Source organism: Saccopteryx leptura, chromosome 2 (assembly GCF_036850995.1).
Source record: "Saccopteryx leptura isolate mSacLep1 chromosome 2, mSacLep1_pri_phased_curated, whole genome shotgun sequence".
NCBI classification, from domain to species: domain Eukaryota; kingdom Metazoa; phylum Chordata; class Mammalia; order Chiroptera; family Emballonuridae; genus Saccopteryx; species Saccopteryx leptura.
In genome coordinates, this window is record NC_089504.1 from 262,406,912 (window position 1) to 262,625,964 (window position 219,053).

At 41.9% G+C, this 219,053-nt stretch overlaps 2 protein-coding genes across 5 annotated transcripts; one reads left to right on the forward strand and one right to left on the reverse strand.

Moving 5' to 3' along the window:
• The first annotated feature begins 15,979 nt into the window (after positions 1-15,979).
• RALGPS2 (Ral GEF with PH domain and SH3 binding motif 2) lies at positions 15,980-155,450 on the forward strand. Of its 4 annotated transcripts, XM_066361620.1 has the most exons (21): positions 16,183-16,348; positions 51,923-52,071; positions 60,982-61,086; positions 62,187-62,237; positions 75,448-75,531; positions 78,502-78,591; positions 83,074-83,166; positions 86,299-86,425; positions 123,662-123,799; positions 125,529-125,619; positions 129,059-129,126; positions 130,602-130,734; positions 131,458-131,609; positions 132,216-132,356; positions 135,045-135,099; positions 137,416-137,493; positions 139,117-139,222; positions 139,337-139,429; positions 142,988-143,093; positions 145,077-145,168; positions 147,387-155,450. In XM_066361620.1, exons 2-21 carry the CDS (start codon positions 52,015-52,017, stop codon positions 147,414-147,416), a joined length of 1,890 nt encoding a protein of 629 aa, XP_066217717.1. In that variant the 5' UTR covers positions 16,183-16,348; positions 51,923-52,014; the 3' UTR covers positions 147,417-155,450. The 4 variants fall into 4 exon arrangements, with proteins under 4 accessions (XP_066217719.1, XP_066217717.1, XP_066217720.1 ...); XM_066361622.1 differs by lacking the exon at positions 137,416-137,493 and having other exon boundaries at positions 15,980-16,348; XM_066361623.1 differs by lacking the exon at positions 132,216-132,356 and having other exon boundaries at positions 16,194-16,348.
• On the reverse strand, positions 96,231-119,736 carry ANGPTL1 (angiopoietin like 1). The gene is made up of 5 exons (XM_066361619.1): positions 119,359-119,736; positions 113,729-114,576; positions 100,872-101,065; positions 99,193-99,463; positions 96,231-97,441 (listed from the first exon to the last, which is right to left on the reverse strand). The coding sequence occupies exons 2-5, from the start codon at positions 114,549-114,551 to the stop codon at positions 97,254-97,256; spliced, it is 1,476 nt and encodes a 491-aa protein (XP_066217716.1). The 5' UTR covers positions 114,552-114,576; positions 119,359-119,736; the 3' UTR covers positions 96,231-97,253.
• Positions 155,451-219,053: the final 63,603 nt, after the last annotated feature.

The window sequence follows — 219,053 nt, forward strand, 5'->3', positions numbered from 1 at the left end:
AGCTGGAAACGGGGAGAGACAGTCAGACAGACTCCCGCATGCGCCCCACCGGGATCCACCCGGCACACCCACCAGGGGCGACACTCTGCCCCTCTGGGGCGTCGCTGTGTTGCAACCAGAGCCACTCTAGCGCCTGGGGCAGAGGCCAAGGAGCCATCCCCAGCGCCCGGGCCATCTTTGCTCCAATGGAGCCTTGGCTGCGGGAGGGGAAGAGAGAGACAGAGGAAGGAGGGGGTGGGGGGTGGAGAAGCAAATGAGCACTTCTCCTATGTGCCCTGGCCGGGAATCGAACCCGGGTCCCCCGCACGCCAGGCCGATGCTCTACCGCTGAGCCAACCGGCCAGGGCCCACTTTTAATGTTTTGAGAAAACTCTATACTGCTTCCCAAAGTGGCTGCACCAACTTGCATTCTTACCAAACAGTACATGAGGGTTCCCTTTTCTCCACATCTTCACCAACACTAATTGTTTGCTGATTCATTGATGACAGCCATTCTAACAGGTGTGAGGTGATTCTCTCATTAGGGTTTTAATTTGCATTTCTCTGATGATGATTGATGTTGAGCCTCTTTTCATATGTCTATTGGCCAGCTGTCTGTCTTCTTTGGAGAAGTGTCTACTTAAGTTCTTTCCCCATTTTTAAATTGGACTATTTGTATTTTGGAGTTTTTTAAATTTATTTATTCATTTTAGAGAAGAGAGACAGAGAGAGAGAGAGAGACAGAGAGAAGCGGGGAGGAGCAGGAAGCATCAACTCCCACATGTGCCTTGACCAGGCAAGCCCAGGGATTTGAACTGGCAACCTCAGCATTCCAGGTCGATGCTTTATCCACTGTGCCACCACAGGCCAGGCTTGTATTTTGGGTTTTGAGTTGTATAAATTCTTTATAAATTTTGTATATTAACTCCTTATCAGATGTATCATTGGCAAACACTTTCTCCTATTCAGTGGGTTGTCTTTTAATTTTGTTGATGCTTCCCTTTGCAGTGTATGTATTTTAAAGATCGTCTGAGTTGTGTTTATGGCATTTGCAACTGAAGGAGTCCTCATAAGTACAGAAATCTTTCTAATTTATTCATAGATGCAACCATGAAAGAATATATTACAATGAAGTACATTAAAACATGATCCAGCCTGACCAGGTGCTGGCGCAGTGGATAAAGTGTCGGACTGGGATATGGAGGACCCAGGTTCAAGACCTCGATGTTGCCAGCTTGAGCGCAGGCTCATCTGGTTTGAGCAAGGCTCACCAGCTTGAGCCGAAAGCCACTGGCTCGAGCAAGGGGTCACTCGGTCTGCTGTAGCCCCCCAGTCAAGGCACATATGAGACAGCAATCAATGAACAACTAAGGAGCCGCAAAAAGAATTGATGTTTCTCATCTCTCTCCCTTCCTGTCTGTCTGTCTCTATCTGTCCCTCTCTCTTACTCTGTCTCTGTCAAAAAAAACAAACAAAACATGATCCAGGTGTCACTTGAACCCAGGCAGTATAACAAAGCAACGGACAGCCTAGGCTCTGGAGTCACACTGTGTGCTTGCCTGCAGACTAAACATCATCTGGGGCCAAGAAGGGCTGCCCCTCTACAGGGGACATGTGCTCTTCAGTGTCAAGAGAGGGGCTCAGTCACCATGGACCATGGCTTTTATCATCACATGGACACTCTTGTCTTTCTTAGAAGTGCATTATGAGAAATATCAACCATCTTGTTTCTCTGTGTCAGCACTAGAAAGAGAAAGGTAGAATGGGAAACCCAGGAAAGACAGGAGTGAGCCTCTTTCTCTGCGAATGGGAAGAACATTCTTTCAGGTTAGGCGTTAGGGGAGAGAATACAGTCTGAGCCACCACTGTGAGGCCACCGTTTCATTCATTTTCATCACCTCCTGGGGCATTTGCCACCCTGGCTGGGTGACTACCCATCTCAGAATCTCTTCTCCAGTGCTACTTGAAGCGGTTCACTTGTCTGTTATGCTGCCTGAAAGGTAGAGATACGTTTGGGTAAAGAAGTGTTCGTTATGATGACACAAACTGCTCTGGGAAGCTTAGCTTGACAGCACAGGCTTCGATGTCAGACTGCCCGATCTAAAGCCCTCTCCATCACTGACTGTCACCTAATGACCTCGGGAAGGTTACTTAACCTCTCTGTGCCTCAGTTTCCACACTGTGCAATACAAATAAAAATAGCTGCTCCCTCCCAGGATCACTGAGGGCCCGAAGTGTTGATGCTTGCTTAGAACAGCGTCAGGCCCACCGAAAGCATTATGGAAGGCTTGGCTCTGATTAGGCTTCGATGTTCATACGTCGTTTAAATCAAATGTTCTTCTCCCTAATCTAGCTGAGAACCGCTTTGCTGCAGGAGTGGAGGTGTGATGGGAGGACAGGGTGGGGAGTTGGGGACCAGAGGAGCTGCAGATCAGGGTCGTGGGTGGGCACGAAGAGGATAAAGAAAGCTAAGGACGAGGCCGTGAGGTAAGCCTGCATGGCGAGCTGCAGTTGGAGTCTCTGGGCCCCCAAGGACAAGGGATATGAGAAGATGGAAGAGAGAGAAAGGAAAGGAAGTGAGAAGGTGCCAACGGAAGTAACACACATTTCAAAGCCTTGTCTAGGGTTGCCTGGCATCCAGAAAAGGGAAGACATTCTTTATGCTCTTTCTCACTCTTGGACTAGTATCACAATTTAATGACATTGTGAATGAAATAGAGAGCTGTGGACAAATCTGAGGTCCCAACCATCATTTATAATGGTGCAGCGGAAAATATTTTCTGAGTTCCAAACAGCAAGCTTCTGGGATCCTTTGGAATAGGATCCATTCGGAAGTCGGGGGCTGCCTGCTTCCTAGGCAGGGCGGTGGGGGGAGGATTTGGCTGGGCAAGTCAGAGAGAGCCAGTGCCCACACCAGGAGAGCATGGGGCTGATGGTGGTTGAGTGGTCTGACTCGTAACCCAGTTGGCACTAGAGCCAACGTCTCCAAGTCGCTACACTTCTAGCTGCTGCTGAATGACCACCTGCCAATTGGCAACACAGTTGTTTCCAGAAATTCTATTAATCACATAAAAATTCGGATTAGTCTTTAGTGCACAAAGAAGCCCACATGCCTAATTAACATGAGGGAGATCTTGTTTTTGGAAAGGCCTCCTAGCGTACAATATTAGGTGTTGAGACTCGTTCTCCTTGGCCTTGGCAGGATGAGAAATTAAATCAGGCGATCTGGAGGCTGAGGAGACCCCACCGTGGACAAGAGCTGAATCATAATGAGAACGTATTAAATCATCTAGCGAAACAGCAGGACCCATCATCTAGACAGCCTCTGATTCTTCTCTCTCAACCCCCTCCGCACCTCCAATACTCCTGCTAGATAGATTCATTTGGGGAATAAATTATAGATCAGGAGAGTGATCAGATGAGTTGACATTCTCCACTCTGAGAATATTTGTTTTAACTACACTTTTGCATCTGGACAATTACTTTTCTAGATTCTTTTTTTGACATTTTTCCCCTATCATAACTTCCTTTTACAACTTCCTATTATAATTTCCTTTTTCATTTGAACAAAAAATTTTACCATGTCACAATTTATAAGTGCATAGCTTATAAATGTGACATTTATTTTACGTTGGCCAAATTAAAAAGAATTATTGATTGATTTTAGAGAGATAGAGAGAGGAAGGGAGAAAGACAGAAGGGGTGGGTGGGTGAGGGTAGATAGCTTTCACTTGTTTTTCCACTTAGTTGTGCGTCTGTTCATTGCCCTGACCAGGGATTGCACAGGTGGCCTGGGTGCACCAGGATGATGCTCCCTCTGCAGAGCCACTCGGCCAGAGCCTATAACAGATTGTATATGGTTAACCAAATAGGCATCTCACTACCTGGTGTCTCCAATTCCTAAGCTTTTCAGAGTTCTGCTGTGTAAGTCATCTGGCTTCTTTTTTGCCTTTTCCCTGTACAGGTAGTTAATTTCATTTATCTCTACTTAGTTAAATCTACTTATCCTTTTTTTTCTTTTCGCCTTCCAATTTTTGTTGTTGTTGTTATTGTCTCCTCTCCCATTCTTTTTGTCCTTTATTGCAGTTTCAGGAGAATTTTGGGAGGTAGCAGAATCAAACTTGTATACTCAATTAACCAAGTTTTAAAGGTGGTCAAAAAATTTGTTTTTAATCTATCCAAAGCCCAACCTCTCTTGTGGTTATATTTCAAATTTAATAATATTGATAGGACAGAAAAGTACTGAAAATAAGTAAGTCTTTTCAAGTGTTTATGGATAAATCAGCCCCAAAGTTCATTAGTTTTAAAGTGGTTTTATTTTCGTTTCAGTTGTGTCAGCTGGTAATATTTATAGTATAGTACACATCAGTAAATTTAAATAGCCCCCCCCCCATTAATTTGAGAGAGAGAGAGAGAGAGGGAATGAGAGAAAGAGAGAGAGAGAGAGAGAGAGAGAGAGAGATTGGAAAGAGAAAGAGAAGCATTGACTCATTGTTCCATTTAGTTGTGTACTCATTGGTTGCTTCTCATATGTGCCCTGACTGGAATCAAACCCGTGACCCCTGCTTGTTGACAGCACACTCTGTCCACTGAACCACCTGGACAGGGCTCATATCAGTAAATTTAAGACAGTCTTTTGAAAAGTGACTAAGATAGACTGTTTTTATTTTAAAAGTCATGTTTTTTAACTGAGGTCTCGATTTGAAAATCAATCTGTAACTCATCTTGTCGTTACCACTTAAACTTTCTCAAGTCGAATACTCTTACATAATAACTACTATGCTATAGCTATTGTGGCTTTTCAAAATAAATATAATTGCTGGTACTCAACATGCGTTTCCAATCTGTGTATATGAGATTAAGTCATAATTTTAAAAGTAGCTCTTCTGAGTGATCTCAATTAAATACAGTAAACAAACAAACAAAACCCAAAACTACCTAAAATGTATTGGTTGATCTAAGGGAAGTATTTTAAAGTGCTTATGTTACTAATTTCAAGAAGGAATAAGAATATTTCTTTCTGGAATGTGACACCACAGATAGAATTGCATCTCTCCCGGGAAAGGGACTCAGTGGTTGTGCAGTAAGCTTTTTCCCTGTCTGTAATATGATAACCACCCTTATTACTGCAGTACCATGGCAGAAAATTCTCTCCTGAAATATATTTTGTAATACACTGGATAAAAGGAGGAATTGGATCTAATGCCATTTTTTTCCCATTTAACTTTTCCCACTATTCTAAAAGTATTTAGATATTTGAAAGCACTTTTACCCTTGGATACTTGAGTAAGCTTCTATAGCCAAACCAGATTTAGAAAAGAATATATTAAATTATAGTTAACATATAGTATTATATTAGTTTCAAGGGTACAACATAGTAGAAAATACTATTTTTAAGTTGGTATTAGGTATCACATGTCAAGTTGTTCATTGTTAGCATAAAGTACATTATATTCAGAAAGTATTTTCTAAGCTTCATTGATATGCATGACGTGCTGCTAATTGACAAGAATATATAATAATAAGAAGTTTTATAGGGAGGCCATATAGCATGGAGACTATTGGTCAGACTCACTGATTTTGATTCCTAGCTTTGCTGTTGACTAGCAGCATGACTCTGGGAAAGTCATTGAACTTCTTTAAGCTTCATTTTGAAGATGTGGTAAAAATATCTAGCTTTCAAGGTTGTTGTGAGAAAAAAAATGAGGTTACACAGGCTTGATGTTTAATGTGTTGTCCATTATAAATGCTCAATGAACATGAACAGAGAGTGAGAGAGATGGGGCACGGGTGAGAGAGATTGAGATTGTATTGTGCTTTCCAGGAATTTACAATCTATCGGGTGATGCAAAAAACACGCATTGGTAACACTTGTAAGTCATAATATCAGGGGTCGGAAACCTATGGCTTGTGAGCCAGATGTGGCTCTTTTGATGGGTGCATCTGGCTCACAGACAAATCTTTAATTAAAAAAAAATGTTAAAAATATAAAACGTTCTCGTGTATTACAACCCATTCATTTCCTACCACTCATGTTCATGGCTGTGGGTGGCTGGAGCCAATCACAGCTGTCCTCCAGGACAACACCAAATTCTTATTGGATAATGCCTAACGTACACAGGTCATTGTGAGGTCAGGAAGTAAACTTTCCTCCTTTTAATCAAGTAGTCAGCTGGCTAAATTGCAGAAACTCTTTTGACAAAGAAGATGGCTAAAAGAAAAAAAGATGAGGAGTATCGTACCTTTCAGCAGGAATGGACAGAGGAATTCGCCTTTGTGGAGAGAGCAGGTTCTGCAGTGTGTCTAATATGCAATGATAAAATTGCATTAATGAAACGTTCAAATATAAAGCGGCACTTCGACACACGCCATACTACATTTGCATTGAAATATCCAGTGGGGGACAGCAGGAAGAAAGCATGTCAAGAGTTACTGTGCAGAGTGCAAGCTAGTCAGCAGCAACTCCGTGTTTGGACCCAACAAGGTGACTGGAATTCGGCTAGCTTTGCTGGTGCTTTAGCAATTGTGAGAAATGGAAAGCCATTCACAGATGGGGAGTGTGCCAAAACATTCATGCTTGATGTTGCCGATGAACTTTTTGACGACTTTTCAAATAAAGACAAGATAATCAAACGAATAAAAGACATGTCTCTGTTGGCAAGAACTGTTCACGATCATACCATCATGATGGCAAATCAAATTGAGACAACACAAGTGAAGGACATAAATGCAACACCATTCTTTTCTCTCGCTTTGGATGAGTCAACAGACGTAAGCCATTTATCCCAGTTCAGCGTGATTGCAAGTTATGCTGTCGGTGACACACTACGTGAGGAAAGTTTTGCTGTTTTGCCTATGAAAGGGACAACAAGAGTGGAGGATTTATTCAAGTCTTTCACTGAGTTTCCTAAGAAAAAAATCTACCGATGGATAAACTTATTTTGGTGTGTACTGATGGTGCTCCGTGCATGGTGGGGAAAAACAGAGGATTCGTAGTGCTTCTTCGTGAACATGAAAAGAGACCCATCCTAAGTTTTCACTGCATCCTACATCAGGAGGCACTTTGTGCTTAGATGTTGTGGCAAGCAGCTTGGTGAGGTGATGTCGCTGGTCATTCGGGTGGTCAACTTTATTGTTGCCTGAGCTTTAAATGACCACCAGTTTAAAACACTGCTGGATGAAGTTGGGAATAATTATCCTGGTCTGCTACTGCACAGCAATGTGTGTTGATTGTCAAGAGGGAAGTTTCTCAGCCGTTTCGCGACTTGTCTGAGTGAAATCGGGACTCTTCTTGAAATGAAAAACGTCAAGCATCTTGAGTTAGTTAACACTGAGTGGCTCCTGAAGTTCTACTATCACGTGGACATGACTGAACATCTGAACCAGCTCAATGTGAAAATACAAGGCATTGGAAATACAGTCTATCCCTTCAACAAGCAGTGTTTGCATTTGAAAACAAGCTGGAACTCTTCATTGCAACATTGAAACAGGTCGTTTATTACACTTTGAAAAACTGGGAGAGTTTAAAGATGCATGCACAGCAAGTGACCCTGCTCAACATCTTGATTTCCAGCAGCTAGTGGGCTTCACATCTAATCTCCTGCAGTCATTCAAAGCGCACTTTGGAGAATTTCATGAGTGCACTCGTCTTTTTAAGTTCATCACCCATCCACATGAGTGTGCAGGGGACAGCACCGACCTGAGTTACATCCCCTGTGTCTCCGTCAGAGATTTTGAGCTACAAGCTGCTAACCTGAAGGCCTCAGACATGTTGGTGAATAAGTTCAAATCACTGAATGAAGATTTGGAAAGACTTGCACGACAGCAAGCATAGTTGGTAAGCAAACATAAGTGGGGAGAAATGAAAAAACTTCAACCCATGGACCAGCTGATTGTCAAAACTTGGAACGTGCTTCCCATCACATACCACATACTGCAGCGTTTGAGTATGGCTGTACTGACAATGTTTGGCTCTACGTATGCATGTGAGCAATCTCTCTCACATCTAAAGAACATTAAGACCAACCTACAATCACGTTGAACAGATGGAAGTCTCAACGCCTGCATGAAGCTTAACCTCACCACGTATCAACCAGACTACAAAGCCATCAGCAAAATCATGCAGCCCCAGAAGTCGCATTAATGGTAAGAAGTACTTTATTCATCATTGGTTAGCAACAGCATAACGTTATTAAAAGGAATTCAGAGACTTGTACTTTAAAAGTGTTGGTCTTACATAAAATGCACACATTTACTTGTATTTACTGTTAAACATATTGTATGGCTCTCATGGAATTACATTTAAAAATATGTGGCATTCATGGCTCTCTCAGCCAAAAAGGTTCCTGACCTCTGCATTATATAATAAATTGTCAAAGAGAGAGAGTGATAGCAACAATAACCTCAGCAGGGATTTGGAGAAGGGAGATGTTAGTGTGAAATATATGTACTGATCAATCATCATATACTAGTGGAAGGAGCAGAGGTGGTTCTTAAATCAGGCCCTAAAAAAATTTTGGAACAGACAGACGAAAGGGACAGAAAACGGTGTGCCGAAGTGGACTGATAGGAGTAGGTACAAACTGGGGGCTTATGAGGGGAAATAATTTATTGTTTATTGAATAAATACATCAAAGAATGGCCTGGCTAGTGTGTGGAACAGTGATGAGGTGTATCAGGAGGGCAGACTGAAGTTATGGAGGTCCCTGGATGCAAGTGTGTGGAGAGTAGCTAAGTCTAAGAGATCAGTTAGGAGTACCTTTCTGTGTACATAGTTTGGGCTAATAATTACCCTCCCAAATTGCAAAACTATGATAAGGATCAAGATTAAATGAATAAATGATGAAAGAGAGAAAATAAAAGAGTTAGCAGTGATTCTAAAGCCTGGGAGAGAGAAGAAATGATCGGAATAGCAGCGTTAGAGGGCATGCCGGTTAAGGAATTAGAAGTGTTCAGGTTAAAAAGAAAGCAATACCTTTTTTGTTGTTGTCACTGCTTTCATGAATGATATACATGCTTCTAATAAAGACAACAATAACAACAGCAACAACAAACAATGGAAACATATAAAAATACATAGAAAAATACAAGTTCCCTTCTCTACCCCCAATTCCATTCTCTTGGGATAACTGCTGTGATAATTTGCACAGCTTTCTGGACCGGTTACTATATATACATACCAACTTTAAAAAAAAAGGAAATGCAACACTAGTGTCCACATTTCTCCTCAACTTGTTTTTATTTTCCTTATGGTTCATATAGAGCTATTTTTTTTTCATTGTGAGGAAATACTATAATTGTATTTACCCACTCACATATTGATAGGTATTAAGTTGTCCAACTTTTGCTATTCCAAGCAATACTTAATAAGCAGTGCTCTATAGCTCTTGAAAGGTTGTCACAGTGTTTTTGAAGAACATGTGTCTGGTGTGAAAGTGATGGGTCAAAGGGTGTGAATGTTTAAATCTTTGCTTGCTTTTGGCAAACTGTCCACCAAAGAGACACGCTCATTCACATTTCCACCATCAGTATATGAGTCTGTTGCCCACATCTTGGCTGATGTTGAATATTATAAATTCTTTTAATTGGATGATCTATGAGGCAAACCATATCTTGTTTTAAAGTGTCTTTCTTTGATAATCAGTAAGGATGGACATTTTTTCATAGGTTTATTCACCATTTTAATTTTTTCCCCCTGTGGTTATTTCCATTTTGAATTTGTAAAGGTTTACCAGATGATAGAATGTCCTCATATAGATGTCGTGGAGGCAATCAGACATGTGGTACAGAGGTCTAGGTGAGAATTACAGGGGAGCAGTCATGGTTGAAAATGTAAGGCCATAGAAGTTCCCCATAGAATCATAAGAAGTAGAGAATACTAGGCCCTTAGGAAGGGGAAAGGGGACAGGAGGATGTGATAGAAACTCAGCAGTTGTGGGGATAGAAGTAGAATTAAGATTGTGCTCTGTCATGCTAACTGGTCAAGGGACTTTGGGTCAGTCTTGAATCTCTGAGCCTCAGTTTCCTCATTCATGAAATGAAAGGTTGGAGAAGGTAACTCTTAAATTATAAAATCCATTGTCTCTATAATTTTAACCCAAGATATGAGACAATTTCATGGGAGTAGTCAACAATTTTAGAAAGCATGTAGAATTTGGCAGTAGGGTGGTCATTTAAAATAATTATGATGTTATCGTCTATGGAATGCTTACTTCTGCTGCTGCTACTCTTTTGGAATTCTAACATTGAAAAAAAAGCTTTTTTGGAAATCATTTCAAATTTATAGAAAAGTTACTAAATACCCTTTACCCACAGTCCCCTATTAACATTTTACTTACTTGTTTTATTACTTTTGTTCTTTCCTCCCCACTCCTGTCTATATATAGACACACACACACACAAACATACACATACACACACATACATACACACACAAACACATTATTTTCTCAACCATACATACATTCTAGTAGTCCTTTACTCCTAAATACTGCTTTATTTAGGGACATAACCACAGTACAGTTACCAATTTTAGTTATTTTAACATTGCTACTTTTATCTGATCAATCTACCATCTGTTTTCCAATTAACCCAATAATGTGCTTTATAGAATTTTTCCTCCTTCAGTAAAGGATCTCATCTAATACCACATATTGCCTTTGGTTGTCATAGATTCTTAGCTAGAACATTTCAGTGTTTGTCTTTTTTGGCATTGACATCTTTGAAGAATATAGTCCTCCCCTCATTAAAAAACCAACAGCAAAATATCCCTAATTTGAATTTTTTTTAATTTTTTAAAACATTTTTATTAATTTTAGTGGGGTGACATCAATAAATCAGGGTACATATATTCAAAGAAAACATGTCCAGGTTATCTTGTCATTCAGTTATGTTGCATACCCATCACCCAAAGTTAGATTGTCTTCTGTCACCTTCTATCTAGTTTTCTTTGTGCCCCTCCCCCTCCCCGTTCTTCTCTCCCTCCTTCCCTCCCCCCCCCATAACCACCACACTCTTGTCCATGTCCCTAATTTGAATTTATCTGATATTTAGTCATTAGATTCTTCATTAGGTTTTACCATTTCCTCACTAGATGTTGTATACTCTGGGAATCACATCTTGAAGCCATGTCTATCTGTCCCTCCTTCATGATGTCAATTTTTATCCAATTTCTCCAGTGTATAAATATAGTTTTTCCTTCCTTGCAACCAATTGGGAGTAAGTTTATGGGACAATATCTAAGATGGTGCAAATATCTTGTTCCTCATCAAAACTTTTTCCTACATTGAGCATCCATTGATGGTGCTTATCTTACACATTCTCCGGTACAATGGTTGCAAAACAATAATTGTTCAATTCTAGCACAACCTCCATATTTACCTGTTAGCATTCAACATGCTACCATTAGCAGGAGTACTTCCTTCTTCTCTATTTGTTTTACCTATTTATTACTGATTTAGGTTTCTGAATTCTTGTTTTGTAAAATTTTAAAATTTATTGATTGATTTTAGAGAGAAGGGGAATGGAGGGGAGGGACATCGATTTGTTATTCCACTTATATATGCATTCATTGTTTGATTCTTGTATATGCCCTGACCAGGGTTTGAACCTGCAACCTGGGCTTTATTGGGATGATGCTCTAACCAACTGATCTACCCAGCCAGAGCAATTCCTATTTCTTTTTCTTTTCTTTTTTAATTCTAACCTTATTTTGAATGAAGGATAAAAAGGAAACTAGTCTGATGAACATTATTGAAAAAGGTCCTGACCCTCCATTAAGCATGAAGAGCAATGCCTAAAATTTTTATAAGGGAAGTAGAATGCAAGAAGAACTCACTTTAACTTGGTAAACTCAACTATCCACAATATAGAGGAAAATAGGAAAGTAGGCAAATGGCCTTTACGTGGAGAAAATGCCACAAATATCAGAGTTGTTTGAGCATTTTCTGAGGTTCTCTACTCTTACTTTATACATATATACCATATATTTAAAAATATTGGTTACTTGGTTTTCCAGGCAAGCATGCTAAGACAATTCAAAGGGAGGTGTGTGCATGCAGGCAGTGCTGTGACAAGGTACAGCGACACAAAGGGACAGAAGGAAGATCAGCGATGGGCACCAACCAGATCAGATCCCAAGGGATGTAGGGAACATAGTTGGCCATGGTTATTTATTATAGGGTGAAGGGTCCTAAGTACTGCCAAGCTCCTGGGGACACCTTGGTACTATAGCATTTGTTTTTAAGATATCTCTTGCTCATTAGGAATAGGTTAAGCTCTACTGTGTTTTATTAGTTGAAGGCAGAAAAACTGGTTATGTTTCATAAAAAAATATATATATAAATGGTTTAAATCAGTGGTCCCCAACCTTTTTTGGGCCACAGACCAGTTTAATGTCAGAAAATATTTTCACGGATCGGACTTTAGGGTGGGATGGATAAATGTATCATGTCACTGAGACAAGCGTCAAGAGTGAGTCTTAGATGAATGTAACAGAGGGAATCTGGTCATTTTTAAAAAATAAAACATTGTTCAGACTTAAATATAAATAAAATGGAAATAATGTAAGTTATTTATTTTTTCTCTGCGGACCGGTACCAAATGGCCCACGGACCGGTACCGGTCCTCAGCCCGGGGGTTGGGGACCACTGGTTTAAACTATTTATATTAAGATGGAAACCTCAGTTATCTACAATATCTAATTATGTTGTCCTTTAGTGCCCCTTTTCCTTATCCTGTCTGATAAATGAGGCATTATTAAAATTGTCGTTAAAGTTAATATTGAGAATTATTAGTTCATGTAGATATTTGTTCATACACTAGATAGTCTCCGAGAGTTGTTCCAGGGAAATGTTAACCATCGCATTGATGCTCATATTTGAACAGACTGATAATTATATTTGTTCTCACTATCTTAATATCTGTGGCATGTCTCTCTTGACTGGGAACCATGGCAGGCTCACCTTGTATCTTCGCGGGGGTGAGGGGAGTAACACATTTTCTATCTCTTCAATGTCCCCTGGGCAATGTCCCCTGTACTTCCCGTAAAAGTGGATTTGGGGTATGCAACTTTAACTTACATTTTAAATCAGAATATAATTGGATAAATGTTCTCAAAATGTCCAGTCAATATATACATTTGAAAATAAAGAGATTGAAGTTTAGAAAAATAATAGAGATATTATGTTATCACTAAAATTTGATCGGTGTAGAATTAGGGGTTACTGAAATAGTGCTCTTCCTTACCATGCCAGTTTGATTGTTTTGACAGTTGTCAAGAGATGAGTTGTCCTTTGCAGTGGTGGTCCCTTGATTTTGAAACTGCTTGTTCTCTATCTAAATTAGTTCCTTGGCTTAGCCCTTAGAAATAATTTTGATGGATAGTAGTAAAACTGCTACATAATGGGGATTCCTCCGAAATGACTTTTAAGTACATTGAAGTCCTATTGATTCTATTTTATATAATGGCATTTCTATTTTATACATTAGTACTTTTTGTTACACTAAAACTTTGCATATTTGGCAAAAGCAAATGGAATACATAAAGCAACTCAATTTACTTGTAGTAAAAGATGCTCTGAGAAGGAAAAATTGCTGCTATACCTTTTTGTTTTGTTTTGTTTTGTTTTTTTGTATTTTTCTGAAGTTGGAAACGGGTAGGCAGTCAGACTCCCACATGCGCTCGACCAGGATCCACCCAGCACACCCACCAGGGGGCGATGCTCTGCCCATCTGGGGCTTTGTTCTGTTGCAACCAGAGCCATTCTAGCACCTGAGGCAGAGGCCACAGAGCCATCCTCAGCACTGAGGCCAACTTTGCTCCAATGGAGCCTTGGCTGTGGGAAGGGAAGAGAGAGACAGAGAGGAATGAGAGGGGGAGGGGTGGAGAAGCAAATGGGAGCTTCTCCTGTGAGCCCTGGCTGGGAATTGTACCCGGGACTCCTGCATGCCAGGCTGACGCTCTACCACTGAGCCAACCGGCCAGGGCCACTGCCGTACCTTTTTAATTATAAAAAGCTATTGTTTTATTTGCATATCAATGAATGGGAAGGGACATTGACTTTCTAAAATAATTCCCAAGCTGTAACAACAATGAAAAAAAGACATCAAGAATGAGCTTTTTTCTGTAGTTTTTATTTTACCAAGTTCAGAAATTTGAACTAAACACCATGCTAAAGGTTAATAAAGGTATTATTTTACAGGTTATCAACATGAGAAACAGAACTCAGAAATTAAGTACATGAATGAATTTAGTATATCCATGACCTACCTTCATGAGTCACATGGGTTTCTCCCTTCAAAGTCCAAATGAAACTTCACTGCTCTTATAAACTGAGAAAATTATTGGCAGATATAGGAACACAGGCTTATTTGCTTTTATGAAGCCCCAATTCAAGTTTAAAGTAATTATAAGACATTTATACAAAATAGAATTCTCTGTTGTTCCTCCTTTTCCTATTTCATAAGAGCAGTGATAATGGGATAGACTCAACAAATAGCCTGTTATAATTATAATATATAAATATATGTATAATTGTTTTAAGTATTATTGTTGGCACACAGCCAACCACCTTTTCCTTAATCTTTTACTAACACTTAAAAAAAAAAAGACTAAACATTTACCCAACTTGATAACTAGGCTTTTTCTTCCAAGTGCTAATTCTGTTTGCCCGGTGTTTCTTTGGGACTCAAAGCAATTAACATCTATGAGAAAAGTTCTGTATACATAATACATTTCCTCCTTTTTTTTTTTTTTTTTTTTTTTTAACAAAAGTCTGTTTTCCTTTTTTTTGTTTGTTTTTTCAGACTATTCTCATTTGAAAGATTTTTTCCCCTTCCTTTGGTTTCTCTACTTTTCTCAGTGATTTCATCATGATTCTTTTAAAGATTTTCTTTGAAAGTAAAATGGAGTAAAAATGAAAAACCATGAACTTTGCCTATTCTTTTTTTTTTTTTTCAAACTTATCTTTGGGTGGGTGGGTAAAGGTTTTGAAAAAGTAACCCTATTTAAGAGGAGATTGAAAGTGCAGCTTCCCTAATGAGTAAGGGTTATGACACAAGGCAGTCAAAAGAGGAAATAATTAATGACACAAGGCAGTCAAAAGAGGAAATAATTAGCGTTCTTCAATATACAAGATTAATCAGTTCTGTAGTGGTTATTAAAGAGAGGAAAGAAACCAAGCGGGAACAATTTTGATCCTTTCATGTTTTATACCCGGTGCTATTACACGGTATTCCTTCCACATGCTCCTGTGCATCGCCTACAGAAAGAGCTGCAGGTCATCAAACAATCATCCATTTGCAAATGGTCTAATGACAGCATACACAAACGTGGCTCACTTAAAACCATCCATTTATAGACACACGGCATCAAATGATGCTGATTTTAAGTAGGCCACCCCATACAGTGCACCCTCCGAAACAACATCCTCCCACCACTTACAGTATACCAAGTCCATTCCTTGTTCATTCACAGGAAGTATTTAATATTCCAGAATCTCGTTCGTGCATTGAAGTGAAAATACTGTTCACCTGCAACTCATCAATCTGAGACCCAGATGTTGCCAGATTTCTGTCATTTGCCTATTAAGTCAAGGGCAGTAGCCTGCAAGACACTTCGAAAGGCCTACTTCGAACATTTTCCGAATCTTAATGTGTGAGAGTATTGATCACCATAATTTATGATCCCACGGCAGCGGGGTGGCTCTTCACTTTCGGAGCCCCCTCACAGGTCCGCAGCGACTATTAAAAACACCGCTGGCGCGGGCAGGCTATTTGATCTGGGGGCCGAGGCTTTCCAGACTTTGTTGTTTGGCCTGGAAGGTGAGGGGCAGGCGCTGAAGCCGGCAAGACAGCACAGTGCATTTCGCCGTGGAGTGCTGGTGCGCGGCGGGGGCGTCCCACCTGCCTGCCCTCCGACTCCTCCCCGCCCGCAAGCTCGGGGCGGGTGGCGGCGCCTGCCTCCCCCGGGAGCGGGCGGAGGGGCTGCGGCGCGCGCCCAGGCCACCAGCGCCGGGCGGCCGTTGGACTCGGCCGTTGGAGGAACGGCGGGCGGGGGCGCGCGCCGGGAAGACCCCGCCGCCGCGGCGCACGGGGCCGGCGCGAGCGCGCGCGGTTGGTGTGCGAGCGCGGCTCTGCCCCGCCCGCCCGGCGCGCGTCCCCGCCAGGCCGGCTCTCCTCCCCCAGCCCCGGGCGGACGGGGTGGATCTTCCTCACTCCCCTCCCCCGAGGGCCGCCGCGGCGGCGGCGGCGGCAGGCGCTAAATGAGGGACGCCGACTGCTCGGGTCGCCGAGCGCTAGCCTAGGCGGCGGCGGCGGCTGGCGAGGCCGGCGAGGCTGTCCATCCTCGGGGCGACGCCGCACTGTACAGGTCGGTGCTCTGGCGGCGGGCCCGGCGCGGAGGCGCGGCGGGCCGTGCGGGGGAGGGAAGGTGGGTGCGCGGCGCCCCCCGGGCGGAGCGGAGCCGCAGCAGCGGCGGCGGCGGCGCGGGGAATGGCGGCGGCTGCAGTGTATTGAACTCCCGGCCGCGGGGCCCGGGCTGTTCGGCCGCGGCGCGGGGAGGGGGCAGCGGGGGCGCCGCGGGTCCGGGGCCGCTCTTCCCGCGGCGGCTCGCTTTCGGAGTCAGGCGGCTGGCGGTCCCCGCGCCGGCTCTCTGTCCCGGAGCAGGGGGCGCGGCGAACCCCCGAGCCCGCGTCGCCTGCTCCCTCGTCCCGGGTGGCCGGCGCCCAGCGGCGCCTCATTCTCGCTCCAGGTGAGCGGGCGCGGGGACCGCGGGCGGGCCACACCCCCTCCCCGGTCCCGCCGCGGCGCCCCCGCCGCCCCGCCAGCCGCCTGCGAAGCGCGCACCGGCCGTCAGGGTGACCTGTTGCGGAGCGGCCCGCAGCGCGAGTCGCGCTGCAGCCTCGGACCCGGAGCGACTGGTGCCGCGCAGGGTGCGCGGCGGGGCGCAGGCGGGGGGCGCTGCCCGAGGTCGGGTGACTGCACTGCTCCGAGCGGGTGAATTGAAAGGAGATTCCGGACGGCTCCGATCAAACACTTGCAAAGCCGGACTGTCTGTCTGCAGATATCTGGAATTCCATTGCAGTATCGGATTAGCTAGGCTCATAAACACCGTGCTCTGGAGGTGACTTGAGAGCAACTCGAGCCGCGACGGAGGGGCTCCTATCTGGAAAAGGGCCGTAAACCTGTGCGGGGCTGGATAAGCCCCCCGGGATGCCCCTCGACTCTTCCTGTAGCCTTGTGCTGTGTAGACGCAGGCCAGTTTCTGTGTACGTGGGCGTGTTTGGGAAGAAGCTGCGAGCTGATAGGAGGCACCTTGTACAAATGTTAATTTGTTTGAACTGGGAGGGGTGAGAGAGGAGGAAGAGAGGGCACTGATGTTAGCTGTGGAGGAGGGGCAATGGAAACACTAAATTTCTGTTTAAAAAGAGCTAAAAAGGAGTATCTAATACCCACTGTTTAAGACCATAAAGTAGGGAAACCCAGGCCACAGTAAATGCAGCTTTATCTTTCATGTGTCCTGGATTTTCAGAATGTAACGCTTTAGTTGCTGTAGAGAGCCCTTGTTTTCGTACAAGTGTTTACGAGTTGACTTTAGTGTTTTTGTGTTCACCCTCAGATTGACTCTTGTACAAGTCTCTTTGAAGACGACCGTCAGAATTTGGGCAACCTTTCGATCTGTGCACGCACAGTATTTCAGTTAACAGATAGTACCTTGCAGTTCCTAAAAGCCTGTTCCACCCAGATAATTATGCTTATACAAGTGCTGTAGAATCATATATACACTGCTCACAAAAATTAGGAGGTCAGGGAATGTGCAGATACTCCAGTACTTTCAGCCTTTTGTATAGTGCATTTTCCTCAATGAAATAAAAGTTGGTTTTGCATCTTATTTGCATAATCGAACAACTTTCTTTGACTTGTCCTTTGCTTTTCCGATGTTCTTGTTTAATAAAAAAAAAATCATATGCTTTTTTTTATCGCTTCATATTCATTTTGAAGTATCTAATTTTTATGACAGTATATATGTTTACTATTACTGCTGAATATGCTATTGCAGACTTTAGAATTATGAAGGAACTTATCCAAACAGCATTATTTTAATCAAAATAACCTCTTTTTTTCCCTAACCCCTAACCGTAACCCTAACCCTAAAAAATAACCTCTTAACTGAAGCTTTGTAGGCATAAAGTTTATCATCTAGCTTCAAAGATTTGAAAAAGAACTTGTCTTATTAGCTTAAAGATCAAATATTATAAGGACATTACATGTTTTTTTAATAAATATTTTCAATGTAATTATTTTAAGCAGTTTATTTTCACTTAGTTTAAACATCCAGTAAAATTTCGAAATGGTAAGATCTTCCTTTTTTCCATTTTATCCCACCTTTCTTTGAATTAAGGAATTTGATTTTTCAGAATACTCTGGTGGGACTCTGGAAATATTGTTCACTTTGCCTAAATTATTCAAGATTGTAACAGAACTTTACAGATAGTGCTTGCACTATCAAGATTGGAACACGCTTTAATATCAGAAAGAAAACACCAAGATTTCCTGAGAGAAAAATATAACTAAAAAGCTGGCTGTGAATCTTTTGTGGACTTCTGTTACATGTGTGAGTAATGTATTGGTGTGTTTAAATATCTAGTACAGTACATGACTTTTTCAGTTTACTATGCCATTACAGTTGAGAGAGTAGTTGTTGAGAGTGAATGATAGATATATAGGTGAAATTGTTCTCTTGCAACTTCAAACATTTAAGCTTTTGTTGGGAGGCCCAGTTGGCTTGTTCCTTCCTTCCTTCATTCACTCTATACATATTTATTGAGTACCTACTTGATGCTTAGATGTTGGGGATACAAAGAAAAAGATCTGTGCCCTGATGGAGCTTAAAGGGTAAGTGGGCAAATGAGCTACTACTTCCTTAGATACACTGTTTAATATTAGTTTAAGAAGTAAAAACTCTAATGAGTTTTTTGATTAAGGATATTATTTGTGGTTTTTTTTCCTTCTAAGAATAGTGGGAATTATTACTGAGTAAAGAAAAGCATTAAGACAGTTGTTTTAAAAATATGCTGCTGTTTATATACATTAGTTCCCAACTATGCCAAAGTAAACATTCTACCTGAAGTCAAATGAGGTGGAGTTTACATGTGGTTTAACAGCTTTATGCTTTTGGCTTATTTAAATGAAGTGTTTACTAAAAATCTCTCTTGGTGCTTGTTTATAAGTACATCTAATTTTATTTTAAGTCTAAATTATTTTAAAAAGCATCTTCTCTTCTGGCTGTGTTTGTGAGTACACCAATGTCCTTACTGTTCTTCCATGGAATCTGATAATTATTAATAGTTAAAATCAGAAAAGTTTAACTGAAAGTGATTGGTTTTCTTTTTGCATGAAATAGGACAAATATCCGTGTCATTCTTTACAGATTACAAAGAGTCTTCATATATTATTGATTCTTAAGTGTGTTGGTACTTATAATTCATGGGACCCTGTTTTAGATGAGGGAACGGGTTTTAAGCACACCAGTGGCCAATAAGCAAGTAGAGAACCCAAACCGAGTTTTAGCTGTTGCTATAATGCGATGCTCCACCCCTGGAGTGTAGAGCTCGTGGAGGGGGGTATCCAGGTCTCCTTGTGTAGTACATACAGGTCATCATACAGTAGCATGCAGTACAGCGGCTAGGCTGCTCTTCCACAAATTTCCAAGTATCGGTCACTATTAAAATTAAATCCAACTTTAGTTAATTGATCTTTTTCTTGTGAGTTAAACTTTTAAAACTTATTAAAATTGAAAAGTATTGTTTTCTTGGTACGTAAAAAAGAGTTTGGATTTACTTCTCATGATGTATGCTTTGAGAATAAAATGTGTTAAAATCAGTTCTATTTTTTGAATATAAACTTTTTCTTGTGTAATGGTTGTATTTGAAATAAAATTGTAGCTCTAGTTGGAATATGTCTTTTTAGTTACTTGGATTTCAGTGAAAAGATAAATCAAATAGCTTGAAACTCTGCCTCCGCCTGAGTGAGGGTACTAGGAGAGTGAAGTAAATGTATTGCATTAGCTATAAATTGTTTCTTTTTTTTTTTTTTTTTTTTTTTTTCATTTTTCTGAAGCTGGAAACGGGGAGAGACAGTCAGACAGACTCCCGCATGCGCCCGACCGGGATCCACCCGGCACGCCCACCATGGGGCGATGCTCTGCCCACCAGGGGGCGATGCTCTGCCCATCCTGGGCGTCGCCATATTGCGACCAGAGCCACTCTAGCGCCTGGGGCAGAGGCCACAGAGCCATCCCCAGCGCCCGGGCCATCTTTGCTCCAATGGAGCCTTGGCTGCGGGAGGGGAAGAGAGAGACAGAGAGGAAAGTGCGGCGGAGGGGTGGAGAAGCAAATGGGCGCTTCTCCTGTGTGCCCTGGCCGGGAATCGAACCCGGGTCCTCCGCACGCTAGGCCGACGCTCTACCGCTGAGCCAACCGGCCAGGGCGGTTTCTTTAAATGTGTGCTATTCCTAGTGGTTTAGGGTTCTTATTTTGGGAGAGAGTAACGATTAGATGGGATAAATTTTGGTAATTTGGGATTAATCTGGAATCTTTCTTGATTAATGTCTTAAGCTTTTGATTTAATAAAACATCAGAATTTGAAATGTGTGACATCTACCTATCTTGTGCAAATAAAAAATTTCGAGTACAAATTTATTCAGTCATATTACTAAGTAATGGCTAGTTAGGAATATAAGAGAGTAGAAATCACAGTGTTCATTTAGCTTAGGTTGACTGTGCCTGGCAGTTTATGTATGCCACTATGGAGAACCTTTGGTGCTGTCAGGTGAATGCTACATTGCTTTGGAGTATGAGAGACTTAAGAAAAAGCTCTCACCTTGAATTTAGTTGAAAAAAAAAATTTAGTTGATACCCTTTGGTTATTTTACTTACATAACCTTTTCTCAAAAACAGATTTTCTTTTTAGGGTTGATTTTTCTTTTTTGCTGATTTTTGGAGAGTCCTTTTCTGACAATCATACCTAAATAGCATCCCCATCACACTTTACCCTTACCTTTATTTTTTCTTCACAGCATTAATTTTCTGACATTATAGCATACATTGACTTGTTTCTTTTCTCCTTCCCTCTGGATGTAGGCTTCATGAAGGCAGGGACTGAGATTTCTTTATTTTAAATGAGAGGAGGGGAGATAGACAGGCTTCTGCATGCTCCCCAGGTGGGATCCACCCAACAACCCTCATCTGGGACCATGCTCAAATCAGCTGAGCTATCCTCAGTGCCCAGGGCTGATGCTAGAACCAATTGAGCCACTGGCTGCGGGAACAGAAAAGCGAGAGAAAGGAGAGAGGGAGGAGAGGAGACGCAGATGGTCACTTCTCATGTATGCCCTGACCAGGTATCAAACCTGGGACATGCTGGGCCATTGCTACATCCACTGAGCCAACTGGCCAGGGCAGGACTGAGTTTTAGTTGCTGTCATATTCCTAGCATATAGAAAAGTACTCGGCACCATTGTCAATGCCCAGATATTATTTGTTGGGTAAGTGAATTAATTGGTATTAAATGGTACAAAAACAACTAGTTTTGTTTGTTTTTCAAATAGCACATCTGTTCAGTTAAAAAAATTTTTTCTACAAGATTTACAATGAAAAGTGTCAGTTCCTTGCCTCATTGTTGTATAACTTCCCCAGGTCCTGCTCTCAGAGCAAAAGTGTTCAGTACTTGTGGTTGTTTCTTTTGATGTTTACTTTCATATTTTAAAACATTTTTCAATTTTAGATATTACCTATTGACTTCCTACTATGGAAGATAAGTCTATGCTGTGGGATTCTTATGCTGCCTTGAACTTCCTCTCCCTTTATCACCCTATGTAGTTGTACTGTGCTTTTGGTTAAATCAAGTGTTAATGTTTACATTATTATGACTTTATAAATATGTTCACCATTGAACCTTGCCAAGTATTATGATCATACTCCTTAGAGTTAAAATATTTTCTTCATTTTTGTTTTTTGCTTGGTTTTCTGTTTGTAATTTTTTCTAAAAACTGTCCCATTATTTTCAAACACATCAAGTAATTGACTGTACAGATTTTTTTATTATTAAGTGAGAGGCAGGCAGGCCGGATGGCAGAGAGGCAGACTCCCGCATGCGCCCCAACCAGGATCCACCTGGTAAGCACGCTACAGGGCACAGCTCTGCCCCTCTGTGACCACTGCTCCACTGCTTGGCAACCAAGCTGTTTCAGTGCCTGAGGTGAGGCTATGGAGTTATCCTCAGCACTCAGTGCCAACTTGCTTGAATCATTTGAGCCGTGGCTGTGTGAGGAAAAGAGAGAGAAAAAGAGAAGGGGGAGGGGTACAGAAGCAGATGGTTGCTTCTCCTGTGTGTCCCGACCAGAAATCGAACCCAGGACTTCTACACGCCAGGCTGATGCTCTTCTGCTGAGCCAACCTGCCAGGGCTCAAGTTTTTTTTTAAACTGGAAAATTCCAAGAGCTCTTATCCTTTTGCTAAAATTTATGCTGTGGGTCTTCACTTCTGCACAACATTAGCTTGTGATTGCCATTTACCAGGATTCTGAGAGACTCCTCCCTGCCTTTTCCCTGTGCTGAACCCGTGGTCTGTGAATCCCTGCTTTCCTCTTTCCAATTTACACCTTTGTTGTGGTGAAGTGCGTTCCTCAATAACTTTCAAAGAAAGTGTGTCTGAAAAGGTAAAGCGTTTGAGATGTTTACATTGTGGAAAATATCTTTCTTATACCCTGACACCTGGTTGATTATTTGGCTGGTCTGGGTATAGCATTCCAAGGTGAAATCTTTTTCCCTCAAAATTGAAGAGTTTCCACTTTAATTTTCAGTGTAATTTTTTTTCAAGTGATTGTTGAAAAGTCTTACACCCTTCCGTCTTCATCCTTTAAATGTGACCTGTTAAGGTCTTTCCTTGGTCTTCAGTGTGTCTGATGTGTCTCTGATGTTATACATGTCTTGTGTGGATCTCCCCTCATTTGCTGTGCATGGCGCTTAGGTGGGCCCTTTCAGCCAGCAGTGTCCATCAGAGACGAGAGGAGAGATGCTCTAGAGCAGGGCCAGCACATTTTTTCTAGGAAGGCCTGGATAGTAGGATTTAGGCCTTATGGGTACAGTCTGTTAGGACTGCCCAGCTTTGCTTCTGTAGCATGAAGGCAGCCACAGACAGCGTGGGCTGTGGTTTGCCGAGCCCTGGTCTGTGCACAGGTGGAGGACAGAAGTAGGAAGAAAAGACAGTATGTTGGCACAGGTGTAAAGGTGGTGTCTGAAGTCTTGCTTACCTTAATGGGAAGCAAGGTCATTAACTGAGAGTAGGGAAGAATGGGAGTGTGTATTTGAGGTTTGAGAAGAAGGAAAAATATCTGACACAGTCATCTACGAGAGTGGAAAAGTGAATAAAATAGAGAAATACAGTGCAATTGCCAGGCAACACTGAGGGCTCACTTGAGATAGGTGAGTGTAAATCTCATGTGTCTAACTTTAATAGGAATGCCTCTAAAATCTCATAATTAAGTATGCTATCTCACTATAGTTATTTACTTAAATCAGGTAGGGTTATTTTATTTATCTTAAAAATATTTTCATAAATAAGTGATATAGTATGTATTTTTTATATGTATAAACTTAGCCTATATAACTGCTTATTTATACAGAAATTAAAAAAAAAAACACTAATGTTTTCAAAATCTAAATTTTTATTTAGAAATCATTTTTTTATTCATAAAAAAACCCATCATGGAACATTTTCTGTGTCCCAGGAACAGTTCTTGGTGTGGGGGATAGAGCAATAAACAAACAGACAAAAATATTTGCCTTTATATATTTGTTTGTTTTAACTAATTAACATATAAGTAAATTATACACACACAGAAACATTAGTAAGAAAGGAAACAGTGTGGACCTGACCTGTGGTGGCACAGTGAATAAAGCGTCAACCTGGAACCCTGAACCTTCGCCGGTTCAAAGCCCTGGGCTTGCCTGGTCAAGACACATATGGGAGTTGATGCTTCCTGCTGCTCCTCCCTTCTCTCTCTCTCTCTCTCTCTCTCTCTCTCTCTCGCTCTCACTCTCTTCTTTCTCTTTAAAAATGAATAAATAAAATATAAAATAAAAATAAAAATAAATGCCTCTAAAAAAAGGAACAGTGTGCAGAAAAGAGACTATCGTAGATGTTATTCCCCCCCCCCCTTCAGCTTTATTGAAGTTTAATTGATAAAATGGTAAGATATTGAAAGTGTACAGAGTGGTGATTTGGGATATGTATACATTGTGAAAGGCTTCCCCCCATCAAGTTAAGACACCAGCACCTCACATATTTATTTACCCTTTTTGTGTGTGTGAAAACATTTAAGTTCAACTTTCTTAGCAAATTTCACCTCTGTAGTGTGTTATCAACAGTGGTTACCATGTTACCCATTAGATCCTTGAACCTGAAAATCTGTGCCTTTCATAATTGAAAATTTGTACCTTTTTACCAACCTCTCCCTGTTTCCTTCAACTTACTCTATGTTTTTTTTTTTTTTTTCTTCTTCTCATTTTTTTCTGAAGCTGGAAACAGGGAGAGACAGTCAGACAGACTCCCGCATGCGCCCGACCGGGATCCACCCGGCACGCCCACCATGGGGTGACGCTCTGCCCACCAGGGGGCGACGCTCTGCCCATCCTGGGCGTCGCCATGTCGCGACCAGAGCCACTCCAGCGCCTGAGGCAGAGGCCACAGAGCCATGCCCAGCGCCCGGGCCATCCTTGCTCCAATGGAGCTTTGGCTGCGGGAGGGGAAGAGAGAGACAGAGAGGAAAGCGCGGCAGAGGGGTGGAGAAGCAAATAGGCGCTTCTCCTGTGTGCCCTGGCCGGGAATCGAACCCGGGTCCTCTGCACGCTAGGCCGACGCTCTACCGCTGAGCCAACCGGCCAGGGCTACTCTATGTTTTTGATAGATAACTGTAAAAGATTAAGAAATACTTTCTAGTCTTAGTTTTGTAAGATTTTAAAACATAAGTATTGAGTTTTATTACATGCTTTTCTCTATTGTCAGACCTGTCTTGCCTCCATCAGGTCTGCTACTAGGGTGGATGTGTTGCATTCATAGATCGTCTCCTGTTTGTATTGAGTCCAGCCCTACTTAGCCATGTTGCGTTTGTTTCTTCCTTCCACACTGCTGAATTTGATTTGCCACCATCTTATAGTTGTTGAAAATCTACATTTATCAGTATATGGATGTATTGTAGCTTCAGAGTTATGCTGGCTGTATAAAATGAGTTGTGAAGCTTCCCCTCTTTTTCCTGTTTTCTGAAATAGTTTGGTGACATAGGGATTATGTGCCCCTTCAGGAAACTGTAGATGTAATTTGAAAGGTGAACGTTGAAGTTTCTAGAAGAGAACATAGAAAAATATATAGCTACATGACCCTATGATAGGCAAAAAAAAGTGTGCTTGCTTGAGAAACATTAATTTTGGTTGGGTCTAGTCTAAAAATATTCAGTTGTATTTTCTATTAAGTATATAAACTTATAGTTTAATTTACATGGAAAGAAATGTGAATGTCAAAACCACAATTTCACCTTGCCTTAAATTTCTAATAATGCATCAGAATGTTCTTGGAATCTGTCAAATAATTTACTAAGTAAATTTAAAGTAGATTTTTCTTGTGTATCTAATATAGACAGTGGTTTTAATCCTGTGCTCAAAGTTTGTATGAATCTGGGAAAGTTACTTAATTTCTTTATTATTTATCCTCCCTTGTTTGTAAAGTCGGCATAAGAGTGTGTTCTTGGCTCTGGCTGGTTGGCTCAGTGGTAGAGTGTCAGCCTGTGTGGGGAAGTCCCAGGTTCAATTCCGCATCAGGGCACACAGGAGAAGCGCCCATCTGCTTCTCTCCCCTCCTCACCTTTACCTCCTGCAGCCATAGCTCCAATGAGCAAGTTGGCCTTGGGTGCTGAGGATGGCTTCATGGCCTCACTTCAGGTGCTAAAATAGCTTGGTTGCCAAGCAGCGAAGCAGCAGCCCCAGTTGGGCAGAAGATCAGCCCCAGACGGGGGTTGCCAGGTGGATCCCGGTCGGGGGGCATACAGGAGTCTGTCTCTCTGCCTCTCACTTGACAAAAAAGAAAATAAAAAGACTGTTTTCATAGGATGGTTATAAAGATTAAATGAGAAAGTGTAATAAGCAAAGTGCTTGGCTGAGTTAGTTCTTCACTCTTCCTGGTTTAGGACCATGAAGAGCACGTGTAATCACAGACTAGATTCTCTGATAGCTGGGGTTACTGTAGATCAGTGGTCACCAAACCCCGGGCTGCGGACCGGTACTGTCTGTGGGCCATTTGGTACTGGTCCGCAGAGAAAGAATAAATAACATTAAACGTTGTCAGAATAACAAATTTAAATACAGCCTGAATAATGAGGACATGCTCATTCCTCCTTTAACTTAGCCCAATAAATATTGTAAGTTCAACGAGTATATTTAAAAATTCCACAGTTTTTACGCCGTCGCATAATTATATTTTGTGCATTTATCCGTCCCACCCTAAAGGCCTATCTGTGAAAATATTTTCTGACATTAAACCGGTCCATGGTCCAAAAAAGGTTGGGGACCACTGCTCTAGATTTCTGCGGTAACTGGTATAAATTATTCTGTAGACCACTTCCAGTCTTGATTGACAGTTCCACGATTTGATCAGAATGTTCCTGGCCTTCTGGCATTTATGTAGCTTTCAGGACAACCTGTATGTTTTCTGTTGCTGTTCTTAAGCTATTGCTGTTCTAAAGGTGCTGAAATTTTATAGATCGTTTTAGGTTTTAGGATTTTGTAGATGGTGGATTAATATGCATTTTAGGTTTGATCGATACAACTTTTATTCTGTAAGTTGTTAGGATAGTTCCTCTGCTGCTTTTCTTTTAGTTTTGATTTGCAGATCTGTTTTTATAGGCTTGTGTGGTTTAGATCCTGTCTTTTAAAGCTGGAGGAATAGGGGTAAGCCTACTAAAAGAGAAGCATTTTGAAGGTATATTATGGATAAGCAACTCCACTTTTGACTTGCTTTTTCTTTTTGTCAGCAGTATTTTTAATGTTTTCCGTGAGCACAGTACTTGTTAATGTTATCACAGAAATGTAAGTCTTAGTCTTCACACGCGTTTATGTCTTCTTGGTGAGAGACAAATCTTGCATGAAACCACAGTAAATAACTCGAGACTGTATGTAGTTATACGTCAGATGGAAATGCTTTTCACAGGAGAGGAGGCTGGCTCGGCGAGGGCAGGAATGGTCCTCAAGGAATGGTTTCGTTCAGGTGGGGAGTACATGCAGGTGTTGGGGAATAACATGGCTAAAAATAGAATCATGCCCTGGATTGAAGGGTTGATTTGGGATAGGGTACAAAATACAGTTATAGTTGATAAGGTGGAATCAGGTTGTTTAACCCTTAGAAATAAAGCAGATTAGAATTCAAATGATAGTGTATACTGTTAATAACTTTTAGCTTCTCACTGTTTCCTTTCTTCGTGAGGCTATAGGTTTAAAATTTGAAAATGAAGATTGGAGGAGAAATCCAAACAGTTTAGAATCTTCTTTTTTTCTTTTTTTAAGCCTTCTAGTTTTTTATGTATTAGGTAATCTTCCCAACACAAAGACTTCAAACATTTATAGGGAAGTAATATTAATAAGTATTATGTTTACTTTTTCCTTTCTATCTCTTGCTTGCACTTAGCTAATAATGTAGCAGAAAGCTTTGCATTCAAAGCCTTTCTCTGTCATTAAGAAAGGCAAAGGTGCCAAGTGAACCCATCTGCAAAAAGTATTTTAAAGATCTCGCTTGGAGGTTGGAACGGAAAGAAACTAGTACTATTGTTGAAGCCTTCTGTGCTGCCCTTGTTTATCTCAGCAGTGTGGGCAGCTGAGAGTGGGCTGTAGAAACAGTGCACCTTCCAGCCTCCCCCTTCTGCTTCAGTCGGTGTGGCCCGACAGATACAGTTGTCGGAAGGGGTAATAGGGTCATTGATGTTGACTACTTCTCTCTCCCAGCAGAACTGAAAATGGTAGTGACAGTGGGTTTTCCTCCTTTCAGTGGTAGTACTGTTGACATAGTATGGCAACTTCTGATTTAACAATAGCTGGACCTGTGACTCATGTTGTACTTGTGTGACACTGTAAATTATGCGATCTCCTTAATAACAACCAGAATTTGTATTTATAACTGCTTGGTTATCATAACTAAATAGATTAGTGATGCTGACAAGACTTTTGAGCCTCAGATTAGTGGTGACTTAGCTGACTCAGTGTCCTAGACATGTGTTTTGTAATCCTGGTCTGTCCAGAGTTCCCTTGAAGGAAACCTGCTTTTTCTACAGTGTAGTGAAGAGGAACTCTCCATAGCGATGTTTCCCTGTGGTGTTTTGTTTTTACTTTATATAACTCTATTGCTACTGGCTGGTTCAGGAGTTAGCATTTTATCTAAGGGCTACTAATTTGTAAGCCAGTTAACAATCTAGGGTTGTGTAGTGGGGAAGGTTATAGCCATTTACAGGAAGTATGGCGTTAATTTGCCATTGAGCCTGGGAGCTGAGGCTGAAAGAGTGCATTAGTGTCGAGGCCTATAAAACTAAAGTCTGAGAGACTGGAAAGTACACACAGTATAAGCAGACGCTATGAGTTACAGAAATGATAAAGGAGACGAGGAAGGCAGTTGGTACTAGGAAGGAATAGGGCATTTGTGCCAAGAGAAGCACAAAATTCTAAGGGAGGAACCATGTGGTCTGAGAAAAAGACTGGCGCAGAGCATGACATTGAAGGTTCTGATTTCTGTCTCTTTTGATACTCTGCTTCCATTACTCTAGCTTTTTTGACCCTGCCTTCTTGAGCCCACATCCAGTTCTTTCCCCAGGAACTGGTCGGGCTTTTGATAGTAGAATTGTCTATCTTTTACTAGCTGTGTAACCTTGGGTAGGTGTTTAACTTCTCAGTGTGATTCCTTACCTGTGAAATGAACATCATAATACCTTTCTTTATAGGGTTGTGAGGATTAAATGTGATGACATAGGCAAAGCTTTTAGAACAATTCTAAGTACATAACAAATGCTCAATAACTAGTAGTATATATGATGCAAATTTGGGTAATTTGAATGACTTTCTTGCAACTAAAAGAGCCTAAGGAGTTAATTTGCTTGGAGATTCCGTTAGAGCAGTGCAACCCAGCATGTGGACTAGGTAAGCATTTTAGGTAGTGCATAGGGAACTTAAAAACACTGTCTTATTCAGTGTGAATAATAGGACTTTCTATTTATTAAGCGTTTAATAGAGGTTTGGTACTGTTCTAGTCAGTTTACCTATATTAACTCATTGAATAGTCATGATAACTTGATGAAGTAGATACTGTGTTATCTTTATCTTAAAGAGGTAAAAACTGAGAAATAGGGAAGCTAATCATCTTGCTTAAGGTTACACAATATGAAAGTGACAGAGTTAGGATTTGAACCCAGGTGAATGTGGTTATAGAGTTTGTTTTAAACATCTATTTTCTTTTCAATTTTAATTATCCTTTTAAAATGAAAACAGAGAGAAAGTCTCTGTTTGTTGCTATTTATTTTATACCTTTCTGATGCTTCTCTCCCATTTTAACAAAGAGGTGGTATACCTCAGGTACTGAGACTTGGGTGGGCAAGATATGATATGAGGTAGTATACTGTTGTAAGAGTCATATACTGTATATGAAGTAGTATAGTATTACTTGAAGGTAGACCATGGTAAATTAAAAGATGTGTATAATCCTAAAGTAATCTTGTTTTTTAAAAGGTAAGCTAACCAACAGAAGAGATTAAATAGAATCAGAAAATATACTTACCTAATTAAAAAGAAAGCATAGTAAGAAGGAAAAAGTAATGTGGGACAAATAGCAAGATAATAAACTTAAACCTAACTATGTCAATAATCACATCAAATATAAATGGCCTAAACACATCAGCTAGAAGGCAGAGATCATCTGATTATATAAAAAAGCAAGACCCAACTATGTCCTTGCCTTTAAGAAGCATACTTTACATATAAAGATATAAATAGGTTAAAATTAAAGGATGAAAAAAGGAATACCATATTTACAATAAACAAAAGAAAGATGGAGTGGCCATGTTAATACCAAAGTGGACTTTATTCAGAGCAAAGTATATTTCCAAGGATAAAAGATGTCATTACATAATGATAAAGAGGTCAGTTAATCAAAAGAATAAAACAATTCTAAACATTTGTGTCCCTAATAACAGAATTTCAAAAACTGATAGAACTCCAAGAAGAAACAGTCAAATCCTCAGTTTTAGTTGGAGATTTCTGTACTCTTCTTTGAATATTGAATATCACAAAGGTACAGTGGACTTGAACAATACTGTCAACCAATTTGACCTTCCTAATTATTGTTTATAGTATAATCTACCTAACAGCAGCAGAATATTCTTTAGTGCACATAGAATAGTTTTCCAAGATGGACCATAATTTGGGCCATAAAACATGTCTCAGTAATTTAAAAGGATTGAGATCTTATATTATCTGATCACAATGGATTTAAATGAGTTAACAGAAAACTGTGGAAGTTATTTATTTTTTAATTACATTTATTGGGGTAACATTGGTTGGCTAATAAGATCATGTAAGTTTCAAGTGTACATTTCTGTGATACATTATCTGTGTATTGCATTGGGTACCCACCACCCAAAATCAAATCATCTGTCATCATATATTTGGTCTCCTTTTACCCTTTACTGTCCCCCTCCCCCTTCCCTCTGGTAAACACCATAGTGTTGTCTGTGTCCTTGAGTTTCAGTTTTATATCCCACATATGAGTGAAATCATATGGTTCTTAGCTTTTTCTAATTGACTTACTTAACTTAGAACAATAATCTCAAGGCCCATCCATGTTGTTGCAAATGGCAGTATTTCATCCTTACTATTGCTGAGTAGTATTCCATAGTAAGAAAACTTAATAATAGTTGGAAACTAAATAAGACAATTTAAAATAACCTGTGGGTCAAAGAAGAGACCAAAAGGAGATTAGAAAGTATTTTGTACTAAGTCAGCGGTTCTCAACCTGTGGGTTGTGACCCCAGCAGGGGTCGAACGACCAAAACACAGGGGTCTCCTAAAGCCATCGGAAAATACATATTTATTAGGCGACCCCTGTGTTTTGGTCGTTAGACCCCCGCCGGGGTCGCGACCCACAGGTTGAGAACCGCTGTACTAAGAGAATGTGAAAACACAACATGTCAGACTTTGTAAGATGCCACTAAAGCAGTACTTAGGAGAAAATTTATAGCACTGAATGCCTAGATTAGAAAAGAAAAAGATCTCAAATTAATGACCTCTACTCCTACCTTAAGAAATGAAATAAAAAAAAGATAAATGAAACCAAAGTAATTAAAAGAAGGGAAATGGTAAAGATCAATTTGGAAATCATTGTACAGAGAACAGAAACACAATACTAGACAAAATCAATGAAACCAAAAACTGGTTCTTTATGAAGATCAGTAAAATTGATAAAGTTCTAGCAAAACTGGTTAGTATCAGGAATGACAGGTGACATAACTGCAGAGCCTACTGATAATAAAGGAATAACAAGAGAATATTTGAACAACTTTATGCCTGTATATTTACAACAGAGATGAAATGGACAAATTCTTCAAAAGATATTACCAAACTTCACTGAAGAACAGACAACCTGAATAGTCCTGTATCTGTTAAATAAATTGAATTTGTGATTAAAATATTTACATACACACACACACACACACACACACACAAAGAAACAAAACCCCCCCCCCCCACACACACAAAACTCCAGGCCCATTAACTTCACAAGTAAATTCCACTAAATATTTAAGGAATGAATTATAGCAGTTTTACACAGACACAATCAGAAAATTGTAGAGGTGGAATACTTGCTAACTTACTTTGTGAGGCCAGTATTACCCTTATATTCAAACGAGGCAAAGACATAATGAGAAGAGTAAACTCCACAGGAATATTCCACATGAGCCTGACCAGGCGGTGGCGCAGTGGATAGAGCGTTGGGCTGGGATGTGGAGGACCCAGGTTCAAGACCCCAAGGTCACCAGCTTGAGCGCAGGCTCATCTGGTTTGAGCAAGGCTCAACAGCTTGGACCCAAGGTCACTGGCTCAAGTAAGGGGTTACTCGGTCTGCTGAAGGCCACGGTCAAGGCACAGATGAGAAAGCAATCAATGAACAACTAAGGTGTCTCAATGAAAAACTGATGATTGATGCTTCTCATCTCTCTCCGTTCCTGTCTGTCTGTCTCTGACTCTCTGTCTCTGTAAAAAAAAAAAAAAAAAAAAAAAAGAGAGAAAAAAAAAATCCCACATGATACCTGCGAAAATTCTGCACACATTATAGCAAATTGAAAGCAACAGTTTGTTTTGTTTTAAACAGTAATGAATCATGACCAAGTAGGGTTTATTTCAAGAATGAAAGGTTAGTTTAACACCTAAAAAGCATTCAATGTAATTCATTCTGTTATCCAACAAAAAAAGAGAAACCAAATGGTCATCTCAACAAATGCAAAAAGAAAAAAGCATTTGACTATTTTACCTTCATTCCAGATAGTAACTGAGCAAATTAGGATTGGAAAGGTACTTCAACCCAATAAAGGACATTTCTGAGAAAACTACAGGTAATGTAGTTGTAATAGTAGAAGACCAAATTCTTTCTCCCTAAGACTGGGAGTAAGACAGGTCGTCTGCTCTTACCACTTCTGTTCTCCAAAGTGTGCTGGGGGTTTTAGCCAGTGCAGTCAAGCAAGAAAAGGAAATAAAAGGCATCTAAAATGGAAAAGAGGAAGTAAAAGTACCTTTTTTTGAAGATCATATGACTGTAGAAAATTTGATAGAACCTATAAACTACTAGAACTAATAAGTGAGTTTAATAGAGCTGCGGGATGCATGATCAATATGTAAACATCATTGCACTTTACAGCACTGGACAGCCAGACACCGAAGCTTAATGAAACCAGTACCATTCATCATAGCAGCATGTGCGCAATAACGAAAAACCACACTGCATTGCTGAAGGAAAGTATAGAACACCTAGATGAATGGAGACAAGGTCCTTGTTCATGGGTTGGAAGGCTCACTGTTGCTAAGGCTACAGTTCTCCCTAGACTGATCTGTTGATTCAGTGCAGTTCTAATCAAAATTTTAACAGGGTTTAAAAAAAAAAAAAAAAGAAAAGGAATTGACAAGCTAATTCTAAAATTCATGAGAAATTGAAAAGAACTAGGATGGCAAAAACAAGTTTGAAAAAGAACAACAAAGTTGGAGAGCTAATACTCCCTGATACCATAGTTCATTTTAAAACTAATGTAAACAAAGGAGTATAGTGTTGGTGTAAAGTTAGAGAAATAGAGTCCAAATATAAGCCAATGCACGCATGGATAATTGAATTTAGCAAAGTGTAAGGCAGTTTCAGTGAGGAAAGGTTCATTTGTTCAGTGATGCTGGCACAGTTGGATATCCAGATACAAGCAAATGAACTTTGATGTATATCTTGCACTGTATACAAAAATTAAATCAAAGTGAATCATAGACCTAAATGTAGAATCTAAAATTATAAAACTTTTAGAGAAAAAACAGGAGAAAGTTTTTGTGATATTGAGTTAGGCAAATGTTTTTTAGGTACAACGCCAAAAGCACAAACCATAAAATAACACTTCATCAAATTCAAAATGTTTGCTCTTTGGAAGATACCCTTAGGAGAATGCAGAGACAAGCTGAAGAAAATATTTGCTGGTCAAATATCTGATTAAGGATATGTAGCTAGGATCTATCCAGGGGTCTCAAACTCGCGGCCCGCGGGCCGCATGCAGCCCGCCCACCAATTTTGTGCAGCCCGCAGACTAGCCCGCAGACTAATCCACGAAGTTTGATTAGTCTGCGGGCCGCACAAAATTGGTGGGCGGGCCGCGAGTTTGAGACCTCTGACAGAACTCTCAAAAACAATATTGTTTATTCAATATGGAATGGCTAAAGTAAAATGACTGGCCTTATCAGTTGTTGGCAAGGGTGTGAAAGAACTGGAACCCTATACTTTGCTCTTGGGACAGTAAAATAGTGCAGCCGCTTTTTAGGAAACAGTTTAGTTGTTACTTACAGTGTTAATTATAAACCTACCAGCTATTCCACACCTAGGTATTTACTGAAGAGGAAAGAAGTGCATGTGCAGCAATATTCACAGCAGCTTTATTTGTAATAACCATTAAAAGCCAAATGCTCATTAGTAGATGAATGGATAAATTATGATATATCCATACTACTGGACAGTAAAAAGGTGTGAACCATCAATACACACAACAACACAATGAATCTCAAAATAAATACAGTGATACCTTGGGATACAAGTTTAATTCATTCTGTAACCGAGCTTGTAAGTCAGTCAACTCATATGTCAAACAAATTTCTCCCATTTAAAATAACTGAAATAGGCCCTGGCCGGTTGGCTCAGCGGTAGAGCGTCGGCCTGGCGTGCGGGGGACCTGGGTTCGATTCCCAGCCAGGGCACATAGGAGAAGCGCCCATTTGCTTCTCCACCCCCCCCTCCTTCCTCTCTGTCTCTCTCTTCCCCTCCCACAGCCAAGGCTCCATTGGAGCAAAGATGGCCCGGGCGCTGGGGATGGCTCCTTGGCCTCTGCCCCAGGCGCTAGAGTGGCTCTGGTCGCGGCAGAGCGATGCCCCGGAGGGGCAGAGCATCGCCCCCTGGTGGGCAGAGCATCGCCCCTGGTGGGCGTGCCGGGTGTATCCCAGTCGGGCGCATGCGGGAGTCTGTCTGACTGTCTCTCCCCGTTTCCAGCTTCAGAAAAATACAAAAAATAAAAAATAAAATAAAATAACTGAAATAGATTTAATCTGTTCCAGCCCTGTGAAACATCCCCAAACTATCCTGAATTATGAAAAAAGACATGTTTTTAACTAAGAAACACACATGTATACTTTACCAATGCATAATAAAATATATGAAATAAAAGAAAAAACTTATTTAGTACTGTATTCTTACCTTGGAGACAGACGAGTGCAGCTAACTGAGGTGAATGGCGGAGGAGGAGGGAGGGAGGAAGGGATGCAGGCACTGTAGACACGTAAACTAAAACTGCACTTTCTTAACACTAAATGTAAACTAAAATTGCATTTTCTTTACTTTAAACAAAACTAAAACTACACTTTCTTTACTTAAAATGAAACCACATAAACTTAATTGTAAAAAATGCACTTTCTTAACTTTAAACTTAACCTAAGCTTAACATTACGTATTTTTCATTTAATCATCACCTGTTTTTGCCTTTTTGGCTGCATTTTCACTTGCAGGACTTTTGAATAAAAATCTATCCAAAGAGGTTTGCTTTTGCCTGCCTTTTAAAATGTTATGGAAATGTGACAAACAAGTGTCATTAAAAAATGCTGAAGCACAACCAGTTGAAACTTTTCCTGGGTGTTTCTTTTCAATGAAACTTGAAAGCTTCTCCCACATTGCCAGCAGGTCTTTAATTTCACTTGTAGAAATCACTTCCTCCGACTCTACCTCCACCTCACTATTAATCTCTTGCAGAAGCTCCGTATGTTGCATCATCTGTAGCTCCTTCAACTCCTCAGTTGAAAGTTCCTCCTCATGTTCCTTGATAAGCTCGTTTACGTCACCCTCATCTACCTCCAGACCCATTGACTTTCCGATGGACACAATCTCCTCCAACACTTCTACCTCGGTATCGGTCTCTGGTTCGAATCCTTCAAAGTCCCTGTCTGCAACAACATCAGGCCATAACTTTTTCCATGTGGAGTTTAAGGTTCTTCTTGTAACCTCTTTCCGTGCCAAGTCAATAATGCGTAAACATATCATGATGTTGTAGTGATCTTTCCAAACCTCTCGAAGGGTTAGAATTGTATTCTCAGTCACCTCAAAGCAGCTGCGGAACAAGTGCTTTGTTTAAAGCTCTTTAAAGTTGGAAATGACCTGTTGATCCATAGGTTGCAAGATTGAAGTCATGTTGGGTGGGAGGTAGAGGACTTTCACGAATTTGAACTCATTGAGAATGTCATCTTCAAGACCAGGTGGGTGGGCTGGAGCATTTTCAAGGATTAGTGATACTTTCATCGGGAGTTTATTTTCTTGAAGATATTTCTTCACTGCAGGACCAAAAACGAGATTTACCCATTCAATAAAAAACTGCCACGTAACCCATGCCCTAGCATTGGCACGCCACATAACCTGCAGTTTTTCTTTAAGAATCTTGTGAGTCTTAAAGGCTTGAGGATTTTCAGAATGATACACGAGCAATGGCTTTACTTTATAGTCACCGCTAGCATTTGCACACAATGCAAGGGTCAGACGGTCCTTCATGGGTTTATGGCCTGGCAGCTTCTTCTCTGTGGTGATGAAAGTCCTGCACAGCATTTTTTTCCAAAACAATCCTGTTTTGTCACAGTTGAACACTTGCTGGAGGATGTAGCCTTCCTTTGCGATAAGCGCAGCAAAACATGCATGTACTCCTCAGCTGCCTTAATGTCTGCCCTTGCCTCACTACCCAGTGGATGCCAGATCTCTTCTTGAAATTTTCAAACCAGCCGTGACTTGCCTTAAATGTATCTTCTGCTGCCTCTTTTGAGGTTGATGGTTCTTTCTTCAAGTTGCCATAAATAATACGTGCCTTTTTACATATTACAGTCTCCGTCACTGTATCTCCTGCCAGCTCTTTCTCTTTCACCCACACCAGCAGAAGCTTCTCCATTTCTTCATGGATATTTGTCCTTAATTGGGACAGAATTGTAGTTCGTTTCACTGAATTTGTGCTTTTGATGGCATCCTTTTGTTTAAGGATGGTACAAATTGTACATGTATTGCGGTCGTACAGCCTTGCCAGTTCAATCACTTGTATACCATACTCATGTTTTTCTATTGTTTCTTGCTTTACTTCTATCAACATCATTCTCTCCTTCTTCTCACCATTGTCCTTTACACTCACTTTCTTCAGCCCCATGATAGCACATAAAAAAAGGTACTAAAAAATGCAAAAATGATGCAAGAATGAGTATAGCGTACGAGATTTGACTTGATACTGCGGGTAACACATGAGAAAGAACAAGATGCTGGTGTTGTGCTGCCAACTGGACCCGTGTGCCAACGCGCCAACCAGTGGCAGCTTCCCGAATTATGACTTGTATCTTGGAATTTCACTCGGATCTCAAACAAAAATATGGACCAAATCACAGCTCGCATCTTAAAAAAAAAAAATGTTGGTCTGCTTGTATCTCAAGGTACCACTGTATGCAGAATGAAAGGAGCCAGATACTTTAGAGTGACAGGTTATGTTCACTGTCTTGATGGTGGAGATTCTTTTCACGCATATATGCTATATACTTTGAACCTGTGCAGTTCATTGCATGACACCTACATATAAATAAAGCCATTTGGAAAAGTGATACAATGAAGATCCTAATGTAGATATGCATGCTGAGATAATGTGCATCATTACTGCATCTTTCAAGTAATTTAAGTAAACACAAAGCAAAAGTCTATTGAAATCTTTTTCATAGAAATTATTAAGAAATTTAATTCATTTGGCATAGTGGTCTCTTTTTTTTATTTTTAAAGCCTTTATTCATTTTAGAGGGGGGAATAAAGAAAGAAGTAAGGGAGGAGCAGGAAGCATCACCTCCCATATGTACCTTGACTGGGCAAGCCCAGGGTTTCAAACTGGCGACCTCAGTGTTTCAGGTCGACACTTTATCCACTGCGCCACCACAGGTCGGGCTTGGAGCAGTGGTTCTCAACTAGGGTGATTCTGCCCTCCCAGGGACATTTGGCAGTATCTGGAGATGTTTGATTGCCAAAACTGTTGATGGCATCTAGTGGATAGAGGCCACAGATACTACTAACCAGTCTGTAATGCACAGCAAAGTCCCTTTCAGCAAAGAGTTATCTGGTTTCAAATGACAATAGCACCAAGGTTAAACTCCTGTTTAGAGTATCTAAAATCATAAATTTAGCTGCTTATTATTAGAATCGGTGTGAAACCTATTGACAAAACAGGTCGCCGAGCAAATACCTTTAGAGAAAATTGTGCCGTAGACTTCTAGGACTGTCTAGATGGTGTGTTTATGAGACTCTTTCATTTTCAAAATAATTATTTCTGTATAGCTCCCGGGAATTGATCTCTTTGAATATATTGCAGTATTTATTTTCATATCACTTGAAAGTAAACTGTTAAAACATGACTACCATCATATACATAATTTCCCAACCTAGTCTAACAGATGCCACTGGTCGAGCTTAATTATAATTGATGGACTGAAATTTAATTTTTATTTGCTTTTGAAACAATTAATGTTATTTGAAATCTGCAATTCAGAGTTAAGATTCATTAATTTAAACTGCCTTTTGCTAGTGTTCCACTAATAAGCCAAGACCCATGTCTCAGAGCTGGTGCTTCGGTGGTTTTACACAGCGGCGCTTGGGTCTTAGTATTGTCTTATTTTTCCTGCGTGTGAGAGAAGGTAGATTTGCATGGAAGGAGGAGAGGGAAAGACTAGGATTGGGAGGGATTGAGAAAATTGGCCCTTACTATTTGCTTCTGAGTAGCTGTATTTTTCCAAATAGCGTATACTTGTAATTTTGTATATTCGAGTTGATTAGAAATAGGTTGCTGCTACTACAAATATGTCTACAGTGGCACCCAGGGCACTGATGTTTCTGTCTGAATTTGGTCCACATACAGCCTTCCCTGCATAGTACTCCCATCTCTTGTACTTAATAAGGAGTACTTTCTGGAGTAGACTCGGTCCCTGTTTTTTGTTCTAGACCAGGGGTTCACACACTTCCTGGAAAGGCCCAGATAGTAAATACTTCAGGCTTTTTTTCCCCCAGCCATCAAGCCTCTGTGCACCTGTTCAGGTCTGCCTCTGTCGTGAAAGTAACCATAAACAATATAAATGAATGAGTGTGGCTTACTCCACAGTCACGGGCAGGATTCAGCTTATGGGCCAGAGTTTGCCAGCCCGTTTAGACCATCAGCATTTCCTTTCTGGGACATTTGCCGTTTCTGATTAGTTTCTCACTGGTGACTGGTTGCACTTGGAAGAAAGTGGTTCCTTCTCACTTGCAGCTTCTCCTGCATATAAATGGCTCTCACTGATGATGGTGTGGAATAAGTGAGTGACATGAACTTTCAATGGGAAGTAGAATTATAAGCATGCTTAGTTCCTTTCCTGCTGGCAGCCCATATGCAGATGGCCAATAAACTATAGCATGTTTACCTTTGAAAAGTCTCTGGAATGAGATTTTTTTAAATGTACTTGGAATCTCTTGGCTTGTATAAAGCAATAACCTTCTTATTGCTCTATGTGCTTTTGAGGTTCTCTCTCTAATCCTTGACCACAGTAGGGTTGCCAGTTATTTTTCTAAAATAAAATATTAGGGCACACATCCCTGTCTGTAGTTACATCGTGACTCTCGGCCACCCATAATGACCTTTTATTCCTGAGGCCCTTGGAAAATCATTTGATAGCTGTGGAGGCAGGAGAATTGATTTTATTGTGTGTTTAACACACAATTTTTATATTTTTGGGGAGATCATGACCCTAGGGCTTTTAACTTCATGGTCTTGCATTTAAGGGATCTCGATTCAGAGAATGAAGTGCCTGTTCCTTCCCCTGCTGCTGGCAATGCTTCATGACCTGGCTCCTGGCGTCCTTGCAGTTTATTGTCCATGTTCTCTCTCTCTCTCTCTCTCTCTCTCTCTCTCTCTCTCTCTCTCTTTCTCTCTCTCACACACACACTCACATTCACACACTTGTGCTTTCTCTGCAAGGAATTAACTAACATTCTCCTGTCTTGTTAGTTTTTCCCCTTCTTATGTCTTTGTGTTACTTCTGCCAGAGATGTCCTTACGATTTCCCCTCCATCTGCCCAATTTCTGTGCGTTAAGACTCATCTCAAACATCAGATCTCTGTGCAGATGTCCTGACAATTCCTCTTTTTTTATTCATTTTAGAGAAGAGAGATGGAGAGAGAGAGAGAGAGAGAGAGAGAGAGAGAAAAGAGGGTGAGGAGCAGGAAGCATCAACTCCCATATGTGCCTTGACCAGGCAAGCCCAGGGTTTTGAACCGGCGACCTCAGCATTCCAGTTCAACGCTTGATCTACTGCGCCACCACAGGCCATGCGGGAAGCCTTCTTTTTGGGGAATTGACTTGGGGAGGAGGATGGAATTCTAGGAAAGATTTTTTTGCTCTTAAGCGGTATATCTCTCTTAACCTCTTAGAGCCTCATTTTCCTAAGTTGAATGTAATAATTTAAAAAAATGTATTTCTTGATTTTTTAGAGAGAGGAGAGAGAGAGAGATTGGGGATGGGTTAGGAAGCATCAACTCATAGTAGTTGCTTGTCGTATGTGCCTTGACTGGGTAAGCCCTGGGTTTTGAAGCAGCAACTTCAGCATTCCAGGTCGTTGCTTCATCCACTGTGCCACCACAGGTCAGGCAAGTGTAATAATTTTTATCTTAGGGGACTGCTAAAATAAATGAAGAACAATGTTATAATCTCCACAACTTCAATATTTATACAGGAAATTCCCTTGGTTGGTCATTGGGTGGCCCCCAGACCTTATGCAGGGTAAACATCTTCAGACACCCTGTACTCTTGGTTTTTAATAAAATGTTCTAATGGAAAATTAAGTTGTGAGTTTACTAAAACAAGATCTCTTTATTTAAGGCTTTATTTATTCATTTTAGAGAGAGAAGGAGAGAAGAGCAGGAAGCATCAACTTCCCTATGTGCCTTGACCAGGCAAACCCAGAGTTTCAAACTGGCGACCTCAGTATTCCAGGTCGACGCAAACAAGATCTCTTGAAATCCTTCTGCCAAAATTATTTTAAGCTATGTCTGTGTTAGTTATAAATTGCTATGCAAATATTTTTGTTGTTGCAGGCATTGTCACTTTTAAAAGACCAGTGTAAGCTTTACTACGAGAGAACATGGTGGTTTGACTAGTTCGTTTCTGATAGACTAGATATCTGTCTTTCACAAATTCACACTAGTGGTTTTCACTAGTCCATGAATGACTTGGAGGGTGTATGACATACGATGACTTGTCACTTTGCTGAGCACAGATTTGATCTCAGTCCCCCACCCAGTAGGCACACCTCAGTGCAATTTGTTACTCTGCTCTTTTGTGTAGTGACTTCTGTTTACGTCAGCACTCATTGTGCCACCGGAGCCAACTCCTGGTGCTGGTGACTCGGGAGAGAAGCGAAGATAGGTCTAGAAAAAGGAATTTTGGATAAGGGAAATGCAAGATCCTGTGGTGGTGTAAATTCATGATGTTAATCAGTCTACCGTGCAATTTGTTTGGTAATGTATGTATAAATTATCTCAGTATTTTTAGAATCATTAAAAGGTCTGTAGAAGTAAAAAGACATTAGTTGTATTTTAATGTGTTATGTGGCATAGTAGTATTCTCAAATTTGGGGACTTTTCAAGATGTGTTGGGACAAATACCTAATCAACATCAAAGATCTGTTGTACATGAAGTTAGCACTTAGGTATTCATTTGTTGAGACATTTGAATTCAATAGGAATGAATAATAAGGTCTCTGTGTATGTGTGTTTCCTTCTGAATGAAACTTGTAAGAGCATATAATTTAAAAGTTCATTTATAAGGACTCTGCCTTTTGGTTGCCTACAGGATAAAGTCCAGCTCTTTCTTTTTACTGTGACAGACACTGCCCTTCTTTTATACCTATGTCTCCAGACTCCTTCCTGATGTTCCCAGCTCATTTACATGTTGCCCTCTAATTATCGTGTACTCAGCTACTGGCACCTCCCTGAATGCAGTCCACAAAGGATTTTACCATTCTTAGCCTTTGTACCTGCTCTTCCCTTTGTGAGCTTGTTCACCTAGTGAATTTTATTAGACGTGAAGAGGGAAACTAGATATTTCACCCCTGCCACCCCACATTTCTACTGTATTAATTAATTAAGGGTTGTAGGGAGGGGATAATTTAGCTTTGCAGAAAGTGCTGAGGATTAGCAAGCAGAAGACTTGCTTAAGACGTGCCTCTGCCGTTAACTGATTATGTGAACTTGGCCAGGTTATGTGCCCTCCCACTGGGCTGTTGTCTCTAAAATCGGGATTGGAATAAAGCAGTAGGTAAATAAACTTAATTAGTCCCTCCTTTTCTTTTTCTTTACTTCCTTTTTTATTCCCTCCCCTTCTCCCATTCTTGCACATATGAAGGATGATTCCCCATCACTGTGTTGTGAGTTACCATAGCCACAATTCTCCTTGGGGAGTCAGGGTGTGGGGCATGCCCTGGGATGAGGGAACAGATATTAAAATAAGGGAAGACCTGGGGATTTGAAATGTACCCCAAGCTGAGATTGCCAGAGTACCTTCCACCTCTTTCATCTGTATTATTATTCATATTGGCACCCAGGCGCAACTGTTGTAGATCTACGCACTTTAGTTCCAGAAGGCTGTTCATGAGACCTTTTGACTCTGAAGGCAAAATGACACTAAACAGGCGACCATGGAGGCCACCTGTTGGTGGGAAGAGGTGTGCTTTTGATTGGATGTATAGCTTTCTTAGTTCCTGTGAAATTTGCAAGTTGCAGGTTTTTAAGTTGAGTACCTTCTGTATAATTCAGGAGAATTTACTGGATTCCCCCTCTGCTTTTTATTCTGAAATAATTTCAAGCGAACAGGAAAGTTATAAGAATATAAAGAGAATGCAGTGGTACACCCTCTGTACAAATTCGCCAGTTGTTGACATTTTGCCCCATTTGTTTTCTCATCACTAATTTCTCTCTCACATACGCATGCTGTTTTTCTGAAGTATTTGAGATTAGTTTGCATACCTAATACCCCTGTACCTTGTAATACTTCAACTGCATTTTTAAGAACAAAATTACTCTTTTATGTGACTGCAGTGGAGTTATCAAATCCAGGAAATGGATACAGTACTTTTACCTATAGTCTGTATTCCAGTCAATCACATCTTGTGCAGCATTTACTGCCCTCTAATGTAGGACCTTGAACTGGCCGGTCTCTTTTTCTTAATGTGTAATGCCTTTCTTTGTGCCTCATAACATTGGCATTTGTAAAAGAATACAGTTACAGAAGATTCCTTGGGGTAGGCTTGTCCATTTCCTCGAGACTGGATTCAGGGTGTGCAGCCCCAGCTCGCCACCTGTTCATGAGTGATGCCGCGCCCATCCCAGCATACCCAGTCAGAGGTGCACGGCGTTCCTCTGGTGACTGTCACCTCTGGTGACTGTCATTTTGGTTCCTTAATTTCCCTCTTGCAGCTAATAAGCAATATGTGGGAAAACACTTTTTTACTTTTTCCTAATTAAAATATCTTTGCAGAAAAATCTAAAATAGGTAAGCCAAAAGTTAGAAAAAAATTGACTTATAAACCTGAAGATTAGTCCCATTTCAGTGTATACTGGTTATGTGTTTTAATATGCTATGCTATAATGTAGCTGTAATATTCTATAATAATGATAAAGACAGCCAACAAGTATCACATCTTGAATACTTTGGGGAAAGTTGCTTTATTCATTTAGCAGTACATTGTGACTGTTTTCCCATGCGTTACTGTGAGTTTTCTTCTGTGATATTTTAGGTATTGCCTAGTGTTCCATTGTGTATAATCATTTGCCTGTGGATTATTCTGTGATGTTCAGTTTAGACTCACATTTCAGGTTCAGGCACCTCTTGGGTGTCTGGGCTATTTAACTGCCATTCTTTCTACACCCTTTCTGTTCTCTGCAGCTCTAAGGGAGGTACCGCTGTGCTGTTGCCTCACCTGAAGTCCTGGCTCTGAACTTGCCATCCTGACATTGGTCTTGCCCTATCAGCACTGACTGATGGTGCTGTTTTCTGTTCCTAACAGGCTGAGTGCTTTTCTCAGACTATCCTGGGCACACTTTTGCTAAATATGTATAAAGCTCTTTATATTTGGGTCAGATAGCTTTCATGTTTTAATTGATGATATTGTATCAATATGGTCAGGTTGTTTTTGTTTTTTTTTAATTTCAAATAAACACTTTATTTATTTTTTATTTTTTACAGAGACAGAGTCAGAGAGAGGGATAGACAGGCAGGAACGGAGAGATGAGAAGCATCAATCATTAGTTTTTCGTTGTGCGTTGCGACACCTTTGTTGTTCATTGATTGCTTTCTCATATGCGCTTTGACCGCGGGCCTTCAGCAGACCGAGTAACCCCTTGCTCAATCCAGCAACCTCGGGGTCTCGAACCTGGGTCCTTCCGCACCCCAGTCCGACACTCTATCCACTGCGCCACCACCTGGTCAGGCTCAAATAAACACTCTTACAGGCTAGTATTCTGAGTGGAGCATCTGTCCAAAAGACACACACACCCACACACCCAAAACAAAAACACACAAAACAAAGCAGTAATGTGTGGAGCACAGTTTATCTCTGCATGGAACTTGCTTTCTGTTATCTGAATTTCTAGTTAACCTACATTTATATTTTGGACCAGGTCACATAGAAGATCTCAGAACTCTTATGTATTAGAATCACTTGGCAAATTATCTTCAGCAAACTTGTGTGTGAGAGGGAGTGTAACTTTTAAAGGCATTATGTAATAGACTTTCCCCCATTTAATATTTAGCAACTCAAAAGTCTCTCTTCCACTATAAGTATTTAGTTTTAGGCCATTTAGGTACATGGAAATATAAGCTGTTTATGTCGATGTGGGCCTGTTTATAAATGGACCATCCCGTTACTTCTACTGTTTAGTACAAATGCAACAAAATTATATCTGAAAGACTTACGTGTAGAGTCTCTTTATTGATCAAGGTAAAACAGTTTTAATCCAAGTGAATTTTCTAAAAGTAGCTTCTTTACTCTGACAAATAATGTCCACTATTTTATTAACAGTGAGGTACATTTTAAATGGGCCGGTTTCTTTTCATTGCCCTTAATATATGCATTCTACTTCAGGTAGGGTTATTAAGGTGGTAGCATGGAATAAGTGAAATCTTTCTGCTATCCTTGTCTTTTTTTCTTCTAACTTGAGATCTTGAGTTACGTTGTCTTGAAAATCGTCTTTCTCACACATGTTGAATATGTACCTAAAATATTTAGAAATAAAATATATGTCTGGAAACTATATGTAGATGTTTAAACTATAATTTGGTATGTGACCCAGTAAACAATCTTGCTGGAATATAATTTATTTTGTTCTTTTGACATGAGACTTCTAAATGTGAAGATTAATTTAAACTTTTTTTTTTTTGCAGCTCTGTTGTTATATGAGGTTGCTAAACTTGTCGTTGTGGCTGGCTTACTGTGATGGAGGTTTCTCCAGAACTTGTCCTTTTAGTTTCAGGGTGTGAATTGTTGTTGTTTGAAAAATGCGCCTTTGATTAAGAATTAAGTGTAGCTCAGAATTTTTTTATTCACTTATACTGTACTGCTAAGGATAAGTGAAATAATTTCAAGGTGGGTACTTGTTAGCATGCAAAGTGGTCTCTCTCGTAAGGGACTGCTCATTGTTAAATCCTGTGATTGAGTATTGCAAACTACATATTTGTAGATTTATCTTCTCCTTGTCCTGAGAGATATAATTATTAGTTAGTCATGTTTATTCATTTAGAACTTCTTAAGAAATGAATATTTTTTAAAGTAAAAATTTTCTTGGATCATTTAGTAAACTTTCAGTGTACTTCTGTCTTAGAATATGCTTTCAGAATTCTTAATTAGAGGAATAGTTACTCAGTTTTTTAATCCATTGATTTCTATTGGAATTTTCCCATGTTTCTAGAATCAAGAAGCAGAAGAAGAGCCCTTGGAGGTCTGCCTTCTCCCTTCCTTCTGCTTTTCTTTTTAAAGCCACATAACTGATAGACTTTGAGCCTCTGCTTAAATATTAACAGAGTTTCTTGCCCAAGGCCTTCCAGCTGGCTGGTAGGGCTTAGGCTAGGATTTGAACCCAGGACTTTCTTTTTTATATTCTTTCTTTTTTTTCAAGTGATAGAAGGGGAGATAGGCTCCCACATGTGCCCTGGTCAGGACACACCTGGCAAACCCCCATTTGGGTCTGATGCTCTGCCCATATGGGGCCATGCTGGCAACCGAGCTATTTTTAGTGCCTGAGGCTGGGCTGATGTACTTGAACCAATTGAATCATGGCTGCGGGAGTAAAGAGAGGGGGGAGGAAGAAGGGCAGAGAAGCAGATGGTCTCTTTTCCTGTATGCCCTGACCGGGAATTGAACCCGGGACACCCATATGCAGGGCCAACGCTCTACCACTGAGCAGCAGCCAGCCAGGGCCAGGACTTTCTGACTCCAAATTTGTGTTCTTTCTATTGTAGGGTACCATATCTCTTTGCATTGATTTTTTTTCCTATATGATTTCATTTAATTCTCACAAACTATCTCAGATGTACATTTTATCATTTCTTACTTATAAACGAACAAACCTAAATTCAGAGGTTAAACAGTTTACCCAGCATAACACACCTGGTTAAAGTCCCAGAAGGAGCATTTCCTGTCTCATCCTTCTTCCACTGAACTTCCTCTGCTCTTTGATGGCTCCCCTCCCCCCATTTAAATATCACCCACTGAGATAGCCATTTGTACAGAATTAGGGATTCTGAATTGGAAACTAGAGGTGGTAGGATGAGGTGATTGAAGTAGAGGAGATAGAATGTGCCCATGGGAGACTTTGTACAAGAAAAAACTAAGAGAGGGTTCTGGAGAGTGGAGATTAGAGAAGCCTGTGTGGGAAGGGGGCTTGCACATCACTTAAGATACTTTGCTGTTTTGGACAAAAGAGGGCCCCATCTTATTTACTAAACTACTCTAAAGCCCAGTGGCATGTTAAACCTTGAAATACTGGTTTTCATATCCTAAGGTCATTGCCCTGCTCAGAAACCTTTAATGATTCCTAGGCTCAGTCTCTTCCAATCTAAATTCCCCCACTTGGCAGATGGGACCCTCCACAATCTGGTCCTGTCACTTCTTTGATCCTCTTCAGAGCTAATCAGAAAGGTTCTCCCTAGCGAGCAGGCCAGTACTCCTCAGTCCACTTCCTTTGGGCCATCTGTACTTTTAAATTTATACCATGGTTTTGGGTGTTTTTATTCCTCCTTTCTTCCTACCCTGCAACTTGTCTTTCTTATAAACCTAAACATCATTTCCTGCTGTAGAAATCATATGACTCTTGAAGCTGAATCACAGGGTAACACGTTGTAGTATTCTCCTATTCTTCTTTATTTCCTGCTCTTTCCCCGTTAGTCATGTTACAAGTTTGAACATACTAGGAACAACCTTTCCAGGTTCTTTTCCTGTTTCCCTCATTTTTTCATTTCCTATTATTTTCAAAAAACTTACACGAATATAATAAGATGTTTTAGCTTCTGTGAATCCTGTCACTTCTATTTTTGTTTCTTTATAATTGTCCACTTGAAATTTTTAATGTGAATATGTACAGAGGCTTTCAAGTTTTCTGGCTCTCACTATTGTAAATAATGTTGAATTGAACAGCTTTATCTATAGGTTTTTTTTCTTTTTCTCCTGTTTTGCTAAGGTGAATTTCCAGGACTGAAAGTTTTAAGCAAAAGTGTATGAGCATATCAATTCTGTATTGCCTTAATGTTCCCAAAGAAATTGCACTAATTGCATCTCACTACCGTTTTCCTTATTGTTGATTACCTCTTCTGGAGTATTTTGCAAAACTGTTGGGTCTTTAGGGTAGTGTTTCTAATGATGAGAGCATACATTATTTTATGAAAGAATATGTAATTGGTACTGTGAAATGAGATCAGGTTAATTAGTGAGAAATTGTCACTTCTACTTTAATCCCTAGTTCATTTATTTAAAAAGTATAGGTTTCTTGGTGGGAATACAGTGAGAAGCTGGTGAGTTAGGAGACTGAATGAGCCTGCAATTTAATAATCTAGTCCTGTGACCTCAAGCAAGAAACTATAGCTACACATTTCACATTTGCTACTTGGGAATTTTATAGCTTGGAAAGAAGCAATATGCCTGTTTGGGGATTTAAATCTAAAAGACAGATTAACTAACTATCTTTAGAAATTTCAAAAGGGAGTAAGTAGGAAATAATTAGTTAAGAAAAGAGCTATTGTGATGTTGTCATGAACGATTGTGCCATTTGTAGCGCTAGAAAAAGTAAGTAATATTAAAGCATGTATTTGTACTGTTTAATTTTAACTTTTCTGTGTGTAAAGCACAGAAAGGCCTTGAAACGTGTACTAAAACAATCCACTTTTAGGACTTAGTGTTTTCATGGACTCATAGGAGGCTTTGTTGTCCTTATCCAGTATTAAATATTGTTGACTGTAGTGCATTTGTAAATAGTTATGAATAGGATTTTCTCTAAGATATGTTTGCTGTCCATTTTTTTTTTTTACTAAACAGTTGTTTTTAAACCTACTTTAATTTTCGTGGAACAATTTGACATTTTAATTAAAAGCAGGCTGAGAAAACTTGACTTGTAATTTACAAATGTATTAATGTTTATTTCTGGTCTGTATTACTTCTTTTACAGTAAATAAAACTTTTATATTTGATAAAATAGACAAATGATACATTTTCTTTAACAATTTAATCAAAATCCTTTTCTTGACACTAGAGGGCACTCTTGATTTATGAATTCATATCTAAATATGCATAGAACATGGAGTGAAATGAAATTATTTGAAGAGGTTTCATTGCAAATGGAATGTTGCCTTCAGAGAGAATTTTGATTTTTAAGCTCATTTTGTGTAGCAATTCAAATAGAAGTTGATCTTACTAGCATCATAAGGATAGTGAAGTTTATAAAATGAAATACTGTGAATTGGAAGAACTTAAAGTATTGCTATACTCTGTTCATTTTCCCATGAATTTTATAAATGAACTTAAAATGATTTTAAAAACCATTATTTCTAATATGTTTTTCATTTAAAAAAATTCTAGCACAGTGTTTTGCTCTTAGCTGGTTCTGAGGCTATAGCTAAAGAAATGAAGGCAAAAGATGTGACTGAAGGCTGTTGTCATTAGTAATAATTTTTAAGCATTTGAAAGCCACAGACATGTTTCGCTATATCCGGGAAACAAATTTGAGGCATTTTCATTCAATGGATTGCCTTTAGGATTCTGGTGATGCCCACCAGCATGTGTTTTGCTGGAGGTGTATTTCTGAGGCTTTTGTCTTTAATTAGATGACTTCATTGATTTTAAGCTTTGTGTGGGTTAAGTAAATAGTAGATGAAATATGCATCATCAGAATAGCGCACTTACCGTGTTTCGGAACTGGCTTAGGTGCTGTGCATATATTAATTCATTTCTCCTCGCCGCAGCTCTATGAGGTAAGTACTCATCATCATCTGCGTTTCATAGATAGATGAGTAAAGTGAGCACAGAAGTCCAGCAGCATGCTGGGTTCAGATGTAGGCAGTCTTGTTCTAGTCTGTGCTGCTTTTTTAAAAGATTTTATTTATTCATTTTAGAGAAAGGAGAGAGAGAGAGAGAGAAGGGTGGAAGGAGCAGGAAGCGTCAACTCCCATATGTGCCTTGACCTGGCAAGCCTGGGGTCTTGAACCGGTGACCTCAGGGTTCCAGGTCGATGCATTATCCAGTGCACCACCATGTGTCAGGCTAGTCTGTGCTTTTATACTGTCATGCAATGCTCTCCGAAGAAAAAAAACTTAGCATTGAGAGAATTTTTATCAATATTTCAAACTCAGTTTTTAAAGTAGGTATAATTTAAAATACCTATAATTTATAGACACATAGCATTTCTCTTATGAAAACATTGTGGAACTGACTGGGAGAATATATTTGTCAATAATACATCTGATAAGGGGTTAATATCCAAAATTTATAAAAAAAATTCATGTAACTTAGCATAAAAAGAAAGATACAGTGAAAAAATGAGCAGAGGACCTTAACAGACACTTCTCCAAAGAGTGCATACAGATAGCCAATAGACATATGAAAAGATGCTCAGTGTTACTAATCATGAAAGAAATGCAAATCAAAACCACAATGAGCTACCACCTCACACCAGGCAAAATGTCTGTCATCAATAAATTAACCAACAGCTGTTGTGAGAATGTGGAGAAAAGGGAATTCTTGTGCAGTGTTGGTGGGAATGCAGGTTGGTGCAGCCACTGTGGAAAACAGTATGGAGTTACCTCAAAAAATTAAAAATGGAACTGCCTGATGACCCAGCAATTCCATTTCTGGGACTTGACTCGAAGAAACTCAAAACACTAATTCGAGAGAATGTGTGCACCTCTGTGTTCATTGCAGAGTTAGGTTTACAGTAGACAAGAAACAGAAGCAGCCCAAGTGTCCATCAATAAACAAGTGGGTTAAAAAATCTGGGGTGGTACATATATACCATGGAATATTACTCAACCATAAAAAGAGAGAGAATGAAATCTTACCATCTGTGACAGCATGGATGAACCTAGAGGGTATGATGCTAAGTGAAATAAGTCAGAAAAGACCAGCACTGTATGATTTCACTTACATGTGGACTCTAAAGAACAAAATAAACAAAATTGAAACACTGATTGATACAGAGGACAGACTGATGGTTGCCAAAGAGGAGGGAGGTTGGGAGACTGGATGAAAAAGGTAAAAGGATTGAGAAGTACAAATTAATGATCATAGAATAATCACATGAGTGTGAAGAAAAGCCCAAGGAATATAGTCAATTATATTGTAATAACTATGTGTGTGCCAGGTGGATGCTGGAAATATCAGGGGTTCCAGTTTGTAAAGTGTATGATTGTCTGAACACTATGCTGTACATCTGAAACAATGCATGGTAATACTGAATATAAGCTGTAAATGAAAAATAAAATAGAAAAAAAAAAAGAAAATGTCACAGAAATTTAAAGTTGGATAGCCTCAAGATCCATTTACTCCTGTCATTATACAGAGAGGAAGAAATTCTGTCCTAGGCAGGTGAAGCTATTTGCAGAAAGGGATTAGAACCTCAGGTAAATATTCTGACGTCCAGTAAAGTGGAAAGAAACACGGTTTGTGGCAAGAATATTTTATTAGAATTTTAGATGGCTTGAATTTTATTCTTGGATCCTCATTGACCATCCTGTGTCCTCAGAGGCTGTTTCTTTGTGTTGTATGAGTATAATGTCTTACTTAATTAGTCTTATTGGTAGTTGTGAAGATAAGTGAGATAACCGATTGAAGATAGTCAATAAAGTTAAAAACCCTGTACAAACAAATATATATTGATATTTTTACTACACATTTGGTAATATTTTAAATTATTTGTAATGTCTTTGTAAACTAGATTATCAGCCATGATAAACTTACTCAATATTGTTGATGTAAGGATGTCATTTAGATCTCTAAAAATTTATTATTATGCCATGTGTTACTCTGCCACATTTTTTTTTTTTTTTTTTGCACTTAAAACAAAAAAGTCTTTAAATTGGATTGTAGAGGGACAGGAAGAGGGGAGGAGAGAGAAACATCAAATTTTTTATTCCACTTATCTATGTATTCATTGGTTGACTCTTGTATGTGCCCTGACAGGGGATCAAACCTGCAACCCTAGTGTATTAGGATGATGCTCTAACTGAGCACCCAGCCAGGGCCAAAAAAAATGCTGAATTTTTCTCACAATGAATGAAAAAGGTGTGCTTTTGCTTTGATGATGAATATAACAATAACACTCTGAACACTTCCCATTTGGTGTTTCTGATCATTTAAAATGGCATACTAGATTGTCCTCAAATTGATTTAACTGAAGTAAGAAAGAATTCAGTAAAGTTGAAACAGTTTATTTCTTGACATGGAGATAAGCATGGATTTGTTTTCTTAAACTTCCAATAACAAACACATTTAAATTTTTCTGTTTATCTTTTACAGGAGTAATAATGTATCAGTGGCCTTGGATGTGAAGCAGTGGGTCAGTCTTCCTTGCTGTTACCATAGCGCCAGGGACTGATGTTGTGGGAAGCATGGACCTAATGAATGGGCGGGCAAGCAATGTTAATATTGCGGCTACTGCTTCTGAGGTGAGACGTTTAAGAGGTTCTGTTGTAAAGTTTCTTACCTGGCATTCTAACTTTTCAAGCATTATGGTGGGTCACAGATTTAAATCAGAACTTGAAAGAGGCCCACAAGTCTTTTACTTCTTAAAAAAGTGTTTTAATTGTACCATTCACATGTTCACTGTGCATTTAGAAGCAGCTAATCCTTGTCCATTTATTTTTATTTTTTTGGATTATATTTATTGATTTTAGAGAGCAGAGGGAGATAGAGAGAGAGAAAGGGGGGGGGGGGAGAAATGGGAAATTGCTTCTCATATGTGCCTTGAACCCTGGGCAAGCCCAGGATTTTGAACCGACGACCTCAGTGTTCCAGGTCAATGCTTTATTCACTGCGCCAACACAGGTCAGGCCCCGTTTAAGAGGCTTGACAAATAATGATTCTTTAAAGTCCTTTTTAAGGTTATGTTTAAAGGAATTTCTCTATGGGTGTTTTTACATTACATGAACCTGGAGTTTAATAGTAAAAATGAAACAGAGAAAGGTTCTTTTGTTTGGAATCACATGATTTTGGACAGTCTGGCTCCCTTGATTCCAAGCCTGTGGAAGGAGGTTAGGGGACCCTTGGGCTGGACTGTTGACAGGCTGCTCTGGTGATGAAGCCGAGCCTGTTAGGGATGGAGATGAGGAAGGAGCTGTATGTTCACCTCTCTAGTTAGTGTCTCCTTTTATTCTTGCCTCACCTCTTTTTCTGTTTTGTTGTGTCTGGATCTAGCTTACTTGCCTGCTTTCCTTAATAACTTTAGCATCTAGCTTCTATGTTTTTCCTCTATTTTTTTTTCTCTTAACACCATGGCCTCAATTTTCTTTAATAACTTCACCTCCCTTTTGCTACAGCCAATTACTTGGGCCTCGCTATCATTGAAATTATTATAAGTCTGTGGTTTTGATTATTTTTCTAATATAGATGATTGCCATATTTTTCTCTCTAGCTCTGGCTACCCTCATAAATTTTATTAAGCATTTCTGATAGACCAGACGTTTTACTTAGCATCTGAACCAAATCAAGTTAATGCCGTGTAACCTGTGAAGAAAATAGTGCCGCTCCTCTCTCTGACTTCTGTTACGAGCAGCGCCATCACCCCAGAGATCTAAGTGTAAATTTTTAGATTTCTCATTAACTTGCGTCCCCTTCACCCACCACGGTCATTCTCTCATCACATCTGGGAGGGTCTGCCTGCAAAGCAGACATCAACGTTCCTCTGTGATGTCATCCGCAAGTGCCATCCCGTCAGCTCTGCTTATTCTGTTGATTAGAAACAGGTCCCTGGTCCTGCCCACACTCAGGTTGAGAGGATTTCACAAGGGCTTCACCACAAAGACATAGAGATCCTTAGATCCTTGGCGGCCGCCTAAGAGCTTGTCCCCACATTTTATCGCTTGGGTCCAGTCCTTCCCTTGTTATTTCTACTCGTGCCGCCTTCATTTGATCATTGATTACTTCTTGTCTGGATTACTGCAACAGCCTTTCAGCTTGATCTTGCACTTCTGTTCTCAGCTGTGTTGGGTGCACTTAACTGCAGTTCAATTTTTGTATTGTTAAAATCCAGCTGTTAAACTTCATTGTTCTGGACACTGTGGTTCCTCACTGCCTGCTGCTTAAACACTTGTGACCCTCAGCCTTGTATTCAAGACTTTTCTCAAAATGGCCCCCAATTATTTTTTCTAATGGGTTTACCTGTTGCTAATCCTCTACTTGAAATCCAGTCTTGTGAAAGAATACTACATCTTGCTGAAGTTTGTATAAACCTTAGCTTTTCCTGCTTGTGTTATACCTGCCTGTGTTTTTCTACCAGGAATTTCTTTTTTCCATGTGCCCTTCCTTCTTTCTGTGCAAAAAATACATTTTGTCTGTCTTTCAAATCCTGTTTCAGATGCTATACTTTTCAGAATGTCTTTTCCTGATCCCCAAAACAGATGGAGCACTTTAAAAAAATACCTTTTTATAATTTTATTCATAAATTTGTACATAGCTTTTCTTCTTCTTGAGATAGGGATTGCATTATATGTTTGTGTGTCTGTATTATATGTATGTTTACTTGGTATATTTATAACCATATTACTTGAGTACATTAAATATATGGATGTATATATACAGTATGTTTATAACTATATATCCTGAAACCTTTGTCTAATATTACAGGAAGCAGCACACAATTATTTCTTAAATAAAATAGATTGTTTTACTTATATAAAAATTTTTTTTTACTTCCATAAAAGTGAATTAATTACGTCAGAACTCAGAGTGGTGTTATTTAGTATATGATAAATAAGGGCAGGGGAGTCTGCCTTTTAAATTGTACTGCTGTAGCAAGAAAATAAAATTAAAAGGACAATTTTCCACCTTCTCTTAAAATATAGAGCTATTAACATCGAAATGCAGATTTCTCATAAATGTGACAAGTTTACAGAATGAATAAAATACTTGCTTTGTGTGACTTTTCCTGTCAAAGTACCTTTACTCTTTAAATTTTATTTATTGATTGGTTTTTTTGAGAGAGAAACATTGATTTGTTGTTCCACTTATTTATGCATTCATTGGTTGATTCTTGTATGTGCCCTGACCGGGGATCGAACCCTCAACCTTGGTGTATGAGGATGACACTCTAACCGATTGAGCCACCCAGCCAGAGCTTCAGTACCTTGATTCTTAACCTGTACTTGAAGCTTCTGATAGCAATAGAGTTGCAGTGAATTTTTTTCAGATTTCTAGAAGTGTGTAGTTTGTTTAGTCTTGTGTTAAATAAAGAATTACTGTTCTCACAGTGGAGATTATTCTTAAGTAATGCTTAGCTTATTGTTACCAGTGTATGTAGTATTTACTGGTATTGGAGAAGCAAATAGAAGCATCTCACTTGTAATTGTAAGAATTAAGGGAAAGCAATTACTAATTATCATGACCAGTAAAACTACTTATAACTTTCTAGCTTGTTTTGAATGAGTTTAAAACTTTGAGAAAATTACCAAGTTATGTTTAATACCAGGTTATTATTTGACAGATGTAATTAATTATTTGGGAAGCTACTGAATTAGTGTATAGTGCAAAACTGATGTCTGTTCAACTGCTTAACATTATGAATAAATTTCTGTATTAGTCTTAGGACATAAAATAATATTAATGTACTGTAAGCTTGCCGTAGTTCCAGAGACTAAACACATGAAATATAATAGTATGCATAAGATCCGTTTATGGGACTTTGGATTCCTGCTCAGACATGCAGAGAGCTTGGAATTCATCACTCCTGTCCTCACAACACAAGAAAACCGAACGAAATGGAACTCGCTCTTTTTAGCTCTATCAGAGAATTGATGTCACAGAGCAAACTGACAGTGACGCCTAAAAAACTAGAGAGAGGGGCACATATGGAGCATCACAGTTTACCAAGAGCAGAAGTCACTGGAGCCTGGGAAGGGTACGGAGACATAAGCTGCTGTTGTCCAACTGCTGGAGGCTGTGAGTGCTCTAGCTTGTAAGTTACAAACTCCTGGGGGCCCAGTCTTAGTCTCCCACCCCCACTTTGTGCATTTTACCTCTAGGAGCCCCACCAGGTTCTCACATGGGGGAGGGGGAAAGGAACCCCTTCAAAATATGCCCAGCACACTCTGCCCTCCCTCACCTCAAGTGAAACTCCAGAGCCGAATCTGCTTGGAGGAAGAGAAATGCCCGCCTCCAGCCCCCTCTAGCCTTCCAGTCTCACTTTCTAACTTGGGCCACTGAGAAGCCCTTGAGAAGGGCACAGCCCAAGGGCACAGACTCAGAGAAAGACTGATGTGGGCTTGTCAAGGCTCCTTTTCGCCCCATCCAACACCGTATCAGCAGCTGCCTGCCGCATGGAGGATTGCAGCTGAAAGGACCTCCAGGAACCGCAAACTAAGGAGGAGTTTCTGGAGAAACCTGAAGACAATGGGAGAGGCAGCAAAGACACTAAAGGGAATTAAACACTGAAATAGCCCAGCAACAGTGAAGAGTAAACCGCATGACTCCTACCTAAATAAACATAAACCTTACACTATGGGTCTGTTTACCTTCCTCTACTCAGTACACCATGTCTGGCTTTCAGCAAATTGCAAGGCATGCTAAAAGGTCAGAAGAAACAGTCTGAAGAGACAGAGCAAGCAACAGAACCAGACTCAGATATAGGTTTCACGAAGTATCTTTGCTTTCTGTGTTTGTGGGACAGCCGAGCTCGGGAGAAACACTGGACACAGAAGAGTGGCCAAAACGTGAAGCTCTGGAAGTATGGATGCAAAATATTGTGAATGAACCTGTAGTTAATTGAGACAGGATCATTTTTCCCCCACTTCACATCAAACTTGGCTTAATGAAGCGGTTTGTTCAGGCTTTGAATAGAGAAAGTGAATGCTTTCAACATATTATTTCTGCTTTTCCTGCCTTGTCTTTCAAGAAGATAAAAGCAGGTGTATTCGATGGACCTCAGATTCGAACCCTCATACATGACAAAGAATTTGCCAGGAAGATGAATAAGGAGGAGAAAGCAGCATGGCAGTCTTTTGTGGCAGTTACAAAGAACTTCCTTGGCAACAAAAAGCAGAAAACTATAACCTTCTGGTTCAAAGGATGCTGTTGGCTTTCACGACATTGGATGTAACATGAGCGTTAAGATTCACTTCCTGAACAGTCACCTTGATAAGTTTCCCAAAAATCTTGGAGCTGTTAGTGATGAGCAGACTACTGCTGTATAGCATCAAACGAGATTGTCCTCAACAAGTACACAAAAGCAAGAGCTACAAATGCAAATTTTGCCTGAATAGAATTTAAATAAGTTTTGTGCAAATTTTATGATTAAAATAAGTGTTTTAATATGTTCTATTTCAAAATTGTAGACAAATTCTGATGCAATCATATCTTTTAGTGTATTAGTATATTTACTGCATTATATAAATTATTATATTTTCACAAAGATGATGCCCAAGAAGTCATTCTACTTCGTTATGTTAAACTAAATGCTGAAAATTTTACAATAAGATGAAAACTTAAAATCTTGAATTGCAAAAAATACTGTAGCTTACAGAGAAAAACTAATGTCAGATTTGAGATCAGCACATTTGAATTAGGTAAGAACAAGTGTTTTTGTGTATGCAACAAAAATTTTGTTTTCCAGTATAATGGTTGAGAATTTTCCAAAATTAACGACAGCTCTCTTCCTTGGTAACGATTTTTATAACTAGCTGCTCTTGAAAGGGAGGGAAACTTCTATAGTTCCATATAAATCTGATGATTTTTTTGCTCTATTTCTTTAAAAAACGTCATTGGAAGTTTGATGGGAATTGCATTAAATTTGTATATTGCTTTGGGTAATATAGCCATCTTGATTATATTTATTCTTCCTAGCCAAGAACAAGGTATATTCTTCCATCTCATTATATCTTTTTCGATTTCCCTTAACAATGGTTTATAGTTTTCATTATATAAGTCCTTTACATTCTTTGTTATGTTTATTCCTAAGTATTTTATTTTTTTGTTGCAATCGTGAAGGGGATCATTCTTTTGAGTTCCTTCTCAGTTGTTTCATTGTTGGCATATAGAAAGGCTATTGACTTCTGTATGTTAATTTTGTATCCTGCGACCTTACTGTATTGGCTTATTGTTTCTAGTAGTCTTTTTGTGGATTCTTTGGGGTTTTCGATGTATAGGATCATATCATCTGCAAAAAGTGATACCTTTACTTCTTCTTTTACGATATGGTTGCCTTTTATTTCTTTGTTTTGTCTGATTGCTCTGGCTAGAACCTCTAGTACCACATTAAATAAGAGTGGAGAGAGTGGACAACCCTGTCTTGTTCCTGATTTAAGGGAGAAAGCCTTCAGTTTAGTGCCATTTAATATGATGTTAGCTGATGGTTTATCATATATGGCCTTTATCATGTTGAGATATTTTCCTTCTATACCCATTTTGTTGAGAGTCTTAAACATAAAATTGTGTTGTATTTTATCGAAAGCCTTTTCTGCGTCTATTGATAAGATCATGTGGTTGTTTTTTTTTTGTTTGTTTTTTTTTCATTTTTTCTGAAGCTGGAAACAGGGAGAGACAGTCAGACAGACTCCCGCATGCGCCTGACTGGGATCCACCCGGCACGCCCACCAGGGGGCGACGCTCTGCCCACCAGGGGGCGATGCTCTGCCCATCCTGGGCGTCGCCATGTTGCGACCAGAGCCACTCTAGCGCCTGGGGCAGAGGCCACAGAGCCATCCCCAGCGCCCGGGCCATCTTTGCTCCAATGGAGCCTTGGCTGCGGGAGGGGAAGAGAGAGACAGAGAGGAAAGTGCGGCGGAGGGGTGGAGAAGCAAATGGGCGCTTCTCCTGTGTGCCCTGGCCGGGAATCAAACCCGGGTCCTCCGCACGCTGAGCCAACCGGCCAGGGCTACGATCATGTGGTTTTTGTTCTTTGTTTTGTTGATACAGTGTATTACGTTAACCGTTTTACGTGTGTTGAACCATCCTTGAGATTCTGGGATGAATCCCACCCGAATAGCCAAAGCAATCCTAAAGGAAAAGAATGAAGCTGGGGGCATTACAATACCTGACTTCAAACTATATTATAGGGCCACGACAATCAAAACAGCATGGTATTGGCAGAAAAATAGACACTCAGACCAATGGAACAGAATAGAAAGTCCAGAAATAAAACCACATATATATAGTCAAATAATTTTTGATAAAGGGGCCAACAACACACAATGGAGAAAAGAAAGCCTCTTCAATAAATGGTGCTGGGAAAACTGGAAAGCCACATGCAAAAGAATGAAAGTGGACTACAGTCTCTCTCCCTGTACAAAAATTAACTCAAAATGGATCAAAGATCTAAACATAAGACCTGAAACAATTAAGTACATAGAAGAAGACATAGGTACTCAACTCATGGACCTGGGTTTTAAAGAGCATTTTATGAATTTGACTCCATAGGCAAGAGAAGTGAAGGCAAAAATTAATGAATGGGACTACATCAGACTAAGAAGTTTTTGCTCAGCAAGAGAAACTGATAACAAAATAAACAGAAAGCCAACTAAATGGGAAATGATTTTTTCAAACAACAGCTCAGATAAGGGCCTAATATCCAAAATATACAAAGAACTCATAAAACTCAACAACAAACAAACAAACAATCCAATTAAAAAATGGGAAGAGAATATGAATAGACACTTCTCCCAGGAAGAAATACAAATGGCCAACAGATATATGAAAAGATGCTCATCTTCTTTAGCTATTAGAGAAATGCAAATCAAAACGGCAGTGAGATACCACCTCACACCTGTTCGATTAGCTGTCATTAGCAAGACAGGTAATAGCAAATGTTGGGGAGGCTGTGGAGAAAAAGGAATCCTCATACACTGTTGGTGGGAATGTAAAGTAGTACAACCATTATGGAAGAAAGTATGGTGGTTCCTCAAAAAACTGAAAATAGAACTACCTTATGACCCAGCAATCCCTCTACTGGGTATATATCCCAAAAACTCAGAAACATTGATACGTAAAGACACATGCAGCCCCATGTTTATTGCAGCATTGTTCACAGTGGCCAGGACATGGGAACAACCAAAAAGCCCATCAATAGATGACTGGATAAAGAAGATGTGGCACATATACACTATGGAATACTACTCAGCCATAAGAAATGATGACATCGGAACATTTACAGCAAAATGGTGGGATCTTGATAACATGATACGAAGCGAAATAAGTAAATCAGAAAAAAACAGGAACTGTATTATTCCATACGTAGGTGGGACATAATAGTGAAACTAAGAGACATTGATAAGAGTGTGGTGGTTACGGGGGGGAGGGGGGAATGGGAAAGGGAAAGGGGGTGGGGAGGGGCACAAAGAAAACAAGATAGAAGGTGACAGAGGACAATCTGACTTTGGGTGGTGGGTATGCAACATAATTGAACGACAAGATAACCTGGACTTGTTATCTTTGAATATATGTATCCTGATTTATTGATGTCACCCCATTAAAAAAATAAAATTATTTAAAAAAAAAAAAAAAAAAAAAAAAGGAGGGAAACTGTAAAAATGAGCCGTAATGACAAGTGCTCAAAAGTGATGTATAACAGCTGGCAGGTTGACATGTAGTATACCTTGGTGATTGAAACTTGGGTCAGGTTTTTCGTGTCATTATCTGTAGCCTGATTTCCCACCACCATTTAGCAGAGCATGGTCTACGTGTAGTTACAGTGATGATGCTGTGGTTTTGACCAAATGATGCAAGAATACATTTGCATCTCCTGGCTCAAAGGAAGTGCAACTGGAACAGAAATAAGGTTTTCAGGGCCAAAAGCCACCTTTTGATGTATAGGTTGCAATAGCAAATTCAAACTTAAAACAGTAACCTCAAGGCAGAAAACACTTAAATTTGTAATATAACAGGAAGAACATTATCAATTGTCACAGACATTCACCACTTCACAAGTAAGACTGGACTTAATTAATGGAGTTCTGAATGTTTTCTCTTGTGGTTTAGGTTCTGAAAATAATTTGTTTTTCTTAGTAAAAATTAATTTACAAATCATAAACAGGTGTAGCCTTCTCATCTAACTTCCCTTTACCCATGTGAAAATCATTGAACTTGTTAAATTCTTTTCTTTCTCTAGGAAATAATAGGATTGTCAGGGTGAGGAAACTGACAGAGAGAAAATGACTTTATTCAAAAACCTAAAAATCTGAAGTTGAGGTTCAACTTCAAGTTGCCTGACTCTAGTGCTTTTCCGGAGAAGCAACTAACTGTCTGCCCAACTTCCCTGCAGCGCTTGTTAGCCCCCTGCACTCCGTTTCCTTAGTTTTTTATGCTGACCTAGCTTCCGTGACATTGACTTTGAGACAGTATTAAAATGGCTGCATTTTCTTTTAACTCAACAGAAAAGTAGCAGTTCTGACTCATTAAGTGACAAGGGTTCTGAATTGAGGAAAAGCTTTGATGCCGTGGTGTTTGATGTTCTCAAGGTCACACCAGAAGAATATGCGGTAAGACTCCTTCCTCTCCTTTCTCCAATTTTTGCACATAATTTGCGTATTGGTGCTATTGAGTTAGAATGTGTAGGATCAGCAGAGGAGACGGTAAAAATGAATAAACAAATAAAGCAGGTTGTGATGGAGCAAGCAGAGGGATGAGACGGGAAGGTAAGAAGAACTGTAGATCTCTTGAGAAGAGCTTCATAAATTTCATTTCCAGCTTGGTGAGTAGTAATAAGTATTTACCTTTATGGCAATTGCTTGCATAGTCTCTAACTATACCACCTCCCCCAGCCAACTGCACTTAATTGACATGTCAGAAATATTTTTACTTTTTTGTAAATTAAAAAGTTCAAAAGTAAAAATTGAAGGCGTTATTGCAACACCATGAAAGTTATCCAGAAAAGCTTCTTAATTGACATAAATGTTTGTGTGTGTTCTCTTTCTCCTTTAACTCATTAACAGAATTTATTGACTTTCTGATACTGAACCATTCTTGCAACCCAAGAACAAACTGTGTTTGGTCATAGCATGTTATTCTTTGATGCATTGTTGAATTTTGTTTTACATTTTTAGTCATTGAGATAGGTCCATAGCACTGCCTCATGAACTAGTAGATCTGATTTTTGGTTTGGTTTTGATTTAATATATATCCATATTCAAATTTTTTAAATTATTTTTATTTTTTCACTTTACCTCATTTATCTCACAAGAAATATAAACAGGTGTGAGATAATTAGAAATACTTATGTTTGGGGGATGGGAGGAGTTACAAGAGGGTAAAGGGATAAACGGTGTTGGAAGGAGACTTGACGGGGTGGTGAGCTCACAATACAATGTACAGACAATATATTATAGAACTGTACACCTGAAACCTATATAATTTTATTACCCAATGTCATCCCAGTAAATTCAGTTTAAAAAAAGAAATACTGATATTCAATGGTGTAAGAGTTAAATTTTCATTTTCTTAAACCCTTATAAATTTGAGATTTTTCTAGTATTTTCTTATTCAATATATTTTAGTATAGAATATCATTTTAATTTAGAATCTATGTCGTATCTTGGCTTTCTAAAGAAGAAACTGTCATTTTTTAAACTTTTTATTTCAGGGTCAGATAACGTTAATGGACGTCCCAGTATTTAAAGCCATTCAACCAGATGTGAGTAGTTTTAAAAACTTTTCTTGTAAATATGCAAAATAAGCAATTATAGCATCCCAAATCAAGACGTTTTAGAATTGTTAAATTATACTTTCTGAATTTTAAGTATTTAAAGCTCTTGATGTAACTAGTCTGTTACTGTGTCATTCAGGCCTCGGGACCTCAAATAGCACTCATAGCTGCACGTGATTGAGTCGTAGGTAGAACTGTATTTGGGTTCATTTGGCTTCATCACTTTAGTGAAGGAAGTAATAGACTTCGAGAGGCTCTGAAGCTTTTTAATGGGAGAATGGGAACGAGATACTGGGCTTCACAACTTACTCTAGTTGTCTTTTCACTTATACTTTCATTTTATGACTCTGTAATATGACTATGTTAGACACTTTGGAGAGAAGAGGGAATCGAGGAAGGCTTTTTTGTTTTTTTTAAAGGAGACTGGCATTTATTATGCATCTGCCCACTGTAACCATGTATTATGTGTACACAGGGAAAGGCTTTACTGGAGTGAGTTGTGACACCCAGGGCACAGGCGGGTGAGCTGTGGCGAGTTTATAGCAGGTGCACAGCAGAATGTGGGTGGTTGAGTGCAGGCTAGGTGGTTAAATGCGGCCTTGAAAGCCATTACTCACAGAATCTCCAAGACTACATTACACCTTGCCGCATAAGCAGGACTTTGTCATCGGGTAGAAACATGTTCTCTTGTTTATCATGAGATAGTTAATGTGAGATGTGAAGAACAAGGTGACCCCTGGGTACCGACCTAACCAGGACTGTTGCAGCCGCTCCATGTTCTCCCACATTCGCTGCCTCTCTCCCCTCCTCCCCCTCCACACAGCCGCTGTCCAGTGTGGATCTGGTCATTCCCGGGTACCTAATGTCTTCCTCTACAAGGACATTATGTCCCTCAGCAATAGGTGCCATTGCAGGTTTTACATGTTTGATATAAATGCTACCCTACCTTTTTGTCTTCTTAGTATGCTCTTGATGAGTAGTGTCTGTGCTGATGCGTGCCCTCAGGGCGTTAGTTACTGAGCTGTAGAGCTGGGGCATCTTCAGATTGGTTTCCAAATGTTAGTTAATAGGTCAAAACTCTTGCTGTTGAGAAATTTAACAAAAGATTGTTTACGCCATAATGACAGCCAGTCTAATGGATTAATCTCATTTATTAGCATAAAATGGTATCTCCCTCATTATGTAGTTAGAATACTAGTTTCCTTAAAGTATGAAGGAATTCTCCTAAAAAATGAAGGGATTTTTTTGTTAAAATTTTAACAAAATATTATGAAAAGATGGTGGTTATCACTGAATCTGGTAACTTTATCTTCATGTTTTTGTCCACTCTACCAATGTTCAAGTCTCTTGTGTTTATATGTGCGTGTGTATTAAACATAAAAAGCTGTGTGTGTGTGTCAGTACTTGATGAAACTGGGAGATCTTTAGTTAAGTTACACCAAAACTATTTAAATCAAAGTTCATCATTATGTGTATATATCCATATATAACTGTTTCCCGTGATGATGTATTCACATTTTCTGAAATAAAATTTATACTAAATTTGAACTTCGAAGAATAGACTGTGAATCCAGCTGTGTGGTTTAGTGATTTCAGGGGCAGGCCGGTGAGTGAACCACCCAAGCCTCACTCAGTTTTCTCTACTAGAGGCAATTTCTCAGTTACCTAGAACTCATTAAAATATGTTTCTCCTGTTTGCAGTTTCAGTTCTCTAAGTAGGACCCTATAAATCTTATTAGTTTGTGGAGTTCCGACTTGAATTCCCAAGTCTTTTGTGTCAGGCAGAACTTAACTAAACTTATTCTTGACTTTCAGGAGGAAAGGGTCAACTATAAGAGGCACAGTTGTTTTCTCAGTAAAGTTGCTTATCTACAATGTCCATTGTGCCAAATGTATTATATTTCAGAATTGCTCGAGGAAAAAAAGAGAAAACTTCCAAACCTTTTATTTCACTGTAGAAACTACCTTATCTTTGAAGTGTGAAAAATTATTTTTATTATATAGGTACTGACCTCAGTCATTGAAAGAATACTGGCCAAACAAAATCTTTAAGAGCAGATATGAATCAGACTTAATGCTAACCCTGGTTTTTCCCCAACCCTGTATCACACTTGAAATTACCTCAGATTAAAAGAAGACAAAGGAACAGATTTTGATACTTGGCTTCTTAGGGATTTTTTTGTTTGTTTCTTGGTAGATAAGAATGGAAAAACATTTACAAATGAAGCAAGTTTAATATTAAAGGAAAATTCACGGGTAATTTGAAAAAATAGTAGGATTGTAATTACATAGAAAAAATGTTTGCTTTGGTACTAGTTTTTCAGGTTCCTGGTCTGAGTGATTTGCAGTCTCCCCATGTTTAGTACCAATCAGAGACCGACATGTCATTCTTTCCCCCCTCTCTTTATCTGAACTCTTTCCCCTGTTCTCCAGAAACTTGGCTCTGCTCTGCTCCCTGATGTGTCTCCTGTGCCTAAGATAACACCTGTTCGGTATTTGACTTTGATAAGTGACCATTCTGAAGATTTGTACTGTATAGATCACAGGCATATCATCATCCATTGTTTGTCATTTCTGCAAAAATCTGTTATCCAGACCAAGAATGTGACTTTTAGAGGTAATAGTCTGTCTATGGAAACACGAGGGTTTTTTTTTTTTGGGGGGGGGGTGGTCTGCCCACAATTCAGAACATTTTCAACTTTCTTCCCTAGTATGAATTATTCAAAGCTTAGTAAGAGCAGAAGTTTAGCTTAATGGTTTTGTGCATTCATTAATTTCTAGGGTGAATTTTCTGGTATCTAGCTGAAGCTCAGCTGACTAGTTTTCCTACATTTCTTGTGTGTGTAGATTTCCCCAGTACGGGTTCTCTTTTAACCCTGAAGGTTTGTTTTCTTGTAGAAAGCTCTTACACGTTTAAAGGGTTTCTCTCCAGTGCGTGTCCTCCTTCAGGGTTGATGAAGCACTTACTGTATTTTGAAGGTTTTTCCATGTTTATTACAATCATAGGTTTTTTTCTGGTTTTATTTTGACGATTAATGACTTTTCTGGTTTTATTGTGATGATTATGACTTTTCTGATGCTCTATAAAGCTTGTATTTCTTCTGAAGGTGTTGCCATGTTTATTACAACAGTGGGGTGTTTTCAGAATGAGCCTTACGTTGCTTATAGCAGGCTGAGTTAGCACAGCACACTGCTAGCAGTCGAGTTTCCTCACCAGTCGCGGTCCCGTGGGGCTTCCGTAAGTCTTACATACAGAGGGAACTGTACGTTAGTCAGGACATTGGATAATGTTCGCCCCTCTTGGGAGGTTCTCAAGTATTCGTGAAGTGACAGGCTCTGACTGAAAGTCCTCGGGCATGTATTCCATTCAGAGAGGAAAGTGCACACTTTATTTGTTCTGGTAGGTCAGTGCCATAAGTCATTTAGATGACGTCAGTACACAGATGTTCAATACAAAGGACCGGTAAGGCCTTCCTGCCTGACTGAATGCACTAGAGATTGGGGGAGAATGCTGGGTAAATGAGGGAGAGAGCACATGCTAGAGAAGCGGTTCTCAACCTATGGGTCTCAACCGCTGTGCTAGAGGATTCTGAATCTCATGAAATCATTGTTGAAAAAACGTTCAATTGGCAGTATGTAGAAAGAGCTTTCTCCCTGCAGACTGTCTTATGTAAGCAAAAGGGACTGTAATCTTGGTAACATCCAAAGTTCCAACATCAGGAATATCTTGTTCAGTGAAGGTTATCATTGGCACTAGAGTTAAAATGTAAACAGTTCATGAATGTAGTAAGAGATATGAAAAAAGCAAAAGACACTAGAATTGAAGTTTTTCTTGGAGACTGGAATAAACTGATTGTTCCATCAGAGGCAAGGCCAGCTCTTGGACCATGTCACATCATTGCTGTTCGTCACCATGATCTTCCTTAATTCATGGTGAGGCTGGGCTTGGATTAGAACTCGAGTAGGTGCAGAGAAGAATTGTTGATTAGGGGAGTAGGTATGTGTATATATAACTGCTGCCCTTACCTCCCATCTCATGATAGAGGCGGCTTTAAGATAATGGGAGGAGGGAGGAGGAGACAATGTGAGTACATCAGAAAAGAGAAGTGATAGTTTTGATTTAACATACTATATTGGAGTTACATAGTTTGAGAAAGAATGCTGATTTCAAAGCTTATTCTGTTGGTCAAAAATACAGGAGTCATAGTGAGGACTTCATCTGTGGCTGAAACTTCTTTCTAAATAGCCATGCAGGCTGAATGCCAGTGGATATACTATATCCCTTTAAAGCTTCCCACTTTTAAGCAAGATTACCTCAGCAGTTCTTGCCATCTTGTGAGGATGTCCCCTAACCCCCAGCATCTGCAGCCTTTTGCAGATTTCATCACTTTTTTCTGTTCATCCTTGATCTCTGTCTACATGCTGGTTTATATTGGCCTTTTCTCTTCTTCTATCTATAGGTATCCCTCCAACATCACCCTTAGAGCAGTCCTATTAAGAGTGTTGGAACCTACAAGATGAAAGTTAGAGCAAGAATTTGACTTTACAGAACAGACCTACAAGATATAAGAGAAACTGTGGCCCCTGTGAAATTCATTAATTCTTTCACAGGGTAGGTGGTCCTCAGTTGTGTTTGCCTTCCCACGTGCTTCTAAAGTAGCGCAGCTGGAAATCGGGCTTCCTGGTTTCATGGCTCAGAATGAGTGTTCTTTCACTTAACACTTTTAATGACCATTCAGAAATGGACTTTCTGCATGTGAGTTACTGTCAGTATTGTAAAGTATCTGTACCCCAGATGCTGAAAAGTACCGTACCTCACTTCCGCAGGTTTACGTAGGGACACAAAGTCCAGATGAATTTTAAGGAGTTTGATTAAAGAAGATTTATTAAATATGCCAGCCGCATATGACTAACACGGAGCATTCGCAGACCCGAATCCTGTGCGCCAGGCACAGCCCTTGTGGCAGGTTATATACCTTTGCTCACACACACACAGGGTGGTGGGAAAAGGATGAGGGGGATGGGACACAATTCATTAGCAAGTTTACAACATTTGTCTAGGATTCATAAAAAACATTTTTACACATCAAAAATTATAAGGTAACACAATAGCCAAAATGTTATTCTATATATTAAAAGATATTCCTAAATTTTCTAGTGTTCATTTGCCATTCCTTTGTTTAGAGATATGTACATTAATTATATGCTTTCAGGAGGGGCAGGGTGGTTTCCATGGTGCCAGGGGATTAATGCCTGCGAATGGCTCATCAAATAAGAAAAGGTTTTTTCAATCTCTCTCTTCCTGCACCTGGCTAGCTATTTACCTGCTTTCTTACAGGTGTGGGGGAAGGGAGGGAATTTAAATCTCCTTCCCCTCTTCATTTACAAACAATGCTATTGGCCATCCTGGAAATCACACAAGTGTAAAAAATCATATCTACAAAATCTCTCTGCACGCCTAGCCCAAATTAATAAAATGCTCTTTAAGCTTCCTAGTAGAAGGGAGCCTCCTACGCAGTACGTTTCTGCAAGCCAGGAAACTTTCACATTTCTTCTCCCTCCCTTCCCCAAAGGAAGGACGGGACAGGAAGCCTGACCTTTCCTCCTAAAATATCAATATTAATTTTGCAGCTTTTAGGTACCTTACCACATCAGAGGATTTCTCTTCACTGCCTGGTTTTGAAAATGTGAGTCAAATCCATTCGAACAGATTTTAAGAGGCATCATCAAAGCTGCTCTATTTCCTTGAGCCTTTGCTAAAATGGAGGCTTATTTACAAAGTGGACTCAGCTCAAGTCAGTCCCGTTCTTAAGTCAGACCCTTAAGAAAATAACCTTTGAGGCCCTGGCTGGGTGGCTCAGTGGATCAACATTGACCTATTACCAGAGTTTGCGGGTTCAACCCCCGGTCAGGGCACATACAAGAAGCAGTCAATGAGTATACAACTAAATGGAATAACTAAGTGAAACAAGTTGATGCTCTCTATCTCTCTCTTCTTCTCTCTCTCCCTTAAATCAATGGGAAAAAAATGTTAAATCCTTTAAGTCACTAAGTTTACTTCAACTTTTTGGTGTCTATGGGAGATGTTTTAGTATAAAATAATTTTTATTTTTTTTTTGAGAGAGAGAGAAAAAGAATAAGGGGGAGGGGAAAAAGAAACATCAACTTGTTGTTCCACTTAGTTGTGCCATTGATTGCTTCTCATGTGTGCCCTGACCGGGGCTCAAGCCAGCGACTTCTGCGCTCTGGATGACGCTCTGTCCACTGCACCATGGCCAGGGCAGTATAAAATATCTCCTGACCAGCGTACTCTGTGACACTGGTAGAATTTATTTCTTAGATTGTATTCCCATGTCACTAGAAGAAGATCCTAGAGTATGAGACAAAAATAGATAGAAACAAAGGAAAAAGCTATTATTTCCTCACAGAAATTTAGTGGCTGTTGAGAGGGGGAGTTGGAGCAAGGCAAAAGGTCTGAAGGCAGCTTACTTAAGTGCATGTCAGGTAGAAGAAGTAAGTGGCCCAAGTGTTCCATGCAGTTTCAGCTTCATAACCCATTGAATGGGCTGTTGTTATTGTTTAACATTTTCTTTTGCGTTAATTACAGATTCATAGGAAGTTGCAAAAAAATAATGTGAAGTCTTATTTACTGTTCACCCAGTTTTCCCTGTAGTTACATCTTACAAAAGTAGAGTTTAGGGCATGCCTGTATAGTTCTATGACATTTTGTCATACATGTAGGTTTGTTTAACCTCCACCTCAGCCGAGATACAGAATGATTCCAATACCAGAAAGGTCTCTCCCTTGCGTGCCTGCTCCTTTCAGATACACCCGTCTGCTGTCCCCCTCCCTGGCATCCTCATCTCCTGGCACCCACCTGTCTGTTCTCCATCTTTATAGTTCTGGTGGCTAGTTGTGTTAGACCAGGGGTTGGGAACCTATGGCTAATGAGCCAGATGTGGCTCTTTTGATGGCTGCATCTGGCTCGCAGACAAATCTTTAATAAAATAATAATGTTAAAAATATAAAACATTCTCATGTATTACAATCCATTCATTTCCAACTGCTCGTGTTCGGGGTTGCGGGTGGCTGGAGCCAATCACAACTGTCCTTCAGGACAACACCAAATTCTTATTGGATAATGCTTAATGTACACGGGTCGTTGGAGGTCAGGAAGTAAACTTCCCTCCTTTTAATCAAGTAGTCAAGCTAATTGCAGAAACCCTTTTGATGGAGAAGATGGCTAAAAGAAAAAAAGATGAGGAGTATCGTACCTTTCAGCAGGAATGGACAGAGGAATTCACCTTTGTGGAGAGAGCAGGTTCTGCAGTGTGTCTAATATGCAGTGATAAAATTGCATCGATGAAACGGTCAAATATAAAGCGGCACTTCGACACACGCCATACTACATTTGCATCGACATATCCAGCGGGAGACAGCAAGAAGAAAGCCTGTCAAGAGCTACTGTGCAGAGTACAAGCTAGTCAGCAGCAACTCCATGTTTGGACCCAACAAGGTGACTGGAATTCGGCTAGCTTTGCTGGTGCTTTAGCAATTGTGAGAAATAGAAACCCATTCACAGATGGGGAGTATGCCAAAACATTCATGCTTGATGTTGCCGATGAACTTTTTGACAACTTTTCGAATAAAGACAAGATAATCAAACGAATAAAAGACATGCCTCTGTCGGCAAGAACTGTTCACGATCGTACCATCATGATGGCAAATCAAATTGAGGCAACACAAGTGAAGGACATAAATGCAGCACCATTCTTTTCTCTCGCTTTGGATGAGTCAACAGACGTAAGCCATTTATCCCAGTTCAGTGTGATTGCAGGATATCCTGTCCGTGACACACTATGTGAGGAAAGTCTTGCTGTTTTGCCTATGAAAGAGACAACAAGAGGGGAGGATTTATTCAAGTCTTTCACTGAGTTTCCTAAGGAAAAAATCTACCAATGGATAAACTTATTTTGGTGTGTACTGATGGTGCTCCGTGCATGGTGGGGAAAAACAGAGGATTCGTAGTGCTTCTTCGTGAACATGAAAAGAGACCCATCCTAAGTTTTCACTGCATCCTACATCAGGAGGCACTTTGTGCTCAGATGTGTGGCAAGCAGCTTGGTGAGGTGATGTTGCTGGTCTTTCGGGTGGTCAACTTTATTGTTGCCTGAGCTTTAAATGACCACCAGTTTAAAACACTGCTGGATGAAGTTGGGAATAATTATCCTGGTCTGCTTCTACACAGCAATGTGCGTTGGTTGTCAAGATTGGCTCCAGCCACCCACAGGGAAGAGGGAAGGTGCTCAGCCATTTCGCGGCTTGTCTGAGCGAAATCTGGACTTTTTTCTTGAAACGAAAAACGTCCAGCATCCTAAGTTAGCTAACACTGAGTGGCTCCTGAAGTTCTCTCATCACGTGGACATGACTGAACATCTGTACTAGCTCAGTGTGAAAATGCAAGGCGTTGGAAATACAGTCTTATCCCTTCAACAAGCAGTGTTTGCATTTGAAAACAAGCTGGAACTCTTCATCGTGACATTGAAACAGGTCATTTACTACACTTTGAAAAACTGGGAGAGTTTAAAGATGCATGCACAGCAAGTGATGCTGCTCAACATCTTGATCTCCAGCAGCTAGCGGGCTTCACATCTAATCTCCTGCAGTCATTCAAAGCACGCTTTGGAGAATTTCGTGAGCGCACTCATATTTTTAAGTTCATCACCCATCCACACGAGTGTGCAGTGGACAGCGCCAACCTGATTTATATCCCCGGTGTCTCCATCAGAGATTTTGAGCTACAAGCTGCTGACCTGAAGGCCTCAGACATGTGGGTGAAAAGTTCAAGTCACTGAATAAAGATTTGGAAAGACTTGCATAACAGCAAGCAGAGTTGGCGAGCAAACACAAGTGGGAGAAATGAAAAAACTTCAACCCACGGACCAGCTATTGTCAAAACTGGAACGCGCTTCCTGTCACATACCACACACTGCAGTGTGAGAGTATTGCTGTACTGACAATGTTTGGCTCTACGTATGCATGTGAGCAGTCTTTCTCACATCTAAAGAACATTAAGACCAACCTACGATCACGTTGAATGGATGGAAGTCTCAACGCCTGCATGAAGCTTAACCTCACCACGTATCAACCAGACTACAAAGCCATCAGCAAAACCATGCAGCCCCAGAAGTCGCATTAATGGTAAGAAGTACTTTATTCATCATTGGTTAGCAACAGCATAACGTTATTAAAAGGAATTCAGAGACTTGTACTTTAAAAGTGTTGGTCTTACATAAAATGCACACATTTACTTGTATTTACTGTTAAACATATTGTATGGCTCTCACGGAATTACATTTTAAAATATGTGGCATTCATGGCTCTCTCAGCCAAAAAAGTTTCCCGACCCCTGTGTTAGATGGACTAGTCATATATATTGTCTCAAAGGGGAGAGATTTTCTAAAGCAGAAACTACCATCTTAAGTAGTTTTAAAAAAAATTTTGTTTCTTATTTTCTAATTATACAGTTCTTCCAAATGGAGAGCTTCAATTGAATTTTAATCCATTTGCTCCCAAGTAATGTGACTACAGATCGATTCATTCTCCCCCACCCCACTTCCAACAGAAATTTTCATTAAGTTAATGATGTTGAAATGTTCCAAGAATTAAACTTTTCAAAACCTCCTAGCATTTTTTATTTGAGGAATCACAAAAGCTTTAAAAATCTTTTAATGTAAAACATAAAGCCATGAGTCACCAGTACCTTTGTCTGGGTTTTTTATTATAATAAATTATATAATGATGAAGATAGGATCAAGGGAGTTGGTATGGACAAAGCACTAGAATAGTGCCTGGAACATAGTGATCTTTAAGTTGGTGTTAACTTAGTTTTATTACTGCTGTAAAGGTGTCTGTTCTCAGTATGAGAAGGACTTTTTTAAGCACTACATCAGTAGATTAAATCACACAGAAAAGGTCAGATGTGTTGCCTACTTTGAAGAAACAAAAACCAGGCCTTCATAGGCACTTCATGTGAATTGGTAAGATGTGTACGTAGGTCTTCTTCTAGTGGTGGGTTTATAGGCAATTCATGGCCCCCCACTTCCCATTTCTCTCTATTTAACAAATGTGTTTCAACATAATTGCTCTTACAATTGGGGAAATTACAGTAATGATATGTATAAGGGGAATTAACTACATCCAGTTTTTTTTTTTTTTTTTTTTTTTTTTGTATTTTCCTGAAGCTGGAAACGGGGAGAGACAGTCAGACAGATTCCCGCATGAGCCCAACCGGGATCCACCCTCCACCCGGCATCCACCCTCCACCCGGCATCCACCCTCCACCCGGCATGCCCACCAGGGGCGACACTCTGCCCACCAGGGGGCGATGCTCTGCCCCTCCAGGGCGTCGCTCTGCCGCGACCAGAGCCACTCTAGTGCCTGGGGCAGAGGCCAAGGAGCCATCCCCAGCGCCCGGGCCATCTTTGCTCCGATGGAGCCTTGGCTGCGGGAGGGGAAGAGAGAGACAGAGAGGAAGGAGGGGGGGGTGGAGAAGCAAATGGGCGCTTCTCCTGTGTGCCCTGGCCGGGAATCGAACCCGGGTCCCCTGCATGCCAGGCCTACGCTCTACCGCTGAGCCAACCGCCAGGGCCTAACTACATCCAGTTTTGATAAGACTATTGCGTAGTGGTATTATAAATAATTCAGTATTTCAGGTGTGCAGTTAAATCTCAAAGCCTTAAAAAAATTCATGCTTTTTGACCCAGTGATTTCACTTGCAGGACTCTATTTTTAGGAAATGATTGGAAATGTCTGAAAATGTACAAGGATATCTGTTATTTATAACTCAGACTTATAGTAGGAAAATGAAATATGCATTATGTGTAAAGCTCTATCATTGAGTTTGAATTCTATGTCACATGTCTGCGGTAAATGATTTGATTAGTTTAACAGCAAGTTGATAGAGACACTTTGGTCATAGCATTAATATAAATTTGGAAATTGTATTGGTTGAAAGAAATTTAGTATTTATGGATTTAATTTGGGAATTTCCCCCAAAAAAAGAATTTTGGGAATTTTGTCCTAAAATATAAATATGCTGTGATTTTTTTTTTATAAATAAATTTTTATTTTAATGGGGTGACATCAATAAATCAGGGTACATATATTCAAAGAAAACATTTCCAGGTTATCTTGTCATTTAGTTCTGTTGCATACTCATCACTCAAAGAGAGATCGTCCTCCATCACCCTCTATCCAGTTTTCTTTGTACCCCTCCCCCTCTTCCTCCTCCCCTCTCCCCACCCCCCGTAACCACCCCACACCTGTCCATGTCTCTTAGTCTCATTTTTATGTCCCACCAATGTATGGAATCCTGCAGTTCTTGTTTTTTTTCTGATTCACTTATTTCACTCCACATAATGTTATCAAGATTCCACCATTCTGCTGTAAGTGATCCGATGTCATCATTTCTTCTAGCTGAATAGTATACCATGGTGTATATGTGCCCCATCTTCTTTATCCAGTCTTCTATTTTTTTTTTTACAGTGATTAAAAGCCTTTAAGCAAACTCTTGGCCAATACAGCAAGAATTCATAAAAGAGTAGTGTCCTTAACATGTTCACCAAGTCCAAGTTGGCCCCATCACCATGCCAAATTCCTGAAAAATGCAACCCAACCACAGTTCAGTCTGTTAGGAGCTGTCACAGGGAGCAGGAGTCCAGGAAAAGTCCTCATGGCACTGGAATTGTTGTCAGCATTCTATACTTTGCAGCTCATGTCCAAGTCCCAATGACTGCTGCTTCTAGCTGGTAATGATTCAGGTAGACTGGAAAGGCCAATATGCTGTGATTTTTAGGAGGAACAAAATGCTTTCTAGCAGATTGATGATTTTTAATATAGTTATCACATAATGTCATTTTTATGTTAATGTAATATCTACCACTAAATATTTTTTGGCTGTGGTGAGAGCTACTGTGAAGTGAGCATATATATATATATATATATATATATATATATATATATATATATATAGGCTGAGGACCAAGTAATTTTTTTTTTACTGTCATTTTATATTTTTCTTCAGTAATTTTAAATTTGAAAATTTTAATCTAATTCTCTATTTGGAAAAAGTAATTTGTATTTTCAGAGCATTTACTCCTTGTCTACTGTGTTGAAACAATATCTCTCTCCCCTCAGTATTCCCATCTCTGCTAAAAACAGCGCCTGTCTCAGGTGATAAAAACAGTTCAGTTGCCAAACAATGGAGCAAAACCCCAGATGGGCAGAACATCACCCTTTTGGGGGCTTACTAGATGGATCCATGCAAGAGTCTGTCTCTCTTTCTCCCCTGCTCTCACTTAATTTAAAAAAAAAAATGAAGAATGGGGGGAGGGGAGAAAGAAGCATTCATTTGTGGCTTTTCTTAGCTGTGCACTCATTGGTCACAGGGTATGTGCCCTGTAATGGTATCAAACCTGCAACCTTGATGTTTTTGGATGATGTTCTAACCAACCTTGTTAACCGGCCAGGGTGAGATATCTTGTAATATGATATGAAAATACATGATTTTTATTAGTGACAAAGTCATACATATTGCAAAGTCACTCATAATTCTGTAATCTGTAGCCTGTATTTATAATGGAAAGGGATGTCATTTCAGTTAGAGGTTATTGTGAAATACAAATTTAATTTTTTACATCCAATTTTTTGAGTGGTTTGAATTCTATTGACAGACCCTGTGGGGGGTCAGGAACCCCTTTATTAGAGGTTTCTGTACCAGGAGTCCTGGCTGTCAGTGGAAGAGTGAGGAATGGAGAGCTGGCCGGAAGTGTGAAGTGACCTAGGGGGCTTGGCCACTAGCACGCTTCCCTTTGGGCTGTGGGGTGCTCAGCTTCCGTGATCTGTGGATATTTCCTCTTAGGAGTCAGACCTCTTCAAAGGAGGATTCATCAGCCAGCCTACAGAGTAGAAATCCAGCCATCTGTGTTCTCATAGACAAGTAATTTTGCCCTCCTGTATTCTGCTAATAAAATTTTGCTTTTATTATCTAATTGAACGGTTATAATGATACATTCCTATTAAATAAGACAGTTCTAGGAAGGGACACAACTGTCTTGAATGTTTTGAAACCCTTAATATGACAAGAAAGCCAAGCTATTTCTTGAATTAATATTTCATTTTCAACTTAATTTTCCAGGAGCTTTCAAGTTGTGGGTGGAATAAAAAAGAAAAATACAGTTCCGCACCAAATGCAGTTGCCTTCACAAGGAGATTTAATCATGTGAGTTGCTGATAAAATTGTGATGTTCAGTTTCTGAAACATCATTCCTCAATATATAATTTTTCATAAAGAAATAGTTTAACTTTTTACATCCGTTCTGGAACCTTTTTAGCCTCTATCTCTTCCAATACTGTCCCTCTGCATACTGGGGGTTTTTATTTCTGTAACTCCTATTGAAAATTTGTTGGAACTTGACATTTTTTCCTGCTTGTCTTAGCCTTTCACATGTTACATCCTATGATCCCTTTGTACTCGTTCTATGTGATTTTCTCAGGTCTCTGTTTCAGTTCACAAATTCTCTTCAAAAATGTCATACCTGTTTCAACTGTGTGCTTTTACACCAAAGTCCACTTTTTTCTTATTTTTTAAATTTCTTAAAACATTTTCAACATTTATTTTATAATTACTATATTTTATAATTATTATACTTTATATATTATATTTTATAATTATTATACTTTATAATGTTATATTTTATAATTATGCAAAGTCCCTGGAGTACTAAATCTCTTATTTCTACTGACCCTTGTACACATGGTTTATTTTCTTACACATTTAATTTTGGATTCTGATGAAGCTTTCTCTTTGGAGCTTTAGCTGCTGCCTAGGCTGAGAGTATGTCCCCCCTGAGAGACGTTTCGTCTGCTTTTGCTGGTTCCGAGGGCCGTCACAGACCTAGGACCGTTCTTTGAGTTAAATGGTTTGGCTGGGGAACATCTGTATGTACTTCTTTGTGCTGAAAGTTTAAACTCGAAACCAACTAAGGGCAGGTTACACGTTCTTAGGAAAGACTTTTCTCCTTCTGTACTCTCCTCTGCCAGTGGGTTCTAGGCCACCTTTTCACCAGAGTGTGGCCTTTATTTCTCTTTGTTTTGGACCTTTGGGGGAAATCCTTTATTAGCTATCTATTTAAATTTTTTTTTTTTTTTTTTTTTTTTTTTTAGCAAAACAGTCTGTTATCTTTGACATATGATTTCCTGTGGGTTTGTAGCCAGTAGTTTCTCAGGTTGCTTGGTCCACTATGTGCCCCATGTGGAAATAAGTTAAAGTTTTTAGAAATTAGATTAAATCATCAACAGGGGCAAGGACAAACATGTACTGAATTCCATATTTAAGCTATATAACAGTTATTCTAAAAATATTTCTGAGGTGGTTAGAATTTGTCATCACAATAAAAGGTTTTTTTTGTAAACAAACATATTATGTTACAGTACCCTGGCTGGTTTTCTCAGTGGATAGAGCATCGGCCCAGCGTGTGGGCATCCCAGGTTCAATTCCCGGTCAGGGCACACAGGAGAAGCAACCATCTGCTTCTCTCCTCTTTATCAGTCCCGGGCACTGAGGTTAGCTCGTTGGTCTAAGCATCAGCCTAAAAATAGATCAACTGATTTAAGCATTGGCCCCCGACGGGTTTGCGGGTAGATCCTGGTTGGGGTGCATACAGGAGTCTGTCTCACTATCTCCCTCCTTTCACTTAAAAAAATAAAATAAAAAAAATTTTAACCCAGTAATTTTATTAAATTGTATCTTGGTGTTGGTTGTTCTGGTCAGTATGCTTAGGTGGGATTGGCTTTAGCTCGGGCTGTCGACTGGGAAGCACCCACATTTAACCTTTCTGGCGTGGTGTTCTGAGCTTAGTTGGACTTCTTACATGGTGGCTCAGGGACCCAGGGAGAATGTTCCAACATGAACGTGACCTTGTCCTGGAAGTCAACATCAGTTTCTTTAGTCCTCTGTTCATCGAAGTACTCAGGAGCCTGTCAAGATTCCGTAAGAGGTGACATACAGCCCAACTTTCAATGAGAGGAATGATAAAGAATGGGTGATCATGTTTTAAAATCACCAGAATATTTGTCTGGCATTAAATTTAATTAAGTCAATGATCATGCAGTTTAGGTTGCATTCACAGTTAATTGCTAAAGTTGTTAAAATACAACTTTTGGTATATTTTAGAAGTAAACGTAATTAGAATCAGGGGTAGTTATTGCCATTAATAGCCCAAATATACAACAAATATGAAGATAGCTTCATAAAAATATGCATTTTGACAGTTTACTGATTAAAATTGCAAGTAGAATCTGACATTTCTCAGTCAAAATATGTAGGTGAAAAAATAGGAGGTAGTGAAATCTTTTGTACTAATATTTCTAACTACTTCCTGTTTTTATATTTGTATATCTTTGAGCCAACTGATAGTGCTTTGATTTTATTTTTATTGTACATGAATTAAAATGTTACATACATGTTACATTATATCATATGGGAAGCAAACCATTTTTACCAGCATAGAATGTTATAGATCTGTTCTGCCTTCTGATGAATAATTCTTAAAGTTTTTTAAAAGAAATCATGAATGTGGTTTCATTGAACTAGAAAGCACTGCATGATTTTTAAACTACAATCTTAATGTTAAGTGACTTGTATGTATTTTTCTTTGGTACTTTACTTCATTTTATTTATGCCACAGAACTGTACTTGGAATTTTTCACACTTTGTATTCTGCTTAGTGTAAATAAGTGGCATTGTGGGATCACACGACCACGGGAAACGTGCTATAAGGAGCACATTTTCCTGTGTCTGTTCTTAGAGCTTACCTGACGCTGCCTAAGTGTTTTGGAACACAGCAAAAAAAAATGCTTGTATTTGTATAGTGTTCATGTTGTATCACTCTGGTTTTATTGCATTCTCTTAGATCTTTTCCTTAAAATTTGTAATATTAGCTTTTACAAATTGAAAATGGTAATGATGTTGTGTGTGTGTGTACACACATATAAACATATCTATATCTGTCTGTATATATGACGTGTGTGCAACATTTGAAGATTGGTTATGTCCCGGTGGTGAGTCAGGGAAAGAAAAAGTATTGTTTTCAAACAGGTATAGGTGGTTCTTCAAGTAGCTTTTGTCATTAATTTGATCCTAGTAAGTAAAGAATCTTGCCATTCAACTATTTTTAATTTTTATTTGCAGGTAAGCTTTTGGGTTGTTAGAGAGATTCTTCATGCTCAAACATTAAAAATTAGAGCAGAAGTTTTAAGCCACTATATTAAAACTGCTAAGGTAAGAGAAACTTGTGTTTTTATTTTTGAGTTCAGCCACTCAGCACTGTTGTGAATATTTGCCCGTGGTACTTTATTTATTACTTATTGATGCTGGAGAGGAAGGCCTAGTGATGAATATGTCGAAGTTTTTAACTAAATGCTTGTTTTCTCTGGCTTTTATTTCTCTGTCTTCCTCTCCTTTTGTATCTCTTCTCCATCTCCTTAGAGTAGCTGAATTATATGGTTTATTTCAGTGTTTTCAGAGTCTATAATCATTGGGTCTATAATCTTCATACAGTATCAAGGTGGTTAACTCTTTCACGGACTGGCACAAAATTTCTGGCGGACCAATGGTTGAAAAACATTGATTTATTTGACTGGATAAGTAGACAGAGGTCAGATTATGGTCAGGTCCATTATAAATATTGAACTGTTCTGAAGGTGATTGAGAAAGCCTTACAGAATTAAGTAGGAGAGTACATATCACATCTTTGCTTTTGAAATACACTGCTCATAGAATTAGGGGATATTTCAAAATGAATATGAAGCGATAAATAATAATCCCCTAATTTTTGTGAGTATAGTTCACTCTGCCAGCCATGTGAGGAATGATAGGACTTTATTTTTGAAAGAATAGTATAAATGAGGATGTTAACCAAATAAGTTAATTGTGGGGCATAGGTAATAAATGCAGCAAGAGAAATGGAACATGGTAAGTCACACCTCCTGCTTATTTTCCTTGAACGTACGGAGCAATTGTATTCTAACATTCTGTGGCACTAGGTGGCAGAACTGGCCTTCTAAAATAAGATTTTTGCAGAAGTGTTGTAAAAAATTTAAAAACATTCTCTGTGGTATGTTAGGTAAATATTAGGTTTTAGCTAATAGAAATTCATAACTTTTCTCCATAGATTATGAATTTGCATTATTGTTTTCTGGTATTTTTGTTAGTTTTTTTATGGGCTTGTATATTTCATTCAAAACCACCAAATTTTGCCCATCAAACCTGCCATTATCCTTCTCGTGAAATAGTCATTTAATTCCAGTTCAGGCTTTTAGAATTTGAGTTATATTTGACAATGCTTGCTTTTATTCTAAGCCCTAAATTCATAATTTTTTGTCTCATGACAGTCTCTTAAATCCTTGTATTCTGACTCTGTGCCATCTATATTCAGTTTGTTAAAAAACTGAGCGTTTTTCTCTTCTTTCAGTAAATAGTATGAGTTAGGGTTCTCTGGAGACAGAAAAAATATATAAAGTATAAACCGCCTTAAAGAGCTGGCTCCTGGGATTGGGGAGCTGGGGGCTGGTGAGTCTGGAATCTGTAGGGCAGTAGAGTGGCCCCCCCACCCTGAGGTGGGAGCTGAGGCTGCAGTCTAGAGGCAGGGTTCTTTTTCAGTAGGAAACTTTAATTTTTATTATTATGGTGTTTCAACTGATTAGATTCAGCCTACCTAATTATGGAATGTAATCTTTTAATTAAAATTAACCTGATTATAGATATGAACCATGTATCTTCACAGCAACACCTAGATTCCTGGTTGAATAGATAACTGAGTCCTGTATAGCCTAGCCAAGTTGGCACGTAAAACTGATCATCGATAGACACAAAAGAATATTCATAAAATGTATTCACAGTATCAAAAGAACGATAAAGTGGGTACCCTTGTACCCACTGCCCACTTTGACTTCCCTGTCCCTCTTCATATGCAGTCTCCTCACCTCCCACTGCAGAAGGAACTGCTACACTGCATTTTGGTTGCTTTTCTTTTAATGTTTTATTACGTATGTGTGTCCTTGAATAGTATATTGTTGTATGTTTTTTACTTTTGTTTAAATTGAATTATTCTTAATACTTTTATACTTTTATAACTTGATTTTTTTACTCAGCAATGTAACTGAGTGGTTTTGGGTATATCTTTGTTGTATTCTGTCGTGTGCATATACCACAAATTATTCGGTATATTCTGGCTTGGGTGGTTTCCAGATTTTTGCTGTTATAAACACTGTTGCTATCAAGCATTCTTGTGTGAGTCCCTTGGTGCTCATGTGAGGGTGAAATATATAGGAAGATATATAGGGATATATAGAAATAGAGACAAAAGACAAAGTACCTTCAAAGAAAGTACAGTTAGACCAATAGCCTTCATTGACTCTAATGAGAATGAACATTTTCTTATATTTTAGTCATTTAGGTTTTCTTTCCTGAAATGTCTATTCAAGATCTTTGAACAATTTTTTATTATGGTGTTGGTCTTTTTTTATTTACTTTTTTTTTTTTTTTTTGTATTTTTTTCTGAAGCTGGAAACGGGGAGAGACAGTCAGACAGACTCCCGCATGCGCCCGACTGGGATCCACCCGGCATGCCCACCAGGGGTGACGCTCTGCCCACCAGGGGGCGATGCTCTGCCCCTCCGGGGCATCGCTCTGCCGCGACCAGAGCCACTCTAGCGCCTGGGGCAGAGGCCAAGCAGCCATCCCCAGCGCCCAGGCCATCTTTCCTCCAATGGAGCCTTGGCTGTGGGGGGGGGAAGAGAGAGACAGAGAGGAAGGAGGGGGGGGGGGTGGAGAAGCAAATGGGCGCTTCTCCTATGTGCCCTGGCCGGGAATGGAACCCGGGTCCCCCGCACGCCAGGCCGACACTCTACCGCTGAGCCAACCGGCCAAGGCCTTTTTTTATTTACTTTTATAATTTTTTAATATAACTGATTTCTAGTTCTCTATTATATACTTTGCATATATTTTTCTATTTGTAGCTTATCATTCATTACTCTTTCATGTTACCTTTTGATATAGATGTTCTTAGCTTAGTAATAGAATTTATTAATCTTCAATTTTTATTGTCTTATTTAAGCCTGTCTTACTTAAGAAAGCTTACCCAAACCTCTGAGAATATAAAAAATATCTTCTTATATTAATTACCCTTTGAAAGTTTTGTAGCTTTGATTTTATATTTCATTATTTAATCTATCTGGAGTAAATTTATAATATGTATGGATTATGGGTTCTGGTTCATAATTTTCCACAGATACTCATTCTGGCAGCGTTCTTAAAAATCTTTCTTAGAGCTCTCTTATTTGGTCTGGAAGCATCTTTATGTCACACTTGTTCTTGAAAACTGCTATTTCAGAGTAGAGTTTTTGTTTTTTTAATTAATTTACTCTGCTTGGGATTCCTTGAGTTCTGTCTTTGGGAATTAGTGTTTTTCAGTAATTTTGGAAAATATTCTGCCATAATCTCTCAAGTATTGTTTCTACACCATTTTAAAAAAAATATTTATTGATTTTTGAGAGAGAAAAAAGGAGAGAGAGGTACAGAACGATCAATCTCTTCCTGTATGTACCCTGACGGGGGATTGAACTGGCAACCTTTGCATATCGGGACGATGCTCCAACCAACCAAGCCATCTGGCCAGGGCCTACCCTGCTATATTTCTTATCTCCTAACTTAAATTAGATAAGTGATGGCCTTTTAAACTTATTTTACATTTTTTTTAACCCGAGGGCTTTCATGTTGCATTCTGGATAGTCCTTCATATGTCACCTTCATTTTATTCCAGGGCCATACCTAACTTCTCCATTTGTGAATTCCTGTTTTTCTTGGGTTTTCAGTTTCCTTTTTATCCTCCCTTTTTACTTGAGTTCATATTCTTTGAAACTTGATGGGAATTCCTTAAGACCTGAGTGAAGGTGGAACACCGGTCTGTGTTCCCCAGAGAGCCAGAGCCCCTCCCCTCGTCTTGGTTCTAACGTTCAGAACAGGCTTTTTGCCGTGGAGTCTCTTGGAATTGGGTGTGGACTAAGTGAGCGACTTTTAGATAGGGCATTTGAGACGTAAGTGTCTCCTAGTAGGGAGAAGTATGGGAAATGAGCAGTAGAGGTCAGGTAGTTGTCTTGGCAAACCGACAGGACCTATTGCTAGGTATAAGTTTTCTGCACGGGGACTGAAAAGCAAGGTCTGGTGCGGGGAAGCAGGTGAATGTCCGTGTGTGAATGAGAAGTGGAGGATAAGGGGATTCAGACAGGAGGGGGAGAGCCAGAGAAAGCGAGTTTGAACCCTAGTCCTGGAATGTTGGGTCTAGTGAGGAGGAAACCAGATCAGGATCAGGGGCACAGACCCTTTTCTTTTGTAAGACAGAGGCTTAGTACTATTTTAGTATAAGGAGGGAGACTGCTTGCTGGGTACTGGGCTGCATGGTCATACCTGGTAAACTTGATATGAGCCATAACTTGGCTTTTCTTAATATAATATATTACCCAACTAGAGGTAGATTGGTTCCCAGAGCTTGGGGCAACACCAGGTTAGAATGTGGAATTTCTACTGTGGGCCAAAAGCAACTTACTATAACATACAAAGTACTCGAAAAACAAATCTCAGCAGTGAGGTGATAAGTACTGGACACTACTAATTGCCTAGATTTTACTTGTTATTAATTCATCTAAAGTTTTTGGTATTGATGCTATTTATTTTTTATCTCTTCTCTTTTTCTTAAATCTTTAGAAACTGTATGAGCTGAATAACCTTCACGCACTGATGGCGGTGGTTTCTGGCTTGCAGAGCGCCCCGATTTTTAGGCTAACTAAAACATGGGCGGTGAGTATCCCTCAAGTTAATGAAAGGTTAACTTCCTGTCAGAAGTAAGGATGTATTAGTTTCTTTTGCAGTGCTTAGTAAGGTTCATATCATGATAATAGATAAGGATTTTAAAATCACTTTGTACTTTGTTCTTTGAAGCCTGCATTTTTCTCTCTCCTAAAGTGTTTCAGGAGGCTTGTCAGGTAATTTGGGGGTAAATTACAACGTGGCTCTTGGTTTCTGCTATTTAGGAAATCATTTTTGCAGAACTTCTTTAAGCATCTAGACCAGTGGTAGTCAACCTGGTCCCTACCGCCCACTAGTGGGCATTCCAGCTTTCATGGTGGACAGTAGCAGAGCAACCAAAGTATAAATAAAAAGATAGATTTAACTATAGTAAGTTGTTTCATAAAGATTTATTCTGCCAAACTTAGCAAAAATACGACATAAAGTACTTGGTAGGTAATTATTATTATATGCTTTAAATTTATAAAGCAAGGTTACTTCCCTACTTTATAAATCACCATTACTATAGAACCAGTGGGCGGTTAGAAAATTTTACTACTAACAGAGATACAAAAGTGGGTGGTAGGTATAAAAAAGTTGACTACCCCTGCTCTAGACAATATGGCCCTTCATATTTACTATAGGAAAGAGTACATACACAGAATTACATTTAATTGTGTAAAGATTATGCTTTTGGAAACTGAGGAAAATCTGAAGTCTAAGTTTCAAAAACTGTACTGACTTAGATTTCCATTATTTTTTCATCAGTCGAGTTTTGGAGTTTTTTTCCTCAGGAAGAGTGGGAAGTCTGAGAGTCAGCATGCTGTTATGCACTGTTGCTGTACTTCCTGACATTATGTTAATTGTGTTTGGTTGTTACCTTAGCAAGGTCAGGATGTTAATTTTGACTTCTGCAAATTTGTGCATTTTTATCTTTGAGTGACATGATACTGGCCTCAAGCTTTCTAGATATTTTCTGTTTAGATTTATGTAAGTAAAATTTTCCCTTTATGCCCTGGCTGGATCACTTGGTTGGTAGGAATGCCGTCTCCATACACAAAGGTTGTGGGGTCCATCCTTGGTCAGGGCACATTCAGGAACAGATCCATGTTCCTGTCTCTCCCTCTCTCCCTGTCTCCCTCCCTTTTTCTCCCTCCCTCTCCTATTCCTCTCTTTTTGCGTCTCCCTCTCTCCCTACTTTCCTCTCTCCCTCCCCCCTCTTCCTCTCTCTCTCAAATCAATAATTTTTTAAATTTACATTTAATTAAGTCTTTATATTTAATACTGCTCTTTAATGTTAAAAAGGATGGATTTTGTTCATTACATTTTGTACAAAAGATTAGTGTATTCTGAAGGACATGACTGACTGTAAAAAGCTTCTTTTTTCTTTAATTATTAAAATATAACTGTTTTTAGTTAGCCTAGTGTTGCTTTCTCTTTTCATAGTGTCTGTAGTGTCTGCAGAGACAGATGTTTCTCATGAAAACCAGGGTAGATTTCTATATTGGAAAATCATCAGTGTGGAAGAACTTACAGTCCTTTTATGTTTATTTATATTTTAGAAACACCTGGGTGAAGGGGTTTCCTACTTTAAAATTTATTTTTCATAATGATGGCCTTATTCTCTTTTCTTAATTTGAATTTCATGGAGGAATGGAAATGATTATAAGTATATAGTTATGAATTTCATCTTTGAAGTTTTAAGGAAAATAATTATACTCTAGTTTATACTGTGGTTTAGAAGTGACAAATATCTTCCTCCAGTTAGTTGTTATTTTCTTTAAAAAAATTTTTTTATTCTTTTTAGAGAGAAGGGGGGGAGAGAGAGAGAGAGAGAGAGAAGGGGGAGAAGCAGGAAGCATCAACTCCCATATGTGCCTTGACCAGGCAAGCCAGGGTTTTGAACCGGCAACCTCAGTGTTTCCAGGTTGACGCTTTATCCACTGCGCCACCACAGGTCAGGCCAGTTGTTATTTTCTTTGTGAGAGAGAGACAGACAGGAACAGAGAGAGGTGAGAAGCATCAACTCAGAGTTGTGGCACTGTAGTTGTTCATTGATTGCTTTCTCATACGTGCCTTGACCCAGGGACTCCAGCCAAACTGGTGACCCTTGCACAAGGCAGCACTGTGGGATCATGATCTGTACTCAAGCTGGCAACCAGGAGGTTTTGAACCTGGGACCTCAGCATCCCAGGTCGATGCCCTATCCACTACGCCACCACCAGTCAGGCTCCTTCCAGTTAATTTTTATTTTCCTTGAAAATATTTTTATTTTCTCCCTCATGTATTTGTATGGAAAATATTTTTTTAATTCAGTAAGAGCTCCATTATTAATATAAATAAAACTTTTGGTGTTTATATTAAATTTTAAAATATTTCCTACTGTGCTAGGCACTGTGTAATTGCTTGACATACAACAGTGAGTGATGTAGACAGTCCCATTCTTCCATAGCTAACATTCTATAACATTGAAAAACTGTAAATAAAAAAACGACATATCATAAATCATGATGAATGCTTTGCAGAAAAATAAAGCGGTGTCAGTGGAATAGAAAGGAAAGCAGGGAAGTGTTTCATGTTGTAATATGTTGTGAGAGGGTCTGCGATAAGGGACTGCTAGGGAGAGACCTGGAGGAGGTGATCGAACTGTTCAAGTTGGTGTCTGGGAGGAGAGAGTTCCAAGCAGAGGTTGTAGCCAGTGCAAAGGCCCTGATCATGTTCAAGCAATAGCAGGTTGGTCTGTGTTGACAGTGGAGTAAGCCAGGGGGTGGTTAATAGTAGGAGATGAGTCTGGAGAAATGGCAGTGAGTCAGGTATTGGAAAGGCTATTTTACTGATACTCAGGGAAGAACAGTGAGGGAGTGGGTGGGGGACGTGTTCTGTTTTATATATACCAAATTTGAGTTAGCTGTTATATTTTATGTACATGCCAGAGATATTATATTTCATAGTTAATAGATTTGGGTTTATCATCTTTAATAGATGTGTCTGATTTTATAATTTATGTATTAACAAAATATAATTACAGAAGGTATAAATTTGAACCTAAATTCAAATTTATAGTAACTACAACAACAACTTTAAGTCTTTGCTATAATAAAATGGGATTTGGAAATAACTTGGGCTCTTCTGTTTGCTTTTTAGTTACTAAGTCGAAAAGACAAAACTACCTTTGAAAAATTAGAATATGTAATGAGTAAAGAAGATAACTACAAAAGACTCAGAGACTATATAAGTAGCTTAAAGATGACACCCTGCATTCCCTATTTAGGTGAGTTAACATCACTGTGTTCATTATACCTAATCAAGAATTATATAAAATTCAAGGTATTTTAAAAGTATCTGTAACCTTTAAAGAAATTACTGGAATTAGTAAATTGAAAAAATTGACTAAGGGAATATGTTACCTTATTACCTGGAATGAATATTAAATTAGTCTTTTGCCTGTCAGATTTCTCATAGACGATCATTTTTATTAAAGATGGGCCATATGGTAAAACAATACATTTTCGCTATTTTAGTAATGCTTTTAAAGAATCAAACAGTAGTTTGCAATGAACTTTAATGCTGTAAAAATATTTAACATTAAGTAAAGAAATTGAGGAAGAGACTTTATTGAATTTATTTTTAACATCATGAGTTCATATTTTGTATAGTTGGCAGATATTTTGAGTAGTCTCAATGAGTGTTGGTATTACTTCTGTCCTGGAAAAAAATGAGTTGTTTAGCTCTGGAAATTTAGCTTAGTGCTAAGACAAACAGATCTGTATTTTATATATCACTTGACCAAGCATTGTTCTCTTTGCTGTATATTTTGCAGTGTTTATAAACTCCAAGAAGTATTTAAGCAATAACATTATAAGGTTATTTTCAACAACATATGAATAATGTTTTGTTAGGTGTTCAAATGAAAAGAAGTCTCAAACTGTGTCTTTTAAAATGTGTAAGACCCTGGCCAGTTGGCTCAGTGGTAGAGCTTTGGCCTGGTGTGTGGATATCCTGGGTTCAATTCCTGTTCAGGGCACATAGGAGAAGCAACCTTCTGCTTCTCCACCCCTCCCCCCTTTCTCTCTCTCTCTCTCTCTCTTTTCCCCCTTTCCATAGCCATGGCTTGATTGGCTCAAGCAAGTTGGCCCTGGGAGCTGAGGATGGCTCCATGGACTCCGCCTCAGGTGCTAAAAATAACTGGATTGCCAAGCAAAGGAGCAATGCCCAGATGGGCAGAGCATCACCCCATAGTGGGCATGCTTGTTGGATCACGGTTGGGGTGCATGAGGGAGTGTATCTCCCTGCCTCCCCTGCTCTCAATTAAGAAAAAAATGTGCGTGTAAATTTAAATACAGAAGATACTCTATATAATATGTATTGAGCATAAATTAACATAAGTTGGTTTGATCCTTTATAGAGAGTAATTAAATTGTAAATATTTCTTTCTAAAATCCCCTTTCCTGTCTTGTCTCCCCTCTGTCTTTTTTGTACTGTGCCTACTCATACTGGATTTGCAGATTGCTATTTTTGAAAGGAATAAAAAAAACCTCATTATTTGTTCAGGAGATGTTACAGTGTCATCTTTGTAGTCCTTACAATACCAGTGACTCAGAAGACAAAGTAGAGACAAAAGCAGTTGATACACTCTCAGCCACAATAGAGCATCAGCCTTAGTTTGCAGAAGAGAACTGAGCTCATTAGGACACTGGGCCTCCTAGGATTCCAGTGGGAATTGGGAATGTTGTGCATCTTGTGTCAAAGGCAGAGTACCCCTAAACATGGTATATCTCTGGCGGCCACAGCCCACCAGAATCCTGTGTCCTGTGTCTTTGATAAACAGTTCCGGGCCATGTGAGCACGACTGTACCCGAAAGGCTCTGAGAGACATTCTGCATGTGTCCGCTTTTTACTGTTAGCCTTGGCTACACCAGCTCTTGAAAATATAATTTGGGGGAGAAGAGGAACAGAGGATTTTTAAAATATCATCTAAGTCTTGTATGTTCTCATGATCCATAATCTCCCTTTCACTGTCGCCGTGTGATTCTCTTTCACTTCATACCTAGGCGGGTAAAAAAAAAAAAGTACCCTCTTCCTCCTCCTTTCTTTTCTTGCTGTTTTCTTTCACTTGGCATGCTGGTGTCTCCCTCTTCACCTGTGGGAATTTCCCCAACAAGGTCACCGCTGACTTCCTAGTTAGAACATGTAATACCTAAGTATTTCTCAAGCCTCATCTTAAATTTGTCGGGTTGGTGCTAGTTGTTTCTGCTTCTTGTGAAATTCCCCATGTGTAGCACCAGTCTCCGGGTTTACTGTCTGTGCTTGTGGCTTTCGTTTTATTGGCTCTCCTTTCTCTGTCTTAAATCTGTTCTCCTAGAGGTCTAAATCCACATTTTTTCTTACTCTTGACACTCATTTGAAGTGGTCTCATTCAGACTTCTTCACAAATCACCCAATGACTCCCAGATCTAGACTAGACCTGTATATCCTCTGTGTGATTCCCAGGGCCTGGTGACATCTTAGGTACTCAGATAGTGGTCGCAGGAGATCTCTTTAGCTAACGCTGATTCTGCATGTCCATCTTTCCCCTACTTATCCCCTCACTTCATGTACCAGTGAGCGTATAGCATTGTCTACGCTACTCCACCACCCTGGAGACTTGGAACTGGATTTCTCCTCTTCGACCACTTCTGTTCTCTGTTGAAATGAGATACATATTTTCTGAGGTTACCCAATAATTAGAAACCAAAGGGGGAAAGATGGCAAAGAGCTGAAGTTATATCAGAGAGTACATACACTTTAGTACCTACATAATTTTATATATTGGCAGTCCACATGTACATATTCATCCCTGTGCTAGTTTGTGAAGCATCTGAGACTGTGATATGATGGTACATTTGGCATAAATATTTGGTAGACCTGTGAAAGGAGAAAGACATGAGTCAGATAAATTACCATGACTCAGTATAGCTGGTGTCCAACATGGAAATCATCTTTTTAGTGTAGGACAGTTTTGTTTAATTGTGTAGCAAATCTTGACTTGAATGTATTCTATCGAGATAGATACACTTGCTTTTCTTAGGAAAATGTAAAGCATTTTCAACTTATACAGCTGTGACTACTTGATTTATTTATGTCATAGACACTTGGTTCTTTTTTTCATTCCTGATCTTCAATACTCAAGTGTATCCTGTTAATATTTACTTTATTCATATGTTGCTCTAATCTAAAATGAATTAAGACCATGAATTCTGAATTTATGGTAACTTGTCTTGATTTTAGAGTCTTTTAGCACTCATAAAAAACTAGGCCTTCTGCCTGACTGGTGGTGGCGCAGTGGATCAAGCATCGACCTGGAACGCTGAGGTCGCTGGTTCAAAACCCTGGGCTTGCCTGGTCAAGGCACATATGAGAGTTGATGATTCCTGCTCCTCCCCCTCTTCTCTCTCTCATCTCTAAAATGAATAAATAAAAAAAAATAAAAACAAAAAAAAAACTAGGCCTTCTAAATTGCAAAAAATGTCAACATTTATGACATGATGTACATTTGATAGGACAGAACCTGCCCTGAAGACATATTTGAAAGATAGTGCTCATAATGCAACTTGGTGGCTTCGGCTTAACCGTCCCTCTGCAAGCATACAGAATTGTCATAATGCTACCTTTATCCGTTATGTCTGCAAAGGTTCTTATGGGAAGAATATGTCAACCAGAGGAATCGGTAGTGCCTAGAGAAGGTAAAAGCTCCTTGTATGTTTCTTTAACATGAGAGATGGGATCCAGACTAATGATGTTTTTGCCCCTAAAAAGTATGATCAAAACCAGCCATTCTTTGTGAAACTAAAAAAGGAGGTGGTGGTTATATTGCTGACAAAACTCTTGATTTTGCTACTGCCAGATTTATCTATAATTTCATTTGGATTAAATTCTGAGAAGTAGGAAATGTGTTCTTGGCTTTTGGTTCATCAGCCCTTAACAAGTTGTCTCTTCTGTTGGATCTCACTCAAGGTAAAAGTTAGCCTGGACAGTATAGTGAAAAATTCTTAGAATAAGGATACAATTTTTCTGGAGAAGAATAGTTTGGCAAATCTCAAGGGGAAAAAAAAATTGTTTTTCTTATTTTTTTTTAAGAGAATTATTGCTTTAAATCTGAAAAACATTAACAGACTCATTTGTTCTTGTCATTGGAGAACAATCTGAAGGGGTTTATTGAAGAATTTGGCATGGCAAGTTTTGCTCTGCTGGAGAGAAAGGAAAGTAGAACATTGTGCAAAAATAATTCAGATGTATGAAACATGATATTCTTTCATGTGCATTTTCTAGCCTCATTCTACTTTATTTACGTAATTTGGGGAAGATGCCGTAGCTTAGCCGGCTTATGTTTTCTGGGAAAGAAAGCATCCAGGGTGGGCAGAAGTCGGTTTACAGTTGTGAGTACACGAAACACAGTTTATTCTTGTATTACCATTAATTAATTATTGCATTATTTTCCATATGAACAACTATACACCTACTTTTGCTCCCACCCTGTATTACTAAAACTTGGGTGTGAATTGTTAGCGTTCTTTATATTACTTCCTGTTGGTAGAAGCAGAGAAGTTCGAGCTTCTGCCCTTCTGTGGGACACAAATACCTTGTTCTGACATTTCTGGGTATGACTCCTCTTGTAGGGAGGGCTCCCTCTCCCACACACAGTTCATTTTTTACTTAATATGTTAGATTTTCATAATAGGCCTTTTATTGAGAAGAGGAAAGCTGTCCTTACAATAACCTTCTGTAACATAGTGCCCTCTGCGTCCCCTGTTCTCTGAAAAGCACCATTTTATTTTCATTATGATGTTTGCCTCACCCTGTCTCCCCCTCAGCAGTCTGCAAGCCCTCCTTTGTCTCAGTTCAAGGCTTTGTCCTAGCACCTAGAACAAAAGTAAGCCCTTACTAATACTTGTTGGTTGAATTACTTAGTTAAATGATCCTTTTTTGGCTCTTCCCATTGTTCCAGTAACTTTAAGAACAATAAATGTATTTGTGTGGCATTTTTGTATGCATCAACTCCCTACCCAGCCCCCCACCCCACACTTCCAGTTTTCTTCTGGCCCTTCGGCTGGCTCACCAGTGTTTGTTTTGCGATACGTGATGCTAGACACATTTAGCAGGGGGTGACATGGCCTTTGTCCCTGCCTTTATGGAACGTCACAGGTCTTTAATGCCAAGGTTCAGGTTGACGTTACTACCTTGTGAACCATCTCTCCTGTCCCTTTTGTCATGGAAGGGGTACATCCCATTGCCAGGACTTGCTAAGGGTGTCCTCATCACAGCTAATGGAATGTTTAAAGCTAGCCTAAACTTAAAGAATCTTCAGATTTTATCTGGCCCTTTAATTTTTCAGTGATTTTTCCTATTTTGATCCCTCAGTAAAATATGGTTTAGTTTTACATTAGTTTTAGAAATTTCTGTTAACCTGTGCACAAATATTTTCAAAAATAATAGCATTTTATTTACATTTCTATTCAGATAATTTCAACAAAGTGCAAAGCTTTCTGCAGCTCTGTGGGCACTGAGATTTTTTTCCCCTTCCCCTTTGGTAGAATTGTACTTGGTTAGGTATAAAATGCCTAATGATTAAAAAATGTCATTGTCTTTTCATATTTAAAGAATTTTATTTCATTTTCCTTTCTTTGGTTTGATTTACCGATAATATACACCATGGATTACTATATCTAATTCTTCTCATTAGATTATGTATTGTATTCTACAACAGCAATAAAGCGTATTTAGTCATTTTCTTTTGGATCCTGAGAATGAGCTCTGACCAAATGGCAGCTGGCCTAGATTTTTCTTTGGCCAAAATTACATTCTCATTTTCCATTACCTTATTTATATCCTTTTTTACCCTCATTCTTTTTTATATATTTAAAATTCCCCTAACATTCTTCAACGGTATATGTATTTTCTGAAGTTTACTTTAGATCACTCGTTAACTTGTGATATTAAAAGGCTGGGGATAGGGTTGCATTATTTCTTTCCTGTGTTCATAGTTTTTCTTTAGGAGCCTCTCTCTTTAAAAAGAAATGTATACAGATCTGTATTTCAGTCATAAACAGACTAAAGTTCCCCAGTTTCGACAGCTTTGCCAGTGGTGTTTCCAAGTGCTGATATTTCAATAATTTGTAATTTTTAAAGCAGACCTTTACAGGAGAATAATAGCAAAAATATTAATAATTAACATTTATTTAGCACATAATACTATATGCCCAGTGCTGTGTATTTTAAATAAAATCTTAACAACAATTTTATAAGGTAAGGGATATTATTATTATTTTACAAGTGAAACCGAGACAAGGGAGGTTAAATTAACTTGCTAGAAAGATATACATTATAAGTAATTCATTTATAGTTTTAAAAAAGCATTATGGAATTATATCAATATTTTGGGAGTCTGGACCCTGGCCAGTTGCCTCAGTGGTAGAGTGTTGGCCCAGAGTGTGGATGTCCCAGGTTCGATTCCTAGTCAGGGCACACAGGAGAAACGCCCATCTGCTTCTTTACCCCTACCCCTCTCACTTCTCTCTCTCTTTCTCTCTCTTCTCATCTTCTGCAGCCATTGTTCAATTGGAGCGAGTTGGCCCTGGGCGCTGAGGATGGCTCTATGGCCTCACCTTAGGCACTAAAAAAGCTTGGCTCCCGAGCAGTGGAGCAATACTCCAATGTCCCAGATGGTCAGAGCAATGCTCCCTAGTGAGCGTGCTAGGTGGATCCTGGTCGGGGCACATGTGGGAGTCTATCTCCACATCCTGTCACTAAATTAAATATATATATTTAATATATATATATTTAATATATATATATAGATCTGTATTTAGATTGAAATTTTGAGTTCATTCTTCAGTCTTGCTTATAATTATCTATAGAATTACAACTTAATAACTAACTGTTAACCTCACTGATAAAATTGAAAGCTGAGATTATTTTTAGATGGCTTTTTTGGAAGGGGGGTGGTCATGGCATTCTAAGTAGTATCATTCTTTTCTTACTTGGTTATCTTTCATAGACCCTAAAATAAAAGACTAAACACTTGTTACTTTTTAGGGTATAAAAATCTTGAACTTACTATTACATATGTAAAAATAGTATTACATTAGTACAGATTTACAATTAATTTAAAACATTTTCATGATTGCAGAGGTTTTTACAGGCTTTTTACATTACCAATAGAAATTCTAAGAAGAATAATGCTAGAAGAATTAGCACTCTCATATCATGACTCATAGAGTCAAGTGAACATTAGACTGAAGCCCTGATCTTTATACCAGGCTTGAAGCCTAAGAATAAGTTTATTTGCAGGTATCTAGAAAATTTTAAAGTGATGTCTAATATTGGCATTATCCAAAAATCTCGTGTTTTAAAATGCCAAATTTCCTGGACGTTGATGGCCTCCCATTGAGTATGACAGAGTCTAAATCATTTTTAGGATAAGCTTCATTCCTTTATTAAGAATAATTGAGCCTGGCCCTGGCCGGTTGGCTCAGCGGTGGAGCGTCGGCCTGGCGTGCAGGAGTCCCGGGTTTGATTCCCGGCCAGGGCACACAGGAGAAGCGCCCATTTGCTTCTCCACCCCTCCCCCTCTCCTTCCTCTCTGTCTCTCTCTTCCCCTCCCGCGGCGAGGCTCCATTGGAGCAAGGATGGCCCGGGCGCTGGGGATGGCTCTGTGGTGGGCGTGCCGGGTGGATCCCGGTCAGGCGCATGCGGGTGTCTGTCTGACTGCCTCCCCGTTTCCAGCTTCGGAAGGGTGGAAAAAAAAAAAAAGAATAATTGAGCCTGACCAGTGATGGCGCAGTGGATAGAGCATTGGTTTGGGATGCTGAGGACCCAGGTTCAAGACCCCAAGGTCCCCTGCTTGAGCATGGGCTCATCAGCTTGTGTACAGGGTCACCGGATTGAGTGTGGGATCGTAGACATAATCCAAGGTCGCTGGCTTGGTCAAGGAGTCACTAGCTCAACTGGAGCCCCCTGGTCAAGGCACATATGAGAAGCGATCAATGAACAACTAAAGTGACATAACTGCAAGTTGATGCTTCTCATCTCTCCCTTCCTGTCTGTCTCTCTCTCTCTCTCTCTTTCTCACTAAAAGAAATAAATAACTGATGTGTAGAGTCTTTCTGTAAACCAGCTCCAGACTTACAGCTTAATCTTACTGAAGGTGAGGCAACTATGTATTTATTCCTAGATAACCTGCAAAGTAGTGAACTATTAGACCTTTCTACTCTCTCACAAGATCCTCGTCAGGCTAAAATTCCTACTATGGCTATTCTTGCCTTGATTTCTTTTTTTATTTTCTTATGGTCCAGTCTCTTTACTATCTGCTGTAATAGCTGATATAGCTCTCTTAGATTTGTAATGAAGATCATGGGTCGATGTAATTTTACGCCTGAAAACTTGGATATTATTTTTTTTAACACATTTATTGACCACCTACCTACTCTATGCAAGACACTATAATAGGTATTACAGGAAGAACATGGATGAGTAATAATCTGATAGCTACATCTACTGAGTCCCTACTTGTGTCAGGCATTCTAAGTGCTTTACCACGTGTATTGCCTCATTTGATTTTCACAATACACGAGCTAGATACTGTTATTATCCCCATTTCCTAGATAAAAAAATCTAAGGCAAGAGTATATAAATTGACCAGGGTTACTCAGCTAGTAGATGGTAGAGTCAGGCCACAAACGCAAGCGATTCTGACATTAGAACCTACTCTTTCTGAATCATCACATAATAGTGCTCCTTATTCCCTGCCCTCAAGGAACTCTCTTGCATGATTTGTTCTCCAGACACTTCAGAGCAGAGCTGTGTCAGCTCTGTAAGGAAAATAGAATGGGCCCGTGGCCAAGGCAATGTAACATTCAGCCCTGTTTCCTAGTTTGTGTATTAATGTTTACATTATTCTAGTTTTACTAATACTCTCTGTGAAAATTCTGGAAGACTTGTCTTTGATCAAATGTTGAATGTTCAAGTGAAATGTTACAGTTCTGTCAATAAATGAAACGCTCTAATAAAGTATTATTTAACTAAGATTCAATAGAACAATTAGATGTCAAATTCCTCCCAGAAATCTTACAGCAAAAAAAAAAAAAAAAAAAAAAAAAATGAGCAGAGGGGGATCTAGGGGTGGTAGAGACAGACCTGAAAACTATTTTAAAAGAATCATAGGTAAAACAAAGAATAATAACACAATAAGGTTTTGATATTCTCCTACCTTCTCCCACCAGAAGTTTTATTTTGGGATGTGACAGAGGAAAAACATTGGTTCTGTTGGTGGACTTGAATTGTTCAAATAAATTATTGTCTTTGGTTCTGATTGGACTTCCTCCCTCCCTCCCTCCCGTCCTTCCTTCCTTTCCCTTCTTTCTTTTTCCCTCCCTCCCTCCCTCCCTCCCTCCCTTCCTTCCTTCCTTCCTTCCTTCCTCTCTCTTTCTTTTATTCTTTCTTTCTTTCTCGCTCTTTCTCTCTCTCTCCTTTCTTTCTTTCTTTCTTTCTGTAAAAGTCTCATGAGATTTCTCTAAATTTTAGTTCATAAGTGAATTAAGGTAAGTTTAGCTATAAGCAATGAACATGTTTCTTGCTTGTTGCTGAAGGAAATTGTTTCAGACGGTTGGTAATAAAGTTGTTAGTTGCAAAGATGAATTAGGGACATATACACAAAGAATAGAATTAGCAGTTTGGACTAGGCAAACCCCTATGGATTTTGCTCTGTAGCTGCTGAACTTCAGTATGGAAGAAATAGCTAAAAGTCCTTGAAGTTGTTTCAGTCCCACCCACATGTGTACAGTAGTGTTTATAAAGCTGCCCACACTTTCTGACTTGAATAGCAGATATGGTTTTTTCCAAATAGTACAAATCAGTAAGTTAGGGATGGAAAGTGTTTATAAAATAGCTTAGCGTTATAATTCAGATCTATTAGACCAGTGGCCCCCAACCCCCAGGCCGCGGACCAGTACCGGTCCATGGGCCATTTGGTACTGGTCCGCAGAGAAAGAATAAATAACTTACATTATTTCCGTTTTATTTATATTTAAGTCTGAACGATGTTTTATTTTTTAAAAATGACCAGATTCCCTCTGTTACATCCGTCTAAGACTCACTCTTGACACTTGTCTCGTAAGTTCGACAATTATATTTAAAAATACCACAGTTTTTACGCCAGTCACATAATTTTATTTGTGTATTTATCCGTCCCACCCTAAAGGCCGGTCCGTGAAAATATTTTCTGACATTAAACCGGTCCGTGGCCCAAAAAAGGTTGGGGACCACTATATTAGACCATTGGTTCACTAATCATTCTGCATTTTTATATCAATATTTTGCTGACCTAACAATATAAAATGCACTTCAAGAGATTTTGTTCATCAAATCATACAGCGATAATACCAAAAAATTAATTTGTATATTTCTGTTTATAAAATGACTAAATATTGTCTACATTTAAGTTTTTGTTTTTAAAATAATGTATTTTAATATTGTGAGTCACTTAGTTCTTTTGGAAAGTTGGCATAAAATGATGTCGAGAATTTAGATTTAGTCATTTCATGTGAAAGGCACAGATTCAATTTGAAATAACTTTTATTTAATGCAAAAAATGTATTTTCTTTTGGCAAAACTAGAGTTTTCCCTAATTTCTTGTCTGTTTTTATAAATAAAATGTGCTACTTGACTGATATCTTAAAAATATTTTTTTCATAGGAAGTTTGAGCAGTCTCATAAAGTTTTTAAATAAATTGTTAAGAATCCTGAACACGTATTCAGTTTTGATTTAAAATAGAGCTAAGGTTTGTTTTACATCGGCAAATATTTACATTTTAGAAAACAAACTTTGCCTTTATTAAGTCAGTGTGATTTTTAAAGTAACTAAGATTCTGGAAACTAATAATCTTCTGCAGTATATTGAGGGAAGATGAAACTATGTTCATAAATCCCCTTTTACAGGCATGGTAAAATTCATTTAGAAAACTCTATCTGTAGAAATGAATTGTGCAAAATAGTATACATGTAGAGTTTACATTTTCAGGGACTGAAAAATACGGGGTTCTGTGTAAGCTGTAGCCTGTCTCCCTTCAGTCAATAGGCTTGATCATCATCCGAACCGCTTTCAAGGAGTAGGACCCGCCACGGTACTCGGCCCAGAAGATGCCATCTTGGTACTTGCTTCTGTAGTGGCCTCCCCTGTACCATACTCCATTCAGGTTAGAGTGTGCGCAGGCGTTGTACCACCAGCCTCCTTTATGGAAGTGGGCGCAGTTACCTGGGAGGAACAATAGAGATAATAAGAGTAAAAGCTACTTCTGGGTGTGGAACTCCGCAAACCATCAGGAACTTACTCTACCTGTGGAACAATTTCATTTGAGTTTTTCTTACTGATTTCTGTTAACCTTTTTGTCGTCATCATTTTATCTCCATTTATTCTGTTATTGTTACTTAAATATTAAGTACGTGAAAAGATCACTGGACTTGCCTTTCTTATCTGGCCCTCACTTGCCTAATACTTGCCTTTTTTTTTTTTTTAAGTGATTTCATTTTCTAGGTAGCAGGATAAATAAAATACAAGCATTGTTGGCATGGGAGAGAGATTGGAGGGGAAGATAAGGAGTCGCTTAAGAGAATCAAGTTTGTGGGAAATTGAATTTTCAAAATAGCAAAAAATAATATGAAATAAATTGGCAGGACAAGCGACTAGGTGGGTTTCTGTAGAAAAGTCAGATATTATGGTTATTTCACTCTCTCCCTTTTCCCCTCCTGCCTGTGTGGGGCAGGCAGAAATGCCGGGACACAGCTGAACAGAATTATGAGTCAGTTTTCGGGAGTGAGAGCTCTAAGGGCCGGAAACCTGGGTCAGGAAGGCAGAAGTGTATGAAAATTAAATTAAAAATTATCTATGTGGAGGGCCTAATTGATTCTTTATGCAAAGACTATTGATTTCCTCTCTGAACAAAGCCCTTTTTTGTATTGTACTCATGTCGCACTCGTTTTGCTACTCCCCTTTACGAAGAAACGTCTTGACCCATGTCCCCACGTGGCCAGCTTCCTTCAGACCCTTCAGGTCTCTATTTATTTATTTATTTATTTATTTATTTATTTATTTATTTATTTATTTATATTTTTCTGAAGGTGGAAACAGGGAGAGACAGTCAGACAGACTCCCGCATGCGCCCGGCTGGGATCCACCCGGCACGCCCACCAGGGGGCGATGCTCTGCCCCTCCGGGGTGTCACTCTGTTGCGACCAGAGCCACTCTAGCGCCTGGGGCAGAGGCCAAGGAGCCATCCCCAGCACCCGGGCCATCTTTGCTCCAATGGAGCCTCGCTGCGGGAGGGGAAGAGAGAGACAGAGAGGAAGGAGAAGGGGAGGGGTGGAGAAGCAGATGGGCACCTCTCCTGTGTGCCCTGGCCGGGAATCGAACCCGGGACTTCTGCATGCCAGGCCGACGCTCTACCACTGAGCCAACCGGCCAGGGCCCAGGTCTCTATTTAGATGTGATTCTCTCACAGTAACCTTGCTTGGCCACCCCACCCAGCCCCTGTTGCCCACCTCTTTCTGTTCCCTTCCTCGGTCTTTTCCTTGGAGCACGTGTCACTACCTGACAAATAAATCATTGGTCTCCAAGAGTAAGCTGCCGAAGGGCAAGGACTTTGCTCACTGCCGTGTCCTCAGCACCCAGCCGGGTACGTGGGAGGTGTCCAGTTAGGGTCTGTTAGGAATTTTAGACTCTTGAGAGTTTTATTTCTAGATGAATGTGATTTTAGTTTTGTTTTCCATCTCCCATCTCTCCAAGTTAGAGCAACAGAACCTTCTTCACAGAAGTCACACTTTGGGATGGCCTTATAGTTACAGAGAGATCCTGAACCTCTTAATTTCAGCAGGTTAAATTTCCTCCAACTGAGTCAAATGACCTTTCTGGAAAGATTTTTAGTAGCATACACTTTGATAATAGGACTCTAGTCCTTGCAGGGAAGGGGGTGATTCTACAAGGAATACACATCGGTTTTTCTTACTCACCTGCATACATGTCTTTGTCTCTGTCCAGTGTAGTGAACTGTTTGCCGTTATGCCACATCATGGAATCCCCTGCGTTTCCCTGGTAGGTTCCCAGGCGCAGTCTATAGAATTCACTTTCGGGTTCCAGGCGAAAGCTGCTGTATTCTGCATAGACTTTTTTATCACTCCAGTCTTCTAATTCAATCAGCAATTTGTAATTATCTTGGTTGCTAAGCATATAAATATTTTCCAATCCAAGCCAGTATTCTCCATCAATGTTTCCAAACCCCTTCTGTTAATTACAAAAAACATGAGTACATAAATAATGGTAGAGATAGTAAATATTTTAATAGATAAGTTTTAAATATTTGAGCATAAAAGTATTGGCCATTTAAGTGGTAAGGTGAATTTCTATTTTAGTAGGTCACCTGATCTTTATGAGCCCCACATAGTCTCTTTGTTTTGTTTTGCTTTCTCCTAATTTGTCAGTAGTAGTTATTTGCACAGCTAGTTTTCAAACCCTACAAATAAGACAAAGGCAAAAGAGAATAAAAGTTATTCATAGCTACTGAAGGCGTTAACTAATGAACTACCCAGATCTTTGAAAAGGGTTCCTGATCTCTGTCACACTCATACAAAGAGCTCGTTTTTTCCTAAAAGTATGTTGGTATTGTCCCCACCATAGTCAGACAAAAAGGGTATCTAACATTATGATCATTCAATGAAAATGACAGTATCTGTTTTAGAACAAATGATCTTCTTTAACTCTATTATAAGTAAAAGAAGATAAAATAGTCATCTTCAAAGTTCCCCCTTTGAAAAACTGTAGATTAATGTTTGAAAAAAAATCAATTAACTGTCATAGTTCAACAAGCATTTGCCATCATTGCATGTATGCAGCGGAATTTAAATGTAGTAAACCTGATCTTAACAATAAATGTTTAAGGAAGGTGTGCTGCAGAATTTCTTTTTTCTAGTTCCTTGTTTAGAAATATACCCAACTTATGACATGGCTATATTAGTGTCTCATTTTTAACTGCCAGTAAAAATATCACCTAAGAGTAAGTAATCACATGTTTACTTCACAATTCTGATTGAAGAATTAACTATGTAGAAAATACAGTTTCTCCTATCTGCCATCCTTAAACTGAAAGTATATACCATTCATGAAAAAATTAGCATAACAAACATCAAAATTACTAACAAAGACTAGTTGTTTACCTTTCTAACATTGGCATTGCATGATTCTGGTCCTATATGAAAGTCTAGGTGTGCGTAACATCCCAAGAGCGATGTTTGGTGTCATCGCCCTAAAGCATGGTGGCGTGATTATCACAGGTAATTAGTCTCAGAGAAGGGGTCATTTGTAAAAAGTCCTGTACTTTATATTATTGCTTGAATACATTTGATGATGTGTACAGATGTGGACATAAACAAAAAAGCAATTATTTCCTTCGAAGCAAAGAATTACATATGTATAAGTCATCTAGACCGAAAGGGGTCATTTTAAAGTACATCTTCAGTTTCCTTTTTAAATTTAAATTTTGACTGCAAATCCAAGATGGAAATCATCCCTTTGATAATGAAAAACACATGGATAGTTATTTTTTAACTGCGTTTCTAATTTATTTCACAGAATGGCCACTGTTGCCAGAACCGCTTTATTCTACCTCTCCCCTAGGTCCCAGACACTGACTTACCTTATAATTGTCCCAATTTCTGAAGAAGTTGACAGAGCCATCCATTCTCTTCTGAATAACAGTCCAACCCCCAGGGTCCAAACTGTTCTCACACCACAACTGCATTGGTCCTTTGCTGTTTTCAGGCTTAATCATGTAAATCCCACTGATCGAATGGCCAGCCTCTTTTGCATGCTGACAGTCCTTGAATGGTCCTATAATTGAATACTATTGATCATCAGGAAACTTAATAGGAAAACAGCCATATTAAATCAGTTTTCAATCAAGGGCCTTACCTTTGCATCTTTCTTGACAGATACTGCTTTTTATCTACTGTGTATATAATTCTATAAAAGTTAAAAACTAAAGAAAAGGATTATTACAGTCCCACTGTCCAGGACATTAACTTGTATCATTTTCCACTATTCTTGCAACCCTTTTTACATATACACACATTTTTATACTGTTAAAATTCTAAAAAAACATAGAAAATTGGATTCTGTCTATCTTAAGCTTTTCCAGTCTTCCTTCTAGCACTTACAGCGGCTGTAATTACACAGTCTTTGACAGTGAAAAACTGTTCTGCTGACGTTGGACATTGAGGTTTCATCTGATTTTTGCTGTTAGAAATAACACTATACAAATTGTCTTCTTACTGACTTCATTTTTTCAGTTCCTTATAGATGTGCCATGGGTTTGATCTACTGAATCAGGAGCATGTGAAACTTTCACAGCTCTCTAGAGTGCCCAATTGACAGTTTTTGAAATTTGATTTTAGTGGAATACACTAGTTCTTTGAAATACTCATTGAAAACGGTGTACCGTGATGAAATGAGTTTTAGAATTGCTAAAGGTTATACTACTCTTTTGGGATCTCACAATGTATATTCACATATTAAAGACTGAGAAGCCCTGAAATAAACCAGAGTTTCCCAAACTGATAGAATCTGCTTTTTCCTCCGCTCAACGAACAGTCCTTGGGAATACATTTCAGGAATGTTGGCGATGGGCCCTTCTGAAGAGTTGTATCAGTTTATGTGACAAATAGTAATTTTCTTACTTAATCTACACAATGACCCTGTGATCGTTTACAGATGTTCTCTCAATGAGATAGTTAACTAGTTTATAGTTATGGTCCTGTATCTTCGAAGGTAATAAACTCTAGACTTAAGCTGATTTCTTTTTAACCCCAGAGTCCATGTTCTGCTACGTTTTATTTGCCCATTTTATTTCATAGTTTTATGGATTCTCTCATTTTTTAATTCACTAATAAGTTCTTCGTATCTTTTCAAGTGACAAAACATTTAGTAAAATAATTTGTAGAGTATCTGACTCTTGAACTTGTGATACCACATTTTTGGATCTTAAAGAAAAACAGTTTTACTGAACATTCTTTTGTTTCACCCTGCTTCAAAGTTTTGAGCCATGTTTTGTTGTTGTTGTTTGTTTGTTTCCATTGATTTTGAGAGAGTAGAGAGAGGGAAGAAAGGAGAAAGAGAAGCATCAACTTCTTGTTCCACTTAGTTGGTTCATCTAGTTGTGCACTCATTGATTGCCTCATATATGCGCTGACTGGGGATCGAGCCTGTGACCTTGGCGCACTGGGACAATGCTCCATCTACTGGGTAACCCAGCCAGGGCCTGAGAGTCTTGTTTTTGTTTTTTTAAATATTAAGTGATTCAGAAATAAGAATTACCCTAAAGATCTATTAGAACAACAAAAAGAACTACAGAAATTTAGTTGTCAAATTTTATATTTTAATAGAAAATTTTAAATTCTGACCTGTTTAATTTTTAGAAATTATGTGAAAATAGAGTTTAGTCAAGTAAAGTTCATACAAGAAAATCTGTAATACAAAATTAATCTCATTAAATAAACAGCTACTACACAGTTACATCATGAGAAGGGGTTCTTAGCGTCTATGAACTCTTCCCTCTACATTGCTCCTTGAGAACAGAGCTGGTTTTGTTTTTCTTCTGACTTCTTGTCCATCAGTGCTTTGATTGTTAGTAGGTGGTCAGTAATTTTTTTGTTAAGTAAATGAATCAATGAACTTGCCTTTAACTTTAAATACACAGAAATTGAAAACCACACACAAAAATCAGGAAATGATCTATTTCTATAGTCCAGATTTTTATTGTTTCATTGATATTTAAGATTTTTAAAAATTACAATACAGTAACCATGAGCACTACAGATTACTAGTAAAAGAAATTTAAGAAACTGGAAAGAATGCTGTCTTTCTTGGGTTATATTTATTATAGATATTGAATATTTTCATTCTAGAGTTTCAGTCTGATTCTTCTTTATAGTTTTTATTTCTCTTCTAAGATTCCCAATCTTGTAATCATTATTAACATTTTCCTCTAAGCTGCAATAACTACTTTAAAAATTATTGTCCTTTCTACTTCTGGTTTGCTGAGACTTTATCATAAAAGGGTTTTGGATTTAGTCAAAGGTTTTTCATTCATCTACTGAGATGATGGGTTTTACCTTTAAAAAAATTTTTTTTTCATTTGTTAATATGATAAATCCTGTTGGTTGTATTTTTAAGTTTATATTCCTAGGATAAGCTTGACTTGTTCATGCTACTTTATTTTTATATAGTATAGTATGTTGCTGGGTCTGGTTTGCTAAAATTGTGTTAAGAATTTATGCTTTTATATTCATGAAGATATTGGTTAGTCTGTGAAAGCTCATATAGGTAGGTTGTTAAGCTGGGGACAGCTATGATAAAAATCATGTTTTGAGCTTATAAGACGGGCTATAAGTTAGATCACACTTCACTTAAATTCAGTGTGAATTATTTTTATATAATCTTCAATATAAAACCCTCTCAGTTACTGCATTTAAATTATAAGGTATTCCAAGCCTTAACACAGGACTATGCTTATTTAATTAATAATTTAATGTGGCTAGTCACAGATGAATGTGCAGTCATTTCTACTGTAGGAAAATAATATATTCCTGAAAAACCCCATGTTCTGCAAAATCCTGCACTAAAAATAACAGCCAGTGTTAGCTCTGAGCATATTTTTATATTCAGCTACAGTTAACTCATGGCACAAAACATTGCTATGCTTGGAAAAATCCCATTTGAACCAATATGAGCTCTTTGTTTTACTGATATTTTTCTCCTTTTTTTGCTAGTCACATACGAGCTATTTCCCATTTATAGAAACATGTAAGTAGTCAAGTCTGAGAAGGGTAGAGAGGTTGTATTTCAGATAGGATGAAATTTACAGAATTTTAATTTCACATGTGGGAGTGAAATGGAAGGAAAAGTAAAGTATCATTTCCAAATCCATTCTTAGATTATTTTGTGTAATCAATGATTGTTTATTCACTGAACTCCCAGTAGGCAAGACTGTATCTATTGGTTGTGTATCCACAGTTTAAACCCGCTTAGGCACTCAAATACTTGTTGAACTAAATGATTCCTGGTAGCCACAGTGGTTTCCTCAAATCTGCATTATCTTTTCCAGAAATATCTTTGTTGCCTCTACAGTAGGCTAGAAACTGTTTCAGGCTCAAGTGATAGAGAGTCAAGTGGGAAGTGGGGAAGTGTCAAGTAGAGATAATTTCGCAACAACATGGCAAGTACTTTGATGGAGTTATGCATCCAAATTATGCATATGGGAACACTAGCTAAGAAATAGCTAACCCAGATTTACGGCAGGAGATCAGAGTCTACCTATATCTGAACTGAGTTCCGAAGATTAGGGATTAGGCTTGTTGTGGGTAGGAAGTCTGATCAAGGCTACATGTGGGTAATACGTGCTGAGGCATGGAGACAGAACTTGATGTTCCAGAGGAGTTACAAGTTCAGTATGTCTGAACATGAATGACTGAGCATAGTACTTAGAGCCCATGAAGTAGACACTGGAGCTAGAACTGATTTCCTCAGTTTAAAAGGATTGTCATTGTGGTTATTTCCAAAATTAGCCAGATTTTTCTAAGTTGTCACTTTGAGAGTAGTCAGGATATCTGAGGAATATTGCTCTTAGTTTAAAACTTACTAATATTGTAGTTAATGTACACATGAAGTGGTTTTGTTGCATTACACATAAGTATTTCTCTTATTTCAGAAATTTGCTTATTTTATAAGTCACCTTTGTATTGCTTGCTCCATGAATGTCATCTTTGTAAATATTTACTCTCCACTCATTGGAGTGTAGTTTAGACAGTTTATATATATTCACAAGTTGGACTTTCATGAGGTTATCTGAATTGCTGTAAAATACTTAGAAACATCAAAGATTTTGAATGTTGACAGAATATTGAAGAAATGCCATTGTTCCCCCTTCCATTGAATGGGCACTCAGATATGAAAGGAAATTTGGAGAGTTCTTGGTTTTCTAAATCCAGCTTTGACCTGATAAGACTTACATTTATGCAAATTTAGAGTTATCTTCAACTTTAATTCTCAACACTTTTTTGGTAGTGGGCTTCATGTTTACTGTGATATAAAGGCTCAGGAAAATTTAGTTGAAATCCTTCTCCATTACATGTGGATAATATTAATAAAAGTGCTTATTGCTACCTTTCTTTCCCCTCAGTAAAGACAGTAAATATCATAATTTACTATTTGTTTATATTTATTTTATAAGTAAACCATTAACCTGTCTTAGTGTCTACTGTTGATCTTGGCAGAAATGTTTTCTCATTATTACTTACGTAGCTGATTTACTTTCTGCTCTAAAATTAGATTATAAATCATTCTTATAATGTTTTACTACTTTCTCTGTCCCATAAAAAAAAAACACATTGCTTAGTGAGAATTCTTAAATGACTAGAAAAGGATCAGCTTTATGTATGTATGCATTTATTTTATTTTGCATTCATATGCATAAGAGACAGACAAGAAGGGAACAAGATGAGAAACATCAACTCGTAGATGTGTCACTTTTTAGTTGTTCATTGATTGCTTCTCATACATGCCTTCAAGGGGGTGGAGGGGGGGGGCTCAAGCCAAGCCAATGACCCCTTGCTCAAGCCAGCAACCTTGGGCTTCAAGCCAGTCACCTCTGGACTCAAGCGAGCAACCTTGAGATCATGTTGATGATCCTGCATTCAAGCTTGTGACCCTGTGCTCAAGCCAGTGACTTCAGGGTCTCAAACCTGGGACCTTAGTGTCCCAGGTTGATGCTCTATGCTCTGCGCCACCATTGGTCAATTTGGACCAGTTTTCATTTTGAACAATCAACTATAACTTGTTTGTTTGCATGTTAGAAATAAATTGACATCTGATTTAGGAATTTGTTCATAATGGTTCAGCAGGCATAGAAGTACCTTTCTTTTAAGATGGGAATGTTATTAACCCATGTCTTGCATTGAGTAATCTTGTAATATTCTTCCTCTTCCATGACACACAAATGGATTCTTCTCTAAGCAAGAAACTGGAATTCTGTACATGGAAGTTGAAGGACCAGGCTCTCTCTTCCTCAGTTTATTGGATGATTAAAGTTTGTATAGGACTACACTCCATTTAATAGATTTGATTCACAGAAAGAAAATACTGACTTGTCATGCCACATATTTCCCAGCATGTATTTCTCATGAACCTATATTTTAAACAGAATAGTGGGTTTTAAAATGTTTCATACGTTGAATAGCACCTTTACTAGGAACCATCATTAACATATCTGCCCTTTTCCTACAAACTACCTAAGTTAAAAGGAGACTTTTCCCCTTTTGTTAGTGAATTTCTCATTTGTTTTCTTACTTTGTCTTAATCCTGTGCTCTTTGCGATAAAGAAAAACAGGACCAAAAAAAGAAAGGAAAAGAAAACCAAGTTAGAGCTTTCAAATAATTGGTCAGCAAGTAAAAATCTTTTGAAAGTAAACTTTTTAACTGGTCTGTGAGTTAGGTGCTAGAGACATATATTTGACAGCATTCCTGCAATGGGAAGTTTGAGCAAATACTTTCTAAAGGGATAATAGAGTCTTCTTTGTAATAATGTTAATTCCTTTGTTTATTAATCTGTAAGTTCAAAATGCAGTTTGCAACCGAGCTTTTTAAAAATTATTAGACGTAGCGATGTTTTTCATAAGTAGTTAATAGAATCATATCCCAGCAATTTTTGCTTATTAACCAGTGTTCAGTGTTTTTTGTTTGTTTGTCAGTATAAGTATTCTACTAAAACCAATTGCATCTTAAAAATTTACAAATAGGAAAAAAAAATTATTTTAATTTACAAATAGGAAGCATTTTAAATAATTGAAAATTACCTTATTCTACACTAAAAAGCATGTTTTTAGTTTCTAATTATTGCGTTTTCAAGTTTAACTTTCTAAGCATATCTTTTATGTCCCCATTCATGGCAGGGCAAAAGCACATGGAGGGAAGTGCACAGGAAAAAGGGTAATAACGATCAGGGCCTGTCCGACTGCAGACTGAGCATGTCCTGTGAATCTCCTCATTTACTCATCACAGCGGCCTCTTTACAGAAGAGACAGCCGGGCAGCAGCGCAGCCTTGCTGACTGGGTTCTTGATCCTTAGGTTTGTGCTCCAACACCCTGCAGAAGGCTCCGGTCCCCTTACCTATGAGGAATGAACTTATTTTTACAAATAGACTATTTGTAAAAGAGGAGTGTTTCCTTCTATAAAGGACTAACCTAAAGTGCAGCCACTGAATAACAGTTAAGAAAATTTTTTACGATAAAAGGAAGGTAATGTTCCTGGAGATAATGTACGTTAAACTAACAAAATTATGCCATGATTTCCTCTAAGTTCATAATAACTTTGCATTTTTCTTATGACCATGTTAAAAGAAAATATACAATCGCCTGTCATGAAATAAAACACCTTTTTAAAAAAAATCATGATGGGAAGATAATACTGTAGATAATATTTATAAACTTAACCATTTTCTATATTGAATGTATTGGTTAATAAAATTATATCAATTTCAGGCCAACTTGACCATTTTAAAGTTTTAGTTCAGTGGCATCAGGACATCCTCAGTATTGTGCGGCCGTTCTCCATACTCTTCCTCTTAGAAGCTGAAATTCTACACTGCATTTAACAACCCTCCCCCGCCCCTGGCAGCCAGCATTCCACTTTCCATCTCAATGAATTTGACTCTCCTAAGTACCTCGAATAATTGGAACTATGCAGTATCTGACCTTTGTGACTGGCTAAAACACTTTTAAAGTAATATGTACAAATGGTCTACAGTACTAGAGACTTTGGAATGCTAAGGCACCACCTATACGTGGGGTACAGTCAAATGAGCTGCTTGGTGTCCGAAACGTACGGAAGTCCCTCGTAGCCCCCATCTCTGCACTGTGTGTGCAAGCACCCAAACAGCATACGTGTATTTTCCAGTCTGACATAAGAATATTATGAGAAAGAGTTTAGCACATTATAAAGAAAAGAAAATAGCTATTGTTGCTGGTAGTATTATGTTTGATAAGCATCATGGAATATTAGACTAGAGAGGGATATTAGAATCATTCGCTCCAACCAGTGCTGGTGAGAAAACAGCCAGAATGACTTACCCAAGGTCAATAACAAAGAAAAGTTGTTTTTTTTAAATTCTGTGCACTTTTCTTATATAAATATTACTGTGCTAATGAACATTCTTATGGTATAGCTAATAATGTCCTTGAATTTCAGAGACTAGTATTTATAGAATACAGTAAGTCAAAATGTAATGTTTACTTATAGCAACAAATAACAACAACAAAAAGTTATGCCTGTCTTTAATTACGTTAAGGATTTATTTGGGATCTGTACACCAATGTTTCATTAAAGCAAAAGTCTACTTAATGGGACTTTTGATATGCTGAATCCCTAGCATGAAATTTAAATCTGTAATACTAGACTTTTTTTGCACTGCAGCTCAACGTATACTAGAACTACTATATCCCATTTGTATAAGCATTTTTTAGAGTGTCAGCTCATGACTATGTGAGCATTCGTTTCTCCCAGATTTGGTGATACCATGCACTTAATGTTCACCACCCACAGAAAATACTGCATGACGGTCATCTCCATGTGTACATGACTGTACACCCCATCAGTTTTTTGTTTTTTTTTTTTATCTTTTTGGGGTTTTTTTTGTATTTTTCTGAAGCTGGAAACGGGGAGAGACAGTCAGACAGACTCCCGCATGCTCCCGACGGGGATCCACCCGGCACGCCCACCAGGGGCGATGCTCTGCCCACCAGGGGGCAATGCTCTGCCCCTCTGGGGCGTCGCTCTGCCGCGACCATAGCCTCTCTAGCGCCTGGGGCAGAGGCCAAGGAGCCATCCCCAGCGCCCGGGCCATCTTTGCTCCAATGGAGCCTCAGCTGCGGGAGGGGAAGAGAGAGACAGAGAGGAAGGTGGGGGGGTGGAGAAGCAGATGGGCGCTTCTCCTGTGTGCCCTGGCCGGGAATCGAACCCGGGTCCCCCGCACGCCAGGCCGACGCTCTACTGCTGAGCCAACCAGCCAGGGCCACCCCATCAGTTTTTTAAAAATTCCATATACCTCAGTTACGTTGATTTATAAATTATATGTACAAATTACTATACTGGTATTGTATAAATTAAAAGCTTACACAAATATATGCATTTTTTAAAAGCATATAAATGTGGGGTTTTTTTCCTTTCTATACCCAGTGGGTCATTTTATACATATCTTTCCTTTGGAAAACAAAGGATATGAAGATATTAATAATGACCAGCATTTACCTCATTTAATGGTGTTCTAGACTGTTGTTACTGAGAGTTAGGACAGTATAAATAAAATGAATGAGTCTAGTAAATAGAATGTATTAAAGTACTTTCATGAAGGTCTTTGGAATGATGACTTTAAGACGCTCTATAAAAATATATCATCAAATCAGTCACCATCTACTTATCATCTGCAAATGAGACACAATATCCACCTACCTGGAAGGAGCTTATATTATAATAGGAAGGCATTGTTTTAATATGTGTACATAGGTCCTATGTGTACACATAAGGATAATTGATTATCCAAGAGAGAATATAAGAAGTATGTTATACAGAGTAGGGAAATTCATGAGAGATACAACCACTTCAAGCCTATGGGAATCAACAGGGCTTCAAAGAGAGGAGGAGTAGCTATTTTTATTTTATTATTTTACTTTTATTTTATTTTATTTTAGTCTTAGCCTTATAATTTGAAGAGAAGACAATGAGTTGATTATTTTTTTTTTGAAATAGTTTTTGTAAAGGAAATGATTGTAGCAGGAAAGCTAAAGAAATAGAGTTGATCTTTTGAGGAGGACATTAGTCTTACCCAGGCTAAACAAATTGGACTTTTTCAGTTTGCAATGGGAGAACCTTTTTAACAGAAGTATGATGTGATCAGAGTGGTGCTTTTTTTCCTTTTTATTGACTCTATTGGGGTGACCTTGGTTAACAAAATTACACAGATTCCATGTGCACAATTCCACAACACATTATCCGTACACCGTATTGTATGTTCATCCCAAATCAAGCCTCCATCCATCACCCCTGTATGGAAACTGGATCCTTTGGCAAAGTAGGATAATACAGTGTGTCCGTAAAGTCATGGTGCACTTTTGACCAGTCACAGGAAAGCAACAAAAGACGATAGGAATGTGAAATCTGCACCAAATAAAAGGAAAATCCTCCCAGTTTCTGTAGGATGATGTGGCAGCATGTGCAGATGCGCAGATGATGACGTAACACTGTGTATACAGCGGAGCAGCCCACGGCCATGCCAGTCGAGATGTGGACGGTACAGAGGAAAGTTCAGTGTGTTCTGTGGCTTGCTAAATTCGAATCCCTGACCAAAGTGCAATGTGAATATCGGTGCATTTATAACGAAGCGCCACCACATAGGAATAACATTACTCGGTGGGATAAGCAGTTGAAGGAAACCGGCAGTTTGGTGGAGAAACCCCGTTCTGGTAGGCCATCAGTCAGTGACGAGTCTCTAGAGGCTATACGGGATAGCTACCTAAGGAGCCCTAAAAAATCTGTGTTGTGAGCCCACATCAAATTGTACTGAATAGGTATGAAACTGGGAGAGTTTTCCTTTTATTTGGTGCAGATTTCACATTTCTATCATCTTTTGTTGCTTTCCTGTGACCGGTCAAAAGTGCACCATGACTTTACGGACACACTATACATTGTGATGGAGAGAGAAACTGGAGTTCTGGAGAGCAATTGACCAGCTGCTCTGACTGCCAGGCACTATTATTACCCTCATTTTACAGATGAGGAAACTGAGGCACAGAAATTCTCTGCCTCCCCACCCCCACCCAGGGTCACACAGCTGTTAATCCAGGAAGTGTTTATCCTCTGGTGGGGGCCATAAGTATTTTGGATCTAAGCTGCAGTTCTGGCTCTGTATACAAATGAGGGGCACATCCATGAAAGAGGGACAGGAGGGAAGCGTCAGAGGTGAGCCGGCAAGTTCAGAATTGGGTGGTAACAGAAATCAAAAGAGAGAAATCAAAATCAATTGATCCATTAATTTTACTTACAGAAATTTATGCCAGGCATATAATCACAAAGAAAAAGCAGAACAAAGCTATTTTTAAAAGTTAAAAGAATATGATCATGTTTATGAGGGGGAAAAAAAGAAAAACTTGGAGGTTATTATCAGAATGTTAATATGTTTTTGAGTATTTGGATATTCCATGAAACTGTCTTAAAAGTTTATTAGTATTTTTAAGATTTTCTTCAGTAAATAGGTATTGCTTTAAAAAAATAGGTATTGCTTTTACAATAATAATTTACTTATTGCTAAAAGGCAAATGCTAGCTTGAGGAAGAGTCTTTTAGGGTTTACTTATTCATTCATTCGTCTCCCAAGTATATTTATTGTAGTGCTTAGAGCATGCTGAGCACCATATGCCAAACCTGATCCTGACTAGATGCTTGAGATAGAAAAATGAAAAGGACAGTTCACTCTCTTTCAGCAGAATTAACTCTAGCAGGAAGACAGACATTCAGACAACTCCAGTGCAGTATGGCTTAGAAAACATGTTCAAGGCACAGTCACAATTTGGGGAAAGAGCCACGCAGATGTGTTTGTTTGCATCTGGGAAGGCATAACATTTAAGGTATTATTTTAGATAAGCCATGAAATTTGCCCAGTTGACAGATAAACTGAAAGCAAGCATTTCACTAGAGGAAGCAGCCCTCTGTGAGGTAATGATAGACCATCCAGATGCAGACATCCAGCTGTGGTTAGAACCAGGAGGGGGAGCTCCAGGTAGGAGGCACCTGCTCAGTCGTGACACCTGTAGCCTGAGGATCTGTGAGACCTAAGATAGAACATTTTGAATAAAACCTTTTGAAGCTGTCGAAGGACGAAGATGCCAATGAGGGACTTAGAGAAGTAGGAAGAGTCATAATTTGATGGGGAGGCTCAAGAAAGTAGAGGTGGGAGTGGTCAGTGGTGTCCACGGTGGCAGAGAGATATGGCCACATCGTCCTGCATGCATTTCCCGTCCTTGTTCTGTGTTTTTGTTGTTTAAAATCATGTAAGGCCCTGGCCGGTTGGCTCAATGGTAGAGCATCGGCCTGGCGTGCAGGGGTCCCAGGTTCGATTCCCAGCCAGGGCACACAGGAGAAGCGCCCATCTGCTTCACCCCTCCCCCTCTCCTTCCTCTCTGTCTCTCTCTTCCCCTCCCACAGCCGAGGCTCCATTGGAGCAAAGATGGCCCGTGCGCTGGGGATGGCTCCTTGGCCTCTGCCCCAGGCGCTAGAGTGGCTCTGGTAGCAACAGAGTGACGCCTCGGAGGGGCAGAGCATCGCCCCCTGGTGGGCAGAGCGTCGCCCCCTGGTGGGCATGCTGGGTGGATCCCGGTCGTGTGCATGCGGGAGTCTGTCTGACTGTCTCTCCCTGTTTCCAGCTTCAGAAAAATACAAAAAAAAAAAAAAATCATGTCATAGTCTATGTACAGTTTTATGTCCTGCCTTGGGGCATTTGTGTCCCGCCCCCACCCTCCCACCCCACTCTATAGAAGCAAATAAACTTGGAGAGAATTCAGGAGAATAGCTTATGGAAAAATGGATGCAAGTATAAAGCAAATGTAAAATATTCAGAAAGTTCGCCATGAGCTCACTAAACTGAAACAGGGGAATGATTTATTTTGTATTATAGGCACCTAGACCAGTGACTGGTACTGAATGAAAGAGGGAGTGAAAGAATGAAATTAAGCAAAAGAGGTAGAGCTGCTAGGATGAAAAAGAAAAAAGACACTAGGATGAATTCTAGGTTGAAGTTTATTTGCTTTTGTTTTGTTTTTGGCTAGTGAAAATTTATGTATACTTATGTGGGTCCAGGTACAAATTGTAAATTTGTTTAGCTTTGGAATCTAGGAAAGAAGCCTTTTTGTCTTGAGACTGAGAGCAAGAAGCACAGGTTTTGTGCAGATGTTTTCAGGACAGGAAGGGAGAGGGAACCTAGGCCCCGGGTAGACTCCATCTCGGCCCGGCAGTCAAGGACACGTGTGCCGAGGCCAGGGGTGAGGAGGAACTGATTATGGTGGGTGAAAACAAACTCTGACATGTTCCTTTTGAGGAGGAGGGTGACAGGAGGAGCAGCAAGAGGTATTGTTGAGAGCAGAAAAGACCTAACTGGACACAGAGAGGGTGGTTAAAGAGATTAGGTGTGGCTCGTGGACTCATCCCTGTGTCAAGGACAGTAGCTTAGATTGTAAGGATTTGAATATAAGACTTTTTTTTTTTTTTTACAGAATACACTGTTTCTATAGTCTTAGAGCTGATGGGTCTGTTTAATTTCAATCCTTAATAGAAAACAAAAATAGAAATTTTAATATTCAGTTATAATTATCTCACCACAATGAAGAGTCAGCATTTATTATGAGCACAGTTTTATCAACTAGAAAACATTAACCACATACTTCCATTCTAACTCACCTTCATTGAAGAAAGTTACTGGTGGTATCTTGAAGGGGCTTTTGGTGGGAGAGGTGGCCAGATCAGGTGGTGGCATTAAATCCCTGGGGTACCCTGGGTCCCTCTGTATCTCATTACCTCCCAGCAGCCCAGGAGTGTACTGGTGACTGTTAGGAATGTGTTGTGGCACCACCTGGACCAGAGGAGGAGACCCATGGGGGTCCTGTCGGGAAAATATCCTCAGGCACTGTTCTTCCAGCAAAGTGATCATCATAGACTGGTTGTTGACAAGGTCGGTCAAGGAAGCGTACTTCGCCTCGAGCTCCCTATACCTTGTTGCCATCCTCAGCATTTCGGTGGTGACGTTGAGGATTTTATTCTCCAGCTGGGAGAGTTCGAGCGAATTATCCCTTTTCCGGATGATCTCATGTAGGAGCTGCATGTAGAGCTGGGTCACCCGGGAGTTCATGTTTCGGCTCTCCTTCCTCAGCAGCTTGACCTCGTTCACAATGTTTCCGTCCACATCCACCACCAGCTGCAGGACATCTATCTCCCGCTTCTGCTTGGAGAGCACATCCTTCAGGTTTTCGAGGTCCATCCTGGTGATCATGTCTTTGATGGCGCCTGCATCTTGCCCTTTGGTGTTGACACAGATTGGCCCTGTTATTTTCTGTTCAGGGACCAGGAACGTGTACGCGCATTTTTTTACTTCTTCTCTGCCACCATCTGTGGCGCGAGGGTATCTCCTCTGGGTCACTTTTTTTATTTTGAACTGTCCTCTGCCATGTCCGGTGCCCATCAGTAGGAAGAGCAGCGCAATTAGGGTCCAGGTAAAAGCCTTCATGTTGTAATGAGCTTCTGTGTCGTCTCTTAAAAAAGCAAACCAATGAAGGAAAGGAATTAATATTAATCTACTTTTTGTGTGTGTGTGTGTTTTCAGAAGTTAGAAGTGGGGAGGCAGACTCCTGCATATGCCTGACCGGGATCCACCCGGCATGCCCATCAGGGGGTGATGCTCTGCCCATCTGGAGCATTGCTCTGTTGCTACCAGAGCCATTCTAGTGCCTGAGGTGGAGGCCATGAAGCCATCCTCAGTGCCCAGACCAACTTTGCTCCCATGGAGCTTTGGCTGCAGGAGGGGAAGAGAGAGACAGAGAGAAAGGAGAGGGGGAAGGGGGGAAGGGTGGCGAAGCAGATGGGCTCTTCTCCTGTGTGCCCTGGCCGGGAATCAAACTCAGGACTTCCTCACGCTGGGCCAATGCTCTACTGCTGAGCCAACTGGCCAGGTCCAATATTAATCTACTTTGAAAGTCAGTTATATAAAACAGCATCTAAGGAGAAGACTATTTGTTAGTAAGTTGGACCAGCATTAACGTTATTTCTCAAGTTCAATATCATAGTGCCTTCACATTTGTTTAAAAATTCGGTTTCAGAGAATAGCTCTCCAGTTGCCGTCTTATAGCTGTTTGTTCTGAGCCCGGTGAGCAGATTGTAGTGAGTGTCCACTGTGGGCAGAGGCCCCCTTGCAAGAGACTTCTCTGACCTTTGAAGGCTCACTTACCCTCTGAAAATGCCCAAGATGGCACACTCTGTTTGTAAGGCATTAATTAAACCATTATTCTCTAGCTACTGTTTGAGTTACCAGATGACTCCTAGTCAGTGTTTTATATTTATATTGTGCAGTTTCAATTAAATTATCCCTCTCAGTAAATAGCTTTTTAAACTATCAAAGAAAAGGTTTTAGACAAATCTAAAACAGGAAAATTTTAGCATATTTTTATTCTTGTAGCATGTCCTTTTGGGATTGGGACAAGTTTAAGAATGATAAAAAGCATACAGTAGTTATTGTGGGTGATGGTGTATTCTAAATCATAGAATTACATATACTCTGAACTTATAGATATAATTCGGCAGATTCATTCTCCTAACAGGTTCTACTGAACTATATTTTAGTAAAATGTTAACTTTTATAACCATTACCAAGGAGAGGAATTGTCTGTAATTGAATGTGATGGTTAAAGTTGGAAAATGCCTTGGAGACCGCCTCATTCAGGGACCTCTGTGCGCCCTGTGCATGTTGAAGGCCCGGGCCACACATAGAGGTAATACTGGGACCAGGTCAAGAATTCAGGTTCCCTGACTCTTTGCTGACTGTTTATGGTGGTGGCACATACACTGAAACATGCTTGGAACATTTCATTTTTGCTGTTTAGTTCCAGAACCAAAAGGCTCTTCGCTGCCCTGTGGTTACCTCCCTACAGAGGCAGCAGTTCGTCAGGAAGCTGCTGCACTGCTCCTGTCACCTTGGTTCCCTTGTCTTTTACTCGTGAAGCTGGGTCCCAGGCTGTTTGTGCCTGCTGTCACTGACTATGACGCAGTAACAGCCAGAGTCCGTACTTACCTGCCTGCTACATGCCAGGCCTTGTTTTAAGCCCGTCACATGTCTTGAATCACTTGCTTCTCACCACAGCCCTCTGAGGTAGGTTATTATGACCCTCATTTTCAGATGAAGAAACTGTCAGCCAGAAGTTAAGTGCTTTACCCAGCACCCCACAGCTTCTAAGAGATGGAGCCACAACTTAACCCAGGCAGAAAACTCCAGGGTTCATATTAACCATCTACAACATCATGTGGCAACATGCTCTCCTGTTTTCCATCAGCAGCACCATGACAGTCCCTCATATTTGTGTGTGCTTAACCCATGTTAACTATTTGCGTTCACAACACTGTGAATTAAATGTATACCATTTTACAAAGGAATACATTCCTGACGGAGCTGACACACTGGAATGGGATTCAGATCTTCAACCTGTAACTTTTCTAGACCTGTGATTTTCATCCAGTCATGTTGTAACTACAGAGGAGTCTTAACTTTGTGGTTCTCATTTTTCACAAAGTGTGTGTGTGTGTGTGTGGGGTAATGGAAATATAGAATGGATGGGGTAAGGGGAATTATTGTCCTTTTAAAAAATAATTAAGGTAGAAAGGATGAGTATAATAATAACTTTCCATGTTTATATGAAGGGCCTTCTGTTGCTGACTGGTCGCCAAAAGCATATTTGCATAAAGACGTTTTTTGTTTTCATACTTTGTCTTATGACATCAGTAGAAAATTTAGACCTTAAGAGTCTTCTATTTTATTTTAAAAGAACTTTTACTACCTAGAGTTACCCTACACCAAGAGCCAACAAAAGATTTCTCACATATACAGATTCATGGAATTGAGACTATGGTGTAATTTAAAAATGGAGGGCAAGGAAACAGAAGCCCTCTGCCTCCCAGGCAGGTGGTCCACCTTTTCCTGCACAGCTGCTTACCTGGTGTTCAGCCCTCTCACGTCCCTTTCCTAACAGGACAGAAACTCTCAGCTCATACAGTTATGTTATTTCAATAATGTACTACGAAACAAGCTACCAAAACAAGGAAAAGTCAGAAAGAATCGTGAACCTTCCAAACAAGCGCAGTTTTATGGACAGTATTCTATTTGAAAAGCTGTGTTCCTACCAGACACAGGATTTTATAGAACAACTAAGAGCACGTAATCCTTGTGACTATTCTTGTGACTTGGCATCAGTGTTGTCGCAGAAGAAAAAGGATGTGAAAATGGGAATCTGAGTTAGAGCAGCAGTCGGTCGCCTCCTCTTGGTGTGCTCTGCCCTGGCTCTCTGTGGGTTCCTGCACAGTTAGATCATCACATACATCACCATCTCCCATAAGAGAATCTGGCCTAAATTAGTATTTAAAGGAGGCAACTGAAAGTTTATTTTTTAAAATAAGTGCAGTTCCCTTATCCTTACAAAAGCACTGATTTTGTTGTCACCTAAAACAGAGTAAGGGGCCAGGTATTTTAAGTAGTAGACTTAGCCTACGTCATGAGTCAAAACTGGTTTTAAAAATACATTTACTGTTAAGATTTTCTGAAACAGTTTCTTATTTAATATTTTCCCACATATGTTCAGCTTTAAAAAGTGAAAGATCCATAAATCTCTGTTACCTCATAAAACCTTTCTGTATATGTTACATTTTTCCTGGGTCCCAGGAGAGGGTTATAAATTAGTTACAGATACTTAAGTTTACATCTGCCTTTGCTTGGTTGTTTTTAGGGCAAAATAAAATCTTCCATGCTTTGGGTTAATTTTTTGGGTACTTTTTCTGTTCCTAGTTGCTGTATTGCCAACTAGCAGAGAGAAGAACTAAGTCAGGACTGACTTCCTTTTAGGTAGTAAACGCATAGGGGCACTTCAAGGGCCATGTCGTGCCCTGAAAGCAGCGTGGGGCAGCGTGTTGATGATGCCTTATGTCCAGATTGTGGCTTTTGTTCTGGGAAGAGACTAGTTACCTCTCTGCTTTGGATTCTAGATTCAGTGCTTACCTAAGGCTTAGCGAGGTTCTGCGCTTTTCACAGCCAAAAACGAAAAGATGACAAGTATTTCAGATCCGGTATTGCTTAGAAATTTTATCTGAATTTCTTATAATATATGTTTCACAGAGAAGCTCCCAGTATTTAGAGTTTAGAATGTTTAAGGAAAGGACATGAAAGTCAAGTTGGAAATAATCTTAGCTTTACAATAATTTGCTTATCGAAGATTCTTGCAATTAGTATCTTTCATGTTTATAGGACAGAGGATCCCCCAAATCATTACAAACCTAAGTTATCTTTGGTGTTAAAGCTTACTGTTAGTAACTAGTAATTTTATTGTTAATAATTCTCACAATACAATTAAAGCCCCCAGATGAATTAGTGAAAGAAACCACTGTGTGTGGTTACCAAAATTATTTTTATATAAAACTATTATGTATTTTTGGTCTTTTATTTCACTTATTTAAGTAATTGTATCTTCTGGGTTTTATTTGCTATTGTTAATGCTGACTTACATAATATTTTTATCACCTTTTCTTTTTTTCCTAAATCCTAATCTCTGAGATTTTAAAGATTTTTTTTAATGTATCAGTAACTTTGCTTTTTCAATTAATTCCAGCCATAACAATTTTTATTTCTGTTACCCAAGTTAAATTACTGTTACATGTAAACATGGGAAAATATTCAAAACTTTGAGTTTTAACAAGAAGTACCATAGACCTGCCTTAAATTATTACAAAGATTTCTGCTTATAGTTGATTATACTATAGTTCAGGTATTGTTGCAAAGCCTTTCAGTTAATTTTATATCTTTTTAGCTGCATTTCCTAGCTGTAGTTTAATGTATCTAACAGTATATAAATCTTTAGCACACACTGTAGCTGCTATATGAAGAAGACTAATGTTTACAACTGTTTTCTTTAAATTTGTATCCCATTTTTAATCACTGCTATAAATACAAACTTTATACATTAATCTTAAAGATAAAATTTGTCTGGTGTCACTAAAGCACTTGTTTTCTGAAACCCAGCATATATGCATTAATCTATTAGCATCTCACTGAACATCATGGCATTGATTCCTAAATAATGCATTAATCATCATAAAGCACACAACAACTAGTTATTAAATGAAGTTGCAAAACAAAACCTTTTTCAGGTGAAATAAATTTTAGTGCATTCCAGAATTCTTTGTTTAATAAGAGATTGTGAAATTTCTACGACAGATGTGAAATAATTATGCATGTTGACATACATGAGAATTTTTAAATAAAAACAAAAGTATTAAAATACCTTTTTGCATCTGTTGATAAAGCAGACCCAGAAACTTGCCGCTCTTAGCCTTGCTTTTACAAATCAGTGTAGAAGTCTGTTCCTCTGTGACTTTAATGGCAACTGCATCTTTGTTTTGGGCCGTCGAATCCAAGCTGTAATAAGGAACTCCTTTTTCTTCTTACGACACTAATCAATCGAATTTGACAAGCCACCTATGTAATCTTAAGTGGTGGAGTGGAAGTTCTGGTCTGCGGGTTGTCTTTAATCCAGCAGAGAAGGCATTGTGGCTTCGCTCTGTCTGCCACATGGAGAAACGCAGTAACCAGCTGCAGCTGACCCAGATTGTATATACAGTGCCCTTGAATAGTGATTCCCTCTCTCAGTGGACTCAAGTTCAGCCCACATATTACGTCACCAGAAACTTGCTGGAGCCCCGGGGGGGGGGGGGGGGGGGAGAGTCTCCTCCTTAGGATTTCCTCTCTGTAGCCTTAAACGGGTGGGGGCAGTGGAATCAGCAGGAGGCTGAATAGCTCAGAACAAGGAGAGACTGTGCAGGTTGAAGGAAGGGCACCATCTGGAAACACGCTGTCCTAGTTCAGCGGGCAATTACAAAACAAACATTTTAGTCTGCTGGCCAGAGATCTTTTTAAGTTGAATACTGAAAAACACAGTACTCAACTTCACTTAGAAGTAGCTGCAGGCTGATGAGTTTGTTTTTTGTTACAAAGAACAAGAGTCACACTTGGTCAGGAGGCAGCCCCCTAAGAAAATGTAATGCTCTTTATAGCCTGGAAGAGTTTTAAGCATTTTACTAAGTTGCCATTTCAGAAGGTTTTAAACTTCTAAGAAACCTAATGTCGTAATATGTTTATCTTACTGTGTAATGTTTCTTAAGATAAATCTGCTCATGTATATAAAATTACCAAAAATTAAGTGGAAATCTATGTATAAAATTTCTTCAGAAATGTAACACTTCTTAAATTCTGATGCTATATACTGGTACTTCCTCCCGTTCTGTAACACGTCAACTCTCGTCTGAATAAACTTATTCTTATAGTTAATATATTGTGACTTAAATGCAAACATAATCCAGGCCTGAGTGGGAGGAAAAAGAAAGAGAGTTCTAACACTCCCTTTCTCTCTCTCTCTCTCTCTCTCTCTCTCTCTCTCTCTCTCTCTCTCTCACACACACACACACACACACACACACACACACACACACACACACTGACTATATAAACTTGAACAGGTCACTTTTACCAACCTCTGGCACAGTTCTGCTATGGAATTAGGGTGCTGGAGAGAGAAATGCTAGTTGTTGAGTACTAAGTATGCTATTATAAGTTCATTAAATCAGGAAATGTGATTAGGTAACTTAATAGCTGAGGAAACACAGTTTGGGCATCATAAGTGACTTGGCTGAGAGCTTGGGCGCTAAGTGGCAGTGGGAGGTTACAGTAGTGCAGGGCACCACGCCACACTCTCACTGGAGCATGGCATTGAGAGTGGTTGCTTCTAGAGGACACCTTTGCGCTTCTCCTTTGTGGACGTGCCGTGTGCTTCCTCCTCCTGCTGCTGGGGCTAGTCCCTTCTCTTTCTGATACTTCCACCATCCACTCTTGACCCCCATCCTTATTTAAAGTCAGCCTCGTTTCTGACCCTTGCACACACCATTTGTTTAAATTCCTATGGCATGCATAGGTGTAGCAGGGGGTACAAACTCAAGGGCCTGTGAAGACATGCTCACAACAAGAATGAAGCAGGTGATATAATAATAAGCGAAGTAAGCCAGAAGTAAGATAATAGGAAATGAGGGTTATGACAGACGGACATTATTCTGCTTATGGGATCTGCACCCTTTTCAGCTTTGCCTCATTGTTGCCGGATTCCCCCTATTTTTTAAGAAAAAGACAGTCATTTAGGCATTTCCTATGATATTTCCTGACTTTAAAAACATTGGGACAGATGGACCACGAGCTCCTAGTCTTTGATTTATATTATATAATACATTACATGATCATTCAGTGATTATGTTTTATTCACTAGTAGCTTAATCTGGGGGAAGTGTGAGCAGCAAGTTCCTCCTGAGTTTTTTTTATTTGCTTGATTTTTGCGCTTTCAAACTTCAGCAATTGGTAATACCACTGACCACATTAGGAAATTGGAATGGCAGGTGTTTAGCTTGAACACAGTTAGTTTGGCATGTAAAATTGAAGGTGAATGTCTTGGTTCTATGAAGAAATTTCGGAAGTCATCAGCAATTAGGTGACAGTTGAAGCTACAGAAGTGAAGTAATCCAGAAGAAGTCCATGTAGAGAGGGAGATTAATGACAGAACATGGGGAATGCCAGCTCCCAGGGAACATGGGGAAACAGCAGCAGAGGGGCTACAGGAAGCGAGGGAGGTTCCAGCCATTCAAGACCAAGGAATGAAGGGAATAGTAAGAAGACTACAGGAGATACGGGGAGACCAAGAGAGACGGTTAAAGGTGACTGAGAGGTCTTGCATGCCTTTGCAGGAATAAATTTCAACAGCAAGATAAATACTGATTTGAGATTATATATTGTGCTTTAATTTTTATTTTCCTAATAGAGGAGACGTGTGTGTGTGTGCACTGGCTCTGGGGACAGAACCAGTGGAGGGTAAGCAGGCGTGGAGGCAACAGTGGGTATTTTACATTCAGAATGGCAGGTTAGTTTTGGAAAGAAGAAAGGGGTTCTCCTGCCTCTGAGATTGGAGGAAGACGGACAGAGCAAGGCTACAGAGTCATCTGAAGTCATAAGAAAGAAGTTGATGGGTGGCCTAAAGAAGACTGTGAAGATTTTCTGAATGAGAGAGGAATGATAGTAGGATGAGTAAAAAGATGGCCACGGCAACCTTTTGCATTGTTTTAAGCATCTGTTATCAGGACACTGCACAGGATTTTCATTTGCTTAGCATGCAGTAGAGCAGCTACCTTAAATGAGTTTATAGTCTCGAACAGATAAGATATAAATATGAGAAGGTTTAACTAAAGAGATTATAAAGTCATAAAATTATCTGGTGAATGGTATAGATACTGTATGAATTTATAACAGTGTAATTAAAAAACTTGGTAACGTATGTCAACTTTAATTGAAAAATAAAAACGTTAAAATAAAAAAAGAAACTTGGGGTACTTTTACACTCTGAGCACCAGTGCTATCACTTAACAGTTCTGTGCTATTAGACACATGCTTTCACGTCTAATTCAGATTCTTCATCTATGAAAAGAGAGGGTTGGACTAGACCATTCCTAAATTCCTTTCTTGGAATCTCTGAGAAAACTAAAGAACTGTTGACACTGACCTGGAGGAAAGATATAATTTAGGTGGTCAGAGATAAGTTTAGGAAACATTCAAGATGGAAGAAATGGCCTGAGAAAAAACGCCTTATTTGGAAGACTGTGGGTGCAGCCTTTTGGTTGCATTTACCCTGGGGTTTATGAACATGGAGTAATGAGGTAAAAGTAAGGAAATCTATTCTTCTTTTCAACTGTAGTTGTCTTATATACTTTACACGAACTATTTTGAAGTAACTTTGCATGTCCAGAAATCCTGGGCAACCAAATTATTTTAAGGGATATGTTACTTCGGTGGGTGAGGGCAGAGGAGAATTCACTTTGGTTTGCATGAACCATTTCAAAAGTTTTTAGAACAAGGTATTTCTATCAGACTATTATTCACTCGAGGCAAAGGGGTATAGCACTAATACTGAGTAACTACTTTGTGCCACGGCTAGGCTGGCTAACCTAACTTCTTCAGGCTACCCCACAGCGTGCAACGTAGGGTGCTTGGTATGTAAACATAAAAACGGAGGTTCAGAGATTGAAATAACTGTCTCCATTATTCACAACTTATCAGAAGCCTAGCCAGTTCAGGAGCTCATCTTCTTTCCGTTAAGTCCCATAGGTGCTGGAGCCTCTCTCTAGCCTCAAACCTTGCTTTAAAATGATACCAGAAGACAGCTACCAAAATACACTGCAGGCTGGGGCAGAAGTAGGTGTACAGTTGTGAGTACACAAAACAGAGTTTATTCTTGTATTATTATTATTGTATTCTTTTTCATATGAACAAGTGCAAACCTACTTTTGCGCCCCCCCCCCCATTTACCTGTCTGACCCCAACTCCATGGAAATCTAGGCCTCAGTGGCCATGTCTTTACAAGGCTGCAGTGTATTAGTAACGATACATTCTAAATACGGCATATATTGAAATATAGCTACAAGCTTGCTTTTCCCCCCTTCACTTTGTCAGACTGTTCCCAGCTACAAGTAGGAAAACATTTATCTCTTTTGTTTCAGGTATCTATTTGTCAGATTTAACGTACATTGATTCAGCGTACCCCTCAACTGGCAGCATTCTAGAAAATGAGCAAAGATCAAATTTGATGAATAACATCCTTCGAATAATCTCTGATTTACAGCAGTCTTGTGAGTATGGTAAGTTCCGGGGGTGGGTGGGGGACTAATCTGTTATCACGCTGGGATTCTGCTGATCATTTACACACTATGAAGGCCACTTTTCACACAGCAGGAAACATCATCTTAACGTACAGGAAAACAATGATCGTTTTATTTCTCTGTTTAATATTTAGCATCCTGTTTCAGATCTTGCTTTTAAGGAATTGGGGTATTTCATATTTCATATTTTAAGTTTTATCTTTGCTCTTTTGCTATTTTGTAACAACATTGCTAACATAATTTACAAAATTAATTTCTATTATCTTTATCTCATTTGATCTCCCTGATCCATTTTGAAATAGTTTTTATATTTTTCAGTTAGGGAAGCAGCTAAGACCCTTGATCCTGGTAACAATTGACTAGCTTTCTTCAGTCTGATATTGAATAAATAACCAATTTTTTTTTCCAAGATGTATTTTGTGGAAACACATGTATAGAAACAGCTTACACAAGCCCAGATGATTAGGAAAGATTGGATTTTTTTTAATGTTTTTAAATGTTTGGATGCTTTCAGTTTGATAGGGAATAAGTAGAGGCTACTGATATCTGTTTTTATTATGTAAAACAATGAATTTACACTATCTGATTAATTTAGAATAAATTTTTCTTAAAGCTAACTTTACTTATGTATACCTATACTTTAAAGAAAATCTCAAAAACTTCCTAAAAGCTGGGGTAGGGGGAGTGAATCTCACTGAAAGCTAAATCGATCTCTTCTTTTGTCTTTTCTCAATTTGAAAAAAATAGCACCACCTCATAATGTTACATTAATCTTAATTTGAAATTTGTAAATAGGTGAGGAAGAACTGCATTTACAAAAATGAGAGCCAAGGGCCCTGAATGGGCAGAGCATCGCCCCTTAGTGGGCTTGCCGAGTGGACCCTGTTCGGGCACATGCAGGAGTCTGTCTATGCCTCTTCTCCTCTAACTAAATAAAAAACAAACAAAAAACAAATGGAAGCCAGGCTTTAAAAGAAAACAAAACTCTCTTATATCTTGTCTTTAAATGCGGTCTCAGTATAAATCACAATGAAGTGTCTGGGTTTTTTTCTCTGAAATTTCTCAAATATGCTGGCCTGACCAGGCGGTGGCGCAGTGGATAGAGCGTGGGACTGGGATGCGGAGGACCCAGGTTCAAGACCCCGAGGTTGCCAGCTTGAACGCGGGCTCATCTGGTTTGAGCAAAGCTCACCAGCTTGGACCCAAGGTTGCTGGCTCGAGCAAGGGGTTACTCGCTCTGCTGAAGGCCCACGGTCAAGGCACATATGAGAAAGCAATCAATGAACAACTAAGGTGTCACAACAAAAAACTGATGATTGTTGCTTCTCATCTCTCTCCATTCCTGTCTGTCTGTCCCTATCTATCCCTCTCTCTGACTCTCTTTCTGTCTCTGTAAAAAAAAAAAAAAAAAGAAATTTCTCAAATACGCTGGATTTTTTAAATGGGGCTGTTTAGGTTTTGTTTTTTTTGTGGGGGGTTTTTGTTTTTATTTTTTAATCTATACAAACAGCCTGCGACTGTAATTTTCTAAGTTACTTTCAGTCTTGCATTAAATAAAACTTTCTTCAATGTCCTTCTAGAATTAATTTATATTTGGGTAGTATGTGGCCTTCGTTCACCGTATATACTATTTTCTCAGCTTAACTTTTTAAATTCTGGTTGAGGTGTACTTTATGGGGTAATTAATTATTTATCATGTTTTGCCTAGATATCCCTGTATTGCCTCATGTCCAAAAATATCTGAACTCCGTTCAGTACATAGAAGAACTGCAAAAGTTTGTGGAGGATGATAATTACAAGTAGGTTGAACCTTCAAAAGTGGTTTGTATGACTGTACTCCTCCCTCCCATCCCCATGTATTTAATATCTGTCTTACATAGTATATTGCAAACCCCTAATCCAGCCATACAGTTACAATGGTAAAGACATTTACATGTATCTCCTTTCATTTGCTTGATGTTATTGAGTCAGTGCACAAATATCTCATCTATTCTTTTATTAAAAAGTATTTCCGGCCCTGGCCGGTTGGCTCAGTGGTAGAGCGTCAGCCTGGCGTGTAGAGGTTCCGGGTTCGATTCCCAGCCAGGGCACACAGGAGAAGCACCCATCTGCTTCTCCACCCTCCCCCTCTCCTTCCTCTCTCTCTCTTCCCCTCCCGCAGCCAAGGCTCCATTGGAGCAAAGATGGCCCGGGCGCTGGGGATGGCTCCTTGGCCTCTGCCCCAGGCACTAGAGTGGCTCTGGTCGTGACAGAGCGATGCCCCGGAGGGGCAGAGCATCGCCCCCTGGTGGACAGAGCGTCGCCCCCTGGTGGGCGTGCCGGGTGGATCCCGGTCAGGCGCATGCGGGAGTCTGTCTGACTGTCTCTCCCCGTTTCCAGCTTCAGAAAAATACAAAAAAAAAAAAGTTTTTCCTCTTTCTCAAGTTGTTGAGAGTTAGGTTTGATAGATCTAGTTTAAATTTCTTCCTTTCTATATTAAAGCAGTGGACCCTTATGAAAATATATCTTTTAACACAGTGGTCCCCAACCTTTTTTGGGCCACGGACCGGTTTAATGTCAGAAAATATTTTCACAGACCGGCCTTTAGGGTGGGACAGATAAATGTATCACGTGACCAAGACAAGCATCAAGAGTGAGTCTTTGACGGATGTAACAGAGGGAATCTGGTCATTTTTAAAAAATAAAACATCGTTCAGACTTAAATATAAATAAAACAGATATAATGTAAGTTATTTATTCTTTCTCTGCAGACCGGTACCAAATGGCCCACGGACCCGTACTAGTCCGCGGCCCGGGGATTGGGGACCACTGATTTAAACCATTAAGTAGTTTTAACTATCTTACAACTGACATATTTTAAGATACCTTTAATTTTGTGGGAAAGCTGAAGCTATTATATTGATTTTTATTATGAGCACCTAGAACAAGAGCAGCCTTCCCATTATATATACACTTAACAAATATTTATGAAACTTCTGTTACAGGTAAGTTAATGTGATAGTTGCTGGGATTACAGAAATAAGATCTTGTTCTTGCCCTTAAGAAGGGCATCCACAGAACAGATTAGGAAACAGTTCAGACAGTGCTGTAATAGAGCAGCTATCCCCAGGCTCAGGCTGCTATGGGAACCAGGCAGAGGGAGGACCTGACTCGACTGTAAGTGGGAAAAGTGAGGAGAAAAGAAATCTGAACAGCTTCCCGAGACAGTGGCACCTGAGGCCGAACCTGTGCAGGAATTCGCTCCAAACTGCAGGGGAAGGACAGGAGTCCGGGGGAGGGAATGGTCAAAGGAATAGATGGAAAACAGAGGGGGGCCTTGGAGGTCTCCAAGCCGCTTGGTGGTGGTGGGGCATCACGTGGGAGACTGGAAAAGATAGATTGTTTTTCTAACGCTGCAATTGTGTTGCATGAACCTACTGTATAAATATATTGAAAATCAGAGCATTTTAAGATAGGCGCCATTAAGGTGATTAGTTAAGGAAAAGGTGTTTTGTGTGTGTGTGTGTGTGTGTGTTTAAGCTGAAAGAGATTTCAATAAAAATGATACTTTATTTATCCAAAGGCCTCTGTTTTTGGCAGCTTCGTCTATAGAGGCAGCCAGTATAGATATTACAAATTACATTTGTGTGATTTAATGAGGATGAAATTCTTTTGAGGTATTTTATTTAGTAACAAGCATAATATCTTTTTCACTGACTCAGCATCAGTGTTGATGGTGTTTTGACGATGATGTAGGTGACGGACACTCTGGCTGGCCTTTGCTACTGACCTTTTTAACATGCTTCTTCCGCATTTCATATTGCTGTTAGTATCAACTGCTACCAAAAATAACGTGCTTCACCCATAGCTTCATTTCTGTGTTTTATTTTGGTTCTGCATAAGGAAATTGTAGTTCTTTTGTTTACTTCTCTGTCTCCCACGCCTACTAGACTAGAAGCTTCAGAAGGCCAGGGACACCGTGTCTGCCTCGGTGTCTTATCATACTCCCTGAGACCATAGTGCCCAACACAAAGCAGGTGTTCAATAATGATGAAATGAATGAACTCAGTACAGTCTGTAGCCCAAGTAATTAAACTGCTCTGTAAAAAGAGAGCAGAGAGTTCTGGTTAATCATATTCAGCACATGTATTTTATACTGTCGACTAATTGGAATATAATTGTACATCGTTCCTCTTAGGTTATCAAAGAAGTAAAAAACTAACCCATAATAAATTTATCATTATGAATGTCACTTGTATTATGCAATTTCATAAAAATTCCAGTTGACAGAATGCTAAAAATAAAATGCCTTTATTATTTTTCAGACAAATGCTAAAAAATAATAGACTTTGTGGACTATACCAAAGTAGTCTCTACAGCGGCTTTAATATCCTATTTCTTGAAATAGTTTCTACTGATAGGAATCATAATCTCTTTTTTGCTGTGAAACTCAAAACTGGGTGTATGATCCTAAATGGAACTTAAATGGAACTTAAGTACCAACTAATAAACTCTGACTTAGGACAGGGATTTCCCAGGCATTTTGAAAACAACCTTTTTATTTGTATAACAGATCTGTCTTTTGATGAGTTGGTTGGTTTTTTTAGATGGTGAGTTTCAAATAAGGTGTTTTAGAAATTTTCAGTGCTATGGAAGCTGTTAGCCCATACAGTAAAGGTTCTAGGAAGTATTTGAATAATGTATTTAATAGTATATGTGAAAGTTCCTGAATTAAATGTCAGTAATCAATACAACTTCAAGTTAAATCACCTTTTAGCCATTTATCAAATATCTTAACGGTGATGAATTGTTTAGCAGTGTTGGGGTAGTTTAGAGAGATTTTTCTGTTTTTAAATACTTCTTAATGTTTTTCCCCTTCCTAATATTTCCCAGAATAACCAACCATAAGATCAACTTTGTATGGAAGAGATAGGAGACTGAACTATTAAAGGTTACTCTTGAAGAAAAATGTATACATAGCTGAGCCCTGGCCAGACAGCTCGGTTGGTTAGAGCATCATCCTGAAGCACAGAGGTTGCTGGTTTGGTCCCATCAGGGCACCTACAGGAACAGCTCGATGTTCCTGTCTCTCTCTCTCTCCCTCTCTCTGTCTCTCTCTAAAATCAGTAAAATAAACGTTAAAAAATAGCTGAGATTATTTTATAAAAATGATTTTATGTTTTTATGAGAAAATACATGACTTTAATATTTTGTCAAATAATAATATTTTTTATGTGTTTTGTTCTTTATAAAATTCAGACTTTCATTAAAGATAGAACCAGGGACAAGCACCCCACGCTCGGCCGCCTCTCGGGAAGATTTACTAGGTTAGTACACAGTTCGCTTTCCTTACCAGGGGTAAGTCAGGGACCTCGTAAGGAAGGGTATGCTCCAAAGTGAGTAAATCTAGCACATTTTATACTGCATACAAAAATTTATTTTTAGTGTGAAACTATATCAGTTTTCTTCTGCTTGGGGCTTTTTGTTTTAAGCAAAAAGTTGTAACTTTTGGTTGTCAGTAATGTAAAAACAAATACTCCAACTAACCAGGGAAAATAGATACAGACAGAAAATAATAGGTCTTTATAAATATCTATTCTTTTTTATTGCTATTATTAAGAGTACAGTGTTCTAGGCAATAAGTGTTGATTACATTAGAAATTTCTGTGGTTAAGTGGAAATTCTTATTTCAATAATTACAGAAGTCAGTTTTTAAAAATTTTTACTTAAATACTGGGTCAAGTACTAAAATATTTTAAAATAGTCATAATCCTGCCTGACCTGTGGTGGCGCTGAGGATAAAGCATCAACCTGGAATGCTGAAGTCATCAGTTTGAAACCCTGGGCTTGCCTGATCAAGGCAGATATGAGAGTTGATGCTTCCTGCTCCTCCTCCCTCTTCTCTCTCTCTCTCTTTCCTCTTTAAAATAAATAAAGTCTTAAAAATAGTCATAATCTAATTTACCTGTTGCATTATAATAAATATATATACCACACAAATTCAAAACTATACAATGGAAGCAACTCATTATTTAAGAAATCATTATTAAGTACCTTTTTAAAAATTGTAACACAGGCCTTAGTAATAAGTTTCTTATTACTAAAAAGTATTTGAAGGCCCATCTAATAATGTGTGAAGGAAGTGAGGGAACCAGCCATGACGACATTGAGGGGAAGAGTATTCAAAGCAAAGGAAAACATTTCAGTCTTAAACCTCTGAAATTTGCTTTTCTTAAAAGTGAGAGTTTGCCAACCTGTGTTCAATCAATTAAATGGAATTAACATATTAAAGTTTAAACAACATTTAACACTTCATACAAAGAGGTTAAAAATAAAGGCCCTGGCCGGTTGGCTCAGCGGTAGAGTGTCGGCCTGGCGTGCGGGGGGGCCCGGGTTCGATTCCCGGCCAGGGCACATAGGAAAAGCGCCCATTTGCTTCTCCACCCCCCCTTCCTCTCTATCTCTCTCTTCCCCTCCCGCAGCCAAGGCTCCATTGGAGCAAAGATGGCCCGGGCGCTGGGGATGGCTCCTTGGCCTCTGCCCCAGGCGCTAGAGTGGCTCTGGTGGCGGCAGAGCGTCGCCCCGGAGGGGCAGAGCATCACCCCCTGGTGGGCAGAGCTTCGCCCCCTGGTGGGCGTGCTGGGTGGATCCCGGTCGAGCGCATGCGGGAGTCTGTCTGACTGTCTCTCCCCGTTTCCAGCTTCAGAAAAATACAAAAATAAATAAACAAATAAATAAATAAAAATAAAAGTCTTTTGAAAACATCTCATCTCTCTCTCTCTGTTTTGAACTGGACTCATAGGTCCCGAGGTGGGGTCTCCGCAGAGTGGGAGGAAAACTGTGACCGCCGAGGCAGCCTTGCTCCCCCAGACACTGCCGTCGCCTCGGAACCTGATTCCTCACGGACACAGGAAGTCCCAGAGCCTGGGATATAAGTTAGCATTTGTCATCTTAGCTTTCAGTTTTTAAATTGGTTTCAGTTGGATTTTTCTATTTATGTTCTGATTCAGTAAAATGTCTTGGTTGCCTAAAAGCATTTATTTCTTCCTCTACCTTAATTTGGAAATGAGCTTTTCCCAACAGTGCCTGCAAATATGGGGTAGATAAATTAACATCATAAAGCATGATCATAAATAAAACCAAGAAAGCAATACACCTCTCTACTTTTTAAATTATAACCTTTCTTTGTATCAAGACAGTTATTATTTGTATTAAACTAAGATAAGCTACCATAAACTAAGGTTTATAAGAATTGAGGGTTTTTATTTCTAATTATAAAGAATGGGAAATGACTTGATGTTTAATTTCTTTAGCTTTGCAAGATTGTTTTTTCAAAATGGGGTCTGTGGCTCACCTTTGCTATGAGTTTTGTGACAATTCAATAGCTATTTTCCAAAAGTGAGCATGAAAAAATTTTTAATGCACCCAAGACTTAAAGTATTCTCTGTTACATAGGTATATATGGCCTCGTTTCTTAAAGTAATTTTCCCAAACTGTTAAGTTTGAGGCTGTCACAGTAGAATCTGTGTGTTCACTAGTACGAGAGTTCAGAAGTTCAGGATAGTGGGTAATCTTTTATGTCCTGGATCTTTATATAGGAGTATCTTCTGTATCCCAAATTAGTAACAGTAATAAAAGATATTTTTCTTTGTTTGCAGTTTCATTCATAAAATGAACACAGCAGAGTTCAAGAGCGCAACGTTCCCAAATGCAGGGCCAAGACATCTATTGGATGACAGCGTCATGGAGCCCCATGCCCCATCGCAAGGCCAGGCTGAGAGTTCTACTGTGTCTAGTGGAATATCAATAGGTGAGACATGTTTTTCTGCATGGGTTGCTGGAGAACTGTCATCAGCCCCACTGCAAATACAGCAAATGTATAAAAGCAAAATAGCAATTAGACATAAGATCACCTTACTAGTAGTACTGAAATTAATAATTCATGATGGTTTAAAAAGTGCTCGGTATTTTTGATCCACAAAGGGATGCATTGGAGGAATGGTAGGACAGGCACGTGAGCTGGCCCAATTGGTTCCTGCGTGCAGCTTGGATGCAGGTGTGAGGGAAGGGCAGAGTCCAGTGTGACTCCCGGTTCTTTTGGACTAAGCAGCTAGTTTAGATGGTGGTGCAGTATATTACCAAGATAGGGAAGATTGAGTGAGCAGTCCTCTGTAGCGGTGAGATGTTTGTGAAGGATGGCTGCGTCTGTGGGTTTGAGAATTGTGTTTCAGACACGTGCGGTGTCTTGAGTTATAGATGCCCAGTGGGGTGAGATCTGTCTGTAGATACAAGGATAGCATATTTTAGTATTTCAAGTTATGGAGCTGGTTGAGGTCACCTAGGGATAGAGTGTAAAGAAATAATAAAGGACATTCTAATATTTAAAGGTCTGATTAAATTATTTTTTTAAAAAAAGGATGGGCGATCAAAGAAAACAGAAGGATCAGTGAAGTAGGGGGCAGACCAGGCATGGCGCACAGAAGCCCAGTAGAGGATGTGTCTCCAGGAGAAGGGAGTGTGGAATATGTCAATTATCAAATGCAGAAAATAAGAGAAGGTGAGGTTGGGAATTGATCAGTGGACTCGGTGAGATCTGGTGACCCAAGGAGGAGTTGCTTCATAGGCTAGCAGGGACAAAGGTCGCTCCCTGCAGGGGAGCGAGGAGGTGGGAGCGCACTGGAAAGGGATGTGAGTTTAAGACAGGAATTTGTCTGCTTTCACTTCCTAAACTTTTATTTATTTTCTGAATCTTCTAGGTGAGCATATTTCTTTTGATAATTAGAAAACCTCTCCTGACCTGTGGTGGCGCAGTGGATAAAGCATCAACCTGGAACGCTGAGGTCGCCGGTTCAAAACCCTGGGCTTACCGGGTCAAGGCACATATGACAAGCAATCAATGAACAACTAAAGTGAAGCAACTATATAATTGATGCTTCTCGCCATCCCACCCCACCCCATAAAATTAGTAAAATCTTAAAAAATTTTAAAAAAGGAAAAGAAAATCTCTACACGGTGCTATTTTTATTTTTGTCTTTAAAAAAGAAATAAAGGAGGACAATGCCCTCTTCTGTGGTTAAGTGCCACATCACTCAAGGGCTAAGCCAATTATTGCTACTCTTCCACTCAATATTGATGAACAGTCACTAGAACGAAATGCAGGAGTTCAGTTTTTTGAATAAAATTACTTCCTTAACTCTTGAGAGTTCTAAACCCTGAAAATGAAATTGCTTTAGAACTTTCCAGCACCATTCAGCAGTGTGTTCTGTCAACGCTCCCCTTTTTATAAATGCAAATGTTAAATGACAACAAAATTTACAGAACAGAAGACAAGTTGGCCCCTGAAACATACCACTTTATTAATGCTATAAATTGCCTGTATGCAAATATCAATCTGATTCTGAAAAATAATACACAGAATAGTTTAGAGGAGAAAGGAAGAACTTTTTCCAGTTAAAACATTTGTTATACGTAGAATTCTGCATGCCACTTAAAGCAAAACCTAATTTTTAAAATTAAAGCTGTCAAATAATGTATTTGACTTTTTCTCATCATAAATATATCACGATAATTATTATTCTCTAGTTTATTTGTGGCTTTACTTTCCATAGGTATTCTTTTGGTTACCACAAGAGAGTCACCTAGTTATTAATTCATTCACTGTTAGGGTCTCATTTTGCTTAGAACAGGAAGGACTAATTTAGCTTTGCCTTCGTATTTATTTTCTAATTATTCTTATGACTCTTAAGTAGATAAACAGTGAAAATTGTTACGTCCATGTTTGTAAATTAAAAACATTAGACATAGGCATTACTTTCTAGGGTTTTGTTTTAGAGCTTTAACATTCTGCAAAGTAAGTCTATAACCATAATTGGTAGGTGTTAATACACACACACAAATATTATAATCACAAAAGGGTGTTTTCATTAGATGTAACTTTTACATGCCACATTAATCCATACCGTAGAGACTTGAGAACATACTCGGGGTAATTTACTAGTGCTTGGGACAGCGCCCTCTAACATTTCCCAATGTGGTAGATGTCCTCCAGAACCTGAAGTAGTAGTCTTGCTTAGCTCAGGGAGGTGTATCCATTGTGCGCTTTGTGCTTTTGAAAAACTTACATTTCTACAAATAAGTCATCCTAACTATTCTTAAATTTTTAGTCTTTACCACACAATGTTACAGATCAAAAGATCATCTATAAGGCCCATCGACAGATCACCTCCGGTTTGTCATCTGAACCACACAGCCAGGAAATTATTTCAGTGGCTGTTACTCTGTTTTCACAAGGATGGTACACAGCTAGTGCCATTCTAGTTAGAAGAGGTGTTAGTCCACCATGTATGTGGTGGACTTTATAGGTTTAGAGTTAAGTCTGTCATGGAACACTGGTTGTGAAAGTCTGAGAGACAGTCAGCTTGATACATAGGGACATATTATTGGTTACCAGAACAATCTAAGCTGCTTTGGACTCTCCAAATTCATTTCCCTATGTGTCTTGTTTTTTGATTTTGGTTTGTTTTTAGTTAATTTAAAACTCTTATTTTAACTGATACTTTGGCCAGAGAGATACTCTGGTGCTATTGTCACAGCACTCATTTTTTTATTTCTAACTTAAAGATTTTATCTTCTTTTCTACTTTGCCTAAGAAGGCAAAAATTGAATTTCATTAAATTTTTTGTCCTTAGGGTAGTAATGGGTTTTAAAAGGAATAGAAAGGGAAAGAAGTATGCCATGGACTTCTTAAGAATTTATAGTTATATTGGTCTTAAATTATGACAGACCTACAAAGGATATAAAAATTATTAACATAATAAATTTGAGCTACAAGTAGACATGCAAAAATATTTTTTTAAGATTTTAATTATTGAATTTTAGAAAGGGAGCAGGGTGGGGAGGAATGGGAAGCATTAACTCACAGTTGGTTGCTTCTTGTATGTGCCTTGACTAGGCAAGCCCACCCGGGGTTTTGAACCAGCGACCTCAGCGTTCCAGGTCAACACTTGATCCAGTGTGCCACCACAGGTCAGGCTGCAAAAATGTTTTAATCTATTTTCTTGTCAATTACATTCCAATATATTGCAAAATAAATTTAGCAGCAGTAGTATTAGAATGAAGAATTGATGTGTGGCTGTTCACGCACAAATAACACGATCCTCATTTTACAAGCACAGTTAGAGAAACCATTTTTAAAATAAAAGTCCAAGTATAATTCTGATGTTTAAAAAATGTAACTTGATTTTAGGTAGCAGTGATGGTTCTGAACTAAGTGAAGAGACTTCATGGCCTGCTTTTGAAAGGTAAGAGAAGTGATCCGTTTGAACTGTTTTGAGTTTATTTTGTCTGTCTGAAAGTATATGAATAATATAATTCATGTATGATCATATGGACTCTAAGCGATAATATTTATTACATATGTCTAAGCAACTATTTGAGCATCCTGCTGGTAGCAGAAGTTGGCCGTTGATGTTTAAGTCTGGACTTGAGTCTTACCTGACAAATGCATGTTTATTTGGTGGCTTAACACATGTATATGAATTTTAGTATATTTAAAATGATAAATTACAAAGATTATTAACAAATTATGGTCAACTTATCTACCTATGTGTTGAAAAGTAAAATTGCTTCCTTACATTCTATTTTCTTTTAGTAATTTAAGGCATTTAGTGGAATAGTCAGCTTCCTTCTCTACTGCTGTGTCAAGGGCAGAATGACTTAGTAAAATTTAAATTATACTGTAAGCAAAGTAGTTTGAAGTTTGAATGTAAATTATTATTAACTCAGAGTCTGCACAGAGCACACGGATTTATACTAAAGTGTTATGTCGTGCTTTCTTCTCCTTTCGTCATTGCTTTGCGCTGTCATCAGCCTGCGTGGGTATCATGTTATACTGTTATTCCAAAATCAGATGCCCTAAAAAATGTAGCCAACAGTGCAAATAACTGTTATTTACTAAATGTTCGTTAGGGCTTTGATACAGTCTGACCATTTTAGTTTTGCCATTTTTATACGTAAAAGGTACTTGACTCTTGACAAAAATAATCTTTTTAGTATATACTAAGCAACCTAAGTTTCTAAGCAAGAGTGTTGTTCAGATTGAATTTTGAATGTCACAGTAAAATTGATGGAATTGAAATAGTTCATTACCTAACTTCGTACAAGTGACTTGTAATAGAAAACAGTCATACTGAATATATACTTAAACTATACTTGAATTTTGTCGTTTAATTATAAATCTATATCCTCGTTCTTGATGACCCTTCATAAAGAATTCTCACCATTATGTGATTAAGATTTTACTTGTAAATCCAATATTTTTCAGTGCTTTTAAGCCTTTCTGCAATATTTGTGTTCTCAAACTGTGTTGTCTTTGTTTGGGGGATTCTTATCAATTTGTTTTTGCATATTATTTTTCTTTCAACTTTTCTTTTCGATCTCTTTATCTGGGCTTGCCTGAAACAGGAAAAACACAAGAGTTGCCCCCGGCATGTGCTGTCTACTGGTTTTCTCAGTTCTCTCTCTCTCTGGAAAGAGGATGATCCCATCGTGTTGATGATAGAGTGCATTGTAATCTTTAGAGAAAAAATATCATTGAACAAAACTGTTTCTCAGATTGCCTGAGATATAAGTGAGGGTAACCAGAACGGTGTAGATAAAATCTGTTCTCGTCCCAGCAGGTGATTTCCAAAGGCAGTGTTTGACAGTGTTACTTTCACATCTCAAAACAATATTTTTTATGACAAACTGTTTTGCTTTGCAGACATTTGCAGCTAAAAGTCTACTGTACTGTGCCAAGTTTAAATCAGTGGCTCTTGAAACGTTTCGAGAGCAAATTAATGTTGCCCTGCAAGATTCAAATGTGATTTTACTTCCTGGAGAGACACAGATGCTGCTGCTTCAGTTGCTAAATAATGCTTTTTGTTTTAAATATCACTTATGAACATGTTACTTTTGGCTTTTCCCAGGCAAAGAAGTATCAGTGTTTCTGTGTGTGTATTTAGTTCCTTTCAGTATTACACACCATTTAGATAAATATTAATGCATATCATTTTTATCATTTAGCTTTATCCTTTATTTCAGTTGATATGGAAATAAAATAATTTGTTTATTACTCAGTTTCTTTTATTAATTTTCTTGGACTTAATAAAAAGGATAGGGAGGAAAATAATGTGTTTTGACATTAATTTTAAGTTTACAGGCCATATTGCTTTTAGGTGTCTTCATAGGGACATATAATAAAAATAAATTATTTATGTGAATACAGGTGTATTTAAACTGGACTCCAGGAACTGGAATAGAAAACAAAGAATTTGTGAAGTATTTTTTAGGGTTTGATAATATCCCATTATAGAATGTCTTTAAATATTTTAGTTGATTTGTGAAAGTGGATATATATATAAATATATGATGAGTACTAAGCATCAATAGTAGAAACATCCTTTTTGAAATCTGTGCTGCGTGCTTTTAAAAGAAACAGAAACAGTCCCATACTATCCTTCTATAAGATTTAGAAAGCTGTATTACACAAAGAAATGGTTATACTGTTCTAGGTACTGATGATGATTGTGTGAATTAAAGTATTTGTAAAATAAACAATTTATAATGGAATCCAACAGGAACAGATTATACCATTCTCTCGGCCCGATGACACGAGTGGCACGAAATGACAATCGGAGCCACATGATGGCCAGCAGGTACAATTCTCCTGCATTCAGGGGTCACAGAACTCCTCTCTGGTGTTGGTGATTGGCTTACATGGTTGTGGTCTCGCATAATTTCTGTTCTTTCTCAACTAATTTGTTTAAAGACTGGAAAAAAGGCCCAAGAAACTTTCCAAGATTTAATCTAGGCATAAATTTGAGCTATTCTTTCTGATCCTCAGAGCTAATTGCTAAAACTTGATTCTTAATGGCACATTTTTAAAAATAATTCCAAATTAGTAGCTTTTTAACTGCACAGGTCCTTCTAATGCTCCTAGTTACTGGATGAGCAATACACATCCACTTGTAGCCTTATACAAAGGCTACAGTCAAAGAATTACTTCGCTAATAAATGTACTTTAGATTTGCCTTTTGGAAGAGCTTTTTTGCTCAACTGCAGGTCCTGAATTTAGACCAGTCTATTTTATTAACTAGTACTTGTGTATTTAAATGCATGTGCATTCAATTGTTCATCTAGTTAAACTGAGCCCTCTTTCTGCACTGGATTAGCTGCAGAAGATGATGCGGGTGATATAGATTGATGTAGGGGCTGCAGGTTAGTGGTGATGGTTGATCAACCAATTCATAATACAACAAAACAGCCAACTTTAGACGTGTACTTTATGTCATTTTGGTGATGTCTAATCTCCTTTTGTAAACCTCCCTGAATTTAAATAGCTCTAGCCTGACATTTCTAATGGTTTCTAGACATTTAAGTCACTTTGAAGACACCTTAATTATCATAAAGGGACAGTTTGGCAAACTTCAGCTTTCTTCACTGTCGTGGGAATTCTGCAGCTCAAATCAGATCGCCAGAGAATGACAGATTTTTATTAGTGTGTATGTTTCAGTTGACTCATGTAGAAATTATTCTTGTTTCAGTTTAAGACCTTAAATCAGCTGGGAAAAGATATTTAAATGTTTGGTTATTTTGTGAGGTTTTCTTAAGACATACGCAAAGGAAATCTTGGGTTTTAGAGTTAGCCTATATAATGTTAGGCATTTATAGCATTTAAATGTAATTAAAATAGATAGCAGAAAGCCATTTTTTAATATGTTATGCTTTTTTTAAAATTTATTGTGTTTACATAGATTCAAGTGTCCCACCAAGTACATCCCCCCACATGCTGTTATGCTTTTTATTTATCTATTTTAGAATTAAATTAAGTGTGAGTTTTCTTTTTCTTTTTTCCTTTTTGAGCTTTTGTTATTTTTGAGTTTTATGTGTGCAAATACTCTTAATAAATAGAGTCTTCATCTTTCCTACCAGGACTGAGTTCCTATGGGGAAAAAGGTCTCGGCAGTAACACAGTATGGCATGTTAAGAAGAAAAAAGTCTTAAATCTTTTCTTTAGTCTTTACTAACCCTGTTCTTTCTAAATTATACTTGTTCAAATATGTAATAAAGTGTGTCTTTTTAACCATCTGCTGACTTTAATAATTCCTGATTCACTTTTCTGACAGCTTCTAAATGTCAAGTCAATAAACCTTTCCAATTGTCAGTGTCTTCTCATTCTGAATAAAGTAAAGGATAATCACATTTCATTTAAGTACCTACTTGATAGCTGGTACCCACTGTGGCCCCCACTTATTTTTGCCTTCCTTTCATTGTTACAGCTCTGCAGAATCGGAAGACTTGGCCGTGCAGTTATACCCAGGAATCATTACTATGCAAGGTGTCCTCAAGAGAAAGACTTTGTTAAAGGAAGGCAAAAGGCCAAAAGTAAGATTTTGTTATACTATATTTTAACACTTCTAAAAATATGTAAATGTGTAGGACCTTAAAAAATGAGCCGCCAGCGCTCTATCCGTACACTCACGTGTTTATCCTCTCCAGGTAGCGGCTTGGACAAAATATTGGGCAATTCTGTGCGGGACACAACTTTTTTACTATGCTGCCAAGTCCCTAATGGCTACAGAAAGAAGACATGTGAGTATTCCTTCTCTAAATCCTTAGCGTAGTTTCACAGCCTCTCTGTAGCTATAGAGAAAGTAAGTAGTCCTGGTGGAATGCAGCCGTTTGGATTTATTTTCCATATTCTAATCCAGAGGTTCTTACACCTCTTTCTTATTTGAATATTGCAGTGGAATTGTTTTTATTTTGTAAGACCATTCCAAGGAAAGTCTTGGAGTAACTTCCATATTTTGAAGTTCTTTTTTGAATGCTAGTTTTTTCCATTGCAGATGTCAAAGCTGCACATTACAAATATGTCTTGGCATCAAAGCCTTCCCAAACTGGGGTTTTTGTTCAGAAAATGGTTAGACTATGGCTCGGAGTGATCTTTTTGGAGTGCTGGTTCCTAATGAATAAAATATGAAAAACTGCAAACACCATCTAAAGAACTTTCCACCTCAGTCTCTGATTGAGTGATTTTCCCAATAGTGAAGAGGGATAATAGTTACTATAGCTACTGTGGTCCACCTTCTTGTGCTTCATATTACTTTAAAAAGAAGCCTCAATGTTCATTTCTCCAAATGTGGAATCTTTTTTATAAATCTTCTTTGCTTGCATTTTGTTGTTATATGCCAGTGATATATTTTTGAAAGGAAGAATAATTTTCCATGTTTCATTAATAAAATGTCTTTGAGAAGAATTTTATTTCTAAATAATGTATTTTGTGGGGGAATTAAGTGGTTTACCATACTAAGGAAAGGTAAGTTACTAAAAAAATGATCTCTTTACTGCTTCTGAATTTACCCAGATAGCACTATATAGTTCTTTATTATCATAGTTAGCCCTATAATCAGACCAGAGGTGTGTACGAATACATTTTTGATTTCAATGAATGTGGGAAGTGCTGGAAGATGGCATTGACTTCTCTATCAGCTGTACCACAACTTGTCACTGTCCTGAATTTCATGTTAATCATCGCCTTGCTTTTTTTTTCCTTTACCATGTTTCCCTAAACAACACATTGTTTCATTTCTTAACTGTCCCCTAATAGAATCATATAAAAATAAAACATTTTTTCCTAACTTTGATTATATAAAGATGCCAAATAAGAAAACTGATAACTAAATTTGTCACCCACCATATATTAAACATCTTTTTGTGTTTGATGTTTCTGCTTACTAATTACAGGATAATTTGGGTTTTAATTATATGAGCCTTCTGATAAATATACATAATATATGTGAAATGTTTAGAAATTAGAGCATAGTAGGTTGTGGAGAAAGTAAGTCGAGTACCAAAGAAATGGACTGTTTCCCTCATCTTGTTAGTGAAAATTGGTAAGATTAAAGAAAGAACTGTAAGAGTAAGATAAAGGGTATAGAGACAGGTTCATGTTTATATTTAGTACATATTTTAGGATAAAAGAGATATGGTACAGAATAAAGGCAATGAAGGCAAAGAAATTCTAATTATAAAAATTTAAATGCAAAGTGAAAGAAAATATTGGTGAGATATAAGCAACAGATCAAGTAATAAAATCTGTTACATAAACACAGCATCACCTATGTGCTGTTCTTGCCAGAAATTTAACCTGAATCTGATTCTGAGGCAACAATTAAATCCAGATTGTGGGACATTCTACGAGATGACTGGCTTGATTCTTAAAACCAAAATTTGACAGAGTAAACAGAGGAGAGGAGGATTGTTTTAAAGTAAAAGAGACTAAAGAGTCTTGCATGTGCCCGGGTTGAATCCTAGAGATTTTTTTTTTTTTTTTTTTTTTAACTATAAAGCTCATAATTGGGACAACTGAAGAAAATTTCTATGGTTGTCTCTGTTAAGTTCCTTAGATGTGATACATTGTGTTTATATAGGATTATATTCTTAGGAGACAGCATGTTGAAATATGGGGGTCATTGTTATGGTGTCTGCAACTTGTATTTACCATCTTTTTTTTTTTTCATTTCCGTTTTTTTTTTAGTGAGAGAGAGAAAGATGAGAGATTGAGAGATAAGAAGCATCAACTGGTAGTTGTGTTATTTTAGTTGTTCATTGATTGCTTTCTCATACATGCATTGACCCAGGGGCTCAAGCCAAGGCAGTGACCTTGGGCTTCAAGCAAGTGACCATGGGATCATGTCTCTGATCCCGCACTCAAGCCAGTGAGCCTGCACTCAAGTCAATGAGGCAGCGACCTGGGGTCTTGAATCTGGGACCTTTGTGTCCCAGACCAATGGTCTATCCACCAGTCAGGCTGCAGCTTGTATTTAAATGCAAATACAAATGTAGATATATTGGTAATCAAGGTAGCCTTTTTTCAGCTTCTCTATAATTTTAACCTCTTCAAAATTACCATATTTTTTACTCCATAAGATGCACTTTCCCCCCTCCAAAAGCGGAGGGGAAAATGCTCGTGCATCATGTGGAGTGAAAAATACGGTATTTTATTAAATATTTTAATACACCATTTGGTTCAGAATATTTTTTTTCTTGTTTTCCTCCTTAAAATCCTAGGTGTGGCTTGTGGTCAGATGCGTCTTATGGAGCAAAAAATACGGTAAAAGCTAGAGGAGAAAAAAATCACTAATGAAAGCTTGCTTGTTTATGTATGTATATAAGTGTAGAAGGAAGAAGTCTGGAAGCCTACACACATTTTTTTTTTACTCTCTAAAGTATACTTTTTTTTTTTTGCATGAGAGCAGAGTAGGCTAAGAATATCTTTTTCCCCCAGAAATACAAGTAAGAATATGTTATTAAGAATTGTCTGATAGCACTGCTGATTTATGAACACCCCTATTACATTGTACACCTTAAACTTACACAGTGCTATATATCAATGATAGCAAAATGAACCTGGGGAAAAGATCACATCTCTTAAAATGCAGCTACATTTCCTATGAGAGAGGGGTGAGGGATAGCACAGTAACAAATAAAAGAGCAGAGTGACTTTACCAGCCCACTGCCAGGTCCCAGTCCCTGGGCCTGGGCACCAGGACAGTTAGGTGCTGGTGCAGAGGTGAAGCTGGGAAAGATCTGAACGGCAGGGGACTCGCAGGAGGACGTGCCCAGGTGGACTTTAGTGACGAGAGGCCCAGAGTTACACAGCTAGCTTCTCACTAGGAGAAACTGAAAATGTGCTCCCTGGCGCTTAAATGTGGCTCAGGATGGGCCATCAAAATCCCTGTTTTGGCCCTGGACAGTTGGCTCAGCGGTAGAGCATCGGCTCATTGTGTGGAAGTCCCGGGTTCGATTCCCAGCCAGGGTACACAGGAGAAGCGCCTATCTGCTTCTCTACCCTTCCCACTCTCCTTCCTCTCTATCTCTCTCTTCCCCTCCCGCAGCCAAGGCTCCATCTGAGCAAAGTTGGCCCAGGTGCTGAGGATGGCTCCATGGCCTCTGCCTCAGGCACTAGAATGGCTCCGGCTACAACAAAGCAATGCCCCAGAGGGGCAGAGCATCGCCCCCTGGTGGGCATGCCGGGTGAATCTCAGTCAGGTGCAGGCAGGAGTCTGTCTCTCTGCCTCCCTGATTCTCACTTCAGAAAAATACAAAAAATAAGAAAAGATAACCATTCATCATCATTGTGTCTTTCAGTTCAAGTCCACATCAAATAAGACCGTGTCTGTAGTGGGCTGGATGGTGATGATGGCTGACGACCCAGAACACACAGATCTCTTCCTACTGACTGACTCTGAGAAAGGTGAATCAGTAGAATAACCAGGGGTGAAGGTACTACGTGTACGTCACTTTCCATAAACCAAAACTTCATTTAACTGGGTTAACACGTGCTTGGAGGACATTTGTGTTTTGTATTTTGGGAAATATTTGTCACAAAGTGAAGGTATAGTGATGATCTCAGTATTTGTAGTTACCAATTATTATCTATTAATTGCTTATTTAATAAGCTGATTTTTTTTTTCTGCAGGGACATAAGCTTGAAATTAAAAATCCAAGTACTCCCTAGAGAGCTAATAACCAGCGAGGGAGGGCGGGAGGGAAGGAGGTGATTGGAGATCATGGCCCACTGTCGCTCTCAAGTGTCAGTCATTTGCTATGCACTGTACCCCACATTTATACCCTGAATTAAATTGTCATTCTTAAGTTCTGAATGTGGCAGAGGTTTTTCTTTAACTGATTTTTATTCCATTACTTTTAATCAAATTAATTGCTTATTTGACTCAAAGCACTTTCCAAAGAAGTATAATTTTAATTACAATACTTTGAAATACTGTATAGCAGAGACATAAATAAAATTGTAGCAGCTTCTAAAGTGGACATGAGAGGGAGGAGGTTGGCCGTGTGGACTCAGACCCCTCCAGGCCCTCTCGAGTGTGTAGGGAGACCTCAGGCAGTCACCAGGACAGAGCCTGACGTGGCTGCTGCTCGTACCTCACGACGGCCGCTGTCGGTGATGCCACTGAGGAAGCCAGCAAGGGTTCCTTCTCATCCGCTCAAAACTTCCGCTCTAGCACTCAACAACGAAATACCATGTTACCTTCTAGGGACTGGACAATTGTGTAATATTTTAACCTCTTCATTCAGAAAGTATTTTATGTCAACAGATAGTCTGTTTTAGGGTATTATGGCATTTAAATAAATATTTGGTAAAGACAAACCATTGCGTCTGAAAGTGTGAAAGCTAGTTGGGTATTGGAATCTCAAAAAGGAGCCATGTGATGCCTGCAGACAGATCAGGCGCCTGGGCCATGGAGAGCAGTTAGGAAGGGAAGTAGACGTTAGTAAGAATTGGGAAATAAAAAGAACTTAGATCGATGAAAAAGAATAAAGCTGAACTTAAGGCAGTCTATAGTACATGAAGCCTTCCTTTTCTCAGTTTATTACCTTAATACATATAACTGTATAAACATTTTTGTTATGTGTCAATCTTGTATAAGTGTCGACATTAGGTTTACTAAGTATACACAACACAGATGAATTCTAATTTTCTAAAAGAGAAAAAGGTACCTCCTCATATTTTCCCTTTAAGCCCTAAACAGACCCAGAAATCTGGAATTTTGACAGATGCAACTAAAAACTAAAGGCATGGCTGATACCGGTGTCAGCTGATTAATGCTTATTCACATTAAATAGCTAATGTCTAAGTATTAAACACTTAGGGTTTAAAGCATTTTGGCCTGTAAAAACTTCACATTAACATCTATTGCCTGACTCGTGGTGGTGCAACGGATACAGCGCTGACCTGAAACCCTAAGATCGCCGGTTCGAAACGCTGGGCTCGCCCAGTCAAGGCATATAGAACAAGCAACCACTGAACAGCTAGAGTGAAACAACTACTTATGCGCACTCCCTCCCCCTGTAAAATCAATAAAGAAAATCTGTTTTAAAAATCTAATAGATCATCTAAGTAGTATTGAGAACCAATATTCTGCACCCTCATCCACACATATAAATATAGAAAAGCCAAACAATTTTATTTAAAGCTATTTTATTCTGAAGAACACTTAGGAGACAAAATTACTTCTCTTCCAATTCCTTAAGTGCAGCCACGTGAATGGAGCCGAGAGAACTCTCTGTATTGGAAAGGCGGGTGTTATGGAAATAGAATTCTGAAACTGAGAACTCTAGTCTTGTTTTATTTTGCACTTTGGTAGCTGGCAGAGTTATTGTTATATGTCAGCGTCCTAGAGTTTTGACTGTTTTCCATCTGTTTTTGATAATTTAGGAAACTCGTACAAGTTCCAAGCCGGCAACAGGATGAATGCGTTGCTGTGGTTTAAGCACCTGAGCGCCGCCTGCCAGAGTGACAGACCCCAGGTAAGCGCCCCCCACCCCCCAGTGTTCATAGCGTGGGCGCACTGTTAAGAGTTCCAAGGACTAATTTTCTGAATGAAGTGGGAAAGGGGTTTTGTTTTTGTTCTTTTGTTGTTGACAGCAGCTAATGAGACACAAAGTTCGCATTTTGGTGAGACAGGCAATAAATGAACAAATAAACATTCTAAGTAGTGAAAACTACACAAGAAAACAAAATAGGATTGTGTGATATAGAGTAATGGGAGAGGCAAGTTGAAATGAACAGGGGTGAGCAGCAAAGATCCCCCTAAGGAGGCGACATTGACATGAATGACCAGAAGGAAGAAGAGCCACTTGAAAATTAGGGGCCCAGAGTTCCTGCAGAGGGAATATAGAGAGTTCAGGGGCTCTGAAGCTGCAATGAACTTAAGGTGTTTAAAATAAGGGAACATAGCCCGTGCTGGCGGAGTATAGTGAGAGGCACAGGAGATGCCATGGAAAAGAAAAAGCTTGCTGGAGGGGGAGAGCGGTTAAGCCGCTTTCAAAGACAGAAATGACCACTGACATGTGAATAGCTCTACTAGCACAACTCTGGAAATTTGGTAGTAAAGCTTCAAGCATTTTTTTTTTAATTTTTTATTTATTCATTTTAGAGAGGAGAGGGAGAAACAGAGAGAGAGAGAGAGAGAGAGGGGACAGAGAGAGAGAAGGGGGGAGGAGCTGGAAGCATCAACTCCCATATGTGCCTTGACCAGGCAAGCCCAGGGTTTCGAACCAGCGACCTCAGCATTTCCAGGTCGATGCTTTATCCACTGCGCCACCACAGGTCAGGCCAAGAGCATTTTTTAAAACATGGTGAAGCCATCTTTTAGTCCTTGACTGGAAAATTCATCAAATAATCTTTCTTTAAAAAAAAAAAAAAAGCCATTCTACTAAGAGCCATTCTTTCTCATTCATTCACTCACTGAACATCTGCTGAGCCCCGTGTGCTAGACAGAAAAGATGCTGTCCTCACCCTTTCTCCCATCCGGATCTCACTTCACTAAACAGAGTACTAACTCATCTCAGTGATTTTTCTCCAAAAATGTTCTATCGTATCCTATTGATTATTTACAAATGATTACAGTACCCTCTGTCATGTTCCTTTTTTAAAAAGATAGTTTAAGGGGGTCCAATATATGGTGACAGAGATTTGACTTTGGGTGGTAAACACACAGTGCATCTCAATAAATTTAATTTTTTTTTTAAGATATTTTAGGTCAGCCCTGGCCCGTTGGCTCAGCGGTAGAACATCGGCCTGGCGTGCGGGGGACCCGGGTTCGATTCCCAGCCAGGGCACATAGGAGAAGCGCCCATTTGCTTCTCCACCCCCCCCCTTCCTCTCTGTGTCTCTCTTCCCCTCCCGCAGCCGAGGCTCCACTGGAGCAAGGATGGCCCAGGCGCTGGGGATGGCTCCTTGGCCTCTGCCCCAGGCGCTAGAGTGGCTCTGGTGTGGCAGAGCGACGCCCCGGAGGGGGGATCATCGCCCCCTGGTGGGCAGAGCATTGCCCCTGGTGGGCAGAGCATCACCCCTGGTGGGCGTGCCGGGTGGATCCCGGTCGGGCGCATGCGGGAGTCTGTCTCACTGTCTCTCCCCGTTTCCAGCTTCAAAAAAGCAAAAAAAGAAAAAAGATATTTTAGGTCAAAAAGATTTTAATATTTGGGCTCACTTAAAACAATGAGGAAAAATAAGAAATAGTACTTCAAAAAACAACTTTTAAGTGCTATCAGTTAGTGGATGGACCTACAGAGTTGTATATCAAGTAAAATAAGTCAGACAGAAAAAGACAAATGCCGTATGATTTCACTTCTTTGTGGAATCTAAAAAGAATAAACGAACAAACAAAACAGACACAGAGAACAGACTGATGGTTGCCAGAGGGGAGGGGGTTTAGGGATCTGGGTGAAAAAGGTGAAGGGGTTAAGAAGTAAAATCGCCAGTTACCGAAAGCCGTGGGGATGTAAGTACAGCATAGGGAGCATTAGGGAATACAGTCAGTGCTACTGCAGTAACGGCGTCGGCTGCCCGGTGGGCACTAGGTGAGTACTGGGCTCATCAGGGGATCACTTAATATGTTATATAAATGTCTAATCGGGGGATTGTACACCTGGAACGAATACAATATTGAATGTCATTTGTAAATGGAAAAATTTTTTTATTTTTTAATAAAAATAAATATCCTTTTGTAACACATTTGTTTAGGTTCCTACAAACTTGATGACTTTTGAGTAAAAGCCCAAGGAGGCGGAGAGGTGAACTGTTGCTCCAGAGTAAGGGAGGGCCTGGCCGTCGAGCGCCAGCTGAACACCAACCAGCCCTGGGCCGGGGGCGCCCAGGGCGTTCGGCTCAGCCTCCAGAGTTCCGAACCAAAAAAGCACTAACGTCAGGAAACGAAGTGAGACGTTATTCCCAGACATCCAACTGGAGTTGCAAACAAACTGCCATGGACCACGCTCCTTATCCCTGAACTGACTGACCTGTGGAAACCACTGCCTTAAAGAATGAAAGGAAAACCAACGTGAAACACCAAGTAGTGTGTGTGAATCCTCTGGCGGTGCTGTGCTTGGAATAGATCGTAGCTAATTTGCATTTCTTTTAACTTTGTACTAATTTTGAGGGGGGGGAGAGTTGCCTTTTTTAGATAAACTTTAAAAAGGAAAACATATCTCTAACGGGTTACATCAAGAGCTGGTTTCGAACCGAGGTGTAAGATATTCTGCAAGCAGGGCCCTCCCCACGGCCTCCCCAAACGCCTTGGGGCTGCGGCCTCACCTGCGCGCCCACAGCAAGCGTGTAGGAATCAGAAATGCTGTCATGAGAGTCGTAGGGTCTTTGTCGGGACTTTGGGAGGGTTTTTGTTTGGTTTTGGATGAGGGCAGATATTTTTAAACACTAAACTTCTGAAATTTAGTCCTGTATGGGAAACATGACTTCCTGCAGGAGGCATAAAGGCTGGCTGTTCACACGCCAGACTGCTTTTTTCAAATGGACTCCAGAAAACACAGTTGTTTCTAACTGGGTGTGAGAGGAGCCCTCTGTATAAATTCATTGCAGGACTCCAGACCTGCTTGTAGAGAACAGACTCCCAGCCCGCAGTTCCCCGAGGTCTTACAGTCAGTACAGTTTCCAGTTGAGTTGGATTCTCTTCTCTACCTGTCACAGGTGGTTTTTTTCATCCGGGTGATAAATTGATCTTTTCTTTTACATTGTTTATTGTGCACAATGCCAGTTTTTTTATTATTATTCGTTTTCATTATTTTTGTTCACAATGAGATTCAGGGTCCCATTTGTTTCACAGAGATTCCACATCTATATGTATGTATTATAAAGCATACAAAATAATTTTAAAAGGGGGAAAGCTGAAGGATTGAGATCCTAGGAACTTAAAGTCTCAAAACTCTCCTTCTTCATAATACAACTTCCCTTTATTGCAAATCATTGTCCTGAAAACATACTATATACAAATATAGGGCATGAAACCATATTTTGTCTATAGTTGACCAAGCAGTTTTATAGGAAGGCTCTCTATGCAGTAATGCATTCAGTATCCCAAATAAATGTTGAATTACCCAAAAAATAAAAGAAGAAGAATTGAAGATAGGAAGCCTTAGAGCTTTAACAAAAAATGGCACTTGGACAAAGGCAATGTGATGAGTGTTATAAACTTGAGACATTGTGTTAGCAGTGGCCCAGAGAAAGCAGGGCTTTCTCACTGGGTATCTTCTACAAGGTTTCTGTTACTTGAGGCCTCACAAAAAACTTCTCACTTTTTGTAGTCTTAGAAAATGTCATGCTTTTTTATCATAAGTATTTTATTCTTTAACCCATGAAACTTCAGTAAAAAATATTGCCCACAGAATAATTAGCTAAAGGAATTAAAAATCTATCCAAAGGGAAGCAGAAGAGCTTTTCTAAGTGCTGAGTTTTTAAATTTAGTTTTCTGTTTCAAAAAAATATATTAAGAGTTCAGATATCTTTCTCATGTGGCACACTTAGAAATACCATTATTTCTGGCCCGTGGAAAGGGACACGGGCAGAGAGGGCTGAGCGTTGCCCGAGTTGGACAGTTTTCAGCGAACGCCCTCCCCAGCGTAGCCCACGCTGGGTGCGTGGACAGACGCTGCCTGTGTAGCCGGCAGTATCGCCATGGAGACCTTGCACATCTTTCTTTTGTTTTGCATTTTGAAAAAAATTCTTCATTTGTTTATTTCTCTTCAGAAATGAGTGTTTTTAACAGTGTATGTGCTTTTTAAAACTATTGTGGATGGAGAACCCTGTGGATTTTTTTATTATTTTGTCTGTCGTAAATAAGCTAAAGTGGACAAGTCACAGGTCAGCCATATCTGTGCAGCTTGCACCTGGAAGTCAGAGCCTGATGTTGCACGGTTTTGCCAAAGAGGGAGCTAAACTGGAAGATGTGTTTGATATTTTCAGCCCTAAACGTGAAAGGATGCCTGCACAGTGGAAGAATAATGTTCAAATCGGACCATAGTCCACAGGTAGCATCGTGACCTCTGACTGACTGAGACTCTTAGCACAGCTGGCACAGAATTCCTTGCCTTTGTTTTTCTGTCTTCAAATTTGTCCATTCAGAAGATGAGTCATTGCTTTTTTAAGATTATTTTAGCATTTGAAGCAAATGGAAACCAGTAAGAGAAGTGAGTTAAAAATAACATAGGTAAATTTTTTTATCTATAATTTACCACATGATATCTAATAATAATTCAAGCAAAGAAAATATGTCACCAAAATATGTTAAGTATTTAGATAGTTTATTAGTGGGATGATGAATTTCTTTCCCTCTTTTTAGGCCTACCTTTCATAAATTAGTAAATGGGTGATTCAGAGCTTGAAATGTCTATCAGTAGTAAGTTCATTTGTTTCTCTTAGCCAAGAAGAACTCATAGATATGATCATTTAAATGTAAGCTAGTTTATGACAAGCATAATGGTTGGTATATTCTGTGGCCCAGTGTATTAGAACATAGTACTAGCCAAAATATAATTTTAAGACATATCTCATTTAACAGTTTATTTGAACATGGAAGCTTATTTTTAATATGGAAGTAACTACCAGTTTTTAAAATATGACTATAAAGCAAACTACATAATGACCTTCTAGAGCACTATTTTTTATCTCGTTCCCCCTCTGTGTTTGGGCTCTGCTTATTTTTTCAAAAGTATTATTTTTTTACTGTAACCTCCAGAATGTAAGAGTTAGAAGAGAATTCATCAAACACACCTTCCTATTTTGTTTTCTTTGCTCTGTAAATACTGTTTGTACAAACATTACAAGGAGGGATCCAAACAATTTGAGTTTGAGTATTTTGTTTTCTCTAGGCCTGTGCTTCAATGACAGATGTTTTCCCTGTGTGGAAAATGCCATAGATGATTGCACTACCTTCTGTATGGACTGTCTTGGTATTCAGTCTTTCTGTGTGTTGAGAGGGTGTTTATAGCTGCAGAGTTTTCATAAGTGGCTTTATTCCTCTTCTAGAGGATTTATCAAGGAGACCAGGAGCACTGTTGTTATGGAAGGAAAAAAAATGTTTACAGTATATAGTGTACACTCTGTAGGTTAGTTGAAACTGGGGCCCTCTGCTGATCTTTTGAGATTACTAGAAATTACTTGGCCAAATGACTTGAGCAGAAGTCTTTCTTCGTATTTTTTTCCTTTTTATCAGTTAATCTGTAAGCTATATGCCTTTACTACTGAAACAAAACTATAAGGCATTGTACTAATTGGAAATTAATAATAATAGTAGATTTACTCCATGAAGCTTTTTAAGGAATATATCTACCTTTGACTTTCTTACTGTTTTGTTTTTTACAACAAATTAATATACATTTATTGGGTGGAAAACAGGGAAAGAAAAAGATGAGCTGGTTCTGTACTGATATCAGAGTTCATAAAAGGATAAACTCAGGTCCAAAATCTTCAGCCCTCATCAAAGGCTTTATGTTCTGATAACTGTGGAAACAGGCCAGCCCGAGTGCCGGGCTCAGGGAATCACGGTGGTAGAGCGATCAGCCAAGGCCCTCTGTCAAGGGCATCACTTTCTCTCTAGGTCAGCATGATACTTCTTGGGCACAAGTCTAAGATTCCATTTTCTCTCCCACTTATGTAGAACAGACTGGTTGGACATGGCATCATGCCTTTTGTCTTCATCCTGTTCTGATTCCACACTGGCTTCTTTCAGTTTATTCTCCGTTGCCTCTTTACATGTCATCAGGTGTCTGACAGTTTCTTCCGATTTCCAGCACCGGTGCTCCAGCCCAGCCTTGTTGGCCGCTCTGTCTCCAGCTGCATCTCCTGCTGCTTGTTCCGCGCCAAGGTGTCACACTGGCTCTGGGCCAGCAGCCGCTTCTTCTGTAGGTTCATCATTTCAGATACAAGCCTCTGGATACTCAACGACTGTCCAGAGTTTTTCTTCTGATATTGATACTTAATTAGCTCCATGTGCTTCAATTCTGTTTCTATTTGCTTCATCCTCTCTCTATTCTGAGTATTATTCACCCTAGTTGACAAGTGGAGCTTCGTTTGGGCCTTTTGCGTCTTCATCTTCTCCTTGTCAGGTAGCTTTTCTCGCTCTGTAGGTTTCTGCCGTAGCTCGCGTTGGTACAGGATACTTCCCGCCGATCTGCAGTTGGCTTCTTTGACGGATTTCTTCAGCTGTCGCGGTTTAGCCACGACAAGTCTATTATGGGGTCTTCGAACGGGAAAAGGTATGGAATTAAATAGAGACTTAAAGATATATAAATAGATGGGTTTTGGAGGACGGCATGGCTCAAGCAAGGGGTTACTCAGTCTGCTGAAGACCCATGGTCAAGACACGTATGAGAAGGCAATCAATGAACAATTAAGGTGTTCCAATGCTCATTGTTTCTGAGCCGATGCAATGCCCGCTTCCCAAAGTGCATTAATCTTTATTCAGGGGAAAACGTGGTCCATTGGCAATTCAATTGTTTCCAAAACAACTCAAAGACAACCCCTACCATACCATTTTAATCTAACTTTACACCAATAAGAAACTGGCTTCCAGCCTCTCTGGAGAACATGGGTGGTTCATGCAAGAATCAGGTGTAGCTCTTTCTAAAATAGGCAGGTGAAGTGGGGGGTTGGGCCCAGCACCTCTTTCGCCTAGATATATCCGAATTGCAAAATACCTTGTTTATATTTTGGTCCCCAACAGATCCCCCTTCTGTATTTTTTAAAATTTCAATTTGTATGTTGTGATTTATATACTCATTTGAATTTCCATGTTCATTTGGAGGCAGACTGGAAAAATATAAAATAAACAACAAAATTAAAATAGCCAATGCTAATGGATACTATAACAAGTGTCCTAATACAATTAATGATTAAAGCCTATTAGATTATTAAGCAAAGTCTTATACAACAGGATCTAAAATAAAATTCTTTTTTTTTTTTTTTACAGAGACATGAGAGAGTCAGAGGGATAGACAGGGACAGACAGACAGGAACGGAGAGATTAGAAGCATCAATCATTAGTTTTTCGTTGTGCATTGGAACACCTTAATTGTTCATTGATTGCTTTCTCATATGTGTCTTGACCATGGGCCTTCAGCAGAACGAGTAACCCCCTGCTCGAGCCAGTGACCTTGGACTCAAGCTGGTGACCTTGGGGTCTCGAACCTGGGTCTTCCGCATCCCAGTCCAACGCTCTATCCACTGCGCCACCGCCCAGTCAGGCTAAATTCTTACATGTTAATGTAATTTCACCAAGTCCATGTTGACATTATTATTGCTTCATATAATTTGTAAATATAACCCAACCCCACTTCAGTCTGTGAGAACTGTCCCAAGGAGCAGGAGTCATGCACATTTAGGAAAAATCCACAAGGCATTGGAGTTGTGGTCACATTTCCACACTTTGCAGCTAGAGTCCAAGTCCCAATGACCACTGCTTCTAGCTGGCAATGATTCAGGTAGACTGGAAAAGCCATTTGCAGCATGTATGGAGACAGAGTTTCCATTTTCTTTAAACTGGAGAGATGAACCCAGGGTGCCTTTCTTTGGAACTTTGCAATCGTGTTAAAGAGAACCTTGGGATATACTATGTTGGGTGGCAGAGGTAAATTTGTCTAAATTAGGAGCAGATCCCAGCCTAAAATAGGCACAGGGCATTGAGGCAAGAGGAATATAGGAGACACTATATATTAAAGCAGCAGAAAATAAGACTGTTAACACCCACAACAGAGATTTTCGAGGGATGAATAAAAACCCAAATATTTAGGCAAGGCATAGTAAGTGGCCTCGTGTCCACAAGCAATGAGATTAGTTTACCTGCTACTTGGAAGAAATACCGTAGGATCGTCCATAGTGATGTGAGATGGGGCCGCAAGCCCTGGGAACCTTTAGCCTTCAGTGGCAAGTCCCAGCAGGCTGGGCAAGGTTAGGTCACAGGTGGCTGGAGCAGGGCTGGAAGAGACTGAACCCTCCCTTAGAGGAGCAAGGGGGCAGCTTACTTTCCAGTGTCCCTTTTTCCCCACAGCAAAGGCATGTCCCTGGTGGGGGCCAAGAAGCCTGGCAGGCTTTAGCTCAATGACCTTCCTTTCCACTCTTGAAGCAGGGCCTTGATGGAGTCCTATGAAGCCCCTTCAGGGCATTGGAGCCTTTAAGGGCATATGCCAAGAGCTGGTATTTTTCCTGATTTCTTTTGGGCTCTGTCTGCCCTTTTTGTTCCTCTTGGTCATTACAGACCTTAAAATCCATGCTTAGAAGATCTCGCTGAGGGGGTTGAGGGTCCTCATCCACCTGTATAAACTTTTTCTGTATATTTGGAATTATTTGGAAAAAGATAAAACAGTGTTATTAGCTGGATCAAATAAAAGAGGGTAGAAGTTTGCAAGAGAAAGAGTTTGGCATTTCCTGTAGGATTCCAGAGCCTCTCAGCTGCTGAATAACCCTGTACATCAGCATTCAAAAGAAATTTTTTAAAGTAAAAAGCATGATAAGATTTGCAGGAGTTCCAGGATATGACTTCCCCCCTCTGTTTTTTTATATTATTTATAATTGACTTTTAAGCATTTGTTGAACATACTTTTTAATATTTTAATTTTTAAAATTGTAAGAAATATTTGTTTTTATGTTAATTTTTAATAAAATATAGTAAATGTATTTTCAAGTAATATTTTCATTTTTTTTGTTTGTTTGTTTTTTTGTTGTTGTTTTTTGCATTTTTCTGAAGCTGGAAACGGGGAGGCAATCAGACTCCCGCATGCGCCCGATCAGGATCCACCCAGCACGCCCACCAGGGGGCGATGCTCCGCCCATCTGGGGCGTCACTCTGCCGCAATCAGAGCCATTCTAGCGCCTGAGACAGAGGCCACAGAGCCATCCTCAGCGCCCAGGCAAACTTTTGCTCCAATGGAGCCTTGGCTGCAGGAGGGGAAGAGAAAGACAGGAAGGAGAGGGGGAGGGGTGGAGAAGCAGATGGGCGCTTCTCCTGTGTGCCCCGGCCGGGAATCGAACCCAGGACTCCCACACGCCAGGCCAACGCTCCGCCACTGAGCCAACGGGCCAGGGCCAATATTCCCATATTTATAAAAACATTTCTACCCCATTAATTAATAGGCAATTTAAAGAGCATATTAAAGTTGGAAAATTTTAGTGTGGCTTATTTTATTTTTTTATATTAAAAAGAATTTACACCTTTGTTAGGTAAATTTATTTTGTTTTAAGCTTTGCAGTTGCAGCAAGCAGCCTGAAGTTTGAAGTAGTTTAGCCAAAATTAGTAAGTCTTTAGGATTTATATTTCATTCTATTTAAATTTAAATGAGCGTGGTTTTTTTTTAATTAAAATTAAAAATTTGTAGGGATAATATTATTTAATTTTTTTATTACTAAAGCTGGCATTACCAATTTTTGCATGCAAGAATTCAGGCCTTAAAAAATCCATTTAGACAACATTAAACAAAGACCAAACATAAACAAGAATTAGACAAAGTAGACAAATTAGAGAGAAACCCGGGATTTTAGAGATTAGAACGTGGCTTGTTTGATTTTACGTAGGGCTATTTTTTTTTTTTTTTTTTTTTTTTGTATTTTTCTGATGCTGGAAATGGGGAGAGACAGTCAGACAGACTCCCGCATGTGCCCAACCGGGATCCACCCGGCACGCCCACCAGGGGCGACGCTCTGCCCCTCTGGGGCGTCGCTCTGCAGCGACCAGAGCCACTCTAGCGCCTGGGGCAGAGGCCAAGGAGCCATCCCCAGTGCCCGGGCCATCTTTGCTCCAATGGAGCCTTGGCTGCGGGAGGGGAAGAGAGAGATAGAGAGGAAGGAGGGGGAGGTGGAGAAGCAAATGGGCGCTTCTCCTATGTGCCCTGGCCGGGAATCGAACCCGGGTCCCCCGCACGCCAGGCCGACGCTCTACCGCTGAGCCAACTGGCCAGGGACGTAGGGCTATTTTAATAGGAACATAAAGGATAGAAACTAAACAGAATTCTCTCGAAAAGTTTCAAGAATGGCTGTATATGAGATTTTGTTTAGCTATATTTAAGTAGGCGGTTTTTTCACCCTTTTATTAAGCATAGAACAGGAAAGGAATGTAACTTTAAAAAGCATTTTAGCTTTCTAATTATTTTTAAATTTTAATAGCTGCTACAATTGGCAGCCAAAATTTCTTTATTTTAACCCCCGCTTAATGGCAGATTTAGCTTATTTGGGGGGGGGGATGCTTCTCCCCCACCGCCCCGGGTCTGCCCTGCCCGTCGCGGCTGGAGTCCCCGGCAGGCCTCGCATTGGCACCCTGCTTAGGCTTAAGGCGGCAGTATTTTCCATGGCTTTTTTGAATTCTTTGCCCTTCGGCATTATATGTAGACTTAAACTCATTCACCCAGTGTTTCCCTTTTCTACAGTGTGGGCAAAGGTCTGGATTTTTAGGAGCCATTTGGGCTTGAAAAAGAGGCCGAGGATGATTTTCGGGGGGAGCAAGGCAGTTTCTAGCAAAATGCCCCAAATCCTCGCATTGTAAATAAGATCCACTAGCATAAATATTTCCCTGATTTAATTTCTTTTCATTTGTTTTGCCTTTTATCAAAATACCCTGGAATTCTTACCCTAACGCCTGTGGCAAAAGCAAGACCTTCCATGTATGAAGGCCTAATATTAGTACATATTTCTATATAAACTTCTTTTTTACTACTATTCTTTTAACTTCTGGAATCATTTGTGAAACAAATTCTTGATATTGCTTATCAGGACTTTGCCTGATATTGCTGAATTCCTCCATTTCTTCCCTTGCATTTCGAGCTTGATCCAAAGCTTGTTGGAGCGGGGATTTTCAAGGGTCTGAGACAAAGACCTTGGGAGCAGAGGGTAGCGGAGGCACAAAGTTTAAAATGGCCACAGCTATGATATTCTCATCTCCCGAGTTATTCCCAGATTACAAGTTCTTCTCATATTTACATTCCTCTGTTTTTACCTTATTTTGATTAAACAACTTATTCTCAAATAAAAACATTTGTACAAAAAGAAAAAGGTCCCTCACTTTTGAACCTATTTGTCTCATGGTTATTTACTCCCAAATTACTTTATTATTATACTCTCCCCCCACACTATACTTTACTCTCTAAAAGCTTTATACTTACTTCGTGTGCACATTTTTGGGGAGTTCCATTACCTCTCCTCTTTCCCTTTTTCGATGGCCTCACGTATGGGCGCCAATTGTTACGGTCTATTAGACACGACGAGTCTATTACGGAGTCTTCAAATGGGAAAAGGTATGGAATTAAGTAGAGACTTAAAGATATACACATACAGATGGTCTTGGGAGGACAGCATGGCGAACAGTCTCTACTGTTCCTGAGCTGATGCAACACCCGCTCCCCAAAGTGCATCAGTCTTTATTCAGGGAAAAACGTGGTCCGTTAGCAATTCAGTTGTTTCCAAGACAACTCAAAGACAACCCCTAACATACCATTCAAATCTAACTTGACACCAATAAGAAACTGGCTTCCAGCCTCTTCCAAAAAACATACGTGGGACAAATGAGAATTAGGTATAGCACTTTCTTAACTAGGCAGGTGAGGTGGAGGGTCGGACCCAGTCACCTCTGTTCCCTAAATATATCCAAATTACAAAATACCCTATTTATATTTCAGTCCCCAACAGGTGTCTGACAGTTTCTTCCGATTTCCAGCACCGGTGCTCCAGCCCAGCCTTGTTGGCCGCTCTGTCTCCAGCTGCATCTCCTGCTGCTTGTTCCGCGCCAAGGTGTCACACTGGCTCTGGGCCAGCAGCCGCTTCTTCTGTAGGTTCATCATTTCAGATACAAGCCTCTGGATACTCAACGACTGTCCAGAGTTTTTCTTCTGATATTGATACTTAATTAGCTCCATGTGCTTCAATTCTGTTTCTATTTGCTTCATCCTCTCTCTATTCTGAGTATTATTCACCCTAGTTGACAAGTGGAGCTTCGTTTGGGCCTTTTGCATCTTCATCTTCTTGCTACTGTCCAGTAGCTTTTCTCGCTCTGTAGGTTTCTGCTGTAGCTCTCCGTTGGTACGGGATACTTCCCGCCGATCTGCAGTTGGCTTCATTGAGGGATTTCTTCAGCTGAGTGTACTTGCTCTCTAGAGCCTTATTCAATTTGTGTAGATGGTCATTCTGTGCATTGGTTTCAGTAAACGAATGTAGCTGTTCTTGTAGCTGTTTAACTTTTATCTGGAGTTTTCCCTTTTCCTAGGCTAGTTTATTTTTACTCTCAGTAATTTTTCCCAAGACCTTTTCCACCTCTGCTGGGCAAGCCCATCGTAATCAGATGTGTCTTGCTGAAGTTCTAGACAAGCCAACTGATCTTCCAGGTGCTTATTCTTTTCCTCCAGAATCTACAGGTTGTGAGTTAATGCATTTATATCTACCAGGGGTGTCTGGGCTCTTGTAGGTCATCAGCCTACAGAGAGACCTCCCGATCCTATCCTTTTTCTCTATTTCTTCATTCCCCACCGTTCTACCTCAGGACCTGGTCAAATACAAGTCACACTGATTCATGGCATTTCACATTTAATAATACTGACTCTAATTCCACCCTTACTTGAATAAACAAAACTAATAAAATAACCAGTATGGCAGAGAGAGCATGTTTAGGTTGCCATAGGTAAGTAATTGCTAGTGTGGGCATCTGGAAAGACAGCTTGCTATATGTAACCTGTTTTGTTTTTGTTTTTGTTTTTTGAGGAAACATTCCTTTACAACCAGTTTTTAAGCCACCATGTTATCATCTTCTGCAAACAAGGGGTACCAGTGTTGCATAACAGAAAATAATCTTTAATAAAAGAAATCCTCTGCTTCAAAGGGTTTTGAAATAAGTGGATCCCTTTTTGGAAGTGAAGATGAATCCGACCGTGTCCTGGTGGAACAGAAACAGCACAGCTGTTGCCTGAACAGACGGTGTGAGCAAGTGCTGAGGTTTGCCTGACTTTCTCAGTGATCTCGTTGGGTTTATTTTATTTTCTCTCTCTGTCTTTTGCTTTTTGTTTGTTTGTTTGTTTGTTTGTTTTCTTCCAAAGATCTTACAACACAGTGGTACTGTTTTTTTCTAAGCTTTGAGATACAAACACTGTTATTTAATCACATTGATGATAATTATTTTCCAGGTGAAGTCAACCTTTTCAAAATGACTTAGTTTTTGCTCCCCGAAAAATGACTTGTGTCTAAAGTGATTATTTTTTGTTTTTAGTCTAGAAGATTCTAAGGAAAGAGATCAGGGCATGCAAACTCTTGAGCTTATTGAAAGCAATTTCATTACACTGGTATCTCAAGTTGTAGTGTGGGGAGAATTTGGTCAGTGCCTTATCAATCTGAAGACCAATGATAGGGCATCGAGTCTGACAGTGATCGTTTGCCCTCTTACTTCTTTGTCTCAGGAGTGCGTGCTATCTGTTCCTCTCTCCACCAGCTCACTGTCTCCCGGCCGGTCTAGGGAAGTCTGTGCATATACCGCTAGGAAATTGTTGTCATCCTCCATGGTTTGGAGTCCTTTTAGACAAGTTTCCTCCCTGCTCCTCTCCTTCCGGGTAGGAGATTAAAAATCCACCTCCGTCACACAGGAGATGAGCACCCTTAAGAACAGCTTGGAAGAGCACCCATTGTGTTGAGCTTATTTTTACTTCATGTTGTTGATGTTGTTGTTTTGAGCATACACTTAATTATAAGGCCTTTCAGAAAAATCTCTAGCCTGACCTGTGGTGGCGCAGTGGATAAAGCATCGACCTGAAAATGCTGAGGTCACTAGTTCAAAACCCTGGGCTTGCCTGGTCAAGGCACATATGGGAGTTGATGCTTCCTGCTCTTCCTTCTCTCTCTCTCTCTATCCCTCTCTCTCTCCTCTCTAAAATGAATAAAAAATAAAAAGAATGATTTTTAAAAAATAAAGAAAAATCTCTAAAGGAGTATGATACCGCTAGAAAAGTTTGGGTATTATAATAGCTATTGAAGTCTGGTAATGAGAGTCCCTTTGGCCAGAAATGAGATTTATTTTGGTTCATTCATGTGTTTTAAGACTGAGAACAGACAAGCAGTCACTTATTGCTTATCTGAGAACATGATAGTAGGAAAGTGAAAACAACTCTAATATATAAATGAAAGGGAAGTTAAGAGACTAAACTAGCTTTGCCAGTAAAAGCAAAACTTGGAGACATGCTGCTAGTTTCAAAGATATTAAAGAGCTTGTCTGTTCCAGAGCAGGCGTGGTCTTTAAAGTCTCATGAAGGGTTAACTGGTCCTTGAGGGTTCATTATTAGCAGAATTTAAATTTTGATTCTAGTCATTTGGACTGCCAAGGAGCGGTGAGATGAAGGGAATGGACAATTAATTAGAGTGCTTTGAGATTGAAGTTTTGTTTTCTTAATAGACAGGCAGGAATCTCCATAAATATTAGCCATGCTTCAGATACCAGATAAAGAAATACTGAGTTTCCCTGAAGCGATCATCTATTAAAACTATTCACAAATATAGTCCAATCATTATTGACTTGTTAGGTCTGATCAGAAGTCACCAGACTGTCAAGTTGCTACACTTTGATTCTTGACAGATTCATTGTTTTGCAGCCTACTGACCTGTGGGTGTGTGGGGGAGGGGGGACTCATTCACAGTGTAATCTGAAGGAGACAGCCGTCTCTGGGGACACATATCCCGTGATGACTATATGCAGGAAAACACAAGCCATTTTTGTCCTTTATCCCAGCGAATGCGAGGATCTCCTGACAAAGCCCTCGGTTGCACTATGACCTCGGCGAGTGGCGTGCTGCTCGGCCCCTCTCCCACCTGTTATTTCTGTTTCCTGTGCACATGTGAGTGTGAGACCTTCCGTGTGTTTGCATACGCTGAATTAAAACGAATTGAAGTACAGTTTTCTGAAATATTTCTACTGAAATAAATTCCTGAAAAATACAGGTTGTGCGGGGATAATTTATTATCATACTTACATTTTTTAGCCTTCACTCGGAAGTACATTTTTATCATTAGCTTTTAAGTAAATCCTCTCACTTAGTTTTTCACTCTTGCTGGAATGGTTGACAGGGTTTCTGTTGGTAAGGAGAAGCTTCTGTCTGGGTCAGCTTCAGCTGCTGCTCTCTGTCCCAGAACAAGGAGGCGCCCCGTTGACAGAGTGGAAGCCAAGGGCATATTTCCAACTGCCTCTCCCACTCCCAAGAATGTGATATAACATGGGCAGCCCCCAAAGAGGCCCTCTTTGCTACTACTGCATTTCATAGATTCTAACACATGACGTTTTTTCTTTTACCATTTCTGAGAATCCATCCTCCAGCGTGTGGAGTGTAAATCGGAAAAAATACAAAAACAAAACAAAACAACCCTGTGTTATGTCCCCTGTAAGTCACTGGCCGGGAGTTGGTTATGTCTTTGCCTCAAAAAGCTTGGGAACCTCAGACAGGACCGCATGCCCAGTGTTTGCACAAACCAGAGCTCCATTTTCAACAATCTTCTCACCTCTCTAGTGGCCTTTGAAATTTTGCACTGTCCCTAACCAAAAAAGTGACAGTTCTCTGACAGAGTCACCCTGCTCTCCCTCACAGTGCCACCTCTGTCTCACATCCATTTTGCATATGCACGTGCTCAGTGTCGGGGTTCCCTCTCGTCTCATCGTCTCATCGGTAGTTTGTCCCTGAGCCAGTACCATGTTCATTACCACGTAGCTGTACAAGCTTTGGTGTCTGGTGAGCTAATGACATTGTTCTTCAGTTCACCTGGTGGTTCTTAAGTCTTTCGTCTTCCCTATGATCAGTGTGTCAAGTTCAGTGAAAACACTGTTGATGTATTTATTGGAATTCTTTGAATGTATAGATGAATTTGAGAATTTGAAAAGATTATTCCTCTCATCTATGAACATGAAATATGTCCCCATTTATTTAGGGTTTTAATGTCCCTCAGTGTTTTAAAATTTTCTCTCTACTTGTTCCACACATCTTTTATGAGCTTATTCCAGGTAAACTAGTTTTTGTTTCTGCTACAAATATGACTTTTTGTTAGATTATTGTGTCTAGGAAGTAGAGTATTGTGTCTAGGAAGGCCGTCCACTTATATGCTAATACTAAACATCTAGCTACCTTATTGAACTTTCTTATCTTGTTTTGTCCGGTGTTGTCATATAAACTGCAAATAAGGTAATAGAGTGGAGTTTATGAAACAGGATTCATGGCAAGAGTATACAAGGAATTTTTGCATATCAATATAAACATTTATTCAATAGAAAAATGTGCTAAAGGGTATGAACAGTTCACAGAAGGAAGCTGACGTGGCTTTCTGTGCAGATACTGAACTAGTAGAGAAATGCAAAGTTAAGTCATCAGAGCGCCGTCACATATCTGTCAAACTGGTGAAAATAGCCAGACAATGCCAGTCACGGTGAGGCGAGGAGAATTGGAGTCCTCAGCGCACAGGTGCGGGTGTAACTGGCCAGGCCGTGCCAGAGAGCGGGGGTCTTGGGGAGATCGTGCCTGTATAGAGCTGAAGAATGAAGACTTCCAGCGCTAGATCATGTACCCACTACAGGGCCTTGAGCAGAGGACTTAACCTTCTTTCTCCAGTTCCTCCTCTCTGAAATGTACACAGCGACAGAACCACCTAATCAAGCTCTGAGGCTGAACTCGCTCACATGTCTGAGGCCCCCAGAGCAGGGGCCGTGCGTAGGGGGCGCTGTCCATGTCTGAGTTCCTGCCATTGTTCCACACTATAACCTGCCGTTTCTGCTCTTGCATCCAGATATGGGGATAAAATTAGGGATGAAGGGAGAGTTTGAAACAGCAAGAGAGGCATCTTTGCATAGTTTAGTGCCTCTATCTGAATGGAGAAGTATCTCATAAACCTCTAAACCAAATAAATAGACCAGTTCTATTCATTCTAGACAAACTGGCAAGTCGAGAAAAAACATGAAGAAAAGCTACCCATACAAGAATCCCCCATTCATTGTTGTTGATTATCGAGACCAGTATTTCACCCACCCCCATTGCTTGTTTGAAATGATGGCTTCTGAACACCACCCGAGTGTGACTGAGTCAGAGTCTGAGGACAGTGGCTGGTGCACACTAAAATCTGAATTTGATCTGGGTTGGCTTATCCACAGGCAGTCTCAGCTGGAAGTAACAGTTGCTGGATTTGCCGTGTCACTACATAATTATTGTCAAACCCGGCTTTCATCCAGTGTAGGTTCAGAAACTCTTAGCATCTTGTTATGCTATTGGAGAAGAAGAGCAAGCTGCTGTTTTTACTGCTAGAGACTATTCTGAGGTCTTAATGTAAAAACAGGACCTGTTTCCATGGACTGCGGAAGAAAACCAAAGACTCCCTATAAGTTTTCTTACCTCTTATGCAATTAGCAATAAATACAATCAGTGAAACTCTACCAACCATAGTAGCCATGTTTATGACCTTATACAACCTAAATTACACTTTCACTAATTTTTTTTTTCTGAAGTTAGAAGTGGCGAGGCAGTAAGACTGACTCCCGCATGCGCCCCACCAGGATCCACCCGGCATGCCCACCAGGGGGCAATGCTCTGCCCATCTAGGGCATTGCTCCACTGCAACTGGAGCCATTCTAGTGCCTGAGGCAGAGGCCATGGAGCCATCCTCAGTGCCTGGGCCAATTTTGCTCCAATGGAGCCTTGGCTGCAGGAGGGGAAGAGAGAGAGAGAGAAGGAGGAGAGGGAGAAGGGATAGAGAAGCAGATGGGTACTTCTCCTGTGTGCCTGGCCGGGAATTGAGCCCAGGACTTCCACACGCTGGGCTGATGCTCTACTGCTGAGCCAACCAGCCAGGGCTACACTTTCACTAATCTTAACAACCACACAAATATGAAAGTTAGAATTTCTGTTTTGAAAGAGATAAACCATTATACTGTTGAGTGTGGTCCCATCTCCCTGGATCTTTGGGATAGAAACCTAAGAAAACGTCCAGAGTACGAACAGATGCAGTTTGAATCGAGACCTTTGGTCCCACAATGCACCTAAGGAGGTTCTAGGCCTCGTGCCAAATCAAGGTGACTTACTGTTCTTGGGTAACATCAGTTTCATGGGATTCCTTAGTTTTACTAAATTGAAACTGATTCCTCTCCTAAAGGAGGACTTATTTCTGGTTTCATTGTTTTTTTTCTTCTCTAAGAAGAGACTCACATGCTGTTTTCATATTAGCTAAAATAGTCCAAGGACGCCCTTTGTCCTCTGAGCTGGCTAGTGGCAGGAGGACCTTCTGCCTTAAAGGGAGCTTCACAGAGACCCATTCTCCTCCTGCCCAATGAAATCACCTTATTTCAAGCTTGTTTTACCTACTCCCTCTATCTGAACTCACGGAAAAGGGAGAAAGGACAGTTAAGAGAACATATCAGAAGATGACAGTGTTTCATAACAGTGAGCTGTGAGTTTTGAAGCAGTACAAAGGACTTTTGATTTTTGTCAGTGTGTGTCACTTTTGGATTTCTGCTTAATCATTTATAGTATAATTGTTTCCATATTTATTTAGATCAGTGGTTTTCAGTCTTTGCGGCAATTTAGAATCATCCAGGGAACTTTTAAAAATCTCAGTCCAGGCTGCACACCAGACCAATTATATAAGACCTAGGGAGGAAGGGGGGCGGGGTGGGTAGGATCCAGGCATTAATAACTTTTTTAAAGCTCCCCAGATGAGGTGAATGTGTAGCCAGGATTGAAAACCACTGTTTAAATTGTTGGTTTCTCAACATTTCAGAGACTTGAGGAGAGCGGTTTCCAAATGTCAGAGCGCACACGCATCCCCTAGAGGCCTGGCCAAGACCCAGGTTGCCAAGTCTCTACCCCAGAATCACTGCTCAGCAGGTCTGTGATGAGGTCTAAAACTGTGCATCTTTAATAAGGTCCCCTGTGATGTGGATGATCTGGTTTGTGGACCACACTTAGAGGACCACTGGAAATTAGACACTGGGTTAGAAGGAAGGGCTGTGGGCTCCGTCCCACATGATGGAGGCCGTCGAGGGCATGAGCCTATGTGCTGGGCGCTGGGCGGCAGGAAAGGTGACGGCGACCCTCCGGCTCTTAGGAAGTACAAGATCCTGTGGAGGAGGTGAAGCTTAGGGGTGGGGCAGCAGCAGGGTCCCCAGCCACTGTGACAGCAGAGCGGCTGAGGCCGAGGAAGCCTCACCTCCCGTTTATCTGGGGCAGGTCCTCTATCCTCCCTACAGCTCACTGCTGCAGGATTGGAGCTGTAACTCCCAACGGCAGGTATCAAGCATTTACATCTCGAAGCAGTAGGAAAACATTCACTGCGGTTCACCCTAGTCCCCACCACTCCCTATAGCCTTGTGACCAGCTTTCTCCACTCACTTTCTTTACCAGCCTAGGTGTTACAATGGAACTCCTGGGGCTGAGGCTCCTGTTCTATGGCCAGGAGGGCAGTGGCCTGAGAGCAAAGCTGTCTCGCCGAGCAGGAGGGAGAGCTAGGAGGAACCGGGGTCCTTCGTGACTATGTCCACCCAACCCTGGAAGGACCGTTCTTCAGACTGCTTCTGTATAATGATGATGATGAAGATAAACTCTTTTTTAAGAGAAGAAAAGAAACAATAAAAAGAAGAGAAGGAAAAGGAAATAGAGAAAAAGGTTGAGAAGAGAAAAAGAGAAGGGATAGGAGAAAAAAGCAAAGAAGAAAGAAAAAGGCAGGCCACCCTGAAGACACGTTCATGGTAAGTAATGCCATAGCTACAAAAAATGCGCAAGAGAGAAATCTCAGGATTTCTGCTCGTGACTCAGATATATTAATTTTTTAAAGTGCAACCAAGTGGTATAAACGGTCTTAAGCAAAACACCATTTTTTTTGTATTTTTTCTTTAAGAGGAACTGCGATCTCCATAGCCATAAAAATGTTGTCTCCCCCACCCCCTACACAGAGACTGGGGGCCACTGGCAGGACCTTGGAGCCCTGGTCAGGCTATGTTCTTGCCCGTGGCCACAGTGCCCAGGACCCCTCTGCCCCAGGGACCGTCAACAGCAATGCTGCAAGAAAGGGAACATTCTGTCCCATTGACTTGAGTAAATGGAACATGGGCTCCTGCTGGTTCTTGAGTCAACAGAGCCTGATGGACCACCCCTCCCCCCAGGGTCAGTTCAGGGTCCACAGCAGGCCTCCTGCACCACCCTCAGTGTGGCTCTGTTGTGCCTTTGTCAGCGGAACCAGTTTCTTCAGAGATGCTGAATTCTCATAAACTGTTACAGCCAGATTGTCTCCTCCCCCCCCCCCTTCAACTCCCATGCTTTTGTTTTGGAGTGTCCCAAAATAATTAAGCATGTACTCACCAACATTTCCATTCTCCCTGGCCAGCTGACGGAGGCCTCTCTCACACTGCCTCGGGGCTACTATGGTGCCCAGTAAACAGCTGCCAAACACAGCCAAGAGTCTCGCTCAAACCGAGTTCTCTCCTGTCCTTGCTGTTCTTCCATCTGCCCTGAGCTGTGTAATTGCTGTTAAGAATGTAACCCTCTGCCCTGGCCGGAGAGCTCAGTTGGTTCGATCATCAACCTGATACATAAAGGTTGCTGGTTCGATCCCCCGCAGGGCGTATATAGAAACAGATTGATGTTTCTGTCTCTCTTTTTCTCTCTTCCATTCTCCCTGAAATCAATAAAAAAAATTTTTTTAATTGTAACCCTCTGCACTTCTGCAGAGTGTAAGAAAAGCAGCACCTTGAGCCTTTGCCTGTGACTTCCTTGCAATATCTTAATTATCCATTTGTTGGTGAGCAAGTCAGTCTAGGAAGAAGTCTTTCTTCTTTTATTCTTGGAAAGTGTGTACTTGGGAATATCCAGTAGACACCGGTATGTGCTAAATTCCTGCTCTCCGCCAGGTCCTGGGGAATGGCGGGCAGGCTGACCCAGGCACTCTGGGTCTCATGGGAACATGGCAGCGGAGAGGAAGCAACCAAGTAGCCGGGAACGACGGTGTGCCTGGTGAGTGCTTACCTGCATGGGGCAGGCAGTGTGCCACCAGCGGCAGAGGTCAGGCGGGAGGTGGCTGGGGAGAAAGGACACATTTCCCTGCGTGGGTGCAACAACCGCCCCCTCACCCTGTCCCCACACCTGGAACCCAAACCTGCCCTAGACAAAGGTGACTAAGCAGCTAGTCCCCTGCCCACCATCCTCTAGTCCTGTCCTTTGTCTCCTCACTATGTCCCTATAGACACCATTATGATTTCCAATGTCTTTCTCAAAAACTTAGCAATTTGATTCGTCATATGACCACTGATGCCTTGGTTGTCATCTTACTCGTTTCATACCAATGTCTCACTTATTCCTATAACAACTGTCGGAGGTAGGGATAATTCTTCCCAAATTCCAGCAGGAGAAGTCAGAGAGGTTAAGGAATTTGCCTAGTCACTCAGCGAGGGCTGGAGCCAGGCTCTAAACTCTGTTCTCCACCCTGGTGGACCCTGGCTTTCATTGTAACTGGCAATTTTGGTGCCCAGCGCTAGCAGTGCGAAAACTTGGCAAGTATGATTGTGATTTATTATGTGACTCAAAGAAAGAACAACCCAGCAGCTTCCTGTTTTAATTATTCTTGCTAATGACAGTTTCTAGCTGAAGAAATTTACATGCTGTCAACATGCAAATGTAACTTTTTTTTCCCAGTGGCTGTGCCAGGCCCGAGCCTCCTCCCTGTGGGCCTTGCACTGTGCTGGATGTCTGGGCCTGGAGTTTTACAGCCTCACTACAAACACAAAACCTACAAAACCCAGAGCAGCTAACACAGTCCTAGTTGCTTAAATGCCACGTGCCCGCTAGACCAGGGAAGTCGTGCGTGTCCAGAAGGAGAAGCCCTGTAGTGAGGTCAGAGAGGTTGGGGGAGGCTGGGTGGAAGAGGCAGGATTTGTGTGTGGACTAGATTTAGGGCCAGAGGATAACCGAAAGCCAGAACTGGTAGTGCACAGTTGAGGCTGGGAAGAGTTTATGTTGAAAAGTGGCAGCACATAAAGTCGGAAAAGTAGGTCGGAGCTGAATTGCTCAGGACTCTGTCCTCTTTGGAGAAATGTCTCTTCAGGTCTTCTGACTACTTTTTACTCTGATTGTTTGGGGGGTTTTTTTTCTGTGTTAAGTGGTATGAATTCCTTATATATTCTAGATATTAACCCTTTATTGGATGTGTCATTGGTGAATATCTTCTCCCATTCAGTAAGTTGTCTTTTCGTTTTGTTGATTGTCTCCTTCTCTGTGCAAAAACTTTTTAGTTTGGTGTAGTCCCATTTGTTTATTTTTTCTTTTATTTCCCTTGCCTGAGGAGATATACCCAAAAAGACAGAGCTAAGAGTGACAGACAGCTAGCTGTCTTCTTGCTGTGAGTGTGCGTGGTGGAGAAAGAGACCTCTTCCTTTTCCTAAAAGGGCACTAATCCCATCACAGGGACCCCACCCTCATGACCTCTTCTAAACCTCACCTCCCACAGGTCCTGTTTCCAACTGCCATCACATTGGTAGTTAGGGTTTCAAAATGGGAATATGGGGAGGACAGGAACACTCCCATCTGCAGCAAACACCCTCTAGGTCTTTTGTATCAGATCTTTTCCATTAAATGAAGAATGGTGGAAATGTTTCCGTACACATGAGCTGTTCTGGTATGGAACCCAAATGAAGGGTGGGACAGAGAGGTTTGTTTTCTAAGTAGCTTATTAAAAGAGTTTCAAGTGTAAAGGAAAGGAATGTACCTAGGTCCTGGAACATGACTTTGCTGAGCATTGGCTAGGTCTTTTAAGGCCACAATTAGAGACAAGACCAGAACTTTCCATTCCTCATCTGCTCTTCTGGACTCCAAAGTGCTGCCTTTCTCCAAAAAGGAAAAACTAAAAACACAAATTCTCAAGTGGTTCGATAGTCATTCAACCCAGCTTAAAAGTCACCAGTTGTCATGTGCTTCGCTTTAAATGGAAAGAAAGAACGTTCTCTCAAAGACCATTTTTTAATTGATGTTGCTTGTGAATTTTATTTTCTCCTAATGAAAAATGGGTTTGAATTAGTGTGGCTTTGGTGACAGGAAACCCCTGGATGGAAGCCCTGCCCCAAGGAATGCTGATCGTTCCACCAGGAGCCTGGAGGGTTGACACTGAGGTCAGGAGAGGGTTTGGAGGTGAGCAGAGGGGAGCAGCAGCAGTAGTTACAGTGAGGGTCTCACAGAGCTTTCGTCCCTTAAAATAAAAAAGATTTCAATTAAGAAATGGTGTTATGTGTTGAGGAGGTTTTGGAGAGGGGAAGGAATGTTTTAACATGATTCACGGTTTCAGGGAGGCAGCCCTTTCATGACACGTGTGCTCGGAGCCTGTCTCAGCTGAGGCAGACCCCTCCCAGAGCTCTCCTCAGGGGCTCACCTCTGTACCCTGGCCACTGTGACAACCGGAATACCCTCTCCATGACTCTCTCAAGAACAAAACAGAACAGAACAGGAAGAGCCCTGGCCGGTAGTCCAGTTAGCGCATCGTCCCAATGCACCCGGCTTCCGGGTTCAGTCCTCCCCTCGGCACACACAAGGCTCAACCAGTGAAGGCATAAATAAGTGCAACAACAAATTGATGTTTCTCTCTCTCTTTCCTTCTCTCCCTAAAATCAATATGATCAATTTAAAAAGAAAATATCTGGGCTGAAGCTTCCAGAGCCTGATCCGAGATGTGTGTGCTGTGACTGTGCCCGTGATGGAAGGGCCCTGGGTCCTGTGACAGGTCTCAGGGCCCAGCAGACAGGAGCGGCAGGAGGGTGGTGATTGGGACCCCTGGCTTGGCCGCACTGGGCAATGTGGCAGGGAGGGCAGAGCAGGCGTCGCCTGTCATTCCAACAGGGTCCTGAGCCGCTGACAGTGACCCCAGAGGACCAGAGACATAGAAACTAGTGGAAGTCTCTTATTTAACGTGGTGCTAGAAGTTCTGGCCAGAGCAATCAGACAAGACAAAGAAATAAAAGGCATCCATATCGGAAAAGAAGAAGTAAAGGTATCACTTTTTGCTGATGATATGATCCTATACATCGAAAACCCGAAGGACTCCACAAAAAGATTATTAGAAACAATAAACCAATACAGTAAGGTCGCAGGATACAAAATTAACATACAGAAGTCCATAGCCTTTCTCTATGCCAACAATGAAATATCAGAAAACGAACTCAAAAAAATAATCCCCTTCACGATTGCAACAAAAAAAATAAAATACCTAGGAATAAACATAACAAAGAATGTAAAGGACCTATATAATGAAAATTACAAAGCATTGTTAAGGGAAATCGAAAAAGATACAATGAGATGGAAAAATATTCCTTGTTCTTGGATAGGAAGAATAAATATAATCAAAATGGCCATATTACCCAAAGCAATATACAAATTTAATGCAATTCCCATCAAAATCCCTATGAGATTTTTTAAAGAAATGGAACAAAAAATCATCAGATTTATATGGAACTATAAAAAACCCCGAATAGCCAAAACAATCCTAAGGAAAAAGAATGAAGCTGGGGGCATTACAATACCTGACTTTAAACTATATTATAGGGCCACGATAATCAAAACAGCATGGTATTGGCAGAAAAATAGACACTCAGACCAATGGAACAGAATAGAAAGCCCAGAAATAAAACCACATATATATGGTCAAATAATCTTTGATAAAGGGGCCAACAACACACAATGGAGAAAAGAAAGCCTCTTCAACAAATGGTGTTGGGAAAACTGGAAAGCCACATGCAAAAGAATGAAACTCGACTACAGCCTGTCCCCGTGTACTAAAATTAATTCAAAATGGATCAAAGACCTAAATATAAGACCTGAAACAATAAAGTACATAGAAGAAGACATAGGTGCTAAAATCATGGACCTAGGTTTTAAAGAACATTTTATGAACTTGACTCCAATGGCAAGAGAAGTGAAGGCAAAGATAAATGAATGGGACTACATCAGAATAAAAAGTTTTTGCTCAGCAAGAGAAACTGATATAAAAGTAAACAGACAGCCAACTAAATGGGAAATGATATTTTCAAACAACAGCACAGATAAGGGCCTAATATCCAAAATTTACAAAGAACTCATAAAACTCAACAACAAACAAACAAACAATCCAATAAAAAAATGGGAAGAGGACATGAACAGACACTTCTCCCAGGAAGAGATACAAATGGCCAACAGATATATGAAAAGATGCTCAGCTTCATTAGTTATTAGAGAAATGCAAATCAAAACTACAATGAGATACCACCTCACTCCTGTTAGATTAGCTATTATCAACAAGACGGGTAATAGCAAATGTTGGAGAGGCTGTGGAGAAAAAGGAACCCTCATTCACTGTTGGTGGGACTGTAAAGTAGTACAACCATTATGGAGGAAAGTATGGTGGTTCCTCAAAAAACTGCAAATAGAACTACCTTATGACCCAGCAATCCCTCTACTGGGTATATACCCCAAAACCTCAGAAACATTGATACGTGAAGACACATGTAGCCCCATGTTCATTGCAGCACTGTTCACAGTGGCCAAGACATGGAAACAACCAAAAAGCCCTTCAATAGAAGACTGGATAAAGAAGATGTGGCACATATACACTATGGAATACTACTCAGCCATAAGAAATGATGACATCAGATCATTTACAGCAAAATGGTGGGATCTTGATAACATTATAAGGAGTGAAATAAGTAAATCAGAAAAAAACAAGAACTACATGATTCCATACATTGGTGGAACATAAAAATGAGACTAAGAGACATGGACAAGAGTGTGGTGGTTACCAAGGGTGGGGGGAGGGAGGACATGGGAGGGAGGGAGGGAGAGAGTTAGGGGGAGGGGGAGGGGCACAGAGAACTAGATAGAGGGTGGCGGAGGACAGTCTGACTTTGGGCGAGGGGTTTGCAACATAATTTAATGACAAAATAACCTAGACATGTTTTCTTTGAATATATGTACCCTGATTTATTAATGTCATCCCATTACCATTAATAAAAATTTATTATAAAAAAAAAAAAAAAAAAAAAAAAAAGAAACTAGTGGAAGTAGGAAACAGGAAAGGGAGACCCTAACTACTCAAACACTGAGGGCTGGAGATGCCCTGGGGCTGGGTCCTCAGGAGGGTGGGTGGACCCCCAACGTACACACACGGGCATCTCACCTCCCGCCTCTGGGTGAAAACCCCAGCATTCAAGCCTGTGGCTGTCACAGGGGCCATCCAAGCCCCGTCTCCATGCTCACCATGAGGGCTCACAAGTGTCCAAGACTTTCTGAATAATGTTCTTGACAGACACCAACACGCTGTCTTCCTCTGGCCGGCGGAGCGCGGGGCGCCCCCAGGGAAGCCTCGCTGGGCAGCCCCATCTGAGCCGCTGGGCCAGCTCCAGGAACAGCAAATTCTGGCCACGCTCGCAGCCAAGGCCTGGTTACTTTAGACCCCTCGCCTCCCAGCCTCTGCAGGCAGCAGCCTGCCAAGGTGTTCGTCATGTTTCCGAGCTACCCCGCTGCTTGATTTATGCACAGACAGGGCAGGGGCCAGGGCTCCAGAGGGGTGAAGGCAAGCTGGGGACAGGGGGAGGTGAGGGGAACTGGATGATTCTGTCACCCCAGGGGTCACTCAGAGGGTCCCCAGTTTTAGGGTCGACTCTCTGTTCCTATTAGTTAGGGCTAAAGAACACACAGACTTCACAGATGTCAGGGGAACAGATAATCTTCTCTCCCCCCTCCTCCTTCCCTCCCTCCTCTCCCCCCTCCTCTCTCCTGGTGAGATATGGCCATACAAGGCGTGAAGCTTCATTTGCCCTTTCACTGGGCTTCACCTTAAAGGGCTTTTAGAAAAATTTCCAGCCTTCTCCTTTGGGGGACATTGGATGTGGTCTCTTCTGCCAAAGAGAAAACGAGTAACAGATGAGGCCCAGGGTGAAGAGGCCAAAACCAAAACGCTCATGGCCTCAGAATATGCGCTGCTCCCTCCAAAGCCTCGCCTGGCTCCCTCGATGGGAGATTTTCCCCGCAGGGCGGAGGGTTTTTCTCCCCTTGGGCTGAGGGTTTGCTGCTGACCCTCCCAAATGTCTTGGAGCTTGGAGGGTCGGTCCATCTTGCAAGGAGATAAATAATTGTCATCCTGCGTGGTGACTTGAAATGGCTGAAGCGTTGTCTGCAGCTCTTAGTTGAACCAGTACTTTGCGAGGCACCCATGAAAGCTCAAGATGCTGTCGTCCAAGATGAATATAAAAATGGCTCTTTTTATTCCACTGCATATGAGAACATGAGGTCACTGGAATATATTTAGAGTCGGGTTTGGCAGCTGGTACATGTTTACAATTCTTGGACTCAAAGCTCTAATGTGAATTGGAGGCCTTCCTTTCCCTTCTCCGAGAGGTGCAGGCCTATTTCAAGAGTTTATAATCCCCTTGTCTGGCCAGTTCCCGAAGTGAGCCTTGGCCTTTGACTCCAGCGTCCTCGGCACTGACGGCCAGCTGCAGAGCCGAGTCTCTAGGAGTCGATGTCTGAGTTCAAGCGCCGAGGCGGCTCCCTGCCATCCATCTACCCATCACTCACCCGGGGCGAAGCCTGGATTAGGTTAGGGTAGAGCAGAATATTTAAAAATGCTGTCTTCTCCTCAGCCCTCTGAATGGTGATTAGGTCAGCATTAGGCAGAAGTCTAAAATGCATTCTGGTCACTGACGCTTGTTGTTACATAGGTTTGGGGTTCTTCCTGAGGCCTTGAGGAACAGCATGGACTCAGCAGGGGGCTGCCCGAGTTCTCTTCCTGGCTCCATCTTGTCTGCGCCTTAAAACCGTCCAGGAAGCTTAGAAAACAAAACACCCGGTCCCCAACCCCCAGCGGTTCTGGTTGTACTGACCTGGGGTACCGCTGAGCATCAGAAGTTTCAGAAACAGTATTATCCTCTGTTGCTTTTATAAATTATACACCACAGAAAGATTTGGAAGAATGTTCACCAATATGTGTCTAGGGAGCAGAATTAAGAAGAATTTTTATTCATTCACATTTCTGGGTGTCCGGAATTTTTTTTTCTTTTTTTTTTTCTTGCAACAAAGCAAATTCTCACTAAACAAATTATTGGCGTAAAGAAGGCAAAGCTATTTCTTACGTTATTTTTTTATTTTTATTTATTGATTTTAGAGAGAGAGAAGCATCAATTTGTTGTTCTACTTATCCATGTATTCATGTATGTGCCCTGACCGGGGATCAAACCCGCAACCCTGGTGTATTAGAATGGGGCTCTAACTGAGCTATCCGGCCAGGTCACTGATTCTTACTTTAAAAGGAAGAAGCTCAGAATACCCTAAACAGAACTGTCTTCTCCACCCTGATTTCCTTTTGTGTCCCAGTTCTGAGCATGGCACCAGATCCTCACTGGCTGTCCTTACCCAGTGGTCATCCTGCTTCCCCTCTCTTTTTTTTTTTTTTTTCTTTTTTTTTTTCATTTTTCTGAAGCTGGAAACAGGGAGAGACAGTCAGACAGACTCCCGCATGCGCCTGACTGGGATCCACCCGGCACGCCCACCAGGGGCGACGCTCTGCCCACCAGGGGGCGATGCTCTGCCCATCCTGGGCGTCGCCATGTTGCAACCAGAGCCACTCTAGCGCCTGAGGCAGAGGCCACAGAGCCATCCCCAGCGCCCGGGCCATCTTTGCTCCAATGGAGCCTTGGCTGCGGGAGGGGAAGAGAGAGACAGAGAGGAAAGCGCGGCGGAGGGGTGGAGAAGCAAATGGGCGCTTCTCCTGTGTGCCCTGGCCGGGAATCGAACCCGGGTCCTCCGCACGCTAGGCCGACGCTCTACCGCTGAGCCAACCGGCCAGGGCCGCTTCCCCTCTCTTAACTCCATTCATCCAGATGCTTACTGAGTCTCTGCACTCGGGTGCTACTGAGTCTCTGCACTCGGGTGCTACTGAGTCTCTGCAGGCGGGTGCTACTGAGTCTCTGCAGGCGGGTGCTACTGAGTCTGCACTTGGGTGCTACTGAGTCTCTGCACGCGGGTGCTACTGAGTCTCTGCACGCGGGTGCTACTGAGTCTGCACTCGGGTGCTACTGAGTCTCTGCACTTGGGTGCTACTGAGTCTCTGCACGCGGGTGCTACTGAGTCTGCACTCGGGTGCTACTGAGTCTCTGCACTTGGGTGCTACTGAGTCTCTGCAGGTGGGTGCTACTGAGTCTCTGCACGCGGGTGCTACTGAGTCTCTGCATGCGGGTGCTACTGAGTCTGCACTGGGGTACCTACTGAGTCTGCACTCGGGTACCTACTGAGTCTCTGCACTCGGGTACCTACTGAGTCTCTGCACTCGGGTACCTACTGAGTCTCTGCACGCGGGTGCTACTGAGTCTCTGCACGCGGGTGCTACTGAGTCTCTGCACGCGGGTGATACTGAGTCTGCACTCGGGTACCTACTGAGTCTCTGCAGGCAGGTGCTACTGAGTCTGCACTCGGGTGCTACTGAGTCTGCACGCGGGTGCTACTGAATCTCTGCACGCGGGTGCTACTGAGTCTCTGCAGGCGGGTGCTACTGAGTCTCTGCAGGCGGGTGCTACTGAGTCTCTGCACGCGGGTGATACTGAGTCTGCACTCGGGTACCTACTGAGTCTGCACTCGGGTACCTACTGAGTCTCTGCAGGCGGGTGCTACTGAGTCTCTGCACGCGGGTGCTACTGAGTCTCTGCACTCGGGTGCTACTGAGTCTCTGCAGGCGGGTGCTACTGAGTCTCTGCAGGCGGGTGCTACTGAGTCTGCACTCGGGTGCCTACTGAGTCTCTGCACTCGGGTGCTACTGAGTCTCTGCACACAGCTTCCTAATTCTTCAGTTTCTCTACCTTCATCCCCACAGGCTCCTTCCTCTGCTACCTTAATTTGGGCCTCCCATTAGCTTCCTTCTGTATTGATGGAGATGGTTCCTCCCAGGGCTCTGTGTCCTGAAGGCTGCTGTGTGGGAGGGCCCCCAGGCACTGGTTACACTGCACCCACATCAGTCTACCCTCTACCCCAAACCTTCTCCTGTCATTCGCCTGCTTAAAACATTCAGTGATGTCCTCCTCTTTCCGGAGCCTACTCCCAGATCCCTGCATGGCCTATGAGCCCCGTATGACCTGCCCTGCCTACCTCCATAGCCCCTCGCCTCCCCCCCCCCAGCCCATCCACCAGGAACAACAGCCACAGGTCCCCAAAGGTGCCACTGTCTCCCTGACTCGGAGCCTTTGCCTGGAAGGCCCGTTCCTCCTCGCCATCACCATCTTCCCGGGGTAAATTCCTGCCACTCAGGGTTCTGCTAGGGGGGCGTCCTCCCCAGCTCAACACCCACTCTTCCAGGCTCCCACATGCCCGTGTCTTGGTTGGGCCTTGCTTATTCTCTTTGTCTGTTTGTCCCTGCTGTCTGCCTTCCTGGAGGATAAGAACGCTTATCTCTGTGCCCCTCACAGTGCCTGACATTTCTCAGGCATTCATCTGTGCCCCTGACTGTCTTCAGGAGTGTCACCTGTGCCATCTTCATTCTGGCTTATCCTCTGGGTGAGGCTGGGACAGGAGGGGTGCAGCGGGTCCCGGAAGATCCAGGAGCCCAGTCCCAGCCCGAGTTCTCCCCCCCCCCCCCCCGTGCCCACCGGGGTGCCGACAGAGAAGCGGAGACTGTCGGCCACTCACAGTCCTGGGCCTCCATTGTCCAGTTGTGCTTTCAGGGAGGCGGGAGGGGAACTTGGATGACAGGAAGTGGACACTGGAGCTCAGTTAAGTTTAAGATGAGCTCTCTAGGGTAAGCAGTCTTCCACAATCAACATTTTCTAGAGAGAAAATGGGTTCCATATGTGAGAATGTCACCTCTCTGGAGGAAATAGAAATTCACAAATCCCTCCCACGTCAACCAGGCCTGGGAGGTAAGGGCTGCCAGGGACCCCTTCCAGGAGGTAATCAGTCTGGGAACGCATGGAGCCACCTGTCTCTGACTCACCGGCCAGCAGACCACATCCTAAGACTGTGCACACAAGGCAGTGAGCAGAGTCACGGCTCCTGGCTCTGCCAGTCAGGCCAGACTGGGAGAAGTTCCTCTGAGGTAGAATGAATAACGTTAAGAGAGTCTTGTCTCGGGCACATCCGGAGTCATCCTCACCCGATCCTTGCATGCAGTGTGACCCAGAGAGGGCTCCGGGCCCCTCTCCATTCAAGCAAGGCCAGAGGTGCCTCTTGACCACCACCCCTGCTGTCCAGGAGAGTGCAGAGGTGGGGTGCGGAGGTCTTGAGGGTCAGGACAGGGAGGGTGGGCGGTTTGGGGGGAGTATGTCCCTCCTCACCCCCGGCTCTCTACTCTACTCCGATTCCCCTATAAGCTACAGTGTGGAGCCCTGGGATAGACACGTCCTTACAGGGAGCAGGAAGCCACGTAATGAGCTCAGTGTACTCTTGTCGGGCACCTGCAGTGTGCCGGGTGTTATGCTGAGAGCCAGTCAGGGACAGATTAGACAGGGTTCCTTCATCAGGAAGAAGCCTGTACACATAGAGACGATGAACCATGATGCCTGGAAAATGGTGACAAGAAATGCAGACCAGGTGCCGTGGGACATAGGAAATACGACTTCCAGAGGGGAATCCAGCAAAGACTTCTTGGAGGAGGAGGCCTTATTTAACCTGAACCTTGAAGTGGGGGTGGAATTTGGTTGGGGGTTGGGAGAGATCGAGTGGTAAAGACAGTGAAGGTTTTCCAGGTGGCCATGTCTGTTACTTGGTCAAGTCACATGAAATTGCCACCATGTTACAGGCTTTGCCAATAATAACAGTGATTTCAGAGGATTCAGGGTAATACTTACTGTCCAGGTAAGTGGAGGTGGAAAAACGCAGGTTATAGAGAGGAAGGCAGGAGAAATTCAGTCTCTGTCAGTAGCTGGTAAAGTTGGTACTGAGTTTAACTTTTTGATAATATGTTGATAGAAATGTTGTAGGGAGGTTAGGGGAATTAGAGGGAGGTTGGTAAAAGGGGTACAAGTTTTTGGCAATGAGATGAGCAAGGTCTGAGTACATAATGTATAACCTGGTAACTATAGTTGATAACAGTGTATTGTATAATTGAAATTTGTTAGAGTAGAACTTAAATGTTTTTACCCCTCCAAAAAAAGACAAAATGTGAGGTGATACTCACTTTAAATATCTTACAATTTTATTTGTTAATTATACCTCAATAAAGCTGAAAAACTAAATAATAATAAAAAGAAGTCATTTTCCTACTTTCTCAAAAGGTAGCCAACATTGTAAGGTTTGTCTATTGTCCAAAGACTAGTTCGAGTTACACCTAAACTTTACAATCACTGAATTTACCAGTCACAAGAAGGCAGTGTTACATCCCTGAGTCTAAAAGATCTGAGTACAAATCGTGTCCTAAAACTGAGGACCCATGCGACCAGCTTCATAACTCTGTGAGCTGCACTTTTCTCATCTGGAAAAGGACGATAAGAATAGAACTTCCCTTCCTCTCAGGACTGAGGTGGTGTCTGAACATCACTCAGCACAGCCGCTAAACCACAGCACATAGGCCCAGCAGTGGGTGCAGGGCGGCGGCATGCAGGATGCAGAGCAGCAGCATGCAGGGCTGTGGCATGCAGGATGCAGAGCAGCAGCATGCAGGGCTGTGGCGTGCAGGATGCAGGGCATCGGTGTGCAGGATGCAGGGCCACAGCAGCAGGGCTGTGGCGTGCAGGATGCAGGGCCATGGCGTGCAGGGTGGCTGTGTGCAGGATGCAGGGCCATGGCGTGCAGGGTGGCTGTGTGCAGGATGCAGGGCCATGGCGTGCAGGGTGGCGGTGTGCAGGATGCAGGGCCATGGCGTGCAGGGTGGCGGTGTGCAGGATGCAGGGCCATGGCGTGCAGGGTGGCGGTGTGCAGGACCCAGGGCGGGGGCGTGCAGAGCTGCAGCCTACGTCAAGAGGCTCAGTCAGTGCAGTGCCGAGGGAGCACACCACACTCACCGGGGGAATCCCTTGGTTTTGCCTTAGGGCCATGGCTTGTTTTGGGGGAGGTGGCAGGACTGTGACCTATGTCAGCAGTCCGGCAGTCACCAGCAGAAGGGGAAAGAAGACACAGGAGATCTGTGATACTTGAGTTTCTTACAAGGGCTCTTGATGATGCTGTAAAACCATTTGTTACTCTCCTCCCTCAGGGCACACCTGCTGAGGACGGCAGCATTCCCAGGTCCCTCCTGGCAGGCGCACCTGGCTCAGAGGTAGATTCTTTTAAGCAAAAGGGCTTCTGCAAGTTCTCAAATCACCCCCTGGCGCAGTTCCCAGGACAGCAGTGGTGAGATCAGCGATGGCGGGCTTGCTTAGGCACCAGAGGTTGGGGACAAACACAAGCTTGGCTTTCCAGTGAAGGAAATCTTGGCCACTCCAAGGAGAATCTAAAACCAAAGAGGTAAGGCAGAAGGCTCAGGGTGGGGGACAGAAACCTGGGCAGGACTGTCCCGAGCAAGGGGTGACGTACCTGTCCTGGTTCCCAGCCTTCCACTTTATTCTAAGCAGCCTCCTGCTGGGGCTGCGGACAATACCCTGTGCCATCAGGAAAATGACTTGTAAGTATTTTATAATAATCAATAAGAATTTTTATATGACATTTAGAATTCTAAACAGTGTTTGTGGCGAGCCACTGCTTTGAAAGCGTGAGAGGCAGTGTCAGGAATGTTCTCCGCTGGCCCCACGTGGCCCTCCTGCCCGCCCGTCCCCTCAGCACTGTCCTCGGTGGCCTGCCGCTTCCCAACCGAGGAAGGCAGAGCCACTGAGGGGTGGCTCTACCCCACGCCGGTTCCTCAGCCCTGCTCAGCTGACCTCGTCCCATTTTCTGTCATCTTTTACCCCCTTTTCCTGAACAAGAATTGATGGAGCTGAGAGAAGGCACACGTCTTCAACACCTAGAACAGTGTCACCTTTGGGTGTCAGACGCCCTTGTGGAAGGCCTAAGAGCAGCTCTTCTCTCTGAAGCCCTGAAAATTTCCCTGCAGTATAAAATTGTCATTCAAGCCACCATTTCCAGTCCTGCTCACAAGTCAGTGGGGTCAGAACGTGGCTGTGGCTGGGGCAGCAGCAGACAGAAGTGGCCGAGCCCTGGACCTGGGGTCCAGTTCACACTGTAGAATTGCTTCTTCCCACCTCAACAGAGGGGACAGTGGCCAGAGCCACCGCCGTGTGGAGGAAGCTCCCAGCCTCAGCAACCTGCCCTGCTGTCCCTCTCGTCACCTTGCTCAGACAGGGGATCTGCAGCCAGCCATAATTTCAAAGATGGCATCCCCGTCCACACAGACCCGCCACGACTGTCCCTAAAACACTAAGCCTGCCCCGGGAGATCAGCCTGCCGAAGTTTAGAGAGGGCCCAGCCCTGCCCCAGGCTCTCCTTATTCGGGAAAGAATGCACCAGCAGGCCCATCTCAGGGGCCTGGAGCTGCAGGGGACAGCGGGCAGGGGAGGGCCCCACGGGCTAGAGACGCCCTGTCCTCGTGGACTCAGGCCGCAGTGTTGCTGGCAGCTGCTCTCTGGTGGAGTCTCTCCCCCGGAGGCCACATTGAAGTTGAACCTTGAAAAATGGAAAGGGGCCGGGGAAAGGTGGTGGCATGGGCGGGTCAGGAGATGGGAAGTGTGGGACCTTGGCCATCTCTGGAGTGTGAAAAGCAAGAGGCGACTGGAACCGAGTCCGGAGAGAGGACCGACTCACAAATGGCCAGATCACAAACGGCCACATGTGGATGGTGCCACGTTTAGCAGGTAGCTGTGGGAAGGACTGGGTGTTTCTAGAAACTTGATTCAGTTGTAATTGTCGAAACTTGAGAGCAACCAGCATGTCCTCCAGCAGGTGAATGGAAAAATAACTGTGGTACGTCCAGACATTTGAAATGTTACTCAGCACTAAAAAGAAATAAGCTCTCAGGCCGTGAAAGGACATGCAGGAAACTTAAATGCATATTATTAAGTGAAAGAAACCAGACTGAACAAGTCTGCACAACACTGCATGATTTCAGCTGCCTGACCTCTGGAAAAGGCAGAACTGCGGAGACAGTGAAAAGCTCTGGTTGCCAGGGGCTTGAGGAGGGGGTGACAGGACAGGCACGCACCGAGGGGTGTTCAGGGCGTGAAGACTGCTCTGCATGGTACTGTAAAGGTGAACACGTGTCATCACACACTTGTCAAAACCCATAGAACGCACAGCACCAAGAGCAAACCCCGCTGTGAACTGTGGGCTTTGGGTGATGATGATGTGTCAATGTGGGTTCATCGACTGTAACTAATGTACCCTCTGGTCTGGGATGTTCACAGTGGGGGAGACTGTGCGTGGGTGGGTGGGGGCCGGGGTATATAGAAACCCCCTCCTTCCTGCTCAGTTCTGCTGTGAACCTGAAACTGTTCTAGAGAAATAAATAAAGTCTGTTTTTTAAAGTTCACAAATATAGCCAATTGTATTATCACAGAAATTTTCCATTGGTTGCAACTTTAAAGAAACCCCTCCAAACATTTTGTTCGAGTCACACATTTACTACAGCAGACCCTCTTAAAAACTCTGAACATATTAAATAGGCAACCTACCATGATTCCAAAGCTGTGTCATAGCCTTACCTCAAACCCTGTAATAAAAGTGCTAATACTGTGGGTTTCACTTGGTGTCTTATCCTACATTCCACGCCCTCCTGGAGCGCCAAGTTTGACGCCTTACTAGGATTTCAGTGAGTTCACCAAATACTATTTTTACCTTACGAGGGATTTTAACAATCTTAACAGAACAAAAGTAGAAGAAAATGAACCAACTCCAAGTATTGGAGTTGCTAAGTCTGGGTGGCTAAACAATTGATCCTGGATCGGATGTGACCCTGAGCAGTGAAGTCCAAGGAGAGGGAATGAGGGGTGGGGGAGCTCCCTCTTTTATGATTCAACATTATTCGTTACTTCAACAAGACCTTTAAGTCCGTACCCTTCGGGAAGGTGTCCGGTTTTGCAGTGTTGCATTCTCCCTGACGAGAGATAAATTCACATCTTGCATGGCCAGCGTTGCATAATAATCTATTGCCCTGTCATCCTGATGCATTGGTCTGATCTGAGTCAGCATTATTAAAATGTAATACAACACCCTGCTGCTGCTGTATGATAACTAATGGGGGCCATCGGGAAGTCCTATCCCCTCAGTTGCTGCTCCTCTCTGGGTCCACTGCACTCATACGGACCCTGTTTTACTCATTTGTCCTGTGTGACCCCAGGGCTGAGATGCTTTCTCCTGGGAGGGTGCCTACTTTTCCCCCAAAACAGATTGTCTCAGAGTTCCCTGCCTTTATATTTTCCTGTTATTACTGATGGAAAGCACATATTTATCTTTGATGAACAGGAATGGAACGAAGAGAGGAGACTAAAGACCCATTCATATGAAATCCCCTGCTCACCCAAGTCAGTACAGATGAGCACATCGCCTTAAGTTCACCCTCCTTTCGATTTACCGACCACTTCTCTGCACACTCAACAGTTGTTTGAGTATTGTAGTGAACCCACATTCTTTCTTTGGCTCAACCTGTTCTAATTAATGCCCAGATTGTCAAGGTTTGGCCTGGGAGCTCCTGGGTTTGGCCCCTTGTCCTCACAGCATTGTCCCCCGCAGGCTTGAAAGCATTCCTGCTTTCTGGCAACAAGATGTTCCAGACCCATCCGATTTTTTTTTTCCTGCCTCAAGATACAGAATCAGCTGTCCTCCCTGGAATCCTCATGCCTGTCAGTGGAGGATGGTATTGGAGACCACAGGCTGGGTGAGCTTGGTCACCTTGGGGCGTTGGGACACAGCGGGGACAGGGGCAGGAGTGCTGCCTTGGTGGCAACAGAGACAAAAGACTTATTTATTTTATTTTTTATTTTTGTATTTTTCCGAAGCTAGAAACTGGGAGAGACAGTCAGACAGACTCCCGCATGTGCCCGACTGGGATCCACCCGGCACGCCCACCAGGGGGCGAGGCTCTGCCCACCAGGGGGCGATGCTCTGCCCCTCCAGGGCATCGCTCTGCCGCAACCAGAGCCACTCTAGCGCCTGGGGCAGAGGCCAAGGAGCCATCCCCAGCGCCCGGGCCATCTTTGCTCCAATGGAGCCTCAGCTGCGGGAGGGGAAGAGAGAGACAGAGAGGAAGGAGAGGGGGAGGGGTGGAGAAGCAAATGGGTGCTTCTCCTATGTGCCCTGGCCGGGAATCGAACCCGGGACTCCTGCACGCCAGGCCGATGCTCTACCACTGAGCCAACCGGCCAGGGCCAAAAGACTTATTTTTAAGGTAATGTGTTTATACTCCTCTTTCCAGCATCACACAATGTGCCTTGTGGCTTCTGTCTGCTTTTCTCACAGTACGAACCTTCAGTGACCACTGAGTCCCTCTGCTCTAACCCAAACAAGGAGTCATAAATTCAGCCTCACCTGTCCTCCCCCCCCCCACACACACACACCCATTCCTGCAGGGGGAAGGGAGCAGGACAGATTTATTTCCCCACTGATGGAAACTGGGTCACCACCTCACCCTAAGAAGGTCACAGTCCCTTCCCCGTAACGATTTGGTTCTATTGTTTCCTCCATTGTCTACTCCAGGAGAATGGGGGCAAAGCGCATGATCAGCTTTGTGTGTGGGGCAGATTCCACTGGGAGCTGGGTTGGGATGGTTTTGAGATGGGCAGGGTGGAGGTAGGAAGATTGTTGAGGAGTCTGTCGCGACCAGTTGGGAGCAAGAACCTTAACCCAAGGAAGCAGCAGAGACTTGGAGATTATTGGGTGTCTGGATGGAAAAGTGATGCCATGTGTCTGGTTCTTTTCTCTGCAGGGATGGTGGTACCAGCTGCTAAGTGAGAGAGAGAGAAGAGGGTGGACATATGGTCCTGTGAGGGGCCCGGGGAGAATTAGGCTTTGACCTGTTGAGTTTAAGGTGGTTCCGTTTAGACAGAAACACCCAGCATTGAGTTGGGCACATGGGTCAAAATTTGTAACATGAGCCACAGAGAAAGCCTCCCAAGCTAAAGGCAGGTGGTTTGGGGCTTCTGCTGCCAAAGGGTGTCCTCTATGGGCCGTCCTCAGCCAGGGCTGTTTGCTTACACTGCTAGGAAAGAGTTGGAGACTCTTCTGTTTTTCTGATTCCCATTTTGTCTGTTTTTGTGAGGAACCCCTGATGTTTTTACTTAACACCAGTGTTCCAAACAAAATTAGCAAATAACCCAAGAGGTGGGGACCCAGAGAAGGGACTAACCACCTCTCCCTGGGGTGATCCCTAGAAGACCAGGTAAGGGGCAGGGGGTGGAAACCCAGAACCAAGGCATCAGAGCTTTAGGAGCGAGTCCTGGCCGTTCCAGAAGATGGTTCTGCCTCCCCAGGTTCTCCTGGCAGGTTCTGGAGCTTCGGGAGGAACCGCAGCAGTGAGAAAAGGGGACTTTCTCCCGTTTCCCAAACAGCCATCCGGTGGTGCTCGCTGTGGGGAGCGTCCGGCCTGAGCAGCACCCACCCCAGAGCTCAGCCCCGGCCAGGGCAGTGGCGGGCCCCACCCTCCGGGGAGACAGCGGGGCTCCTCCTCGGGACTCTGCAGGCCTGCGCTCCTCCGAGAGCGTTGTCTGGATTGAGACAGGCGCTAGACGGCCTGTTTTCACTCAGGGGCTGGACACGGCAACTTGGATCTCCGTTTGCCTAATCTACTGTTGGGTTATTCTTTCCCCTCTGCTGATTATAAGAAATAGCCAAATGTAATCAACCCTTCACCCTCATCGCTGTTCTGCACGCTGAGCCAGAGAAAGTCAGACCTGGAGAAGGATCGCTCCCCCGGCCACCTGCTCGTCTAGGGGCCCTGTTTCTAGCTGCCTCTCTCCCCTCTCCCCAACATGAATGTCTGCTCTGTCTCCTCACTGCCCCCGCTCCCGCCATTCCCGCCTTTCAGCCTGAGCTACCAGCTCCCTGCCCAGGGTGCCCTTCCCACTTCTGTATACCGGGTGGGGTCTCCGCCATCCTTTGAGGCTGAGCTCGGCCTCCATTGCATGTAGCCTGTCTACTCTCGAGATCACAATAGAGTGTGACACAGACCCTGCCTTCCAACAGCTTCTCGTACAGATGGAGACCCAACATGTACATTAAACGTGACAACACGTGTGGGAAGGATAAGAACCCCTCTTGGGTGTCTGGAGGAAAACCCCAAGAAGACTTAGCCCTTTGTTGTCTTCTTTTCTCCCAGGAGCTTTGGCCTGTCACCTCATTGTCACCTCACTGCCACCCCAGCCCTTATTCCTGCCTGGGTTGGGCTGTGGGCCTGAGTTGGCCCCAGAGTCCAGCTGCTTGCCGAGGTTGTTGAGAAATGAGTTTCTGCTGTGGTAGGACTTCCTATTCTCTAGAGTTCGGGAGTGATGTGAATCTGATATACATGGAGTAGAACCTTGTGATTAGCACCCACAAGCACCTAGGGACAGGTGCACCTCCTTCCTGAGCCTCAGCCCCCCCCCCCCAACACCGACCTAGCGGGTGACAGGATACAAGAGCATGCGCATGGAGCATTTAGCCTCCGGCCCATGGCACTTATGAACAGCTCCTAGCATCAGCATTGCTGTGGTGGGTACGTCCCACCCTCACCCCCACCCAAACCCTCACATAGATTTACGCTCTGTTCTGCATCCGTCACTCTTAAGTTTAAAGTAGGGTCCCTCATGGTCGAGGTTTACAAATGCAGCAGGGAAGAGGGCCAAGGTTTCAGAGCCAGAGAGACTGTGGGAATCGCTAGCGATGCCTGTGCCTCAGCTGCTCGGGCTGCCTGCGTTGTGAGCTCGCCTGGTGCAGACACAGCTGACACCCAAGGTGACCTTCCTCCGCTTTCTCCCCCCTCCGGTCCCGGTCCCGGTCCCACTGCCACACACGACAGCCCTGGCGCCCCTGCCCCTCCAAAGCAAATGTATGCTCACATTTATAAAGTAACAGTCTTCAACTATCGGGGGATAATTTATAACGCCAAAAACAAATGTGATAGACTCTACAGACATTAGAATGGATCAGTGCAAAGATGACAGCATGGAAATATGTTTATAAGCTAGTTCTAACTAAAATAAGCAGAACACGAAATTGTTTATAAAACACTGATTAGAGCTAAGTAGAAAAACTTATTTCTCTGACCAAAGGTTGGAAAGAGTCACAAATGAAAACAGTTATGTCAGGAGTAGAGGTAGGATTAGACGCTGGAGTGTTTTTTCTTCAAATTCCTCTTAATTTTATTGTCAAGTTATGTTAATAATAAAAATGTCATATAAAATTGAAGTGCTGGTGCACTGTCCCATCCTAAGTGTGTTCATGTCAGGCTGATCACAGCTCGCGGCTACCTTTCCCTGGTGATTTGGAGCTGAAAGAAGGCTCTTGGAGTGGAGGTGAGGTCTTGGGTGGGGCAGAGTGGGGCAGTTCCCTGCTGTCCCAGCACCTGGCGTGTCTCCTCACAGTGCTGGGGAAGCCAGGCCCTGGTGGCCACAGAGCCCGTCACACTTCCCTGGTGTCTTCCCATGAGCCCTGTACCCAGGGGTCAAGAGGAAAACAGGAAATGGTACCAAGGAGGGGACAGGCAGATCCATCCAGGGTACAGTGTGAGTGACAAAGGCAGGAAGCAAGACACTGGGGTCTCAAAAGACGAGGCTTTAGGCCCAGGAAGAAGAGCTCAGCGCTCACTGGGTGAGGCCCATGCCGGCAGGCAGCGTACTCCAGGAGAGAAAGCTCAGACTTGGCAACCTGGGTTTAGATCCCTCCATCACTTACTACCCAGGTGGTGTGGAACGAGCTGTTACCCTCCCCGTGCCTTAGTTTTCTCATCTGTGAAATGAGCACTAATGATCCCAGCCTGAGTATTAATTCTTCTGAGGCCAAGGACATGAGAGCACAGTGCCTGCACGTGGCGGGCACTTGATAAATATGGGTCTCCAGCACCTGTTCATGGAGCTGGAGGGGCACCCAGGGCCCATGACGGGAGGGAGAGAGTGCCATGAGTTGGCAAAAGGCATCGAAACCCCAGGCAGTTTCCAGGTGTGTGTGGTCCAGGAAATCTCTGGGAATGATTTGTCTAGATTTCTACCCCGACCTATTCATGTCTTACCATCACCGTCTGAATCAGTCTCAGTAGCACAAAAACTCTAAATCTGCTCCCCAGAGTTGGGAGGCGAGTGATGTCTCGTGGGACCTCGCCCTTTGGCTTTGATAAAGGTCAGCAGAGGGGAGGGGCACCCTGGGCCAGCTCTCTGATCGAAGTCGAGATGATCTTGTAACCTCTCCTGACCCCGGGTGCCAGTCCAACACCTCAATTCTGAAATGATGGGTGGACGCTGTCGCCTTGCGTGTGGTCTGCCCCCTGTGACAGGAAGGGAGTTGCGTTAGAACTCGGGACCCTGGCGCTGGATTCGTACCCTGGGCCCACCATGTGTTGCATGTCCTCAGGCAAGGACCTTGACCTTTTGGGTTTGCAGATTCCTCAGGGGCAAAATGACCAAGCTTTGGACTTCATCAGGGGTTCTCATCCCCACGCACAGTAGGATCACCTAGAGCTCTACCAGAACCAAACAGACCACAGGCTGCCCAGAGAGTGAAACTGTGGGGCTTGGGGGGGGGGGGGGGGGCATGGGAATTACTTTCAAGTTCCCAATCACCTTTTTTCAAACTTGGCCTCGCCTTGGAGTCCCCTGAGGCGTTTTAAAGACTACTGACGCCTGCGCTCCACCCCCAGCGAAGTAGTTATCAAAGCCCCCCAGGTGATCCTAAGATGCAGCGAAGACACATCTCACCTGGGGGCGCCTGCGCAGGAGCTCACATTGCGCCTGCGCGCTTTGGCTTTGTGAAGCGTAGTCCTGCTCAGCAAGAGGGCCTGGTGGGCCCAGAGACGGGAGGGACCAGGGCAGCTGTGAAGCTGGGGTCCCTGAGATGGGCAGACAGCCCCCGGCAAGGTGAGTGTGCTGGCGGGATAGGGGACGCTTGGGGCCGGGTGTCCGTGGCCTCATCCCTGGGGGGGGGGGGGGGGGGGGGGGAGGGTGACGGCAACCACAGGAGCCCAGGAAGGGGAAGGGCAGGAGCCCCAAACGCAGCCCACGCTGGAGCCTTGGGGTTTCCGTCTGGGTTTGAGTACTGGGGGATCCCGGGTGTGTCCCCCGTGCTCTCCATGTATTCACTCTTTCACACGTTTTCCACCAGTGTTTATGAAAAGAGGAATCGGTGTAGGGTCAGGAGGGGAACATTCCGGTAGGGGGACAGACAGGCAGAGGCTGGGGCGGGGGACCTGCCATGGCGCAGGGGAGAGCCAGGCCGCCACGCCCTGGAGCCATGCTGGGAAGCCTGGGCCTTATCCTGGTGCCCCCGCCTCTCGCACCTGAGCCGCAGTTAGGCCAGGTAGCATCATGGTCTTTGGAAGAACCAGTGCTGCTCTCCCGGCCACCACCTGCTGTCATGGGACCCCCACTCCTAGGAACCAGAATTCTGGGAGTCCAAGGGGGTGTCTCAGTGCGAGCCAGGACAGCAGTGTGTGCCCCTCAATCCTGCGTGCCTCTCTCCCAGCCCAGGCCCTGTGCTGCGAGCCACTGCCAGTGTTCCTCAGAGCCCAAGGGGGGTCCCTGGGTCACTGGGGAGGCATCTCTGTACAGTGCTTTATCATGTGGGCCTCGCTCCGAGCGGCCTGTTCTTCAGAAGACACTCCTCTCCTGGGACAGCCACCCCAAGCCACCTTCTACCCTTTATTCCTTTAGGACGAGTTCTCCCATGAGCCCTGCTAGAAACGGGCCCTGGCAGACCACAGCATCCAGGACCCTGGGACCCACAGGTGCAGCGGGCAACAGCAAGCACGTGGAACAGGAAGGTAAGCCAGAGAGTGCCATCTGCTTTCTTTCGTAGAAAAATAGTATCTATGGAAAACTGAAAATCCATTTGTCATTCTCGGGCAGGGGCAGGCTCTTGGGCACTGAGACTTGAGAATGGAGGGAGACGAGGCGTCCACCCCACCACAGCCACCCCTAGCTGTTAGCGTGGTGCAGTGTGCAAGTGTGTATGCAGGCGTTTCCTCAGGAGGCGTGCAGCGAGCGTATGAGGCGGGTGTCGTTCTTGTCTTTGTTTCACAAATGAGGAAACCAAGGCTCAGAGAGGTTCAGTGGCTTGCCCAGGGTTGTGCAGCTTGGACAGAAAATCCCAGTCCAAGTGTCTTGGCTCCAAATGTAGTGGCTACCTCGAACTGCTGACAGCATTTCTTAAACTATGAAGTGTCACACGATGTCAGGCACTAATAATTATTATCACTTCCACCACGCGGAGCTTGGCTGGAGGCCCTGGAGCAGCCTGGGCTCCAGCCCTGCTGCCCCGAGCATGCTCCCCTTCCCACTCGCCTGTCCCTAGCTGGCCCGATGGAAAGCCACCATCAGGAGTGGGGAGAGCTGCCTTGAGACTCATGGCCAAGGCGCCACGCGCATCCCCGTCCAGTTTCCCATAAGTCCCTGTATTGTCAGGCTATCCAGACTCTCAAGTGCATAAAGGGACACTGAGGTCCTGCAAGCTGCCCCCACTGTTCCAACTGCTGTGCTCAGGTCATGGGACACCCGTGGGACGTATGACAGTGGTCTGCCTGAGGGCTGTGAGGCTGGGAGGGGACAGGCCCTGGGATGCCATGTGGGCATCCTGGCTCAGAGCCATTTGAGCTTCTCGGGTGTGGACTTCGTGCGGCCCCCAAGGTTGGCTTTTGCTGGAACGTGACTTCCTGTGTGTACGGTGTTGGGAGAGATGGGGGAATGCAGAGGACAGGGCAGGCGGGGGAGGCTCTGAGGTTTGGGGGAGCCAGATACTCCCTAAGAAACATGTCAAAGCATACAAGGCTGGGAAACATGGGTTGCATTTTCCCGAAGAATACACACTGAAAAACTAAAGGGCGAGGATGGGGGTGGATTTTTTGTTTGTTTGTTTTTTGTTTGTTTTTTTGTAATTGAGTATGTCTCTTCCAAAGCCTCTTTGGGAAAATTTTACTAGCAACCAAACCACTTAAAACCTCCTGAGGTGTTAACCAGACATGAGCCATCCAAGTGACCTCTCACCCTGCTCAGCAGGCTAGCTACTTGTCTGCCCCTCCCGGGTTCTGAACACACGCCCCTGCCTTGGCCACCCCCGGAGACTGCATGCATGGGAGGGGGAGATGATGATGGCAGGTGTTCCCCTCGCCACCTGGCACTCTGGGGCCTGTTGGGGCTGTTTGCCTGGCTTCATCCGCTGTGAGCTCCAGATGTTGACTGCAAGTCACAAGGAGACCAGTGGGTCTGGGCTTCACCTCTCCTTGCTGTAGATGCCCCCCCTGACAGATGGGAATAATATAGCACTTATCTCATATTTAAAATGCTCAGATTTGTGCCTTGCAAACTTTTAAGTGTTTAGCACTCAAAAAATAATGGCTTTAATTATGATGACATAGGCTGTGTATGTCAGTACCTAGGGTGGAGTTCTTTAACTTGGGACTTTATGAAGGCGACAGAAGGATTCATTGACAGTTCCTTTATTTATTCAGCAAATATTTATTGAGGGCCTATATTGCGCAGGTGACATTTGAGCAGAGACTGGAAGGAGGTAAGGGAGCGAGTGAGCCACACTGGTATCTGGAGGAAGGTGTCTGGGTGGAGGGGACAGCTTGTGCAAAGCCTGACATGTCCCGGAGAAGGAAGGAGGCCAGCAGGGTGAGGGGAGTGAGCAAGGGGTGGGGGGACAGTGGAGCTATTTCTGGGCAAGTTTGTCACTTCCTGAGATGGCCGACAGCCCTGCTGGTCCCTCTGACCCGGGTCCGCTGTAGCCAGTCTCTGACAAGGGCTCTGGCTGTGCAGTCAGCGTTTCTTCTGTGCTGGTCATGAGGGATATGGGTAGAGGGCAGGGAGCGTTGTTAGTTTAAAGTGTTTTGAAAGGAAGTATCTCTTCTTGCTCTTATTTTCCACTTGGATTTAAATTAGACCACCTCTCCCCTAAAAAGAAATTTTTCCATTCCCTCCTGACACATCTACCCTCAGCCACAGAGCACAGGACCTAACTACCTAGTTACATAATGGCAGTGTTAGGACCTGCATCACAGTAACCCTATGAAAGCGGTAATGCCTTAATCCTCAGACCCAATATCCAGGCAGAAAGGGATGTGAGACCTACATATCAGAGAGGCAAGATCTGAACCCAGGTTTCTTGACTCCCAATGCCTATGGTTGTTTCACTACATCACTTGGCCACTAGGGGCCCCCCACATAACATTCTGTGCTATCTTGCCCATGGAGCCCTCCCCTTGATTCTGGGTTGGCCCCATGACCTTTTTTGACCAATAGAACATAGTGAAGGTGACACTAACTTTTGAGGCTGGACCTTAAGAGGGCTGTAGAGTCTTGTAAGCTTTCACCATTTGGAACAACCCCTCTTGAAAACCTGCTGTCATGTAATAAATCCAGCCATCCTGTGGCCACTATTCTGTGAAGTCCAAGCCCCATGCAGGGAGCGAGGCTACGTGAAGCATATGAATGAAGCCTCTTGATCTTCCAGCCGAGCCATCGGCCAGATACAGCCAAGTGAATGGCTCCAGCCAACACACATGGGGAAGAGCCACCAGGCTGAGCTCTGCCTGAATTCCTGACCCACAGAATCTTAGACATATAAAATAGTTCCTGTTTTAAACCACTAAGTGTTGGGGTACTTTGGCATAATAAATAGATAATCAAAATATCTTTATAATGCAAGAGATGAGTAGCTGTCAGTTTGATCCCTCCTTCCTTCCTTCCTTCCTTCCTTCCTTCCTTCCTTCCTTCCTTCCTTCCTTCCTTCCTTTCCTTCCTTTCCTTCCTTCCCTTCCTTCCCTTCCCTTCCCTTCCCTTCCCTTCCCTTCCCTTCCCTTCCCTTCCTTCCGTTCTTCCTTCCCTCCACAAATGTTTGTAAAGCACCTACCACACACCAGGCCCTGTGCTCTGTACAGAAGTGAACAGGGCAGTCCCTGCCCTTCTGTAGCCTAATGGTAACAGGAAAGACTCTGTGTAACCAGGTGTACACGTGGAAGTGATGTTGACCGTTACAGAGCACAAAAAGGGCCTGAACTCTGGGGTTCTTGATTTCACCTGGAGCACAGATGGCACATGAATGAAATAAGAATGTGTAGGTATTTCTCAAATAGACAAAGGAAAAGGGACATTCTAGGCAGAGGAACTAGTTCCAAGACAAAAGGCACAAGGGTATGACATGAAGGCATGCGGAGGGGTGTGTTGGGCTCCTCCTAGGATTCTCAGCTGACCTGTAAGCTGTCCTTGTCCCCATCCCCAGCTCATGGGCCAGCTTCACTGGCATTAACTGCCTTTTGTGTATCATGTAAGTCATTACCTAAAATGCTGAACAGGATAAAGCCAGGCCAGATGCATCCTGTATATGCCAATTTAGGTCTGCCCTGACCCCTGCCACGCCCCTGACAAAATTCCGTGAATAAACACTTTTCAGGTACTTTGGTGGAATCGGCTATAAACCCATCTGTGTTGTCAGCTCAGGCTGCCACAACAAAACACCAAAGTCTGGACGGCTAACACAAGAGGTTTTGTTTTCTCACAAATTCTGGAGACCCAAAGTCCAAGATCAGGGTGGCAGCCTGGTTGGGTTCTGGGAAGAGCCTTCTTTCTGCCTTGCCATCTTCTGTGTCCTCCCATGGTGGAGGGAGCAAGCTCTGGTGTCTCTTACTCTTACTCTTCTTATAAGGGCACTAATCCCATCAATGAGGGCCCTGACCTCATCACCTAAACCCAGTCACCTCCCAAAAGCTTCAGCTCCAGTGGGGGTTAGGGCTTTGACATACAAATTTGGGGGCTTGCGGGGGGGGGGGATAATTCAGAACGCCATCTAGCCAGGTTATCATCGAATGGCATTTCCCCAACCTGACCTTGAGGTTAGAATGGGAGTCTTCATTAAGGTTCATGTTTCAACCCAGAGTGGGATGTCCCACTGATCCTCCAGTCTGGCGACCCCACTATTAAAGAAAATGAGATCATGTCCTCTACTAAAAGCTCATAAATTATGCGTTTAATAACCTTTCCAAAGGGTTTTGTCAAGGTTCATGTCTGTCAGTGTTGGAATCTACCTCTTTTTCCATTTTGTTCAAAATCTGCTGGTCTCCCAGCACCTCCTGCCTTCTACGGGACTCCTCAGAGAGAGGGCCAAGCAGTTTGGGGACATTCTCCCCCCCCACACACACACACCCATTGATATGGGGGTGGGAGAGAGGAGGAAGAGAGAGAGAAACATCAACTCGTTTCACCTAGTTGTTCCATTTAGTTGTGCCCTCACTAGTTGCTTCTCACATGTGCCCTGATTGGGGATCAAGCCCACGACCTCTGGTGTGGCCAGGTTGACACTTTACCACCAGGGACATTTTTCACAGATTCTCTCCATGTTCTGGGATGTATCTAAAGTACTTTAAAAGTGCCAGGCACTCCCTTCCTGTGTGACAGAATAATTTCTCGAAATATTAATGTGGGTGTTTTCTCCTTTAAATGTCCTGGTCCTAAGACTGATGAAGGAAACTGAGTCCTTACGTGTCCCTTCCCATGGGGGAGTCTTGTACAATGAGGCCAAAAATAGAAGTACCCATTGGTTGTCTATTTTTGCTACTGGCTGAAGAGAGAAATATTTTTAACAGCAACCAGAAAAATAAAGTACAGGATCCCCTGAAGAAGAAGAAGAAAAAAGAAAGGGAGGGAGGGAGGAAGGAGGGAAGGAAGGAGGGAGGGAAGGAAGGAAGGAGGGAAGGAGGGAGGGAGGGAAGGAGGGAGGGAGGAAAGGAGGGAGGGAGGGAGGGAGGGAGGGAGGGAGGGAAGGAGGGAGGGAGGGAGGGAAAGAGGGAAGGAAGGAAGGAGGGAAGGAGGGAAGGAGGGAGGGAGGGAGGGAGGGAAGGAAGGAAGAAAGGAAGGAAGGAAGGAAGGAAGGAAGGAAGGAAGGAGGGAAGGAGGGAAGGAGGGAAGGAGGGAAGGAGGGAAGGAGGGAAGGAGGGAAGGAGGGAAGGAAGGAGCCAATGGTAGTGGGTGGGAACAGGACCAGGCAGTGCTAAGGAGGTGGTCAGACCTGGGTGGTGGGCTGGCTGAGGGGTACCCTTGGAGAGGCTAGGGCATGAGTACTGGGGCGCCACATCTCGGCAACAATTTCCACATCCCACACATGGCTTTGAGACAGAGAACCTTCCAGGGGCCACTGTGAGTTGGGATAAGGAAAGTGTCCGCTGCCATAATGACCTAGAGCTGTGTGACCTTGGGCAAGTTCCTGTACCAATCTGGGTCTCAGATTTTCATCTGTCAATCAGAGGTGTTCCTAATTGCTTGTCTCAGGATTGTTAGGAGGATTGAAGGAATTCATAGAGGTGATTGAGGATTTAGAACAGGGCCTGGCCCTCAGTGCTCTGCTGCTGCTAATGACTGATTGTTCAGAGGGGCAGCCTCTAGTTCTGGGGAAAGGAGGAGCTGTGGTGATCATTTCTTTTTATTGAGTTCCCTGCCAAGGTGGCAGGGTAGGAACTTGGAGTCAAGTTGAAGTCAGTTTGAGGAAAATAGACACCTGTGTGCTTTCTTGCCCACTTGAATGCTGGAAGCCGGGCTCTTACCCGCTGCCCTCCCCACTCATGGCAGGATGCCACTTACCCTTTAAATTGCAGTTGTTTGTTTTTCCCTTTACAGAGCAGATAGTGGCTGAGTGAGTTCTGACCTCCACTAACATTCATCACCTTCTTATTCCTCTCATTATTAATCTTCTAACCAAAGTTAAAAAAAAAAAAAAACTGTGACAGAATGGCCCACAAAGATGTTCCCTTCCTAATCCCCAGAACCTGCGAATGTGTTATGTTGCATGACAATGAAGATGTATTAGATAGAATGAAGGTTGTTAAAACAGCCTGCCCTTAAAATGGAGAGATGATTCTGTGTTGTGTGGATAGCCCAGTATTTATTACAGGGGCTCTTAAGAGGGGGAGAAAGAGGCAGAAGAGGCCAGTGATGTGATCCCCGCAGGACCCACCTGCCATTGCTGGCTTTGCAGCTGGAGGGAGGGGGCGGGCAGCAGGGACCGCAGGCGCCCTCTAGAGGGTGGGAAAGGAAGGGAAACAGATTCTCCCCGACACCTCCCAGAGGAAGGCTGCCCTGCAGGCACCTTGGTTCTCCCCCACTGGGACCAGTCAGACCTGAGATCTCGTAAGATTATAAATTTGTGTTCTTTTAAGCCACTAAATGTGTAGTTATTTGTTACAGCAGTTATAGAAAACAAATATACAAACAACAACAATGATAAGAACCAATCAAATAAAAACACTTTTTTTTTCTTTTTTACAAAGCTCAGTGTTCGAGGTCCTGAGACTATTCAGAGAGCGTGCCTTTCTCTTGAGTCCACGCTGGTTTCTCTGCCCTGAGCTCGTCCCGGGACGGGTGTGTGTGCTTTTACCAGGAGCTTGGGGAAAAGACAAGTCCTGTCTCTGTAGACATGTCTCTCGTCTTCGCTGAGGCTGTTCTTGGTTCCATACCCAGAATGTGCATTTCCAGCGTCCTGTTTCTTTTTCATGTCTCGGGGGCCGTGCATGCCTTCCCTCTGGACTTCCTGAATCCCTTCCCTAAGGCCTGGCACCTGGGACTGACGAGGGAGAGGTGTGCCAGGTGTGAGGACCCTGCCGTGTAGAGTCACTTACCACGTGCTCATAATCTGATTGATGGCCAGGATCATAGGAAGTTGCCATGGTTTTTTTTAGATCTAAAAAAGTCAAGATCGCTAATAATTCCATACAGTTGAACTCACGAAGAGAGAAGACATGTAAATAGCTACCAGTGTGGGAAATACATAAGGAGAAGGGGAGAGGTGGTGGAGGGGACAAATAAAGAAGGAGATAGTAACCGGAAGTGCTCTGAAGAAAACCACACCCTGTTGTGGGAAGCTCCTGGGAGCCAGTGGGTGGGTGGTCAGGAAAGGGGACTGACGTGCCCTGTGCAGGAGCTTGGCCCCGTACCCAAGGAAGACTCGGGGAGCACTTCCGTTCCCCAGTAGTACCACATGCTGTTTATCCACTCATCCACTGATGGACCCTTGGGTTGCTTCTACGTTTTGGGTATTGTGAATAATATTGCTGTGAACACAGGCGTGCAAAGATAGCTTCAAGTTTTCAGTTCTTTTTGCTAGTGGGATTGCTGGATGATACAGTAATTCTATTTTTAATTTTTAAGGCACTTCCATACTGTTTGCCGTAATGGCTACACCATTTTACATTCCCACCAGCAGTATGCAAGGGTTCCGGGTTCTCCACATCCTCGCCTGCACTTCCCATTTTCTGTTATTTGGGGTTTTGTTTGTTGTTTGTTTTGAGAGTAGGCATCTCAGTGGGTATGAGGTGTCATCTCACGTTTGTAGATGGCTCTTGTTGAAGCCACTAACTCCTGGGTCGGTTTGTCACGCAGCGATTGGTAACCAAGCCCCCGAGTCGCGGTTCCGGTGCTTCCCTGGCTGTCTGGTTATCATGGTGGCCTCTCTCCAAGGCGACACGCTTATCTCCTCACAAGCTCTGCCATCTGTACTTTTTAATTTTTTTGTACTTGGTCAGAATTAAGTCCAGAGTAGCTGCCCCCTGAAGAGGCCATTGGGAAAACATCTGGAGAATTTCCCTAACACTGTTTTCAGAAGAATTAGACACCACTCCTCCCTTGGCTTAATGTCACCCTTTGGGGTTGGCTCCACAGGTGACCTGTGTAGGAAATACCTGCAACTCCTCCTCAAAGGTAGAAGTTTGAAGGCCATGGCGGCCGCCCTCACTGACCCTCATACACAGAGACCAGTCCAGGAGTGTGCCCCCTTCGATCTCGCACTCCCAAGGCCCTGTGCAGTTCTTCCCGTGTTCCCTATCTATCTTCCCATGCCCCCCCACGTTCGCATCCTCAAGTACAAGGTCAGACATTACTGACACAAGTTATGAGGAAGCACAACCACGGTCAGCCAAGGACAGGCCGGCTAGCGGCCCTGAGCCCTCTGCTAGCCTGAAAGCTGGGAGCGAGAGGCGCCAACCAGCTGGGAGCAGACGAGAGGGTCCTGGGATCACCTGGCGGTGCTTTCATGAATCGCAGTGTTCAGGCCACCTCTCTGGGCGTGGGACTTGGATGTCAGCATTGACTGGTGACTCTTATAGATACAGCCAGGTTTAAGAACCAGTGATCTTCACCCATCGTCAAACACAGACCTGCAGCAGAGGTTTTTTTAAATTGTGGTAATACTCACAAAATATATAACTAACATTTTAAATGGTACACTGCAGTGGCATTTAAGGTAGTCATGGTGTTATACAACCCTCACCTCTGTCGAACTCAAAAACCTTTTTTACATATGTTTTCATTGCCTTTTATTCCCTTCTAAAGGAAGCCCCATACACATTAAACCCTGTGCACAATAAGCCGTCACCCCTGGCCCCATCCACAGCCCTGGGCAGCCACTAATCTGCCTTCTGTGTCTTGATTTACCTCGTCTAATCTCATATAAATGGAACCATATAATATGTGAACTTTAGTTTCTGGCTTCTTGCGCTTAGCATAGGTTCATCGTGGTGTAGCGTTATCAGAACTTCATTCCTTCAAATAGCTCAGTAATGTTCCGCTGTGTGGATAGAGCACTTTGTCTATCCATTCATCAGCTAAAGGACATTTGGACTGTTTCCACATTTTGTGAGTGATGCTGCTCTGAACATTCATGTACAGGTTTTTGTTTGAGTATCTGTTTTTGATTCTTTGGGGTATATATCCAAGACTGGAATTGCTGGGTCATATGTAACTCTATGTTTAACTTTTTGAGGACCTGCCAAACTGTTTTCCGCAGCAGCGGCGCCATTTTACATCCCACCAGCGATGTCTAGGGTGCCAATTTGTCCACATCCTCGTCAGCACTTGTTATTTTTTATTTTCTTTCTTATTATAGCCATTCTAGTAGGTGTTGGAGGGGTAGCTCGCTGTGGCTTTAATTTTCACTCCCTAATGGCTGGTGATATTGGGCATCTTTTCATGTGCTTGTTGACCATTTGTGTGTGTCCTTTGGAGAGACATCTATTCAAGACCCAGATATTTCCCCCAATCCTCACGACACCCTGGAGAAGAAAGGATTGTCCATGTTTTTGTAGGTGAAGAAATTGAATCTGAGAGAAGTTAGATTGCCCCATATTTCATCACTGTTGGAAAGCAAGGTCAGCCTGACTCTGAAATTCACACCGCACACACTTCCCAAACGTTCAAGTGCACCGATGCCGGTGCCAGGTGAGAACTGCAGCCAGAGATCTACAGGGTGCAGAGGAGGGCCGAGCGCTAAGAGCAGGAACCTCCAAGGAGGTCTTCAGGTGGGAAGAGGGGAGGGGGTCCCACATGGATTTACGGTGACAGATAGACCGAGTGTAAGGGCACATTGAAGGGGACCCCTTGGGCCAGGCCTGTGTCTGCAGCAGAGAAAGGCACCGTTGTGTGTGTTCAACTGGAGGACGCTTGTGTTCCATGCTCTGCGCTCGCTCCCTTGTGTCCCAGGAGCACTCCAAGCTTGGCTGCACTTGACTCCAGCAGTGAATTCTGGGGTGAACTCAGACAGACCCCGCCTCACCAGGGTCACACAAATGGGAGCAGTAAATCAGTGCTCTGCACGGGCGGCCCCTGCAGCTGCAGGAACCCCAGAGGTGTGAGATGACACTTCTGTTTAACTTCCAGAAAATGGCTTCACCTCTAGTGCATGAGTGCGTGCGTGCATGAACTCTAACACAACCCCTTTAAGAAGCCTACCTTTACCTCTAAATGGTGAAGGCTGAGATTAGGGGTGGGGGGTGCAGTGAGGTGAAAGTTCTGAAGTTCTGATTATCTGAAGCTGAAGAGAAAGAAGGACCAGAGCGCTGCCCTCGGGCTTTGGCAAGCAGTCTTCACCTCTGGAAATGATGCTGAAATTTTTAAGCTAAGCTCTCCTAGGGCTTCCTGTTTCCTATTTGGCCTCTGGTTTCCAGGCAACCCATGAATACCCCTGAACTCCTGAAATGTTCAGGTCTCCAAGCGTCCCTCTGCTGCTCACATCTGTAATGCGTTTCCCATCTGCGGGTCTTCCAGGGCAGCCGTGCGTTCTGCTGTCTCCAGAGCACAATAGCAACTGTGAAGATGCCTTGTGGTGTGCGGGGGTGAGGGGGGTGTTCTCCCCTTTCGTAGGTTAGCTTCATCCAATTTAATAAATCCTGCACAGTCCGTTTGACTGGATCTGGTGTGGGGGTAGGGGGCAGGAAATTTAGGGTTTGCTGCTTTGATTTAGTGAAGAACCGAATCTTGGCAGGAGCCCAGCAGCTAGAAGGAAGGTCGGGGGATTACCGCAGAGCTCGGCCCACTGTCAGCTGGGTGTCTCTCTCTCTCTCTTTCTCTAGCACAGGGGCTGCTCTTGCTTCAGAGGACGTGAAGCCCTTGCTTAGATGCATGGCAAGCAACCAGGATTCTGAGTGCAGAGGACCTCAGTATAAAGTGGAAGGCAGCAGAGGTTTGGTGAATTGCCATTAATGTTTGCATTTAGCATAATTATACAGGATACGTGGTTTTCAAAGTTAAATAGTATTTCAAGGCTTATAACAAAAAACAGGAGCCCTCTGCATCTCCTGTCCCCCTCCGAGCCTCAACCCCATGGACAAACACTTATATTTCTTTCAGCCGGTTTAAAAAACTGACCTCCATATTTATTTATTTATTTTGTTTTTTTAGCTTTTTTTTTTTCTTTCAGTGTTTATGTTATTGATTTTAGAGAGAGAGAGAGACGACAGGAACACTGATCTGTTCCTGTATGTGCCCTGACCGGGGATCGAACTGACAACCTCTGTGCTTCAGCACAATGCTCTAGCCAACTGAGCTATCCGGTCAGGGCTGACCTCCATATTTAAAAGGCTATTTTGTCATTTCTCTCTTTCATTTTAGAGCAGTGGTAGTCAACCTGGTCCCTACCGCCCACTAGTGGGCCGTAGCAGAGCAACCAAAGTATAAATAAAAAGATAGATTTAACTGTAGTAAGTTGTTTTATAAAAATTTATTCTCCAAACTTAGCGAAAATCCGACATAAAGTACTTGGTAAGTAATTATTATGTGCTTTAACTTGCTGTGACTCTGCTTTATAAATTTTATAAAGTAAAGTTACTTCTCTACTTTATAAATCACCATTACTGTAGAACCGGTGGGCGGTTAGAAAATTTTACTACTAACAGAGATACAAAAGTGGGCGGTAGGTATAAAAAGGTTGACTACCCCTGTTTTAGATGTTCTTTATTGACTTTCATAAGGTGACCAACTTTTTTACAATGGAAAGGACAAAAATAAATTGAAGAAAACAATATCATAAATAAAAGAAACATTTTATTCATTGCAACAGTAATACCCTATAATATGATAAATGCATAATAAAAACATAATATTTTACATTGTAATTATGCTTACATGTCTATTAATTTTTAATAATAATTGTAAGAAAAAAGTCCTCAGTTAGATACAAATACATCACATCACACGCAATGGATCAACTCTGTATTGATTGAATAAGGACATTTACAGATTAGTCTTCCAATATCAAAAAGGAGGACATGTAGGAGGACACTTTCGAGGGAGGACGGCACTTACAAAAGAAGGACTGTCCTCTCTAAAGGAGGACGATTGGTCACCTTAACTTTCACCACAAAAGATAAGGATTGTTTCTCTTACACCATATACACACACACATCCATCCACTCCCACCTCACAGTAAGCTGTGTGGCGATATTTAAAAGTCAGTAGTCAGTCGGTATTTGTGTGATTACGGGGTGACTGTGTTCCCAGCCAAGTCTCCTTCTTACCTCTGCCCTGCCCTCACTTTGAGAACTGCCTTTTTTGTTTACCTTATTCTCTGGGTACCTGTCATTAATTTTCCCCCCTCTCTCTACGTGGTCTGACACTGAGTGATGGGACACTTGTTTTCCTCTGTGCGGCTGTCCCCGGCTCTCGGCCTCCTGCTCCTGTCTGAGCCCAAGTCCAGGTTGGAGAGCCCAGGACATCCCTTCACCTTATCCTGGAGGTCCCTCCATCGGGGTTGCTCGTAGCCCCTGTGTTTCTCTTCCTTGGTGTATTCCCTCATTTTTTTTGTACAGCTCCTGCTCCAGTAGCTTCCTGAGAAAAGGGAACGTGGGAGGTAAATTGTTCTAAAGTTGTGCGTGTCCAGAATGCCTTTAGTCTCTCCCCAGGTTTAAGAGCTTGGCTGGAAACCAAGTTTGAAACCAGAAGGCATTTTTCGGATTGTTTTGAAGGGATCACTCCTTGTCCCTGAGCTCCCCGTGCTGCTGGTGAGATGATCCCTCGTCCCCTGTCAGTAGTGATCTTTGTGTGGGATTGATTCTTCCTCTGCCTCTTCATGCTTGGCGGCCAGACAATTCAAGATGAAGTCCCTGCTGTGGGTCTGTTTCCATTCTCTTCCTGGTATGCTGGGTCCTTTCAAACTGGGGATTTATGACCTCAGGCCTGAAAATGTTTCTTGTATTAGTTTATTGATGATCTCCTCTTCTCAATTTCTCTGGTCTCTCCCTGAGAAACTTCTTTAATATATCTGACTGTCTTATTTCCCATTTCTCTGTCTTTTTGTTCTATTTCAGGGAGGAAGTTCCATGAGTTTGTTCCATCCCTCCTACTGAGTTTATTTTGACTATCATATGTTGAAATTCCAAGAGCTATTTCTTTTTCTCTGGGTATTCCTTTATGTATAGCATCCTCTTTTTTTCTTTCTTTTTTTTTTTTTTTTAGTGGCTCTTGATCTTTCTGAAGATCACTGCACTTGTCTGTTTTCTTCAGTACCCTACATTATCCTTGTTTCCAGAATTCTTTTTTTCCTTTTTCTTTTTGTTGCTTTATTTTGATCTCTGTCTTTAATGTCAGGGGTTATCAGGTATGGATTAAAAAAAAATACATGAGCCAAAAAAGCAAAATATAAACAAACCTCCCTTTCTAAATGAAATATAATCAAAACATATAAGCTACCTTCTTTAGGAAGAAAAAAATCAGTGTTTGTTTTGGTTTTTTGTTTTTTGTTTTGTTTTTATAGTAAAATGCTTTGTTAGGTGTGCGGCCAGTAGTCACGGCCCTCGTGGCCATGCACATGCAGGTTCTCATTGGATTCGGGCAGACGGTAAAGAAACAGTGGAGCCAAAAAGTGGTGGGCCATTCCTTTATTTAAGACTCATACCGGCCCTGGCCGGTTGGCTCAGTGGTAGAGCGTCGGCCTGGTGTGCAGAAGTCCCGGGTTCAATTCCCGGCCAGGGCACACAGGAGAAGCGCCCATCTGCTTCTCCACCCCTCCCTCTCTCCTTCCTCTCTGTCTCTCTCTTCCCCTCCCGCAGCCGAGGCTCCACTGGAGCAAAGATGGCCCGGGCGCTGGGGATAGCTCCTTGGCCTCTGCCCCAGGCGCTAGAGTGGCTCTGGTCGCAACAGTGCGACGCCCTAGAGGGGCAGAGCATCGCCCCCTGGTGGGCAGAGCATCGCCCCCTGGTGGGCGTGCCAGGTGGATCCCGGTCGGGCGCATGCGGGAGTCTGTCTGTCTCTCCCCGTTTCCAGCTTCAGAAAAATACAAAAAAAAAAAAAAAAGACTCATACCGGTGGATGAGCAAACAAACACACAGGGTTCCCAAAGCCATTCACACATTCTCTGGTTCCACAACCAGGAGAATCTTCTCCGGGTTTTCCTGGAATCAAAGGCCCCCACAGGTCTCAGCGGAGCTCACAAAAGCCCCTTGCCTCTCACCTCTGGTTCCCCTTCTGCACTCACTCTGCCAACATGGCTTCTTACTCTGCAAAACTGGCTTCTCTCTCTTTACCTGCCATCTTGGCTGCTTTTTTCTCCTTCTCCATCTTTCTGTTTAAAACTTTTTGGCCAGAAAACCCTACCTCCAGCAAACATTAGCATAACAATGGCCCTTCCAAGCAGGAAGGTAATTAGCAATTTCACAGATCACATACCTGGAGATGCCCAGTGACATTTTTAATAATAAAAGTGAGCAAACTCAAATAACACAAACTTTACAAATCCATTTGCCCAACACTCGGTAAAGTCACTGCTGGAAAACTTAGAACCCCAAACCAGATTGCTTTACTATATGCCATTCTCTTCTGATCTTAAAAACCCTGGCACTCAAGAAATAAAAAAGGAGAAACTTCATTTGCATTAAAACTTTTTAATAAAACAAACACAAAGTAAACACCCCTATTCTTGAATTAGCTACCAGATATGTGAAAACTTAAGATTTTTACATTCATCATAAACCTACTGCTATGTGAAGGATATTGGTGATTCGGAGTTGACATAGCCTTTTTCCATTAAAAAGCATGATTTTCAAAACTCAGTGCCAACTCCTAGCAGATAAGAATAATTCTCCCTATTTTAGAGGTGCAGCAGAGGGGTGCTTGTTTTAAATAGTGTTTTAACTGAGCATTTCCCTTAACTCATGAGCAGAAAGCAAAGTGTGTGTGTGTGTGTGTGTGTGTGTGTGTGTGTGTGTGTGTGTGTGTGTTTACTAGTGATTTCCCTCTGTTCTGTGACCCTGGGTGCCTGTGGGGAGGTGGGTGGGCCTCCCTGAAGGTGGAGCCTCTCTGAGGGTGGGGCCAGGGTGTGGACCTGCTTGTTGAGAAGACCCAAATTTCAGGAACTACAAGTCTTTTCTCTAGGGCTGGTCAGTTTTTCTAGAAGACTCTTCCAACCTCCCACATGGAAGGTAGCAGCGGGCTGCTTAGACTGGAGAGGAGGAGGGCTCCAGAGGTCCCGGGGCTCAGGCTGGGGACTTGCCCCCAGTGGCCTGATTTCACTGTGTGTGTTTGTCTTCATTGTCCTCAGGGCCTGGTGACTGGGCTTCCCATCCATCTGGTCTGTGCAGATAATGAACTTTCAGGTAAGGGGAGGAACGGCGGTGGTCCCACTGGCCCTGCATTCTCTGTCCCATCCCCTCCCACCTTGTAAGGAGGCTGGCATCTACTGCAGCCTCCTAGACCCTGACAGGCCAGCTCCATTTAGCCTGCTCTGTCTTCTAGCCAATGGTGTCTCTTACTTTGTCCTTGGGAGTTCACACCTTTATTTGTTTGTTTGTTTGCTTGTTTTTTAAGTGAGAGGATGGAAGGTAGAGAGACAGACTCTCACATGCGCTCCAACAGGATCCACCCGGGCAAGCTTCCTATGAGCCCGATGCTCTGACCATCTGGGGCCATGCTGACAAATGAGCTATTTTTAGCACCTGAGGTGGAGGCTCCACAAAGCCATCCTCAGTGCCAGGGGCGATGTGCTCAAACCAATCGAGCCATGGCTGCAGGAGGGCAAGGGGTAGGGAGATGAGGAGGGGGGAGAAGCAGAAGCAGAAGCAGGTGGTTGATTCTCCTGTGTGCCCTGACCAGGAATCAAACCCAAGACTTCCACATGCTGGGGTGATGCTCTGCCCCTGAGCCAACCAGCCAGAGCCCTTTCTTATTTCTTAATAAAACTTAGTAAGTGGAATTTGGGGAGGGGGAAGATAGATGTGTAGGTTTTTAATCCATCTTGTTTAACCAAGAGTTTTCATTTTTCTTTTGTGATGACCAGAGATTGTTCCTCTTGGGTTCCAGCTCCTTCCAAACACTCCTATATTCCCTTACCTATTTATTTAGGGTTATGTATATCTTAAAATTTTTGTTGAATATATAGGAAGTGCTAAGTTTAGTGGTATTTACAAAGAACTGCTCATTGCAAATATTCAAACACTGAAAAACACCAGCCAATATTGTTGGGTGGTAGCTAGATACTGTCTTCTAGCACTACACAGAATCATGTTGAAATTGCCAATTTATTTTATTTTTATTTTTATTTTTGTATTTTTCTGAAGTTGGAAAAGGGGAGGCAGTCAGACAGACTCCCGCATGCGCCTGACCAGGATTCACCCGGCATGCCCACCAGGGGGCGATGCTCTGCCCATCTGGGGCGTTGCTCTGTTGCAACCAGGGCCATTCTAGCGCCTGAGGCAGAGGCCATGGAGCCATCCTCAGTGCCCGGGCCAACTTTGCTCCAATGGAGCCTTGGCTGTGGGAGGGGAAGAGAGAGACAGAGAGGAAGGAGAGGGGGAGGGGTGGAGAAGCAGATAGGCGCTTCTCCTGTGTGCCCTGCCTGGAATTGAACCCGGGACTCCTGCACACCAGGCTGACGCTCTACCATTGAGCCAACCGGCCAGGGCGGGATTTATTTTTTGCTCTAACTTATTATTTCTTGGAATTCCATTCGTATGATTTGAGAAGGATATACAAAATGTATAAAACTTTTGTATTTATGTCATATGTCACAGTAACTCAACACCATACACAGTCACAAACACACACATAATATTGCAACAGCTATAAGCAAGACTGATTATAGGGTGACCAGGTCTCTATGTGTTCCTGTCCCCACTCCCAAAAATGTCCATCCTTAACCTTCAACTCGGAGTCCTCAGCACTCTCTGCTCCTGATTTCACTTGACATCAGCAGAATCCTTCAAACTAATCACATCTCTAGGTTGATTGTTAAGCTTCAATTCTCACAGGAGAAAAATACCTTTTTTCCCTCCCTGTTCCCCCAGTTGATTTTTCTCATCATTCAGGATTTTAAAACATGCTAATTTCCCAAGAAGTGCCCAGAAGAAATTCCTGCATAGAGACACTAGGGTGCAGTTGGTCCTTGCCTGATTTCTAAAGGAAGGATGTCCTTACACAAAATAGCATCGCGAAGGGGGACTTGTGAGAAGGACAGGGAGGCAGTGGGATTGGTACTGGATGCCGGGACCTTCCTGTGATGGGCAGTCCCCTGGCTTCACACACCCACGGCCACTCAGCACAGCACACACCTTCGGGGCCGCCTGGGAGCCACTCCATTCTGCTGCTGTTTGAATTCAGCATTTCTTGAGCACCAGCTATATCCCCAGAACTATGCTAGGAGCAGGAAACAAGTAGATAAATGAGGCCCAGCCTCTGCCCTCAGGAGGCCTGGGCTCACCCAGGGAACTACTCAGGGTAGGGCTGCTGGGGCCAAAGGAGGAGGTGGCAGTGACCCAGGACTCGGCCACCAGCTGCCCAGGCTCTACCCATCTTGCCAACCCAGACCTTCAACCCCACCTCCCAGGATAAAAGCCCCAGGAGGTCCCAAATCTGTTTTTTTCACATATATGATGACTCACCTCAGTCCTCTGGCCACAAGAAAGGTGCACCATCAACACCTGTGTGTGACTTTGTCTCCGTGGGGCACGGTGTTTATTTTTATTTCTTTAATAAATAAATTTTTATTAATGTTAATGGGGTGACATCAATGAATCAGGGTACATATATTCAAAGAAAACATGTCCAGGTTATCTTGTCATTCAATTATGTTGCATACCCATCACCCAAAGTCAGATTGTCCTCCATCACCCTCTATCTAGTTTTCTTTGTGCCCCTCCCCCTCCCCCTCTCCCTCCTTCCCTCCCACACCCCCCTCCCACACCCCCCCCTTTCCCCCACCCCCGGTAACCACCACACTCTTGTCCATGTCTCTTAGTCTCGATTTTATGTCCCACCAATGTATGGAATCATGTAGTTCTTGGTTTTTTCTGATTTACTTATTTCACTCCGTATAATGTTATCAAGATCCCACCATTTTGTTGTAAATGATCCGATGTCATCATTTCTTATGGCTGTCAAATCAGTGGGAAGCTTAGAAGGGCTGTGTGTCTGGGGGCACTGAGACCTGCTCCCCTCCCATTCAGAAGAGGAAGAGATTCCTCCCACCAGAAGCAGCACAAGTTGAGCAGTAGAGTGGAGATGGCAAGCCAGTTCCTGGGGTGGGGTGTGGAGGTGGCGGAGAGTGAGGGGTCCCAGGCAAAGGTGGATTTGGCATGAAGCTAACAAAGCTTGGGCCTCGGGACCCATCACTTGCACGGACTCTGCCAGGTTCTTGGGAGAGGCCCTGAGCAATTGATTAAAATTAGTAAAAGTTGGAAAAGTGAGATGTATTCACTATAATCAACGATGACTACAGTCTTCCCACTCTGATACACCTTGATCAGTCATGACTCCTGTCACGTTGGGTGGTGTTTGGAGTGGCTGTGGGCATTTTTAGTGCCTGACTCAGAGGAGGTTCAACTGCAAGAGCATTTGCAGTCACTTCCTAGTAAAATAACTTCTAGCGCCCTTTCCCCAGTGTAGAAACGGCTTCTAGGAATATTCCTACTGTCCACCAAAGGTCACATTGCAAGATGATTGTGACCTATAGCACCTGGCACCGGAAGCAGGTGGCAAGTGGAAAAGAAACAAGATTCAAAATGTACGAAGTCAAAAGCTCGATTGTGGGAGATTCTTTCAGTCCTCGTAAATGTCAACGGCAGGGTTCGGTTCTGATCAGTATCAAAGTTCTCTTGGGCCAGGAGGGTCGGGAATATACTTAATAATACAGCATGTACAGTTATAAGCACACCATATTTTTTCCCTCTTCGTTGGATCTGACAAAATAGAACGTATTGTATGTTCCTGAGGGTCATGACACCCCATCTTCCTGAGCTGTGTAGTTCAGATTCCCCCCTGTGAGGGCAGCCCTTCCCCCCGTGTAGCCAGACCTCCCTGCCAGCCCTGTGTGGGCCCAAATGAGTACTTGCTGATTGGTCAGTGTGGAGCCAGTTGGTGCCAGGCAGCTGGGCAGGGCCCCGTGGGTGCTCTCAGTGAAACAGTGTCAACAGTGGAAGTAATCGGCCGTTTCTCTTCCTCACCCGGGCCGTTGGGTCCCTCTGGCCTAAAGGGCGGAGTCGCTCAGCCTGGGGGAAGTTTTTTTCACAATTAGCCAGAACTCCGCAGAAAGACTGCAGGGAGAGCTGCTGCGGCTAGCTGCACCTCCTGAAGCATGACTGGACACTGACCCCGTGTGGCCACTTGTGGAGTTGCAGCCCAAGGAGAGGAATGTTGGGCACCAATGTGATTCCCTTACCCTTTGACCTCAGCCATATGACCCCTTCAGATCCTCCCTGATCAGCCCAGCTCTATCCCTACTCACAGCACAGGCCCTGTGGGTCGGGACTCGATCCCCTCAGAATCGGCTGACTGTTCTCTGGTGACCTGTGCCCCCCATCAGGCACTCTCAACTCTGCACTGTCATTGTATTGGGGCTTTTGAACCATTTGAGCTCAGGAAGGGCAGGAGCTCCAAGAGCAGGGACTATTTGAGGGGAGGAGGGTGTTGCTTCTCACCCATCCTTCGGCTCCCAACGCACAGAGAGTCCCAAACTCCATGAGTGCCCACTGGAGATGTAGGACTCACAGACGTGTGCGCTCCTGCACTCTGGCTGAGGGATGCGGCCGGAGCGGGGGCGGCAGGCAGGTATGGGGACGTGCATGGAGGGCCAGCGGCGCTGCCTCTCAGCAAAAGGTCCAGATCAGGTGGAGCACCAAGTTGATTTCTCTAGACTGAGTCCCCAGCCCAATTCTGTGCTCTTTCCCTGACCACAGAATTTTCTGGAAGGGAAGGGACCTGAATGTAGCAATGTGGGCTAGAGGAAGGAGTGGGTGGACCACCAGTCAGCTGTAGCATTTCTGATTCCATTTAGGTTCTGTTTCTAGACATTCATTCTTCATTGCCACTGTGATCAAGGTCACATATAAAGAATGTGCTATGCTTGGGACAGACAAGGACAAAAGGCTCAGAAAAGTCAAATAGTTATATGTCAAGTCCAGAAGCTGAGCTCGGTTTTGAACAATGCAATAAAAAATGCAACACACTGTGCAGGGGTCTCCGGAGTCCACGCGTCCACGCCCAGCCCCCTGCACGCTGTAGCTTCTAAGGGAACAAAAGCTGCACTAGTTTCCCAGGCCTGTCGCCCCCTGCTCAGTCCACTCTCCCCACTGCAGCCGAGTTGCTGTCCAGAAGGCCAGTCAAGTCCCATCACTCCCTGCTCATTTTGTCACAGCTCTTCTCTGGGTCAGAATGAAGCTGGGGCATTTGTCTTGGCTTTGTGGGCTGTCCTGACCATGCCCCTTGCTCCAGCCGCGTCCCTGCATCCTTCTTTCCCCATCCTTCCTCATCACTTTGACCTGGCTGCCTGCCCTCCACCTCCTCCAGCCCCTTTAAGACCAGCGAGGACGTGCCTCCTCTGTTAGAACTGCAAAGAGAAGTCTGAAGTGGGCAAAGAGAGGACATCTGGCATTGTTTTTCAATACTCAAGAAGAAAGTAAGGGCAGGGAATAGATGAAATAAGAATGGCAGAATATTGTTACGAATAGTTGAAGTTGGGTGATGGATACATGAGGGTGTGTTGTACTGTGCTCTCAACATTTGTGTATGTTTGGAAGTTTCCAGGAGAAAAAGTTAAAAAAAAAAAAAGCTTGGGTAAGGGGGCTTTTCCACATGACTTCTCAGCACCTGCCCCCCCACCACTCTAAACTCCCCCCCCCCCCCGCATTGTGAGTTGCATAATTTTTTTTATTATTATTAAGTGAGAGGCAGGGAGGCAGAGACTGATTCCCACGTGCACCCCGACCAGGATCTACCCGTCAAGTCCACTAGGGGGTGATGCTCTGCCTGTCTGGGCTGCTGCTCCATTGAAATGGCAACCAAGCCGTTTCAGCACCTGAGGCAAAGCCATTGAGCCATCCTCAGCGCCTGGGACCAATTTGCTCATTTGAGCCATAGCTGTGGGAGGGGAAGAGAGAGAAGGGTGAGGGTGAGGGGTGGAGAAACAGATGGTCACTTCTCCTGTGTGCCCTGAGAATCGAACCTGGGACTTCCACACGCCAAGCTGACGCTCTACCATTGAGCCAACCAGCCAGGGCCAGTTCAGTTTTTTTAAATGTTTATTTTATTGATTTTAGAGAGAGGAAGAAAGAAAGTGAGGGAGAAACAGGAACATTGATCTATTCCTGTTCGTACCCTGATTAGTGATTGAACTGGCAACCTCTGTGCTTCAGGACAATGCTCTAACCAACTGAGCTATCCGGCCAGGGCCAAGGTCACTTCTTGCATAAGTTTATATAAATGAAAATGCTAAACAAAATTTAACTGAGTAAACTTTAAAGATTTTATTGGCTTTATTCAAGCATCCAACCTAGCAGATACAAAGGAGCTCCAAGGAGTGGTACAAAATGAAAGCTGTATAGGCAGAAGAGGAGTGAGGAATTTATATTAGGCCCCGAAAGTGGGTTGGCTATGGCAAAATTCCCTTAGGGAATGGCAGAGGTCTGTCAGGCAGGAGACCTAGCTAGCGTTGGTCAGGCGATTCCCGAGTGATTGGTTTACGATTCCATTTCTGAAAGAACAGAGTTGTAATTTACTTACGTCTCAGTGTGGCAACATCGGGTTTAGCCTAGGCAACTCCATTTTGGGCCTGTCTTCTTGTTTTTAACAGAAGCTTGTGTTTGTTGGCCAAATGAAAGAGACAGAGTGTTTTTGTTTTGTTTTTGGGGGTTTTTGGAGGAGGAAGGAGTGATTTGGAGGTTTTCTTTGGAGGGGGGCATTAAAGAGGAGAGAAGAGGGCAGTGGATGGGATGGTGAGACCTCTGGGCCCCACCCGGTCGGATAAAGAAGTAGGTTCGAGTCTGAGCATAAGCTGTCTTGTAGGACTCTGGGCTCAGCACAGCTGATTCTCTACTTCATTTCCTACCCCATCTGCTCAGACCCAATGCTGCTTTAACATTCTGAGGTCTCACAGAGGCCATTAGCAGCAGGAGACAGGAGAGAAGTGTCAACCTCTTGTTGAGGTTGACAGCAAGAAAGGCAGCTAAGTTCCTTGACGGCACATCTTTGACCCAGAATGGCAAAAGTTGCAAACCTCTGATCTCATGCTCAAAGCTGGCTGGCTCCCACGAAGCCATACCGTTTTTTTGAGAACAGGCCCAATGTCTTACTCATTTCTGTAGGACATCCTAGCACAGCGTCTACCTCAAAGTAGGTGCTGAATCAATGTTTGAAAAATCAATGAACGCGCTAGGAGTGGTGTTGATTTTTCCCTCTGCCCCCAAGCTAGAATGATTACTCAAGCTCACTCATAGTCCATGTTGTTATAATTATCTTGGTTACTGTGTTTATCTAGCGCTTGAGAACGCCCTTGCTGTCCCACACTTCAGGGAAACTGAAGCTTCACTAATGAGGGAAATTTTCACTTGATTGTGTTCTGTGGGAAGTCAGCCTCGGCTCGCATCTGGTGGCCTCCAGGAAGTCCTTGTTGCTAATGGGATTTTGTATTTTTTCCTTCTGCCTGCTAGTTCCAGACCTTAGAGAAACAGACCCTCCCCATCTTTCCACTAAGGGGAAGTTTAGTCTCCTTGAGACCTGGCCAGGGTAGGCCCTGATTTTTGGTGAGCAGAACAGAGAGAGGCTCCTGCTGTTTGGGCCTGGCTGTGTTTGCAGTGAGTGGAGAGCCTGGAGTGGGAGGAGGCATGGGCCATTAGCTGTAAACTTCACCCAGGAGACCTCACCTGCCCAGAACCTATCAGATTTGGGCATGCCATTGGCCTCGCCAACTCCTCAGTCTCTCTCTCCAGCTCCATCCAGATTGGCTCCCGTTCTTCTCTGAACTTCTCCACACTCTTCCACCCCCAGCCGCATTCCCCCTACTCCAGTGGTCCCCAACCGTTTTTGGGCCACGGACCGGTTTAATGTCAGAAAATATTTTCACAGACCGGCCTTTAGGGTGGGAAGGATAAATGTATCACGTGACTGAGACAAACGTCAAGAGTGAGTCTTAGATGGATATAACAGAGGGAATCTGGTCATTTTTTTAAAATAAAACATCGTTCAGACTTAAATATAAATAAAACAGAAATAGTGTAAGTTATTTATTCTTTCTCTGTGGACCGGTACCAAATGGCCCACACACCAGTACCAGTCCGCAGCCTGGGGTTTGGGGACCACTGCCCTACTCTACAGCCAGGTCTTAGGAGCAGTGACAGGCTGGCACCATTTAAATAACTTTCAGTCATTCAGTGAACATCTATCAGACCTCCAAGTATGTATCACTGTTCTAGGCATTGGGAATATAGCAGTAAACAAGAAAGGCATAATTTCTGGTCTCATGCAGCTTATAGTCCAGGGGTCGGGAACCTATGGCTCGTGAGCCAGATGTGGCTCTTTTGATGGCTGCATCTGGCTTGCAGACAAATCTTTAATAAAAAAAATAGTAACATTAAAAATATAAAACATTCTCATGTATTACAATCCATTCATTTCCTACCGCTCGTGTTCATGGTTCCGGTGGCTGGAGCCAATCACAGCTGTCCTCTGGGACACCAAATTTTTAATGGATAATGCGTAACGTACACGGGTCGTTGTATGGCTCTCATGGAATTACATTTTAAAATATGTGGCATTCATGGCTCTTCAGCCAAAAAGGTTCCCGACCCCTGTTATAGTCCATGGGGGTTAGGGATACTGAATTATTGCTATACAAAGGAAATGCCCAGAATTTTCTGAGCCTGTTGGATGCATCCAACGCCCCTCTTGCTGTCCCACAACTTTAGACAGGTAAAGCCTGACCCATGCAGACCACTGTGACACTAACCACAGCAGCGGCTGCCATTGATGAATGCACTTTCTACGCGCCAAGCGCTGGACAGGTTCTTCATGGCACTCTGCCTTTGGGCCCGCTCCGACGCATGGCCGGGGGCACCCAGGTGTCACAACTCCCCTTGGGCTGTCACCCAACAGCAGCCTGCCTCACTCTGCCCACCAGAAGGGTCCTCATTCAATAGAGGGTCTGCTGGTTGTGAAGAGCGGTCCGCACCATGACCCAGGGGAAAAGGCTGGTCTTGCCCAAGACCCCAGTCTCCCAGGATTTCCTAAAGGGGTAGTGAGGACAGCCAGGCATGGGCAAGGGGCATTCAGGATCTTTGAGGTGAGGAACCAACCGCTCAGAAGCATCAGTGCCATGCGGGGGTTCAGAGAGGACAGCTCCCCTCCCCTTTGTTCCCATTCACACCCCCAAAAGCACCTTTTTGTCCCTGGGCTGAGGCCCATTTTCTCTCTGAGGTGAACATTGCCTAGGTTTAGAGACATCACACCACCTTCATTCTCCTGCATGAGAAAGCTCAACACAGATAACCCAATATTTTTAAATGGGCTAAAGATTTAAACAGGGGCCTCACAAAAAGGCATCCAAATGGCCAATAAACAAAAGATGCTCAGCATCATTAGTCACCGGGGAAATGAGCTTTAAAACCGCGGTGAGGTGCCGCTAGACTTCCGCCAGAAATCCCATAATGAAAAGGTCCGGCAGGGCCCAGTGCCGGGCTCAGAGCAGCAGTCCGCCACGTTCTGTGGGGGCGGTGAAGGGGTCCGCCTCTTGGAGAATTGTATGGCAGTTTAATGCTAGACATGCTGAGTTAATTCTACTCCTGGGTTTATACCCAACAGAACTCAGTGCTCACTTCCACCAAAAACATGAGAAACATACAGGCAGGAAGACTCAGAGCAGCTTTATTATTAACAGCCAGTCACTGGGTCCAACCCAAATGTCCCTCACAGGAAGGCAGTACACATAGTTTGAGGCTCGTGCGTACAATGCAGCATTGCTCAGTAGCGCAACAAAGCCAGCGATATACATCCACCTGGAGGGATGGCCGAGTGTGGAGTGGAGTAAGGCAGACCCGAGATTGCGTGCACTGTGACCCCACTGCAGTGCAGTTCTAAAACAGGCAATGCTAATCTGGAGTGATTCAAGTCAGGATAGCGATTCCTTTGCAGGATTGTGGGGTCTTACTGGGACGAAGTGCTGTAAATGTGCTACTTCCTGATCTGGGTGGGGTGTTCATCTAGTTTTACATGTAAGATGGCATGTTAAGTTGTATGTCAGTAAAACTTTAAAAATAAACAAAAGAAGGGATAAATAAAAGAAAGATCAATAAAACTCTACCTTCTCAAATGCAAAATGGTACAGCCATTCTGGAAAACAGGCAATTTCTTTAAAAGTTCAACTGTCACCTACCATGTGACCCAACAACCCACTTTTAGGTATTTAGCCTAGACCAATGCCCTCCTTCCATCTCCCCAGGAGCATTCACGGTACACGCCGTGACTGCACACTGACTTGTTGGGAATTAGGACCACGAAGAGGGCAAAAAAGGACCCTGCCTGGGAGGGGCTTTCATTCTCCTGGGCGAGACTGATGATGAACACATATGTGCACATTGTCATTGCAGACTAACTCAGGTGCCGAGGTAGTCACGGAGGCCTCCAGGAGGAGACGCCACTTCAGCAGGGACCAGACAGGAGTCTTTAGTCTTTCCTCCTTTTCCTTGGCCCTTTGCGTTCTCCTAGAAAGGGCTGCCAAACTTTGCCAACCACGATACTGCACGAAGCATAGTTATACTAAAAACTTGTGCTTTGTTTTTTTTTGAAGTTCCCGTTTAACTGGCCATCCTGTATTTGATCAGGCAACCTCTACTCCTAGGGTCTCCCACTCTGAGTTCAAGGAACAGGGACTCTCATACTCTCAGGGTCCAGGACTGTGGCAGGCTCACAGTAGGTGCTCAATAAACAATGAAAGAATGATCTAGAATGGGTTAATGGGTTAATGAGCAGCACTCATTACCCTGTATTTTATATTTTGAATTTGTATGGTGACTCCCTGTGACACAGTAACCTGCTCTGCAGCAGTGACAGCACTGGATGCCACTCTGGTGCCTGATGTAGGGCTGGCTAGCAGCAGCCCGAGAGGTGTCTTCTTTTTTCTTTTTTTTTTTTTTTTTGTATTTTTCTGAAGCTGGAAACGGGGAGAGACAGTCAGACAGACTCCTGCATGCGCCCGACCGGAATCCACCCCGCACGCCCACCAGGGGGCGATGCTCTGTCCACCAGGGGGCGATGCTCTGCCCCTCCAGGGCGTCGCTCTGTTGCAATCAGAGCCACTCTAGCGCCTGAGGCAGAGGCCAAGGAGCCATCCCCAGCGCCCGGGCCATCTTTGCTCCAATGGAGCCTCGGCTGTGGGAGGGGAAGAGAGAGACAGAGAGGAAGGAGAGGGGGAGTGGTGGAGAAGCAGATGGGTGCTTCTCCTGTGTGCCCTGGCCAGGAATCGAACCCGGGACTTCTGCACGCCAGGCCGACGCTCTACCGCTGAGCCAACCAGCCAGGGCCGCCCGAGAGGTGTCTTGATGAGAAAAGAGAGCTGCCTCCTACAATCTCCACCAACACGTCCCCCAGGCCCCCCCATAATGATAAGGAAAATACTTTTAAGTGGGTGAAATATATAACATAGAAAACTGCTATCTTCTGAATCCTACATGCATGAATAAGAGCATCTTTGGAAATCTGTGCTTGATCAGGGCACAGTCTAAGAAGTAGCTGTTCCATCCGGTTCCTTGGCTGCCCTCTTCTATGCAGGTGGGCACCCCCAGCCCCCCCTTCTGTTGGAGCTGGCACAGACAGCTGGCAGTCGGCGTTTATCGTATGAGCCAGCGGCATAAAAAAGGTCTCATGATTCAGGGTGTGCGTGTCTGTCTCCTCGCGGGACCAGTGCCCTGGTTTCCAGGCTTGGCACGTGGCAGCATCTTAGGAAATGCACTTTGAGAGCCCAACCATCAAGAGTGACAGATCAGACCCGACATAAAAGCATTCACCTCAGGGTGCTCCCACTAAGGAAGGGATCCCATACTGCCCTGTCGAGGTCAGTAAGCTGCAGCCCAGAAAGGGTGTGGTCTCACAGCCCAGCAAGTCCTATGAATAAGCCCAGTCTTCACTCAACTTCCATGAAAGGGGCACTGTCCCGGGGGCCGCCTACGCCCCTGCTGGTTTCAACTCAGAAGAAGAATGTTATTGCTTGAGCCCCTTTTGAGTTTGAGAAAGGACAAGGAAAAGCACTGTATAGAGTGTTTTACTCCTGACTTTTTTTTCTTTTCATTTCTCCAAGCTGTTGGATGTTGAAAACCTTGCATTTCCTTGTGAATTGCCAGTCTGTTTGTGCAGGGAGGCGGGTGAAAACGTGAAGGGTCAAAATTATTTTCACTTTCCTTCTAAGTTTTTCCAGAACTTCGCTTTTCTTTGAGGGTCCTGTATTTATTTCTGTGTAGTTGTCATTATTTGGTGCATTTTGTAACTGGAGATGCTGAAAGCTTCTCTTCCGCCCAATATCATGAGCTGAAGCCAGAGGAGCCAAGATGGCGGCAGCGCAGCCACTGGAAGTTAGGGTCTGATTGGTCCGCGGACACGGTGCTGTGCAAGCCCGGAACGTTGTGTGTCCCGGGGTCAGAGGCTAATTCAGAGTCGGAAGTGAATGATCAGCACACTCTGTTTGCATGCAAGGGAAGCCAATAATAAGTTTGTTTTGTAAATTGAGGGCAAAATTAGGAGTTAAGTGCAAAATAGAGGACAAAGAGGAAAAGGAAAAACTGAAGACTAGTTGAAAATAATGAACTCTGCCTTTTCTTGGATAAGCTGCTGCATAGCAGCTGGCTAAGAAGGCAGGCAGGATGCTCTGCCCTTGGCAGCTGGATGGGACATCAAAGAAGATAAAGTCAGTGGCTTATGGATTCTCCAGGGACCCTCAGTGTGTAACTGTGTTGTGCCTGTGACACAGGTCTGCCCCACAACCCTTATAAAAGTTCTCAGTAGCAAATGAATGCAAACAACCTAAGTGTCCAACAAAGGGAAACCTGCTAAATAAATTACAGGATATCCTCAGCAGAGACTACCAGTGCTCTTTTTAAATGTTGTAGAAGTTGAAGGAAATGTTGCAGTAAAAGAAGTAATAATGTGGGAAGTTGTTCATGATATACTGTTAAGTTAAAAAGAAAAAGTAGATTTTGAAATAACATAGGGAGTTCTGGGTAAAGATGGCAGAATGAATGTGTGTGTGTTTTGTTTTTGGGGTTTGTTTTTTTTTTTGTCTCTCCCCAAGTCCCTGTACAATGACAGTAAAAGGGTTTTTTTTCCCAAATAAAATAATTTCTTTATTAGAACCTTAGCAGTGACATTAATAGATATAGATTCTCCGCAAGGGATAATAAGTTAATGAAAATTTGCTTTACAGCAAGGCTATGGAAACATAAACCCGGGCCTGTAAGTAGGAATGCAAAGGGTAGTTTTTAAAGGCAAACACCTGCAAGGACAGGAAGGAAGAGGAGACAAAAACGACAAAATTGAGAAGCACATGGATGAATGTGAGGCACACAAGAAAGGCCAAGGAGATTTCTGGCGTGCTGTGAAGGCACACCACACATGAAGGGCAAAAATCGGTGGGAGCGAGTCCAAAAGCTCCAAGGAAGCATTTCTTTCTTTACCTGAGAGGCAGGAAAGGAGAGAGATGAGAAGCATCAATTAGTAGTTGTATCACTTTATCTCTTTAGTTGTTCATTGATTGCTTCTCATATGTGCCTTGACTGATGGACTCAAGCCAGTGACCTCAGGATCATGTTGATGATCCTGTGCTCAAGCTGGCAAACCTGGGCTCAAGCCAGTGACCTCAGGGTTTCAAACTTGGGACCTCAGTGTCCCAGGTTGATGCTCTAAACCAGGGGTAGTCAACCTTTTTATACCTACTGCCCACTTTTGTATCTCTGTTAGTAAAATTTTCTAACCGCCCACCGGTTCCACAGTAATGGTGATTTATAAAGTAGGGAAGTAACTTTACTTTATAAAATTTATAAGGCAGAGTTACAGCAAGTTAAAACATATAAAAATAATTACTTACCAAGTACTTTATGTCGGATTTTCGCTAAGTTTGGCAGAATAAATCTTTATGAAACAACTTACTATAGTTAAATCTATCTTTTTATTTATACTTTGGTTGCTCCACTACTGCCCACCATGAAAGCTGGAACGCCCACTAGTGGACTGTAGAGACCAGGTTGACTACCACTGCTCTAAACACTGCTCCACCACTGGTCAGACTCCAAGGAAGGATTTCTTCAAGAAGGTGAAATTGTTGGAAATAATGTTTCAATTTGTAGAGAGGAGGTAGAGTCAACTGGCAGAGCTTTTTGTTCTGAAATAATAGTACAGAAAACAAGTGAAAAAGAAAACCATTGAAAAAAAAGTAATCAGAAAAGGAGTATATTCATCAGGGTCTAATCAGGAAATAAAAACCAGACAGTATTTGAACGGAGCAAGTTCAAGACGAAGAATTAAGTGTAACCGTGGATTGGAGTAAGGTTTTAGCAAAGCAACAGTGAATTTTCTAGAATGCAAGACTAGAGGGCCCCACTGGTTCCAGCTGAGACAGAGTGCCAAGGAAGTCACGGCCCTCCCAGAGCTGAGACCCAGATTCCTAAAGAGGGCACAGTCCTGGCTCACTGAGCAGCTGAGCAGTCGGTCATGACAGTGCCATGATGGAGGGACCTGCTGGAAACCTCTAAACTTGCTCAAAACCCACCGTTTGGGATGCTAGGGAAAGCCATTTATGGAGAGATGTCTCAGTAGAGGCGCCAGGAGGGATGATGGGGAAAGCAGCTGTATGCTGTGTGTGTGCTACAGGAACCTGGCCATTGAGATGAGAGGGGCACATCAGCACCGCGGAGGAAAGCCCCCTCCTCCTTGTAGTGCCTCTCCAGCGCCCTCCACTGGCAAAAGCCGGACATGGCGCCACCTAGCAAAGGGAAAAAAATCTAAAAGGTTATGATTTTCACAGAGCAGGCAATGAACAGTGGATTGGCACTAAGCGGCCATAAATTGGTAATTGGCATAAAGATTTTCTTAATGTTATTGTGAGAATAAAATGAGATAATATATGTGATTGCCCTTAGCACAGGGCTTGGCAAAAAAATAGAAAATGACTTCTCAGTTAATGATCGTTACTCTGCTAGGATTAGCTGGCCTTTTAGTATATTTCTGGGAAACTAAATGGGTTATCAGAGATTATTCAGATGACCTCAGGAGTTCAGCTGTGGCAGTGAATACTGTGGGAGGTCTGAGGGGAGAGATTCAGATGAGAATACCCCGTAGCGAGTCGTTGCAGCAGAAAGGAAAAAAATTATGAAGGCCTAGATGAATGGAGGCAGCGGTGATAAAAGTGAGGGAACCTAAGGGGACGCGAAGGCTGTGCTCCAGCCCTTGGCCATGGTGGTGGGTGACTCCCAGTGCTGAATGTGGTTGACCTTTAAAGGAAAGACGAATTTTGGAGCAAAGCACCCCAACCTACCTTTGTAGAGTGCCTTAGTTGGGAAGCTCTGGGCTCCATGTATCAGAGACTCTGGCTAGCCACAGCTTAAACACTCACACAAGTTGGAAGTAGACAGTTCCAGGTTTGGTTAGTTCAATGACTCAGAAAGGATCCAGGTGGCAAGAATGTGGAGCTACTGCAATTCATACGCTGCTGGCGTGTGAGTGAGTTGGGACCGCCCCTTTGGAACACTGGCACTATCTACTAAAGCTAAATATAAGTATACCCACCCAGCAGCTCTACTCTGAGCTAAACCCAGACCTTCTTCATAGCACAGGAATGCTCA

What these genes read in the sequence shown, in the direction of transcription:
- RALGPS2 (XM_066361620.1), top strand. Translation starts at nt 52,015, where the DNA reads ATGGACCTAATGAATGGGCGGGCAAGCAATGTTAATATTGCGGCTACT. An exon ending in TTGCGGCTACTGCTTCTGAG is followed by an intron (nt 52,072 to 60,981) that starts GTGAGACGTTTA and finishes TTAACTCAACAG; the next exon opens with AAAAGTAGCAGTTCTGACTC. An exon ending in GGCTAACTAAAACATGGGCG is followed by an intron (nt 83,167 to 86,298) that starts GTGAGTATCCCT and finishes TTTGCTTTTTAG; the next exon opens with TTACTAAGTCGAAAAGACAA.
- ANGPTL1 (XM_066361619.1), bottom strand. Translation starts at nt 114,551, where the DNA reads ATGAAGGCTTTTACCTGGACCCTAATTGCGCTGCTCTTCCTACTGATG. An exon ending in AGTAACTTTCTTCAATGAAG is followed by an intron (nt 101,066 to 113,728) that starts GTGAGTTAGAAT and finishes ATTCAATTATAG; the next exon opens with GACCATTCAAGGACTGTCAG. An exon ending in GAAATTGGGACAATTATAAG is followed by an intron (nt 99,464 to 100,871) that starts GTAAGTCAGTGT and finishes TGTAATTAACAG; the next exon opens with AAGGGGTTTGGAAACATTGA.